The sequence below is a fragment of the Phacochoerus africanus genome, chromosome 11, assembly GCF_016906955.1.
Source record: "Phacochoerus africanus isolate WHEZ1 chromosome 11, ROS_Pafr_v1, whole genome shotgun sequence".
NCBI classification, from domain to species: domain Eukaryota; kingdom Metazoa; phylum Chordata; class Mammalia; order Artiodactyla; family Suidae; genus Phacochoerus; species Phacochoerus africanus.
In genome coordinates this window covers 123098011-123386368 of record NC_062554.1, presented here as the reverse complement: position 1 = coordinate 123386368, position 288358 = coordinate 123098011, and the positions used below count along the sequence as shown (strand labels likewise).

Here is a 288358-nt window from a genome sequence, read left to right as displayed (position 1 = left end):
TAAATACCAGGGGTGGCTTGTAAGGTGCTAATTCACTGATAATGATAAGTAAGCACTGTTAGTCTATGTGTGAGAATGTGGGACAGGCAGGAAGTGAACTTTTGCAGGTGTGAGGTTTGTGACTAGCAGACCCAGTGCAAGGTCATAGATTTTTAAAGAAATATTGACTCTCAAAGTTGGAAGGAACCTTAGGGTCCATCCTTTATCTCATGGTTGAATCCTTGTGAAAACATCCAGTCAGGGCTACGTTACGACTTTCTTGAGTCCCAGGCACATTGACTTTTGTAGGCCTTTTGCTTCATAAAAAATATTTAAAGTTATATTTTATGACTCCATTGGAATGAACCCAACTGAAACCCAGGTTGGATTCATTGTTATATATTTATTATTATATTCACTTTTCTCATGGTTTTGAAAGAAATCAAAATTAAAACATTTTGGGAGCCCCTAAAAGCCTCATGGGCCTTAGGCACTTGCTTCCTGTACTTGAGAGAAGTCAGCCCTGTTTCTAGAGAGGGAACTCATTATATTACAAAGCAGCCTGAAGATTACACTTAAGGATATTTTATTTGATAGCGAGTTCTTTCTTATTTTGAGCTGAAGTTTTCTCTCTCTCTCTCTCTCTCTCTCTCTTTTTTAAAGGCTTTTATTCTAGTTCCTTTCACTAGAAATAGTCTGTTCCTTCTTCCTCTTGTCCCGGGTACAAGAGCCTGTCTATTCCAAGTGTGAGCCATGGACCAGAAGTACTGACATCACCTGGAGGCTGATTGGACGTGCAGGATCTCAGGTCTCACCCTGTATCTACTGAATCAGAATCTGCATTTTAAAAGCTCCTCAGGAGTTCCCTTGTGGCATGGCGGGTTAAGGAAACAGCTCGTTACTTTGGGTCGCTTCTGTGGCATGGGTTCAGTCCCTGGCCCAGGAACTTCCACATGCTGAGCAAAGGGGAAAAAAAATGGTCCTGGAGATTTATATTCACATTAAAGTTGGAGAAGCACTATGCTGGCGAGAATAATAATACCAAATATTTATTGAGTGCTATTCTATGCTGGACACTATTTTAAGTGCTTCGTGTCAATTAATCCTTATTTATTTTTCCCCATTGTACAGATGAGCAAATTGAGGTGCAAGCATGAGTGGCTTGCTCAGGTTTATCCAGTAAGGAAGTGATGTGCAGGAATTCAAAACAAGCTGTGTGACTCCAGGACCTATATGCTTTTCTTTCAAAATAAAAAAAAAATGAAGTCTAGAGGATTTACAGTAATATTATATAAATTATAGGTGTACAGTATAGTGATTCTCAGTTTTTTTTTGTCTTTTTTTTGTTGTTGTTGTTGCTATTTCTTGGGCCGCTCCCGCGGCATATGGAGGTTCCCAGGCCAGGGGTCGAATCGGAGCTGTAGCCACCGGCCTACACCAGAGCCACAGCAACTCGGGATCCGAGCCGCGTCTGCAACCTACACCACAGCTCACAGCAACGCCGGATCGTTAACCCACTGAGCAAGGGCAGGGACCGAACCCGCAACCTCATGGTTCCTAGTCTGATTCGTTAACCACTGCGCCACGACGGGAACTCCGATTCTCAGTTTTTAAAGGTTATACTTAATTTATAGTTATTACAAAATGTTAGCTGCATTCCCTGTGTTGTACGATATATCCTTATAGTGTATTTATTTATTTATTTTTGTTTTTTAAGGCATATGGAAGTCCCCAGGCTAGGGGTTGAACCAAAGCTGCAGCGGCCAGCCTATACCACAGCCACAGCGACACCAGATCTGAGCTGCAGCTGTGACCTACACCACAGCTCATGGCAACACTGGAGCCTTAATTCACTGAGTGAGGCCAGGGATCAAACCTGTATTTTCACGGATCCTAGTTGGGTTTGTAACCCGCTGAGCCACAACGGGAACTCTTTTGTAGCTTATTTTTTTTACCTAATAGTCTATACCTCTTCTATGCCCGTTACCTCCGCGCTATTTTGCCCGGCCTTCTGTGCTTCTTTCAAGAAGAAGTTGCTGCTGCCTTGCTCACAGCCCAGACTGCCAGGGCAGGCGCAGTATTTTTAAAAAATACCACTTAATCCCATGGTCTTGCTATAGCTGATTGGAGGAGAGACAAATCCCTGATTCATGGCCAAGATTAAGACTACAACTTAACACTTGGGGGTCTGATACAAACCAGTCATTGATAAACTGGGCTTTGCTAAAATCAAAAACTTCTGCTCTGTGAAGACAGTGTCACAAGAATGAGAAGACAAGCCACAGACCGCGAGAAAATATTTGCAAAAGACACATCTGGTAAAGGATTATTTTCTAAATTATACAAAGAATTCTAAAACTTAAGGATAAGAAAACAGACAACTCAATTAAAAAATGGGCCATATGGTTGCCAAGGGGGAGGGGCAGGGAGTGGGATAGACTGGGAATTGGGGGTTAGTAGATGTAAACTATTACATTTAGAATGGATGGGCAGTGAGACCTTATTGTCTAGCACAGGGGACCATGTCCAGTCTCTTGGGATAGGAGTCCAAGAAAGGAAATGTATATGTATATATGACTGGGTCACTTTGCTGTACAGCAGAACTTGGCACAACACTGTAAATCAACTACACTTTAACAAAAAAAAAATTCAAAAAAAATGGGCCAAAGACATTAATAGATACCTCACCAAAGATACACAGATGGTAAATAATCCTATGAAAAGATGCTCACATAATATGTCATCAGAGAAATGCAAATTAAATACATTAGATTCACCAAAATCTGGAACGCTGACAACAGTAAATGCTGGTGAGGATGTGGAGCAACAGGGACTCTAATTCATTGTTGGTGGGACTGCCACATGGTCCAGCCACTTCGGGAGACAGCTCGTGGTTGCTTGCAAAACGAAGTATACTCTTCCCATATGATCCAGCAGTCTTGCTCCTTGTGTTTAACCAAAGGGGCTTGAAAACTTATGTCCACACCAAAAACATTCACATGGATGTTTATAGCAGCTTTGTTCATAATTGCCAAAACTTGGAAGTAACCAAGATGTCCTTCCGTAGATGAATGGGTAAATAAGCAGTGGTATATCCAGACAATGGAATATTATTCAACACCAAAAAGAAATGAGCTATCAAGCCATGAGCACATGGAGGAAATTTAAAAGCATGTTATTCAGTAAAAGAAGTCGACTGGAATAGCTACGTACTTGAAATTATGTAGTATGATTCCAATGATATGACGTTCTGGAAAAGCAAAACTATGGAGACCGTAAAAAGACCAGTGGTTGCCAGGGGTTGGAAGTAGGGGAGTCAAGATGAATAGGCAAAGCATAAAGGAATTTTAGAGCGGTGAAAATACTCTGTATGTTACTGTAATGATGGATCCATGTAATTATACGTTTGTCCAAACCCATAGAATGCACAAAACCAAAAGTGAACTCTAAACTGTGGACTTTGGGTGATTATGATGTGTCAGTGTAGGTTCACCAGTTGTAAGAAATGTGCCACTTGGGGTGGTGTCGGGGGGAAAATGTTGATGAGGGAGGCTGTGCACCTGTGTGGAGAGGGGGTATAGTCTCTGTACTTTCCTCTCAGTTTTGCTGTGGCCTAAAATTGCTCTAAAAATGCATACTCTTTAAACATAAGTAAGCCAAGCCACTAGGAGTCTCACTCAATGGTTTTTATTTTTTATTTATTTATTTTTTTGTCTTTTGTCTTTTTGTTGTTGTTGTTGCTATTTCTTGGGCCGCTCCTGCGGCATATGGAGGTTCCCAGGCTAGGGGTTGAATCGGAGCTGTAGCCACCGGCCTACACCAGAGCCACAGCAACGCGGGATCCGAGCCGCGTCTGCAACCTACACCACAGCTCACGGCAACGCCGGATCGTTAACCCACTGAGCAAGGGCAGGGACCGAACCCGCAACCTCATGGTTCCTAGTCGGATTCGTTAACCACTGCGCCACGACGGGAACTCCCACTCAATGGTTTTTAAATGAAACAGCTTGGAAAGAATTTGCTAGTTGTTAGGGGAAGAAGCAGGTGGGGGGCCAGATGAGTCATGTGAAAGGTAATTTTTCTGTAAAAAGACACTTGAGCTTCTGCTCTTATAGTGTCTAGACCACACCTTAAGTTCAGGTCCACTCTCCCATGATTTTTCCAGGAGACCCAAGCCTATGATGGCTCTGTCTCTTGGATTTTCCAAAGCGTCTCCTTGGAAGCTCTGTGATAATCCTGTTTTAGCTGAGCCAGCTTGAATGAGTTTCTATTGTTTATTATCATTAGAAACCGAACTACAGTGACACCCATTCGCAGATTTGGGAACACTTATGTATCTCCTTGAGAGATCCTGTCTCTAAGCCAAATACCCTCAATTCAGTCTGTTGATATTCGTGCCTGTGTCCCTCCGCTCCCTTTCTTGGTCCTTCCTCTCTGGACGATACAGTTGAGGCCTTCAAAAATGGACTAATAGCAAGGCTGGAATTGGACACTGCTTTTATGGTGCAATTCAAAGGGAAAAGAGTAGGTCTGCCAGCCTCGAAATTTCTTGCTTAGCCCCTGACAAGACTCTTCCCCAGAGCCTTAAAATTGGTTCTGTTTACAAAAGAGCCTTTAAAGGGGCTACACTGTAACTTGCTGAGAATGAGGCCCTGTACCAATGAGGAGGTCCTTTGAAGAAAAGCAGGGAAAATCAAAGGTGGAGAGATGGGTCAGAGAGAAGTTTTCCCCAGTTTGCTCTGGCTTGAAGGTATTTAAAGGGGAAACCCTGGTGGAAGCAGTGTCCCCAAACTCTGGGGAAGGAACAGGTGTGCAGACTGGCAGGTGACTAGTTTGCAGCAGTAGAGAGAAACTGTGGTCTCCTCCCCCTGTGGTTGTCGTGTTAGGTCAGTACTAACTTTAGCCGTGCACTCCTCAAATGGGGACAGTCCACTAGTGGATTAAATCCTCCTTAAGTGACTGAGAGGCTTTTAGCCAGAGATCAGAAGAAAGGAAAGGAAAGTATTTCATCTCTTCTCTGCCTGGTACATGATGACTTCCGGACCAGGAGCCCTTCTCCAGTGTTTTGCATTATAATAAAACTTCCTATTCCTGCAGCGTTGATCTCCCAGGAGCTTGAAGTCCTCCATAAGTATTTTATCAGCTACTCTCACCTGGAGGGTGTGGGAAGGGGGAGGAAGCTAGGTCAGCGTCTGGCTTGTTTTCTCCCTGGAGGTCACTCTTGGCTGAAACCTCAGGTCCTCTGAAGGAGAGGGTTGAGGAAGCAGACCCGAGAACTTTCTCCTTGTAGAATAGGCTCCTTTCAATGTGGGGTAAACATCCTCTTTCCTTTTTGGGGTCTCTAAGGCACAGAAAAGCAAGCCATGCAGTATGACTGAGTTCTCTGTTAGGTCACTGGCAAGTCTAGAGCAAGTGTTATCAAGTGTTCAGCTACTGACCTGTCTCTCTCTCCAACGTCTTCCTTTCTGCAGTGAACAAGGGACTGTTCCAGAGCTGAGGTGGGCTGATTTATCCTGAAACAAGCCTGAGGAGAGAAGGCAAGTAACTCGAGCTGGAAGGCATGACCCCAAGGTGGTAGGCTGACCTTCAGACACGCTCTCCTCAGACCCACATCCAGCGCAGCTCTCTTCAGATCAAGCTGCCTCTCTGGGGCTCGAACATTTTAAAAAAGATCTGAAGGTGTTTCAAATGGTGCTGGGACATAAATAGCTCTTGCAGAAGAGTGTTGCCTCAGGGATATGATGACTGAATCGGCACCGCGTTGAATTAGCAGTGATCTGGTCTTCAGGGTAGAGTGATGGTAAATGAATGTTATTACATTTTTACTCTGTGAATGAGCCCTTAGGAAAGAGACAAACAGCTTCCAGGTGTCTTGCCACAAGATTTAAACAACTGAGTCACTCGAACTTGATGGAGGAACAAGAGGCAGCCTAGAATCTCCTCATGATTCAGGCGGCCGCCAACTTGGATTGTCCCCAGTTCCAACTTTAGCATCTTTCTTTAGTCACTCTGCCACACAGTCAGTTCCCCTTCTGTAGATGCACAATAGGAGGAAATTCTAATGAAGGAGACAAAGCTGCCACTGTCCTGTCTGACCAGATATCCCCGGAGACAACAGGCTCCCCATGCCAGGAAAGGCAGTTCCTGAGAGGAACCACCTGTAGGTGTTCCCTGTCTGAGCCTTGAACCCTTGGCCATCCCCCCAGCAGGGCTGATTGATGTGCTGACCCTCTGGTCGTCAAGGAAGCAAGGTCCTCTGAAGGAGAGGACCTCAAGAACGTCTGATTAGGTGGCTCCGCTCAGACTCTCAAGAACGTCTGATTAGGTGGCTCCGCTCAGACTAACTGTGCTGTTAGGCAGGAGGTGGGAGGGAGTGTTGTCTTAGAAGTCCTGTCTCTCTATTAGCTGGACATTAGTCTGACATCTGACATTAGGTGGGTTGGAACTCTCTGGGTCTTAGTTTTCTCATCTGTAGGGTTAATGACCTAGAACGACTGAGCAAGAATTAGAGTCGATAAACGCTAACTTAAAAGCATGGAATGTATTGCCTCTTTCATAAGCATAAAAGCATCCAATGCATTTGTGTGGGTTGAGAATCCATTTTTATTTACTGATGGTGGATTTTCGGGGGGGGGGTTATTAGTCCATTGAGGAATCTCCAAGCAAAGGAGTTTGGTGAAAAAACAGGACATTCCAGGGAAAAATGTCCCCTCTTGTGACTGAGTTAAAAAAAATTCATCTAGAAAACCTTCAGAAGCAATGTAGTCTAATGTACAAAGCATGGTTTGCCAGTGGGCTTAAGTATCTTCCTATTGATTATGAAGAAAGAAAAATCCTCTGTAAAGTCAGGGGTCTGAAACTGTTGATGATGTCAGGAGGGTAGTGTTACCATGACAAATGCCAGAGAAGGGTGTGGGGCTGCCCAGAACTTGAAAATAGAACATATGGGAAGTGTCACTATGACTTCATCGTTGTCCAGGAAAGAGAGCAAGCCATTCCAGCTGACTGGTTCCAGTTCTTTAGACAGGGTGGAAAGGAGGAAACTCCTTGCAGTCTTATAGCCCAAGCAAAAGAGCTCTTAAGCATATTCCACACTCTCTGTTGTCATTCTGCTTTCACCGAACAAATTTCTGACCTATAATTTATTAGTCACTATTAACGAGCACCTACTCTGTGCCTTCCCCTGTCTACTACCTACATTTCATATGCATTATCATACATGGCTCCTCACAGCAGCCATCTGAGGCAAGGATCAAGAATCCCATTTTTAATTTATTTTTATTTATTTACTTTAAAATCGGGAGTGCTCCGTGAGTGTGTGTGTCATCCTTGTGTAGGGGCCATGGCCGTCTTCTCTGTATTGTTCCACTTTTAGTATATGTGCTGCTGCAGAGCGAGCACAAGAACCCCATTTTTAGATGAAGAAACAGACTCAGGGTGGTTAAGCAATTTTCTCATAGTTACTCATCAGAAATAGTAGCGCTGTGATTTAATACTGCTTAGACTAACGTTCAATGCCTTCTTTCTTTCCTGCATGCTGCTGCCTCCTGGAAGGGAACTGCTTGATGCTTCTGGTTGGTTGCACCAGAGTTGTCTCCCTGGCTGGAGATGAAGGAGTGGCCACGGTTAGTGAGGCTCAAGCCCCCTAAACTGCTTATTTTTGGGCAAACTTGTTATTGTGTTAGGATAGGATAGAAAAAGATTAGACCTTGAACTGCAATATTCTCATTAAGACAGTGTCTCTGTGGCCCTGACAAAAATAGGCTGTCAGTTCTTCCCCTTGTATTTTGGCACCGATTAACCTCTGGAAGGATGTGTGAAGACATAAAACATTCTCTGTGTGGCATCTTTAAATGGGAAGCACACCAGAATTTACTTTCTCTCCTCAGGAAACCTCCAAATTAAATGAATACAAGGAGCTTGGTATTAACTGCTTTTGTTTTCACAGCGGCTGAAATAACTCTGCCTTCCCTGGTTTGATTCATGACCACTTTGGTTGAAATTACATGTGGCTAAAGATAGGACATGCAGGTCAGAACTTCTGAATGGATACTGTCCTTTGTTTTAATGGGATCTGCTCATTTTAGCTCAAAGCAGCCCTTGACCCACAAATGAATGTGAAAAGCCCGTAGAAATCCCTCAATATGGACGATTTCATCTAGGTAGTCTCAGCAATTCATATGGATCGTGTTTGCATTTAAGAGGCTATCTAACAATTAGCATGAGGCCTGTGTGACCCCCTTTTCATTGGAAAGGTTCGCATTTAAGTGCCCATCATGCAGATTTGTACTGAGGAACACCAATGAATTGCTTCAATGGTGGATGATCTGAAAGGTGGTGGTGGAGGAAGATGGCAGCAGAGAGGGGTCTGAAAACCAAGTTATAAGATGACCTGGGGTGTTTTTAGCTCAGGGAAGAATTCTGAAGGAGGCAAGCTGTCTTCAGACGTTTGGGGGACTCATTCGCTCTTCGCAGGAAGAAGTAGGCTTCCCCTCTGTTACCTTAGGGGGCTGAACTTGGACTAAAACAAGGTAGATGCAGAGAGACTCATGTGGGGCAAATCTTTAAATTAGGATGTTTAAAGAACAGTGCCTGGTCGTTAAAGTTGTTTTGAAGGATGGAATGGGGAGCTACCTCAAGTCTTGCTGTGCTCCCCATCAGTGGAACGCATTTAAGCCAGGGAAGCCGTGGCATGGATTCCAGCATTGAGTGAGAGGCTGTCCCCAGTGACCTTAGGTACCATTCCAATTCTAGTTCATGGTTTGATTTAGATATCGATGTCAGTTACTCTGACATACATCAAAAATGAGGACTCATTTAACAGTGTAGATTGGAGAAGAGCCTATTTATGCACTAAAACCTCACTAATTTAAAATAACTGAAGGGGAAAACCAGTTGGGTCGGTGAAGTTGATTATGAAATGCTTATAAATAATAAAAGGCCATTTTATGACTTTCAAGTCCATGGATGTGTGGAATTATGTCTACCAAAATTGCCTGATCAAGGTCCTGCTTTAATGAATAGAGAATGATTTGTAATCAACATATCAGAGCACCAGGCTTGCTGGCCTCTGCTTAGATTAGAATTAAATCACTTGTAATTCAGAGTGTTTGAAAACAGTTGGTCTCTTAAGTAAATAATCAGACCCCTTGGTCTTTGGTTTCAAGTATTCATTTGCTGTCAGCCGTTCCTTTTTTTTCTGTTAATTGTGCAAATGGGAAGCCTCTGTTCAATGTCAATCAAAATGTCACAGTTAAAAATTAAACAAACAAATGTGCGCTAGGAATAAATGAGATTTTTTTTTTTTTTGCTGTATTTTTGCCAGGTGAATTCTCTGTTTCTTAGGTGGGGGTAATAGGTGGCTCAAAACTCATAGAAGGAAACTTTCTGAGGAGCTACTAATATCCAGAGGGTGTGGCAACAATTGGATTTAATATTTTTTTCATTCATTCATCAAACTTTAATGTTCAAAAGACCACATATTATGTTATTTTGTTTATATGAAATATCCAGAATAGGCAAATACATAGAAACAAAACATAGATTAGTAGGGCTTGGGTGGGGGGCGGGTAAAGGACTTCTGAGGAGAACAGAGAGTGACTGATCACAGGTATGGGGTTTCTTTTTGAGGGAATGAAAACATTCTAAAATCATTTGTGGTGATGGTCACGCAACCCCGTGACTATACTAAAAACTGTTAAATTACATACTTCGCATAGGTGGATTGGAAGGTATGCGAACTATATCTCGGTAATTGTGGAGCTGTGGTGTGAGTCCGAAACTGTTCTGGGCACTAGAAATAGAAGGTTCCCAAGACTAAATCCTTGCCCTCTGAGAGCTTGCATTCCAGTGGGAAAGCCAGATAATGAATGTGTGAGCCAACAAGTCAAAGCATAACTTTAGGAGATAGTACGCTGAAGGAAAACGAAGCAAGATAAGGAAATAGAGAGTGATGTGTGTGCCTGCACACGTGTGTATGTGTGTTTGTGTGTGTGTATAGCATATCTGTGTTTGTGTGTAGTGTGTGCCTATGTGTGTGTGTGTGTGCACACCTTTTCTATTTTAGATAGCGTGAATAGGGCAGGATCTTTCTGGGCTTTTGAGCAGAGATCTCAATGAAATGAAAGAATGAGCCATCCTGATAACTGGGCAGGAATATTTTTGGCTTGTGCAACGAAGAGAGACAGGGCGCTGGTGGGAAATAAAGTTGGAGAAGTTGGCAGGAGTCAGGTTATGCAGGGTCATAACCATGGTAATAATATCTGTGAATTCTTTTAAGAGCTCAGTCTTAGCAGGGAGAATCACCCCTAACTTTGCCTGACTTTCTTGCAGTCCATAAGTCCTTTTTACAACTGTTATCTGAGCTCACAACAATAGAAGTTGCAATTAGTCATCTCAGTCTAGAGATAAGGAAAATGTGGGAAATTGTCCACAGTTCTCCCTGCTCTGCTAGACCATGACCCTACTTCAAAACATGACCCCTGTCTGGGAATTCCTATTTCCTCAGTCCCTACGTCAGCACTTGGTGCAAGACATCGGCCCAGTCAATGTTTACGAAATTGACATCTGTGACGTCACAAAAAAAGTGGACAACCAAGCCAGGACTAAAGTTCTGGTCATCTCATTCCACACTGCCTTCTGTTTATGCTGACTCACATGGCCGTGTTGCTCTTCCCATGGAATCACAGGATGCTGCGGATGACAGAGTCTTCAGGGGTCACCTTCCCCGTAGGTTGACGTTTATGTGCTTCAAAGCCTGGGCGAGTTTACATAGTTTCACAGGACTCTGCTGACAAAGGGCTTGACCGGCCACTCTTATAATTACACATCCCACTTTAACTGGGGAGTAAGTTTTGATGAGCATATTCCATTAGGTGACTTCAGAATTATTAATTTTTATCCACTGACTCTTACAGTTTGGTAATTTTCTTTCTTTCTTTCTTTCTTTTTTTGGCCTTTTTTAGGGCTGCACCTGGGCACACGGAGGTTCCCGGGCTAGGGGTCGATTCGGAGCTGTAGCTGCCAGCTTACACCACAGTGCCAGATCTGAGCCGCATCTGCGACCTGCACCACAGTTCATGGCAACACCAGATCCTTAACCCACTGAGCAAGGCCAGGGATCGAACCTACATCCTCACAGATGTAGTCAGATTCGTTAACCACTGAGCCATGACGGGAATGCCACAGTTTGGTGATTTTCATCTCTGCCTTACCATCCAGCCAGGCTCCCTCTTAGCACATCTTAGCATCACTCACCTTTTATCTACACAATGAGGTAATTAAGGCCATGAGTTCAAACCCTGAAGTGAGTTCAGATCCTGACCCTGCTCTTAATAGATGTATGACGTTTGACAGTTAGTCATTCTGAGCTAGTTTTTTTTCCCATCTGTAAAATGGAGATAATGATATTATTGATCTCATAGGACAGCTTTGAAAGTTAAAGGTACTCAGAGCTGCATCTCAAACAGAGTAAGCATTCAGTGATGTCAGCTCTTGGTAGCTAGTAAGCTTGTCCACCCCGCCCCCAACCCCAGTACCACTCACCGTGGAGTTGTGAGTAAGGAGGCAAGAAGTGCGACAATTGCTTGTCAGTGCCTCTCAGTACACAGAGTTTAGGAAGCTATTATGGAAGGGTAATTAGGTGGTCAAAATACGTTCTTAGGTTGGAACACAACATGTGCACAGATGGAAACTAGGTTGATTAACTCCTGAGCATTCTACGCTGGGATTAAGGGAGGGAGTGATTACTGAGTCTACCTAAGTGCATGATTCCATATGAATCTCTGTGGCTGTTACTAAACTCTCCAATTGGAGGCTATTTTTACCAGATGATGGTAGAAATTGGAGGTTTGGGGATTCAGCAGAACAGCATAGGCGGGGATAAAAATCCATTGATAAAAAGAGACGTTTGCCGCCCTTCTCTTTCCCTCCTTTAGATTCTGGAAGAAGCTGCTCTTTCTGGCGTCCGCTGCTGTTTTGTCTCCTGTTCGCAGATTGTCACTGTTGCCAGGTAACTGCTGGTTTCTGAAAAGGCTTCTGGGGGAGCAGCCTGTGACAGGCTGCCCGCTGGCTGGGTGACTGGGAGGGAGGTGCAAGGAGCCAGAGGTCAAGGCTGACAGGAGAGGAAACATCAGCGCCTGTACACGTAAACCAGGGCTGCTGAGACTGCCTCTAGGCTGACAGTAGAAAGGGAGGCCTGAAAACATGGAGATAACAAAGCACTCCTCAGCATCTCCTTTTCCCATGCTAATAATCTCTGGCATAAATTAAAAAAACCCACACAATTAGTAAATATAAAATACTTTGAAAAAGAAATAAGCAATTTGACTCATTTTCTTTCTCCTTTAAAAGGAAAAAAAGTCCCCCCAAATTCCAGAAAACCTGTGTGTGTTGATGTGACTGATGGTGCATTAATATCCCCACCCAAAACACATCAGGTCCTCTATCTCCGTACTCAAGGTCAAGGGCCCCAGTGAATCCTACTGTCAGTTAAGGGAAGATAAATTGTCTTTCTAGGTTGTTCAGAGCCCCTTGGAGAGCCATCTCGTGGGTTCTTTTTCTCTCATGTATTAAGCGCTGAATCTCTTCCTAAATGAGGAATAACTTACTGACACTAGAGAAAGAGCAGAAAGCGAAGCAGAATAGCAGCTGACTGTCCCCAGAGTGTTGCACTGTTCATCGGTAAGCTGAGCATATGTGTGAGGGAATAATCTATTTTCACATGGGCAGTGGCCGTGAATGTCAGCTAGAAGGGACCCGGGAGATCATCCAGATGATTCCTTATTTCAGAGATGAGAAGAGAGCAGAGGAAATGTGCTTATCAAGTCCAAGGATGAGACTCTGGATCAAACCTTCCACGAAAGAGAGAGGGTGTCCCCTGAAGTGTCTAGCTTCCACATCTTTCAATGTCCATTATCATTAACCTTCAGCCTCTTGTCCCACAAAATGCTTCTGAAACCACCCCTCCAGTCCCCCGAGGGATGTTACAGCCTCTTCCTTCTGCCCCAGCCACCTAAATGGCCCCACCATCCATCTCTGAACAGTTTCCCAGACTCACCCTCTGTTTCAAGGTCCCTTATTAGTTTCCTCTGGGTAAGTGATTGCATCATCTCTCTCTGTCAAGAAACGTTTCACTGACTCCAGCTAAAACAATTTGGTCTTGATTTCTTTATTCTTTCATTTCCTGATTCCATATTTTATATTAAGTATTTTTAATGTTTCAAACAGGAGAGTAGAGAACCCATCATAGGAGATGTTGGATTTTTCAAAAGTAATACCAGTTAATTGATCTTGGAGAAATGATAATTTTATTTAAAAAAATCTGAGATAATAGGTCTAAAAAAATATTTAATTCTATTTTGTGTTCAAATATATGTATTTTCTGAGGGGATATAAAAATAGCATAGCCTCTGCCAGATCCTGAAGTAGATGCTTTACGCAGGTCATGAAATATTTTCAACAACGCTAAGAAACTGTCATTAACTCCATCTAACACAAGTGGAAACAAAATCTCAGAGCCCTTGCTTGAGGTCGTGCAGAAAGTGGGTTTTTTCTAACTCTGTAGTTTACGGTCTTAAGTTACTTCTGTTAATAAAAATGTTGATTAAATTGTCATCTTAGATGTAAATACAGTGTAATGAATTGGCATCTTACAAGCCTTGAGCAAAGCAACTGTTATCTTTTGTTGTGTAACAATATCCCCACACTTGTTGGTTACAAAGGCTTTTGTTATCTCACAGTTTCCTGAGTCAGGAATCTGGGCACAGTTTAGCAGGGTTCTCTGGCCCAGGGTCTCCACAGGTTGCACTCAGGTCTTCATCTGGGCTACAGTTAACTCGAGGCTCAGGTTCGACTGGGGAAGGAGCATCTTCTGAGCTCACTCATGTGGTCGTCAGCAAGACTGAGTTCCTCCCTGACTGTTGACCTGACCTCGGTTCTTCTCTAGTTGTTGCCTAGGAACCACTTGTAGTGGGTGGAATGGTGGCCCCCAAAGATATCAGATCCTAATTTCTGGAATATATGAATGTTACCTTAAAATTAAAAAAATTAATTGTGATAAATTACATGACATAAAATTTACCATATGGTGAAGTTTTTATGGATGTGATTGAGACTCTGGAGATGAGATTTTCCTGGATTATCTGGGTGGGGACCTAAATGCCATCAGAAGCATTGTTATAAGAGATGACAGAGGGAGATTAGAGCAGGAAAGGAAGGGGCAGTGGGACCACAGAGGCAGACAGGAGTGATGTAACCACAAGTCAAGGGATGCTGGCAGCCACAAGAAGCTGAAAGAACCAAGGGATATATTCTTCACTAGAGCCTCTCGAGGAAGCACAGCTATGCCAACACCTCTCCATGGCCCTGTGATGCTGATTCCAGTCTTCTGGCTTCCAGAATGGGGATAATACACTTCTGTTGTTTTAATCCACCATGTCTGCAGTAGTTTGCTGCAGCAGCCACAGAAACGGATATAAACTCTGCAGTCTTGTAGACCTCTCTGTAGGGCATCTCACGACTTGGCAGTTTGTTTCATCAGACTGAAACAGTTTGTTTCATCAGTAGCATTCCATTGTGTATATATACCACATCTTCCTAAGCCAATCATCTGTCAAGCAGGAAGCTCCAGAGAGAGAGGGCGAGCAAGACAAAGTCACATCTGTACAAACTTAATCTCAGATGTACATTGTATTGCTTTTGCTATATTCTATTTTTTAATTTTATGATTTTTATTTTTTCCATTATAGCTGGTTTATAGCGTTCTGTCAATTTTCTACTGTACAGCAAGGTGACCCAGTCACACATACATGTATACATTATTTTTTCTCACATTATCATGCTCCATCATAAGTGACTAAATATAGTTCCCAGTGCTGTACAGCAGGATCGCATTACTTACCCATTCCAAAGGCACTAGTTCGTATCTATTAGCCCCACATTCCCAATCCATCCCACTCCCTCCCCCTCCCCTTTGGCAACCACAAGTCTGTTCTCCATGTCCATGATTTTCTTTTTGTGGAAACGTTCATTTGTGTTGTATATTAGATTCCGGATATAAGTGATATCATATGGTATTTGTCTTTCTCTTCTGACTTACTTCACCCAGTATGAGAGTCTCTAGTTCCATCCATGTTGCTGCAAATGGCATTATTTTGTTCTTTTTTTATGGCTGAGTAGCATTCCATTGTGTATATATACCACATCTTCCTAAGCCAATCATCTGTCATGGACATTTGGGTTGTTTCCACGTCTTGGCTGTTGTGAATAGTGCTGCAATGAACATGCAAGTGAATGTGTCTTTTTCAAGGAAAGTTTTGTCCAGGTATATGCCCAAGAGTGGGATTGCTGGGTCATATGGTAGTTCCATATATAGCTTTCTAAGGTACCTCCATACTGTTTTCCATAGTGGTTGTACCAATTTACCTTCTCACCAACAGTGCAGGAGGGTTCCCTTTTCTCCATACCCTCTCCAGCATTTGTTATTTGTGGACTTACTCATGATGGCCATTCTGACTGGTTTAAGGTGGTACCTCAGAGTAGTTTTGATTTGCATTTCTCTCATAATCGGTGATGTTGAGCATTTTTTCATGTGCTTGTTGGCCATCTGTATATCTTTTTTGGAGAAATGTCTATTCAGGTCTTTTGCCCGTTTTTCAGTTGGGTTGTTGGCTTTTCTTTTGCTATATTCTATACGTTAGAAGCAATTCACTAGGTTTAGATCACCCTGCAGGGGAGGGGATGACATGAGGGCATGAAAACCAGGAGACAGGCATCACTGGGCCCCATCTTGTAAGCTTCCGACACAGCAACCTACAATACCTGGTATGAGGTAAGGGGAAACCAGAAAGTATCTCAAATTGCAGACAGTCCCCTGCTAAGCTTTTTCTGCCTCTGATTTGGTTCATTTGCCAAGGCAGCATTTACCTGGAGGGCTTTTGTTGGCAATGTCTTTATATCCTATAGGATGCACTCTGATTCATTCCAGTTTGCCGGAAAAGTGCATTCACATACTATTTCTCCTTTTTACACCAACCTTAAATCTCACATCTTTCACATAGACTATCATGATGAAGTGGAAGTTTGATATTGATTCCCAACACTCTAAGCCTAATAAACACATGACCTTTATTTTCTCTGAAAAGAGGAAAAACACAAGATACAGAGCGATTCCATCTAGGGCTGATATATATACTTTATTTATAATTATCAAGGTGATTTTTTTTTTTTTTGCTGGGTTTGTACTGAAGTGAATAGGTTGTTGCATTAGGCTCTGGTCATCTGGAAAGGGACCTTCCCCCAAACAGTGGCACTGATGGAGCTCATCTTCAGATCCCTCCCCTCTCCCCATGCATCTGCTCTGTGTTGGAGTCCCGCTGCTCTGTGTTGGCGTCTCTTACTGGGTAGTGCTGCATCCCAGGATTTCTTAGGTGCTTTGCGGACCAACTAATTCCTGACCAACTGAAACGTCTGATAAAAATGAGTATATCCATAGTTCCCTTGTGGTGCAGTGGATTAAGGATCTGATGTTGTCACTGCCCACTCCCCCCCAGGGTCTCTGCTCTGGTATGGGTTCAAGCCCTGGCTGGGGACCTTTCATGTGCTGTGAGAGCAACAACAACAACAAAAAAAGCATATATCCACACCCAACCAAATTCTACTAAATCTACAAAATCTGATGTGGGACCCAGAAACCTATATATATATTTTTTCTTTTTTTAGGGCTGCACCTGCGGTATATGGGAGTTCCCAGGCTAGGGGCTGAATTGGAGCTGTAGCTGCTGGCCTACACCAGATCCATCTGCATCTGTGACCTACACCGAAGCTTGCAACAATACCAGATCCTTAACCAACTGAGCGAGGGCAGGGATCAAACTTGCATCCTCATGGATACAAGTTGGGTTTTAACCCACTGCGCCACAGCGGGAACTCCCCAGAAACCAATATTTTAAATAAGCTTCCCAGGTGATTCTTAGTCACAGTAAAGATGAGGATAAACCAGATCCCCTGCTCAAACAGTTTTCATAGCTAACTATTTATGAATGCCACATCTGCTCTGTGATATTCACGTTTTTGCGGTCACCTTTTTAAGCATTTGGAAATACTTAACCCAGTATTTCCTAGCAAGTAGTAATTTTACCACTGGTGGTGGGCATGATGATTTGAGGTGTTACGTATGTGACCATTTAAAGTGTAACAGTGGTGTTTGCTATCTTTAGAGTATTCGTGGCAAATTTTATAGGTTTTACTTTTTCGTAGTGATAGAGAGTTCCTTTCCTTCAAAAGTTTATTTCTGTGAAAAAAGAGTGGGTTTAAAGAAAATATATTAAATAGGTGAAAAAACAGAAGGTACAGATCTGGCAGAAAAAATGGTCAGCATAATCAAATGGTTGAAATTTGGGGAACACTCTCCTTACTCAAAGGAAGGCTCTCTGGGGACTCCCGTTGTGGCTTAGTGGAAACGAATCTGACTAGGATCCATGAGGATGCAGGTTCAATCCCTGGCCTTGCTCAGTGGGTGAAGGATCTGGCGTTGCCGTGAGCTGTGGTGTAGGTCGCAGACACGGCTTGGATCCCGAGTTGTGGCTGTGGTATAGGTGGCTACAGCTTGAATTCGATCCCTAACCTGGGAACCTCCGTATGCCGCGAGTGTGGCCCTAAAAAGACCAAGAAAAGGAAAAAATAAAGGCTCTCTGTAGATTTCAGGCATCATAGTGGGAAGTGGAAGAGGCATTTGAGGGCAGAAAGGGCCTTTATAGGTCACTGCCCATACTTTCTTTCTTTTTTTTTTTTTTTTTTTAAAGGGTCACATCCATGGCATATGGAAGTTCCTGTGCCAGGAATTGAATCCCAGCCACAGCTGTGAACTATGCCAAAACTGTGGCAACTCCAGTTCCCTTAACCCATTGTGCTGGGCTGGGGATCAAACTCATGTCTCCACAGAGACCGAAGCTGCTGCATTCAGACTCTTAACCCATGGTGGGAACTCCAACCGCCCATACTTCGGTGTGGGGTGGGCCATGGTGATCTGTATCCATGATGAGGCTGGTTGGACTGAGCCATGCCTTCAGATGTGTCTCTTGTGATTAAAGAGAGCCAGAGCAATAAATAATTGCAAACTGGTGCAATAAAGCTGTGTAGAGCCATACACTTCTGTGCCAGCACGGGTTCTTGGCAAAGTGTGATGGAAATGAAGCCCCTCCCCAAACCAGATCCTCTTGTCATTGTCATAGTGTTCACTGCTCCCTCCTTCCTTCCCTTTTCCCCTTCCTTCTCTCCCGCCCTGTTCCCTTCTAATTTGGCTCTCAGGGTTTTCTTTTTTTTCAGAATTCTAAATGACCCACATAATATTCCAAGGCATGGGTCTTCATAACTTGTTGGATTGAGGTATTCTACCATAAAAATTAACTAATGGATCCTTTTTTTCTTAATTTGGAAACAATAAAAAACCCTTTCATTTTATTTTTTTAGCAATTACTTAAAGATAATTATAATACTCTATAAATAATATATATTAGAACAATTGATGGTATGAAATTTTTGATTTATCACACAGTATATTCAATAATTGCTTTTTCTGTTTGAATGTCACTACGCATTTGAGATCTTGAGACTGTGTTGCCCATATGGTAGCCACTAGCCACATTAGGGGTATTGAACCCTTGACTTGGGGCTAGACTGAATCGAGACGTGTTAGTGTAAAAAATACACTGAATTTCAACAGCTTGGTATGACAAAAGAAAATGTAAAATATTACTACTAATGATTTTTAAATATTGAGTATATGTTGAAATGATAATATTTTAGCTCTTTTGTGTTAAAATATACCATACAAATTAATTTCATCTCTCTTTTTTACCTGTTTTAGTACAGCTACTAGAAAATTTAAAATTACATCTGTGGCTCATATTATCATATTAATGGTTCATGTACTTCTAAGGACAGCATAGCCTTAGAAAAGACTAGTTTCAAGTTGCAATAATTGCCCACCTTTTATTGTCCTGACAGTGATCAAAGGCCCTAAACCTCTCAACATTCTCTGAGTGCTGACAATACAAAGTTATAATTCTTTGTTTTTTAACTTGGGTATTTAGGTCAATTCCCTTACCTCCTTAGTTAATATTAGTAGATTCTATTACAGAAAGATCATCCTGGTCAAGCCTAATTCTTATAAAATCATATCTTATAATGAGACAACATTAAAATGCATGAAAATTATTTGGAACAACTACAAAGTCAAAGAAGGATGTAGGAGTAGCAGGTTATTGAAAATGTGTCTGTAACAAGTCCAGGATTCCTTCAATTATTTTTCCTGTGGCTTATTCATGAGAATCTTCCAATCTTTTAAACGAGCATGTATCACCCTCTCCTTAGGTGCGATGTTTGGACTTCATTAAAGCTCTTTCTGTTGCAGATATCATCAGCCAGGCAGTAAAAATCATAACCATCAGAGTTCCCACCGTGGCTCAGCTGTAACAAACCCGACCAGTACCCATGAGGATGCAGGTTCAATCTGTGGCTTTGCTCAGTGGGTTGAGGATCTACCATGAGCTGTGGTATAGATTGCAGATGCTGCTTGGATCCTGTGTTGCTGTGGCTGTGGTGTAGGCTGGCAGCTACAGCTCTGATTCGACCCCTAGGCTGGGAACTCCCATATGCCGCTGGTGTGGCCCTAAAACGCAATATATATATATTGCATTTTATACACACACACACACACGTAAATATATATATATATATCCATCATTATGATTGAGTTCTTTAGCTTGCGGTCAAATCAATACTTATCTATGAATGTAGCAAATCAGATTCTATTGTGACTGACCTGCTTTTTATTTATTCCAGTCTGAAGCCAAAATAAATAATCTGGAAGGCAGGCTGTGTCTTTTGTTTTGGCCACGCATGCCATGAAACAGAATACTGTTGGCTTCATGGGTCTCTGTTTGACTGTTAATGTTGTGACTGCTTGTACACAACACAATTCTAATTTTATTTTTGTAGGTACTGGAGGCAGATCTGCCCGAGTCTCCCTTCATAACTTTTCTACTTACCTTGAGCCCTGGCTGATTCTTGACACCATCCTTAGCAATATCTGCTTTGCTTCCTTAACCTTCAAGCTGTCTCCAGCTTCTTGGTGCTACAATGTGGCCTCAGATTAGAGAAATGGCTAAGAGTCACTCCAGCGCATTGTCCCCGTCCTGTCCTGGCCCAGGCTTGCACCTAGCTTAGCTCCTCCCTGCTGGTTGTATGTGTCCTATCCTGCCAGAATTCCTTACATGTTTGATACCTGATGCCTTGCATCAGTGAACATGAAAATAGAGCAAAAGGATATTAAAATGCAGCATCATAATTCTGCAGTCTTTCATGAATTCCCCCAGGTAGTTTGTTTCCCGGAATATTGAGCATGGCATATCATTTCTTACCCAACACACTTGGGACTATATGAAACACAGGGCAAATAATCTTGCTACAAAATTGTGTTGAGATTTGATTAAGCAAAAACACTGTATAACACATGTATCAGACCCTATGAGGAATTACCGCCTATAACTATAGCGTTTGGATAACTGATCATCCTGTTGTTAAATCCATTCCCCCATTCACCCCCTTTGACATTTAAGTCCTTTTTCAGAGCAGACTGTGGGAGTCAGGAGATGTCCTCCCTTCTGACTTCAGGTCTCTATATCCCATATATTGGATATTTTAAGTTCCCAGAGTGACCTTCCAACCTGATTATATTAAGCTTTGATGGCTTCACTCTATGATTTCTGGGAAGCCACGTAATACCTGGTGGTCTAGCCAGGACTCTACCTGAGGCATGCACCACGAGAAATTATCTTTGGAGCCGCTGGGGTGAGGAACACTTGATTCTTTCCCCTGTGGCTGCCATATTGCTTTTGTCATCAAAGCCTCCTCCAGGGACTTCTACTCAGTCATCCTGTCTTTGTTCAATTATAGCACCCCCATGTTTGTCAATCTTACCAACATACAATGTTCAGTTTCTAATGATGAAACTGTTTCTAGGCCTGGTGCTTCACAGCAAATATTATCACATGCACGTTCTCTGCCATCTTGGTAAGTTTGAGAATGCGTTTGCTGAAGCCATTATTTTCTCCCCAGAGGTGTTGGCCAAAGGATTTAAATTCTTTTGTTGAAAATTTAATATTAGCTGTCTGAAGGAAAAATCTGAGCGAGTGGTGTGGTCCTTCCCAGACTCTTAAAATCTCATCATCTAGTTGTTTCCTTAATTGCTCATTTATTAATTCAAGGAAGAGTTATTTAGTGCTTGCTACTGGTAAGGTTCTGATTGCGATACTGGGAATGTAGCATCCTAGAAAACTCATAACATCAGGAACAGGCTAAGTACTGCTGTAGTATTGAGAGAGAGAGTGTGTGTGTGAAAGAGAGAGAGCGAACTATAAGACTTCCACTTTTAATTTCATCGGATTAGTAGTTGTAGAGCCAGCAAATAATATTCTGAAAAATATTTATCAGGATTTCTTTGCTTACCTTATAGCAACATTTCCCAAATTTCTTCTAAGTTGGAATCACGGTTTTCACAAAACACCAGCTAACATCCTGGGAGTAGAGTTGGGACAGCACCCTGGTCAGTCACAGATGCTGGTTCTTTCTAAGTTAGTCTTTGGAGCTATCGCTTTTCATTCCCACTGCCAGCAACCTAGTCCCATCCCTTATCTGCTCATAACTGAGCCATTGCAATAACTTCCCAACTGGTCTTCCAGACTTCAGTGTCTCCCTATGCAACACTGTCCTCCGTACTACACTAATATTGGCACCTTTTATGGAGCAGTCTACCTTCGTTGGAAGCAAGACCCAGGGGGATAAGGTACCACAAACAAGGTCACAGAGGCAACAAGTGGCAGAGATAGAAATTCTTTCCATTATGCCGATGTTTTTCACACTGTGATCTGTAGAACCCTGAAGGTCCACAGATATTCGCAAGTACTTTTGCAAGATTGATAACTTTTGTGTTTTCATTTAAATCATAATCTGTTAACCATGAGCATTTGCTAAACCACCCGAGGGACCATCTCATGGCTGAGGACTGCAACACAGCTTCAGGGCCTGTGTTTGTGCTCATTGTGACACTGAGAACAAGTAGTGCTACTTCAACTGGGATGGATTTGGGGGGAAAAGCAGATTGAGGATTTTTTTTCAGCAGTAATTTCAAGAATCTTGAGCTGTAATAAGACTCTTCTATCTTTTCTAGCTCTAAGGTAAAGGTTTAGCTGTGATTTATGGGTTAACCCTCTTTCCTTGGTGTAGGATGGGCACAGAGGCTTGGGGCATAAGCAAAAGGGAATTATTTTATAGTATTAGGTAAACAAGAAATAGGATGGCATCCAACTGCCAGTCAGTCAACCAACAAGCAGCAAATTGGAAAATTAAAAAATACTAGCATGGAGCCAAGTCTCTTAGATGAAGGATTATTGGTCTAGCTGCTATCTAGATCCCCAGAGGCTACAGATGCCTCACTATGTAGGAAGGAGCTGCCAGGTTGCGAGAGGACTCGTGTCTGTGCTTAGGAATGAAAGGACAATTAAAAATCCTTGAGAGTTTTTAGAAACAAGTCATGAGTGAGGACAAGAATACAGAATGCAGGACAGAGAAATACTTCAGAAAACCTACCCTGGTGGATTTTCCTGTAGCAGAGAGCAGTGAAGGTTTTCTCTAGCCCTTTGCGTTTTAGTGCAGTGCAGTGATTTTCAAATGTGGGTCAGGGGATGTGTTACATCAGATTTGCTTATAATGCTGGTTAAAAAATATAGCTCTCTGGGGCTGAATCAGAGTCTCAGAATTTCAGGGGATGGGAACTGGTCGTTTGGGGCATTCCAGAAAGCTTTTTTTTAAAATGATTTTTATTTTTTCTGTTATAGTTGGTTTATAGCATTCTGTCAATGTCTATTGTACAGCTAAGTGACCCAGTCATACAAATATATATATTCTTTTTCTCCCATTATCCTCCATCATGTTCCATCACAAGTGACTAGTATAGTTGCCTGTGCTCTAGAGGAGGATCTCATTGCTCATCCACTCCAAAGCAATAGTTTGCATCTACTAACCCCAGACAAAGTATGAGAACTGCTGCCCTCAGAACCTTTCTCTGCAAGGTAGGGGGCAAGTTGCTGGAAGGACTATAAAGTCTTCTTTTTTAAACCTTGCCATACTCTTTGCAAGTAAGGGTGATTCCCCATGGATGGGATAGAGTATAAACGTTTTAAACTTTACTGCGGCATTGGATGGGCTTTTTAAAATGTAAACCCCACCTAAGAGGGATAATCCATTAAGTCTCTACACCCTGGTGTGACTGTTTCTTAGGGACAGCAAGAGACCCAAGCTCTGTCATGAGTCACAGGTGAAGATACTGGGGCACAGCTGACGTTGAGAAAATGATAGTAAAAGCTCATTGTATCTTATCATAAATAACATATTTTTGTGAATAGTAACTATTCTTTCAAACTTAAAACAAAGCATGGTTTTGTACGTTTGTAAATCTCTTTAATGTCTGGCTTAATAGAAGACAAATGACTCTCCCATCCGCTTCTGCATTGAATCTGTTTTGATCCGTTCTTTGGTTGATGCATATGACCAAAATCTGTCCTCACATGGACAGTTAGCTGGAAAAGAAAGGAATTTTTTGTTTTTTTTTTTTGTCTTTTTGCTATTTCTTTGGGCCGCTCCCGCGGCATGTGGAGGTTCCCAGGCTAGGGGTCGAATAGAACCTGCAGCCACTGGCCTACGTCAGAGCCACAGCAACGCGGGATCCGAGCCGCGTCTGCAACCTACACCACAGCTCACGGCAACGCCGGATCGTTAACCCACTGAGCAAGGGCAGGGACCGAACCCGCAACCTCATGGTTCCTAGTCGGATTCGTTAACCACTGCGCCACGACGGGAACTCCGAGAGGAATATGTTAATAGCTTTTTCTGATAATTGTGGATCTTCTCTGATGCTATACCCAAACTTGACAAATGGAGTTTATTGCAACCTGGAAGCCGAATCCTTCATATTAGTGACTTTTTCTGTTGAAGTCCATTGGTCGGTCTATCTTACAAAAACAAAAACAAAAAAAACAAAAAAAAGAAAAAGAAAAAGATATTAAAAGAGTGGAGAAATAAAATTTGAATTTCTTGGGCTTGCCCAGCTTTTCCTACTTTGAAGGCCTTTGCTTTTTATCCTCACCATCTTTTCCAAAGCTGAAGCTTATGTGCTGTGGCATTTGCTTTCAAACTAGGGAAACTTTTTTCCCTTCATCAGCTCTTTTTGGATGTGTTTGGAATTTTGCCTAAACAAGGTCTGCCAAACCTGTTCCTAGGTTATTTTTAGTGTCTCTTTTGCATACGTGCCCCGAGGAAGTGAGATCCTCCTAGCATTCTTTATTCTGATGAATACTTGATTGGCAACCTGAAAATTTTTCTTTGTGTTTAAATTATAAACTCACTGCAGGCACAAGGCACCTTTCACTAGTCTTTTAAACTCCATGTCAATATGTGTTCTTGTAGAGCTATAATTACCTATTATTTCATAGCTTTCTGAATTAAATATTCATTAAACAAAGCCTGAAAGTAGTGTTAAATCTATATAAAATTTTTGATGTGCAAAAATTCCCAATCACTATGTTAATGTGGTTTTATCTGGGTTTGACTTCTGTGGCAAAAGGAAGGTCATCATATTTTTTTAAGAATGCTTTGCTTTTTGATTCCATTCACACTTACAGACTAATGCACATTTTCATAGAATAATGAATTATTCTGTGACTGAGGGAGTTACGACATGTAAATGAGAAACAATTTCGATGTACTGTCTTTGGAGACAGGATGTGATTTTTAAATAAAAATGGAAGTTTCCCACTTTTGCCCATAACAGAGTTAACATAACTAGTAAAAGGGAGCAGACTGGATGGATGTGGCACCAGTGCTTCTTTCTGATATGGAAGAAATCTTGGGACCTCACTAACCCAGACCACGTTCGTTCATCTCAAGATTGGGTGAAGAGAGATGAAGGTACAACATGCCAACATCTTTATTATCTGTGCAGACGTAAAGAAAGTCTTTAATACAATTAGTCATTTCATATAAAATTTTTTATCCAGGTACTACCTGAACCTTGAATTTAAAACCGTCCTGCAGAAAGTCTTATAAAAGAAACCACAGTGCCTTGCCTCATCCCATTCCCATTTACCAGAGGCAGCCATTTTTAAGTGATTCTGTTTTTAGTGTTTTTGATGGTCATCTTTCTATTTTTTTTTTTTTTGTCTTTTTGCTATTTCTTTGGGCCGCTTCCGTGGCATATGGAGGTTCCCAGGCTAGGGGTCTAATCGGAGCTGTAGCCACCGGCCTACGCCAGAGCCACAGCAACGCAGGATTCGAGCCGCGTCTGCAACCTACACCACAGCTCATGGCAACGCCGGATCGTTAACCCCCTGAGCAAGGGCAGGGACCGAACCCGCAACCTCATGGTTCCTAGTCAGATTCGTTAACCACTGCGCCACAACGGGAACTCCTCATCTTTCTATTTCTAAGTGATACACTCGTCTAATTTTTGATTGGTTATTTCAGGATATATCTATTAAGTATCCCCTATTAAAAAGGAATATTGCACTATTCTCTTCCTCTTCTGGTTTTTAATGCAATCATTGTTAGTTGTGTGGGTTTCCTTTGTTGAATCTTTTCTGGTTTGCTCAACTTTAGACATTATCTTTTGATACCCCGCCGGGTTAGATGAAGATTTTAGCACACTTTTCTATTTTTCCTTCCTCTTTTTTAGCTTCATTAAGTGTCAGCTCTTGGATTTCATTGGTCCTCTTTGTATTGCTCAATTTTTTAAAAATGATTTTTATTTTTTCCACTATAGTTGGTTTACAGTGTTCTGTCAATTTTCTACTGTACAGCAAAGGGACCCAGTCACACATACATATATGCATTCTTTTTCTCACATTATCCTCCATCTTATATGCATTCTTTTTCTCACATTATCCTCCATCAGGCTTCATCGGAAGTGACTAGATATAGTTCCCAGTGCTGTACAGCAGGATCTCATTGCTTATCCATCCAAAGGCAATAGTTTGCATCTATTAACCCCAGATTCCCAGTCCACCCCGCTCCCTCCCCTCCCCCTTGGCAACCTCAAGTCTGTTCTCCAAGTCCATGAGTTTCTTTTCTGTGGAAAGATTCATTTATGTTGTATATTAGATTCCAGATATAAGTGATATCATATGGTATTTGTCTTTCTCTTTCTGACTTACTTCATGTAGTATGAGAGTCTCTAGTTCATCTGTGTTGCTGTGTTGCTCAGCGTTTACCCTTACAGCAAACTCCTTTTACCCAGGCTTGCTAGGATGAATCGCCGTTCTTCAGGATCTAAAGAGTTCAAATGGAAATGATTTGGATCATATTATTTATGTAATTAAATATCCTATTTTCTTATATACTCTGATGCTATCATGAGCATTTCCCCATTTCTGCATGTTTTAAACTATTATCCTTCATGACTGAAGACTGTACTAATATATTAATTAGACACTCACCAAAGCCTTGACTTTAGTATTTAGCTAAACATTCTATTCAGCTTTGGTTCGGGTTTAGTCTCTGAAGCCCTGATAGATGACCATCTAGTCTACTTCAGTGAAAGTCTGTGTTCATTTTTGACATCTCTGAACTTGAGTTTGAGCAGTGATTGTGTAATCACGTATTTGCATGATAATATCTATAAAATGAACACATCGTATTATTTGGATTTCTTTTTAATATTGGTGTATCGGGATATTGGAACATTCAAATATAGGTAAGTTTTATTCTAGATGTAACTTAGATAAAAAAAATCTCTTTATGCACTTTATTCATTTAAATCTTTCAGTCAATTGAAGTATAAACATATGTTTATTTTTGCAAGGGTAAAATTCTGAAATAATACGACTATGAGAACTATAATTGTACATACAAAATAACTACTAAGAAATTTCAGATAGAGAAAGAATATCAATTAATATGTATAATAAGGGGATATATTAGCTAGGTTACTTTAGAGAAAACATTTGCTTTTTGAACCTATAAATATTTATAACATTAAATAAATTATAACACCAGGTAGGGAAATATAGAGCAGATGATATTAGAATTGCAATTTTTGTAGAATTATTTGGTATTCTAAAATTTGTGACATTAAACAAAATAGGCTATAAGAACTATATTTAGGTTTTAGTTATTTAATTCCATTTAGGTCATGAGTCTCTCAAGGAAAGGTTCTATTTGAAAATTGTTCACATTTTATGAGAATGAATAAAAAGCTGAATGTCAATTTTATTCCCTTGAAATGTCATGTAGAGAAAAACTCCAAATCATAAAAAACAAAATTCATCATCAGTCGCTTTCAATCAGACATATCTTTAACAGAAGTATTGTTGATTTATAATGTTGTGTTAATTTCTGCTGTACAGCAAAGTGATTCAGTTATAAATATATATACTTTCTTTTTTATATCTCTTCCATTATGGTTCATCATAGGATATTAAATATAGTTCCCTGTGCTGCACTGTAGGACTTTGTTGTTTGTCTATACCTGTATAGTAGTTTGCACCTGCTAACCCCAAACTCCCCCTCCATCCGTCCTCCATCCTCACTCACCCTTGGCAACCACAAATCTGTTCTCTACTGACATATTATTAATCTAATACTTAAAGTGCACTGTTCTACATCCTCTCTCTATATTAACTCATTTAATTCTCTCAATAGTCTCATGAAGTATAGGTATTATTAGCCCATTAGATGAAGACGCTAAGGCCCCAAGAGTTTAATTTATCCAAGGTCACACAACTAGGATGCAGGACTCTTAACTCAGGCAGTTTGACTTGAATTCATGCTCTTAACCAAGGAGTTGTTTCTTTTTTGTTTTTTGTTTTTTTTTCTTTTGTCTTTTTAGGGCTACCCCCGCAGCATATGGAGATTCCCAGGCCAGGGGTCTAATTGGAGCTGTAGTTGTCGGCCTATGCCACAGCCACAGCAATGCCAGATCCGAGACATGTCTTCGACCTACACTATAGCTCATGGTGACGCCGGATCCTTAACCCACTGATCGAGGCCAGGGATCGAACCTGCAACCTCATGATTCCTAGTCAGATTCGTTTCTGCTGAACCACGACGGGAACACCTAAGGTGTCATTTCTTAAATGAAACGTACCTGAAAAATGCTTAGATGGGGTTCCTGGCATGCAGTAAACATCCAAGAAAAGTTAGCCATTATCTTCATTTGCTGGGGTGGGGTGAAGAATGGTGGGATGAGAGGGAGGGAGGGACCGATGGATTATTCACCTTTGACTGTCCAGCCTCTAGGGGAAGGTGCAAGGTCCCAGGGAGCCAAGAAGCCAGCTTCAGCCAGGTGGGTCCAGGATAACAACAGTTCCTGTCAGAAGCCTCATGCTTGGAGGCCAAGGACCTGCTGCAACGTACAGGGTGCTGTGGCTAGTTTCCATCACCAGTTTCCTTCTCATTTTGAGGAGGGACTATGAAAATGGCTACAACATTATAGTTTCTTTAACATTGCGGGCATTACTTTCTGGCTTTGCTGGGGAGGATTGTGGTGGAATGGAAATTTCACTGGAATGGCATGCTCAGTGGAATGGCATTAGCCTTGGGGGCTTCATAGACTTAGCTCTACCGCTAGATGAAAAGGGGTTGCTTAGGGTGGATACTTGTAAGCATTCTGCAGAGAAAGCTTAGTAAAACCCTAAGCCATTTTCTTTAAAACAAAGATTTAGAAACCCAAGGATGTTTCTGGGATTGGCATTGCATAGGCACAAATGAAATTCTTTATTAAGGGCATTCAGTGCTACCTACTGCAATTAGCAAAGAACTGCAAACTGCAAGCTACTGGGAAGTCCCTGAGTAGGAATATTGGGCCCAGATGTTAATGATCCAGAGGAAATTCAAGCAGTGCTAATAGCAGTTGTGGAAGCTGAGACAGCTGTTTTTCTTGTGCCTAAGTGTTGATAATTTATTAACTACCTTCTTTGTCGTGCAACAGTTAAAATGTGTATAAATGTTAGTTACTCGTGAATTCTTAACATTAATGTTCTTTTACTTTAACAGGGTTGTATTTTATTTTTAAAGCTCAATTAATGTGTCTTTCTTTTGCCTGTAACTGGGGAAGCCTGGCTAATTGAGTCACATGATCTTAACCTCAGGCACCACTGTGAGGCTGAGCCCATCAGAAGTCTAGACATAGAATCTAGTTGAAAACACACTACCTCTTGAATACCAAGAATACTAGCCATGCAAACTCAACCCTACAAAATGATGCCATATATTGCTGTTTCATTTTTATGTCCTTCTCCCCACTCCTGGGGTTCAGGGGTTCCCACAGCTACCCTAGCACCTCTTACTATTTCTCCTTGTATGCGGGGCTCCTGGATCCAAGACCTGTCACTCACCCAAATTCCTATCGTCATGTACCCCTCTGATGTTTTCTTCCTCAGGGCTCTGCTAGGTGACTAACTGGTTTTGCTAGTTTTGAAGCTGTGGAAAGGTTCAGATGTTCTTCTAGGGCTAAGAAGTGTATGAAGAAGTTTTAAGACACATCCTGTCTGGGTCCATAGAAGTTAGCAGCAGCCCTGCAGGGGTTATATTTGGGGGTCAGTTTTACTAATGAACTTCATGACACACTTCTATAAAACTTTTACATTTAGACTCCTCAATAATTCTAAATAAGGTGCAAAATTAATTTGAAATGAAGGCAGACAAAGGAATAATTTACATCCATTTGAAAGCTGCTGTAATGATATATTGGGTTGTGTTACTGTTGTGTTACTGTGGTTGGCAGCCTTTAAGAGGGCTCCAAGGACCCTGCCTCCTGGTTTTTACCCCCTCATGTGGTCTCCTTCCACTTTGTGCCATAAGTGGGCGGTGGGACCAGCGGCTTCCAGCACAAGTAGTGGTGTGTCGCTTTTGACATTGGGTTATAAAAGTCTGCAGTTTCTCTCTTGAGTGCTTCTCTTACTCCCTTGCTCCTGTTCTCTGTCTCTGTCTCCCTCTCAATCTCTCTCGAATCACTACTTTGAGGGAAGCCAGTTTCCTGGACACAGAGAAACTCAGACAGTCTATGGAACCAAGCCCATGTGGCCAACAGCCCTGAGGCCTGACGGCCGGGCATCAGTTTTGTAAGAACCTGAGCCAGAACCATCCAGATAAACCACTCCTGGATTCCTGATCCTCATGCAACCATGATGTGAAATCATGCCTGTTAGTTGTTTTAAGATGCTATGTTTGTGGGCATATAATTGGTTGGATGGTGTTTCTCCCAAATCATGTCCACCCAGAACCTCAGAATGTGACCTTATTCAGAAATAGAATCTTTTCAAATGTAATTAGTTAAGATGAGGTTATACCAAGGTAGGACGAGTCCTTGATCCAGTGATCAGTGTCCCTATAAGTAGAGGAGAGGGGAGTTCCCCTTGTGGCTCAGTGATAACTAACCTAATATCTGTGAGGACACGGGTTCCATCCCTGGTCCCACTCAGTGGGTTGAGGATCTGGTGTTGCCTTGAGCTGTGTGTAGGTCGCAGACATGGCTTGGATCCAGCATTGCTGTGGCTGTGGTGTAGGCTGGCACCTGTAGCTTCGATTCAACCCCTAGCTTGGGAACTTCCATACGCCGCAAGTATGGCCCTAAAAAGGAGGAGAGGACACACAGAGAGGCAACTAAGAAGGCCATGTGACAATGGAGGGATGCAGCTGTGAGCCAAGGGACACTGTGGATGGTTGGAATCCACCAGCGTTTAGGAGGAGGTAAGAAGAGATTCTCTAGGGCCTTTAGGGGGGTATGGCCCTGCTGACACCTTGATTTTGGACTTCTTTTTTCAAAAAAATTCATTTATTTCTTTATTTTTACATTTTATTGAAGTGTAGTTAATTTACAAGGCTGGGATAATTTCTGCTGTATAACAAAGTATGACTGAGTCACTTTGTTGATTTTGCGCTTCAAACCTCCAGGACTGTGAAGAGAATACGTTTCTGTTGTTCTGACCCACCTGGTTTGTCGTCATTTGTTTTGGCAGCCCTAGGACACTAAGACGGGTTAAATTGTGAGGCAGTAATGGATAACAGATACAACTGTATAACCACATTTCACGTACTATTTTGCTTAACTCTTCAATGAATAAGAATGTGAAAAAATACTTGTTAATTTGAGTCATTCTTTCTGTGGTTTTGGTCATTTGGCAACATTTTATCTGGAACTACCTTATTTTTAATTGAATTGCAGTTGATTTACAATGTTGTGTTAATTTCTGGTGTGCAGCAAAGTGATTCCCTTCGCCACCCCCTTTCCCCTTTAGTGACCATATGTTTCTATTTTATGTCTGTGAGTCTGTTTCTGTTTTGTGAATAAGTTCATTTGTTTCATATTTTAGATTCTACATATGTGATGTCGTATGGTATTTGTCTTTCTTCTTCTGACTTGCTTTACTTAGTATGACAATTTATAGGTCCATCCATGTTGCTGCAGATGGCATTGTTTCATTCTTTTTTATGGCTGAGTAATATTCCACTGTATATATGCAACACATCTTCTTTAGCCAATCCTCTGTTGTTAGACAATTAGATTGTTTCCATGCCTTGGCTGTTGCAGATAGTGCTGCAGTGAACGTTGGGGTGTATGTATCTTTTTGAATTGTGGTTTTCTTCAGAAAAATGCCTAGGAATGGGATTGCTGGATCATACGGTAGTTCTATATTTAGTTTTTTAAAGGAATCTCCACACTGTTCTGCATAGTGGTTGTACCAGCTTGCATTCCCACCAACAGTGTAGGAGGGTAGAACTATCTTCTTGATAAGAAGAGGGATCAGATTTGCTATGTTGTGATACCTTGGGATGCATAATGCATGCAACTACATTCACAGAACTTATGGTGCCCTGCAACGTAGCAATTCTGATATATTTGATTTTGCCTATTTCCAACAAGGAGAGGGAAGGGAAAATATGTTTTATCATTATATGTGCTGTGTTAGGGAACAAACATTTTGACATTAAGGGAAGGAAATTCTCTACTTAGACTTTCACACGTATTTGAGTGGAAGAGTTCTCCATAGACCAGCTTCTGACTCTGCAAGCTTTAAACCTCGCTCCTTGCCAACTACCTCCACACTCCCAGCGTTGTTCACTCTTGTGTCATGATCTGAACTCTGGCTCTGCATATTTGTATCGTGTGTAAAGCGGCACGAGTCAGCCCAGTGAGGGAGAGGGGTACACCTGGGGGTCGTTCCTCCCCAGGACGTCTAGAAGTGACTTAGTGCATGTGGAAGTAACCGAGGGGCACATAGGGAGGCTCAAACTAAATGTTCTCCTGGCTCAACTTCCCCTTAGCAGATCCATAAAATGCCCTTTCCTTGGGTGAGAAGGACTCCATTTTCTTCGGCATTATCGCCTCCAGGGTGATGCAGTCATGGTGCTGCCAGTAGCTGGTATGGTATGCGGTCTCTGTGAAGAAATCCTGCCAGAGAATGAAGCATACCCAAGAAGAGCAAAGCTAAGCTAAGTGTGTTGGGGGTTGGGGAGGGAGGGAGCGAGAAGGAGGAAGAGGAGAGAGAGAGAGACTCATTTTTGATAAACCAAATTTAATTTTTCAGCTCCACGAGCCAAGACATTCTCCCTCCCCTGTTTTTGCTTAACTGAGCTTGAATTGTCTTGTCTGTTTCCGCCTTTTCCGCAGCTGCATCCTCAACTCCTAGGCATAAGCACATGATAGGCACTAAATTAGTATTTGTTGAACGAATGAATAAATGGGGTTTCTGTCACATTAGGCCAAAGAGGACCTTACTAAATCTGGAAGATTTAAAAACTTCATCATGACCATGGTAGAACTGAAGTGCTACCGACCCAATGCTAGAAGTAACTATTGATAAGTATAAACGGTTAAATAGAGAGGGAAGGCACTCTGGGTTCCTTGTAAACAAAGACCTAGAGGAAGGAATGCACTGGGCATACTCAGAACACGTGAGCACAGTCATCCTGTTGGATATTGAGCTTCTCAGGGTGAGGAGGGGAGATGATGCTGAGAAAGCAGGGTCAGCCCATCTCTGAGAGCTTTGAATGACCAGTTGAAGAACTTGGTAGCTGGTGAGGAATCAATGGGTGATTTCTGAGCAGAGAAATGAGATATTATCCCTTGCATGGATAGTTTCATTTTAAGAGAAAAATCCAATGCTTAAAAAGGATATACTCTTATATAATAGGAATTTAAGGTCATAGAGCAGGTTAGTGAAGATATTTGTGAAAGAGCTTTCAATAGTCTCAAATTACACCATGTAGGCCCACTGCTATCTTATGACTAGTCATTTTCCTGTGATAATCTGAGGTTAAATTCAGTCATTTCTCAAAAACCTATTTGCATCTTTTGGTATTCTGAAATAGAAATTGTGAAGGCCTGATGGATTTAAAAGAAAGAAAAACAAGAAAAATGAGGAAAGGCTTTTTTCTCCTCAGGTCTCTTTTATCCTCTGGAAGAATTTTAAATGATGAATAAAATATTTAAGTTTTCAGCAATGATAAAACTATCAGATGATTTAAAAGAGAAACATCTGAAGAAGCAGAAATTGCACAAATAGCTCAGAAAATAAGACCAATTATGCATGCCCTGACTGAAGCCTGGGGTGAGTAAAATAAATTAGACTGGAAGAAATAGGGTGTGGTCAAATTAGACAGAGAGCTTAGAGAAAAAAGATAATTTTGTGAAAAATCCAATTAGAGTATGTAACACATTTTATACCCCTTGCTAAGAAAAGTGACTGTAGTTTGTAGAATCATATTGCATTTATTTTGAATTCTCTACAGCATGTTTTTTCCTCTTTTCCCAGTAAATAAATGGAAAACAGCTTTTTCCTTTGGATTTTGAAAATTTCCAGAAACTTTATATTTCTGGTCTCAAGGTCTCTTGTGGTTTCTCCTGCGTCTACATCAGTTTTCTTCTTTTTGTGATATCTCTTGTAAAAACGCATTTCCTTTTTATTAGTGAGTCATTAGAATCTAATTTTTTATTCTCTTCTCAGAGAAAATTGTTTTCTCTGGTTTTTGCTTTCCTTATTAGAGGAAAAATGACCCTAAGTGTTAATACTCTCTTCCCAGGAGGAAAGCTGCTTGGTGCTACTCAGCTCCTGGCCTTTGTGGTGGTAAGGTCCGTAAAGGATGGAGACAGAGAGAACAGAGGGCTGGGTATAATAATGAGACTCCTGGGACAGATGGGAAACAAGAAAGAGCTGTTGGGAAGAGAGAGAACCTGGGTTGGTGTGTGTGGGGAGGGGACACACAATATTTCAGTCACTACCAGAGTAAGTTGGAATGGAGAAGAGTGATTTTTAAAAACAATTTGATGGAAGTTTTGATTTGGACTAAAAGATGTCACGTCCACCTCTGAAACCCTTACCCTTTCCATAAAAACATCTTATTTCCATTTGATGCTCTTACAGTCAGATTTGTGAATGTGCATGTGCTTTTCTAATTTGTCAGTATGTTGAGATTGGATTCAAGGTGAGAGGAGAGTTCCTTAGGATGGTCCAGTTTTATCTGGGTCACTTTATTTTTATAAGTACACAATACTATGGCGATTAAAACTATAGAAAGAAGACTTTCTGTAAAAGAGGGTCATGACAACAGCTATAGAAGAGTGCTTTTATTTTTTAGTCCCTCTCCTTTTGTTCTGCAGCTCTGGATTCTGTGCTGCTTCACATGTACCCATGAACTGGTCCTCTCAGCTGTCTTGTGGGGTCCACTGACTTTCTCCTTTCTAGTCAGTTTTGGTGATATTCCTGGCCACTGGGATCCCACAGCCGCCATCATATCAAGGGTGTCTCCTCAAGGCTCCATTGCTGATATCCACCAAGGTGTAGCTGATTTGGAAAAATACTGCTAAAGTCAAGTGAAGGCTTTGCCCCTACCACCCTATGAAGATGTCTTTAACGTCTCTGAAGGGACCACGGTGCTGCCAACATCATCTCCTACATTTCCTATTGCTGACGCAGCTGCTGGTTTTCATGGCACCAACTGTTGAATCCCTTCTGGCTTTTATCTTAATCCCCACTCCCTGGGACTCAGATATAAAACCATGGTTGTAGGACACCCGGGAAGCAGAACCTAGCTAGCCTCAGAAATACTTCTTCAACACTGCTTTGTCCTGGGATCAACTCTCCCTTATTGTAGGACATGTTCTGTCCCCAAAGATGCTTTGGCCCCTCATGTGAGGCTTGTCACATGTCATGGTGCTTAGACTTGTCTAAATCTCAGCATGGAGTTTAGGCCCTCATCCCAGCTACGTGGATAACAATTTTCCAAGTCTTTTCATTTGTATTATCTATTTTGATGAAAAATTAATGAGTATACCATTAGGATAATCAGTTTCTGTTTTGTATCTGGTAAAATTTCCAGTTTTGAAAGAGAGATGAGCTTGTCTCTGTTATTTAAATACCCTTTTATGTATTTATTTTTTCATTCATCACATATTTAATGAGTAATTACTATACATCAGAGACTATTCTAGGGATGGATGACCTACCAAGGATCAAGACAGACAAAATTCTCCCCATCTTGGAGCTTTCCTTCTCACGAGGGAGGCAGACAGTAAACACATCAGCCATCATTGTAATTTCAGAAAGGGGCAAGTTCTCTGAGGAAAATACAACAGGAAAGGAATCAAAAGTAATAGCAAGTGTGGGGTGGGAAGCACTCTCTGAGATCAGATTTTCCCTTGGGGAAGGTCTCTCTCTCTCTCAGAGTCTGAAACACCCCAGACTTTTAGTCCTTTCAGTGGCCGCTAACTCCCATCCAGGGTGTTGTCAATGAAATGAGCTGGAAAGCCTTTTCCATCTGTGTGCTGAGCTCAGGGTATCATTTTATTTCAACAGTTTCAGTTTAGAGTCTTGGGCATGGAAAGGGAAGGAGACACTCTTGGTTTCAGGAAGAAAGATGGGCCTGACTCTTTTCTGTAGAGAAGTTATTTATGTGTCCAGTAGCCTCTTCTGAATCCACCCATCTTCCCCCAGCCCCAGCTTTCGCTTTCGCCTTCAGTTGAGGTTGAATTTGAGCACGATTTTTGTTTTCTTTTTTTTTTGTCTTTTTTTTAGGGCTACACTGGCGCCATATGGGAAGTTCCCAGGCTAGGGGTCTAATTGGAGCTGTTGCCGCCGGCCTGTACCGCAGTGCAGCAGTGCACACCAATGCCAGATCCGAGTTGAGTCTGCGACCTATACCACAGTGCACACCAACGCCGGATCCTTAACCCACTGAGTAAAGCCAGGGATCGAACCTGCATTCTCATGGTTCCTAGTCAGATTCATTTCCACAATGCCACAATGGGAACTTCAATTTTTGTTTTCTTCTAACAGGACACAGTGTGGCCCTCACTGAGCTATATATACAACTGTAGTGCAACGGGTTATTTAAATAAAGAAATTCACTGGGCATTTTCTCAGAGGTTGTATAGTCTGCCTAATTCCGTACAAATGAGTGTCCTAGGTACAGAGCTAGTAATAGTAATGAGAGCTACTCAGAGTGACTGCAAACAGTGTGCCAGGGACACATAAAATATTTACCACATATTCACTGCAATCTTCCCGAGGGGCAAGCATTATATACTCGACGTACATTGGAGGAAGCTGGGTTTGGAGAGATTGAAAGACTTAGCCAAGTAACACAAATGCGAAGCAGAATTTTCTGCCTGACCCCAAAGCTATGATCATTCCTAAGATGAAAGCAGGTAGTAGCATTGGTATTGGACCCTGGAACCTCTATGTGCACAATTTCGGGTCTCAGATCTATTGAAGCATGGAAGAACAGCAGGGCCAGAATTCAAACTCGGGTCCCCAAATGGCATTGCATCTAAGCGCATGGGCTGTGGGTGTCACACAGGTCTAGCTTTATACCCAGGCTGCAGAACTTACTAGCAGTATGACTATGGGAAGTTTACATAGCCTTTCTAATTCTCGATGTCCTGCTCTATAAGTGGACATAATAAATACCTACCTCAAAGGATTATTTGAGAGATTCAATATATATTCCAGGTTTAGAGCAATTTTTGGTGCATCTGAGTACATTCCAGGTATCATTATTCTCTTTCACTGGGTCAGACACTAGAAGTGTCAGCTTATAGCTGCTCCCCTCTCCCTTGCAGAGAAAGCCATGAGTCTGTATAGCTCTCAGGCAGCCAAGGCACCTGGCAGGTTTGTCCCCCTCCCCATCCCTGGCAGGTAGTTCGTGACTGTTCTCAGCCAGGGGTTTTCAGATGTGATCCCAGGATGAGCAGCATCAGCATCACCTGGGAACTTGTTACCCCATGTGCACAATTTCGGGTCTCAGATCTATTGAATCAGAAGCTCAGAGTAGAGCCCAACAGTCTATTTTAACAAACTCTCTGGATGACTCCAATATGGGCTGAAGCTTGAAAACAACTGATCTAAAGCAATTATACTAATCTTATATCCCTTCCAGTAACTGGGTTAAGCATGGACATTTGACTCCATCTTGATCTGTAGGCCTAGAGAAATGAGAAGCAGGGGGGAAGGGTCTGAAGTTTTCTTTGCCAGTTTAAAGAGGTGCACGGGAGTAAGTGCCTCCTTTGAGGATGCTGTTAGTTGTGTGTGTGACACCAGGACCTGTTCCTGCCGCTTTGAAATGATGAGGAAGATGTTTTCTAAGAAAGGCAGAGAAGAAAGGTAGAAAGTATCAGGAGAGTTCCCATCATGGTGCAGCGGAAAGGAATCTGACTAGGAATCATGAGGTTTCGGGTTCGATCCCTGGCCTTGCTCAGTGGGTTAAGGATCCAGCATTGCCGTGAGCTGTGGTGTAGGTCCCAGACATGGCTCGGATCTGGTGTTGCTGTGGCTGTGGTGTAGGCCGGCAGCTGTAGCTCCAATTAGACCCCTAGCCTGGAAACCTCCATATGTCGTGGGTGTGGACCTAAAAAGACAAAAAGACACACACACACACACACACACACACAAAAAAAAGAATCAGGTTTTTTGTTTGTGCCACTGAACTGCTGCCTTAGCCAACCCCTGAACGCTTCTTTTTTTTTTTGTCTCTTTGCTATTTCTTTGGGCCGCTCCCGAGGCATATGGAGGTTCCCAGGCTAGGGGTCCAATCGGAGCTGTAGCCACCGGCCTACGTCAGAGCCACAGCAACGCAGGATCCGAGCCTCGTCTGCAGCCTACACCACAGCTCATGGCAACGCCGGATCGTTAACCCACTGAGCAAGGGCAGGGACCGAACCCGCAACCTCATGGTTCCTAGTCGGATTCGTTAACCACTGCGCCACGACGGGAACTCCCCCTGAACGCTTCTTATTGCTGTACTGAAATTATTGATATTTAAGTCATTTTCAGTTGGATTTTCTCATTTGCAGCTGAAAGCAAGCTCGCTGATATTCCCACACAGCAGTTGCCTCTTATGTAAACCAGCGTTCTTTGGAGTGTGGAAGAGTTATGTGCACTGAAAATGTGGGCTTTAATCCTAGTAATTAATTTATTTTATTTATTTATTTATTTATTTATTTTGTCTTTTTGCCTTTTCGAGGGCCGCTTCCCATGGCACATGGAGGTTCCCAGGCTAGGGGTCGGATCGGAGCCGTAGTCACTGGCCTACGCCAGAGCCACAGCAACGCGGGATCCAAGCCGCATCTGCAACCTGCGCCACAGCTCACGGCAATGCTGGATCCTTAACCCACTGAGCAAGGCCAGGGATCGAACCCGCAACCTCATGGTTCCTAGTCGGATTCGTTAACCACTGCGCCACGACGGGAACTCCAAGTAATTATTTTTTTTTTAGTCTTCTTTAAAACTATATTTATTTAGTTTTATTAGTGGTGGAGGGGCAAGGCATCCATTTCTTTTTTCCTTTAGACTCTAAACGAGCCAAGAAGATGCCAAACATTTTGAAAAGACACTGCATTTCTCAAAATGTGTACAACAATCTGGATGTTTGGCTTCCGAAAATGAAACATCTGGAGTATGAAGCAGTTTTCACTTTTCCACAATATTTTGGTATTGTGTGGAAACTGTTATTAAGTAAAACCAGGAATAAAGTATTTGCCTAAGAATAAAGGATTTCTTCTGTAAATCCTTTATAAGGGTGTCACTGGCAAACTGTCTTGCCCATAGAGCAATTCCTTCATTCATTTTTTGAATTGATTGAAAGAATCAAATATATCATAGGCAGGACACTGTGTTAAAGGGATGTCATTATGGCTTCATATGTAAAACTGAAGTCGTAAAGCCAGTCTTTGCCTTCTAGGAGCATACAGTTAAGTGGTGGAAGTTCCCACCCTGGCTCAGGGAAAACGAATCTGCCTCCTGTATCCATGAGGACGCAGGTTCAATCCCTGGCCTCGCTCAGTGGGTTAGGAATCCGGCATTGCCATGAACTGTGGTGTAGGTCTCAGGTGCGGCTCGGAACCCATATTGCTGTGGCTGTGGTGTAGGCTGGCAGCTACAGCTCAGATTCAACCCTTAGCCTGGGAACTTCCATGTGCTGTGGGTGTGGCCCTAAGAACAGACCAAAAAAAGTGGTGAGCACCTGGTATAGTAAAATATGTAAGTGACACGGTAGAGATAGGTAAGGTGTTAGTGGGGGTATGAAGAAGGGAGCTGCCGTCCGGTTCAGTTATTAAATACATGTTCATTGTGTGTTTGATGACACCAGATGCTGTTGCAGGCTTTGGGGTGTGGTGATAAGCGTGACCAGCTATGGTCCCTACTTTCCTGGAGTTAGCAATCACATGGGAAAGATATGAGTATGAACACACAAATAAATGCACCACTGTAATTCAGATAACGTGCCATCAGAGAGAGTAAGTGGGGTGATAGAATTTACTTTGGGGGGGTCAGGAAAGGACTGTCTGAGAATGTGACATTTAAACTGAGACCTGAAGGGTGAGTGGGAGAGAGGATGATTCAGTTTGGGAGGATGAGGGGGAGAAAAGGTTAGAAAAATCATCTCACAGGAAGTGGCACTAGAGTTGAGTCTCAGAATCCAAATTGGTCTGGTAGAAAATGTCTGGCTCTGTCCATGTAAAGAATTTATAAGGAATATACCGAAATGCTAAAGGACGTTATCTCTGGGTAATGGGGTTATATATACTTTTAGTTTGCATGTTTCTGTTTTTCTGTATTTACCATATTTTCTGTGTACTTTTTTGGTAATAAAAAAAGTAAGGAAGGAGAGATAATTGGTTGTTTTCAAATAGGCAATGGTGAGTTGAGGTTGGGGTGTATGTGTGTGGCTAGGAGAGATGGTATGGCCAGGTGACAGCCTGGAATATATATTTTTTCTTTTGACTGCTGCTCCTGTGGCATATGGAAGTTCCTAGGCTAGGGGTCCAATTGGAGCTGGAGCTGCTGGCCTATGCCACAGCCATGGCAACACCAGATCCAAGCCTTATCTGTGACCTAGGCCAAAGTTTGTGGCAATCTTTAACCCACTGAGGGAAGCCAGGGATCAAATCCACATCCTCAAAGAGACCAGTCAAATCCTTAACCCACTGAGACACAACAGGAATGCCAGCCTGGGATATTTAAATACCTGCTAGTCACCAATAGCTTCTTACAACTACAGCCTGGCCTTGGAGGTGGGGAGTGAGAGATGGGGCAGGAAATAGGCAAGAGGTCAGATCAGGAAGGATCTTGTGTCATCAGGAAGAGTTTCAAGTCCATCCCAGAGCCACTGGGAGTCAGATGACCAGATATGTATTAGAGACAACCTCTGGTACAGTGGGCAGAGGTCTAGGACCCTGCAGCCATCACGGTGAACAGCAGCCAGCGGGGCAGGGAAATGTTTTGTTAAAGTGGCACATTCCAAGGAGTGACCTGAGATTTATTCTTAGCTCTTCTCCATGGCTTGTTGGTAAACTTGGCCATTCTTGTCTGTACAGATCAATGTGGCTGAGTTGACTGATTAAAACATTAATGTCAGGCAACTCGTTTGACCCGTCCGATGCCAGTAACTGGTCAGGTGCAGTTATTTGTTTCAGCTGCTTTTTTCCGTGAGGGTCTTGAGAGGCCGGGAGTACCTGTCCCTTTCCTCCCTCGGCGAGTGGTCAGAATGAAGTGATGTCTGTAGAATAACTGATTTCCTCAGATGCAAAACCACTGAAATATCAACTGTCACTCTTACTTGCTCCGACACCAACTTTGTGGTGCAGGTTTTAATTTTATCTGTTCATTTCAACCAAATTTGAAGTCTCCATGACTACAATAGAAGAACAGAAGGAAAAGTATTCTTCTGTGTTGGATATCCTAAGCGGTATTGTTTATTGTGAAATGTGGGTATTTTTAAAGGATGCCCACATTGTCAAAAGGTGTAAATGCGGTTCACATGGTGTTCCAAGCCAGGGACATTTTTATGTTCTAGCCGTGGGAGCTGTGCAAACACGCCGAAGAGATGTATCAATAGGGACTCTAGAGACAGACTGAAAAGATAGCAGGATTTCCTGGTAGGATTCAGACACAACAAGGTACATTTATTTAGTTAGTGTCTGGGGCAGGGTCTGGCTCTCTGAGACCTGAGTAATAAAATCAGCTGTGGCCATGCACTGACATCCAAGTAGTTTACATTCTAAACGCCTGAGTTAAAATTTCGGGAAATGCTTCTCATGTTTTCCTGGGTCCTTCACGGGTGTACAGTTAGCCTTCCCAGCATGATTAGCATGTGAGAGTAATTCAGCACCCCTTTCAAGAGGCAACGGGTGTGTCTGAGGCTTTTCAGTTAGCTTTCAGGCCCAGCTCCACCACTGACTCATCCGTGCCACCTTGGGCAAGTCCTTTAAGACCCCAGACTCACCTGTTTACTGGGAAGCTCGGAGCCCAACTTGCATGGTCTTTGCAGGGGAATAAAGAAGATAATATTTATCAAATGCCTAGTGTTTCATAAGGTCTTTAATTGTTGCCTTTACTGCTGTTGTTCTGTGCACTTTGAAACAGCAGAGAGCTGTTCTTGCAGCTACTTAAGAATTTTGATTTCTAAACATAACACAAATGAGAATTGTTAGGGTTACTGAAAGCAAAGGAGGAAAATAGGGATTGGCATGGTGGAAAGCCCAAGTTAGGAACTTCCTGGTGCTTAGGGAGCCGAGATCCTGTGCAGCATCTGAGGGTTTTTGGAATTTGGCCACCATCTGGGGCCGGCACATCCCTGGTTATTGATACAGATGCCAAGGGCTTGGCATACAGAAGTTATGGTGAAGCCAGGCTAAGGCTGTCACTTAGCTGGATGGTCCCACAGCTCAAGGTGGGGCCAAGGCTGGCTGACCCTGGTCCACTGAGTAGCTGTCTTGATATTTGTCACTGGTGTGTGTCCCCAGCCACTGCTCAGTCCTCCTTTCCTCCCTCCTGGGTCTTGTCCTAGTCAGGTGTTCTGCTTCCAGTCAGGTACCCAGCCTCTGTCCTATTTCGGTTCTTAGCTTAAGGAGAGCAAACCTCTGCAAACGTGAAGTATTTACTAGAAAGGTGGGACCTGTGTTATCTTGAAAAGGACTCTAGGAAACTGGAAGAGTGACATTTAGGTGGCAGAATGATAGGCAAAAGTTGATGTTTGGGGTCAGGGGCTGCATCATCATGCTGCAGCCATGCATTCTGCTCAGGGGGCCAAGTCTTGCCAGAAAGAGTGTTTTTATATAGAGTTCCTTTTGCCTGAATGAGGTAAACAATCAGGGGAGTGGCTCTCCTGTGCAGGGGGCTCCTAGCTCATCACCTGCTTGCTTCTAGCCAGATGCATGCTGGGCTGACCGTGACCTGACCTGCAGAGCAACGTTCTTATGTGATGCACAGCTAATGCCTCATCCGAGTACTCAGCCGAGGGATCCCACATAGGGGGTGTGTGCCAGTGTCTTTCACTGCCTGCCTGGGGACCCACACCTGTCCCAAGGTTGCCTTCACGATGCTTTTGGCTTTTTGATGCCTATTGCCCTGTACTGCCATGAAGTGCTGGGAACAGGGCTGGAGAAGGGGGCAGAGAATTCTCCATTAACAGTGTGGGATTTCTTTTCAAAGACTCTGTCAAGTTCATTGACAATGTGGAAATAATATTATGATTACCTACATTTGAGGGATCACTTCCTGGTGTTCAGGCCCGGTGTTAAGCACTCTTCATTTTATTTTGGGCACCTACTGTTTTTGCTGGACCTGCCTTCCTCCTTGTCGCTTTTAACGGCACTTGATCTTCCTTTCCCATCCTCTGGAACGTGTATTCTTAGGGGTCTGTTTCATTGACCTCCTCTTCACTCCACTGAGGAGGGAGGGATTCCCTCTGTAGGATTAGGGGGGTGACTGGACACTGGTCTCTGACACTGGACAGATGAGGTGGACAGCAGTTTATCAGTCCCATGTGCACACAGCCTGGAGGAGGCAATACCAGAGTCGTACAGGGTCACACAGGGACTGCCCTGGGGAAGCGAGTGAGCAAGTAAGGGGCTGTGGGGGACAAACATTGTAGTATCAAGAGGGCAGGGTACCCCCTGGTTCCCACGTGAGGATGTGATTGGGTTGTTTCAATAACTCCATGAGCTGGCGGGGACAGGAAACCAGCTATTCAGGGTTAGGCAGGACTTGCACGTGGTCCGACTGATGAGGAGGGTCATTGGCGAAGGGGCCCTGTTTACAGGAGCATTGAGGGGGAGAATGTGTGGGTAGGCTGTTCGAGCCCTTCCAGTTTTCCCCAGATGTCAAGGCACACATGATACTGGATCCTCATTTTAGGCTTTCTCTCTACCATACCTGGAAATCCACATTCTGTGGATGGGTGTCTGACCTGTGCTAGACCGATCAGAAAATCTCTCAGAAATAGGATCCTTAGGTTGAAGGAAACAAGGTGGGAGCAATGTGAATCCAGCAGGGCTGCCCTGAGGAAATCATTCATTTCTGTTACCTGAAATCTTGGTGTTTCTCTGCCTTTCCTGGGACCTGAGCATTCGTGGGATTTTTTTGTTTTTTGTTTTTTCCTTTTTCTTCTCTTGAGCCTGGAACTCTCTTGTTGGTTAAGCTATCCAGAGTTGGATTCTCTTGCTGTAGGTGTTTCATCTTGATTTGATACAATGACCCTAAGAGAGCCCTGATTTTTGTTATCTTTATTTTAAAGATGAGGAAACTGAGGCAAAAGGATGTGGATGTTGCCTGAGCTCACAGAGCAAGTAAGGGTCAGTGGTGAGATTAAAAAATAAGAATTAACTTGACAATAGTTTGCAATGCAGCATCTTTTTCTTAAAGACAGGGAATAGGTAGCTTGTCAGAACTTTAAATCCCAGGCAGGCAGGGGAATGCCCGTGAGATAGGGTTTTCCAGGGCCAGTGCCCGGTCATCCCATGTTATGTCATCCTGTCCCTGGCCCTAGGGAGTAATTTATAGCTCACCAAGTGCTAAGGAAATGCGGTCCCTGGGTTCTAAACGTAGTTAGGTGTGAGGAGCTACATTGATGTGGAGACCAGAGTTAGAGATGGAAAGGTCATTGCCTTCAGCTGGCTCACACGCATGAGTATATACTTCATACCTCAGAGTCTTTTCTCTCACTTATGCCTGGCCTTTGGTGAGCAAAGAGAGAAGAGCTGAGAAGAGCAAAACTGGTTTGAATGGAAATGATGAGATCCTAGGTTTTCCCACCGAAATATAAGACCCATAAAATTAGGGAAGTGAGAGAAAAGTGGACAATACCCTATAAAGGATAAAAAAAAAAAAAACAACCTCTACACATATGTAAAAGCCCATCTGCATAAATAGGAGGAAATTCAGGAAAAGAAGAGCCACTAAAATCCCAGAAAGAAAGGAGGAGAAGAAGGAGTATGATGAGGTCACTCTTTCTTTCTAGGTCAAAGGATGCTGGCCGTCCCAGCATCCCGCACAGGGGAGCCTTCCCTCCCCCGTGCTCAGCCTGCGTAGTGCCGCTTAGGGGAGCCGCGCACCAGCGAGCAGATTCTGGGAGCAGCAGTGTCTCCTTGGATCTTCAGAGGTCATCACTTTAGGCCTGTGGCCAGAGAGGAAGTGGGTTACTGCTGACCCACAGTCTGGGGCGTGGGGCGGGAACCGCTGGTAGCCCTGAGCCCTGTTCCCCACTGGGGCCCCAACTACTCCCCAGAGCTTGCGATCTGCGGTTTCTAGCAGGGTCTGGGGTCTTGGCGCAGAAGGACACAATGGACCTCTGTCGGGAGCCAGTCTGGTGGCAGGAGAGCCAGAGCCGTGCTAAGACACGCAGAGCTAAAATTACCCTGCCCTTATTTCTGCTGCTGAAAGACACATACTGTGAAAGTCATGGGTATTATGCTGTCGGTCCATGGATGGCTTCAAACCCGATGTCTGAGTCTTCATCTCAGGGATGGGGGAGCCCAGGTATGCCTCCGTGGAGATGGCTGCTTTTCAGCACAGGGCTGACAGCGGCTGGGAGCCAGGTCTGAATCTCCTTCACACATCTCCTTGAAGGACACCTTGGGGCCCAGGCCAGGGTTTCCTTTCTGGAAACTGCCTGAGAGGTAGTGTGGGCAAAAGTGCTTTTTGCAGGGATGAGGCCAGAGTGGAAGACGGACAGAGTCCCAAGCTCCTGTGATTGATCACTCCAAAGTCGCCCTTCTTCCTGAGGGTTGCTGATGCTGGAGTTAGACTTGCCTGTGTTAAATTCTGGCTGCATTACTTACAAGCCATGTGATCTTGGCTGAACCTCTCTAAGGCTTAGCTTTAGCATTGTACAACGAGAAACTTTACTTTATAGGTGGTTGTGATGATGAAAAGAAATAATCCACATAAAAAGCCTAGCACCGTGTTACTCATTGATGATGATGATGCCCGGATAGTTGTCTTAGGTGCTTCTGCCCTTGGACTCTTCCCAGCCACAGCGTGAGATCATCTGGTCCTAAGGGACAGGGTTATTGGAATAATTATCCTGGTGGTGATGGAGGGAAAGGGGGAGGACAGGAAAGGGAATAAGGAGGGCTGAAAATATTAAAGTCAAATTCTTGATGCTTCTGGGCACACACCCTGCCTGGCTTTGTTCTTAACCTGTTCAAAGCCAAGCTTGAATGGCCAATGTTCCTAGAAAGCTGGCTGAAGCCGCAGTGGCTGCATTGTTTTTGGTGGGCAGGAGGCCATGTGCCTTGCTGGGCCAGCTCCGAGCAGAGCAGGCCCAGCCTCCTTCCTTGGGACACCTTTATGACAGCAGTATCTTCCAAGCCATGTGGGCTTGTCATGAGCTTTTCTTCTTATCAATACCTGGTTTTAGAAGAGGATCTGAAACAAATTCACACAGAGATGTATATGACGGACAGTCTCAAGTATTACCTTTTCAGGGGATTTTTCTTTTTCTTTTCTTTTTATGGCTGCATTTGCAGCATATGGAAGTTCCCAGGCTAGGGGTCAAATTGGAGCTGCAGCTGAGACTTATGCCACAGGCATGGCAATGCCAGATCTGAGCTGCATCTGCAACTTATGCCCCATCTTTCGGCAACACCGGATCCTTAACCCACTGAGTGAGGCCAGGGATTGAACCCACATCCTCAAAGGCTGTGTATCAGGTTCTTAACCTCTGATGAGCCACAATGGGAACTCCAGGGGAATTTGGTTTTTGATATAGAATAATAAACCGCTGCATTCATTTTAAGAGTGGGGAAAGCACTCTGGGGTACAGGTCTTCCTACTTGGGTGGTTAATTACCTGCTCAGTCTTGATGTTCAAGTCTCCATCTGCTCACTTTAGCCGGTAGCATGGTTGGTACCAGTGGTACAGGGGAGTCAGAGTATTTACAAGGCATACTTTGAACAGTTCCTTGAGGACACTGGGGCTCTCTCCCCAACTTGATCCTAAAACTCTTCAGTTATAGGAGAAGCTATACAAGTAGATGGCTGCTTTTCCCTTGCTGAGTGATGCTTACAAGAGGCATTTCTGGGAACTTGAAACCCATGGCGAGAATTGAAAGGTCCCTCGGCTCCCCCTACTTAGACCTGTTTTTTTGTTTTGTTTTGTTTGAAGCGAGGGATTAGCTGTATTTATTTAGTGATTTTTATTGAAGTATAGTTGATTTACAGTGTTGTGCCAATTTCTGCTGTACAGCAAAGTGACCCACTCATCACACACACACGTGCGCGTGCACATTTGCTCTCTTATATTATCTTCCATTATGGTCTATCCAGGAGACTGGATATAGGTCCCTGTTACACAATCTTGTTTTAAAAGGAAATTTACCCTCGACATCCTTTGTCCTTTTGTTTATGTGGTCACTTGCTTGTTCATGATGCAAATATTTACTCTTACCTTAGCATTGATTCAGGGAACATTGAGGGGTCATTTCTGAGGCTTTTGCTTCATGCCCATCTATAGCAATGTTGAGTATCCCAAATAGAAGGTTCTTTTTTTTGGGGAAAAAAAAAACTGATACAGAGTAAGAAAACACATAATGTATGCATCATTTCACATAATAATACTTATTTTACTACTATGTTGTTTGACCTCTGGAAGGAGCTTATTGATTTCCTAGGTCCCCTGCAGTGAGGAGGCACCTGCCTTGCCTGCGTGCGAGGAGCCTGTGTAGTCAGCACCTTTGAGATGGTGCCGATAATGACCAGGTCAGCCCTTGGACAGCCCAGCTGGAGGTGCCTTCTGAGGCTGCCTCACTCACCCCCAGCATGAGGCCACCCTCTCTCCCACAACATACCAAGGACAGCGTGGGGCCCAGTCGCTCTCCCAGGAGTGCAGGCAGTAAGGCTGGGACTGGGATTCACACCCAGCAGCAGCACAGACATAATCCACCTACCAATTCCTCTTGCGTGGTGTAAACAGCAGCGAGGGAGCAGAAAGGGACCCGTTTTAGTAGGAGACTCTGGGGGAAGGGTTAGTGTTATGGAGCTACCCCTCTGTCCCACTTCAGTAGGGGTCCAACGTGGCTCTTGCCCCATCACCTGCTTCTTCCAGGTTGGCACACTTCTCTTCCAGGGATGACTGAACTGGGAAAGGCTCCTGCCCTCTGAGGGACAGTGTCACAGATTCCAGACATAGCGATGTAAACCCAGAGGCAGACTGTGACGGACTTGCCTGGAAATGGTTGAACTGAGGACACGTGAGACATTGGAGTATTTGCTTCCTCAGTGATTAACTCATCAGTGAATTCAGACATGCCGTCTCGGGGGAAACCTCTCCAACCCATTAGCATGAAGGCGCGCGTACCCTGGGAAGTGATGCCTCTGCTATTTTCTGCAAGCTGAGAAACGTGCGTTTTTTACAAGCAGAGAAACACAGACAAATGGTGACTGGAGAAATCCCTTTTTATCTGAGTCCCATCAGAGCTAAAGCCATATACACACAGCTTATAAAATTGATGATAAACGAGAACCTACTCAATAGTTTGTAATACCCTACATGGGAAAAAAGAATGGCTAGTTTGTATGTATGACTGAGTCACTTCGCTGTACACCTGAAACAAAGACAACATTGTAAGTCAATTATATGCCAATGAAATTAAATTTTTAAAAAAGGAATTAACTTCATCCTAAAACGAAACACAAAGCCACGTTACATTCTGCTGGTATTTGGGTTAAAAACAATGCATTTTAGGCTCATATTTAAATCCGTAGTGAAATCTTCATTGTATGAACACCAAGTGTGGAGATACACTTACTCAGAAGGTGGCAAACTTCAAGGCAAACCTTGTATCTCATTCCTACTTTCCACCTCCCACAAAGCCAAGTGCCGTGCTGCACCATTTGTTGCTGTTCAATAAACATTTCTCAAATGAATGATGCAATTGGTAGCTTAACTCCTACAACTTTTAATCTCAAATCAGCTTTTTTTCCAACACTCAGCCCACTCCATGCACCCCTCCCTGCCTTCCCAGTCAATGTGTGGTGAGGAAATGCAAACAAAACATAATTAGGAAGGTAAATCGACTTCAGAATGCACACATCCAAACAAATGTAGGCCAAAGGCAAATTTAAATGGTTTTTCAGAATTGTCCGCAGTTATTATCCCCGACCCTGTACTGGCCCAATTTTTACAGATAATCAGGTTAGGGCTGATATTGGTTATGCATTTCCACTTTAGAACCAAAGGAAAGGATGCGAGGATATAGCGAGCATGCATCAGGAGAAAATAAAGTTAGAAAACCCCTGGAGTTGTGGTGAGTTGAAGACACAAAACCAAAAGGGATAGTATTTTTCTTAGCTGAAGCCTGTGCCAATTTAGGCCACCCCTCCACTAGCTCTAATTCTATTTGCTGTCCGCTCAGGGATGGGGCAGGGGAGTGGGTGGCAGGTGGGCTTTGTGAGTCCAGAGCAATTTGTTATTCAGATTAGTGTCCGCCTCCTCTGGGGAGGATAGAATTTTCCCAGCCCCCAGGGGCAGTGTTGGCTTATCGCTTTTGCTACCGAACAGGCATCTCTCCCAGAAACCTGGGTTGCGGGAGAAAGTGCTCCTTCCCCTTCAGAGGGTAGTTGGTAGAGATTGAAGCCTGGAGGGCAAGGGAATCTTGGCAAAATTTAGGTCAGGGCTCTGCCTTGGAATTGTATACTCAGCCTGGACCATTCGGAACCCCGCTCTCTTGTCCTGCGTTGCAGAGGGCGTGGCACAGCAGCTGCTCAGAGTGAATGAGTGAATGTGCATGAATGAACTTGCTGGAAACAATAGCTCCTGCCCTTCTGTCATTGGCCGGCACATTCTGGGGACCAACCTGGTGCACTCCATATACAGAGGGGACTCATACTTGAAATTAGTGGACCGTGATGTGTCTTAGGAGGGGGACCTATTTGGTATAAATCAAAAGACAAAATTTTCTAATCTCCCTCAAAACATTAGGTCATCTCCTGGTATTCCAGTCCTTTGACATGGACTGAAATTCCTATCTTTATTATCACTTAGGGGTTATGTTAACAAAGTTGAAGAATTGAATTTCTTTCGGGAGTCACTGGACAAATCTAACATTTAGGAAGTCACAGATAATGTTTTAATTTTATTTAGGATTTTACTTAAATTTGGACTTTTAACCGTTCCCTGGGTTAGCTGATTGATCCCTTTGTTAACAAGTATATGCAATATAAGGTATGAGCTTTAAAAGCAGAGAAGCCAGTAGGGATGCGGAAAGATTTAAGAGTTGATGACAGCTTCAGCTCAAAGGTTGACAGGATTCCGAACTTTGCCTCTTTATTTATTAACTTATTTATTTATTTTTGATTGTGCCTGTAGCATGTGGAAGTTCCCGGGCCAGGGATCAAACCTGAGCCACAGCCGTGACAATACCCGATCCTTAACCTACTGAGCCATGAGGGAACTTCCTGCCTCTGCCTCTTTATTTCATTTTATTTAATTTTTTGTATTTTTAGGGATGCACCCATGGCATATGGAAGTTCCCAGGCTAGGGGTTGAATCAGGGCCTCAGCTGCTGGCCTGAGCCATAGCCACAGCAATGTCAGATCTGAGCGGCATCTGTGACCTACACCACAGCTCACAGCAATGCCGGATCCTTAACCCACTGAGTGAGGTCAGGGATCGAACCTGCATCCTCATGGATACTAGTTGGGTTTCTTTCTGCTGTGCCACAACGGGAACTCCCTTCCTCTGCCTCTTTAGATAGAGGGTCCTGCTTCCTGATTTTATCTAGATTTTGCCCTATCCCCAGCTGGAAGTCAAGATCCTTTGTAAGTACCATTCGATTTTCCAGGTTGTGGAATATGAAAGATGCATCTAAAAAATCATCTTGAGGTCAGTCCTGTAGTCTTAGTTCCTCCCAGCAGCAGCCACCACCTCCAATGTCAGCATTGCAGGAACCTCCTGTATGGTGTGCTGGGAGGGACAAAAAGTTGCATTTGTCCCAAGGGACGATTAGAATATAGCCCAAGTGAAGTGATAGCTTGGCTCTGCCTTTTCTTCTGAGTCTGACATCTTGCCGCTGGATGAAGTTTCCTAAAATGCAGCTGTTAGCATGTCATAACTCTGCTCAAAGACATGCAATGGTTGCTTTTTGTCCATCACCTCAAAACTTCCACTATTCTACTCCATGTCTCCAATTTCACAGGTTTACCTTATTTGGGACAGAGAAACAGGTCAGGGAAGAAGAGGCCTGAGTGTCATGTTGGACATACTTAACAGGTTTTCAGGAAAACGTGACCGGGATTGGGGAGGGAGTGGGAAGGACTCAGAGTTTGGGGTTGGTAGATGCAAACTATTAGATTTAGAATGGAGAAGCAATGAGGTCTGACTGTATAGTGCAGGGAACTCTATCCAATCTACTGGGATAGAACATGATGGAAGATAGCATGAGAAAAAGAACATGTATAAATATGTATGACCAGGTCACTATGCTGTACAGCAGAAATGGGCACAACACTGTAAATCAACTATAATTTTAAAAAATCTCATTTAAAAAAAAGAGAAAATGACAAATATATTGAGTACATTTATATGACAAATTATTTTTTTGTCTTTTTTTGTTGTTGTCTTTTGTCCTTTTAGGGCTGCACCCTCGGCATATGGAGGTTCCCAGGCTAGGGGTCCAATTGGAGCTGTTGCCCCAGCCTATGCCAGAGCCACAGCAATGCCAGATCCGAGCCGCGTCTGTGACCTACACCACAGCTCATGGCAACGCCGGATTTTTAACCCATTCAGCGAGGCCAGGGATCGAACCCATAACCTCATGGTTCCTAGTTGGATTCGTTTCCGCTGCGCCATGACAGGAACTCCTATATGACTCCTATATATGTATATATATATATATATATACCTCCTATATATATTTCTGATAATAATTCACAATATGTGTAATTTCTTTATTAGAATTGGGAAACTTGGAAAGAATATTTGACTGGGATTGGGAAAACTTGAACATGAATCCCAGCTCTGCTAAATCATTCACAATAAATCCTAGATAGTTTAGTTTTCTTCTGGTGTCTCAATATCCTCAAGGTTCAGCCCACTAGATTGTTTTGGCGATCAAAGCAGATGACTGCAGAAGAGTACTTTCAAATGCTAAATATTAAATTCTACATACTTGCAAACACAGATTTCATCAGTTTGCAAAAATTAGAGATTTCATTAATTTTTAAGTAACGTGCTCTTTCAGTTTTTGTACTTAATAAAATGAGATCTAGTAAAGAGTATTCAGTCTTTCTGAGATCCAGGAACTTTGCTATTTCAGGAAGCCTATGGAAATTAGCGGGTGTGAGGTACATCCTGCATCTTCTGCAGGCAGAGTCAGCCTGAGGAGGAACCTGGGGTCTCGGCTAGAGTACCTCCTTGGACTGGCACTTCTTTCTCTCAAAAGGGAAGCCAAGAAGAATGATGCCCTCGGTTAGGTTTTGGGGCAGAAATGCTAAGGGGTCAGATTGGTGTGCTCATTAAAATACACAGGCAACAAAGTAACCTGGTGATTTGTGGAGTGTATGTGGGGGCTTGTTTGGGGGGTCAGGTTGGGGTGAGTGGTTACACCTGCTTCCTTCCATTTTCCAGGGCAAATGGCTTCATCTGCTGCCCAGCAACAGCCTGTTCATCAAAGCCTTTGAGAACAGCTTTGAAATGTGTCAGCCAATAGCCGGACTGGACCGGCCTGGCAGCTGAGGGACCCCCTTGCTGGAGCAGAGATGGGAAGGAGCAGATGGAGGCCTTTCTCCCCTTGGCTGGCTCTCGGGGCTTGTACACACTCAGGACTCAGATGCTCAGACCAGGGCAGACTCTTAACGTGTTTTTACCCTTGGCCCAAAGCTCCGGAAGGAGTCTTAGAAGCCCCTCTGCAGTCTCCTTTGTAGGCTGTGAGGTGCCGGATCTTATCCAGGGCATGTACCCTGTAAAGGTTTTCTCTCCCATTAAATTTGCCTGGAGTCTTCTCATGTATCATTAATCAAGCAGCTGAATTGAGCCGGCACTACTGGAGCACAGCATTCATTATAATCCTCAAGGGACCCCTTTCTCTAGATTCCAGACCTTTTGGCTCCTGGAATAGATATATCCGTCCTGCCAGGAAGGCCCCAAGACTGCAGCATGATGCAGGCCACTCCAGGGACTTTCCCCACATCCCCGTTGCAGTCCCCAGGGTCCTGTGAATACTCTCGGAGTCCCAAGGTCCCTGCAGCAACGAAGCCAACTTAGGGAAGGCGCAGCACAGGGAGAGGACCCCCCGGCAGGGGTCTACGTGGGAGTTTCTGAGGACGTGGCCATATGGTGTGTGTCTAGCCTGTTTCATAAAATATTTTCCACTTTCCCTGTGGCAAGTGCTGGGGTGACTCTGCCCTTTTCGTCTTCAGGACTGGTGCAGTTTTGAACACTGGAAGAGGAATTTGCTAGTTAGCAAGTTCATCCTCACCTAAATAACATTGCTGACTTTTTGCCACCTACAAAAAGAAATCTTGGGGAAAAGTACATGTGGCTTTAATCCTAGGGGAAAAATTATTTTGTATCAAGGAGGGACTTAGGTTTATTCCAGGATTTTAGGGAATTATCCTTTTTGCTTTGTAGAGAGAAAGGATCATTTTTTTCCTTCAAGTAAATTTCAAGTAGAGTGTAATAATAATAATAATTAATAAATAACTTTATTGAGTATTTCTGTGTGGCAGACTTTACTGTAAGTGTACAGGTATCAACTCATTTATTTCCCCTGTTTTATGGATTTAAAAACTGAGGTCCAGCAGGGTTAAGTCACTTCCCTAAAGTCACACAGCTTTTACGTAATGGAGTTGGGATTCAAACCAAGGTAGTCTGGCTTCAGAGCTGCCCTCTTAACTCCTATAATGAACACACACACACACACACACAAAAAAAAAAACACGAAGAAACAAACCATGCAATAACCAGATGATGCCAGCTTCTTATTCAGTGGCTATCGGCTCGATTGCAGATTTTCATGGCTTTGGCATCTTCTCCCTGATTTTATATTTTTCTCTATTCTGTTGTCCTGCAGCTCCTGTACCAAAGGGTAGCAGGGGAAGGCAGACAAAGGGACTTCACGTCTATCACTTGCAATGATCATCAGCCATTCTAGTAAATATCAAGTGAGGAAAACAATTGGTTCTTGGTGACATCCTTTCCAGTATTACCTCTAATTCCCTGAATTAGAGGCGTGAACATGTTGAGGATTTTGGAAACCCTACAAGTTCTCAGGCCTTACTTTTCTCTGACTTTATTTAGATCAGTTTAATAAGCAGTGAAGGGTGGTGACCCATGATAGCGTTTTCTCAGTTGTAAGATTCCATCAATTGAAAGAGGAATTACGTTTTTAGTACAGCTTTGTATTTTGAGGGACATTGATGGGGGTCAGAGGGGGTTACCAGTCTTACCACATTATAGGTACTGGCTGATTGTAAGACATCTTGGCTACAGAGATGTTAAGCTATGAGGGGAAAAAGTGTGTTTTAGAGTTGAGAAAGAGTATTTCATTTCTATCATTCAACAAGGAATAAAGCCTTGTTAAGGTAGCATTTTGTAAGGGTTCTTCTTATGTGGTCTGCCCTCTCTGGATATCAGAATTTTGATTACAGTTGTCAGCTGGAGTTCAGCCTGGTTCAGGTAACTATTTTTAGCAATAGCTGAAGGGTTTTTTTTTTTTTTTCTTTCATGACAAGAGGAGGATTACTTAAGAATAAGAACTGACTCATGGAAGGAGTCTGAGTTTCTTTCTTGTTAGGAAGGGGCTGGCTTCAGAGGTTGCCCCTTAATGGGCTAGAAATTGAGTGGAAATTCTTATCTGAGGCAGAAGAATTGGAAAAGTCGGAAAAGTGAGCTGGGTTTGAGATCAGGGAGAAGAGAGAGATTCAAACTCCACAAATTAAAGGTCCAAGATTGTGGTAGATTTATCATGAAAATCGTCCCAGTCCTCTACCTATTCCTATATTCATGCCTTTATAATGTGACTTTGCATCTCTTCTCATCAAGTGTGGAATCTATTTATCCAGCTCTTGAATCTCTGCTGGCCATATGACTTGGTTTGACCAGTAAAGTATGTCAGAGTAAGTTTGTGCCAGTGCTAAGGCTGGGCTTCAAGAAGTCTTTGCATTTCTGGTCTTTTTCTTAGGACCTTACCTCTGCCATAACAGCTCAGCTAGGGCTAGATGGATGATGAGGAACATGTGCCCTGTCACCCTAACCAACAGACATTCAAGTACCAGGCATGCTGGTTAGATCATCCTTGACCAGCCACGTTCTGCTGACCCAGCCGTTGACTTTGGATTCATGAGCCAGCCCAGTCAAGATCAGCCAAGCTTGGCCCAGATCAGCAGAATCAGCCAGATGACTCACAGGTACATAATCAATGAAAAATGGTGATTGTTTTAAGTCCCTAGGATATTGTGTGGCTTGTTACACAGCAATAACTAACTGATACAAAGACCAAATATAGGATTGAAATTGGGGCATCAGATCCGAGGGTTTAGAATAAGACAGAGACTAGGTTTGGAGAAATAGCAGTTCAAAAAGAAAAGAAGAGCGTAGAGCGTCATTGTTGAGAATGGCCTTGGGATGTCTGTGACTTACCTTCAAGAGTTCCTGGTTGTTTATTAAGTTAGGTGGGTTTTGACACAGGGACAGAGGCAGCGTAGGAAGAATGAAAACTAGAGCAGTAACCAATACTTTTTTTTTTTTAATTTGGTCACCCCTAAGGCATGTGGAAGTTCCCTGAAGGGATTGAACCTATGCCACAGCAGTGATCCAAGCTGCTGTAATGACAATGCCAGATCCTTAACCCGTTGTGCCACAAGAGAACTCTCCAATTGTCTTGTTTATAGAAGTATCCCTAGCATGGGTATCCTTAGCACACTCTCTGGCCCTGGAAGGTGTGAAATAAACATAAATTGATTAAATTAATAAGTAAATCCCCTCTCTAGTAGACATTTCATTTGTTCATTCATCATCCTTTCAACAAGTTTTATGTTAAGCACTACATATGGGTGTTGATGCTCATAAGTGAGCAGACATATGGGCACGATTCTGCACAAGTTTTGAAATTCAACATCTACCAGACACAGAATGTATATAAACCATTTACTAAACATTCATCTAAAGCATGTGATATTTATCTCCAAACCTCTCATATCTAAGGGCTAGGTGTGTATGAGGAAATGTCTCCTCTGTTCAGGTGAGGACTCTCTTCCAACTCTTTAGGAGTGATTGCTGATAGTGATGAAGTTGCTCAAAATTCAGATGGCCTGTAGACTTCCTGACTGAGATTTCTGAGCTCCAAGAACTGCACCCTTCTGAGTGTGCTGAAAGGTAGGAAGGTTGGTTTGCATTCAAAGTGCTCTGTAAAATGTGAGTGTGGCTAGTTATCACATGTCCGTTTCTGTGGAGCTGCAAATGTATCTCCCTTGGATGTCCCCCAGGGCATGTTTCCAGGGTCAGTAGGAAAAAGGACTAATCCCTTTAGCAGAGGTTGTGAGTGCTGAGATATCCCTTACGTGCTCTTATCAAACACCTTCTCTGATTATGGTCTTTTATGATTCTACCTAGTTTTGTTTCATGTACGCAATGATGTAAGCCGGGAGTTCCCCCGTCCAGTCCATCTATAGCTTCCAGTCAAAGATAAAGTTATCACTAACCACAAAAAAATGAGAGAAAAAACTATCATGATCCAGTATTTGTAGGCATGCATGCCTACCTGTGCATATGCATGTGCATATCAATTTCTGTGTGCCTAAATGTGGATGCAAGGGGTCCCCAGCTTTCATGGGAAGAATTAGCTTTCATTCTCAGATTATGTCCTTCATACCTTTTTGGCATTAAGATTATTTTATAAACTAATGGCAATCATAGATACCCACTTTTAATGTTCTTATTTGGAAAAGTAAAGATTGATGACCCCGTGACTGTTGCCTGGGAATTTTATAAATTTACTGGGGCAGTGATGTACTGGTCTGTAAATCACTGAAAGGCTACACTGGCACTGTGCTCTCTAAGATTAAGCAATTCTGGTGGGACAGTTAGACATGTGGGCAAAATAGCTGGCACAAAATTAACTTCCAAAGCTGTGTTCAGTAAATAGACTGTGTCGTGATAGGTAAGTAAATTAACATACCTATTATATTCAAGTAAAAATGTAACCCATCTGAGGCAAAGAAGGGTTGACCAAAGTTTCAGAAGAAACAAACACAAATCACCTTTCTCAAAAAGCCTGGATTTCATTAGTTGGCAATGTCAGTTTTACTCATTAATATGGGAAATGAAGTTGGGGTGGTTGATATGTTAAAAATGGCTGGCGAGCAAGGAAAAGAGCACTCAGAAGGGGTTTGGAACCTAGGCTTTTCATTGGTGAGCTTTTGCTGTGTAACAAAACATCTTAAAACTGTAATGGCTTAAAATGACAACCATGTATTAGTTCAGAATCATGTGGGTCAGTTGGACAATCCTTCTGGTTTATGCTGGTTTAGCTAACCTTGGTTGGGCTTGCTCATGTGTCAACAGTCAGCTGTTGGGTTTGCTCCTGGCTGAATTATCTACTATGACCTAACTCACATGTCTGGCAGTTGATTGGCTCTCGGCTGGTACAATAGTGGTGACTGGATCACGTTTTTATTCATAGAGTAAGCTAGCAGAGGCTTCTTCACGTGGAGTCTGCAGGATTCCAAGAGCAGCAAGAGAGAGCAAGCCCCAACATACAAGTACTTTCTAAGCCTCTACTTGCATCCTCTTTGTTACTGTATCTCCACATTGTTCCATTCCTCTAAGCCAAAGCTTCCCAACTTGTTTGCCTGGTGTATACTGCCAAGTGCTCAGATATTCCTTCCTTCAGCATCTGGGCAGAATGGCAGGGCCAAGGACCCCCTGTACTCCAGTGTTCCATAAAAAGAAAAGCTTTATTTTTAAAAATAAAAATAAGTATATGATTTATTTCACATAACCTAGGGAAATTTATCAGTGTAACATAATCAAACAAGAGTCTCTTGCAGGTGGAAGGTAGTGAAACTTTTCAGAAAGGACACTTGAGAGAAAAGTTACATTTTTGAATGCAAAATGTGATTCATTGTTGTCATAAATTGCTACCCATTCATGCAAAATCTGGCATTCAGAAGGAAAAAAGTCTTGAGAAGGTTATGAACTCTTTCATTAATCCTTTTGTTAAATAGATCCATCTTTTAAAAAAATTTATTGCAATGTAACTGACATGTAACATTAGTTTTGGGTGTACAATGTAGTGATTCAATATTTCTATGTCTTATTAAATGGTCACAATAAATCTAACACCACACAGTTATAAATTTTTTTCTTAGGAAATTTTAAGATTTACTCTCTTAGCAATTTTAAAATAAACAATACAATATTATTAACTCTAGTCACCATGCTCTACATTACATCCCATGGCTTGTTTAGCAGTTTGTACCTTCACTCATTTTACTCAACCACTAACACCCACCTCTAGCAACCACCAATCTGTTCTCTGTATCTGTGAGTTTGCTTTTTTGTTTTTTGAGGGGTCCATTTGTAAGGAAGATCATATGGTATTTATCTTTCTCTGTCTGACTTATTTCATTTGGTATGATGCCCTTAAGATCCTTCCATGTTGTTGCAAATGGCAAGTTTCCATTCTTTTTCACAGCTGAATAATATTCAGCTATATATGTATATATCACACTTTCTTTATCTATTCATCCCATGATGAACACTTAAGTTGTTTCCACATCTTGGCTATTGCAAACAATGCTGCAGTGAACATGGAGGTGCAGATACCTTTTCAAGTTCATCTTTTATTTCCTTCGGATAAATACCCAGAAGTGGAATTGCTGGATTTTATGGTTGTTCTATTTTGAATTTTGGGAGGAACCTCCATAATGTTTTCTATAGCAGCTGTGCCAATTAATATCCCCACTAACAGTGCACGGGTGTTTCCTTTTCTTCACAGCCTGCTGTCTTTTTGATAATAGCCATTCTAACAGGCATGAGATGATAGCTCACTGTGGTTTTGACTTGCATTTTCCTGATGATTAGTGAAAACCAATTAGTGATATTGAGCATCTTTTCATGTACTTGTTGGGCATCTGTATATCTTCTTTGAAAAAAAAGTCTGTTCAGATGCTCTGCCCGTCTTCAAGCTGGACTGTTTTTTACTGCTGAGGTATATGGATTCTTTGTATATTTTGGATATTAACCCCTGATATGATTTGCAACTGTTTTCTCCCATTCAGTAGCTTGCCTTTGCATTCTGTTGATGGTTTCCTTTGCTGTCAAAAACTGTTTTCTGTGTGTGGGCAGCAGTACTCTAAGTCAGTAGTTGTCAAGCGTGGTCCTAGACATGCAACATCAGCATTAACGGGAACTTGTTAGACATGCAAATTCTCAGGCCCACCCTAGACCTACTGAATCGGAAACTCTGGGGCTGGGGCGGGAGTTTCAGCAAACCCTCCAGAGGATTCTCATGCGCCCCAACCTTTGAGACTCGGTGCTCTAAGTCATGTTCTCCATGGCTGCCAACTCAGCCTGAGATTCGGTCTGCCATCTTCATCTCAGTGTTCACCCACGTGGACTTCTCTGTGGTATTTGAGCCTTCCTTCTCAAAAGCTCATCTTTCCTGGCTTCATGACATTTCATTCGTCTGGTTTTTCTACTCTCTCACTCTGCTGATCTCTGGTTGGCTCCTCTTTCTCTACTCCTCTTTTATTTATTTTTATTTTTTATTTTTTTGCTATTTCTTTGGGCCGCTTCCTGCGGCATATGGAGGTTCCCAGGCTAGGGATTGAATCGGAGCTGTAGCTCCCAGCCTACGCCAGAGCCACAGCAACGCAGGATCCGAGCCTCGTCTGCAACCTACACCACAGCTCATGGCAACGCCAGATCCTTAACCCACTGAGCAAGGGCAGGGACCGAACCCGCAACCTCATGGTTCCTAGTCGGATTCGTTAACCACTGCGCCACGGCAGGAACTCCTCTACTCCTCTTTTAAATATCATCGTTTCTCGAGTTCTGTCCTCAGCCCCTCTCTTAAGTGATCTCATTTACTCCCATCAGCGCTTATCTTCAAGAGGGAGAGCTCCCAGCTTTCCACCTTTCTGCTGAGATCCAGCTCTGTGTCCATCTCCTCTTCATCTTCTTCCCTGGGTTATCAGCAGAACTCAATCAATCCCAAACCAAACCCATTATAGTTTTCCTTCTACCAGGAAACTAGACCACAACTGCTTTTTCTCCTGGATGCTCTGGCTTTCAAAGCCAATTCTCAAATGTGAGATTATAGAGCCATTCCCATCCTTTGTCTTTCTGAGCTCCCCGCATCCCTCACTTTAAATCAAGTCCTGCTGACTTGGCCTTCACCGACCTCTATGCTTTGTTCATCCTCTGTCACCTAGGGATTGACAGTCACCCTAACTGGCTTCATTTTCTTCCAGTTCCTCTCAGCAACTCCTCAGAACATGGATCTGGTAATAAAATATTTAGAGCTTTCCTTTTTTTTTTTTCCCATTATCTGGTGACAATGTACCCATTAATTTCCATCCTCCGCCATGGACTCCCATCACACTTTACTTTCTGCTCCAGCCTCCTGGGAAGAGCATTCTCTGTTCCCCAGACACACTGGGCACCTCTGGACTTGGTGCCTTTGCTCAGGCTGTCCTTCAGCCTTGAATTCTCCTCTCACGCTGATCAAAATCCATGGTAACCTTCACCATGCGCGTCAGACCAGGTCTCCTCTGAGAGGATGGCTCTGATTTCTCGGGTGGACCCAGTCTCTCCTTCCCCAACATTTCCGTGTCACTCTTTTTTTATTTTTATCTTTTTTTTGTCTTTTTAGATACAGCCATCACATCTCATATCACAGAGCCATTAGAGAGGAAAGGAGAGGTTCTATCCATATCCATCCTTTTTTTATTTTTATGTTTTTGCTTTTTAGGGCTGTACCCATTGCATAGGGAGGTTCCCAGGCTAGGGGTCTAATCGGTGCTCTAGCTGCTGGCCTATACTAGAGCCACAGCAACACAGAATTCAACTGCGTCTGCGACCTACACCACAGCTCACAGCAATGCTGGATCCTTAACCCACTGAGCGAGGCCAGGGATCGAACCTGCAACCTCATGGTTCCTAGTTGGATTCGTTTCCGCTGCACCACAATGGGAACTCTGCTTTTTCCTCCTTGAGCCCTTGGCTCTCTTATCTCTGCATTAGCATCACCTATTTAAATCTCTCTGTCCTCTGGCTTCCCCGTGGCAGGACAAGGATGTCTTAGTCATCTTTGCAACCCCCACAGCACACAGTAGGCTCCAATAATTTTGAGCTGAATTGACCTGATTTTGTTGAATGGGGGCTACGTTCATTAGATGCAGCAGTGAAATGGTGAATGTGATGGTTCACAGAGGCAGTGCCCTAAAGCGAGGGGAGGCAGCCACCCCCTGAGGGTCCTTGGGGCAGCACTTGTCAGGGCGTCTGGGGGCGGCCTGAAGGAAAAGAACTAGCCCGAAGCCAGGAGGACGATTCCTTGGAAGTCTGTGGGGGTTCTTGGCCCCGTCCCATCCCCTGTTCCTCCCTCTGGAGAAGGCCCTCACTCGGGAGCTCTTTCCTTTCCTTGCTGTCCTTGTTGAGTCTCCCTGCTGCACTTCCTTTGGTCTTTTCTGGCTTCGCTCTTTGTTTGTTTCCCTGTCAGCCTCTTTCTCTGGCTGTGGTTGTAAATAGAGCCTGTGACTGTCAGCTCCAGGGCCTGTGTGGGCGGCAGGTCAGGGGGACATCTAGAATCCGAGGTGAAGGGTTCTCCCCGACGCTCAGCACCTGCTCTAGGCACTGGCTCACGCCGTTGGAGAGGTTTTGCTCCTGACCATCCAAAGGGAACTTTGCAAACAGAAGCGTCGCATGACACGCTCTCTCCATCCCCCAACCCTCCCTCTTGCTCCCCTTCCTGCCATCACATCCTCCCCAGCACAGATCACAGGTCGGGCAGTCAGCAGAGGGGACACTTAGGCTTGCCTTTGGCATTCAGTGACAAACCCCACGAAACATTTCATGCGTCATATACTCTTCCAGGTCTGACTTTTGTCTCCTCGTTGAGAAAGTTGGAGCTGTGCTGGGTCGTTCCTAAGCCAGAGGGGCCTCGCTTGTTGGCTGTGGCAGGAGAGGGACCAGCTCGAAGCCAGACCAGGAGCAGGGCCTTTGTCTTTCAAGTTCAGCCTGGTCTGTTTTTGAGCCAAAGGGGGTTTTCCTCTCCTTCCCTGATGCCAGTTATCCTGCTCCACCTCCTCCCCCCCGCCCTGGGACTGTGCAACCCAGGGGACCCCCTCCCTCCCCCTCCTCCAACCTCAGACCCCTCTGGGCTCCGTCTCTCCAGGGTGATGGCCCCTCGGAGGCAGCTGCCTGTGAGCGAGCTGTCGGGGGAGAGCCACCCAGGCAGTGCCATACTGCTCGAGTCTGTGGTCCTCCCCCGACTCTGCGTGGCAGTGCGCATCATCTGTCAGAGTGCCCCCTCCCCTCCCTCCGCTTCCCCACCCCCTCCCCCGGGCGCTCGCTGCTTTCCCCGTTCGGGAGATGCACAGCCGGGCGAGGAGCCGAGCCTGCGGGAGCCGCGCATTGCAGCCCCTCTGCTGGGGGCCGAGGTGAGGTGAGCCGCCCCCTCGGCCACCCTCTTCCATGTGCCAGGAGGTGGCTGACTCTGTCACTTAGGGCCTCCCTGAGCCATGCCCGGCTGGGGCCCGCGCCAGCCACACCTTCCCAGCTGCACTGCCCACCGCCAGACAGGTAAGAGAGAGCTGCTCTTCCAGCAGGGCCAAGTGGGTCCCTGAACTGGCCATCCTGAGCCTCGAGTCTTGCTGGGAAGTGTGGGACACCTCGGGGCGGAAGAAGCACTGCCCTGATATGACAATCCTCTTTCATTCTCTAACAGAGCTCCTCTGAGTGGGTTAAGCCTGTCATCCTTGCCAGGAGCACGGGTGCAGGAATATGCCCATTCTTCCCCGTGAGTGGGTGCTAAGCTTCAAAGGTCCTTTGTTTTTGTTCTCCCTCCTCCTGGATCCCAACTCCCCAGGTCCCCTGAAACCTGCTTTCTGGTCCAAAGGGATGCAGTTTCTTCTCTCAGATCCCTGTGGGGGCTCTGAGAATATGGTAGGTTGATATCAGGACCATGGCACCATCTCTGTTAGTTTCATTCATGTCTTTTGCTGCTGTTGTTTTAAGTGGGTCGCCTGCCCAGCAGTCTGGCTGCCCACAGCATCTGTTTGGTTTCCAGACAACGTGCTGGTCTCCCGTATTGCTGGTGACTAACACGGGTGACACATTCCGATGCAGGAGGGCTCACAATCACAAGGAGTTTGAGGGAGATCAAAATACACTGGAGGTCATTAATTTCTTTTTTTTTTTCCTATCGAAATGCAATGACAAATAAAATTGTAATATGTTTGTAGGGCACAATGGCATGATTTGATACATCTTTACACTATGAAAAGATTCCCATGCTGGGGTGAATTAACATATCCCCTGGCAGATTACCAATTTCTAGTTTACAAATATTTTTCCACCTTTTTACTCTTACCTATCATGCTGAAATAACATCACCGCTACAATATTGCTCACGCGCCAGATCGGTTTTCTTAGAGCTATGCTTAAAATGACACTTGCCGGGATGCGGTGTTTTTAAAAAATCGATAGAATTGACATATAACATTATTTTGGCTTCAGATGTACCACATAATGATTTGGTTTATGTATATATTGTGAAAAGATCACCACAGTAAGTCTAGTTAAACCTCCGTCACCACACAGAGCTGCAGTTTTTTTCTTTTGGCAGTCTACCAATTTCTAAGCAGTGAGTTGAGGACACGATCGCACCTACCGGAGGTGACGAATCCCTGCTCATCAGCTGGGTCCTTCTCAGAGCTGTCTAGGCAGTGATGGGGGTGGGGTGGGGGGAGATGGAAGTGGAGGGGCACTTTTCTCTGTGCTCGTCACTCAATATCAGTTCAGTGTTTGACTCCATGCTCAAAACCTGGCTTTCAAGTCCTCGTAGGTCTTTGTCTTGGGATGCTTTCAATCAGGTGACGTAGGAAGGAAAGCCTACCCATCCTGTAACTTGGGTTATTTCGGGATCATTGGTTCCTGTAGTTTTGGAAAACGCCAGGGTTTTCTTGGAAGCTGCAGGAGGTGCTGGAAAATAGGAGAGTGGGATAACTGTCCTCATGAGACCATCTAAGTGCTTGTGGAAAGTTCAAGGCTCTAAACACGAAACGTGGTATTATGCTGATGATGGCAATTATTTTTAGTTTGGGGATGACAGCCCTGTGAGCGCTCAGTCAATCTGGCAAACTCGTTTTTATTAACCCTTTGCTCTCCGCTCAGTCCTTCGAGTAGGTGTCCTAGGAGAAGGTTAATGGGAGTGGGGTGAGCGGAGATGAGAGTGTGTTGTGTGGCCCCGAGTTCACCATAGCCAGGCAAAGGTAAGCTGTTCCTGGGGACCAGGTCCTTTTGGCATTTTTTAAAAAAGTTTTCACACAGTGCCTTACACACAAAGGAATCTGAAGACTCTCTCTTATTCTTTGTCAAGTTGAATTAGACCTGCTAATGATGCCCAGGTCTTTCTCCTATGGGTCAGTGAGCTCTGGCCTGAAGAACACGGTTCTTTAGGCACAAGAACCATTTCGCATAGGCCAGGGACTCCCAGGGGACTGAGGAAGTGTGGATGGATGGCTGCACAAAATCCATCATACTTCCATTTCAAAAACCCTCCAAATGTGGACCTCGGGGATGGTCAGTCAGAGCAGCACTGAATATGATGCGTTGTCGTATAGAGCGGAAAAGCCCTAGTGGTCCTGGGTCCCAGACTCCCTAGGGTCATTAATTGAATTACCCTGTGTCCTTCACTCAGGGGTCCTGAACAGTTTTGGTTTTATAATCTGTAAAATGGGCGCAACAAAAAGTGTCCAGTTGGAGTTCCCGTTGTGGCACAGCGGAAACAAATCCGACTAGGAACCATGAGATTTTGGATTCGATCCCTGACCTCGCTCAGTGGGTTAAGGATCCGGCGTTGCTGTGAACTGTGGCATAGGCTGGCAGCTACAGCTCCGATTAGACCCCTAGCCTAGGAACCTCCATGTGCCACTGGTGTGGCCCTAAAAAGACAAAAGACAAAAAAAAAGTGCCCAATTGACCTCCAAAGGCTTTTGTGAGGATCAACTGGAAGGAATAATGAGGGAGTTCCCTTCGTGGCCCAGCGGTTAATGAGCCTGACTAGGATCCATGAGGACTCGGGTTCGATCCTTGGCCTCTCTCAGTGGGTTAAAGATCTGGTGTTGCCTTGAGCTGCGGTGTAGATCGCACACACGGCTCGGATCCCGAGTTGCTGTGGCTGTGGTGTAGGCTGGCAGCTGTAGCTTCGATTTGACCCCTAGCCTGGGAACTTCCATATGCTTCAGATGCGGCCATAAAAAGCAAAAAACAATCTGAAAGGAATAATGGTAGCTCCCAGCTATCAGTATATGTGGGACAACATTGTTTAGGTACTTTCTCTACATGATGCTTATTTACTCCTCTCAACTTTCCAGAACAAACTGAGTCTCAAGAAGGTTAAGAAACTTGATTACCTAAAGCAGTGAAAGCAGTTTGTAGGTTGTGAAGGTGCCACACAAATCTAAGTTTTGTTGTGTGTTTAAAATATTTGTCCTATTGATCCTATCCCTGGCTCTCTGTTTCGTGCTTTCTCATTTTCTCTTTGTCCAAATACCTATAGCTCCAGAGCCACTAGAAATGGTCCCTGCTTCCCATCTGTGCCTTGGGGACCAGAATATGCTTCACCATCCAAAAAGCATCGGCATTCTCATCAGGGCCTTTATCAAGGTTCTCTGTATGGAGTTGTCTACAAGCTTTTGAATCCTTCAGTAAAAGCGCCCCGAAAGAAGAGGGTCTCAGAAAAGCTGAACGGCTTAAGGTGGATTCCTACCAGGGCCTTGTCTCTCAAAGAAAAGTGTCAGCATTTGCTCAGCATCTTTGTGCATCTGAGCGCACCTACACAGCCCTGGTCCCTCCTCCCGCCCCCAGTGCAGACATTAACCTGCCCCCGGAGCAGGCAAGGCATCTCACTTCCCAGAGGGCTCTGCCCTGTTATTGGGTCTGATGGCTGTGGAGCTTCCTTTCTGCATGATTCTAGGGGGCTGGCTAGAATGGAGCTGGGAGAGAGGACATAAAAGCCATTGGCTGAAGTCATTAAAAATGGAGGATTAGAAAGAGCTTATTTTACATTCAGAGGAGGGGGAGCCTGCTGAAGCTGCTTTCTGCCCACAGCTGTAGACCCTGATGGCAAATGGTAAAGCTTTTGTTACTGCCTACGGAGGGGAAGAGCTTGATAACCAGTGCCCTGGCACTGAGAGATAGGAAGAGAGCCACGTTGCAATTGTGGCAGTGTCTCGTGCTTATATCCCAGCCCCAGGGCTTTGAAAACTAGGTCCCGCTGCTTCTCCATCTCTGGCCAAGCTGCCCATTCCTCTGCAGCCTCCTTTCCACTCCTATTTGGTGCTGGGCCTCTCTGTCTTCATGACTCTGATGCTTTCAATGTGACTTCATGTTTTCATAAGGCTGAAGAATTTACCATCCATGTTTGCTTATTTATCTCTTGAATTCCTACAGTAACGCAGGACGTTGACATGCTCTTAGTATTCTGATTTCAGAAATGAGAAATCAAGGTCGAAAGCCAAGGGGACCTAGCCATGAAGGGGCAGAGCTGGACTTCGAACCCTTGTCACCTGACCTGGGATCCAGAGCCATTTTTGTGACTCCACGCCATCTCTTTTGGCCAGCCTCATAGTGTCACTCATCCACTGATGGCTGCTGGTTCAGTTAAATCCAACATATATTTACTGAGCACCTTACTGGTCCTGGGCTAGGTGTCCGCGATATAGAGATGAAAAATACATCTTTTACCTGTGTAGCGTACCTAGGTCAATAATGCTGCTTGGCACATACGAGGTATCTAAATGTTAGTTGAACAATGAATAAAAGAATGAATGCATGCACTTTCCTGTCCTTGGTGAACTTAAGAGAGTCTGGTTAGGAGAAGAGAGTTGCAGGCACCCAGTGGTGCCAAGGGCTGAGGTGGAGCATGGAGTAGGTGTTTGTGGAACCTGGCTGTGCAGGGGAGGCTGCTTGGAGGAGGTGATCCTGAAGTGGAGCTTGAAAGGTGGGTGAGCAGAGCACATGGCAGAAATGAGGCCTAGGTGCTTGGAGTGACGCATCTTCCACATGGTGAGCAGTGTGGCAGCACGGGGGCATGAAGCACAAACAGGGGAGTGATTCTCCAGGCAGGCAGGACCTGGCCCTTGGGGAGTTTATGTGTCAGAATCTCTCTCTTTCTTGTCCTTTGAGGGCCACACTCACAGCATATGGAGGTTCCCAGCCTAGAGATCAAATCGGAGCCACAGCTGCAGGCATACAGCTCATGGCAACGCTGGATCCTTAACCCACTGAGCGAGGCCAGGGATCAAACCCGCATCTTCATGGATACTGATTGGGTTCATTACCACTGAGCCACGGTGGGAGGTCCATATGTATCGGGATCTTTACTAAGGCTCCAACTTTATCCCCGGGCTGGTGGGGCTCACAGGTTGTGAGGCGAAGGGAACAGGGTCACATGTGTTTTTTAAGCAGGTGATTATGGCTGCAGAACGGAGTTGAATTTAAGGAGGTAGGCTGGATCCCAGAGACCAGGAGGACAAGAACCAGTGACCCGTGAGCCAGGACATGAACCAGAGCAGTAGCAAAGCTGGAGAGAAGGCAGGTCTAGAAACTATGAAGTCAGGATGATTTGATAACGGGTTGACTCTAGGAGATGAGAGAAAAGGAGTCATTTCTAATTACTTCCCTAATTAAGGTTTAAGTTACTCAGTGGATGGTGGTGCCAGAAACAGAAACAAGGGATTCCAGAGGAAGCTAAGATTTGTATGTACATGTGGGGTGGGGGATGAAATGGGTCCGGAAAAGAAGGGGATTTGCTGTGCTCAATTTTGAGATATATTTCCTTTTGTTGTGCCCGGGGAATATCTGTGGGGTATGTTCAGCAACCCATGAACTCTAAGAATTTGTACAGCTGGGAGAGGGGCCAGAATTAGAGGACGCTTTTAGAAACAGTCAGTATAGCCAGTGTAGTTAGGACTGTGGACAAGGATGCTGTTGCCCACGTTTCATTTAAGGAGAGAAGAGCAGGAAGCCAAGGGTAGAGGGCAGGAGAATATCACCATGTGGGGGTGGGACGAGGAGGAGGAGCCAGCAAGGGGAAGGACAGGGAGGAGGAGGCGAGGTCAAGGAGGCTAAGGGAGTAGAGGTGCTGGAAGTGAAGGGTCACCTTGGTGAAGCAGGGAAGCGGTCCTTAAGGACAAGGGTCCTTGGTCCTCCTGGCATGGGGGTCGCTGTGTCCGGGGAGTGGTAGGTTGGAAGCCACTTGTGAAGGGTGGAGGAAGGGACAGGAAGTGGGGAGACAGAAACCCCGCTGACCACGGGAGGATGCCCAAGGGAGAATTTTTTAAAATGAAAGAGTACTGTTTATTTGTAAGCGTGATGGGAGAGAGAGAATTAAAAAAAGAGAGAGTTAATAAAGCAGAATAAGAGCAGAAGGAAGGGCTGGAGGCCAAGGAGGAAGGATGCGCCCCGAGTAGACTCACCTGAGAGGGGAGGATGCATGTGACCTTGGATGGACTTGTAGGGGAGGAAACGGGAACGAGGCTGAGGTATGTCGGACCTGAGGCCTCTCCCTCTGTGGTCAGGCTGTGGGCAGGTAGGATTGTGTGTGTTAACACAAGCCCTCTCCTTCTTACACTCTGGCTTCCCGACCTTCAGCTGCCTTCGCAGAAGCCAGCGGGCCACTGGGAGGGTAATTTGTAAAAATTCTTGCCCCGAATTCTGGATGTGTCGATGGGCAGCTTAGCAGTGAGAAGAAAGGATGGAGCTGGATTCCACACCAGCAGCTCTGGGCTTGCGTCCTGGCTCTAAGAAATGTGACTGTGGGCAAAGTCTTTAAGGGTCAGTGTCTGTAAGTAATATCCAAGAGTCATGCTCTAAACCTCTGTGAATTTTAGCACAGCGCCCTAGAAGTCAAATAACAGGTTTTCGTGTTCTGTTTCTTTTCTTTTTTTTTTTTTGAAGATGGAACTATTCGTGGGGAAGAAAGTTTACAATGGAAAATAGAGAGGAAATCAAGATCCATGCAAATTGCATCTTTCTTCCCTATTTCAATTTCCTTGCACTAATCATTTACACATTGTATGCTCATTTTATTTATTAAAGCACCTATGGTCACTGGTCACACTATTTTAAAAAATGTTTATGCGTAATATCAAATGTTTACAAATCAAGAAAATAGGACACCGAGCCCCTAGGTGCCCACCACTCAGCTTCGACCCCCTGCTCTTCCCACCCTAGATGATTTTGAAGCAGTTCCCAGATAGCATATCATTTCAGTGCTAAATATTTCAGAGTGCATTTCTAAAGAATAGCGTTGCTTAAGAAGGAAAATAACCTCGGTATTGATACCACACTAATAACAGTGTCTCATCAGCAGTCATGTCTCCAGTTGCCTCATTTTGGAGCACGGGGCCACACCCACGGTATGTAGAAGTTCCCAGGCCAGGGATCGAACCCAGCCACCGCAGTGACCTGAGCCACTGCAGTGATAATGCCAAATTCTTAACCTGCTGAACCACCAGGGAACTCCCAATAATATTTTTTATGGTTTTAAATTTGAATCAGGATCCAAATTAAATTTCGTATACTGCATGTGGTTGCTGTGTTTCTTAATTTTTTATGGCACTGGGACTCTCCTCTGAGAGACAGCCCTGTTTTCCTACTTTTCCTGATTTCATGTCATTTCTCCCAGCGTAGGTCTACCATTTAATTTTAGGAGATCTAAGGGCCGATTGCAGTTGAGACACCAAAGCCTCCAAAGTTTAACTTTAAAATTCGTTCTAGACACACTTAAAAGGAAAAGTATAAAAATAATGAATAAGGAAAAGAGGATAGAAAGAAGAAGAGGCTGCAGGGAGAAGTAAAGAGACTCATCAAGCCTCAAGAGGAACAAAAGAGAAGGAAAAGGTGACAGAGAGACTTATGTAACCCCAATGCACCAAGAGGCTTGAAAATCCTTTCGGATGTGTTTCAGCCATTTTTTTTTTCTGCCCCTCAGTGAGCAGGTGGCAAACATGAATCTTCAAATAATAGCATTCTATTTACTTAGTACGTTTTCCCAAACAGCTTATCAAATAGCTGAGTAGGTATCCTCTATGTAAAATAAGGAAGCCGTAGGAATCCTAATTCCCATTTTACAGGTAATGAAACAGTTGATACAGCTAATAAGAGTGACTCACACTAAACAGTCATTTGTCATTTGTCAAACATTGTGCTAAACTCGATGACATTATCTAATTTAATCCTTATAACAAACCGATGACATTGTGGTAAGGATTGTTATAATTCTTATAACAAGCCAATGACATGATGAAAATAACCCCAGGAGAGGGAGAGTTCCTTGCTTACGGTTACAGATCTGGAACATCCTGGAGCGGGGATGGAAACTCAGGGCTGTCAAACCCATTGCTTTTTTTTTTTTTTTTCCCCTTCAGGTCAGTCTACTCTCTACCAAGTCATCAATCTTGTTCTGCATATGCTTGCTCACTGGCAAAATTCCATTTAAAGAGAAACTCAGAGCATCGCCAAATGACAGGGTACAGTGTGCTGGAATTTGCAAAGCATTTTCCTTCCCACAGACGGTCTCATTTCTTTCTTAGAACTACCTTGAAAATTAGACAGGGCAGGTGTGTTAATCTGTGTTTTACAAATGAGAGCTCTGAAATTCACGTCTTTTGGTTATGCTAGTTCGTAATCATGCAGCTAGTAAGGGCAGTTAGCGTCACAGAGCTAGTTAACGGCAGTTAAGAGCAGAGGCCCTTTCTTCTCATTCCAGATCCCGTGCTTTTTGGCTCCTCTTTGCAAATCTCGTGGGCCCACACCTTTGGCTGCTGACTTTTTTCCATGTCCCCTCTGATGTTCCTTGTGAGATTACAAATTAAATATCTGGATGCTTGAACTGATGAACAGGAAATGAGGCTGCTAATGCTCAGAGGAATGGAATCGAGATGCCTTTTTTTTTTCTTTTTCTTTTTTTTTTTTCCAGCAGAATTTTGGGCCAAGTGGCCTCCTTCTGTCCTTCCCTTCCCTGTGTCCTTCCAGTCTCCATGGAAACCCCAAATCAATGTGGCATATGTTGATTCATGTTTCTCCTGTTACTAGGAAGCTACAAACTGGAAATTGCTTTTAAAAGATTTGTGGAAGAGCTTTCGCATGCTGACCAGAATTCAAATCTAATATCCAAATGAGTGTTTTATTAAAAGCTTTTAATGTGGTCCTATCCTAGGTGGTATGTTGATTAAATAAGCAGGCAGGGGGCATTTGGCAATGAGTCTCCTCCTCCACTATCGTGGCTTTTAAAAATATTATACTGCGGACTTTAATTCCCTTTATCTTCAATGTAATTACATTTCTGTGGTCTGTGTGACAATGCCAGGTGTCCTTTCGCTCTTGATTAATTCCACTCTGCCCTGCCCAGGTTGCTGGGGACAGTAGTTTGCAGATGCCCCAGGTACCTGGGCTGCCACCCCTGGGTGTCACTAGCGTTGGGCTGACTTCCCTCTTGACCTGGAGACTGCAGGGGATCTGGTGTGTTTCTGCATAAGGAAGCCTCAGTGATGTTTCACATTTTCTCAGGAACTCAGAATCAAATTCAGCTGACATTTATTCAACCCCTGCTCCATACGAGGCAATGAGAATTGATAGCAAGGGGAGTACGTCAGAAAGTCTGACTTTATGGAGCACGTAGTCTTTTGGGAGGAGAAAACATAAATCACAAGGATGAGCTACCGGCTGGGATGCGGGCTGTCAGAAGGTCACACGGCAAAGTGGTGGTGTCGGGATGGAGGGATTCCTCCTGGTTGAGGGGGTTCTGGAAAAGCTTTGGAAAGGAGAGATTTTAGCTTGGAGGTATTGGATTTTGAGAAGGAGCTGGGAGTGGAGAGGCAGACCCAAGGTGGGGCCAGTCGGGGCAGAGAGAGCTGCAGAGGAATCAGATGTGTGCTGTGTGCGTGTATGTATGTGTGTATTTGTGTGTGCGTGGGCACACGTGTACAATGGGCCATGAGACTGGATAGGTAAATGGGACCAAATTATTGAAATGTCAGGCAGGACTGTGGGCTACAATGGAACCCATCAAAGATCATTGGATGGATGATCTGCTTTATGGTATCTATTTTAACGGTAACTCTCATGGGATGGAATGTGCCAGAAGGTTTATAGGGGATGGGGGTGATGAAATGGGGGCAGGAAGATTGGTTATTAAGAGGGGGTGGAAGGGCATGCGTCGTGCTGATAACCTCTGACATGGCAGTGTCAATGGCTGGGAGGGAATGAAATTGAGAAATACATCAGAAATCAATGACAAGGTTTAAAAACCGGTTCAGCAATGGGAATGGAGGAAAAGAAACTCCAAATACCTGTACCTATCACCCTGAGGGGCTAGAACCCACACGGAAACCCAGCAGGAATGGAGTGATACTGGAGGGGAAAGTGGTGGTTTTGGAGACTCAAGTCTGCAGGGTCTGAGAGGGGTGGAGCTGTCTAGAAGACTTCTGGAAAGGCAGGGTGGAGCTCAGGAGAGGCAGGACCAAAGCCCTGATTCTGGAGAGAAGCCATGGCCGATGCTTGGGAGGACTGGGTTTCCCCGGAGGAGCACGAGCATGGTGGGACCAGCAGGGCTGACCGAGAAGCCAGAGCAGGGCTTGTAATGACTCTCTTCCTGGGGAAAACCACGTGTCTGGCCTAGGGGCCCCATCCTGTGCCCAGTCTTCAGCTAGCAACTCAGGAACAGTAATCCGAATAGAACGTAGAGCTCTGCGTCCCTGGCCCAGGGCTGTAAGCCCGGAGGATGCAGAGGGCAAGCAGCGAGTGCCTTTCTCACCAGCCCTCCAACCGGCTTGTCTTGGCCTGTCTCTCTCCTCTAGGAAAAAGACCAGGCTTGGATGCTCACCCCCTTGGTTCAGCCTAATTCTGCACGTCTGCTCTCCCCTGCCTTATGCACCTGACTCTATAGGAAGAAAGATTAAGTTAGAGTCCTCCCTTGAGAGGGCACTGCCCTAGGTCTGTGCTTCGCAAACTAGGGTGCAGTGTGCTTACTCCTTGGTGTTTAGGAGTGTCTTGGTAAGAAAGTTGGCACTAGTTTTAAGTTTCTCTTTTTACTCAAGTGAGAGGCCTATCGCTCTGCTCTTGACATTCCTGTGCTTTCTCTTAAAGCTTTATTAATTACAATGTCTTTCCTTAGACAGTTGGGTTGGCTTCTTGACTTCCTATGACTGTATGTTGAAAGGCTAATTGAGGATTCGGATGCCTGGTTAATATTGGTCAGCTTCCACTTGAGGCCCCGGGCCGTCTGTAGCCCTGCCCTCTCTCCCCAGGGCCTTTCAATCCTGGATGCTGGGCTGGGCAGCATGAACCTTGGAGGGAGCCTTCATCCCACCATTCTAGCGCCCATGGAGGAATTCCATGATGATGCCACCTTTGTGTTAAGGCAAGAGGCAGAGCAGAGGCTGGAGGCACAAAGTTGGTATCGGATACCAGCTCTGCCACTTAGAAAACTTGTCTCTGTTTTCGCATCTGTAAAAGAGGGATAAAGATGTTGGCCTTGTAAGTCTGTTGTGAGAGTTAAAGAAGAAAACAAAATGCAGTGTTTAGCGCAGTGTCTGGCATGTACTGAAGTGCTCATTAAACATTAGCCCTGGGCAGGGAGCCCAGGGTGGGTCCACGTGGATTAGGGAAATGCTTATCCATAGGCTTTTGTTCCCCAGCGTACCTGTGTACTTCTTTCTTATGGTACAGTATGCCAGGAAAATGCCCAGAAGTGAAGGATTCCCTTCATGCTCTAATTCTAAACCCCAGATCGCCTCAGGGTTCGAGACAGGAATTCAGAGGAATGGAAAATGTTTCTTTTGCCTCTCCTTTTATAACACCAAGTTCCCTTTACCTGTGGATGTTTTCGGAGAGAGACAGTGAGTCACTGTGGAGGCAGCATCAGAATTTTCATTTTATCCTATCGTCAGGCAGCATGTGGTTGCGGCAGAGTCGTCGCACTGTGAGAGTATCGGTGATGCGCCAATAGATCTGCCAGAAGGACAGGGGCCCCCGTGTGACGTAGTAGAAAGATCTCGGCTCCAAAAGTCATAAGAAAGCAATTTCTGGACCTTGAGCTGCCTCTGACGTGTTGGGTCATTCTGCAAAAGGCAGGTCACGTCTTCTACCCTCTGTTGTCTGATCTGTGACACGGGGATAATAATACTCTCTCAGACTCCCGCATGGGGTTGCTGAGTGACAATATATAGCAATGCTTTCTACATTCTAAAAGGTTCAACAAAGAGCATCTAATATCTTTAATTTGATAAAAGCATCACTTTCCATAGAGATGTCTGCCGCCTCTAGCAAGTGCCGCCCTCTGGGTTTCAGAAATGATGTGTAGCAAAGTCTGGGTGCATTTGGAGCTAGTCCCTGGGTGGGAGTGGGAGACTCGGCCTTAGGAACCTAGAGAGGGGGATGAGGAGAAGATAAGGAAGCTTTATTGCAGGGCAGGGCTTCGTAAACTTAAGCAGGCATGGGAATCACCTGGAAGGGCGGCCCCATCCCCAGAGTTTCGATTCTGTAGGTCTGGGGGTGGGGCCTGTGACTTCCCATTTCTAACACATTGCCAGGTGATGCTGATGCTGCTGGTCCAGGCACCGCGCTCAGAGAACTCCTGTACTAGGACAAGCGGGAAGAGCGAGTCCTCCTTCTGGAACTGAACCAGGCAGTGTGAAGATCCATGTGGGTAAGGCGATTGGGAAGAAAACATGTAGAAGGCGGAAAAATGGAGATAATGTGCAGATTGGGCAGAACAAAGGGAGAAGTCTCACTCTGTAACAAATGCAAATAGGGGGAAGTTGCTAGGTGATGGATAAGGGAGAGAGGTGAATTTCCACTGTAGGAAAACCCAGGTGAAGGCAGGAGGACCACGTTGGAAATAGACGTGTTTGGGGCGGTGGAGGTTTCTCATTAGGAAGTGAGGAGTGGTATGCTTGGTGCTGGGGAGTGGGAGTGGAGACAGGCTTGGGTCCAACGCCTCTGAGGAGGAAGAGGGACAGCTGAGATGTGGCAGAGGGGGCTCATTCCAGGGCTGTGTGGTTGGGCTTGGTAGTGCAGCACAATAGAAATTGGGAGAAAGGGGGTGGAATTTAGATGTGTGACCTGCCCCGAAGCTTTCTCGCTCTCTGCATTTATCACATCACATCACACCCAGCAAGACAGCCCCCCTCCTCCTGGTTCATTAGGAGATTTGATTCGGCTTGGCTCCTGCTGTCAGCAGCTGTCTGGGGCAAGATCTTTATGCTCCCTGCTCCCTAAGCAGCAACCAGCCTTCAGCCAGCAGCAGCGCTCATTAGAAGAGACCCCCCCGACACTTGATTTTCAGCTCACTGGTGGCCTGAAAGAGTTAATGCCTCCGGCTTCACTGCCCCCCTGGGCAGCCTCTGGGTGCCGAGGGAGGCCACTTTGGGCTGTGGGGACGTCTTTCTGAGCTTCGGCCAAAGGAGCAGGGAAGCAGGTTAGTGAGGCTGAAGACGGAGGTGCGGGAGGAGGGCCAGGCGAGCTCTGCTCAGGGGCACCTCCTGCATCCTGCCAATGAGGATGGGCGTGCAGACTGTGCCCGGGAGCTGAGCCGCCGCCCGCTGGGTGTAGGCTGCTTCAGTATTTACTGGATGTGACAAGCTGAGAGGAGAAGAGCTTTCAGCGGGGCCGGGGCCGCTTGCTGCCTGGTTCAAGGGGTGGGAGGTGTGTTGTGCATGCATGCATGCATGCGGATGTGGATGGTGTGAGTGCATGCATAAGTGTGCCTGTGTGTTCTTGCACACATGCCCTTCACCCGCCAAGGAACTGACTGCTAAAGAAAGATCTACTCTTTCCCCAGAGCTCCTTACCCGCAGCCTCTCTGACCCTCCCGCTGGCAAAGACCCACAGGCCATGAGGACTGGTCAAAGACAGTGAGTATGGCTTTGGCTTCTCCCTTTCCTCTCCGGGGTGCCCGTGTGGGCTGATTGCATTATCCATATTTAATTAACCTGCCTCTCCATGCATATTGATTGCTTTCTTCCCGCTGAGGCTCTTAGTTTCTCTTCTCTTCTCTATAAATCTTTGCTCTTTGCTTTTAACCTTTTTTTCACCCAGCATATCCTTGCTTTCCACTCTGTCCCATCCTGTCTGCCCCAGAGTCCCCTGTAACTTGATGCCCACTTATTAGGGCACATATACCATGGTGCCATCATACCCCTGGCCTTCCTGGGCGCTGGGTAACCCCAACCTCTGTTCCCTAGAAGTCGAAGGGATAGGTGCTGGGATGAATGAGAAAGGTGAGGGTCAGAGCATTCTGCAGATTCCTATTTAATTGATTCCAAGAGTGAGCTAATCGAAGGGGTGATGGAGGGGCTGAGGGGCAAGGGGGGCCAGTGCCGGATTCAGAAGAGAGGGAGGCCGACATTGCAGCAGTTCCAGGGAGCCAGTGTGGACTAGCCGTGGGGTGGGAAGAGCCACAAGGCAGTGACTGGAGGCCAGGTGACAACTGCCCAGACGACCTTGCCTGCTGTGAATGGGGGTGGTGGTCCCTGGTTCTGCTCGGCCCCAAGTTCACAAAGGCCCTTGGCCTGGGCTTCCCCCTCCTCTGGGGATTCATCCCACAACTGAGAGACAAGGAGGCTCGGGTACTCCAAAGAGGGATTTCTAGAGACCCTTAGAGCCGTCAAGGACTTCGATTTCCCCACTTCTGGGCAAGCAGGTGTAGGCACGGTTGGGACAAAGATTAGGGAAATGTCCTTGCTGTCGGGGGACACAGCCCTAGCTCAGTCTCCCGGAGATGAGGTTTTACACCAAGTCTAACTAATTTTTCCCCCCAGTTTTAACAAAGCAATCTTATAATTGGATTAATTACAGTGATATTGGAGAAGGTATTTTTTTCCCAAAGCCTTTGTGAAATGTTCGAGGTAATATCAAAATAATTTAACCTGCATAGATGGTGTTGGAGCCTTCTCTGTCTAAATGAGGCTTCTTTGAAAATGGATTCTCTGCTTGGTGGCAGAGGTCCCCAGGGGAACCCTGCATGGATAGGTTGTTCTCTCCACGTGTTTCTTCCCATCAGTTTCGTCCATAGGAACAAAGGGTTTGAAGCACTGAGCAAGGGACCCTCAGGAGAGAGATGACGGGTCAAGCGCCCTCCCCCTCCAGAACCCTTCCCCCCACCCCCGCTACCCTTCCCGCTTCCCATCAGAAACAGGCAGTAGGCTGTGGAAGGTCAGGCAGCCTCCAGATGGGCAGGGCAGAGTGACTTGCTTATTCATTTCTTCACCCCATGCCTGCAATCCCCGCAAAGGAGCAAACCTGAGCAGTGACAGGGCCTGACAAGCCTCCCTTGGAGTTCTCTTAACCTTCCGCCCGCTCACGCCCTCCCAGCTTCACTTGGAGGGAGCTGAGAAGCAGAAGAGCAGCCAATCAAATGATGCTGGACTGAGTGCTGACCCATCCACCCCCACCCGGGGCCGGCTGGTCACTTGGGCCCCACTTGAGTAAGACACAGAGGACAGTAATTTTCAGCTTGCCCCCCCCCCCGGCTTTCTTCCCCTGGGGGCCTGCGTCCCATGTCACCCTTGCTGATCCATGGTTGGGGAAGCAGGAACTCCTGACCAACAGGCTGCAAGGTGAAGCCCCCCAACAGCTGGTCCTCATCCACCCTGGGTTGGTCCCTTGCTCAGGATGAGCAGACAGTTGTGGGGAACAGGGGGTCGTGTGTGGGGAGGTGTTCTGTTGGCAGGAAATTGTCTACAAGGACTCGTAGTGCAGTCAGATAAGAGAGGGCGGCCCCCTCTTACAGCAGATTCTTTGATTTTAGGTGAGAGGACGTGAAAGGGTAAATCCCGCGCCCCGCAGGCTAATCTCCCGCCCTGACGTCCCTGCACGCCAGCCAGAGGGTCACCCGTGAGCCGGTGCCTGTATGGCCGCTTTACTGATGCCACGCAGGTAACTGATGCTAACCTGTCTTCTTACCTCTGCCCCTTTCTTCTTCCCACTGCCTTCCTGCTGCCCCTGCTGCCCCTGCTACCCCCGCCGCCAGCTGGAGCCTGCCTGAAGCCTTCCAACCCTGCGGTGGACCGCCACTGGCATCCATCCCCCAGGCCGCCTTTGTGGACTGCGCTGTCCTTCCCTGGGGGCTTCTTGCAAAGTTGGGGCCTTGACAGCAGAGCTGGCCTCAGCACCAAGCCCTCCCCCACACTGGCAGGATTTATGGGGTGGGCCCCTGCATGAGCTTGTATTGAACCCTGTAGGGGTCTCTATGAGGTACGGGGACAGAGAAGAAAGATGAGGACAAGCCCAGTTTTTTCTTTTTTAAAGTCAATTTAACCTTTGACTCTGGCTTCTGCTCCGGTTCTTTCAGACCTCACTAAAAGGTTAAGTCTCAGCTAGACGAGATGGAAAATCAGAACTCTTTTGCCCCAAAGAATATCTTGTGGAAGGTTTTGCAAACTATTTGGGAGACTCACCGTTGTCTTGGTAACAAGGAGCACCCTTTACACCGGCCCCTGCTAAACCTTATTAGATAGTTGGTGTGGATTTGCCATTGTTTGGAAATCCTCTTAATTGCTCTTAGGGGCATCGACCTGATTGTTCAGTGACTGATGTTTCTGAGGCACCGAGGAATGAACTGACTCATTCTAAGTTGGGGTTCTGAGCAGGACCTGCACTTGCATTCATGGAAGGTGATGACTCAAGGGCCCTGAATCGTGGCTTGCATGGCCTGGCACTGGGGTGCCCTCTGACTTGTAAGAGTGAGTTGGACGTAAGGTGGACATCAGAGAACAGCTGTAGCCAGTGTTTTGAAAAGCCAGAAAATCGATGGCTTCACAGTGCGTCTGGCTGAGATGAGAGGTGGGAGCACAGGACGGGCAGGCGAGGAGGTATTTCTGAGAACTTGGATGTTCTGGCCTTAAAAGGCTCCTCGGAGATGGACTGTGGAATACACGTGTTGTCCATCCCCGCCAAACGTGATACCATCCCCAGGCACTGCTGGATAAGATTTCTGTGAACGATGACCAGGATCAGGGATGAAAACCCATTTGAAATAAAAGGAAAAGTTTGCCTTGCATGACCGCTCACATCTCTGCTCACACCCAGGATTTGTGAAAATGAGGAAGGGAAAGCCAGGCTGGAAAAACGTCCTTTCCACCAGGAGAATGACATCTTCTGGGACTAGTTCCATGGCAAATTGTGACCAGCGGGCATGCGGAAGTCCCCTCTCCTAAGTCACTCTCAAGTCCTGATTATCCCCAAACCACCCCCCTTACCTTCTCCTTCCAGCTGAGGAATTGCCATGGTTAAAGGTCAAGGGTCAGTAAAGGGATTCCGCCAAGAGCCAGAGAGTAAATAGTTTCGACTTCATGGGCCATAGGGTCTGTGTTGCAACCACCCAACTCTGCCCTCGTGCTCGAAAGCAGCTTTAGACCACGTGTAAACAAACGAGGTGTTGTGTTCCAATAAAAATTTATTTACACAGACATCTTGTGGGGCTGTAGTTTGCCAATCTCGGTTAAAGGTAAAAGGGGGCTATTCGTGAGAGCCCGAAAGAGACGTTAGCATAATGTCTCATTGGGTCTGTAGTGTCTGGTCTTTAGGAAAATTAGAAAACATATGAGAAATTTAAGCATGCATGTTAAAATTTTAGATATGTTAATATACTAAAACATAAATAGATGTATGAGAGCTTAGTTCAGTGAAAGAGCTGACCAAGGGCATGCCTGGTTCTTAATTGCTGATTGGACCCACTGTTCTCCTTCCCACCTGCAGGCATCAGTCTTCACTGGTCTGTAGCCGTTCATGTGTATCCCCAGGTTCGTGGGCTGGGTAGGAAGAACCTGAGGTGGAATTGACCTGCTCTGAAGCCCTGGACTTTATCTGTGCTCTGAGATTCTATGACAGGCACCTCTGTATCACGCAAGCATCCCTCCACTACCCGTGTGGGTACCACGGGGGTTCTGCAATCGGGAGTTACTGCTGTTGCCGCGGCTGCTGCTTTGCCCTCCTAGTGGGAAAGCAAAATGTGGCTGGTTATTTTGTCATCTCTGTATTTCCTTTCCCCACAGAGAATCCTAATTTAGAAATACTTCCAAGCTAACGACCTTCATTGACTTACCATCAACTTGCATGTCAGCTTTAAAAAGCATTAAGCCTCTAGGGGTAGGGGACCTATTACTATTCCAGTAGTCAAGACAGGGAGTGAGTATCGCCCTTGAGCCTCTAGGTGTTTCTCCTTTTGCTCAGGAAATCTGCAGGGGCCACCTGGGGAAGGATGGGAGCCGGCAGGGCTGGCTCCTGCCACAGCAGCTCCAGGGGCCCTTTATGGGGCTGACAGCTATTATTTTGACAGTTCCACATCCTTCTGCCCCTGTGCTTATTGCAGGAACAAAGGTATGAGGACTCGACTGGGATGCCTGTCTCACAAGTCCGACTCCTGTAGTGATTTCACCGCTATTCTTCCCGACAAACCCAACCGTGCTCTAAAGTGAGTAATATGGCCACGCAGCATTCCCAGGGTGCCAGCTGTGGGGTGGATGCCCACCGTGGGGCTATGTAACCTCGTCTTCTCTGGTAGATAGTTGAAGAGATGAGCTGTGTGACAAATTCCCCCCTCTTGGCAGCTTCTTTGGTATCTGTGAACATGAATGAAAGAATGTTATTTTCCTCTTCAAAGTGAATGACATACCAATCTCAGAATAGAGACCCTCCTTTTTATCCTGCGAAAACCACATCACGCACCACTCTTATAAAGCTGCCGTGAAGGATGCTTCTTGGCTCTACTTAGCTGTCAATTTGAGCTTCTCAGATGGGAAACACTCAAATCTACTCAAACATCTGCTTAGGTTCAGATAATATGGATTCAGAGCCTATACTGTGCAGGTCCTGTGTTCAGTGATGTCATAGATGGTATTTGTGTAACCCACACGAGTTCTGTCTTTATCCCCGTTACAGAGATGAGGAAAATAAGGTAAAGGGATGGAGTCGGGAGCTCAGCCTCACTTGTCGAACTTCAAGTCCAGTCAGTGTCTTTCCACTGTTACTGGGACACTTGAATTAATTAGCTAAACAGAAGCAGAGTTGGTTTACAGTGACATCTTTTTTTTTTTTCCGTCTTTTTGTCCTTTTTAGGGCTGCACCCGCGGCATATGGAGGTTCCCAAGCTAGGGGTCTAATCAGAGCTGTAGCTGCCGGCCTACACCACAGCCACAGCAACGCCAGATCTGAGCCACATCTGCAACCTACATACACCACAGCTCATGGCAACGCCAGATCCTTAACCCACTGAGCGAGGCCAGGGATCGAACCCACAACCTCATGGTTCCTAGTCGGATTCGTTTCCGCTGTGCCACAACGGGAACTCCCACAGTGACATCTTTAAATGATGCACTTTCTTAGTTTTGCTTTTTAGACTGAAAGCCAACATACAAAATTTACAGAATTCCAATCCTGAGATTTTTTTTTCCATCAGTTACTTAAATGGTAGGCTCTGCAGTTCGTGACAGAACTGCAGAGATCTGGGTATGGCCTTCATTTGCTGTCTATTGTCTTGTTCTTCTGAGCAAACCACAGAGGTAGCTGAAGGAGAGGAGGTCGTTTCAGAAATATTCAAGACAGATGTTTCTTTTTTCCTAGGAGACTATCCACAGAAGAAGCTACGAGGTGGGCAGATTCCTTTGATGTGCTTCTCTCCCATAAGTGTAAGTAGAATTCAGGTTTCATCATGTCTCAGCAAATCATCCATTTTGTAAAAGATGCACCAAAATCCAGGTACTGTACCTGGCATCCCAGAAAACCCCAGTCTCCGCCCTCTAGGGAGTTCCTGTCTAGGGGGCAGAGATAAGAAAACATAATTTAAATGCAGTGGGGAGATGGGTTTTATTTTCCGTTTTCTGAGCTATGGTCCCAAGACGCCTCTGTGTACTCAGCAACTTTAGCAAGAAAGAACTTGGCGTAGGGAGTTGGAGCCATGAGCTCAATAGAAATGAACGTCCAGATTCCATCCAGTTCTTGTTTTATAAAATTAAATGACCTCCCTTGGAGACCCTGGAGAGCCTCGGGTTACTCATCAACCAAGTGAATATTCTGTGCATTTGGGTACTGACTCGAATGGGCAGACTTTTGAGCTTTCTTGTCCCTCTTTATTTGGGGGGCTTTGTACCCTGGTTGTATTACACCTCTCAATGTCTGATCGACTGCAAGTTTTATGAGAATACACCTCTGCTAGCCTTCCTCTTCCGCTTTCCCCATCCTCATCTCGTTCGCCTTCTGTTTCCGTAAAAGTAGAAATGGTTGTGCATTTTGCAGTGTGGGAAGGGCGTTTTGATGGCAGCCAAAATTTTCGGCTCTTGTGGTTTTTTGCACCATAAGCAAGTCTGAGTTCACTGGGCTTTGAAATCCTAAGTGTGTGAAATACTTGGGAGCGGGAGAGGAGTGTGAGGAAGGGAGAAGGGTCTTTTGAAGAGAAAAGGTTTTACGCAGTCAGTGCTCCTCGTAAATTCATATTAGAAGTAAGTCCTGATGGATCTGGGAGCAGAAGGGCTGCGGGGGTAAGTTTAGAATATCTTTCCCACTTAATTGGGGGACATGATTTTGCATAACAAAGTGAAGGTCACTGACTAGTACTTAGCCTTGTGTTCTTGATTTTGACCCAGCTCAGCTCCCAGGTGGGGGATGGCCTTACTGGAGTCCCTAGGTCTTCAGGTGATGTCTTTAGAAGTGATTTTTACTTTCATCTGGCTGAGCGGTTTCCTCTAACTAGGCCCCTTGATCCTAATGCTAAATAACGTACGCTTTGGAATAGATTTTTAAATGCAATGCAAAATTTAAGAATAAGCACATATTGTAGCACGTAATTTTGTGAGACAAATAGTCATTTTAGCGTTCTATGGATTTCACTTAGGAAAGAGAATAAAGCAGATGAGCTCGAGCACATATAACATATGGCTATACCCCCGAACAGCAAACTTCTGTGGGGAATTTGCCAAGGTAGTGGCATATGTACCACAATACTTAGGATTTGACAGTCATGCTTTTTTTTTTTTTTATGAGCTGATTCTGACTTATTTTCTAGAGTCACATTAAGCTGAACAAGCGTCACAATCAGTTTACACCTTCTTTTCTGGCTGGATTTGATTCAAGGTCATTCTGAAGTTTGGTTTCTATTTCAGCCTCTTGACGGACTCCGTTTAAGTCCCTGAGGCTGTTTCCTCATTTCGGAATGGGGATGGAAATACCTGAGTGCTACCTGTCACCTGGCTAGGAGAATCTTCATGAGAGGATACTTATCAATGATTTGGGGTTCTCCAGGCAAATGTGTTCTGTAAGAATATCGCGGAATTTTTTAAATGATTGCTTTTGTGTCTCAAGTGAAAAATAAATATGCCTTGAGGATAAGCTTGCAAATTTTGCTGCCAATGATTAATGTGAAGCTTGTACAGACCCAGTGTATGGTGGTAAAATTAGTGGATGGAAGCTTAGGGTATATTTGGATTGCTGCAGTGGTAAGACCTAGAGGGTAAGAGGTTGAATTGCAATGATCTGATTCAATGACTTTTAGCACTCAAGACACTTGGTTCTGATTCTTTCAGGGATGCTCTGGATTCCCAGGAGTGCAGGGACAATGTTCTGAGATGGGAATTTCACTAAGGGGTTACAAGCCGACACCAGATTGCTTCTTTGTGAAAAAACAAAAACAAAAACAAAAACCCACTACGGAAACAGGCTTTTTGAACTCTGAAGTTCTGTGATCCTTCTTGGAGTCTGATGTTCTGTTTTTATTTCTGTTTAGTACAGAATGAAAAGCCAATGGCGTGAATGTCTTTGAGAAGCAAGGGGCTTTTATGCAGGAGCCTCTGGCAGAATTTCAAGGTTTTAAAACTTGAACACTTTCTCCCTGCGAAGCTATGGAGGGGTCAGGGCCCAGCTTACTTCAGCGAGTGTTGACAACTTTCTAAAAGTCTAATTAATCGGGGTTAGTGTTGTGCCTCAATTAGAACTGATTAAGCTTTTCCAAAGGGATTACGTGTATGCTGGTCCCTTAGGAGGGACAGGAGTGGATCGGAGGGGTGCAGGTCTTTCCATTAAATCAACAAAATGTCCTAAAAAATTGAAGCAAAGAGAAGGACTGAATGGCTGAGCTCCAGGAAAACTTGACGTCTAATTTTCCACACCTAGGCAGCTGTCTTGCCTGAGTTTTCTCTTTCAGAAAATTCAGGTAATTGTTTTTGTTCCCATTCTCGACCTAGAGAGCATCTCTGCCATCCTGCTCTGCTGCCTGGATGTTTAGGGCACTTTATTTACTCTAAAAAGAAGGTGTTCTGAGTCTTCATTATGTACAAAATCTATGCCAAGCAGCTGATGGAAGAGGGACAGAAGAATGAACGGGACAGTCCTTCCCTGGTAGAGAATGCAGCCTTCTGAGAAAATCGACATGCATACACATAACACAAGAAATCCTGCTCAGGCTAGGGGGCCTCAAGATTTCAAATAGAATCCTGACCTTCAGTGTTCCTCTTAAATTCCACCTTTTAGTGCCAGGAGGACTCATCGATCTGAGCTGACAGGCAGCTTTTGGTGCAGAGCATTATTCTGTTAAATCAGGAAACATGCTTTTGCACAATGGAGAACACGGATGGTAGGGAGCCACACCTCTCGGTTTTGACCCAGCTCCTCGGGGGTAATGCTTGAGATAGAGAAAAATAGCTGAGTGGCCTTGATGGACTCCTTCAGGCTCTTGGAAAATCTGTTTCCTCGTCTCTTCAGTGAAGGATGTGGATCCAAGGGGGTGGATCCAGTTCGGTCCCATTGTGCTAGGAGGCTGTCTGAAGCAGCCACCGAGGAGGCAAGAGCTAGTCACCTACGGCAGGTGATTTGAGTCAGCGCTGCCTGCAGGGTTACGTAAAACTGCTTTGGAGCTGAAATGGCTTGAGCACCCAGATGAGGGGCTGAGACGCCTGCGCTGTGGAGCCTTCTCCTCTCTTTGGCAGGATCCCCTGGGTGGGGATGCAGCGCAAGGGTTCAACTCCAGGATAAAAAAAGCAACTTTGCTATTGTTTAAACAGTAGAATAAAAAAAAAAGTCTGGAACACAAATATTTGGAGCACTTTTATTTTCAATTACATTGGCTTAAAGTGTGGTTTGGAACCAAAGCCTCGCCCGTGGAGGTTTAGGGGATAACCACTTGCTAAGTGCTCTTTTTTTTTTTTTTAAACTAACAAATGAAAAATGAAATTGAAATTGCTGATGGCTTCATTAGATAGGGGAGGATAATGTGTGTTAATTTGGCATCTTCTTCCCATTCATCCAGGGACAGAGAGACGTGGTGTCTGAGTGTGCATGTAGCCTGCCCCCAAGGGTGCGTGCATGCGTGTGTGTGTGTGTGTGTGTGTGTGTGTGTGTGTGTTTGCGTCCCTCTGCAGTTCAGACCTGCCAAAATGAAGGCTCCCAGCTCATGGGAAATCTTTTCTGACAGGTTGCTGGAGAGCACAGAATTGCGTGTGTTCTGCTTTTATTCCCTGTGAGGTTCAGGCATATGCTTGTTATTTGTCCAGCTTTTAGTAGGACATTCAGTCCTTTACTTGAATCAATTCTCTCTCCTTCTCTCTGTCCCTCCCTCCTTTTTTTTTTTGTCTTTTTGTCTTTTTAGGGCCACACCCACGACATATGGAAGTTCCCAGGCTAGGTGTCTAATCAGAGCTGTAGAGGCCGGCGTACACCAGAGCCACAGCAATGCGGGATCCTTAACCCATGGAGCGAGGCCAGGGATCGAACCCTCAACCTCAAGGTTCCTAGTTGGATTTGTTTCTGCTGAGCCACGATGGGAACTCCCATTTTTTTCCTTTTTAAACAGAAAAGTTATTGCAGGAGTTCCCATCGTGGCCCAGTGGTAACGAACCCAACTAGTATCCATGAGGACTCAAGTTTGATCCCTGGCCTCACTCAATGGGTTAAGGATCCATCTTTGCCGTGAGCTGTGGCTCAGGTCACTGACGCGGCTTGGATTCGAGTTGCTGTGGCTGTGGTGTAGGCCAGCAGCTATAGCACTGATTCAACCCCTAGCTTTGGAACTTCCACGTGCCTGGGAGCTTCCATAAAGCCCTGGGTGCGGCCCTAAAAAGTAAAAAAAAAAAAAAGTTGTTGCATTCCTTCCAGTTTAAGGTGAAGGTTCCTTCCCCCTTCCTCTCACTTCTTTCAGCTAGATCCCACACCTGTTTGACAGAGCACCTTGCCCTGGGCCTCCGTTTGGTCCTTGACTTTCATTATTTGCAGAGCATGGAGGGTCCAGGCTGACCTGTCTCCGCCAGGCCCAGGGAAGGCTGGCTTCATGGAATAGTAGAATTGAAAGCTTTTACATCTGCAGAGGTAGTGTTCATCTCTGAGCAAAGGAGACCCGTAAAGAAGCTTTATGTTTTTAAAAATGAGCCCCTTTGGAATAATAATTGAGATATAGAAAAATAGAATGACATGACCTGGTTACACAGCAACCAGGCAGAACACTACAAACAAACAGACACAAAAATTATCAGCTCATGAAATGCCTTGCTTGTTCATCCAAATGGTCTTTAGCTCTAGAATGTACATTTTAATAACCAAATTTCCATGTGTCATTCAGCCCTCCCACATCCCTCCCCAAGCCCAAAGGTTCTGGAACAGTGTTACTCAAAGTGGGATCCCAGGAAGACAACACCAGCAACTGATGGGAGCTTGTGTGAAATGAAACTTTGGGGTCCTGTCTTCTACCCACTGAATCAGAATCTCTGGGGGGCGGGGGCAAGCAGTCAGTTTTTCTTGATCCCCTCAATAATGTTAATGCCCCCTGAAGCTTGAGAAACTCTAAAAGCAGCTCTAAAAGCAGAAGTAGGAGTTCTCATTGTGGTGCAGTAGAAATGAATCCGACTAGTAACTGTGAGGTTTGCAGGTTCGATCCCTGGCTTCTCTCTGTGGGTTAAGGATCTGGCATTGCTGTGAGCTGTGCTGTAGCTCACAGACGCGGCTCGGATTCCATGCTGCTGTGGCCATGGCGTGGGCTGGTGACTACAGCTGCGATTCAACCCCTAGCCTTGGAACCTCCATATGCCATGGGTGTGACCCTAAAAAGCAAAAAAAAAAAAAAAAAAAAAAAAGCAGAAGTAAGGGAAACCATGAACCTGGAGCAATGCATCCCTTTAGTGGGACATTGTCCGCGCGTATCACTGAATCCACTTATGCAGCAGCCATGGCGGAGGGTGTTCGCCATAAATAAGCAAATATGGCACGTGTGCTTTCTGGATAAAGTGAGGCTGAGGGTTAGAAAGAGATATTCCAGCTAGAGATGGATGAAGAAGAAACATCTCTTCCTTCTTGCCATCCTCTGTAGATGGCTGAAATTTTCACTTGCACCCAGGAATGTGGGAGCACTTAGCCTTATATAAGGCGTGCCTGGAATATAGAAGACAGCTATTAAAAGGTTTGAATGAAAGCAACTGGACACCCATTCTGTTGCTTACCACCTATGATCTTTGGTTAATCGTGTTACCTCTATAAACCCCATCTTCCTCATCTGTAGACATGCCTTGTAAAGCTGTTGTGAGAATTTAATGTGATTATGGTTGTGAAATGCTAAGCATGGTGACTTGTACATGGGGGGGAGGGAACTCCATAAAGGATGACATTCTTATTATTTTCGTTATAACCCAACATTACATTCATTGAGAAGACATGTGTTTCATGACTGCGATGTGACAGGGATGGTGTCAGCTCCTTGCTCCCATAGGCAGCTTGAGGCTGAACCCTGGGGGTAGGGTAGACATCATGTTAGCATCACCAGCTTAACATCTCACCCTCTTGGCCGAATGAGGTTTTGGCATCCCTTCCTCATCTGTCCCAATGTCCCCCCGATGCTTGTGAGAGAATCTGCTGGGGATGTATTTTTAGAAGCCCAGTAGGGGAATCTGGTATGTTCCTTCTTTGAAAGTCCCTGCAGTATTGTCATATCACACTGACTAGACACACATTCCTAAACACTTAATTTTTGAAATTATGGCTGTGGACTGGTGTCTAGGGGATTTTTGTTTTCTTTTTTGGCTGCATCTGTGGCATATGGAAGTTCCTGAGCCAGGGATCAAATCCAAGCTGCAGCTTTGACCTACACCACAGCCGTAACTCGGGATCCTTAACGCACTACTCTACAGTGGGCACTCCACATGGGATCTTATAATACTTCTCTGGTTTTAAAGGAGTCATTTGTGGATGGTCACCTTTCGCCCTATTTGTGGCACATGTCTTTTGTTACCCCTTTAATAAAGAAGCCCTTGCCAATTTCCTATAATGGTTGCAGATACAAGCTCTACCATATTTTTTCATATTGTTTCTGGTATTTGACTCCGTTTCTGCTTGGAAAAATAAGAGGGAATATGGGAAGTTTTAGGCTCTTCCTCGTCCTCTGGGACTGTGTTCTAGGAATAAGAACCCATGCAACCTCAGGGTCTCAGCATTTCGTATATCCAGTGTAGGGCTTGATCATAGGCTTGCCCGTATCCTTTCTGACGCAAACACTAACAACCAAGTCTTAACTACAATCATAATCTATCATCTTGCTATGTAGACACTCACAAAGTGGAGATCATTGAAGAAAATTACATTAATCACAAGAATGAAGTACAATTAGCATACTAATTACTTGCCAATAAATGTCAGTAACCGGAAATAGTTTGTTCTCTAAATAATCTTCCTACCTAAATCTTTTTATCCCCAGTTATTTGCTTAAAAACCTTCATTTTGTAGATAACATACCAGAAAGGCTTTGATCCTGGTGCTGTTCTCATCAGATTTCAAATTAGTGAACTTGGTGCTGAATCAAAGAGGTTTCGACTTTGCCAATAGTGTATGTATCCTGGATTTTCTAAATGTATTTTGCTCTCCTCTTTTCTGTCTGACCTTGGACCCCTTCACCAGCTTTTTTTTTTTTTTTTTTCCAATTGATCAGGAATGCAAGAGGACTCTGGTCTTTGGGACTACACTTTAGCAAACAGAAAACTCAAAAAAAAAAATCGTTCTTGTGATGTTGTATTTTTCCAAGCCTGGGAACTGAGCTGGGCTCAAGCCCACCCGCAATGCCAGCTAAATCAGGCTTCTGGACCTTGAACTGTTACCTAAGCCACCCTCCCTGCTGCACCAGCTGCACTGCTCATTCATAGTGACCCAGTTTCTTTTCTTATGTAAGCACCCTGCATCAAAGAACTAGAGGGAGGATGCCGGCAGCCGGCAGGCAGCGTGTGCGGCCACAGGCATGTTCTTGGAGATGCCGTGCTTGCTCGGGAGGACGCCAGCATTCCGCCCAGTGTTCCAGGAATCTTGGACACAAGCCTTTCCTTTCCTGTGACTCGATAGACACTAATCTCAAACATGTCTCATGTTCTTAGAGCCTTGACTTCTTAGAGGGTCTACAGTGAAATGAAAATAAAATGGGGAAAAAAAAAGGCATAGAGTTCCCTGGTGGTCTATTGGTTAAGGATCTGGCATTGTCACTGCTGTGGCTCCGGGTCGCTGCTGTAGTGAGGATTTGATCCCTGGTCTGGGAACTTCTGCATGCTGTGGCAAGAAAAAAAGAAAAAAGAAGGCACATCCTCCTATTTCTCTGTAATTTTCCTGAACTGTTTCTCATCCATCATCTTTAAGTTATTAGGGTCATTTTTGATATTAGGCATGTTATGTTCTGATTCCTTAAGGCAGCAAAGTACAGAATAATGGTCACAAACAGCTGTGGAGCAACCGCTGTCTTGGTGTCAGGCTCTGCATGCTCTTTACATGTACTGACTCACCTCAGAGGCATCCCATGCGCAGGTGCTATTAGCATCTGCATTTCACATAGGAACAAATTGAGGCACAGAGAGGTTAAGCATCTTACTCAGGGTCGCACAGAGCCAGGACACAATCCCTGGCAGAATAATTTCAGGGGTCAGAGAGAAGTCTGACCAGTTCCAGGCAACTCTTTCCAATCGCCTGGAATGTACAGGAATGGTGGCGAGGGGACTCTGGTTTCTTGGGGTGTCGAGGAGGAACAAGGTCTGGGATGCATGGGTGGGGGAGGGGTGAGGAGGAGTGGGTGGTGTGCAGGGGCCCAGGCAGCGGAAGCACAGCTAACAAAGCAGGTCCCTCTGAGAAATGCCAGGAGATGCTAATGAGCCTTTCAGAGATGAAGCACATCCCGCATTTTGACCAACAGCAGTTTCATGGACAAGCCAAAGAGAAGGAGAGGGTCCTGGTGGAGAGGAGGAGAAGGATGGAAGGGGGAGCGAAAAGGGACAGAGGACGGAAGAAAAGGGAGAAAGACAGAGATGCTGGGGAGTCAGGGAGAGGACTGGACAAAAGGCTTGCTGGGAGGAGGGGGGAGATGATGTAAGGGGGAGGAAAGGAGGCAGACGGGGGCGGTGGGGGGGAGGCGGGGAAGAAATCCCGGAGTTCCCATTGTGGCGCAGCGGAAATGAATCTGACTAGGAGCCATGAGGTTGCGGGTTCCATCCCTGGCCTCAATCAGTGGGTTAAGGATCCGGCATTGCCGTGGCTGTGGCCGCACTTGCGGCCCAAAGATGACAAAAAAGAAAAGAAAAGAAAAGAAAAGAAAAGAAAAGAAATCCCGCTGGCTCTAGTCCCATATAGTTCCTTTGCTAGGTCACATGAGCAGGAATGGTGGGCCAGGTAGGGGACAAGCAGTCTGTCCACAGAAGCCCCCTTTGGCCATCTGCTCTGAAGATGGGGAGGGGCTTCTGCAGCCATGGGCCAGGGGAGGGAGCTTCCCTCCATTTAACTTGCATTGTTTCAGGGTCCAGTTTCTCTTTGCACGGTGACCCCCTCACCCTGCGTTGCTCAGAGCTGGCCCTGGGAATATGAAAGGATGGGGAGAGGCTGGGACAGGGAGGGGAGGGCACGCAGAACCGGAGGGCTGTGGTCCCCACGGTGTGTGCAGGGCTCTGTGAGCTCTGCGGGGCATCTTTGCCACAATGCTGCTGCTCAGGTGCAGACCCTCCCAAGCCTTTCTCCCCTCCTTCCCCATCTCTCCTCAAGCTCTTCCCTCCAAATCCCAGCACATTTCAGGTGCCATATTTTGCTGTGGTTCCCTCCCACTCCCTCTGGAGCCTGTCCTGGAAATGTGGGCAAACACATTTGGGGGCGTGGCTGCCTGAAAGAGGATGCACCTTGCAAGGGCATTCAGCCTCGCTTTTTGACAGTGTCCCGAGGCCAGGGAGGGGGCGTGTCCCTGCGAGGCGCCCCTGCATCTCAGGAGGGTCACTTAGGGTGGGTGTCAGCGATGCGGGAAAGAAGAGAGTTTAGACATAGTCCAGGTTATGGGCGGTCGGTACCTAGTGGCCTCCGCTGTCACCACAGAGGAGGTGATGGCAGGTGTCGTCCTGTCGGAGAAGCTATAGTTAGTCCTGTGAGCCAAACAGTGCATTTGCCCAGCTGTAGCGTCCTTCCAGCACACTGTCTAACTTGGGGTTATTGTCCATCCCTCCTTTGGAAGAAGTGGTAATGCGGGGCCTGCCAGTGGTCGCCAGAGGAGAGACAGGCAGAGCGGGCTCTGAAGTTGCGTAGATGTGTGTAGAAATCCATCTTCCACCCCTTACTGGCCCAGTGATCACAGGCATTTCACCTCAACTCTCCAAGATGAGAAGACTGGGGTTTTGAGATGTTAAGGCATATTGGGGGGCGGTCACACAGGATGCAAACCCAGGCTGACTGACTCCAGATCCTCTGCCTGGATTAGGATTGGAGGACAATCCTAATCCAGCATAGAGTTCGGCCTGGAATAAGTCCTCGCTGTGTGACGGTAGTGATTACAAGGAAGATGGAAAACCATCGGCTGAGAGCTGTGTGTGAGGCGGGCCAGTGGAAGTTGTGTCGGGGGCACAGAGCAGAGTGCTGACCCCACCTGGGAGAGTTCATCAAGTCCACCACCCTCCCTTTACAGATGAGGATGCTGTGGCTCCATGAGGCTGAATGTGCTCATTGTGGACCTGCCTCTGATCAGAACAGGTGCTCCAGGCTGAGACGGTGATGTCCCCACCCCAGGTGGTGTCGGCTGCCTCCACGGCATCTGAATATGCGCTCGCCCCCCATTTCCCTCCAGAGCCTCATCCCCACCGAGTCACTCTGGGGTGCTTTCAGTTGGAGTCTGCTGCCCAAGCCCACTCTCATCCCTATGTCCTACTCCTGGATGCTCCCCTGCCTCCCTCGGTGACTTCATTGTCTCCCCACCCTCACCCGCTGTCATCACTCCTGGAAACATCGTCACCTCCGTGGTGCTGCCCGAGGCCCCCCTCTCTCATGCTGCACTGAAACTCCCTCCCCAGCAGTTCATCCCTCTTGGGCACAGCCACCCCTTGGGCTCCACCATCGAGACTGGACCACAGTCTCACAGAAGAAAGCTGGCTCCGCAGTTTGGCATCCTTGCCCCTTGCTAACTGTATGACCTTCGGCAAGTTATTTAACTTAAGCTTCATCTTCCTCTACTGTGAAATAGTGAAACTGTCAGGACCCATGTCGTAGATTTGCTGTGAGGAGACATGCCAGGAGATTTACGAAGCATTTGATGCTGTGCGTGCCCCCGAGTGAGTACATATCTGTAGTGGTTATTTTTAAAATTCGTTCTCTGGAGTTCCTGTCGGGGTTCAGTGGTTAATGAACCTGACTAGCATCCACGAGGACGCAGGTTCCATCCCTGGCCTCGCTCAGGGGGTTAAGGACCTGACGTTGCCGTGAGCTGTGGTATAAGTTGAAGATGCGGCTCAAATCTGGCATCGCTGTGGCATAGGTTGGCAGCTACAGCTCCAATTTGAGCCCTAGCCTGGGAACCTCCATATGCCGTGGGTACGGCCCTAAAAAAAAAAATTCTTTCTCTAACTTAAACTTTTATTTTAATCTTCTGTTTAGCCTCTTCTCTTTTTTTTTTTTTTTTTTTTTTTTAATGTCCCAACTGTTGGTTCCTTCCTGTTCTCCAGGTTCCATTCTCCAGCCTGGCGCTAGGGTTCCTGTCTGAGTGATGGGCACATCCTAAAACTCAATGCTTTGCCTGTTTCCTACCAGTTTCCTAACGCAGCTCCCAAAGGAGCTGTTCCAAACTCTTTCCATTCTCTTAGGTGTCCCCACCGCAGCACCCACTGCATTTGTAATGATTCAATGAATAATTTTAAATGACCGCTTCGTGTCTGTTACACTAGGCTAGCTTGCGAGTTCTGCGAGCGGGTGACGTTACCTGATTTGTTTCTACTGTATTTCCCAAATCTAGCACGTGGAGGAAGACCACCTGCAGGACGGTCACCCCAAATTAATGAAGAAGTTCAAGGCTGTTGAACTTGGTGCATCTCCAGTATGTCCCTTCCCTGCCCATTGCTCTCCGTCTCCATCCATCTCCATCTCTTTCTCTACTTTTGACTATAAGTAGGTCAGATTCTTCTACTTCCTTTCTTTTTTTTTTTCCTTTTTGTGGCTGAACCCCAGGCACATGGAAGTTCCCAGGCTAGAGGTCAAATTGGAGCCGCAGCTGCCAGCCTATGCCATAGCCACAGCCACGCGGGATCTGAGCTGCGCCTATGACCCACACCACAGCTCAGGGCAACACCGGATCCTTAACCCACTGAGCGAGGCCAGGGATCAAACCCACATCCTCTTGGATACCAGTCAGGTTTGTTACAGCTGAGCCAACGGGAACTCCTCTTCCACTTCTTGATCTCTCTCCTCTAGGATTTGCCTTTACCAGGTACTGTTCTTTGGCCACTTTCATTGCTCTCTTCTCTTGCCCTTTTCCCTTCTGCCTGCAAACACATCTGGAAAGATCTTGCGTCGGAGTCACACAGCTGGTAGGGAAACTGGGCTCTTCTTGCCAGCTGTGTGACTGGAAAATTCATCTCACGTCCGTAAGTTTCTGTTTCTTCCTGTGGAAAATGAGAGTGGATCACTTGTGCAATCTATGGATCAGCACTGCTGTGAAAATACATTGAGCTGGTGTTGGCAAAATCTCCAGCAAAAAGCATGGCAGATAGTAAATAAATAAAACTCTCTGCCCCAAATCCTAAAGAAATACATAAAAACAAAACTCTCTCGTGTCTAGTTCCCACCGCTTTCTCCAGGTAGTATTAGATTTCTGGCGCCTGAACTGGAACCTTCCCTGCATCCACAAGCAGCCTTTTCCTCTTTCTCTCCATCAGAGCGCTGTTCTCAGGCTTAGTTCTTCTCCCGGCCTGAACAACTTCTCTTGTTCATCAAGTCTTTTCTGGCCAGATCAACGTTTAAGCATAGCTGAGGGCATCTTATAAAATCCCCTTCACACCCATCCACACACCCACACATACCCCTTTCCTGACTCTGTTTCCCTCCAGCTTTGCTCTCTAATCTCCCTCCTCCCCTTCTTGCAAGAGACACCTGAATGGACTGTTTCCTGCCCTCTCAGTCACCTCTGGGACTTCCCACACTATGGCCAAATCTCTCATCACACCACGAAGACCGTTCCTGCCCGTGGTTGCTGGATCTGGCCGCTGAGTCTAATGATCACTGCTTCTCAGACCCTATCCAGCTTGACCTCAGGGTAGCACTGGACGCAGTGACCGCTTCTTCCCTGAAATGTCCGCTTCCCTGGCCTTTTGGCGTGCTATGTCATCCTTCTCTCTCTGCCTCTTTCACTGGCCTCTTGGTATACATCTATCTTATAAGCAGGCTCAGTAATTTTAGCATTATTGTTCTTCTTATTAAACACGAGTCTTACTAAATGACTTCTGGTTGCTCAAATAACCTTTCTTAATGGTGGGCCTCCGCCGCTGGGCTTCTGCCTTCCTACAGGGCTCTTCTCCTTCTGCCCCTTCCTTCTTCCACTTAGCTTCTTTCTCCTCAGCATCACATCTCTGCCTAGAGGCTTCTTCTTCCTGCAAGACTTCCCTCACCGCCTCAGGTCCAACTTAGGTGCCCCTCCTGGATGCTTTCACAGCCACCCATGCGTTCCTATCATATCCCTTATCATCTACACCATAATTCTCATAATTCCGTTATCTTGGCTCACATTGCTCTTTTACTATAAGTTCTGCAAGAACTTGTATCTGTGTTTTGTGCCCAGGAACCCAGCAGAATGCCTGGATCACACAATGGGCAAAAGAGTGAATGATGGATAAACAACCAGGCCCGATGTGTAGCCCTGGGAGCTAGATCCGATCTCCTGGGCTAGACCATGATGGTAAAGAATATATAAAAGCATGCATATATGTGTATAACTGAGTCACTCTGCTGGACAGCAGAAATTGGCACAACATTGTAAACCAACTATACTTTACTTGGAAAGAAAGTGTGGATGAATGAGTGGAGATGGCATTATTGTGGTGTAGGACTGGTAGGTAGCCTATCTTATATTTTTTTAATGCTGCTTATTATCATTTGTGTGAGTTCAGTCAAGCCACTTCTCTAAGCATCCGTTTCTTCATCTATAAAATGGGAGGAAGTGGCGTTTCTGCTCTTATGCAAGGGGATCAGTGGCATCTCTGGAGCACTGGGTTGCAGGGTCAGTCCCCAGCCTGGCACAGTGGATTTAAGATCTGGCATTGCCACAGATGCAGTGTAGGTTGCAACTGTGGCTCCGATCTGATCCCTGGCCCAGGAATGCCACATGCCATGAGGCAGCCAAAAATGAAAAAAAAAAAGGGGGGGGGATGAATAAAACAACATTCCCGAGAACACTTTGCAAATGTCATCTCCTTTAAGTCACACAAAGACCCAGCAAAGCTGAGATTTGATGCAAGGAGATAATGTCTGTACCTTGGGTAGTGCCAGGCCAGACAGTTTCCTTGGCAGGGCGAGCCTCACCAATACCGTCGAGGAAAACAAAGAGATACTTTCCTTGATCTATAATTAGATTCAGCTTGCTCCCAAGCTCCCCCCCCTTTTTTTTTAAACTTTGCCTTTTTAGGGCTGCACCCACAGCATATTGAATTTCCCAGGCTAGGGGTCGAATCAGAGTGACAGCTGCGGGCCTACACCACACCACACCACAGCAACTCAGGATCCGAGCCACATCTGTGACCTACACCACAGCTCATGGCAACACCAGATCCTTAACCCACTGAGTGAGGCCAGGAATCGAACCCACATCCTCATGGACAGTAGTTGCCAAGCCCCCCTTTTTGCTTGCTGAAAAGCAAAGCAAAATCTAACACCAACAACCAACTTAAACTTTCCAAGGCAGGGAATTTAGTCTCTTCTGGTTTAAAATCAATGGCCTCTTCCAAGTCACTTCACATTTGCTCCCTTAGATAAATGCACAGTGTTTTAGCCCCCCCACCCCCGACCTTTTCCTGCTCATACTGCAGTGGAAAAGCAGCAGGGGAGGGCCTCTGGCCCGTGTCCTCCCTGTGTCTACTGACAGTGTCCCTGGCTCTTGTCACGTGAGGACTGGGCACGCTCCGAGGCCATTTTGCTGAAGCAGCCCCGGGTCTTACACTCTGGCTCCCCCGGGCCCTGAGTGTCCTCAGACGCTTCCACGGCTTCAGAGGGTTTTTCGCTCCACCTCCACCCGGAGCCTCTGCCACAGTGGTCAACCCCTGGCAGGCCTGCTAGCTCTCCAATCCCCATGCTTTTGGAGCTTGGGGAAACTTCTGGGCCTCCTTTGTGAGAGCTTAGAGGAGACAAGATGTGGCAGAAAGAGGGGCATCCACGGGGGATTTACAGATAGGGATTTTGTGATTTCTTCTCTGATGTACCCCAAGACTTTGAACAGTGCTTTGTACGTGAGTAGTTTTTAAAAAATTATTGAATCGAATGAGCCATTCTCAGACCATCTCTCTGCCTAATCATGGCCATGCCACTGTTTCACACTCACTTTGATTCTCAATTTATCTTCAATTTCCATTCCCTCCTGTTAAGGTTTTGAACACCATGCAGAACTGAGGGTGAGTAGGGCCCTGAGCAGACCTTTTATTAATCTAACTATGTCCCTCTTTTTCCATCCTGCCTGATGGGAATCAGCCTTATCTCATATTCTGCTCTCTCCTGACCACTCTTAGTTTTGTGAAGTACTTTAAGCTCAGGCCTCCAAACTTAGATTTCTTTGTGATTTGGGAGTTGTGTGTGTGTGGTTTTTTTTTTTTTGGTCTTTTTAGCATATAGAAATTCTCAGCCTAGGGGTTGAATCAGATCTGTAGTCCCCAGCCTACACTACAGCCACAGCAACACGGGATCCAAGCCGTGTCTGCTACCTACACCACAGCTCACAGCAATGCCGGGTGCCTAACCCACTGAGTGAGGCCAGGGATTGAACCTGCATCCTTACAGATGCTAGTCAGATTCGTTACAGCTGAGGCATGACAGGAACTCCAACGATGCCAGAATCTTAACCTGCTGAGCCACCAGAAAACTCTGGGAGTTTCATCAACACCCTTTTCTCTCAAGTTCCTGGCTCTTACAATTAAGTCTTAGCTTTTAGGACAATGGTTCCAGTGTAGGCATTAGAAGGTCTATTCTAACGACGATGACTTTTTAATTAAGAAATAAAAATGTTTCAGAAAAGTAAAGGCAAATTTTTAAATACGTCAACCACATGGCGCCACTAATCCATGAAATGCTGCTGAGTGGCGCACCGTCCTGACACATGTGGATGCTCAAGGGATCCCGTCACCCAGAATCACGAACTGTTAACAAGTTGTCCTTCTAGTAAATTTCCAAAAAGAAGTAAAACATTCTAGCCAGAGTCATTTTTAACCAAGGCAATTATTCCTTTATTTTAGGCTGTACCTGCCCTTCCTCTGAGGACAGTGGGTAGAAAGCTATAGCTCTCATTTGAATCGGGGAGCGTGCCTGAAGGGTTGAGAATAATTAAAAAGAAATATTTTAAAATAAAAACATCAGCTGAATGTGGAGGCTATCAGTGAATGTTGCTTCCCTTTTCTAAATCTGTGGCTAACCCCGCTCATCTTACTCTGATTGGAAGTTCTGTTTGGCAACATGCACGACCTTGATTAAGAAAAATGAAAGGCTATGTTAATTGTTCAATCATATGGTAGAAAGATTGTAATTAATCTTAATTAAAGTGTATAATTTGATCTTTTTGATCAAAGGCAAGGTCTTTTCGAATAAAGGATCCATGGCATAAGTTATTAAAATACAGGGCCTCAAAAGTTTTTTCAAAGAGACTGGGAGCCCCTTCCATGTAACAGGATGGCTTTACTGACTGCATTTCAGTGGAGTGTTTACTTTCAGACATTTTTTTGCTGATGGTGAAGGATTTTCCCTGAGGCATTCACATATTACCCCTGCCCCCCACCCGTTGTCTTGTGACAGATTGTTTTTCCAGGTTGGGTGGCTTGGATTGGGGCAGGGAATGGATTACATGTATTACTTTGGCCTAATTAGAAACACAGAGTCACCATGGATCCAGGGGACAGCCAACTCTTCCTTAGGGGACAGGTAGTGACCACTGAGGGCTGATCAGAAGGGACCAGGCCCTCTCATAGTCATTGATACAATGGCTTCCTGAACATTTCTTCCTGGGTGGATGGGGAGCTTGGGGTTCATAGATGCAAACTCTTGCCTTTGGAATGGATTAGCAGTGAGATCCTGCTGTGTGGCACTGGGAACTAGGTCTAGTCGCTTATGATGGAGCCTGATAATGGGAGAAAATAGAATGTATACATGTATGTGTGACTGGGTCACCATGCTGTACAGTAGGAAAAAGAATTGTACTGGGGAAATAACAATTTAAAAAATAAAATAAAATAAAAGTTCTAATTAAAAACAAAACATTTCTTCCTGATATCAGTGTCATTCTTGAAGGAAAAGCATGGCTTGCTTCTGTGGGTACCTGTGTGTTTCAAAGAATAGAGTCTTTAAGAGAAGGTGGAGGAAGAGCAGTCGGGGCTGGACGGTCAGGGCCACTCTCCCAGTATGACTGCCTTTCTTTCTTTCTTCTGCAATTCTTGATCTTAAGCCTCTTCCGGTTTCTCTTCCTTTCCCCTTCCCTCCATATCCACAGATGGGGTGGCTGCCTTCCGCGCCTTCTTGAAGACGGAGTTCAGCGAGGAGAACCTGGAGTTCTGGCTGGCCTGTGAGGAGTTCAAGAAGACCAGATCAACTGCAAAGCTGGTCTCCAAGGCCCATAGGATCTTTGAGGAGTTTGTGGATGTGCAGGCTCCGAGGGAGGTGTGTTGGTGGGGCTGTCTGGTCAGACCTCTGTCCTTGGCTCCCGCTCCTTGGGGGTTAGAGCCAGGTTTGATGGGGACTTTCTTCTGAACGGCACCTCACTGCTCTGATGGCTCCTGATGAAAGAGGGATCACTTTTAAGGTGCAGAGCCCAGGGATTGTGTAAAAAGGGGCTCTATCAGGAGTATCTTAGCTGTCTGTCTGTTAAACATATACCAGCAGGAACTGTGTTTCTATAGGGATTCTGCAAGATAGATGCTGCTGCATCCATGTTGGTTTTCCTGGTAGAAGGTAGCACAGCTTGATGGAATGAGCATGTACTTTGGAATCTTATTCCACTGTCATTTTTACCACTTGCTTGCTGTGTGACCTTTGTCAAGTTACCTAGTCTCTCTGAGTCACATTTACCCTGATGTAAAAGAGTACAATATTACCTACCTTTTAAGACTAGTCTGAGTATTAGGGATCAAACACCTATTCAATATTGGTCGTGTTTATTAAGGAGTCATTACAGTTATTTGTATTATTTTGTGGTAATTTATTATAACCACTTATATAATAATATGACTTTCTAGGTACTGCTATTCTGAGTTATAAAACAGAGTTTTACCCAGGAAGGTTTTTTTTTTTGTCTTTTTTTGCCTTTTCTAGGGCTGCTCCCGCTGCACATGGAGGTTCCCAGGCCAAGGGTTGAATTGGAGCTGTAGCCACCGGCCTACGCCACAGCAACACGGGATCCAAGCCACATCTGCGACCTACACCACAGCTCATGGCAACGCCAGATCCTTAACCCCCTGAGCAAGGCCAGGGATCGAACCCGCAACCTCATGGTTCCTAGTCGGATTCGTTAACCACTGCACCACGACAGGAACTTCCCGGGAAGGTTTTATAGAAGAAAAATATCTGCTGTCTATGCGTTGCGGTGCATTACATAGCTAGACCTCTTCGATTCTGCTTTGACTTGGGATAGAGGAGGGCTTTGGCCAGTGGCCAGAATGCTCTGGGCTCCTGTTAATGCGGGCTGGACAGAGATGCACATTCTAAACATCATCTTTCTCCTTGGGGCATGTTTCCTTAGTGACTGAGGAAGAAGGAAAGGTCAAACTTGCCTTAGGGACCCCGCATTAATGCTTGTCTCCAGATTAACTCTTTACCTGACAGTGGTGAAGACCTCTGGATTAGGAGTTGAGGACTTTGGGATTTTGCCCTATGTATTTCCCATGGTGTCTTAGACCAGCTTTTCATATCTCTGTCTTCAGTATCCTTACTTTTAAATTCGGCAAAGAGTATCTGGTCTTCAAACCTCACGAGGCTCCTCCTGGGATCAAACGGGATGGATGACCTTCAAGAAAGCGGTTTGAAAAGCCTGAATAACCCTGCGTATTTAAGATGCTATCATTAATAATTATGCTGTAGGACCAGCTGCCAGATGGCTTGGCCCTCGAGGGCCTGTGACTATGCTGTCTGTTTGTGTCTCCAGGTAAACATAGACTTCCAGACCCGAGAAGCCACAAGGAAGAACATGCAAGAGCCGTCCCTGACGTGCTTTGACCAAGCCCAGGGAAAAGTACACAGTCTCATGGAGAAAGACTCTTACCCCCGGTTCCTGAGGTCTAAAATGTACTTAGATTTGCTGTCCCAGAGCCAGAGGAGGCTGAGTTAGACCTCAGATGGGGACTCTTGGAGATTCACCGGCTTTCCCCTCCCCTTGCTGCCAAGACCATATTCTAATGTGAAATGTCATAGGTATTCAAAAGCAGTGGCATTGCGGTTGGGAGGCTGGGAGTGAGGAAGGGATGAAGGGCCATTCCAGAGTATGATTCAGCCACCAGAGCTCGGACTCTATTCCATTTACCCACGTTTGTGTCTTGGTTAGTGGTAGCACCTTGTCACCGTCACCCTTCTCTGGGTCGGCAGCTTGCCCTCCATCCCGCCTTGGGTCACTGCCCCTGAGAAGGCACATTTGCTCTGCTGGGCTACTCTGTAAATAATGCAAATGCAGTTTCCACCACGTCCACACCCTCCTCAGTTAGGATTCCCGACTCTCTAACGTGTCCGGTCGCCCTGTGAGAAAGAGCTAGAAGACGCCGGCCCCCTCTTGTGATTTGCTGTCACAGTGGAACGGCCCGTCCTGGGTGCTGGGCCTCACAGTTTAGGAGAGAGGTCTCGGTGGAATCCAGGTTGTTAGCATTGTTGCTGACAGGTGGCCTCTGAGAGAAGGGGCACGCTCCATGGAGTTGGCTGTTTCTTCCATTTCCGTAGGACGAGTGTGTAAAGCTGGGCTCCCTGCCCGTCTCAGCCTAGGAAATTCACAAGACTCCCATCCTCTTGCATCTCCAGAAAGCATCTTGCGAGACATCCCTCAGTGACTTCTGATGTGGAGCTGCTGTTAAGAAAGATTCAGCTTGCAAATCTTCCTCCGTTCTACCAAGAAGTTTTCAAGAAGTTGAATGAGCCGGGGATGTAGCCCCAGTGGACTTTTGTGCAGTGGGGCACCGTGTAACCTCTCTCTTGCTTAATGCCCTCACCCCCCTGTGGCATCATGCTTCACTGATCTCTTAGACTAATGGACAGCTTGGTAACGGCAGGTGAATTCCCGCAGCACGGACAGCTCTCACGGTGCCTAGTACTTTCCCTGTCTCTCCCTCTTCCCCCTTCCATGCAGGTCATGTAATTATGATGGGGGAGAATGGGGACTTAGGCCGTACCTCTCTTTCCTGCTTGCTTCCTGGGAGCATGCTTTCTAGGAAAGGTCCCTCGCTCGAGGGCCGTCTTGGCCAATCAGCAGCTTCCGTCTTGATCGCTGACTCTGGGGAACTGAACTTGGAACAGGAGGTGAGGCTAAGAAGATCACTGTGAACCTCTGGGTGTGGAGAACCTTCCTAAAATGGCTTCATGGTGCCCTGGTGCCGCTCTTAGAAATACGCCGGGAAAATCTCCTTTGGAGGATGAGCGAGATGCAGGAAACCTATTGCAGCTGCCCAGGCAAAAGCTCGCTTTGGCCCAAGACTGCAGTGCTGAGAAGATGAAACCTCAGCAGAGGGGCCAGAAAGCAGAAGAGGAGGCTGGACTCCAGGTGGACTGAATCACGGAGAACGTGCTGGAGGTACTATTGGCGTGATTCACAGCCGCTGGATTTGGATTCACGGCAGAGCTCGCAAACCTTCAGCTTGACTAAAGGAATGAGCACCAGCTGAGGCATCCGTGCTGGAGGGCAGGGAACTGAGACCTGGCCTGAATCCTTTCCTTCTGTTGAGTGGGGGTTGGGGCCCTTTTCGATATACCAGAGTTCCAGTGTGTGCATCCTGATCCAGTAACTTCCTGAATCTCTTCCTTCCTTGGCCACCGCTAGACAAGGCCAAGAAGGCTCTTGAGTCCCACTGGCTGTTAGGGTCCCCCGCCCTGCCGTATATCTGTGAGTATCTGCGAGCGAGGGTTGGTGGGTCTGCACGAACCATCGAGAAGTGAGAACACAGGCCTCCTGAAGGGACCTGTGGAACGCCACATTCGAGAGCTCCGCAGCCTCATTCGGGTGTTCCTGGTTAGATCAGGTAGGAGTCCCCTGTCCCCACGGGTGAAAATCCATCCTTAGCTTAAGCTGCCAGAATTAATTTAATGATCAGAGTCTCAAACAGGGTATTTTAAACGTTGTTTACACACGAAACGTGCATCTGCTGCCAACTCTGCTGTCGAACACGAGGTGCATATCCATTGGAACAGTCCAGAGTTAGGGAAACACGAAACATTCTAAGAGCAGCCTTGTCGCCCCTGCCACTGCCCCAGGAGAAGAGTCTGAACAGGAGCGTTGGGTGGTGGCCTCATTTGAGGCCCGAGTTCTTGCCAACTGCAGTGGCTCGAAGGCTGCAGAGGGCGGTGTCACGGCGCCTGGTAACTCCCTCCCTCGGTGGGGGCACATGAAGGACCAGGCTTGGGAGCCCGAAATTTGCCGCTAAGTGATGGTAAGTGGGGGGAACGTAACGTGTGTAGAAGAACCCGAAAGCTATGTTTGTGGTACTTGTATGTGTGTGTGTCTGTGTGTGTGTGTGTGTGTGACAATTACGAGCACTAGACTGGTGTGATCTTCCCATGGGTGGAGCTTTCCTCACACCCTTTATGTCCTGCTTCCCACAAAAGGCACAGAGCTCTCCACTCTGATGCTCCTTTAGGCACTTTGGTCATATGCCAGCCCCAATTTTGGTCTGTGATGAAACAAGGAGAAATGTTTACAACATCTAGAGCAATAGCCACGCATACCTCATCCCTGACCTCCGCCTCTCCCAGGCCTGCCCTCTCCCCCGCCCCCTCTCCGCAATTCCTGCTCTGCCGCGTTAGGGGGGCACCCCCAGGGGCTGCTTCTCCCCGTTGGCGTCTTCCTTGGCTCCTCACCCCGGGCTCGTGCTGTGCACTGCCTTCTGGGCTGGAGGCTTGCCTTGAGCCTGGGCCTTTGAAGGCCCACAGCAAGTCTGGGCCCTCGGCCGGGCAGAGCTGTGACTTTTAGGACTGCTCTCCATCCCAGAGTGGCCGTTGGGGCCCGTGGGAATGTTAACCCGTGTGGGGCTGGTGTGGGTTTTCTGTTGCTCTCGGCGAACCAACTAGAACACAGCGACGACCCTTCACAGCCATGGCACCTCTGGGGTGAGGAAGGGTCCCTGAGCAGCGTATGTTATTCAACTCGATTCACTGGGTTCACCCAGAAAGCCTGTTACAAGTGCTAATTCCCAGAGATGCTGATCCAGTAGATCTGGGGTGTGACCCAGATGTCTGCATTTTCAGATGCGTTCCCAGGTGCCTAGTGGCCTGTGGACCATCCTTTGAATAAAAGATGGTTGAAGACAGTGCTCCGAGATGGAGGCTCTCACCCTCGGCTGTTCATTGGAATAACCTGGGGAGTTTAAAAACCCCAAATGCCCAGGTCCCACCACAGAACAGCTTGGGATTGGAGTGCAAGGCACGTTGGGGTGATTCTAATGTGCAGGTGAGGTTGGGAAGCCCGAGGAGTGAGGAGGAACCCAGCCGAGGGTGAACAGAGCGGTGCGGGCCAAGAGGGCTGGAACACTCCCAGACAGCAGCATGCATAATAACCCAGAATCCACCAGCCCAGAATTGGACCCTTGGGTGGCTGCCTCTGGGGCCTCTCTGATGGGCTCCTTGGAGAGAAACTGTTTCTGCCCCAGCTCCAGGCATGGTCAGGCAGCAGCTATGCCAATGGTGAGAACTGAAGGGGTACTTGGGGTTTTCTGTTCCTCCCAAGTCTTGCTCACAGCGCCTCCTCCAAGCTGGCCTCCTGGGCTGCACCTGTTTGTTTGTTTTTATGCGCTCTTGTGTTTGGTCATTTCTGCTCAGGCTGGGCCTCTGGACCCAAGGCCCCATGATACGGTGATTAGAGTCAGGTAGTGAGTAAAGAGTGTGTGGCCGTAATAACTTCCAAATGAGTATTGTAATTGGTATCACCCTTGGAATATCAAGCTCTTTGAGGCTTTCTTTTCCGAGGCCGCCATAGGGTTTTGGTTTCTGCTCTAAGCCCTCACCATTCCCTCTTTGGTCTCGGGCCGGACAGGCATCTGGAAAGTTCCTGGCTGGTTTTTCTCTCTGGTGCTCTCCCCAGAACGTGCCGCGCTGGATTAACCAAAGCTGTGAGACGGCTCTCTGCCCAGGCTGCGGGGCCCGGCCTCTGGGTGCAGGCCTCGGGTGCCTGTCCTCGGCAGGGCCGGGCAACTGGACACCCCAGGTCCTGGACTGTGAGGGAAAGGCAAGAACTCATTGTGCTAAGAGCCGGGGGAGGCTGGGAATGGGGAAGACTGAAGAGGAAGAATTGGGGTGGGGGGTGAAGACACGCAGCTCCTGTGGCATCTCCATAACCCCGGGGGAGAGGGGATGAGCGGCACAGTCAGAGGCAGGATGCTCTCCCATCCCAAAGGGCACCCAGCACTCTCCTGACCCTGTCTGTGCCCACCTCCAAACAAGGCTGAGGAATTTAGGACTTTCCATCCGAGGCTGTCCTTCCATCTGCCAAGTATCAGCCCTCTTTAAATCTGCAGCCTCCGTTTTAGAAGCAAGAGAGGTGGCCAAGTCCCCCCTGGCAGTGAAGAGCCTGGGCCACTTGGCATGGGATCACGAAGGAGGAAGCCAAGACCAGCGATGTCTTCCTGTCCCTGTGACCTCTTGGGATTCACGAGAGGCTGGGGCCAAGCGGAGAGACGGGGGATGGGGCCACTGGCCTTCGCAGGTGTGCGGTCCAGGTCCTCTCCATAACCCACACCCTTTGTGAGTCTTACTCCTTTCTGCCCCTCTGCTCCTCGCCCTCTGCCAGGTCCTGCAAAGGTGGCCAGGCTGGTATGTGCTCCAGCCTTAGCTGAGTCGCGCCGCACACACGACAGTTTTGTAGCAGCTCATCTGCCACAGAAACGGCTTGGCTGATGGAGCCTCACTGAGTTGTTTCATTACCGTGCAAAGTGGAATAATGCCACTCACCCCTACTATAAACAAGGCTGTGGAGAGCATAATAAACAGAGCCTGAACACGCTGCCCTTTGCTCTCTGCCCACATTTCTGGCCGGCTGACTCCTTCTGAGGCAACGCTCCCCGTAACACATGGGCTCCCGGGTGGGGGCAGGGGGTGGGGTGAGCACGCGGCCTCTCCCTGACGGAGGCTGGCATGGGGCTGGCCATCCGGAAAAGCAGCAGCGTGGGTGGAAACGGGATGGGAATGGCTTGGGGGTGAGTGTGAAAACATGGGGAGAGAAGAGGCTGAGGGTGGGTTTATAGCGCTGTTCAGCTGGAGCGATCTGAAAACGGAGGCAGCTGATCTTGCTTGTGCGTGTGTTTCACTGTATGCAGTCGGTGTGCCCCTGCAAGGCCTGCCTGAGTCAACCAGGCCTCCACAGCCTCTGCTGATGGGTCCTGTGGAAGGGACTGCAGGGGAACGAGCCGGAGCACCTTTACAAGCATGGTGATGGGACAGAGATACCCAAAATATTAACAACCCCAAATAACTAAAAGGCACCAGAGAAGTTCTTGTTTTTAAAGGAAAGCTGATGTTTCTTCAAAGGCGAATGCTTTGGGTTAAATGAAGAAGCCTTGGGGTTCCCATCATGGCTCAGTGGTTAATGAACCCAGCTAGCATCTATGAGGATTTGGGTTCGATCCCTGGCCTTGCTCAGTGGATTAAGGGTCTGATGTTGCCGTGAGCTGTGGTGTAGGTCGCAAGTGCGGCTCAGATCTGGCGTTGCTGTGGCTGTGGTGTAGGCCGGCAGCGTAGCCCTGATTTGACTCCTCGCCTGGGAACCTCCATATGCCGCGGGCGTGGCCCTAAAAAGACCAAAAAAAAAAAAAGAAGAAGGCTTTTCCCATGCAAATGATACCCCTGCCCCATCCCAGGCTTTGCTGGCTGCCATCCCCAGGAGGCGGCTGGTCCTGGGGAGGGGAGGGGTTGGCTCCCCTCTTTGACTCTGATGAGTCCTTCCTGGGCTTGTGGGAGACTCTGTCCCTTGGGGAGTCCTTCCTTTGGCCAGCTCTGCCCAGTAGGCCTTCTCCTCCGGCCGGTGGCTTGCTCTTTCCTGGGAGGTGCCCCACCTCTTGTGGCTGCAGTCGGTTTTGCCCTCCAGGATGCCCTCTAGGACAGCTCCTCGGATGACCCCGTGCCAGTCTCTTTCTCTCTGAGACCTGCAGCTGGCTCGTTGGTAGCACTGGGGCCTTCACTTGGCCCTAGAATTACAGCAGCAACTGCTCTGCCTTCGATCTGCAGCCAGAACCTCCATCCAGCCCACTGCTCTCCTTTTCAGTTTTCCAGGCTGGTGTCAGGTCTCCAGGCATCAGGGGGCACATGTCAGGCTCTCCCAGGGACCCACCATGGGAGGGAGAGATGAGAGATGGGCACTCGGCCCCATGTGCGTGGGGTGGGACTCACAGCTCCCTCCAAAACCCTTCCCTGATTCTCTCCAGCCTTGACCCTTTTCTCTCTGAGACAGGCTTTGAGTCCCCCTCCCTGGTTCTCCCCCGGCTCCCGGTTTGTTTGCTTGGTCTGGAACCCTTTGGATCTAAAATCGATTTCCCAGGCCTTGACTGAAGCCTCTTAGGAATGAAAAACCCTTAACGGTATGCAGGCATCTCATTAACATACAGTAAATGTGGGAAAATGTGGAAAAACACAAAGTCCCTTCTGGTCCTGTTGTCTTTATCAACAACGTGAGAGCCAGAGGGAGATAAAGGGAAGTCACTAGATTACTCCCTCCTCTGGACACATTTCTTTGTTGGGGTCTGTCCTGGTCCCCTCCCCAGGAGGTGTGGGACGAAGTCTTCCTAAAGACAGGAAGGAGAATGTGGGGCTCCATCAGAGGGGTGCTGCCCCCGCCCCCTGTCCTCGCCTCATTCTACAACATAGAGGAGAGCCCGGGCCCACCGCCCCTGACACCTGGGCTGCAGGCCCAGCCACGGCGGCAAAGTCACAAACCTGGGAGAACTGTCTTTGACTAGGGTTCCATCCCACATGTCCCTCATAATCCGGGCTGAGAGGCAGATGTCTGAGGGTGAACCCCAGCTTTAGCTGTGTGACCCTAGGAAAGTTATTTCTCTGTGCTTCACTTGTCTCATCTGTAAATCTAAAATTTTCACAGGGCCAACCACTTGGGGCCGTTGGGAACATTATGTAAATTGACATGGAAGGCTGTTTATGATGCTGCCCAGCACATAGTAGGCACACCGTGTGTGTGTGAACTGGCATCTTCTTTCACACGGGGATCACCAGGGCTCAAGCCAGCAGCCCCATTCAGAACTCACTTGCTTCTTGATTGACAAAGGAAACCACTCAAAGCCAAGGATATTGCAAGTTCAATGTCATTTCCTTCCCTGCTAAACCATAAACTCCCTGAGGGCAGAGACCATGTCTGCCTGAGTCCCTGCTCTAATTCTTAAATATCTGTTGAAAGAACATTCTACTTATAAAGGTTTTTTGAGCACCTCTTAGAGATTAGGCACTGGGGTTGATTGGAGGGGGAGGCAAGAAATTACAATCTGGGCCCTCCAAGAACTTACGTGACTCTTAAAGGAACTTAACCCTTCACAACCCTTGTTAAGGCTTCAGAGACAGATCTCAGTGAGCCAAAGACTTAACCAAAGGAGTAGTAAAGGAAGTGGCTGCATAGCAACAAGCGGCAATACTAACAAAAACCACCCAGGAGCCAGGAACTTTGCAGAGCAATGTAGATGCTACATCTAGTGGAATCCCTCCAACAACCCTACAAAATAGTGTGTGTATTTGCTGGGGCTGCCGTGATAAAATACCTCAGGCAGCGTGGCTTATAATAGCAGAAATTTATTTCTCCTGGTTCTGGAGGCTGAAAGTCCAGGATCAAGGTGTAGTCTTCCAAGGGTTAATGTCCTCCAAGGTCTCTCTTCTTGGCGCCTGTGGCCACCTTCCCACAGCATCCGCACACGGCCGTTCCTCTGTGCCTGTGCCCCTTAATAAAAATGCCAGTTATGCTGGATTAGGGCCACCCTCAAGCCTCATTCTAACTTAATCTCCATCCCTCTAACCACCTCTTTCAAAACACAGTCACATTCCAAAGTACAGGGGTAGGAATTTTGGGGGCGGGGGATGTAATCCATCCCATAACAGGTAGATCTACATGCTCTTCTCTGTTATCACCCCCACCGACAGATAAGGAAACTGAAGCACAGAGCGCTTAAGTAATATACCCAAGGGCACACAACCTGCAGGTGGCAAAATGGGGATTTAGAGCCCTGTAAATCCAGAACCGGTGCTCTGGCCCCCTGCTATGCCAGTGGCCCAGAAGGGGGTGTGGGGTGGGATGGGGAAGCGAGGAGGTGCGGGGGAGGGGAGGGAGGGCTGGAGCTAAATGCTCCCCGAGGAGAAGGATGCATCTGTGTATCCGTGCAGGTGAGGCAGGGCTGGGGGTGGGAATCCAGGCACCTGAAGACGCTGGAGGCCCAGCTGGTAGAAAATGATGGTGGCTGAGCAACACAATGTAAAGCCACTGGCAATTGGGTTACCAATTCGCTGAGCGCTTCCCTGGCCGTGAGTTCAGGCACAGGTGTGTGGATCTGTTTGGTTGCCGCCTGCCCTTTGTGCTCTCTGTCCTTTGTGCGGGAAGTCCACTGCTGTCTGACAGCACAGCTCAGCTCTCACCCTGGAACCCACTTCTCCACCACTTCTCTGGGGAGCCTGAGTCATGCCCCTCCCCACAGCCCACCGACATGCTGTGTGGCTCCTTAGCCTGCATCTGCCATGAGGCGAGCACATCTGGGCAGTGCAGCCTCCAGGCGTGCCCTTCCCAAGGAGGGAGAAAAAGCCCCTTCTTCTCAGGCACTGAGACCAGCCTTGGAGGCACCAGATGGGGCGGGGGGCTCTCCTCCCAGCCACTGGGTGGAAAGAATAAGGGATTTGGATGCTCTGGCCTGAGACTGAATCCCGACACTGTTGCATATTCTGTGTCTGTGAGTCTGGGGAAGGAACGTAGCATCTCCTAGCCTCTATTTTCCTATGAGCAAAAAGGAGATAAGAATACCTACATTTCCAGACAAGGTGGCTGCGAGGATTAGAGCTGATATGTGCAAATCACCTGGGGCAGGAGCTGATATGTGTTGGTGCTCAAAATGTGGCAGCTGTGGAGTTCCCGTTGTGGCTCAGTGATTAACAAACCCTACTAGCATCCATGAAGAAGCAGGTTCAATCCCTGGCCTTAGGTTAAGGATCCGGCATTGCCGTGAGCTGTGGTGTAGGTCACAGACATGGCTTGGATCTGGCATTGCTGTGGCTGCAGTGTAGGCCAGCAGCTACAGCTCCTGTTCAACCTTTAGCCTGGGAAACTCCATGTGCCATAGGTGTGGCCCTAAAAACCAAAAAAAAAAAAAAAAAAAAGTGGCAGCTGTAAGTCCTGGAGATCCAGGCCTGGGTTGCAGACATCCCAGTGCTAGGCTTCTAGCCTTTTCTGGGGCTCAGAATCTGCCATGGAGCTATTGGCAGTAGAGTCTGTCAGGGTAGGTTGAATGTCAGCTGTGCTTGCGGGGAGACAGGACCTCTGTCAGTTAGAAACAAAACTAGTGCCTTTCATTCAGGAGGGCCCGCTGCCCTGGCCAGAGTATTAGGGCCCTGTAACAGGGATCGCTCACTTGTCACAGGGGCTTGTCAAAGGGCCCTCAAGAGGCAACAAATTAACTGGACTTTGAATTGGTAGGGTTAGGAAAAAAATCCCTGTGTCTTTTAAAACCAATCCACGGATCAGGCATCTCCAGCCCGTCCTTTTCCAGTTTCTCCCAGGACCAGAATTATACTTTTGACGTGTAGCCTTTGCAGAAACACAGGAAACGTGAGGGATGTGGATATTCTTATTCAGGGTGCAGACTATGTACGTGGCTCTGGAGTAGATGAAATTGGAGCCTGCTTCGACTACAGAATAGCTGTGCAGAGGTTTGCTGGGATGGTAAGGGCGATAATTTCAATCATGTGTTTTCAAGATGGAATTGTCAGGGTTTTCCAGTAAGTGTTTTATTGGGTCAGTTGTAACCCCTGGCAAGGGCGATATAAACCTACAACTCCTGGACTGGCAGCTTCTCTCAGGAAATGGCAAGGAGCGGGGTGAGGAGCTGGGAAGAGGCTCTAGGACCTCAGGCATCAAAATCACATTCAAATTCCAGAAGCCCTGGGACCATAGCACGTAGCACGCTGGGTCAGAGCCAGCCTCCTCCTCTCCCAGTATCACAGGGAGAAGGGAGTTGACTCCTTGGGAGATGACGATGGGGAAATTACCCTGTGGCTGGCCTTGGAGAGGGGAGACCCAGTGTAGACTGCACCCGGGCCAGAGGGCAAACAGGTTTCTCTCCTGACTCAGGCGTGGCAGTTGCTAAGATACAGCACCATGCAGAAGAGAGGAGCTAGTGCTTGTGGGCAGCCAGGGGAGATCTGGCACCCTGGCCCCTGCCCCTGGCAAATAAGCCTCTGCAGGCAGCTCTCCAGAGGACTTGTCTCAGCCAGGAGGAGACATTCTCACGCAGAGGGGTGGCATCTGGGTCTGATCTGCAGCCGCAGAGACGATCTTGCTCTGTCGAGGGAGCAGCTGTCGACCACCTGCTCGCCAGCCTGGGTTAAGCCTTCTTTTGAGCAGGAGCAAAGGAGGCCGGCCTCTAGAATAAAGGGTGCGTTCTGTGCCGCCTGCCTGGGCCATTAGCATCAGGAGGTGAGCTGGGAGCCGGGGGCGGTGGGCCAGATGCTTGTCACGTGCCCACTCGGCCCCACCTAAGGTCCCACACATAGGCCCCCTCTGCATGATGGCAGCTGTCCTGTCTGCCGGGCCTTTTTGTCTCAGTATCACCTGCCCCCTGATCCCCCATCCCTGTCCCAGAGCCAGACAGGCTGTCAGCTGGCTGGGCAGAGATTCTACCAGAACACATACAGGGCCCAGAGCAGAGCCACCCAACCACCTTTGGGGTGTCTGTGCTGAGGCATGGAGGAGGTTTGGTGGGAGAAGAAGGGCAGGGATGGACTTCCTAGAGTTGGGGAAGAACAGGCCCTGTGTGCATATTCCTCACCCGATGAGAAAGAGGAAAGAGGGAGTTCCCGTGTGGCTCAGTGGGTTACGAACCTGACTAGTATCCATGAGGACGCGGGTTCAATCCCTAGCCTCGCTCAGTGGGTTAAGGATCCGGCGTGGCCATGACCTGTGATGTAGATCACAGATGCAGCTCAGAATCTCAAGTGGCCTTGGCTGTGGCATAGGCTGGCAGCTGCAGTTCTGTTTGGACCCCCTAGCCTGGGAACCTCCATATGCCGCAGGTACATTCCTCAAAAGCAAAAAAAAAAAAAAAAAGGGAGAGAGAGAAAGAACAGACTAGAGGTGTGGAAGTAACACACCCTGTCGTCACTGGGTTTCAGCAGAGATCTTGATGGGACCTCAGTTCTTGATGTAGGAATCACTGCTATTCACGGAGCCTTACCATCTCTGTTCATTCCTCCCGTCCTCTGACCTCCCTTCTGCTAAAACAGGAAGCAGGCGGCGTCATCCTGTGTTCTGGAGAGGGGATGGGGCTCTGAAGGGTCTGGCGGCGGGATGGGACTGCAGGCTCTGGCCCCGTGCACTTAGCCCTGGCCTTTCACCGCCTTTCACCGCCTCCTAGGTCTGCGCTCTGCCTTCCCAAAGCCAAAATCCTCTCCAGATACCTCTCCTAGGAGAGAGCTAAGCCAGCTATTTCACTTTTCATCTGTTGTTCATTTTCTCTTTTTATCCAGAACAGAAGCTTTCCAAGGGCAAGGCCATGCCTGATCCTTGTTGGCAGGCAGCTCCTGCTGCCCGGGCACTTTGAACACTGGGTGCTCTCTGCTGATCCAAGGTCACACTGAGCTGTCCTCGCATGAGATGACATTCCTGGCTGGCTGTCTCTGGGGCTGTGGAGTTCGTTTTTCCAGTTGTGGACCCACAGTCTTTCCCCGATCGCCTTCAGCAAATTCCTTTAGAAGGCGAGGGGCTGAGGGGGCAGGTCTGTGGCCTGGGGAAAGAGTGAGGCCTCGGTTGGTCCAGAGGAGCAGGATCTGCGCCTGGGGTTTTATGGGCCCTGCCATTACTTAAATATACACCAATCTGTGAATCCTGTAATCCTGGAGCCAGCGAACAGCTGGTCTGCCAAGGGCATATTTGCCTGGTCATTCTAATTTTTATTTGAGTGCCCATCTGCCCATCACTGACATCACGGCGCAGCTGCAGGTCTGGTTTTCCCTTCCTGTTGCCCACGCCTGCAGTGTGGCCTTGCTCTGGGGGTGATTAAATGGCTCTGTGGGTGGCCTGACCATATAGTGGGGATGCATGGGGTGGGGGTGGGGGGCCAGTAGCATGAGTGTGTGTGGGGGGTGTTATGATGGGCAGCACTGAGCAGGAAGTACTGGGGAGGCTCTAGCATCATATGCACAGTGGGTGGGGGAAGGGGCACAGGGCAGGGGCAGAGTCTGGGAGCACCTCGCCACCAGGAGGCAGGGGGGTATCCTGGAAACAGCTGTTCCTGATGTCCAGAGAGGTTTGCCACATCCGTGACAAAACCATCAGCCCTGGGGATTAAAGCACCTAGTGATTGTTCATCCAGAACCAGGGCCAGAGTCCTCCCCACCCCCCCTCCAGAGCTTCCCAAGCCCAGCAGAGGTCAGGGCCTCTGAAGACAGGCATATAAAGTGCTCAGCACATTCAAGTACATAGAAGCTCTCATCTCGAGATGAAATTGTGAAATATGGGAGTTCCTGTGGTGGCGCAGCGGAAACGAATCCTACTAGGAACCATGAGGTTGTGGGTTCGATCCTTGGCCTCGCTCAGTGGGTTAAGGATCTGGCTTTGCCATGAGCTGTGGTGTAGGTCGAAGACACGGGTCGCATCCGACGTTGCTGTGGCTGTGGGGTGGGCTGGCAGCTGTAGCTCAGATTTGACCCCTAGCCTGGGAACCTCTGTATGCCTTTAGTGTGGCCCTAAATAGCAAAGGAAAAGAAAAATTGTCAACTACGAAGCTTCATTTCTTTGAATACTCCTCATTCCCTTCTCCCCCACTTTCCCCTCGCCTTCTGCTTGTCATAACAGTCCTGAATTCAAATCCCGGATCTGACTGTTTACTAATTTTGTGACCTTGAAGAGTTTTCTTAACCTCTCCAAACCTCAGTTTCTTTGTCTGTAAGGTGGGCCCAGCATTTCTACCCCTCGAGATCTAGAAATCTCAGGAAGTCTTTTTTTTTTTTTTTTTTTTTAATTTGGCCATGCCTAGGGCATGTGGAACTTCCTGGGCCAGGGATCCAACCCACACCACACAACAACCTGAGCTGCTGCAGTGACAGCGCTAGGTGCTTAACCCACTGGGCCACAAGGGAACTCCCCTCAGAAACAGTCATTAGCAGATACACACCCAGAGTGTTCTTAGCAGCACTGTTTGCAATGCCAAAGGCTGGACACCACACACAGGGCCTTCGCAAGCCTCATCCAAACAGTGACATGATCGCGCAAGCTAGATAGTGCAACACCATCTAGCTGTGAACATGAATGGATGGCGGTGAAACTGTACTAACTAGCTGGGTGAGTCTTAGCAAAGCCATGCTGAGCTGAAAAAGCAAGTCCTTCTATTTAAATATGACCAAAATAAACAAGATATGCTGAGAGGCTCATATACATGCAAGAAAACTAAAGAAAAGAGCCAGGGAATGACAGGAGAGGGGTTGGCTTGGGTAAGGAGAAGTGGGGAGGATAGGGAAGGCACCTCAAGTCAGCATCAGTGTCCTAAGTCTTGGGTTGGAAGTGGGTTCAAAGGCGAACCATATCATATCACTAAAATAAGTGATCGAAAGAAATAGCAAATAAATAAGTAGGACACAAGCATGGACCAAGAAGGATAGTATGAAATGCATCCAAGGACTCTAAAGATTAATTCGATTTTGCACACTGAGGTCCATTAAAAATATGATTGCAGGATTTCATTAAATGAGATAATTTTCATAAGAACCTACCAATGTCCTATCTGGCAACCAGGAGGTATTCAAGAAATTAAGTGAATCTCTATTCTCCGAGGCAACCGGGGTCTCATCTTGCTCCCCTCCCCAGATCTGGGAATTCCCTGGTGGCCTGGTGGGTAAGGAACTGGCATCGTGACTCCTATGGCCTGGGTTCCAACCCTGGCCTGGGACCTTCTGCATGTCGTAGGTGCAGCCATGACATGGACACATGGCCGTGCAGTTGGTGTTCAGGGAGGAGGAGACTGATGTGATAATGTTCCAGGAGGGTGCTGTGTAATATTCCAGGAGGATGTTGGAGGTGGACTTGCTTCCCTCATCTGTACAGTGCAAGCTGAATATAAATTACACACACACACACAGAATTAATACAATGTTTGCCTGACATATTCAAAAACTGCCTGCTCAATCTGAACCCCATATCTGCTCCAGAGCCCAGTTTCCCTGCTGGGGGACTAGGAATACTAATTCTAGCTAGTGTGAAAATGACTTAATCCAGAATTGACAAAAAAGCATCATTTTGATTTTCAGCACTGATAAATTGGTGGGGTAGATGAGTGATATTTGTCATGGGGTTGGAAGCAGTTCCTTGACTCCCATCCTTGCTCCCTGAGCCCCATCCATGGGTGCAGGATGCCTGGAGAGATACAGTCACATGTGCGGGTGGCTATTTGCTCAACTTTTGCATCAGATGGAACCAAGGGAAGGAGACAACCAGAGCAGTTCTGGGAGGGAAAATAGGTCACTGAAAGCGATTCTGGAGAATTCTAAGGGATGGATGTCAGGAGGAAAGCTTGAGGGTTTTGGTAATTTTACAACCCCTAGGCCTTTAAATAATCATTAGGGTTGGGAGTTCCCATTGTGGCTCAGGGGAAAGAATCTGACTAGCATCCATGAGGATGCAAGTTCGATCCCTGTCCTCGCTCAGTGGGTTAAGGATCTGGTATTCCCATGAACCGTGGTGTAGGTCGCAGATGAGGCTCAGATCCTGCATTGCTGTGGCTTTAGTGTAGGCCAGCAGCTACAGCTCCGGTTTGACCCTTAGCCTGGGAACCTCCATATGCTGCAGGAGCAGCCCTAAAAAGACAAAAAAAAAAAAAAGTTACAGTTGGCTTGAGAAAATTACCTCCTTTTTCCTCAAAAAAGTGACTTAGCCCAGCCCATGATTAGTTCTAGGTCTGTGAAACAGACCGGAAACTGGGGGTGAACTCTGAAACTTCCTTTCCAAACAGAGATATATCAAACTCCCATTATGCGCTAGCACCGTGCAAAGATTTTTATAAACTTAAAAAACTTTTTTTTACAGTAGCTAACCAATATGTCTCCAAATTTTCATTCTTTGGACTTGGGACAGCTTCTTAGATTGGACGGGGCTATCCAGAGATAAAGAGTGAAAATGTGGGGGCAGAAACCAGGCGTCCGGGTAGAGGTGGTAGCCACAGACAGGAAACGGGAGCATCCTGTATCTTAGGTCACACCTGCCTGTCTACCCCCGAGGCGGGGGTGGTGTCTGCGGATTCTGACCCTGGGGGCCCCTCGCTTCCCAGGTGGAAATATCTCCTGGCGACACTGACCTTTCCCCACAGCCCACCCTGCCACACCACGTGGACAGCCGAGGTGACAACCTTCGGTCCATCCTCCCAGCAGACTCTGCATTTAAGTGGGATAAAAGCTTTAGCTTGAAAGGATAGGGCTTGGTGAGCTTCTGAGCATCAGTAGGAATTTGAGGGAGAGAGGGTTTTAAAAGGACCTCCTTGGGTGCCCTTGTCTTCACGCCCAGGGGCGGAATTTTGTCCTATTTGGAAATAGGCCGGTCTCCTCACATTCTCCACCCTCTCTTAGGTTTGCATTTCTGGGGGTTTGGCTTGTCTTTGTGAGTAGGGACAAGGCTTTTTACATTTAGGAGCTCTTTTTTTTTTTTTTTTTTTCAGAGATAAGGTATATGAAAGTGTTTTATAAATAGTAAAAGGTTACATAAGTGTAAGGAGATGCTTTTCTTACTGCTTCCTATGGAGCCTGCTGTAAGCAGAGGCCTCTGATCTCACTCCTCTCTGAGCCTTTTTCCCTTCCTAGGAGCCTGACCCAGATTTGAAGTCCAGGAATACATCTTATGTAAGCTTTAAGCTAAAGTGCATAGAGCCCCTCTTCCCAGTTCAAATTTGTTTAGATTTGTTTCAGTTCTGCTTTATTAGGTGTTTCCATCGTGCCCAGGCACGATGCATAGCTGAGACTATAAAGAGGAACATACGCATGGTTCCTGCATTCAAAGAACTCAGAGTTCAGGAGAAGAAGGGGGAAGTCTTTGGGTTTCACGAAATTTGACGTTTAAAACCTCAATACATAAAATGAAGAGGGGCTGGGCTGGTTTTTTTTTTTTTTTTTTTTGGTCTTTTGTCTAATTAGGGCCACACCTGCAGCCTATGGGAGTTCCCAAGCTGGGGGTTGAATAGGAGTGGTAGCCTCCGGCCTACACCACAGCCACAGCAATGTGGGTTCTGAGCTGCGTCTGCCACCTACACCACAGCTCACGGCCACGCTGGATCCTTAACCCACTGTGCGAGGCCAGGGATCGAACCCACATCCTGGTCGGGTTTGTTAATCACTGAGTCACAATGGGAACTCCTGGCTGGGCTGCTTGGATTGAGGTGGAGCGAGAGGAAGGAAGGAGTGAAGGAGGTAGAAAGGTCAGAGGTCACGTTGGCTGGACCTCTCCACGTCCCCTCGAGGCTCTTCTAGTGTTTCTCAGAGGTCAGTTCAAAAGGCAATAATTTCCATGAGGCTTCTAGAAGAAAACCAGAGAACACTTTCATGGCTTGGAGATAGGCAAAGATTTCCCAGGACACAAAAAACCCTAGGTGTAAAGGCCGGGGGAAAGATAAATTAGACTATGTCAAAATTTGAAACTTCTGCTCATAAAATGACATTGTTAAAATAAACAGGGAAACCAGAGTGGGAGACCATATTTGTAATACAGAGGTCTGACAGTACATTTGTACCCAGAATAAGTGAAGAACTCCTACAACTCAATAGAAAGCAAACAAAAAACTATGTAAAAAAACTGGTCAAGAGTTCCCGTTGTGGCTCAGTGTGTTAAGAACCTGACCTAGAGTCCGTGAGGATGTGGCCTTGATCAGGGGTTAAGGATCTGGCATGACAAGCTGCAGGGTAGGCAGCAGGTGCGGCTTGGATCTGAGGTTGCTGTGGCTGTGGTGTAGGCCGGCATCTGCAGCTCCCATTTGACCCCTAGCCTGGGAACTTCCGTATGCCACAGGTGCAGCCCTAAAAAGACGAAAAAATAATTTGGTCAAAAGACTTACACAGTCACTTCGCAAATGAAGGTACACTGATGGCCAATAAACCAAATTAAAAACTGGTCCATACCATCAATCATTAGAGGAGTATAAATCGAATAGTTTGCCAATAGTTTCTTTTAAATAGTGGTGCCACCATTTGACATGGCTTGGTGTCTTAAAAGCTCCATTGACTCTCAAGTGCTTTTTCTTATTTTAGCTATAAAACTTTTTCCCATATCCCTTCTCTGCCTCCAAATTATTTTTATCCACAGCACTAAAGACGTGAAGATACAGCCCGATTTTCCCAAGATGTCAGTGGTTTTGTAATCCTTCATTAATGGCCTCCGAGGCCTCTTACCTAAGTTCAAAAATAACATTAATACTTCTGTTTGGCAGGGAACAATCTCCCAGCGGACAGCTGTTACCATCCTCTGTAAATGTGCAAACCCACGTGACTACTAGTTTGGCACCATGATGGTTTTCTCTTTATCCATAAACAGCTACACTCATGAAGGACAAATGACAACCAAAAATAGTGCTAAGAGGAGTTCCCCAGTGACCTAGTGGTTAAAGGGTCTGGCGTCGTCACTGCTGTGGTGAAGTTCCTGCTGCACCCAGGAACTTCCACATGGTGTGGGCGTAGGGGGGGCCTCCCCCCCCCAAAAAAAAAAAACCTCCCACGACAACAACAACAACAACAGAAAACCCCAAAAGAGTGTTAAGATATTTCTGCTCAGAGTTCTAAGAGACTCTTCAGAGATAACAGAACGCTTGGGAAAATTATGGACTCTCAATCACCCTTCCATTTTTGAGCCCCAGAAGTAACCCAAGGCATCTCACTACAAGCAGGCTTACTATTGCTAACATGACAAAAATTAGCTCCAGTATCAGTACTATGCCAGATCTCACAATCAATTAATCCTAATCTAATACTAACCATGGCCATGCGATCAATCTTAATTAAAAATCCACAGTGAGGTTCCACTAGACACCCACCACACATGTAACATGAAACTCCTGATCACAGGGGATTGGCAAGGATGTGGAATAAGTGGAATTCTTTTTTATTTTATTTTATTTTATTTTAATTACTCAATTACATTTATAGTTGTGCAGTGATCAACACAACCAAATTCTATAGCATTTCCATCCCCAACCCCCAGCGCATCCCCCCACCCCATGGAATAAGTGGAATTCTTAAACAGTGCTGGTGTGAATGCAAAATGGTACAAAGCGCTTTAGTGGGTAGGTTGATGGTGTCTTGGGACGCTAAATACATCTCTACCCTATGGCCCAGCTGCTCTGCTCATGGCATTTTCATATCTGATGTCCACTAAAAGACAGGCACACAAATGTTCATGACAGCTGTATTCACATAGGTAAATGCTCAAAGCAGCCCAAGTAAGCCGGACACCGGGTAAGCAAATCACGGTGTAGTCATACCATGGAAAATATTATTCAGTGGTTAAAGCACTGCTGAGAAATGTCACAACACGGATGAATCTCAAAGACATGCTGGGCTCAAGAAGGCAAACACGCAACACTATATTCTGTGTGGTTCTACTTCTCTGAAATTCTGCAACAGGCAGACTAATCTGTGAATGAAAAACAAAGAGCTCAGTTGGGGATGGAGTGGGATGGTAGCAGGTACCTGGGGAAGCCCAGGAGGGAACCATCTGGGGCCATGGAAACGTTCTAGATTTCATAGCGATGTGAGTTACAGGGGTGAGTGAATTTGTTAATATTCCTTGAACTGAAACAGCTATGATCTGTGTAGTTTGCTGTATATAAATTATAGCTCCATGAAAAATGTGAGGCAGAGAAATCCCTAGTTTCCAATTTCAATAAGGCCGCATACAGCCCTTTTCGTACCCCTCTTCTCTCAAAAACAACTCACAAGAGGAGACCAGCCAATAGCAAAATAAATTGTTGCTCAGTGAAATCAGGCAACATCTGTAACCCAAGGAATACATGGAGACAGAAGCAGAGGGAGGAATGACAAGTGATTTAGCAGAGAGGATAGAAGCCAGGTCAGCCCAGAGGGGTAGGGATGACGGGCGGAGTGTTGGTTGACTGACAAGGGACAAGGTCATTTGCTGTTGTGGGGGGAGAGGAGCAGGGGAAGGCCAGCAGAAGGCCTGTTTGGGAGCCTGGTGAGAAGTCCTTGCCACGCCCTCCCCACCACGGTCCTAAGCCACCATCCCTATGAACTCACAAACTCCTCCTTTTATTCTTCTGTGATCCTGAACCCTTCTCAAGGTTTAGGGTCTGGGAGATTCAAAGCCAGGAAGATCTGCATCTACTTCTGTTTTCCTGCTCTGTGCAACACTTCCCGGACAAAAGAAGGTACGATTACTTGCTTGAAGAGAGGAAGCCATCGAAAGAGGAAATTTTAGGTAGGAGGGAAAAAAAGCCCAGACTAATATTGCTAAATATCATTTAGCTACTCACACGTGTACGGGCGCTGTGTTTTCTAGTAGTATACCTTCTGCCGTATTTCCTCTATAGATGAATCTGTAAGCTAGGGGGGACACTACTATGTCCCATCTAACTGATAAGAGAGACCGAGGCACAGGTTGCATGACTAGTCCAAGGTCACATGACGTTACCGTCGACTCAGCACGAGAGCCCTGGTCCTTGGGCTTCAAGATAAGTATATTTCTCTGCTCAAGGACTGTGTACTGCTCTTCAAAGATATGGACAGACAGGCAAAAAAAAAAAAAAGAGAGAGAGAGAATATACTGCGACTCCCTTTATGTACAATTCTAGAAAATGTAAACTAATCCATAGAGACAGCAGATCTGTGGTTGCCTGGGGATGGGAGGGCAGAGCAGGGTGGGAAGCAGAGATGACACAGAGGTGTGAGTGACTCGGGGGGGGGAAGGGATGTGCTGTTTTGATTGTGATGATTTCACTGTGTTCGCCTCTGTCAAAACATCAGAGTTGACACTTTAAATATGTACCCTTGATTGTGTATTGATTACCCCTTAATAAAGCTGTTGGAAGATATATGGCAGAAATGAATCAGTTGCTGGGAGGCCAGCCAATGATCATTTCCACTTTTCATTTATTTGAAAAAATGTCTTAATTTTTAAAAAATCTTTTTCTGGTTATTTATGTCCTTATCTTTTGGGGGCTGCTCCCACTGCATGTGGAAGTTCCTGGGCCAGGGATGGAATCTGTGCCATAGCAACCTGAGCATAGCAGGGATGGCACTGGGTCTTTAGCCTGCCGAGCCACAGAGGGACCCCGAGATTTTTTAAAATTTATATTTATTTATTTTCATATTTGGCCGCCCCATGGCAAATGGAGTTCCTGGGCCAGGGATCAGATCTGAGCCACAGTTGTAATCTATGCTGCAGCTACGGCAACGCCAGATCCTTTAACCCGCTGTGCCAGGCGGGGATTGAACCTGTGTCCCGGTGCTACAGAGATGCCACTGATCCTGCTGCGCCACAGCAGGAACGTCCACTTCTTAAACCTCCATGAAACATCCACAAAGATGCTAAACGTATGGAATATAGACCCTGCCTTCACGGGGATAAGCTTAAAGAAGAGCACTTCAGAAAAGGAGGTAACGAGAACAAACATTTTCTGACTCTCTGCATGCTCCGGTCTCCCCCAAAGTCCAGGGCTGAACCTCTCATCCCTAAGGGGGTGATACGAGGAGGTGAGGCCTCGGGGGTGATTAGGTAAAGATGAGGTCAGGAGGGTAGTGTCCCCATGACAAGATTAGTTTTCTTAGGAGACGAAAAAGAGGCTAGAGAGGCTCACTCTCTGGGCCGTGTGGGGACACAGCGAGAAGGCTGCTGTCTGTAAGCCAGGAAGCCGGCCCTTCCACATACTGGCTCTGCCCCGACCTGCACTTCGCAGCCCCCAGAGCTGTGAGAAAGGACACTCTTGTTGTTTAAGCCAGATACACTATTTTTGTTAAAGCAGCCCAAACTAAGACAATATCTAACGTATTATCTTTCAAAATGTTCACTAAAGCTGGTGTGATGGCTGTTACCATCATAGCCATCTTCCTGGTAGGAAGTGCTCAAGGCCATAAGGGCTGTGGTCTGGGGGAGCCGATAACACCTGGTTTCCCCACTAACTTCCCGAGTTCTGAACCCTTTGTCTGGCTCAGGAGTCAGACACAGGATGACAGCTTCACAACAGATGGAGGCTGGGTTGGAAGGCTTGGCTGAGAGGTGCTGCCACACGGTTCTGCTGAGAGGTTCTTCCGAACTGCACCCTCCAATTTCCGGCTTTCACTCAGGCCCAAATCCCACTCAGCAAAGAATAGGGATTTGGGGCTTCCTAGGGAGCAGCCAGTTTGGAAGTTGCTACTTCCATAGGTAAGACGGAGTTAGGTAGGGAGAGAGTTGGGGAGAGAGGCTGTAAGTACAACTCCAGGGGAGGCCCTCCGCGTGAAAACACAAGGAATCAGAAATGAGTATGTCCCCCGAGAGTCGAGTGGGATTCAGACCCAGGTCCCCATGTCAAAGCATTTACAGCATCAATGGGATTCATTCTAAAACTTGTGGGCAAAAAATCATTTAAGGGCACTGAGTCCTACCTTAAATGGACAAAAGGGATTTTGATTTAAAGAAACCCAGTGGTAAACCTGTTGTTAATGGCATAGCTTTCAATAGCCTTTCATTCATTTAAAATGCTCTCTGTGTACTTGCTCTGCAGGGCTTTGAACCCCTGACTAGCCAGGCTGTGATAAAGGTTGTGGTGCCTGTCCTCAGGGAGCTCAAAGACCGATCAGCCCCTCCTAAGTTATAGCTCTGGCCTCAGCTTTCCTTTTTAGTATAACTTCTGTTGATGGCTGTTTTGTGCCTCCTGTTAAAAACGAATAGGATTACTCCTTGGGGCTCCTATACATGGACCCCATCCCTTGCCTTTATTTATGCTATTCCTTTTGCCTGGAAGCCAATTTGATCAGGCAAAACATTTTGAGCATCTTCTGTGTTAGGACTGTGGCAGCTGGAGCTACAAAGAGGAATAATATCTGGTGACTGGATACTATAAAGCTTGGCCTTTCAATGTCAGGTCCTAACCATCCTTTAAGGGCCGCTCCTCTGGGAAGCCTTCCCAGGTTTCCTGAGCAGCCATGCTCTCTGATCGTTGTCTCCTTGGAGTATTTGAATTGTAGCTTTGACTAGTGTGTTTAGCTGATGGCTGGTGATTCTTCATCACACCTTCTTCAGGGAGCACAGTAGGAACACCTCATAAACCATGACTTATCTCCACAGTAGGGTTTCCAAAAAGTTGGGATTTCATTCTCTCATCCCCCAGTTTTGTTGCCAAACATACACCAGGCAGGAAAGGACAGAGTCAATGGCTGGCAAAGGCTACTACTAATTGGCCAGCCCTTGCATCTCGTGTGGCCACCTCCTCCTCCAGCTCACCTTGGCCTTGTGGCTCCCACCCATCCCTCACCTGGCTGTGGCCACAGCAATAGGGTCTCCCCGCCTTCCTCTCACACCCTCCCATAGCAGTGTCCACCCTTCAGGCATGAGTGATCCTAAACACAGATGCCCTTGCCTTTCCCCAGAGCCCAGGGCCTCTGCCTCCCCTCCCATCCCACAGTCCAAGTCCTTCCCAGGAAGCCAGCGCTGCTCTGTCCTGGGCCCAGAGCCAGCTGACATCTCAACACAACCCTAGGGACTCCTTTGGGTTTTTCCAGGTTTGGACTTACCCAGCGCCTCACCAGGCCAGGAAATATGGTCAGATCTTTCTTTTTTTTCCTGCTGCTTATACAGGAGGTCACAGGGGGAGAGGTCCCCTCTTTTACTAAGGAAATTTTGTTTTGCAATATATATTGAACTCAAAGCAGTGGGACTATAAAGGGGGGGTTGGCCAAAGTATGGAGCATCCCATGGAATCTGGACAGGGCTGCTTCCCAGCTGGGATCAGAATCAATGAGCAGAGCTCTAAGGAGCCCAGAATCCCTGTCTCTTTCCCTCTCTTTCTCTTTTTTAGGATGTGCACCTGCCGCGTCCTTTTCTCTTCTTGCGGATTGTTTTTCTCTGTTTCCCAGGTGGCAGAAAATAGCTAGTCACGCCCAAGTTTACACATCGGTCCTAACATAAAGACATGGAGGGGGACCATTCTGTCTTTCAGTCTTGGGTCAAAAAGTCCCAGACTTGACTGGCCCGACTTGATGCGGATGTGCTCCCTCTGGTCAAGCAGGCACGATCGATTTTTAAGAATGCAGCAGCTTCTGCTGCGACTGTGTGGAGATAGGAGGGGAAGGGGAAATTCCTGGAGAAGGGGATACTGGACACACAGTCCAAAAGGCGTCCCCCCCCGCCCCGACCCTCCCATGGACACATATTAACAGACTCTCCCTCTAGGAAATTAATCCCTCCCAGTTCCCCGTCCAACCACCTGGACCCTGGTGCTGCAATATGCTTATTCGTGGGCACCTCTGCTGCCCTACTCCTTACTTACCTGCTTCTGGAAGCCCCTGGAGGGCAGGGCCAGGCTGCGAGTTCTTTGTAACCCCCTTGCTTTTCCAGCAGATTCGCCTGGTAGCTACAGAGAGGATATTATACTTACCAGGACCAAGAACTGTTCTGAGCCCTTTCCGCATTAACTCATTTAATCCTTGAAATAACCCTATGGGGTAGGAACATTTGAGGAGATCGAGGGATCAGCTGCATGTCCAAGACGCCACAGTTAAAGGGTGGGAGGGCCAGGACTCCAGCCCAGGCAGAGGGATGCTCAGCTTTGGGATTCTAACTGGCAGGGCCTACCAACGTCTCCGGGAGTGTGTGGCGAGTTTCTGCCTTGCTTCTCGGGCTCGTGGGAAGTAAGCCACATCTGCATGCACACATGGGCAGCTGTGACCCTGGGTAAGAGGAAGGGCAGACGTCAGGAATGTTCTTGGTCCTCCTTTCATAGGTAGAATTGGCCGCACTCCCTCTCTTATGCCCATGCCTTACCTGTGCACAGGTAGCACCTATAACTCTCTACTGTACTGATCTGTTTATGTGTCTGTTTCACCTATATGACCAGCGGGGCCCATTCTTAATGGTCACTTAATATGCTTTTATTTTAAATAAAAGCCTTGCTGGGAAACGGGCTGTAAATTACACATGTGGAAAAAAAACATGATAAAAACGGGCTGTCTCATAGTCCCCTCCCCTCTGCCCCAGTTCCCTTTCCACACAGAAAACCACCGTCAACTCAACGTTAAGTTATTTATCTGGTGATTTCCCTTCTACTTCTAACTCACAGAGGGTGCTGCTCACTCTTGATTCATCCATTTTAGACCCGGGTTCTCGACTTCCCATTGTGGTCACGCAGATTCTAAACTCGTGTACTTTCCCCGTTTCTCTCCCAGCTTCTGGTTAACACTGCTTTTATCAGGATTGTATAAATGTTGTTTACTGCTGGAGTTCCCGCTGTGGCTCAGGGGTTAATGAATCCGACTAGGAACGATGAGGTTGCGGGTTCGATCCCTGGCCTCGCTCAGTGGGTTAAGGATCTGGCGTTGCCGAGAGCTGTGGTGCGGGTCACAGACGCGGCTTGGATCTGGTGTTGCTGTGGCTCTGGCGTAGGCCGGCGGCTACAGCTCCAATTAGACCCCTAGCCTGTTTATATATATATATATATATATAAACAATGTATATATAGTTTCCTGTTAAGCCAGTCGAATTACATAGCCCTTCTTGAGTACGATGCCTGCCCCGCCACCCTGGCATTAACAATTGCCTCTAACTTTCGTCTTTAGTTTTCTGTCAACACCCAAGTCTTCCCACGCGCTTCCAGAGCTGTAAAACCCCGTCCAGGAACACATCCACACTGTCAAGCCTGTCCGATAACAGCACACTCTGCTCCACCACCCCAGATGCCTCTCTTGGGGGTCCTCTGACCCCCTTATTAGAGATGGGTGGCTTTTCCAGTCTGCCCTTTAGATGCCAAAGCCCTGTCCTTTGACAAATTCCTGACAATCCCTTTCACCGCCCTCTCATCTCCTAGGTCCTCTCTCCCACCCCATCCTATTCTTGTTCTTATTTTCTTGTTTTTATTTCAACAGAGAGTCCTTTGCAGGAGTAGCTTTCTACAAAAGGGTACATGGGAGATAATTTTGCAGAAACTTTGTTTTTTCTTTTTACAGCCTCACCTGCAGCACCTGGAAGTTCTTGGGCAAGGGGTCGAATTGGAGCTGCAGCTGTGGGCCTGCAGCCACGCCACATCTGAGCTGCATCTGCCTCCTAGGCTGCAGCTGGAGGCAACGCTGGATAGTTAACCCACCGAGCGAGGCCAGGGATCAAACCCATGTCCTCATGGAGACCATGTCGGGTTCTTAAACCTGCCGAGCCACAATGGGAACTCCTTGGAAACTTTGGTGACTAGAAATCTCATCTCTGCTCACTCTTGGTTTGAGTGGGTGGAAGTCCAGGTTGAAAGGAGTGTTCACTTAGGACTCCGGAGAAGATGCTGTCCTGTTTCCGTGTTGTTGTATTACTTTGATGCCTGTTTATCACTTGTGGTCAGTTCCTCCTTCCCTTGTCACCCTGGCTTCTCATCGTTTAGGACGTTTTTCCCAGGGTTCGGAATTTACAATGAGGTGGGGCTCGATGGGGGAGCTTTTTCTGTTCAAACTGCCTCGCCAATTTGGAGAAGGCTCTGGTTTCCCTGTGGGGATGGTTTGCTTGTCTCTTTTTTGATAATTCCCCCCCCCCCCCCCGAGTGTTTCGTTTGTTTATATTTTTTCTGGCACTCCTATTAGTTAGAAATGAGACTCCTTGGCTTTATGCTCTTATTCATTTTATCTGATTGTCCTTTTCTTTATCCTTTTTTCTACTTTGTGGCAGATTTCCTGAACATTGTCTTTGGATGCTTCTGCTGGTCGTTTTTTGTTTGGTTTGCGAAAGCATTTTTAATTGCCAAGGCCTTGTATTTTTTTTTCTGATTAGTCCTTAGAAAGCAAAATCCTGTTCTTATTTCATGATGCAATATTCCCTCCTGCTTCTCGGAGGGTATTCACGATGGGTTTTACCTTCTCTCCTTTTCTCTGCATTGTTTCTGTTTCTCCAACCTTCTACGTTATTATTTGTTTTAGTCTCTTTCTTTCATGTTTGAGACCTTGCTCAAAGGCCTGGTGATCCTCGATTCTTTTTTTTTTTTTTTTCGATTCTTTGCTCATACTTAAGAGCGAAGCACTGAGAATGGGACTGGGAGCTCTTGTGTGTGCGAGGGGGGCTTTTTCAGAGCAGCACCCCAAATGTCTGCTCTTCTCTGGAGCAGTCTGACCTCCCCATTGCAAAGAGATTCTTCTGGGGCTGGGCTGGAAAAGAAACAGCTGCTGGGTCATCCAAGCAGAAGAAGCTTGGGCCCTCTTTTCCAGGGGTGTCCCCAGGGAGGCAGCAAGACCCTGAGAGCCATGGCCAGGAGGGCAAGGGGCCCACGGACAGTACTTCAAAACGTTGCTGTGCAGCAAGAGAAGCTAGGAAGCGACAGCTGCTACTGGAGCCCGACTGTGGATGGGGACACTGGCTGTCTGCACCAAAACCTGAGCAGAAAAAGGACCAAGGACCAGAGGGCCACTCACTCCCACCACCTGATGCCTCGGTGTGGTATAAAGCCTCATCACCCTGGTACCATTTCATGGAGAGGTATCTAGGGTAGGTCTGATTTCCTGTTTCGTTTTTGCCTCTCTGACAGTCTGCAGAATGGGTGCTCAGATGGAGAAATTAGGTTAACTATAGGAAATAAAGACAAGAGTAGTTTGTGGACTGGGATTCATAGCTGGTATGTGTACATTTGCATATAAACCAATGCCAATGTACTGCATACTAGTGACATAAAATAAATTCCTAGGCCCCAAACGCAGGAGTTCTGGAGGGGTTTTTTCAGCTCTCTGGCTTCCCTCAGCCTCTTTATGGGGAAGTCTAGCCTGAGGCCATCTTGGGAGGAGGCTGCACAATGATTCTACCTTGTACCATCCCACTCATATGCCATCAGGGGATCACCAACCCTCCCGTGGGAGAGTCAAACCAATGCAGCTGAAACTACTGACATCCTTGGAGAGAATTTCAGTCCCTCAGCTTAGAAATCACACACGTATGTGCACACTTGCCCACACGCATGCACAGATGGACAGGGGTCCTAACTCAAGGAATCAGGGGAGAGATGGGGGAGAATAATCAGGAATCCAGCCTGATTCCTGCCCAGAGCTCTCAAGGCAGCGCCCCCGTGCCTCTGGAGATGTAACCACAGTCCCAAACAGATGTCAGGGGCAGCTGTGGGACTGGCCTGGCTTCTTAGAGTAAGGCAGTTCCAGAAAGGCAGGGTGGAGAAGAGATACGGTGGCTGGGAATGGAGGCACCCAAGAGGATGGGGACGGGACTGGACTCCTTCCTGAGCACTGGTGAGAAACAGCCCTCCCACCATCCCCGCTTCGTCTCCCCAAGAGTCCTGGTGCTGAGGCAACGCATCACCATATTTTCAGTAATTTTGCTAAGTTGTGTCTTGGGGAAGTGAAAGACAAATCTCCAGAGGTTTGTGTGTTTGATTCATACCTAACACAGCAGCTGTCTGCTGCCAGGGAAAACACTGCTGTGCAGATTTCCAGCAGCAGCCGGAGACTGAGTTTTCAATTTTATAGCCATTTTTTGTTGTTGTTGTTTTGTCATTTGGGCTTTGGGGAAGAGTGTCCAGGATGCAATGCCAGCCCTCCTTGCTGGGGATGACTCAGGTGCTAGCACTTTGGGAAAAGAGAAACCTGGCCCAGGGGAGAGCACTTAGCAAGACGTGACAGCAACCTCGTCATCATACCCGGAGGTGAGATGCTTTTCTCTTAATAGATGCATGTGCTTGCATTCTAATAATACTTTGTGCTCATCTCAAAAGGCCTTAACCAGAGAGCCTCATTCGAATCTCATGAGAGCTTCATGAAATAGACAAAAGACTTTATTCTCTGAATTTCTTTTCTTTTCTTTTCTTTTTTTTTTGAATTTCAAAAAGAGAAACTGAGTCCTGCCTGGCCAGCTGGGTGGCCCACAATTAACCAGTAACAAAAGGGCCAGAAATTCATTTCCCTCTCATTGCCGTTCTTTTTCTCTCTCTATTCTTTTTAAACCAAATCACCCATTTTAAAGTACTTCTTTATTATGAGACTCCCAAGTATATACACACTCTCTGAGGAATAAAAACCGAGAAGAGAAATCCAGTTCACAAGACAAGTGTCTTCAGGGATGATCTTTCTTATCAAGGAGCAATTTTTTCTTCACTTCACAAGGCGATTTTGCTTGAAGTCCATTAATGGTGAGCTTCCCTGATACATTTAACTATTGACCTATGGATCTTTGGTTGTCAAGAAAAGTATGAAGGGAGCGGGCCATGAAACTTGAAGCTGAAATACCCAGTTATCAACGTGTGCTGAAGAGCAGTTGGAGACTAACAGTTTCTGAAATGATAGAAGGTGTAGAATCGAGTCACAAAAGTGCAATTCACATGCAGCTTTGGGGTCCACGTGTGTTTTGGGTAAGTGAGCCCTGCCTGTAGCAGTGTAAACCCAGAGGTGTAGAACCCCAGAGAAGCTTTACAAAGCCCTAGCGGGCTACGGCTCAGTGGGTGGAGAGGTCTGCCTTGAGAAAGAAGACACCAGAGATTCCTATCAAATGCCTTACAGAGCTTGGCTACCTGGGAGGCTAGGACAGATGCAGTCCTGGGGTAGCAACAGGAGATGTAGGTGATTGGCAGGTAAAGGGCTGGGGAGACTCTGGTCTCGATGCCAGATGGAGTTTACCGTCCCCGCCCCCATCCATGGATCATGGCTGGGTTTTGGCAGCAGAGATCTCTTCTGTGCCAAAAAATTGCTTACATTTCAACTCCTTTGGGAGACAGTGGGAGCACCCGAGAGCATCACAGATCTGAGCTCAGATTTGGGCTCAGCCACATCCCAGACAAAATTCTAAACCTCTCTAAGCCTTAGAGTCTGCCCCCCAAATTGGAGAGAGTAAGTAGCCACCTTGCAAAGAGGCAGTAAACCTGAGACATGATGTCTGTAAAGGATTTGCATGTAACAGGCACTCAAAACTAGTAGTTATTATTGATGTTGAAAGAGGCTGAAATCCCACCAAGGAGGAAGAGAAAGGCTGCCATCCGTTTCTGGTTTCAGTGAAGAGTAGATGGGCAGTCAGCCCCAAGCGCAGGTCTCACAGCAACTGGCCTGGGGCCAGAGGCTGCGGTGTCTGCCTAGCATAGCTTGGCACTTTGCATCAGAAGTAGCAGGGCTACTCATTAGTAGCAGGGACTTTGCGTCAGGAGCTGGTGATGCAAAGAAACGGGGTGGTGGAGAATCCACTTTGGGGTTCGTGGTGGCGGCAGCATCCGGTTTCCAGGGGCAGCACAGCCAGCAGGGGCGTTTGGGGAGTTCCAGCGTTAGCTGTGCAGCAGGCTGAGACGTCTAGCCTTCAGCCGTGGCACCTGTTGGGTCCTCATCACAGTGGTTTTGTGGAGGGATTTTTGGCTGCTGAGCCTCCCTTTGTTCTTATCTGTGTTCTGAGACTTCCTGAAAATTCTGTGGGCTGCCCCAAGCTCCCTTCTATAAATGTTTTTTCTCTTCAAGTCAGAGCAACAGAAATTTGACCCACACATCTTTTTCTGACCATTTTACTTAAAGCAGTTCCCCCTCTGCTATTTCCTTTACTGCATTCATCATTCTTGGTTGTTAGTTTACCAATTTGATGCTTGTTCATTATCTCTCTTCCCTCCCTGGAGATAAGCTGCCTAGGGCTTCATCTGCCATCCTCTGGGACCCATCCACTGCCAGGCTCCTAGAAGCTGCTTAGTGTAGCGTCCTGACTCCCCCAACAGACGCCAGGGCCAGATGGCCGCCTGGGTGTGAACCTCGGCACTGCCACTGGGAGATCTCCGTGTGTCTCGGCTTCCGCAGCCGTAAAGCAGGGATAGTGACAGTGCCTGTGTACGTGTTGCTAAATGAGCACACCTATGAGATGAGGACGCAGCACAATGTTTATGGATGAACTTAGGAGAAATCCAAATAAGAATACAGCTGCTCTTCAGGATGTGATGATCTTTGTTCCATCACTTTAACCTCCACTTCCAGGGGAGGTCCCTTGCCCTAGGGTTAGACTGAAAGATCGAAACTTGGGGTCTGCCCAATCGTCCGCGTGCTCTCTTCACCTGAGTATTTCATGCTGCCAGTGTTTGGTTACATAAGCATCCCCAAGCTGGGTGCTGCTCTGGACCTAGGAAGCCAAGCTTCTCTGAGACCACTGAGTCATGGACCCCTACTTTCTTCCTCAGAGGCCTCTCGCTGTCTTCCTGCTGGGGCCAGAGGAACAGCCTCTGCTTCCAGGAAGAGCCGCTCCTCTTGGGAGCCCCAGGCCTTGGGCGATACAGAAATTCAGGGGCAGAGCACTGCACCGGGACAGGCTGGAGCAGGGCAGCCAATCAAAACAGCGCATTCCTGGATGACTGCTTTCCTCCAGAACCGGCGTGTTACTTTTTCCATGGCCTCGGCTCTTCCGCAGAGGGCCAGGTACCATGTGAGCCATCTGTTTCTCTGTGTCTGCTGCCAAAGGCCAGTGATGGTGCAACCGAGCCAGGGGCTATGAGCCCAGATGTTTGCTGCTCTATTTTAAGATTCCTGGTTCTGTTTCCCAGAAGTCGATTGGTCAGAGGAAAGGGAAAGCGGGGGTGGGAGAAAATGAGGCCCAAGCCACAGGCGCTCACTCCTTCCAGCCAGGGTGGAAATTCCCATCCTTCAAGGAAGCGAAGCACCGCCCCCAGCCCCCAACAGCGTGACTCAGAATTCTTCACAGGTCCTGGTAGGGACAGAGTCTTGCTCATTTTAATAACAAACACGAGGAGAGCTTCTTATTACTTGTGTAAATCTCAGACCACAGTCGCACACATTCCTCCCATTCACTAGGTAGGACAGACTTTGTAACTCCCTGTTTACAAGTGAGGAAACGGAGGCACAGAGAGGTTGGCGAATGCCCAAGGTCACACAGTTGGTTAGCCACAGAACTAGTCAGAGAGGCTAGGACTCCTAGTTTTAAACCATGTTCTGTCATTCAGTAAACAGGCATTTATTATCTTTTTCCCCATACCATGGTGCCTTTCCTGTGCCATGAAAATCCAGGTGATGGAGAACAGAGCCCGGGGGGCTGGGCTTCGCTAATTCCTGTTCCTACGGCTATTGCTTCTCCACCTCAGCCTCCTAGGAGAGGACATTCATTCATGCAAATGGACAGCTATTGAGTGTCTGCTGGCTGCAGGTGCTGTGCTTTTGCAGGTTTACAATTTATGGAAGAGAAAGTTGCTATATGCAAAGTAACAAGAAATGTAGTAAAATGCTGTGGTGTTGGCAGGTATGGGAGTTAGGGGAAAGCAATCAGAAGGGTCATTCCCTTTGCTGGGGGCGATGAGGAAAACTCGCAGATGAAATGATTCCCCCAGCCCTGGCCCAACTTTTAATTGTAAACTTTTTCAAGCATATAGAGGCAATGAAAGATGAGTATAACCACCACCTACATTCAGCCATTGCTAGCATTTGCCATATTATCTTTCTTTCTCTTGATATATACACAGGTGGATATAGCAGGTAGATATATACCCATGGTTGGAGGCACATGGCTGAATCATTTCAAAGTCAGTGAGGGCTGTCATGACATTCAGTCCTAAACATTTTATGACACTCAAAGAGGTGAATTTTGAGTTGGGTCAGAAGAATAGAAGTTTATCAGACAAACGCAGAAGGTCCTTCCGGGTAATGGCAAAGCCAAGGCACATGCAAGCAAATGGGTGAACTTTGTGGAGTGTTCAGGGGAACAGCTTATGGAGTGTGAGCAGAGCCGAAGTGGTTGGGGAGCTGGTCGGAAGGGAGCTGGAACAACCGATTGGAAGCAGACTGTGGAGGAATGAATGTCCTGCCGAGGGGTCTCGGTGTGGCTCTGGTGGAGCTGGGAGATACTAGAGGCTCTAAGTGGGCAAGGACACATTCCCATTCATCTTTATCTGGCACCAGAGTGGGCAGGAGAGGTAGGATGGGAGAAGATGGTTTAGAGAAGGTGGACGGTGGTTGTGAGGATGGAGGGGGAGAGTCCAGAGAGGGTATTCACGTAGACAGGACTTGGAGGCTGACCGGAAACAGGAGGGAGGGAAGTGAGGGATTGTTGACCGTAAGATTTTTTTCGAGAGCAAATGGATGCTTTAGTGCCATGCTTCGGTCCCATTCATCGAGTCACGTGTGATGGTGAATAGGCGAATGAGGTTTGGATAAGTATGAAGACACCTAAAATGCAGGTGGAAATATGGGTCCCGAACACCAGCAGGGGACAGAGATGGGGGTGGGCAGCAGCATATAGACAGTGGTTGAAGCAAAAACAACTTAGTCTGGTGGTGGGGGCTGAGGCAAAAGAGAGCGGCTGGCCCGCTTGGGCGACACCTATATGGGAAGGGACAAAGATGAGAGCAGCCACCGAGGTGGGAGACTAGGTGGGGAGGCAGGGTGCCCACCTGGCCCCGCCCACATGGCAGGTTCCCATGAAATGAGCTCATTTGTGAGAGACTCCAAACTGCAGGCTAGGGCTGGATAATTGCTAGGTAAGTGAAAGTACCGTTCTTAAAATAGAGGGACATTTTAGGCGACCTGCTTGTTTCCAGAGTCAAAAGCTGCCGGCATTGGCAGGGCTGGCCCTTCATACACTGTGCCTTGGAAGCTGAAAGGTCCTTTCCTGTTCCCAAGAAAGGAAGACCAGATTGAGCTAAAAGAGAAGAAAGGTTAAACTATCTCTCAAATGTTCTGGGAGTTGAGGCTGAGTGTGTTTTGGAACCCAGGGCAGGAAAGAGCTTTCTGGACCTCTGGAGGGGGTTAGGGACGATATACGGAGGGGCTCACTGCAGAGACGCTGGAGTCAGATGACCAGATATCAAATCATGGCTCCACCTTTTTGTCACTTCCTCCAGGAGCGGCTCTACGTGTCAGTTTCCCCATCTGTAAAACAGCAACAGGGAGTGTACCTCGTGCAGAAGTGAGCGTGAGGATGAGCTGAGATGAGAAAGCCCATAAACGTAGAGCAGAGGGAACGCTGGCTTCATGGGAGCCACTGTCATCGCTATTACTACAGCCGGGGGGGTTCGGGAAGCCTCGGGATCCGGATCCAGCAGCTTCTCCTGCGGCCAGAGTGGAGCAGTGCAGCCAGATGGCAGGTGGAGAGGGAGCGGCTGGCCGGGGCTCAGTCACACAGCCCAGCGCGTGTCTCCTCCGCTCCGAGGTGTGGGGCCCATTAGGCAGAGCGCGTTTCTTTCTCTCCAAACATCACGCAGCCCCCCCGCTGCGCGCTTGCCTCTGTCCACCTGGGCCTGTTTCTAGGACATCTGCTATGTCAGGGGCTGATGGCCCGGGGAGCTTGTGAAAGGCCCACCTGTTCCCGAGGCTCCCCCTGCCCCCTCCTCTCCCACCACCCCCAACTCTGCCCGGCCTGCCTCCAGCGGCTCACACAGCCAGCCACGTTCCTCCCTCCGCTCAGGGGCCACCGGCACATGATGAGAGGCACGTGTCCTCACAACTTATTCCGTGCTAACAGCCAGCCTGGATGCTTTGTCAAGCCTCCTGCTTTCTTACAAAATGGCTTTCCTTCTGTGCCCCTGACTTGGCCTCGGCCCTCCCCCCCCCCATTGAGATGGGGGTTCAAGGAGGATGACTTCAAGGAAGGGGAGAGGGCATAGAGGGTCCCTAACACCCAGGAGGTGGCCAACCCTCCCTGGAGGTGGGCCCTGACATCTCTGCACATGTGTGAGATATTCAAAGGCTGGGCTTTCCAGTTGGAACAGGCCCCGTGGACCAGCTGCAGCCTGTGTGAGCACCGAGAGGGCCCTGACTAGGGCCGCAGGGAGAGGTGGCCTGAAGCAGCCCCAGAGCCCAGAAGCAAGAGGACAGGGCAGGCGCAGCCTTGCGTTTGGATCAACAGAGCTGGGTTCTAATCCTGGCACCTCTGTTTACTGCCCACCTCACTGTCGGTAGATTACTTCCCCGCGGCTGTCACATGCCCCATCTGGAAGGCACTGAACTCAGTGCTGGTTCATGGCAGGCCCTGCCAATGGCATATCCCTTCCTCCAAGACAAGAGAGATCAGAGATGGATAGTACAGCTAGCAGAGTGAGCTGCCCCTGGTGCCCTAAAGGATAATCAGGGGAAAACACTCGTTTCCTGCACCCAGACTGAACTGTGTCAACTTCACGGGCCCAGGAAGGAAGGGTGTCCATAGTTCTTGTCCTGAGCCAGCAAGGAACTGGCCCCCAGAGACTGTCAATTTCATATCTGAGGGTGGTGACCTCCCCCTGCAGCCAGTGGCCACCGAGGATACATGCTGCCCCTGCTGTTTTTGTGCTTCTAAAACCTAAAAGGGTGTGCTCTGCGAGCTCAGCAGCCTCTGCCTGTGTGTAAGGAATTCCTAAATCTTTGTGCACTTTTGCTGTACCCTAAAACTACAGCAAGCTCTTCCTAGCTGTCTGTCCCCCTTGAAGAATGCTTCCTTCTGCAGGCCGACCTTCTTCCACAGGGCTCAAACCCTCTCACTTCTTTTTTCTTTTCTTTTTTTATGTGTGAGGTTTTATTTTATTTTATTTTGCTTTTTAGGGCTGCACCCACTGCATATGGAAGTTCCCAGGCTAGAGGTCAAATTAGAGCTACAGCTGCCAGCCTACACCACAGCCACAGCAATGTCGGATCCAAGCTGCATCTGCGACCTACACCACAGCTCATGGCAACGCCACACCCTTAACCCACAGAGCGAGGCCAGGGATCGAACCCGCATCCTCATGGATACCAGTTGGATTCATTTCTGCTGCGCCACAGTGGGAACTCCTCTTTTTTAAAACAAACAAACAAATAAAACACTGCTGACCCTCTCCAGTCTCTCTCTTTCCTGGACACTTGTTGTAACACCAGGCGATAATCTCCTGTCATCTCCCCACCCATACCTGTGACCCCATGGTAGTTGTTTCCTCAGCAAGGAGGAAACAGAAGGTCATTAAAGTCAGGAAAGAGCCTTAGACGCTGTTGTTGCCCCATGTTCTTGGGGACATAGTCAATTATTATTATTATTATTATTATTATTTTGTCTTTTTAAGCCTACACCACAGCCACAGCCACGCTGGATCTGAGCCACATCAGCCACCTACACCACAGCTCACCAGCAACGCCGGATCCTTAACCCACTGAGCGAGGCCAGGGATCAAACCTGCATCCTCATGGATGCTAGTCAGATTCGTTACTACTGAGCCACGAGGGAAACTCCCATAGTACATTCTTAACAGATATTTATTAGCAGATTGAGTAGATTAGTAGATTTTGGAAGGTCCAGACCACGGTGGGGACGAGCGTACCAAATCAGAAGTCAAGAAAGTGTTTTCATTGCCTCTAACCGTTTTCAGCAAAGGTCCCATCTAGACCTCAGCCTCTGCGGAAAAAGTGAGGCTGTGGGGGAAGGTCAGAGGGACCAAAGGCCGTGGAGGGTAGTGGGGCGGTGACAATGTGGGAGGTTTAATCCTGGCACCAGATGACCCAGGCTGCAGAGCTATGTCCCCATACTCGCCCTTAAAGAGGGGGCAGCTGCGCTGGGAGCGCTGGGCCAAAACGAGGTCAGGTCCGTCAAAGCCTGTGTGATTCACAGGCGAGCGCAGCTGGATGGACAGCAACTGTTGAGTCATGACAAACTGCAGACACAACCAACCTACCTGCTGGGAAGAGAATTTGGGATAAACGAGAACTTCAAAAAAGTTTCTGCCTGGAAACCGAAGAGGTAACCATGGCAACTGGGAGGCAGGCTGAGCGGAGAGAGGGCTCTTCTTCATCTTGAGCAGGGAGCTTTGCGCTCTCGGATCTGTGCGCTGTGCATCCCTTTGTCTCCTTCGCTTTCTTTGTCAAACGAAAAAGTCCTTGCTCAGGAATCTGGAGATTGGGCCCAGGGTTCAGCTGTTTTCAGCTCCAGTGCACTTAACTAAGGGCGCCTTAGGCTCTGCTGTTTTGTTGTCTGCAGAATGGAAATGTAAAAGCCGATTCACAGAAAGGACAGGAAGGTTTGAGAAGGTTGTCTGCCTAATCACCATTATTGTTGCCAGGGGGCCAGGTCCAACCTGGTGCCACTGAGGGTAAGACCCGAGGTTCAGTCCAGCCACAAACTCGCTTTTCTCACTAGAAGAAAAGCTGTCCCCAGCACTACCCACGGCCCCACTTGGCAGCTTCGTAATGAAAGTGTGCGCTGGGGCATGAGCAGCATCAGGTGAAAAAACATCCCTCAGCTCAGCTGACAAACTCCTCCGGGTGGAACGTCCTGCTGATGGGGCGGCCAGGTGGGGGCGAGGGACTGTGCTGGAAGCCAACGTTCAAAAGGCATCCTTCCGCTGCTCCCCTCCCAACCCTGGTCCATCTCCCTGCCCCATACTGGTCCAGCCCTGGACTTGTGAGAAAAGCAGCACAAGAGCCAAGGTGGGCGAGATGGGATGAAGGTTGGATGCTGGCGTTGGAAAGGGTGCTGGCTGCCAACATGTGCGCTGCTGCTGCACCTGCCCCTGTGCTCCGCTAACCAACGCATCGACCTTCCAGGAGGCTGGGGAGGCTTCAACTCTGGCTGCTCAGAGCGCATTTGGTTTGGATTAACTGGTTCCTCTTCTGCCCGCCCTGGCTTAACAAGGGGGCCTGCTTTGGCAGAACATGCTGCACGCTGTTGCCATGGGGGCTTCTTTGGCTCCAGCAGAGCCTCAATGATGGTCCCACAGACCTTCCTCCCCTCTTCCCCCTCCAGGTGCTTCCCCTCCCCTTCCCTGACCAGCTTTTCTGGGCCTCCGCCCTGGGCCCTCTCACTCGGTGGAACCTCTTCTCCGCTGTTTCCACTCTTTTCTGACTTGTTTCCAGGCCTCGCTGAGGAGTAGCAACTCTGAAATGCCCCTTGTGAAAAACACTTCGACTCCAAGAGTCACAAAAACACGCTCCCTTTCCTTATTGTCTAGCAGGCCCAGTATCCCTATTACGTAAACCTGAGAGCTGAGGTACACTGAGTGCCGACTACGAGCCAAGCACTGTGCCAAGCACCATACAGGTGTGGTGGCAGGGGCCGGGGTGCGTTTTCCAGATCCGTTTGGGATCAGGCCCTTGTTCCCCAGGGTGCTGTCTGCTATAGGCTCCCAGCAGTCTCTCTCCAGGAGCTGCTCTTGGCAGAGGGAACGGCCTTGTTTAAGATTACGCCAGCCTGGAGTTCCCATCGTGACGCAGCGGAAACTAATCTGACCAGGAGCCATGAGGTTGCGGGCTTGATCCCTAGCCTTGCTCAGTGGGTTAAGGGTCTGGCGTTGCTGTGAGCTGTGGTGTAGGTCGCAGATGCGGCTCAGATCCAGCATGGCTGTGGCTGTGGTGTAGGCCGGCAGCTGTAGCTCCGATTGGACCCCTAGCCTGGGAACCTCCATATGCCACGGGTGCAGCCCTAAAAAAAAAAATTAGGCTGTCCAGTGAATAGCTGATGTGGGACGCAAGGCCGCCCCTTGCTTCACTGCAGCGACTGCTCTGAAGGGCCATCCCACTCCAGAGCATCCCTTGGGACCAGCTTCAGCATCCGTTCCCCCCTCTGCCCAACCCTGCTTCCCTCACACCCTCTTAGTTCCGAGAACTCTCCCCAGCCAGCCTCTGCCTCAGAGGAACTATGTTCCTTGTTTCCCGGGGAACTCCAAGTACAACTTAAATTTATCTAGTTCTCACAACTTTATGAAATAAATGCATCACGTTTTCATCTTAGAGGCGAGGAAATGGAGACATGAAAAGGTTGAGAAGCTTGTCCCGGGTCTCCCACCAGTAAACAGCAGAGCCCAGATTTGAAAGTGAGAAATCCATCTCCAGATCACACACTCTTAACCTCACCTGCAGCCTCTTAATTGCAATCCCAAAGGGATGTGAGGAGCCTTGGGGAGGCTGTGATGCCGGTATGAGAACGTGAGGAGAGAAGCAGGGCATCCATTACCTTTATCTCAGAGATGAGGGCGCTGAACTAACTAGCAACTACTTAAAAGTTGCATTCATCAGTTACGAAGGTGTTGGGATTCTCAGCTGGGGAAGAGCAGTGGAGAAAGTGTGGTAAATTCATATTTGAATTCTGGCAAAACCTTGTGTGACTTTCAGCAAAGGGTTTAACTCAAGTCTTAGTAAAAGGGATTGGGACTTAGCAGTTGCTTAATAAAGCCGCCTTCCGCCCCCCGGCCCACGGGGGGGAGTTGTCTATTTCTAACTCTGATCTTGGGCACGTCTTTTTAACTTTCTGACTCGGTTTCTTCATTTCTAAAATGGCGGTGATGATGTAAAGAGCTTCCTGAGCTGACCCGTGGCCATCTGGGTAGAAGCACAAGAAATGTAAGGCACCAGCATAATATGCTGTCTTGCACCCTGTGCTCTGCTCCGTGGAGCCCTAACAAGCTGAGGCTCAGGCTGTGACCCACACTTCGCTTACCTCCCCAACCCGCCACCCCCACGCAAATCCTCCTGGCACCGCTGAGTTGGTTTCCTGCCTTTACTAACGGCCGACAGGGTTTTTTCCTACCTAACTGGGTGCGAGCGCGTCTAGGCAACGTGCGACTTCTCTGCCGCGCCTCCCTCCCCACGCCGCCGTCCGTCCGGAGGAGGGGGCAGCCCCGTGAGCACCCCTGCGGTGCGAGGGTTGCACGAGGGTAGAGGCGCATCCTGGGCTCCGCGCCCCGCCCCTTCGAGCCCCCGGCCCCGCCTCCGTCTTCGCCCGCGCTCAGGACGGCTCTCCGATTGGTCGGCGGCTCTCAGCCCCGCTCCGCCCCCTCCAAGGGAATAAAAGCCGCTGGCTCAGCGAGGTGCCCCTTGATAAACGCAGTCTGCATAGAGGCGCTAGCTGCTGCCGCTGTTCTGCCTCCCTGGGTTCTGCGGTGTCCCCAGGAGCCCGCCGCCATCCTCTCCACGACGTGCTGCCCTGCATCAGCAGCCATGTGCCGGACCCTGGCTGCCTTCCCCACCACCTGCCTGGAGAGGTAAGGGGAGCTTGTCCAGCTGCCTGGAGAAAGAAGTTCAAGTCCCATCAACCTTAGGAAGCGGAGCGGCAGCCTTGGGGACCTGGGTGGACAGGAGCATGGGACGCTAGTAACTTGAAAGGCGGAGGTCAACTTGGTTCCGCGTTCACAGATGCCTCCCTTAGAGTCTTAGTGGAGGGTGGACCACCAGAAGGGAGAAGGCGAATTAAAGGGAAGCAGAGGGTCCGCTGCTTATTGGCATTCCCCATCCTCTGATACAAGTTGCAGTTCTACCTGGCTGACCTGCTGAAGTCTCGGCTGCAGGAAGACCTGGTGTTGGCATCACCAGGCAGAACTGTCTTCCCTGGTTTCTTAAGCACTTGGTTTTCGTTTTAAAGCCCAGAGCTAGGGCCCTGGCCTCCTCAGGTGCTGGGAAGCCAGGGAAGTGTTTTTCAGCGTCCCCCCCTTCCCCCCACCTGGTGAGAGATGTGCCCACTTCCCAGGGGGCTTCTCAGCCTCACCAATCTTTGCTGAAGCTGGTGACTGGGAAAGAAAAAGTAAAGATGAAGGTAGAAATCAACTTCCACACAGTTCTAGAAATATTTGTGACAAGCCCAGAGTGTGCTGAACTGCCTTCTGCTCATCAGCTGGCACAAAGATAGATTGGTGTGACTTAATGCCAAAAAGCCCATGAATACAGCTGTATTGTAGACCCAGAAAGTATAAGACCTATGGAGGCACAGCTCAAAGACTGCTTTCATTGTTTCTGGGTTCATGATACTGATGAGAGAAGCAACGTTTATGCCCTGGGAATAGCCAAGTGTCCCAGGAAGCTTTGGGGCTGGAATTTGGGGGGGCGCCAGCGTGAGCTCTTCTGGGACCCCCTCAATCTCTCTGCCCTGGCCAAGCAACTGGAGATTCCTCACATGCTCATGTGTTGTCTTCCAGAGCCAAAGAGTTCAAGACCCGGCTGGGGATCTTTCTTCACAAGTCAGAGCTGGGCTCCGATCCCGCAAGTGTTGGCAAATTTGAGTGGGGCAGTAAACACAGCAAAGACGGGTGAGTCCTGCCGGCCGGCCTGGGGCCCCTGGAGAAGGAAATACAAGGAGAAATTAGGACATGTCAGGGTGGACTGTGATGACCCCTGTAACGATTGCTGGTCTGCGGTGGCTCCCTGGCTCATGGGTGACTGGGTGGGTGGCTCAAGGCTTTGAAGTCCACCAACAGACAAATCTACCCAGGGCTAGCATGTCTAGTTACTGGACTCTCCCACCTGGAGATGTTATTGAACATGCAGCCACGGCTGGGGCGGGGGCAGGACCACCGGAGGGCTTTTCATCAATGGCTCTACTTCTGGTAGCATGCACTTTGCCTGGAAGCCCTTGTATATTGACCAGCAACTGTGCCAGGCCCTGGGTTTATGGGTAGACGTTGTCTCTATTCATGAGGCCCTATGGCCTTGAGGAAGTGGTCAAAACAAGCTCAGAGAGTCAGGCGAATAGAAAAACTTTTGGACAGTGAAGACCCGGTCTCAGATATTTACTGAGGCCCCAGAGGTCCCTGCTTTGGCTTCTGGTTACTGAACTGTCCTCTAGAAAACACAACTGTTTGTCTTAACCCCAACCAAGCATTTGAGGAGTCAGCTCCACTAATCACCACACCAGCATCCGTGGGAATTAGACAGCTTCCATCACAGTTCTGGCTAGGATTTGTGCTATGCATTAGTTTGTTGATTTTTTGAAAAGTAAAATCTTGCCTTTTTTTTTTTTTTTTTAAGCCGAAACTTCTCAGAAGACGTGCTGGGATGGAGAGAGTCATTTGACTTGTTGCTGAGCAGTAAAAGTGAGTGGGACCCTGTTGTGTTGTATCTGTCTGTGGAGGGCACATGTGTGCCCATGTGCGGTGGAGTCGGCCTGCAGGATGCTGAAGGCGTGGGCACAATAATAGTAGTAGTAGCAATAATAACAATCCCCTAGTGTGCCAGCCTCTACGCAGAATACAAAGGCAGGTCCTTGTTCGAGAAAATTACATCCTAAAAATAGAGCCATTAACTACAATTGCTGTCTTTTCTTCTGTGGTTCCCTGCTGGCTGTCCCCTCTGTCTGACCTGTCTCTTCCTCTCTTCCTGCAAACCCAGATGGAGTGGCTGCCTTCCACGCTTTCTTGAAGACGGAGTTCAGCGAAGAGAACCTGGAGTTCTGGTTGGCCTGTGAGGAGTTCAAGAAGCTCCGGTCAGCCACCAAGCTGGCATCCCGGGCACACAGGATCTTTGAGGAATTCATTCGCAGTGAAGCCCCTAAAGAGGTCAGAGGCGTGACATACTCCAGGGATCCTCTAGACCCTGGCTGCTCCTTCCCCACTGAGAATTGGGGATGGTGGGAAGCCAGCAGGCGAAGGGCTGCGTTTAGAAGTAGCATGGCCTCATCTGGCACAGGAGGCTGGAGACTGAAAAAGCCAGGCTCTGGGCCATCCCTGGGTGCTCTTACCCTAGATGCACCAATGGGGCTGGAGGGGGTGGCAGGGCTTTTGGCTTCTGTCCATGCCCACTGTTGTAAACTAAGGCCTTTTTAGAGGCTTAAAAGACTTAAGCGGCTGGGGGGTGGGGAATAAGTCATCATAGGATAACCTGGCTCAGTTCCCTGGCAGACCTGCCTTAGGACTTTGGTCCTTGAGAACGTTTCCACCGTCCCTCAGCCGCCGCTGTTTGAGAAAGAATATGGCGCCACCTTGTGGAGAGAGAGTAGTAATGCCTTGCTTTTATATCTTTGTATTTTATTTTGAGCACTTTCATTCCATAAAGATTTGTTGAGCACCAGTTAGATGCAAGGTACTGTTATAGTCATTGGGAATATGGCCGGGAACAAGAAATGTCTCCTCCAGTGGGAGAAGATGACAGTAACCAATTACATAAATATTGCCAGGGAATGATGTGTGCTCTGATAAAAACACAGCAGGATATCAGAGGGCGCAGCAGAGTCCGGGGTGGGAGGAGGTGAGGTCTTTCCCTTTTATAAGGGGAAGGGAGGGGCGGGCTGTCGGATAAGGTGACATGTGAACAGAGACATGAAAGAGTGCCTGTTGTGGTCACCAGTCAGCGGGTGGGCCCGTGGGGAGTGGCGAAGCGGAGGGAGAGAGGGGGGAGATGGTGTCACCTGGTGGCAGATGGCCAGGCGCAGGCCCAGGGAGCCGTGCCGGCTCAGTGCGCACTTTGGTTTTTCCTCTGAGTGACAGGAAACAGCAGAGGTGCTCGCAAACTGACTTGGTTTTAAAAGGCTCCCTCCGCTGCTGGGTGGAGAAGAGATCGGGGAGGAAGGGAGAAGAGAGAGCAGTAGGCAGGCGCTGGCGCTAATCTAGCGGAGGGGTGATGAGGATGTGAACTCAGGTTGTTGCAGAGGAACAGGTGCAAAGAGGTTGGATTTCTATCCAGTCTTAACACGTCCTGGGTCATTCGGAGAGACTGTGGGTCAGACCCTGGATCAGAGGTGGGGGAAGGCCCAGAGCTGAAAAGCCCGTTGATGGTCAGCTTGGGAGATCCTGGGTTCCTGGCTCAGAACCCGGTACTCCTTCCACCGCCCCACCTCCCAGTGCCCCCGGGCCTGCTGGCCCCCTCACCTTGCCACCCACCGCCTGCTCACCCATGGGCTTGCTCTCCCTCCCACAGGTAAACCTAGACCATGAGACCAGAGAGCTGACCAGGACGAACCTGCAGGCCGCCACGGCCACGTGCTTCGACGTGGCTCAAGGGAAGACACGCACCCTGATGGAAAAGGACTCGTACCCCCGCTTCCTGAAGTCCCCTGCTTACCGGGACCTGGCTGCCCAAGCTGCCTCCGCCTCCCCGTCCAGCGGCAGCCCAGCCGAGCCCTCCCATACCTGAGCCTCAGGGCCGGAGGAGGGGAAGCCAGCCGGGCAGAGAGAGGCTGAGTCACCCATCCCCGAGGCGCCGCCCCGTGCGGGTGCGGGAGGCAGGTTCTGCAGAGCAAGGACAGTGAAGGGAAACGCCCGATGGGTGACGTCCTCTCCTCCAGATACTGCGGGACTGAATTCTGTGCATGAGAGTGTCCCCCTGCTTCTAGGGCCTGTGGACGAGGGCTGAAGATGACAGCTGTGCAGGGCTCTCGGGGCTGTGAGGGGAGAACGGTGCTGTGAGAGTCCTCGTTGGCTCTGGCTGATCTCATCAGGGCCAGGGATCAGCCAGGGTGCTTCGGGAAATGTCTGGGTCAAGGGAAACTTGAAAACGAGTGAGGGAAGGCCAGCCAGGTCAGCCGTTTGACCTGCTGACCCGTCAGTCCCCTCTGATCGCATCCCATTTTCCTAGTTCCCCGACTGTCCTGGGCACGAGGGGAGCCGTGCATGGGGAGCCCTGCCATCCAGTCCTCTCACCTGCCACTGGCCGCCCCTGGGGTCCCCTGGCTTGCACTCCTCAACACTCCTGTGTGCAGCCGTGCAGCCTTGTCAAGGCCAGAGAGCCCGTGTGCCGCTTGTCCCCAGTGAGATCTTTATCTTAGAAACTGGTCTTCGAGTCTCTTTCCAAATCAACAGGGAGCCCTGAAGAGAGGCCATCTTGCTCATGGGAAATGAACCTCGGTGCTTTTGGTGACCTCTCGCTGGTGGCCCCCGACCCCGCGTGTGTGGCAGGGTCCACCTGTGAGCAGGGCCAGCTGAGGGCCTCTGGCTGGGACATGCCCCCTCTAAGCCTTGGGCTGCCCTTACCTGTGCGTGGGGCCTCGTGGTGAGCGGCTCTTCCAGCTCCTTGTGCCAGCAGGTGGAACGAAGAAGAAAGGCATCTTAAGAAACACATCTCTTGGTAGTTCCACAAAGTCCTGTTCAAATCAAGGCAATATTTATATATATATTTTAAGCCAATCTCTCTTTTTTATTTTGCGGTTATGAAAATAGGGACAAAGGGATTCCCCAGGATGGAAGGGGAACCTAGTGTTTCTTTTTTTGTGGCTGTGAGGTGCACTCAGTGGGGCTTCAGGAGAAAGGAGGCAGGTACCTCGATGACCCTTGGACAGACTGTAGAAGCTGGGCAGAGAAGCTGCTGGGAGGAGCAGGATGGGGTGGGAATCAGAACCTGCTTGTCACCTCAGGGCCTCACCTGACATGTGCTCCATGGTGGGACTTCTCCACGGGCCCAGGCTGGTGGGGGAGGTGAATTAACCAGGCAGCGCCCCTTTGCCCCTGGAAAATCCACACTGTTCTCTCTGCACTATGAACTCCTCCAGGAGAAAATTATTTAAGTCTAACATATTGTTGGTTTTGTGACAATGGTCATTGCACATTATTTTTGTTGCTGTCGTTGGGTTGTTGCTATTGTTATTTATTGCCGTTGGAGTTGGCCTCTGCTGGAGTCTCCACGGGAGCTGGCAGCCTGACTGGCTCCCTCTCCACTGGACTCTTCCTCCAGAAGTGCTGGCCACCTCGCAGGGGCTGTCAGGAACTCCTCGCTGTTTAAATATTTATTTATTGTTGACACAGGAGCTGGTTTCCTAGATACGAATGGTGTACTCAACCCTCCTTTTCCTGTTTTAGCATGTGATTTTATTGTGAAATAAAAATAAAACCCAAATGTGAGATCCTGTCTGCAGGGGCTGTGGGGTCCGGGGAAGAGGGAAAGGGAAATTCCCTGGGGGCTGGGAGGTTGGGGGGGGGGAGGTGGTGGCCTGGGAGAGAGGGCCTCTGGAAATGCCACAGGACAGACACAGACAGGGGGGCTTTTAGGTTAAGAGCAGAGGCACAAGGCGAAGACCCACCTTTGCCTGCTGACTGGTTCTCATGGTGGCCACCATTATGGGTGACTTCCTTCAGCTGGTGACAATGCAACAGCCAAGCTGTTATGTCGCGTGGATTGGACCAGCTCAGCTGTCACTTCAGAGCCCATCTCCTCTGTCAACTGGACCCAGCCCGAGCCGTTCCAAGTTCTTCCTGGAACAGAGCAAGGGGTGGTTCTCCTTTGTCAATGAACCATGCATTATCCACTGGGGTGCGGGGGGGTGGGTTGGGGGGTCTACTTCTGTGCCACTGTGATGTCATATAAACTAAAAACAATTAGTATTCTTTGTAATTTCATCATGTCTCTGAGATGAGACATGACCTTTCTTCAATGTTCTACACCCATAGAACGTGCTAGCATATACATGTTTAGCAAATGTCTCTTAAGTTAATGATTCTTTTTAAATCCAGCAAGAGATGACCAGTTAGATGACCATTTCCAGCTTCCTATAGACTCCTCTCCCCGGACGTCCCACAGGCTCTTCATATGGAGCACAGTCAAAGCCAAGGTCGTTATGTGCCCCTCTGATGTCTACTGCCTTCTGTCTCCCTAACGCTAATACAGAGACGCTGCTTCTCCCAGTTCACCTAGATTTCTTAGAGGCAAATTTCATCCTCTTTAATCTGGGCTCCAAAAACAGCTTCTCACCTGGTCTCCCTCCCCAGTCCTCTCCCCCTCCAGCTCATCTTCCAGGCTGGGTCCATCTTTACTCATAAAACACAGACCTGAGCACACTGTGACTGCATCAAAGCCCTTTGACAGCTTCCCTTTGACTATAAGGGCACATTCATCTCTTAGATGACATGTGAGGCTCTGATCCCACCTAAGTCCCTCTTCTGACTTATCTCCTGCCCAGACGGCCCTTAGACACAAGCTGTCCTCTCTGCTTTGAATGGCTTCTTCTTTTTTTTTTTTTTTTTTTCAATTGGGGGTTGGGGGCTGAGAAGGAACATACCCTCCTCAAAAGAACTCCTGAAAATCCAGCAAACCCTCACTTCCTCAAGTGAAGCCTTCCCAGACGTCCACCACAGGGAATTAATCTCTGCCACTTCCGTGATTCTGGGACACCATTCTTACCTTGATTGCCTCACGTGCGAACTGGAAGCACTACTTCTCTCTTCACAGCGCTTTTTCTTTCCCTAAACCGCTCTCTTTCAAGATCAGGAGCCGTATTATTTGATAAGATGGGACAGAACAGACCACAGTAAAGCGATTCAGAGCAGGAGCTGTGGAGCAGGAATATTGGGGTTGGACTCCTGGCTCACTCGCTGTATGGCCTTGGGAAGTTAATAAGCCTCTCCAAGGCTTGGGTCCCTCATCTGTAAATGAGGACAATAAGAATGTACCCTGCCTAGGGAACGGGGGATGAAATAAAAGTGTTTGGCACCACACTAACGTCCCATGAATATTATCTGTTCTTATGATCTGATTCCAGATACTTAGCACAGGGCCTTGGACTCAGGAGGCATCAGTCGATAACTATTTGACTTTTTGAAAACAATGGAAGAGTCGTGATTCAAAGCCAGGATTCCAGGTCTACTTTTTCAGATATAGTACAGATGTTTCCATGCTGTATTTCATCTGATGTAAGATGCACTCCAGAATTCCAGATAAGAAAGCAGAGGGTCAAGCCATTAATTCAGGACAGCTGGTGCTATTTCTGAATCAGTGCTGTTGCTTCCTTGTGGCGCTGAAAGGCTCTGGCCCATCCTCACCCTCTGCTGCCCCCTTGTGGCTACATCAGGTCAGGCTCCCAAATCCTTTAAACTCGCCTGGTTATTCAAATTGCTTTATGAGGAAAAGAGAGGTTTAAAACGTAAATAATTGAGGAAGGAGCCAAAGGGTGAGAGATGTAAGGTAGTCAGGTGCTAGACAGTGGAGTTTGAATCTTCATTATTTTTTTTTTGTCTTTTGTTGTTGTTGTTGTTGTTGTTGTTGCTATTTCTTTGGCCGCTCCCGCGGCATATGGAGGTTCCCAGGCTAGGGGTCGAATCGGAGCTGTAGCCACCGGCCTACGCCAGAGCCACAGCAACGCGGGATCCGAGCCATGTCTGCAACCTACACCACAGCTCACGGCAACGCCGGATCGTCAACCCACTGAGCAAGGGCAGGGACCGAACCCGCAACCTCATGGTTCCTAGTCGGATTCGTTAACCACTGCGCCACGACGGGAACTCCTGAATCTTCATTATTTATAAAATAGTTCCCTTCACTGCAAATCCTCATCCTGGTATTTCCAACCCTCCTTATTAATTACTACTAATTATTCTCTGTAGCATTTTCACCACAAAGCATATTATATATACTTATGTTGTCTGGCTTCTCCAATAAGAATGAGGGTGGGCATTTTCCTCTATGCTGTCCAGTGATGCAGCCCGAATCTCTAGAACAAGGGAAGTTAATCATTTCGTGCCTCAGTTTCCTCATCTGTACAATGGGGTCAAAAATAGTAGCTACCTCATAAGGATTAGATTTTGTGATTTAATATATATAAAGGGCTCAGAACAGTTGCTTGAGCACACGCAAGAGCTATGTAAATGTCTGCTACCATCACCATCATCGTCATCGTTCTTCTTTTCCGGTAGCAGGTACTATTCACTCCTTCAAAAAGACAGGGATTTGGGAAAACATGGTTGGGATGGAGCTGGATGCTGGGACTTGAAAGGCTCAAGGCTGAGCAGCAGGATCCTGGACATCAAGTCAGCGCCCAGCTGCCAGGGAAGAACCATCCCTTTCCTCTAGGGGGTTTAAAGGTGCCACCACCTCTGCCTGGGTGTGGGCATGTGCAGTGTGCCCTCCCTCCTCCTTCCACATTTTTTGGCCCCGCCCACTGGCTCAGGGACTTCCTCAGGAGGCGCTGTTTGCCCGCTGGCAAGAGGATTTGACGACGGAGTGCTGCCAGAGGGAGGAGGCGGCTGCATTTAAAAGGTAAGGTGGGCAGAAGGAAGAGAGCTGGAAAAGCCTGAGAAGGTGTTTTCTTTGAACGATTCCCGAGGCTTCAGGGACTAGAGGGTGGGCTGGGCGGAAGGAAGGACGCACAGCTCCGGAGGGCCTGCACCCCCGGGAGCATTCCAGGGTTTCTGCCACTATCCACACAGTCTTCTTTCAAGTGGGCTTGGTTTGTCGGGCATCTCTGGTCTCTTGGAGAAAATGAAAGTGAAAGCGAGACTCTCCCCTTGCAGCCCTTTCGCTGAGTTGTTTCTGTTCTCTGCTCTCGCTTTCTTTGAGTTTCTTCCTCCTCTGCTCCTTTACTTACTCCAGCCCACCTCAACACCCATCCTCACCAGAACTGTCTACACAAGCAGAGGTGTCATTGCCGGGTATTTGTGCTTACGCTGCCCATCCGATCGATCGGCTCTCCCAGGTGGGAGTTTTGAGACTGTCAGAGGGGTGAGATGGCTGAAAAGTGGTGGCCTTGTGAATTTTGTAGCCGATGCAGTTCTCTAAATATGTAAGTAACAGTTTGCTGCTGTCTGATGTTTGAACTGGTTCTAAATTGCTCTGATGTGACTGAGGGCAGCTGGACTAAAAACAAACACCCCAGATTCCTATTTGTGTAGCAGGTATATGCACATGGGTGGGGAAGGTGGATTTATTAACCTTTTTATAAGGGGACATCATTAGCTCTACCATTTATCGGATGCCTAATATTTCCCCCTCCCTACTTTAATACACTTTCTAGGGGGGACTTTATTTATCGTTGCCCCCATTTGAGGAAACAGAAAATTGAGACTCAATAATCTAAGGTTATACAATTAGGAAGTAAGAGTCTAGTAGTCAGACAACCAGGGGCTCAAATGTAGATCTTGTTGAGGTCAGAGCCTAGCTCTTTCCCCTACCCTGCATGACTTAATTTTTTTCAGCCACACCTGCAGCTGTGCAAGTTCCCAGGCCAGGGACTGAACCTGCACCACAGCAGTAACAACACCGAATCCTTAACTGCCGGGCCACTAGGGAACTCCTATCTTATACTACCTTAAAATAGGAAAGCACATCCGCAGAGAGTCAGAGACACACCGAGCAATCGCAACCAGAAATGCAAATTGACAGAAGACACATTTTGTCTCATTAAATGAGGGTTCTGGTTTTTTCAAGAGGCCATCTATTTCTGATAAGAGTATGTTTATATGGCATTGGAAAAAAAATCAGTAATACAGGCTGAGAATCCTAAAAACAATCACAGCCTTTGACCATTCAGTTCTTTGAAATCTATCACAAGAAATCTCTTACAAGCTCTGTCATAAGAAAGCAAACTAAAATAAGCTGCTTGCTGCCACATTATTTAGAATTGTGAAGATGTTCTCATTTTAAAACTCTTGTCTAAAAGTTACTTGAAAAATCTGCTCGGTAATAGGGAACTGCAACAACTCTCTGATGGCATATTGCACAGCCATGAAATGTTTTAAAACACTTTGTAATAACATAGGTCATTTATAGTGAAGCATTAAGGGAAGAGGATGCAAAGTTATTTACCTAGCATGAGCCCAACTATTTTTAAAAAATCTATGGAACTATACTAAAATATTAACAATGCCTGTTTCTGGGCAGCGGTACCATAGAATAATAATATTCTTATTTATAATTTGTATATATTTATGATATCCTGTAATCAAAGTTTCTATAATAACTGAGTAGATATATTTTGAAAAGGTTGCTAATAAAATTAATTTTTCTGAGAATTTCCTTGGTGGCACAGCAGGTTAAGGATCCTGCATTGTCAGTGGCTCAGATTGCTGCTGTGGCATAGGTCTGACCCCTGGCCTAGGAACTTCTGTATGCCTTGAGCACAGTGAAGAAAAAAATTAATTTCTCTGATACAAATGTTTTCTCACTATTATAACATTATAAAATACCTCTCTCATCTCTAGGTGGAAAGTCAGAAGACTCCACGAGCACTGTGCTGCCTCATAGCGAGGGTCTATGGCCAGATAATTCCCATTTCCCCTGACAGGAGTTTCTAAGAGTTCCATGTCCCTTTGGTCAAATTCCAAGGAGATACATTTTCATTTTCTCAAAGAAAAGGCAAAAAGAGTTGCAGCCAGTGGTATTTACTGTCATGGAGACCAAGCGCCATAACAACCCTCAGGAAACACCCACACCCTCTAGTGATGGGGGGGCTTCCTTGGAAGAAATGTTGACTCAAGCTGTTCAAGAAGCAGACATGGAGCAGGTCCGGCAATTGCTAGAAAGAGGGGCTGATGCCAATTTCCAGGAAGAGGAATGGGGCTGGTCACCTTTGCATAGTGCAGTGCAAATGGACAGTGAGGACCTTGTGGCTCTTCTGCTGAAGCATGGCGCCGACCCTTGTCTGCGGAAGAGGAATGGGGCCACTGCCTTCATCATCGCTGGCATCACCGGAAACGTGAGGCTGCTCCAGCTCTTACTTCCTAAAGTGGAAGATGTGAACGAGTGCGATGTTAATGGCTTCACAGCTTTCATGGAAGCCGCCGTGTACGGTAAAGTCGAAGCCTTACGCTTCCTGCGTGACAATGGAGCAGACGTGAACATGCATCGAAAGACAAAGCAGGATCAAGAGAGGATTCGGAAAGGAGGGGCCACCGCCCTCATGGATGCTGCTGAAAAGGGGCATGTGGATGTCGTGAAGATCCTCCTCCATGAGATGAGGGCAGAGGTCAATGCCCGTGACAACATGGGCAGAAATGCTTTGGTCTACGCTCTTCTCAACCCCGACGATGGGAAGGCGAAGGCCATTACTCGCCTCCTGCTGGACCAGGGGGCCGAGGTCAATGTGAGCGGGGAAGGAAGTAAGACGCCCCTGATCCTGGCAGTGGAGAGGAAGAATCTGGATTTGGTGCAGATGCTTCTGGAACAAGAACAGATAGAAGTGAATGACACAGACAGAGAGGGCAAGACGGCCCTGCTGCTTGCTGTCGAACTCAGACTAGAGGAAATCGCCAAGCTGCTGTGCCACAGAGGGGCCAGCACAAATTGCGGGGACCTTGTGGCAATAGCGAGACGCAATTACGACAGTGACCTTGTGAAGTTTCTTCGCCTTCATAAAGCCGGAGAAGATTTTCGCCCTCCTGCTAAAGACTGGAAGCCTCAGAGCTCACGCTGGGGGGAGGCCCTGAAACATCTGCACAGGATATGGCGCCCCATGATCGGCAAACTCAAGATCTTCATTGACGAAGAGTATAAAATTGCGGACACTGCTGAAGGGGGCATCTACCTGGGGCTCTATGAAGACCAAGAGGTGGCTGTGAAGCGGTTCAGTGAAGGCAGCACACGGGGACAAAAGGAAGTCTCTTGCCTGCAGAGCAGCCGAGCCAACGATAACGTGGTGACGTTCTATGGCAGTGAGAGCGACGGGGACTGTCTGCATGTGTGCCTCGCGCTGTGTGAGTACACACTGCAGGAGCACTTGGCCAACCACCGAGGGGACGCTGTGCCAAACGAGGAGGATGAGTCTGCCCGCAACATCCTCTCGTCTCTGTTTAAAGCTATTGGAGAACTCCATCGGTCTGGATACTCTCACCAGGATCTGCAGCCACAAAACATCTTAATAGGTGAGTCCCTAGCCTTCTCTTAAAAGTCGTAGGGTTTTTCTTTACTTTTTCTTTTTATGGCTGCACCCACGGCACATGGAAGTTCCCAGGCTAGGGGTTGAATCAGAGCTGCAAGTGCTGGCCTGCACCACAGCCACAGCAGCACTAGATCCGAGCTGCATCTGTGACCTACATTGCAACCTGCAGTGATGCCAGGTCCTTAACCCACGGAATGAAGCCAGGGATCGAACCTGCATCCTCACGGATACTATGTTGGATTCTTAACCCACAGAGCCATGGTAGGAACTCTGGGTTTTTATTTACAAAAGGAAAGGGTTTTCATGGCAGAAGAGGAAAGAACTAGGGTCGGTGTGGATTATTCAGTTTGAGGATTAAGGCAACAAATCCATAGTTACAGTGCAGTCTTTCCTGCTAACAGGTGGTCACCCTTATTCCAAGTGGACGTCGAGGATGTCAACAGAATACCAGGCTCACCTTATCTTTCCCTTGGCAAATAAAAGTATGAAAGTAGGTCTGAGATGGAGCCAGTTCCAAAAAGTTTGAATTTTTAGAGTGGTCTGCAAGCCAGGGAATCTAGAAAATGTGTTCTTTCAGACAAGGTGACAGTTACAAGGTGGTGAAACCAAATGGCAAGACCGAGGTCAAAATTGGGATCCAGGACAAGATGTGACTCAGTGAAACAGACTGAAAACAGGCCGAACAAGCCAGGGTCCACTGTGGGTTTGGTGTGAGCCAAACCCCCAATAAACTAAAACAACATTCAAGGAAACAAGCAGAGCTGAGGGTAAAGTCCTGGGGAAATGTGTTGCGGTAGAAAGAACCTTGGCCTTAGCCATGTTTAGGGAGCGTTGTAACTTCAAGCAAATGGCTTAATTCTGTGAGCATTAGTTTCCTCCTTTGAGACTGGTTATACCTCCTTCGTAAGATTGTCATGAGGTCTAAGTGCCGTGTGGCACCTGTACATTGTAATGTTATTTTTTCCACACACCAATGGATCATTGCACGTCGGTTACCTGTACACTGTAGGTACCCAACAACTTGTCTAGAGGGCAAGCAGAAGCAGATCCTTAACCGAGAGTTATTCACTGAGATTTAAGCTTGGCATAAAGGACCAGGATGAAAGAGGATATCGACAGGCAGAGAATGGTGTTTAAGGTCATGGAAGAGAAAAATCGGTATATGTAGGACTACATCCGAGATCTGGCTTTTAGTTTGAGGGCAGGAGCTCCTGCAGTCTTTCCTGGTTTCAAGCGACTTTGCTGCGGAAATGACAGAAACATGCGCAGCTCCGCCACGTGAGAAAGAATCTTCAGGTTTCGGCCTTGGGCGAGGGCCTTCCTGATTCTACCTGCCGATCTTTATGCAAAAGTCCCATATCACATTCCAAAGAAAAACAACTTGCGACTACCTGTTCTTTGACATTTCTAGCCCCACTGCTTCTGTTCTTAAGCTTGAACAATAAAGAACTGATGATGGGGTTCCTGTTGCGGCGCAGTGGGAACGAATCCGACTAGGAACCATGAAGTTGCGGGTTCAATCCCTGACCTCGCTCAGGGGGTTAAGGATCTGGTGTTGCTGTGAGCCGTGGTGTAGGTCACAGGTGTGGCTTGGATCCCGCATTGCTGTGGCGGTGGTGTAGGCCAGCAGCTGTAGCTCCGATTCGACCCCTAGCCTGGGAACCGCCATATGCCACAAGTGCAGCCCTAAAAAACAAACAAAAAAAAGAATTGATGATATTTCTACCTTGAGGTGACAATGTAGCCCATACTGCAGACTCTTCCTTGTATTAAATCTCTCAAATGAGGAGAGAGGGTTTTTTAAAATGAATTCCTCGCTGAGATCAACATAAAAAAAGAATTCTGTAGGACAAAATTCTTGAAGAATCATGGAGAGATAGGATGGGACTGAAGAATAACACAGGAGCCCAGGGCAAATGCAAAAAAGCTATAGGGAAGCATTACTCTTGAAAGTGGGAACAGCAGAAATGGAAGGTGCCACTCAAAAGTGATAGAAAGGTGCCACTCAAAAGTGATAGAAGCCAGAGGACCAAGGACCAGCCAGCAGGCAGATTGCTGCATCAGTAGAAATTAGAAAGATCAAATCCTGGGCTTCCCCTCCCTCTTCCCCAGGGACCAAGCATCTATGACAGGCCTGTCTGTCTGCAGACAGGGGTACTACTTGAGACACTGGGTCACTGGTGATCTCAAGAGAGCCAGAGAGCAGTTAAACGCACAAGGTTTCTGCCAAAGCAACTACTAAGTGGTGTGTCCTGCTCACCCCAGAGTTTAAATCAGAAGCTCTGACAATTGCCTCCGCCCCTCCCCCACGCTGGGTGACGTTAACAGGAGCAATTCACAGGACACGGGGCGTCTCAACTGCAAAGGAGAGCCTGTAGTCAAGAATCACTTCAATTGTTTAAGCGGTGCCCATACAATGAAAGAGAGGCATGAAGAACAAGACTGTACGCCCAAAGAGACAGAGCTCGCCAAGTGCGTGAGCATCCCGTGGCTGTTGGAACTGTCACACTCTTGGTGGCTTAAAACAACAGACAGGAGTTCCTGTTGTGGCTCAGTGGTTAAGGAATCCGACTAGGAACCATGAGGTTTCGGGTTCGATCCCTGGCCTTGCTCAGTGGGTTAAGGATCCGGTGTTGCCATGGTTGCAGGTGCAGCTTGGATCCCGAGTTGCTGTGGCTCTGGTGTAGGCCAGTGGCTATAACTCTGATTCGACCCCTAGCCTGGGGACCTCCATGTGCCGCGGGAGTGGCCCAAGAAATGGCAAAAAGACAAAAACAAACAAAAAACCACACACACACACAAAAACAATAGCAGACATTTAACCTCCCATAGTTTCAGAGGCCAGCAGCATGAAACCAGTTCCACTGGCACCAGATCATTTGTCAGCAGGGCCGCCATCCCTCTGGAGAGTGTAGTACAGAAACTGGATGCAAGCATTAAAAAATGTTACAGCACTTTAACGAGGTCTGTTGAATCTAAAAATGAAAAATTGGGGCCTGTGGGAAAAAAAATCAAGTGTTTCAAGAGATGTGAAGTGTTCTGTTAGGCACTTTCAAGTTGAAGGAGCAGAAAACTCAACTCAAAGGGGCTTAAATAAGTGAAGAGAACTTATCATTCAAATAATTGAAAACAACCTGTGGTTTAAGGTCTGCCTCTCATTGCAGGCCACTTTCTCTGTTCCTCGTCCCCAGGCACTTGGGCCTTCCGTCAGAGCGGAATTCTCCAGAATTCTCTCTTCCCCATTCCACGCACCTTCCCAAATCTTACCCATCTTTCGCATCTAGATGTCTCTTCCTTAGGGAAGACTTCTCTCCGCCGCCCGATGCAGCCCTGTAGAGCATGTCATGTTATGCTTTCAGGGCATCCTGCATTTTTGGCTCGCATTTTCAAACTTGCAACAAATTTAATGTTTACTTGTGTAATTATTCCTTTAATATCAGTCTCCTCATCCAGAGACCCTAAACTCCACAGGGCCAGGATACTTCCTTCCTCAGCACCATTTTTTTCTTCACTAAACACTTGCTGAATTACTTGATGGGTGCGTTTTTGTTAGGCTCTGGGTTCCCACACAACGTTGATGTCTAAGTTCAAAGAAAGGTGTTTGAGAATCACACAGCTATACTGGCTGTCGTCCTATCTGGGGTCACCCAGTCTTCTTCCTCAGACTACTTCGAGACACCTTCTTGAGGACTGATCACGGATTCATCCCCATTTCATTTTGTTCCTCACCTCTCTCATCCATGCCTTCCTCCTTCTGAGGTCTCAGTGACTTCCTTTAAGGGAGAAAGGTTCTGGGGGTGGGTCGAGGAGGTGGAGACTCATTACAAGCACGTGGTGGATCCGTGGCAACTGATGACGACATTAGAGTGGGCAGTAGCCAGCGGGGTCGATCTTGTGGATTGCTATGCTTAAGTGATCTTGGATTTGGATCCTTGGTGTTTAGGCATTCTTTGGCTATAGGATATAACCTTAACTCTTGCCACCAGCTTCTTTAAAATCTGGGCTCTTTAACCCAAGGAACTGCATGAATGGGGCGCTGGTTAAGCTTGTTTTCATGCTTCTCTAAGTCCTGCTCTTGGCAGGTACCTAACAGCTCAAAATACTCAGTACACATGACAGTGTTTTGGGAAGCAAACAACAAGGCAGATATGAGCTTGTTATTGTCTTCCTCAACGATGATGGATTGTACATTGTGTTACATGTTTGTTTAAATCAATTACAACATGGAGAATGAGGATTTTCAATGCATTTCTACAAACTATCCCTTAGATTCCAAGAATGGTACTTTCCTGGCAGATTTTGATAAAAGCATCAAATGGGCTGAAGATCCACAGAAAATCAAAAGAGATCTAGAGGTAATTTCTATAAATGGTTCACCTTTCCATCTTTCTACTTCCTTATTCACCTTACTTCCTGTGGCCAATTAGAGGACATCCCTACTTTAACTAGAAAGGAAAGAAATTTCAAGGCATTTTCCCAGTACTCATTGACTGCCCTCCCCCCCCCCCACACACAGATAATAGCATTTCCCTTGATTGGTGTGGAGCTGGCTGTCTCTGTGGCCCCTTTCTGCATCTCTTTGGATCTCTCTCTACCCCACAGGCTAATCAGTAAATACATTGAGCATGCCACATTTCTTCTAGAATTATCTCCAGGAGATAGCTCCAAAATCACTCCGCAATTCCTATAGGAGGTATTTTCTGCCTAAAGACAAAGTAAATGAGATTTCTTTTCCCACTCCATTGAAACCCATGTGCTAGCTCCTAGGAGGGCCAGACACTAAGGGCCTCTGAAGCACGTAGGAGGGATGGGATGGATCCCTGGCTCAAGAGACACTAAACTTGTCCCCGGAGGTTAACATCCTGAAATAACTGTTTCTCCAGAGAAGAGGCAGAGCATAGCCTCTGCAGATCATGGCTCCCAGATAGACTCTGACCTGACCAGGGTAGCGCTCTCCTGGAGATCTCCTGGTGCTGACCTTCCAACCCAGTGGGCACCTGGAGATCTCCTGGTGCTGACCTTCCAACCCAGTGGGCACGAGCTCTCCATCCATGCCTGGCCTCTCTGGTTCAGTGGCGCTGGATCTGAGCTCCTTCCCTGACTGGGGTCTTGGCCAGGGTGGAAGTTCCTATGCTGGCATCCTTCCTGGCCTCTCCTCCCCACTGTGTCCTGATGCCTGGGGCCTTCCCTGTATCCTGCTTGACTTGGTCTGGCTCCTTTATCTGTGGCCTGATATAGCCCCAACCCAAAGGCCCAGGTCCTAGCCAGATTCCGAGCATCCCCCTTATTGGAAACCTTCTCCCTTTCCCGTGTTCATCTAAATTCTATCCGTACTTTGAGGTCTAGCTCAAATTCCTTTTCCTCCAAGCAGTCGGTCCTGAGACTCTACCCTGAGATTATCCTTTGCTCCTTATAAACCTCAGCTGTGGGGTCCATATACCACCTTGCAGACTTCTCTGTGCATAAGCCTGTGCCTTCTCTCCCTGACCAGCCTGTGGACTCCCCGAGATTTCCCCCGTTTTCCATTTGTTCATAGCCTGCACCACACCCTGCAAAGTTCCCCAAAAATGGGTGATACCTCATAAGCGCCTTTGGCTTGATTTGTGACTTTTGTGCAGGCCCTAGGATTGCTGGTCCTCTATGTGGTAAAAAAGGGAGACATTTCTTTTGAGACATTGAAGAATCAAAGTTTTGAAGAGGTGATTCAAGGCTCTCCAGATGAGGAGACTCGGGACCTCATTCATCACCTGTTCCACCCGGGGGACAATGTGGAGGACCGTCTGAGCAGCCTGCTGGCTCATCCCTTCTTTTGGAGCTGGGAGAGGCAAGGAAAGCTGAGTGTCTGATACAGGCTTCCAAGATGGTGACAATGCGGGTGTTAATCAGGGAGATATACATATACATATAAAATAAGGAGGTGCCTCATGCAGTGTTGGGGCAGAGAAGATCCACTATCTGCCATCTTCAAGCTGGAGACCCAGGAAAGCCAGTGGTGTGACTGAGTCTGAAACCAAAGACCTGGGAACCAGGGGAGCTGAAGATGTAGACTTCAGTAAGGGTCTGAAGGCCTGAGATCTAGGAGAGCCAAAGTCGATGCCCCGCTGCTGAAGCAATCAGGCAGGGAGGGGTGAATTTCCCCTTCATTCAGCAGCCCCCCTCCCCAAGCTTAGATGATGTCCATTCACACTGGGGAGGGCCAGTGCTTTACTGAGTCTGCTGGTTCAAATGCTAATCTCTGGAAACATCCGCACAGACACACTCAGAATACTATTTAATCTGGGCCCCACGTGGTCAGTGAAATTAACCTTCCTGGTGAGATGCTGGAGGCAGGAGTCAGGCTGGGAATCAGATGGCCCAGACTTTTCTCTCAGCCTGGCATTTCCTGGTTGAGTGTCATTGGAGCAGTGGCTTAACCTCTCTGGACTCTGGTTTTCTTCAGCAAAGAATAGAAGAAGGATGGGTGGAAGGAGAGAGAGAGGGAGAGAGGGATGGGGGGGAGAGGCATGTCTCCTATTAGGCAGAATTTTTAGATACATGCTTTTACTACTTCTCTCAGAAACCGCCATTTAGGAGTTCCCGTTGTGGCGCAGCGGAAACGAATCCAACTAGGAACCATGAGGTTGCAGGTTCGATCCCTGGCCTCTTTCAGTGGGTTAAGGATCCCGCATTGCTGCGGCTGTGGTATAGGCCGGCAGCTGTAGCTCCAATGAGACCGCTAGCCTGGGAACTTCCATATGCTGTGGGTGCAACCCAGAAAGCAAAAAAAAAAAAAAAAAAAAAAAAAAAAAAGCCAACGTTTAATAGTTTTCTCTTTCTGGAAAGAGTGAAAAAGGATGTACTGATCATGATAACTCTGTCATTCTAGCCGTTATAGGACCCTTAGGGATGTGGGAAATGAATCTGACATCAAAACGCGAAATCAAAACAGCAAAATCCTCCAGCTACTGCAACCTGGAACATCTGAACTTTCTACTAGTTTTGCCCAGTGGACAACTAAGGTATGAATTCCTATGGTCTGGGAGTTATTTCAGGGATAAGACTCTGTGTCATGTGTTATGTTAGTTTCCCTACTTTTTTCTAACTCCTGGGTGAGGGAGGAGACGTTCCTTTCCCTCCTCTCAGCCCAGTTCCCCTCCGCCCTTTCGGGTCTTTCTCCAGGCCAGGCCTCCCGATAGGCCTGTCTAGGCTCCTCTCTGCAACGGCCTTGTCCTAGCGCACAGATCTTTCCCTTTTCTGTGACTCTTTCTCTCAAGCCTTGTTTTCTGAGTGAGATATGACTAGTAATTCTATTGCCAGAGTGATGAGAGCAGCTGATTACATAGAGTTCAGCCCAAAGGAGGTACACCCCCATGGGGTGTTTCCCTGTGGGGCTGGCTGCCTCTGCTCTCTGTAAACAGCCCAGCTCTGAGCATACACACGAACCAAATTTCTGCGTGAGAAAACAGACGACGATGAGAAAAAAGACAATCTTTCAAATTCCAGCTCTTCCAGAGAAGGTCTACCTAACTTGAGCTAAATATAGTGAAACATGAAAATTAATCACTATCTCAGTCTAGTCAGTACTCTGATAACCTTCGTTATTATTAATTAGCAGACATCTATTAAGTACCAGAATGCGTTGGGCCATGCAACATCAGGAATATACAGAATACAGCGTCCATGTGGGGCTGAAAGACCCACAGAAATGATGGCTGTGGGACACATGCTGGGTACCCTAGAGACACGTGCAAAGTATCACGGGAAAATCCATAATTCTCAGGTTTTTAAGTGAGATCCCTATCTTAGGCTCGATCTAGGACTCTGCTTCTCCCATACCTCTGTTTCTGGGTCTCATTTTGCTTTCCTTCCCTTGTTTGCCTCTGGACTGCACATCACACAAGTAATTGTTGGCTTAACATCTGTCTCTCTTGCTACCGTAAGTTCCATGAGGGCAGAAACTGTCCCTTGTCTTGTCTGTTACTGTACTCCTGGCATGGTGTGGGTATGCCATGGCTCTTGGCTAAATGACTGTCTATAAAACTTTAGCTAATAGTTAAACACAGAAATAAAGACATCTGAAACCAGAGCTGATGATAGTAGTGGCTAATGATTATGTGGCGCTGACTCTGTGGTAGCCATGGTTCTCAGGACTTTACACGAGTCACCACAGTTAATCTTTACAACGACCTCTAAGGCAATTATCTCCATCTTGCAGGTGGGCAAACTGAGGCACGGACAGTAAGGCAAAGAGTGAGTAAGGGCGCAACAGGGGGCAGTCTGGCTTAAAGGCTATGTATTAAAACCACTCACTGCACAAACTTAGGATGCCATCAAGTCCATCAACTCATTTAATTGCTGAAGAAATTGAGGCTCAGAAGTGGAACCCTGAGTTCCCGTGGTGCTCAGTGGATTAAGAACCCTACTTGTATCCATGAGAATGGGGGTTCAATCCCTGGCCTTGCCCAGTGGATTAAGGATCCCGTGCTGCCACAGGCCTCGGCATAGGTCAAAGACCCAGCTTGGATCTGGCATTGCTGTGGCTGTGGTGTAGGCCAGCAGCTGCAGCTCCAATTGGACCCCTGGACTAGGAACTTCCATGTGCCGCAGGTGCAGCACTGCCCTCCCTCCCACCGAAAGAAGTGGAACCCAAATTCCCTAGACTGGAAAGTCAGAGGTTTGCAGAACTGGGAAGAGAATTCTGTTCTTTTGCCTTCCAGTTCATTGGGGTTCTTTTCCCTTAAACTTCAGTGACATATTGAATTTTGATTGATTTCAAGTCTTTTAATTTCCAACTTAGGCTTTGTTTGCCTGTTCATTTTAGTGACTCTCCCATTTTCATGGTCGTGCAGTTTTTTTTCCAGTGTGGACTGCCGCCTTCTTCGCACAGCTGCCCCTCCTACCACACACACATGCTCAGCATTTCTCACACGTGCTCCACACATATTACCCCAGGCAGCCTTCTGGTCAGCAGTTACTCTTCCTCAGGGACCCTTGGGCTTCATGGTTGTTGCATTTAATTCTCTTGCTCCCAAATCTTTCTAAATATCAGAGCCGTCTATAAGAGCGCAAGCACAAAGAAAGAAGACATTTTTATTATCATTGTTGTTGTTTTATAGGGTCACAACCAGAGCATATGGAGGTTCCCAGGCCAGGGGTAGGATTGGAGCTGCAGCTGCCAGCCTACACCACAGCCACAGCAATGCCAGATCTGAGCCACATTTGGGACCTATACCACAGCTCATGGCAACACCGGGGCCTTAACCCACTGATCAGGCCAGGGATCAAACTGCATCCTCATGGATCCTAATCGGGTTTGTAACCCATTGTTCCCACAACGGGAGCTCTAGGAAGCCATTATTATTATGAGAGCAGTTGCCCTGGGACAACTAAGTCAAGGTGAAACCCATAGCCATTGGCAACATAATTAAAAACAAAGCAAAACAAAACAAAAAACAACCACACTCTCTATGGCACACGGCTACCAGCCCTGGTTTTAGTCAGGACAACCCTTCAAAAGGAAAAATAGGAGTTCCCATTGTGGCGCAGCAGAAACGAATCCTTAGTATCCATGAGGATGGGGGTTTGATCCCCGGCCTCGCTCAGGAGGTTAAGGATCTGGTGTGGCCGTGAGCTGTGGGGTAAGTTGCAGATGCAGCTCGGATCCCTCGTTGCTGTGGCTGTGGCACAGGCTGGCAGCTGCAGCTCCAATTCCACCCCTAGTCTGGGAACTTCCGTATGTCTTGGGGGCAGGTCCTAAAAAGCGAAGCCAAAAAAAAAAAAAATAAAAAAGGAAAGATAACCAAGTCCAAATTTGGAAGGGTGGCCACAAGGGTAACATACTGTATAGTATAGTGAGCAGATTTCCTCATTTAATAGGCAGTAATTTCCTAAACCATGTTTTAAATGCAGTTAATTTCTATGAAAACCATTCACTTGGAAAACAGATACATGAATTTATAATTCCACATCCAGACACAACTGCGGTTAGCACTGTGGTGCACAGTGTTTACTTCCATTCTTTTCTATTAATTTGCTTTATTAACGAGTGGTAATTTTGGCATATATTCTAATTTGTATCCTGCCTTTTCGTATTAAAAGTCTATCAGGATTTATTTCATGTTGCTACCACGTTTTGGTGTCTCTCTTTTTTTTTTTAGATTGACAGCTTTGTTATGGAAGAGATGAATGCATATTATAAAAAAATAAGCAAAAAAAAGAAAGCAAAACATACAAATGAAAGCAATCTCTATCAGGATACTCTGGGTGATTTGCTGAAATTCATCCGGAACTTGGGAGAACACATCAATGAACAAAAGAATAAAAAGTAAGAATTTTTTTTCACTCTCATAAGCCATGTATGAGATGAAAATAATCTTAAAATTTCAGGTCTAAATTTGTATACGCTATTTGATGGAAACAAGAAAAGTTATTTTGGTGAAAAGAAAGTAATTTCTCCCTTCTGTTTGGAAAAGGACCATCTCACAATCAGCGATGCCCAGCAGAATCTCATCTTCTTATCAGCTTTTGCTGAGCCTCCTTGAACAGAAGGCCAGTGACTCCCGGGTGAAAAAACACAGGGGGCTGGGTACAGTGTATGTAGCTTTATTAAAAGTGGCCCCGTGCTACTTAAATTAGCTTTAGCTACCAAAAATCTTAGCTGCAAACTCACACAAAACCTGCAGTTTTCAGGGCTTTTTTGGATTTCAGCAGTGTAGATGAGGGGTTGTGGAATTGTATTTTCTCTGTTTTATGGATCCTAAAATTGAGGTTCATGAAAATTAAGTTGCCAATGTTCACTCAATTAGTTGAAGAGTCAGGAGATAAATCTTGTTCTGTCAAATTCCAAAGTCCTTATTTATTCTGCTATAGGAACCAGGGGACCAAAAGGACCTCCAGGGCCCTATGCTGTAAAGGTGGGGAAGGGTGCGGAGTTTGGGACAAGCATGTCAAGATATTTCTGCCTCATTTCAGGATGAAGTCGAGAATTGGAGAACCTTCTCAGTATTTTCAGGAGAAATTTCCCGATCTGGTCATGTATGTCTACACGAAACTACAGAACACAGAATATACGAAGTATTTTCCCAAAACTCACAATCCAAACAAGCTGAGGTGTGATGGAGGTGGTGATGGCCAGACCTAGTGCCTTCTGAATTCAGGGACGTGCTTATTGGCTGTGTGATCCTGGGCAAGTCACAACTCTCTGGGCCTCTTAACTAACCGGATGGCTTGTGGGCAATGAGTTGGATAGCTGATGTGTCAGTTCCTGGCACCGTGCTCAGCATTCCCCACATGTTTACAACAAAAAAAGTATATGCTCAAACTATTCTAGTCCTTTTATAGGAAAACTTAGGAGTTCATCCTAAGATTCCTCTTGTCAATTGCACCAAAGGAGTAAGTTCTTAGACCTCTAATGCTGTGTGCTTTACATCAGTTATCTCATGTAATTCTCCCAACAACCTTGCAAGATAGGGTTCATACCCCCATTCAGGAACTGAAGTGCCTGAGAGACTCAGAGAGTTAAAACTACTTTCCCCAGATGGTATAACTTGCACAAAGCACAAATGGATGTGGTGTTATTGTTACCTCTCCCTCAGGCACCTTAGAACTTAATTACTAGCTCAGAGCCCTTCTGGATGAGACCCAAAAGGAATACATCAAAGGAGATCTGGGTGACTCATTCATCCCTTCAATATTTGTTGAACACTAACTAGTATAAGTCTAAGTAATTACTGTATGAGTTCCATTCCTTCTAGAATTACCTGTGTTAGTCTTCTATGACCTTAAGTCAGTATTTCTCAACTGCGGGCAGTCTTGCCCATCGGGGACCATTGGGCATTATCTTTGACTTTTGGCTGTTAAAGCTTGGAGTAGGCAGTGTTACTGGCATCTGATAGACAGAGGCCAGAGATGCTGCTGAACGTTCTAGGATGTGCACAGGACAGCACCTCTGCAACACAGAGTTACAGCCTAAAATATCCGTGGCACTGAGGTTGAGGAACTGCCTTCAGAGGCTAGGACACAATTGAACTGGTGGGGAGCCCATGTCTGTGGAGTGTGTGGTCCACCTTGTAGAGGAGTGACTCAAATTTGATGTCTTGCTTTTGGATCTGTAGTGAGACAATTCCAGGGTCACCTCCTCAGGAAGCCCTCTGAACGCCTTCACTTTCCATACCTGAGTCTGAGCATCTTTTCTGACTCCCTAGCACCCAGAGCCACATCAGAACGTGCTTCTTCCCCCTGGAACCTAAGCTCCCTAAGGCCAATTATATATAAATTGTAGTAAAATGTCTGCTACATGGTAATGATTAATAAATATTCGTTGAAAATGAATGACCCATCCTCATACATGAATAATAATGCTAGCTTACATTTTGATGGTGCTTTATAATTTTTAAATTCCATCTGCATATTTTTATTTCTTTTAGTTTTCAAAATAATCCTGTAAAGCAAGTGTTGTGATCCTCATTTTGCAGATGAGGAAACTAAAGCTCAGGACAAGTTGATTTACTCTAATGCAGAGCAAGGAAGTGTCACTATCTTGATTTGAAAAGATTTTCTGGCTTGAAGTCTGATGTTCTTTCCATTTATCCTCACTGTCGTGTGGTGGGGAAAATGAAGTTTTGTAATGAGAGGAGTTGGGAAGAAAAGCCAGCGTCTTAGGTTCTTTCTGAAAAGGAGGCAGTTTAAAATGGATGTCACTGAATGAAATTAAGTGCTGGAAGAAACAAACTTAAGGCGTTTCTTTAAGGTTTTAGGAGTAGCAAGATTGCTTTAAGTTTTATTATTGATTGATTGATTGATTTTTTTTAGGGCCACACCTGTGGCATATGGACGTTCCCAGGCTAGGGGATGAATTGGAGCTACAGCTGCCGGCCTTTGCCTCAGCCACAGCAACGCGGAATCCGAGCCAGGTCTGTGACCTACACCACAGCTCACGGCAATGCTAGATCCTTAACCCACTGAGCAAGGCCAGGGATCGAACTCACATCCTCATGGATACTAGTCAGGTTTGTTAACCACTGAGCAATGACGGGAGTTCCCAAGTTATCAAATTAAAATTTGTTTTTTCTGATTTGTAGTGAGTACCTGGATATGACAATCAAATACCCCTTTGTAAAGCATATTCAATAAAACTTGGAATTATCTGACTGTCTGATTTTCTCTGAATGACATTTCCACTTTAGAGAGTAGTGATATGTACAATAGAAATGCCCAATGATTAATTCCAGGGTAAGTTTTAAGAAAGGGCATCATGCTCTTAATGGAAAAAGGAGCCTATTTTCAGCCCTCTGGTAATTTGGGAACAATGCGTACTCTGGGTGTCCTTGTAGAAAAAGAAGGAACTGGTTTTTTTTGCTCTTTGAGTTAATCCTCCAAGGATTTCTGTGGACACTCTACAAATATCACATTCAGTTTCCATTACACAAACATTTAATTGAGCTTGCAGTTCATGTTAGGTATGGTGTCAGTTGAGGTGATTCTGTATAGGGGCTTGTCAATCAGAGCTGCCAGTTAAACAGAGACGAGGGGAGCTTGCCCACCTGGAATGTACTGAACAAGCAACACAGGAGAGAAAATTATGATGAACAGTTACCATTTCTTGAACACCTACTGTTTTCCAGAGCCTATTGTGTTTACATATGACATTCAGCAACACACATGACAGTTATTCCCATTTTACAGAAGATGCAACTCATGCTCAGAAAGGAATGGTAAGTTGCCCAAGTTCATATGGGTAGGAAGCGGAAGAGCCAGGATGCAAACTCAGATCTGCAAGTTTTTCTGAAAAGCCAAAAATAGGGAGTTCAGACCCGTCATTGTGAGGACGGGTCTTGAGGCTTTCGTTCATTCCTTCCCACTGACGCCTAGGAGGTCCAGTTTTCCCATGACCTTCAAAGCAACCAAATATAATGGTCCTTCTCTGTCTTCATCGACCTCACAACACAGTCGATTCAGCTGACTTCCTGCTCTTGCACCTGTCTTCCTCAGCATCCTCTGCACCACATTCACCTGCTTTTCCTCCCCATTGGTTGCTCCTCCACACCATCTTTTGCCAACTCCTTTTCTGCTCAATCTCTAAACATCGAGTGCCCCCGAATTAATCCTCAAGCAATCCACACCCCCCCTTACTCTGTAGATGATCATTTTCCAAATGCCATGACTAGTATCAACACAAATACGCAGATACCATGACCAACGTCATCACAGGCAGATGATATCCGTGTTCTGAAGTCTAGCTTCCCTGATAGACGTTACCATCATCCACCTAATTGCGTGCACATGGCGGGTCTTCGTTTCTTTTTTCTCACACACACCTGGAAATCCAGTCTATTATTAGCAAGTCTGGTGGATTCTCCCACCAAATCAATCCCAAACCTGTTCACAACCCTTTGTGTCTGCTGCCTGGCTGGAACCACCATCATTTCTCATTTGGACTGAGCATTGGCCTTGTAATTAACTACTGTGCTTTCATACCTGTGCCGCAACAATCCCTTCTCCACCAAGTGATTTTGAGAAAATGTCAATCAGATTGGGGCACTTCCCTGACGAAAATCCTTCGATGACTTGCCATAGCAGTTAGGATAAAAGCTAACAGTTCTCCCCACATTCAGGGCCTTATGTGAGCTGGCAGTGTCCACCACTGTGCTCATTGCTCTCGTATCTTTCAGGCCCAATTCCTCCCACACTGGCCTTATTTATGTTTCTCAAGAATGCTGAGACCACCGCCTCCTTAGGGCTGTGGCTCTTATGCTCCCCTCTGCCTGGAGCATCATCCTGCCAGTCTTTGTGTGGTATTACTTGTCATCCCCTAGGCCTCAGTTACAACGTCTCTGCTTTGATGGACCACCCTCATCCAGAGCTGTTCACCACTATCATTATTTCTGATGACATCCTAGCACCATCTGAACATCATCTGAAATTATCAAACTTGTTCACACTAAAAAAATCTTTCTGAACCTATCTACAGAACATAAACAGACTCACAGCCATGGAGAATAGATTTCTGCTTGCCAAGAGGGAGGGGGAGGGAGTCAGATGGACTGGGAGTTTGGAGTGAGTAGATGCAAATGATTACATTAGAATGAATAAGCAATAAGGTCCTATCATACAGCAGAGGGAACTATATCCAATCTCTTATGATAGAACATGATAGAAGATAATACGAGAAAAAGAATGTATGTATGTGTGTGACTGGGTCACTTGGCTGTACAGCACAAATTGACAGAACATTGTAAATCAACTATACTTTAATAAAAACAATTTAAAAAAAGAAAAATATTTCTTCTTTATGGTGATAACATAAGCTCCATGATAGCAGTGATGTTGTCTATTTATCATTATATTCTATCTCTGATACCTAGCACAGTGCTTGGAACAAAGCAAATTTCAATACATTTTTGTTGAATGAGAAAGTAAATGCATCTATGAGTGTAATATTTCCCTAAGCTATAATTATCTCATTATAAGGCTTTCTTTATTAGCATCTAGAAGGCCAGGATTTTTTGCTTGTTCAGTGTGCTTGGTGTTGAATGCATGCATGCCTTGATAAAATCTGTTGTGTTTGGCTGATCCTCCTAGGGGGCTCTTTCGTATTAATATGGGCCACTCAGTGAATGAGGGGCTTTAGGGACCTAATAAAATACTCTTGAAAGGTGTGACTGCAGGTGTCATGGCAGGAGGTAGGACATTGGGATGCTTTCTGGTATATCTCAAATTATTTCAAGGCATTTGCCTATAAGAGAAGCAGCTCTTAGGTCCCTAACTCCCCTTGGCCTGTGGAACATCAAGGTCATACAGCCAGGCTTGTAGAGTCTGTGGTTTCTCCCACCAGCCCAGCTCCCTCTGAAGTTTGTTTCTAGATGAAACTTTCTTTGGTGTCAGCTTGCTTGCACTAAAGGTAATAGCTCTACTTCATATTCAGCAGTGGGCAGCATTTTTGCCTGTATCCCAGGAGCTTGGTACAGTGCCTGGCATGTTATAGGTGCACAGGAGATACTTCTTAAATTCACTGGAATTGAGTAGAACTTTCCAAAATGGATTTTTGGAGGGCATCCTGCTGGAAGTGCAGCCTGGGAGAGAGGTAGGTCTTGGAGCTGACCTGAAGGGCAGCCTCTTCCCATTCCCTGCTCACCTCCACTTTAGGGGATAATGGGTTTCAAGATGCTTTGGCTAAAGTGAAGCAGAACCTCCTTCCGGAGGAGACCTTGGGAAATCCAACTTTCCCTTTTCCTTTCTCTCAGACTCTCAGCATTGCCACCAGGCCAGCCCAGTGCCTGGCAAATAGTAGGTGCTTAATATCGGCTGTTGCTATTATTAATCACCCAGCTCACAGGCTTGCAGCAAATGTTTTATCCTCTCCTCTATTCTCCTGTTACAGGAAACAGAAATATCAAGGAAAAAAGGAATGGTACAAAGTCTCATTTCCTCCACGGTGTTTTTCACTGAGTCATCCTTTAATTGTTTTATGACTGTTTGCTTAGCTCAAGAGCAAGAGAGGGTAATAACAAACAGAGAGAAGTGGGTAGAAAAAAACAGGGATTGGATTTTCTGAGGTCCCAGAGAACCATCAAAAGGATTAGATGTTCCTACTATTTATTTTTATTGTTTTTGAAGGTTAGTATGTGCCCATCACTGTGTTTATCCCTTTTATCCCTGTGAAAATCTAACACGAGAATCCTGAAATGACTTCATGTCTCCCAAAGAGATGAGCCCAAGCCGTGAGAGCTATCAAAAAGACTATCATTCTTTTTTTTTTTCCTCCTGAAACTTCTCTCTCCTGGAATATTAAGCAGGATCTTGCTTTTGTGATTTTTGTAACCTTGAGATAATCAAGTCGGGTTTTACTTAGTAGCTCTTTCAATAAAGACCAAATGAAAGTGACTTAGCAAGAAAGGTTTGCATTTCTTTCATGGTAAAGCCTCAGTGGCCAGGAGTCCAGGAAGTAGGCAGTTATGCCCCATGAGTCATGTAGAGAACAGTGTTTGCTCTTTGGTGCTTAAAGCATTGGAAATACTACAGTGAACAGACCAGACCAAGATCTCTGTCCTCATGGGGGATTAGAGACGTGGGAGATGGAAATAAGCACCCATGAAGCTATAGCGCACTAAAAGGGGATAATGACCAGGGAGCAAAGTAAGGCAGAGTCAGATGGTTCGAAGTTAGGGAGGGTAGGTGAAATTTAAATAGGGTGATCACGTGGCCCTCATCAAGAGGGGAATAATTAAGCAAAGACTAGAAGGAAATAAGAGAGTAAACTTTGGAGTATCTGAGGGAGAGAAGAGGGAAAGCTGGTTCAAAGTCCCTGGGGCAGGATCATGCCAGTGGCCTTGAAAGCAGCTCCCTTCCCCACCCCTAGAGTCACAGACCAGGCCTCCTTGACTGAGCTGCATTTCTCTGGTGGATTTAGAGCCATGCGGAAGACTGGTGAGTGGGAAAACACGAAGATTTCCTCCCTCAAGACATTGGTGTGTCTCTTATGCCCGCGTACATGGTAGCGAAGGGCCCCCAGAGGGCAGTTTATTTGTCACTGTCCTTGAACTGTGTCCTCAGTTTGCTTCTCTACCCTGGTGAGGAGCTAAACTGCGGTTTCTCACAGTGATGTTCTGCTGTCCTCAGGATGAGAATAGCATCTATCCTCCCCCTTCCCCCAGGTTAGGTGTTATAATGCCCATTCAACAGATGTAGCTCTGATTCAGACATGTTCAATGACTGGCCCCGTGTCACACAGCCAGGGACAGGGCAGGGCGAGGCCAAGGTCTTCCCACACTTCAGCTTAGATTCTTATATATTCTTGGTTGGAAAGTGAACCCAAAACAAAATAATACTTGCAGGGTGTTAGGATTTGCTTTTTGTTTTGTTTTTTACGTAAATGAGGTGGATCAAAAATAACCAGAATCAGGGCCTAGTGGTTAAGGATCCTGCATTGTCACAGCTGTGGCTTGGGTTTGATCCCTGGCCTGGGAACTTACACATGCCACAGGCATGGCCAAAATCCGTCCCCATCGCCAACAATGACAAACAACAACAAAAACAAACCAAACCCTCAGAATCAAAATAAACTTGAATTTTAAGACCTAAACCAGTTTTTAAATAAGAGTAATCACATTTGTCATAAGATTAATAGTAGTATCTTGTGAGAAATCTAATTTGTATTATAATTGGTATTATTGAATAAATAATACCATGAGAGTATCAGAAATAACAAACACCTACACTCCCATTACAATTACAAACTATTTTAATTTTCCATGTTTCATCTCAGACTTTGTTTCCATGCATAGGAGAGTCTTGCATAATTGACACGCCATTGCTTTTCCATTCTGATGCTGGTTTTTTACTTAGTATATTGTATCATATTGATTTATAGTAATTATTTAAAATAACTGCATAATACTCTATCAAGTTAAGGTATCAAAGATTGTTTAAATCTTTAGGTTTATTTTAGGTTTATTTTATTTTGCTGCCTCTTACTATGAACAACATTCCTAAAAGTGACCTTAAGCATATAACTTCATACTTTAAAAAATAAAAAAAATATAGTTGTTATTTTGAAAACCATAAAATGTGTGTATATATGTGTATGTTTGATTTAGATTCATTACAGGTAGGCTAATTCTAGAGAAGAAAAAAGAAGAAAATAAATACCACCTTGTAATCCTCACATTTAGAATAATTGCTGTAAAAACACTTCTAGTATTTTAAAGATATTCATTTAAATATCTTTTTAAATATTTAAATATATTCATTACATAATTATCTTAATAATAATTGGGAATCTATTTGGTATATTATTAATAATAGTCTGGGTCATAGCATAATTCTGCTTCACACACACTTCCATTCATGAATATTTTCTCACGTCATTAAATCTTTGTAACATGGACTATGATTTATTTAATTGCATCCTTCTTGTTGGACATTTAGTGTTTTTTACTAAGTCAGTTTGAAATCAATCATTGTACATACCTGTGTCTTGTTTTTAGAATTAAATTTCTAGAACTGACGTAACATTTTTTAAGGGCTATCATATTTTTAAGAGTTTGATATATATTGCCATATTGCTTTCTAGAAGGACTGTGACTTAAAATTCTCCTTTCTCTATAGGAAACTATCTTCCCTCACACTTGACAGGGGTCAGCCTCTTTATTTTATTTTTTTACCTATTTTTTTTTGCCATTTCTTGGGCCGCTCCCGCGGCATATGGAGGTTCCCAGGCTAGGGGTCGAATAGGAGCTGTAGCTGCCGGCGTATGCCAGAGCCACAGCAAAGCCAGATCCAAGCTGCATATGTAACCCACATCACCGCTTACGGCAAGGCTGGATCCTTAACCCACTGATTGAGGCCGGGGATTGAACCTGCAACCTCATGGTTCCTAGTCGGATTCGTTTCTGCTGCACCATGACAGGAACTCCAGCCTCTTTATTTAAAAACAACAACAGCAACATCTTCTCAAATCCACCTCTTAGAGTAATGACAATAAAAACAAAAATAAACAAATGGGACTTAACTATACCTAAAAGTTTCTGCACAACAAAGAAAATCCTAAACAAAACGAAAAGACAACCCACAGAATGGGAGAAAACATTTGCAAATGAAGCGACCGACAAGGGATTAATCTCCAAAATTTATAAACACCTTCTGCAGCTCAATACTGAAAAAAACAAACAACTCCATCCAAAAATGGGCAGAAGATCTACACAGACACTTCTCCAAAGAAGACATACAGGTGGCCACAAAACACATGAAAAGATGTTCAACATCACTCATTATTAGAGAAATACAAAGCAAAACCATTATGAGTTACCACTTTACACCGGCTACAATGGCCATCATCAAAAAGTCTACAACAATAAGTGCTGGAGAGGGTGTGGAGAAAAAAGGGGCCCTATTACACTGTTGGTGGGAATGTAAATTGGTGCAGCCACTGTGAAAAACAGTATGGAGATGCCTCAGAAAACTAAACATAGAATTACCATTTGATCCAGCAATTCCACTCCTGGGCACCTATCCAGAGACTACCATGACTTGAAAAGACACATGCACTCCAACGTTCATTGCAGCACTCTATAACAGCCAAGACATGGGAACAACCTAAATGTCCATTGACAGAGGGGTGGATAAAGAAGAAGTGTTATATATACATAATGGAATATTACTCAGCCATTAAAAGGAATGAAATAACGGCATTTGCAGCAACATGATGGATCTAGAACTTATCATGCTGAGTGAAGTCAGTCAGACAATGAGATACCAGCATCAAATGCTATCATTTACATGTGAAATCTAAAAAAAGGACACAATGAACTTCTTTGCAGAATAGATACTGATTCACAGACTTGAAAAACTTATGGTTTCCAAATTACACAGGTTGCGGGGTAGGGGGATGCACCGAGGGCTTGGGATGGAAATGCTATATAATTTGGTTGTGATGATTGTTGTACAACTATAAATGTAAAATTCACTGAGTAATAAAAAAATAAAAAAGGGTCAAAAAATAAAAATAAAAACAACTAAAAAAAGCTCTATCAGTTTGATAGGTAAAATATTTACTATTCTAATTTTTAACTGATTTTTATTTTTGCCATTATAGTTGATTTGCAGTGTTCTGTCAATTTCTACTGTACAGCAAAGCGACCCAGTTATAAAAGAATATACATATATATTATGTATATTCAATATATATATGTATATTCTTTTTCTCACATTATACCATCGTAATATATAGACATAGTTCCCAGTGCTACACAGCAGGATCTTATTGATTATCCACTCCAAAGGCAATAGTTTGCATCTATCACCCCAATCTCCCAGTGCATCCCAGTTTCTGCCCCTCCTACTTGGCAACCACAAGTCTGTTCTCTATGTCCATGATTTTCTATTCTGTGGAAAGGTTCATTTGTACTACATATTAGATCCCAGATATAAGTGGTATCATATGGTATTTGTATTTCTCTTTCTGACTTACTTCACTTAGTATGAGAGTCTCTAGTTCCATCCATGTTGCTGCAAATGGCATTATTTTGTTCTTTTTATGCCTGAATAGTATTCCATTGTGCATATATACCACATCTGCTTAATCCATTCATCTGTCAATGGACATTTAGGTTGTTTCCATGTCTGGGTTATTGTGAATAGTGCTGCAATGAACGTAGGGGTGCATGTATCTTTTTATGACTACTTCTGAAGCCAAATATTTACTACATATATTTTGGCTGCACCTACAGCATGTGGAAGTTCCCAGGACAGGGATCAAACCTGCACCACAGCAGCAACCTGAGCTGCTGCAATGACAACATGGGATTCTTAACCCACTGTACTACAAGGGAATTCCCCTGAAGCCAAATATTTATATCCTCTATTGATGAATAGCATTTTTGTATGAATGGTCATGTACCTTCACCACTTAAAAAAAATTGAGGTGTTCATTTTTTGTTATTTTAAAGAGCTCTTTTTAGACTAGCGGTAGTAATGCTTTATCAAATATGGTCCATGTATGCCTCCATTTTAAATTCTACTTTTAATTTTGTTTATGAAAAAGTTTGACAAATAGAAATTTCAGATCTTTAGATATTACAATATATCAATATTTTTCTTTCAGTTTGTCTGCCTTGGTATTATGCTTGAAAAGTCTTTTCCCTTTCGAAGACTACATGCCTTCACTTTATCTTTATTCTTTTTTTGAAAAACATTTATCTCCTTAATTTAATAGAAATAATTTTGGTATGCTTTGCTTCATGGCTTTGCTCCATTTTTAATCTTACGTGTGGGTTGATGGCTTCCCAAAGCAGAGAGACAGAGAGGTGAATACAGAGAATGGCAACTTTTGGAGCAGAAACCCACCTTGATGAGAACCAGTAACAGGGGAGGAAAATCTAAACTAACAAATTGCTAGAGGCTCAGTGTGGGCAAGTCTGAGAGATAACAACTCCAGGGAGACTCGGCTGTTACAAGGGGTGGGGATGGCTCACACTTCTGAGTTTTACCTCCAGGAGGTCTACCAGGTTCTTACAGTAAAGGTCAGAGAAAAATCTCTTTGGGCTTCCAACAGGAGGATGGGGAAAGTAGCCACTTTGACATACACCAGAGCAGTCTGAATAAGGAACTATTTTAACAGAACTAACATAGTGGGGTTCTATCAGTCTAACTAATGTGGGGGAAGGGAAGTGGCCAACTTCAGCCTCCCTAGTTTTCCATGTGGGGGAAGGAAAATACAACTGTGGTCCCCTCTAGCCTTCTACACAGAAGAAGGCGAAGAATACCCAACTGCAGGTCCCTCTGGTCATCTTGAACCATGTAAAGGAGTGAAGGAAAGGAAAAACCAAGAATTGTGAAGTTAACAGCTCAGCAGCATAGGCTTACTAAAAGCCTAGGACCTAACCTAAGACTATAGGAAACTCCTCCCTCCTTTTGCACCTCACCACTACATTACAAAAGACCTATTTAACACATTCCTTTTACCGAGTACAATATAGCTTTAAATAAAAAGTTACATGGCCCACTAAAAGGTAAAAAACACAATTTAAAGAAACAGAGTAAGCATCACATTCAGACCCAGATGTGGCAGGGATGCTGGAATTATCAGACCGTGACTCTAAAACCACTATGATTAATATACTAAGGGCTATAATGGAAGAAGTAGCCAACATGCAAGACCAGATGGGGAATGTAAGCAGAGAGATGGAAATTCTAAGAAAGGATCAGAGAGAAACGCTAGGGTAAAGAAGACTAAAAGATGAAAAATGCCTTTGATGGACTTACTGTAGACTGGACATGGCTGAGGAAAGAATCCCTGAGCTTGAGGATTTGTCCACAGAAACTTCCAAACCTGAAAGGCAAAGAGAATATAGACTGGGAAAAAAAAAAAAAAAAAAGGAATGGAATATCCCAAAATTGTGAGAGAATTACAATGGACATACATGTAATGGGAAGCCCAGAAAGATAAAAAAACCAAAAGAAATATTTGAAGAATTAACATCTGAGAATTTCCCCAAACTAATGCTAGACACCAAAACAAGAGGAAACTTAGAGAACATCAAGAATATCTACCAAAAGACCACGCTTAAGCCATATGATATTCAAACTGCAGAATATAAAAAATAAAGATCTTAAAAGAAGCCAGAGGAATAAAACACTTTACCTACAGAGGGCAAAGATACGATTTATATCTGCGTTCTCCTGAGAAATCATGAGAGCAAGAAGCTAGAAGAAACCTGGCCTCTCTATATCTTCATTACCTCGCCTGTTTTAAGTCTTACAATTCCTAACCCAGCTGTTACAAAGTAAGTGCTCAATAAAGTTTCAAGGATATTTTGAAATATCAGCTAGTGGCTCCGGGTGTGACTGTAGAGGGCACAGGAGGAAATCTTTTTAGCTTCAATTAATGGTAAATATATAACATACTGAAATCCTCCAAAGGACTACATATACATTAGGAATTAACTGGAACTTTGGATTCCTGGCCACACAACCCACCATGGACCGTGTATCCTGTTGGACGAAGTGCGTTCAGAATTTTTCTCAAGATTTAGCACTTTATTTATACCACGCTTGGCCAACCACTTCCATCATGTTCTGAGAAATTAGGGGAAAGGCACAAGAGGGGCAGCAATGAATATCCCTAGCCCTACCTCTGTGCCTGGCACTGCGTTGTTCGCTTGGCCTGCAAGAGCTCAAGTAAGTCTCCAAACAACTCTGTGAGGTAGACATCATCACCGCCGTTTCACACCCAAGGGTGTCGGCACTCAGTGAGGCTGGGTGATGTGCTGGTGATACTGACGTCCCTAGGCAGTGGAGAGGGGACTGAGAACCAGCCTGCCTCATGGAGAAACTGGAGCTCTGAAGGAAGGGCAGCAGGGCCTCCTGGCCTGGACTCGGTCGGTCAGGGATGCGGCTATGGGCCAGAGCCTCTGGATGAGACTGGCTGGCCTGTGGTCTCTATCCAGGATGGGAAGTAGTATTTCCACTAATCTCTTGAATTGGAAGTGCCTTGAGAATCCCTCTTGGGAGCAATATACTGATTCCCTGTGTCCTTTAATGTGAGTGTGGGAGGCCCAGGGAGGGTCACTGTGGACGTCCTTTATTCTGGCTAACGATCTGCAGTGCTGGTTGGGGTGTAAGGGTCAGGGTCAGGGCTGGCCCCCAGGGGTGCTGCACTCAGGAGCGGCCCCCTCCTCTGCAGTGATGCCCAGATCAGTAGGAGGCACTGCAAATGAGGACAGATGTCTTCTCATACTGCTATAGAAAACAGGGGCCGTTTACGCCACTCCTGGGCACACAGAACTGAGAAGGCTCCTGAAGGTGGAGGGGAGATCGCTCAGGCTCTCTTGCTCTGTTTTCCTTTGCCTCTTTGTGTCATCCTTTGTCTGAATGGGTTGTGTGAGCTTCCTTAAAACATATAAAGTTCTGAAAGCATCAAGAATTACTGCACATAAAAAAGTTTCATTAGAGAAGTCTGGTATATTTTCTTTATTGTGCTGGTCACACTTGTATTGCTTACTGATTTAATTTCCTGGTAAATAGCACCGTCTATTCTAATGGACTGTGAGGTTGGTATAATTGGCTGTCAGGTTAGTGTAGGCATGAATTGCATGTTCTGTTTTTTCCACTCCATTCCCAGCACCTGGCACGGTTCATTTGCTCATGCATTCAATGCATATTTATGAGGCATCTATTACCTGCATGTCACTGAGCTCTGTGCTGGAGGTATGAAGAAAAATAGGTTATGGCCTCTGTCCTACAAAAGTATATAGTCTAACAAATGAACTTATTTCCAAAACAGAAAGAGACCCATAGACACAGAAAACAAATTTATGCTTACCCAAGGGGAAGCGGGGGAGGGATAAATGACGAGGCTGGAAATAACGAATACACACTATTATGTATAAAATAGATAACAAACAAGGACTTACTGTATAACACAGGAAACTATACTCAATATTGTATAATAACCTATAAGGGAAAAGAACCTGAAAAATTTGTATATATATGTGTGTGTGTGTGTACATATATGAGTGTACATAACTGAATTACTATGCTATACACCTGAAATTTATATGCTACTATAAATCAACTGTACTTCAATAAAAAATTCAAGTATATAGTCTAGTGGGTGAGGCTCATCATAGACTCTACTGCTCCCGATTATCCCTCAGGCATTATTTTACTATTTATATTACCTTAGATCTCCAAAATGGGGGGAAAAACGTGTTGCAGAAACAGGGAAGGGCGAGGAGAGAGAGGAGACAACAGAAGGCATCACCGTGTGATGTCTCTAATCACCCAGTGAGGAAGAAAGGGCAGGGCGGTTTAGACAAGTGTGTAGCTGGAGGATGGAGTCCACGCGGGGGAGAGGCAAGAGATGAATGTGGAAACCTAGCCTGCAGTTGAGTTGTCAATGGCCTTGTGTCTGCCACTAAGGAATGGAGGCTTTTCTAATCAGGCAAAGAAAGGCTGACAGCCAGCAAGGAAACAAAACCTTAGTTTCCAACCATAGGGTCTAGATTCTCCCAACAACCTGCGCAAGCAAGGAAACGGATCCACCCCTAGAGCTTCCAGCCAGGAGCAGTCCGCAGTACCCCACATGAGCCTCATGCATCCCAGGTCAGACTTCTGACCCACAGAACTGAAAGACAGTGATTTCAGGTTGTTTTAAGCCTCTAAATTTCTGGTCATTTGTTATGGTGGCAACAGAAAACTAGAGGAGAGCAGCTTCCTTACCTGGCTCTTCTTCTGCCCTTTCCTTGGGGGTTTGCGGCTCCTATGGGTCTATTGTCCTGATTTCTCCTCTTCTTTCATTCCACCTAAGTTGACCCAGGACCCAAACATAATTTTACAGGGAAAGAAGAAGCTTAAAGCAATGTGTTGGGCTGCGGGCCAGGCTCACCCACAGCCAAGTTTTGTTTGACCTGCGTTTGTTAGAACAATTCCAAATGTTTTGTTCGTTTTCCTTTTTCTTTTTTCTCTTTTTCCTCCTTCCTTCTTTTCCTCCTCCCTTCCTTCCTTTTCTTTCTTTCATTTTTCCCCCCCACATAAGCAGCTCTGGCAGCACTGGGTTGGCTGGCTAGAGCTGACGGTTGAGGTCCCCTCTGAGTTGTATTCTGCAGCTCATCACAGCCTCTACTGCTCCTGGCATTACTTTACTCATTTATATTACCTTCCTGCATTCTATAGGTGAATGACTTTGGGACACTTACCTAATTCTGATGTTAGAACATGCTAGCTCTGGGAGCTCTGAGATAAGAAACTGTGGAAAGAAATCAACAAGACTAGATAAAAGAGCAGAATTTTTTTTTCTACTTAGAGTTGTCCTTGTTAAGTGTCATGAGGCCTTTTAAATAACATGTTTGCATGTGCCTGTATACCGCTACATGAATATACCTATGGGAGAGTGCACAGCAAGAGAGAGAATTAAGAAACGGACAAAGATCAGAGTTTCAAATGAATCCACCACAGTTTCAAATGAGTCCACTAAACGATCTTTCTTTTCTTCAGTGGGCCTAGTCAGTCTGAAAACAATGACAATAGGAGTTCCCTTTGTGGCTCAGCAATAATGAACCCAACTAGTATCTGGCGTTGCCAGAGCTGTGGTGTAGGTCGCAGATGCAGCTCAGATCCCAAGTTGCTGTGGCTGTGGCCTAGGTTGGCAGCTGCAGCTCTGATTGACTCTTATCTTGGGAACTTCCATGTGCAGCACATGCAGCCCTAAAAAGACAAAAAACAAACAAACAACAACAACAACAAAACCCCACAAAAAAACCCAAACCAAACCAAACCAAACAAAAAAAGAATTCTTCATTCAACAGAAAAACAAAACAAAACAAAACAAAACAAAAAACAATGATGACAATATTTTAGGCTTTTAGGTCAAAATTTTTCTCAAGAGTCTCTTTTTCTATTAGTTAGCAAATGGACAGAATTCTAGGGAAGAACAATTTCTTTTGGGTGAGAAGTTGTGTAGATGGTGACCATTCAATGAGAACTGACTCAAGATTCAGATGTGGTGTGTTCTAGTCCAAATTCGGCCATTTACTACCTGGTGATATTGGCAAAATCATTTACCTTCTGTGTGTGTGTGTGTGTGTGTGTGTGTGTGTGTGTGTGTGTGTGTGGCAGTTCTCCATTTGTGGTTGTCAAGGGGGAGGGGGAGGGAGTGGGAGGGATTGGGAATTGGGGGTTAATAGATTGAAACTATTGCCTTTGGAATGGATAAGCAATGTGACCCTGCTGTATACACTGGGAACTATATCTAGTCACTTATGATGGAGCAGGATAATGTGAGAAAAAAGGATGCGTACATGTATGTGTGACGGAGTCACCTTGCTGCACAGTAGAAAATGGACAGAACACTGTAAACCAGTTAAATGGAAAAAAATAAAAATCATTATAAAGTAAAAATAAATAAATGTTGTAATCCATAAAAGAAAAAATAAAATAAAAATAAATGATTTTAGACATGGTTACTCACACTGAGACAATGAGTGTGAGTCCATTGGAAGACCCTGGCAATAAAAGATCCCATCTGATAAAAACAGCACCTGTTTCCTAGAATGTTTAATGCCATCTGCATACAGTTGTCTTGGGATTCTTCAATAGCCTTGAGTCAAGGATTTGCTAAAAGTCATAACAGCTGCAGAGTGAGACTGGAACCCAGGGCCCCTGACCTCAAGGGTAGTTGTTATGTTACACACCCACTGTGGAAAGACCAACTCTGACAGGACCTCCAGGGTCAGGGAGGGCACAGGTGCTTCTGCTCATGCTCTCCGCCTGCATCTTACCCACTGCAGTCCGGTCCTGCCATGTCTAGGCTGCTGCCCCACTGATCTTCCCAAGGCAGATGGCATGAGGGCATTTCATTTCCGACCAGAAAGGGTTCTGTCAGTGGGAGGAGGCTTCTAAGAGATCATGTGCCTCTGGTGGGGGCCTGACTCGATTACTTCTTCTCCTTCTTGGTGCCAGGTAACTTGGGTCTAAAGGAAGAGAGAAGAATGGCCAGTCACCACGATGGCAATGAGGTAACTGACACTGTACCCTCTGTGGGTTGGTTGCTGCCATTTCCTTTAAGTATGGCAATGGCCAAAACCAAAACTCTTTGCCTTTAGTACAGGGCCCCTCGTGTTCTTCCTCCCCAAGAATGCGTAACCTCTGAAGCAACACATTGCATTTCTGCGTAAAGAGCTCCCAAGTCTCCAGCTTGCTTTCCAGGGACTAGCACTAGCAAATGATTCCTGGGAAGCACCAAGCCCCTGTTGGACTTGCAGCAAGTCTGAGAAGGTGGGATGGTTGGTGAGAAACCAGGCCTGCCATTGGCAGAGCCTGCTGTCTATAACCTGGACCTTTAAGAAGCTCTTTGGTACGGTTTCCATGGTCCCCTGGATATACTCCTACAGCTGTAACTCAGCCCCAGTCCCACTCTGGTGCTTGTACAGAAGTCAGAATAGAAAAAAGAAGGCAATTAGGCTACATCAGGTTTTGACAGTCTCAAAACTGTTCCATTCCTATTGCCAGTATCCTGCCAAGCAGAACAGCTCTTCTTTCCCATTTTATGCAGCTTACCCTGAAGGACTGGAGAATTAGGGAAGCCAGAAATAAAAGACCATCTGGGACCCTTCCCCTGACAATAGCATTCTACTAGAAGTTGGGTCGTGGACTCCCATTTCCTAAAAGTGCTTGTCTTGGGTGGAGGTGCACGACCACCCACAGAGAAACCCTTCCCTCACTACCCTGACTATAAGCCTCTAGGGAAACAGCAAGCTCAACTTCTTGGTTCTGCAGGCCAAGGAGGGTCACGATGTAGAGCCAGGTCTCTGGGAGGTTTCTCCCCCAACTCCCTTCGTACACTTGGACAGAGCAGCTCTGAACTGAAGAACAGAACTTCCGGCCCGTGCCTACCCTGGGACAGGATACAGCTGCATGGTGGAGACTGCATGTCTGGAGTGGGTGAGGATGCTAGATGAAGCTAAAGACAAACATAAAGAGAAATGCGTCAGAACTCATGGCACAGTCACTCACTGGAGGGCCATTCCAGGACCGTTTCCAGGGAGCGCCTCTAGAGAAGAAGGTGGGAAGGACAGGGGAAGCTCCAGGGACATCCAGGAGACCTGGTTTGTATGCTGCAATATTTTTAGTCCTGGGAGACAGTTCATCTGGATGGACAGGTCATGAGGCCAACCCCAAAGACCCAAGGAAGTGAAATAAAGAGACTCATTGCTAGATGAACACTAGAATCACAGGACTTTGGGGGCTGTTCAGATCCTATAGATCATGGGCAATGTTCCATAGTGGCCTCCTCCATTAATCACAGAAGGGACATACATGAATGAGCAAGCAGGGCAAGCTGGCATCACAGGCCTTCGAGAAGCAGAGGAGCAGTATCCTCTGACCTGGAAATAAACATTGACAACTGGGCTTGCTGGGAGAGACCATGCTGATAAAGAGATAGGTTTGGTGCCTGAGAGTGGGACTGACTCCTTGAGGCTGAAGGCAGGGAAGGAAACGGATGTAACAGGGGTCCCAATATGAGAAGCTAGGGCCAGAGTGTTATTACAGGGATAAGAGTAGGGACCTCTGAAAGTAGGAGGTGGAGGACGGAGGTCCTGTTCCAACCAGCAGGTGCTCTCAGTGGGAGGAAAAAGTAACCACTGGGATGTTACAGTTGTCTCTCTTTTTTTTTTTTTCTTTTTAGGGCCACACCCATTGCATAAGGAAGTTTCCAAGCTAGGGGATGAATTGGAGCTGCAGCTGCTGGCCTACGCCAAGGCACAGCAATGAAGAATCGGAACCATGTCTGCAACCTACATCACAGGTCATGACAACACCAGATCCTTAACCCACTGAGTGAGGCCAGGAATTGAACCCGCATCCTCATGGATACTAGTTGGGTTTGTTACCTTTGAGCCACAACTGGAACTCCACAATTGTCTCTTAATAAAGATCACCTACCAGTTGGGGGCTGGAGGGATGCACTGAGGGTTTGGGATGGAAATGCAATAAAATTTGGTTGTGATGATGGTTGTACACCTATAAATGTAATAAAATTCATTGAGTAATAAAAAAAAGAAATAACAATAAAAAATAAGTTAAAAAAAAAATCACCCACCAGGCCTGAAAATGGGCCCAGGAGCCAGGAGGGATACAGAGAAGATTAAGGCATCTGCTTTCAAGAGACCCTGTCATGGGCTATAGTCAGGAAGATACGATTTTTCAAATGAGGGCTGCACACAGAGTCCTGGAAGGATGCTGAGGAGACCCAGTTCTCACTCTACTTCTTGTGAGTGGCAGAGTCACTTGACATTTAGGGGATCTTGGTCTCCTCATGGTTGGTACTGAGATTGGCTGAACTGGCCTTCCAGTTACCCTCTAATTGAGTGGTAGACTTTTGATACCAATGGGGTTCCAACTCCAACTCACAGTATTGGATCGGACTTCCCCCTGCTTCCCGCTGTTGAGGCCGCAACCACTCAATACCCCTGAGCAAAGTGAATCTTAAGACAGTGTGGTCTCCTGGGGAAGAAAGAAGGTGGCGTATTAAAAACCCTTATAGCAACACCCCATGACATAAATCTTTGTAAGGCAGCAAGAAAGCTCGTTTCATATTCTTTGGATTACAGGATGTTAGTAATAGAACATGATCTAAACCCAAGCCTCTGTATCTGACCTCAGGGGTGTGAGGCTGAGAGAGGGGAAGCAAGGTGGCCCAGGCCCCTTGGTCCCACACCATGATTCTCCAGGCTTAGAGCTTGAGGGGCCTGAACCCTTAGCTCAGGGCATCTTGCTGCCCTCTTCCAACTTCAGACATCAGAAAAGATTTGAGGATTTGCTTCCCTGAAGCTCAGCAGTAGGAAATGAGCCAAAGGAGTTCCCGTTGAGGTGCAGAGGAAATGAATCTGACCATTATCCGTGAGGACTCGGGTTCCATCCCTGGCCTCACTCAGTGAGTCAGGGATCTGGCGTTGCCGTGTAGGTTACAGATGTGGCTTGGATCCCACGTTGCTGGGGCTGTGGCGTAGGCCGGCAGCTGTGGCTCTGATTCGACCCCTAGCCTGGGAACTTCCATATGCCACTAGTGTGTAGTGTGGCCCTAAAAAGCAAAAAGGAAAAAAAAAAAAAGGGAAATGAGCCAAAGGCTGGGAGCTCTGGGGCTACCACTAAGGAACATTTTCTGGCTTCTCCGAGTATCATTTGCCTGTCCTGCCTGTCTACCTCCCTCATCTTTTCCTCTAACTACTCCCCTCTCTTCCCCTACCCCCACCCATACCCTAAATAAGCCCTTACATCCCCAGCAGTGTTCTACCCCACACACTGAAAAGATTGCTGATTTCTGCCTGCTCCTGTGACCTTTCACAAGGTCAAGACAAGGATAACGAGCAATGTTCACTGACCCTCGGGGTGGCTGCAGCCAGAAAGGTAGGCGGTTGCTTCAAATTAAAGTGAGGACCTTCTCAAAGGGGCAGATCACTCTACAGCCAGAGTTGCTTTCCTGGCCAGGCAGGCTGGCCAGAGATGGGTTTAGGTCTCAAGGGCCCTCATTTACAGTCCGAGGAGGAGGTGGGGTGCTTGTCTGTAAGGGCTGGAGTGAGGGCAGGGGTGAGCCTCTGGGGAAACGGACACGGGAATGGAGCAGGTTTGAACTGAAACGATGGAATGCTCAGCTCCATCAGGGGACAATCAGCTGCTGTCCTATCTTGTCCTATCACCAGACTTTGTCCCGATGCTGGTACGATTAGGTTCACAGACCTGTTGTCTTTGGTTCCCCGAAATTTTCACTGCAGAGACATTCAGCCTTGCCCTCGTCAGGCACTGCCCTGTGCCCCCTCCTCCTCCCTCTCTTTAAATTTCCCTGTTGCTCAAGTACAGATCGTGGCACAGGTTTCAGGAAAGGGGATGAGTTTAACTGCTCTGTGTTAAGAAAACACACATATATGTATATATTTATTGACTTATAAATGTATTACATATTATGTTAATATTATCTATTCACATAATCTCATAATTCATAAGCTCACAATCACATGACTCAGAGATAATTCCATTAATAATTCATTTCTAAGTTCTTTCCCATGTTTCATAAAAATTGCACATATACATAAAGATTATATATGTTTATCACATCAAAATCATACTCTACATCCACTTTTTTTTTTCCTTTTTAGGGCCACACCCACGACATATGGAGGTTCTCAGGCTAGGTGTGGAATCGGAGCTACAGCTGCCAGCCTACACCGCAGCCACAGCAACACCAGATCCTTAACCCACTGAGTGAGGCCAGGGATCGAACCCACATCCTCATGGATCCTAGTCGGGTTCATAACCCACTGAACCATGAAGGGAACTGTTGGGAATCTGTGAGGGGATCCTGGCCTTCAGTTAAGGGACAAGACGGAAACTAAGGATCAGAGCTGAGAGGTCTACCTACATCCACTTTTTTAACTCCCTCACTTAACGCTATAAAATACACGAAGGGCTGAATGGAGACAGTGGGAGCAGGGGCTTCACCAGCAGCAGTAAAGCGCTGGTCACCTCCAATTCCCCACCACATGGTCCGTGACCTGCATGCCCAGAGGCGTCCCGGTAAGGCCTGCTGGGGAGCAGTGCATGCGTGGGGCGCCCTTTTGCTAACGCTGATAGCCACAGAGAAAATATACTTTACTGCTTCTCTGAGGACCAAGTTAATGAGATACCCCCAGCCCCCACCCACCCAGCAAAGGCCTTCTGGGAGGGCTTACAGCTGGTCCCTCCAGCCCTCGCTCTCCCTTCATGAGTCTCGCCTTCTAGAGAACGGGGCTGTGGGTCAGGGTGGAGCTTACCTCCGCTCCAAGGAGGGTGCTTGTACACAGACTTTGGAGAAAGTTTTTGGTCCTTGAACTTCTTCCCCTTGTACAGGAAGTAAGAGCGAATAGCCTTCCAGGAACAAAACCTGTGAGAAAAATGGCTCTGGTCACAGGGAGAAAACTCCCAGGTGAAAGGGCTGGATCGTGGAGCACAGGGGCACTGGGTCAGAACCAGGGCTCACAGAGAGGGCGCGTGCAACAGAGACGAGTAGAGCCCTTGGCCTCACGGTGCCGCGTGTCAGAGGCCCTTCCTCTGAGGCCTCCTCTTTGCCTGAGGTGGGGACTTGCTTCTGGAACCCCCAGTGGGTATAAAGGCTCTGTAGCGCTCAGGCCTGGGAGGGGCTCACTGCGGGGTGCTCGCCTCAGCGTTAGACTAGGAGATCGCTCCCCCCACCTGGTAGAGCCAGAGTGTCTGACTGGCCTCCTCTCGGGTCTGATCCTTGGTTTCCATCTGGTCCATTAACTGAGGGCCAGGATCCCCTCACTCATTCCCAACAGCCCTGGCCCTGGAGTTGACCCTGGCCCAAGCACAGCAGGAAATAAGTAGATGGGAGAACTTGGGCTAGTCTCCTGGTCCAAACCACGGGGGACCAGCGAGCCACAGGTTGGATATATTGCGTAGATACTTTGTTTTATTTATTTATTATTTTTGGCTGCACCCATGGCATGCAGAAGTTACCAGGCTAGGGATCGAACCTGCACCACAATAGTGACCCAAACCACAGCAGTGACAGTGCCAGATCCTTAACTCACTAGGCCACCAGAGAACTCCTTTTGTGTTAGTTTTGTGTTTTGGCCTTCATAGCTTCCTCATCATATTTTCATATTGAGTTAGTTGTCACGCTTGCCACTTTAATCTTGGGAGATCTGGAATAAAAACTTGAATGTCTAGTTCCTTTCGAAAAGGGAACTATCTAGCAACTGGGCCCTAGGGGTACTTATGGGATTGGAACTTAACAGAACAAAGCTTTTCTGGTTTACAGTCTCCATGAGGCCCCTTAAATACAATCACAACGGTGTGAGTCTTGACAGAATTTCTCCCTAAGTAGCTATGGTGCACCCTCATTCTTAGATGAGGAACCTACATCTAAGAAAACCCAACACCTATTCCAAGCAAGTCCAGGGGAGAAGTGGCAGCCAGGCATTCTGATCCGCTGTCTTCCTTGGCCTTCCACCCTCTGATTCAGGGTTCATTGAGAGAGTGCAAAGGGCAGAGAGAGTGAGTAGGATAGGAATACATCATCTTAGTTCCTGTGAAACTGAAACAGAGGGCTAGAGGAAGACAGCAACGTCTCCAGAAAATCAAATGTCTTTTCCTGACCTCATGGTCCTCAGGTGACGGGAGACAGTTACCTTTTCCAGAAGTACATAATGACAGGGAAGAGAGCCATGATAGCCCCGTGGAAAATGCTCCGATCTAGGTGGCCCTCTGTAATGGCAGCAAAGATGGCATCCTTCTGGGATTCAGAGATGTTCACCTACCCACAGAGTGGAAGCCCGTCACTGGCAGATGCTCCAGGGGAGGCAGGAAATCTCTTTTGGCCCTGGGACTTTCAAGACTCCCCACCCCCACCCCAGAAGGCAGAAGCTTTTCATGGGGCTGCTAGGTAAAGGACATCTGGTCAACCCAGACTTAGGCAGTGCTTTGCAATCAGCTTTGGGGGGTTTTGTGGGGGAAATGCTTCTTGGCAAAAGGCCAGAGAGAAGTGGGAGTCCCTCTTACCCTCAGCCTAGGAGGGACCTCCGAATGCAGGTAGAGCTTTAGGATAATGCTAATTTTGGACCTCATTAGCATCACGTCATTCTCGTTGTATGCCCGGTTGACTTGCAGCACATGAGCTGAACTCACCAAATCATTAAATCTAAAAAGAGGAGTAAGGAAGAAATCAGCAAGGAGAAAATGAAGACTAAATCGTGCAGCTGGTCTAGCCCTAGTTCTGGCCTTAAAAAAGGGCCAGTCCTAAGTCAGTTGTGACTTCATTCATTCAATCATAATTCATCCATTGGCAAAAACTGAGCACCTACCATATATCGGATGATATACGATGCTTGTTAAAGAGTATTTCTTCACCACAAATACCCTTATTCATCCCATTCTCCCTTCTTTACTTCCCCGACCCCTTCATCAGTTTTGCCTCTGAGTACTTCAAGGCTGAGGGCTACCTTGCTCTTTCTTTCCTCTCTTGAGCTGACCCTCTCATAATTACCACCACTGCCTGAGCAACATATGCCTTTTCTTCAAACATTTTTACTCTAATAAAATACGTATAACATAAAATTTACTGGTTTCATCATTTTTCAGTGTAGAGGTCAGTGGCATTAAGTACAGCCACATAAACTGCATCATCATCACCATCATTCAGCTCCAGGACTTTTCCTACCTTCCCCAAAAAACCACATATGCTTTAAATTAACTCCCATTCCTCCCTTCCCCAAGGCCCTGGCAACCACCATTCTGCTTTCTGTCTCCTGGCAACATACTCTTTTCCTAACCAAAATGTGACAGGTATACCTTACCTTAAATACACCGTTTCCTCCCTTAGACCATTCTAATCTTAATCATTTTAAATCTTTCTCAGAGGAGAATACCAAGGGCTTTCCGTTAGAAGCCTGTTTTGCATGTCCATTCATACAATCAACCAGCGGACATTTGTTAAGGGTTTACTCTGCAGGCGCAATTCCAGGAGCTGGGGTTCAGCAGTGAACACAGTAAACAAAGTACTGCTTTCCAGGAGTTTATAACCAATGAGAGGAAGAAGGCATCTGAGAAAATATATGAATAATTCACTATGCCGTAGAGTGCTATGAAGATGACAAAAGGGGATGATGGGATTGGGAAGGGGGTGGCCACTGAGACTTGAACAATGAGAAAGAAAAAAAACAGTCAGCTGATGACCTGGGGGGCAGAGGTTTCTTCCCCAAGAGTGGGCAGCGAATGCAAAGGCTCTGAAGCAGGCACCAGCTCAGGGGGTGTGAGTGGACAGAGCAGAGAACCTCATGGCTGGAGCGTGGGGCAGGAGGTGAGTAGCATGAGGTGAGCTCCAAGATGCAGGCAGGCCCTGCTCACCTGGAGCCCTTTAGGCAGTGAAAGGAGGTTTGGACTTTATCCCAGTGGTACTGGGAAGCCGCTGGAACATTTCAGGCAGGAGAGTGATATAGTGTGGTTTACACTGGGAAAAGGCTGCTCTGGCTGCTACGCAGAGAGTAGTTTATAGAGGGCTAATGAGAAGGCAGAGATGACAGTGATGGGAAATGGAGCAGCAGCAGGGAAGGCTGTTCAGTCTGGTACTTTTTCCTGCTCCTCACTTGCCTCCCTCTTGAACACTTAAAAAAAAAAAAAATTCTCACTAACCCCCACTCTTCCTTCAAAGTTCAGCTTAGGTGACCTGTCTCCCAAGAAACCATACTTAAGGACTCAGTGGTCCAGATGCACTTCCTGGACCTGACTTGAACCTATCATCCTCCTTCCTAACCCTCATTTGTGTGTTTTGTCTGCCAGTCCCACTAGTCTATGGGATCTTGGCCAAGAGAGAACGTCTTAGCTGTCTTTTTTTTTTTTTTTTGCATTTCCAATGCCAAATCCAGAGGCTAAGAAATAATAAACAAGCAACAGGCATTGCTGGAGCTGAGCCAAATCCCTCATTGTGGTGCCATGGAATACCTCTCAACCAAACACCCCTAACTGGTGTGCTCAGATACCAGGTGCCTATGCATCTGAGGAACACACTGCCTGATACCAATGGCATGCCCACCATATTCACTGGTGAAAAATTTTCCTGGACTTAAGTTTCTCTAAAGAATTGAGGTGAATATTTACTGAGAGTTATTCGTATCTCTTCTCAAATATTTTTGCCTGTTGTTATTGTAATTTGCTATTTATGAAAACTGACAAACTGGAGTTCTCTCTGTGGTGCAGTGGCTTAAGAATCCAATTGCAGAGGCTTGGGTCTCTGCAGAGGTGTGGGTTCTATCCCTGGCCCAGAGCAGTGGGTTAAAGGATCCGGCATTGCCACAGCTGCTCTGTAGGTCACAGATTCACGGATTCAGTCCCTGGCCTGGGAAATTTCATATGCCGTGGGTATGGCCATAAAATTAAAAAACAAAACAAAACAAAATAAAAACCATGACAAACTACGAATGCAAAAAGAAAAGAAATTTGTTGTTTCTGTGAAAACAAATTTGAATGCTTTGGGGCATTCCAATAAAGACGAGTTGCTTTTTAAAAAAGTACTGTTGAGTTAAGTGTGGGCAAGGCAATTTAAAACATTGCAAAAACAAATATACAAATCCGGAAGGATTAAATTGCTTTGTAGCAACTCTAGTTTCTAATTTCTAACAATTAGAAAGAGTAGATAGCATTTTGGGTACAGTTTATATAATAAAATCGTGTCGACCTTCAATTAGTGGAATGGTTTTGGCTTTACTTCAAGTTTGACAGATGAGCGAGTGTATATTAACAACCTTTTAATGTTATGCATACACGCAATTTTTATTATTATAACTCCTTGCTTTAAGTAAAGAACTTTGGCCCTGTAGAGCTAGATAAGAGGACTTCTCTCATGTTAATAAATCACAGAAAAAAAAGTTCTCCACTTCCTAGGTATAAATAAGTACTTTTCAATATTGGGAACTGCAGACTACTGGGGAGCTTTCAGGACCCAAAGGAAGGGATGGTGGACATGGATACAGCAGCATCTTTTAGTGAGATTTTCAGAGGGCGACTCCTACCTAGCGGAGCTGCCGTTTTGTCGGGAGGAACAAATTATGGGAAGCCATGAGGAGAAGGAGAGATGGAAAACTTACTTCTCCATTTCAGAAAAGAAATACAAATCATTGATTGCAAAGTTGACAGTAATAATCCTGTGGCCAAATAGCCGGCGCTTCATGAGGGTTCCGTCTCCATTCTCGTGATCTGCGCTCCGGCTCCCGGTGGGATTTGAGAATGGGCGTCCTGATATGTTTGGTGATGTGGCAAAATCTGAGAGACAAAGAGAAAGGAATTAGCATTTAATGTGACGACATCATTCTTAAGCCCGAAGTCTTCAACCTGAGACTGATCAAAACGACCAAAAGAAACTGTGGGCTCACCTTTAGCCCTTTTGAAATAGGGGGTCCCACCTCTGGGCTCAACCTTTTATTTAGATTTCAAAGGCTGCTAACAAGCCTTCTGTCAGACTAGTATGACAACATACTTACCAAAAGCAAAGCAACAAAACAAAACAACTGATTACTGAACGATGTTTTCCTGGTGCTTGACTAATATTAGAAATACAATCAACACAGAAGTTAGGCTAATCCCCAACATTTCTGCAGAAACTGCCTAAGTGACTTTCAAAATGGAGTGTGTGGTTCCGATAATGCTTATTCAAGGTTTATCAGGGAAATCATTTAGAAGTACACTGGGAAAACAACACAAAATAAAAGGTAAACATGAAGAGCAAAAGAAGAAGTTTATTAGAAACTGAGTGGGAAAGAGACAGAAATGCGTAAAGAAAAGCACTGAAGCTTCTAGAAGGTTTAGATTGTGACTCAGAAAAGTAAGACACTTAGAAAATTTCTAAATTTTGACTAAGATATAGCCAAAGAAATCCTTTCACAGGGATTTGGGGCTGAGAACTCTTTGGAGCTAGACTGACAAGGAGACCTTGGTTAACTGCCTGGTTTAGGAAAATTGTCTAATTCAGCTCCAGAAGGTACTATCCCTTTATTAAGCCCTTTATTCTGAATATCTGTTCAGGAATAACTGATGTGAGATTGGCGCTCCCTGTGGCCTAAGTAGGATTCCTTTTGGCTCAATGTTACATATAGGATGGAAGTATAACTACAACGTTCAAGAGACACCCACCACGTGTTATGTCCCATTGTGCAAGGTCCTAGGAGTACGTCACTGAAAAGACACAAGGTCCCTCTCTACTGCCCTACAATCTATCTTTATCTCTTAGACTTGAGCCTGAAGGGAAAAAAGTCTGGATAACAGAGAATGTTGATATGATGGTTGGGTATTTTAGGAAAAGAGGTGCTAAATCAATCCCTAAAAAAAACCAGAATCAGTGGTATACCTGTAAAGCAGCTCTTGCAGTGGAGGGAAAACCCAATTTGGATTATTTGTTAATTTCTGTAGTAAATACTCCCACTGTGGTTGATATCAAGCTGTCACTTGTTTATCAACTGGCTCACAACATTCTTGAATATTTAACAATTGTCTCTCAACTGAGCTAAGGTTGTCAGGTTGGATTTTTTTAAGCAAGACCCAACTCTATGCTGGCTACAAGAAAAGCACTGTAAATGTAAGGCATAAATAGATTATAAATAAAGAAATGAAATTAGGTCTTTATGCTAACACTAATAAAAAGAGAGCTGGAATGATTATGTTCATTATCAAAGTACATTTCAGATAAATGAATATTACCCACAGAGTTCCCATTGCGGCTCAGCGGAAATGAATCCAGCTAGTATCCATGAGGATTTGGGTTGGATTCCTGGCCTCGCTCAGTGGGTTGGGGACCCAGCATTGCCGTGGGCTGTGGTGTAGGTTGCAGACATGGCTTGGATCCCGAGTTGCTGTGGCTATGGCGTAGGTGGGCAGCTGTGGCTCCGATTAGACCCCCTACCTAGCCTGGGAACTTTCATATGCCACAGATGTGGCCCTAAAAAGACAAAAAGTAAAAGAAAGAAAGCAAGCAAGAAAGAAAGGGAAAAAAAAAAAACATTACTCACAGATAAAAAGTCCTCTCATAATGATAAATGGGTCCGTTAATTGAAGGATATGACAATATTGGAAGAGGCTAAACTACAGTAATAGCAGATCAAGCAGCTCTCCCACTGAAGTGCTAAAGTGCCTTCGTCATTGGCTGTCATACAATACTGGGACGTGGGGAGTTGAAGAAGGGTAAAATTGGACTTCCTACCATTCTACGGCGTTAAGGTTTGAGCTGATTTTTATTTAAAAGAAGAAACGAAAGAGTAGTCTTAAATCCTAAATATTTGGTTGCTAAGCAATTATAAAACAAAAAGTTTTATTTGTTAAAGTGAGAGTTGTAACAACTTAAAAGTCATCAAGAGAGAAGAGACTTGTCACTGTTAATTCCCCCATTTTTATCTCAGGTACTTTTCTCCATTTTCTTAACTTCTAGTCCAACTTCCCTGATTGCAGTTCCTAAACTGCATCATCCTTTTTCTTATTTTAAGATTCTATGCAGACCTAGAAGTTGCTCTTGTCCTATTTTGCCCACCTAACTTGCTAATTCCTGAAAACTCAACTTTATGTTATCTTCTGGGAGAAATCTTCCCTGAGCCTCTTCCTTGACTAGTTAGGGTTTCTCTGCAATTATCATCGGGATCACTCATCACAATTATATAAAAATAGCAAGAATACTGGCTAGCTCTTTTTTAAAAAAAATTTATTCGAGTATAATTGACTCACAATATTGTGTCAGTTTCAGGAGTACAGCAAAGTGAATCACCCATATATATCGATTCTTTTTCAGATTCTTTTACCATACAGTGGCTAACCTTTTTATAGCACTTACTATTGCCATGAATAGTTTTAAGATGCTTTACATGTATTAATTACATGGAATTATTTCGGCGCCTTCCCAGGAACAGACACCCCCTCACCCCTACCCCACATCCCCTGCCTCCTTTAGCCTCTTAGGCTTTCCCAGAATTCCAAAGAGCAACTTTAATCAGAAAAGTGAGAAAATTCAGAAACCAAGGTAAACGGCCAAGCAAGACAAAATAATAATAGTTTAGCCATAAAACAATGTCAAGGACCTTTAGTTCCTCCTCGAGGGCTGTAGATAATATTCTAAGCCATATCTTTAAGTTGTTTTACAGATACTAGAACCCCTACCAGGTGAAAGAAGTTAACTACATGCTGACCAACAGCAGGTAGACTCCAGACCAGTTGGAACAAGAAGGCTGATGATGCTGACTCCTAATTACCTCACCACCAATCAGAAGAATGCCCGTGAGCTGATCAGGTACTCTGTGATCCTCTCCGTCACCTTGCCTTTAAGAACCCTTCTCTAAAAGCCACTGGGGGTTTCAGGTTGGTTTGTGTGTTTTCTGTTTTTTGTTTTTTTGTCTTTGTCTTTTTAGCGCTGAACCTGTGGTATGGAGGTTCCCAGTCTACGGATCAAATCAGAGCTGTAGCTGCCAGCCTACACCACAGCCACAGCAACGCCACATCTGAGTCGAGTCTGTGACCTCACAGCAACGCCGGGTCCTTAACCTACTGAGCAAGGCCAAGGATCAAACCTGCATCTGCATGGATACTAGTTGGGTTCATTACCGCTGAGCCATGACGGGAACTCTGAGTTCAGGGTTTTGAGCATGAGCTGCCCATGCTCTTTGCTTGGCTCTATGCTGGATGCCTTGCAATAAACACTGTACTTTGCTTCACCACGACCCAGGGTCAACAGACTGGCTGTACTGCAGGCAGGTTAGCAGACCCAGGTTTGGTTCTGTAACAGCACGACACAAAGCAGCAAGCTCTGCAGCTTCTTACCTGCGCTAACCCTTGTAGCTAAAAATATCAATAGAGAAGGGGAGTAAATAGAGAAGTGACTTACTTTCCTTGGTGTTGTGCATTTCCAGGCGAAGATAGTCTTCAAATTCCTGGCGCTTATGGGGATTAGACATAAACCTGCGGTACCTACAGAAGCTCTTGATGAAACTGATCATCTTCAGACAGCCTCTCTTCTGTGCAAAGAGAAAGGAGTATGGCAAGTCCCTACATTAACATAGCTTGCTGTGTGAGAGTCTACTACGAGTCAGAAACTTGACGTTCATTACATTTAATCCTCAAAACATCTCCTTTAAAAGGAATAATTTTTAGCTCCAGTTTAAAGGTGAGGAAACTCAGGTCAGAGAACTTGTATAATCCTCCCCAGAACAAGGGGCTGCCAAATGGATGATTGTGGCTTCACCCAGGCATGACTGGGGCCATTGGCAATGCTCCTTCTACCATAGTCTTTCTACAGTGAAGATCTGAAATGCCATGATTGGGAGAGGGAGTGTGAGCTAAAAACAGGAAGAAACAGAGGACACACATAAGTGTGACTCACAAGAAGGGAATAATGGCTCAGGCAGATTTTGAAATGTTGAAATTAGGAAGTGAGTAAACCATTTCTAAGCATTACGAAAAGAGAAATATAACAACATGCACATAGTCATACAACCCCCCCACACACACACATGAACACACACAAATGCATATTATGTTTCTTCATCCATTTCTTGATGTCCAGTGGCCATTCTCTGGTTTATTTATCCCTTGATAAAGTGATATTTAGAGCCAGAAGGAATCTAGTTGATCAACTAGTTCAGCTGACTCATTCTATAGAGATCCGTCAATGTAAGCATGGCTTTATTTTTTTTTTTAAATCTTTTTTTTTAAGTTAAAAAGTAAAAGAAAATTTATTCATTTTTAAATGATTTTTATTTTTTCCATTATAACTGGTTTAATTTCTAATCTTTTTTTTTTAAACCCTGGATTATTTATTTTTAATTGTTCCTTTAGCAGGTGTTGAAATAACACAGGGTACAGTGTAAACAACTCCTTTTATTTTTTTGGCAGTGCACATGGCATTCGGAATTTCCCAGGCCAGGGATTGAACTAAAGCCACAGCAGTGACATAGCTGAACCCTTAACTACTAGGCCACCAGAGAATTCCTATCTTCAAAAAGCTTTTTATTTTTTATTTACAAAATTGTTATTATAGTTGATTTACAATGTTTTGTCAATTTTTGCTGTACAGCAAAGTGACCCAGTTATACATATATATATACATTCTTTTTTTCTCCTATTCTATCCTGTTCTATCACAAGTGATTGGATAGAGTTCCCTGTGCTATACACAGGACCTCACTGCTTATCTGTCCTAAATGTAATAGTTTGCATCTACTAACCCCAAACTCCCAATCCATCTCACTCCCTTCCCCTCCCCCTTGGCAATCACAAGTCCATTCTCTATGTCCATGAATTTGTTTCTGTCTGTAGATATGTTAATTTGTGCTATATTTTCGATTCCCCACATAGGTGATATCATATGGTATGTTTTTCTCTTTCTGACTTATTTCACTTAGAATGAGAATCTCTACATCCATCCATGTTGCTGCAAGTGACATTTTGTTCTTTTCTATGGCTGAGTAGTATTCCATTCTGTATATGCACCATATCTTCTTAATTCATTCATCTGTCAATGGACATTTAGGTTGTTTCCATGTCTTGGCTATTATGCATAGTGCTGCAATGAAAATGGAGGTGCATGTATCTTTTTTTTTTTTTTTCTGCCTTGCTGCATATGGAGCTCTGGGGCAAGGGATCAGATCTTAGCCACAGCTGCAAACTAAGCTGCAGCTGCGGCAATGCCAGATTCCTAACCCATTGTGCCCAGCTGGGGATCAAACATGCATCCCAGCACTCCCAAGATGCTGCTTATTCTGTTGTGCCACACCAGGAGCTTCTGCATGTACCTTTTTGAATGAAAGTTTTGTCTGGATATATGCCCAGGAGTGGGGTTGCTGGATCATATGGTAGTTTGATATTTAGTTTTCTGAGGTACCGCCATATTGTTTTCCTTAGTGGTTGTACCAATTTACATTCCCAACAACAGTGCAGGAGGGTTCCCTTTTCTATACACCCTCTCCAGCATTTGCTGTTTGTAGACTTATTAATTATAGCTAGTGTGAAGAGGTACCTCATTGCAGTATTAATTTGCATTTCTCGAATAATTGGTGATGTTGAACATTTTTTTCATGCGCCTGCTGGCCATCCATATGTATTCTTTGAATAAATGTCTATTTAGGTCCTCTGCCCATTTTTCAATGGGTTTTTTTGTGTTTGTTTTTTTTTTTGCTGTTGAGTTGTATGGGTTGTTTGTTTGGAGATTAAGCCCTTGTCAGTTGCATCATTTGCAACTATTTTTTTCCATTCTGTAGGTTGTCTTTTTTTTTTTGTCTTTTTGCTATTTTCTTTGGGCTGCTCCCTCGGCATATGGAGGTTCACAGGCTAGGGGTCAAATTGGAACTGTAGCCTCCGGTCTATGCCAGAGCCACAGCAATGCAGGATCCAAGCCATGTCTGCAACCTACACCACAGCTCACGGCAACGCCGGATCCTTAACCCACTGAGCAAGGGCAGGGACCGAACCCATAACCTCATGGTTCCTAGTCGGATTTGTTAACCACTGCGCCACGACGGGAACTCCTGTAGGTTGTCTTTTTGATTTTTTTTTTTTAATGGTTTCCAAGCTTGTCAGTTTGATTAGGACTCATTGGTTTATTTTTGTCTTTATTTCTATTGCCTTGGGAAACTGACCTAAGAGAACATTTGTATGGCTGATTTTAGAGAATAGTTTGCCTATGATCTCTTCTAGAAATTTTATGGTGTCTCGTCTTACATTTAAGTCTTTAAGCTATTCTGAGTTTATTTTTGTGCATGGTGTGAGGGTGTGTTCTAGTTTCATTGATTTACATGCAGCTGTCCAGTTTTCCCAGCACCACTTGTTGAAGAGACTGTCTTTTCCCCATTTTATATTCTTGCCTGCTTTGTCAAAGATTAATTGACCATAGGTGTCTGGGTTTATTTCTGGGCTCTCTATTCTGTTACATTGGTCTCTATGTCCCTTTTTGTATCAGAACCACACTGTCTTGATTACTGTAGCTTGGTAATACTGTCTGAAATCTGGGAGAGTTATGCCTCTTGCTGTTTTTTTTCCCCTCAGGATTGCTTTGGTAATTCTAGGTCTTTTATGGTTCCATATACATTTTTGGATTGTTTGTTCTAGTTCTGTGAAAAACATCATGGATAATTTGATAGGGATTGCATTAAATCTGTAGATTGCTTTGGGTAGTATGGCCATTTTAATGATATTAATACTTCTAGTCCAGGAGCCTGGAATATCCTTCAATTTCTTTGAATCTTCCTTAATTTCATTAACATTTTATAGTTCTCAGCATATGTCTTTAACCTCCTTGATGAGGTTTATTCCTAGGTATTTCATTTTTAAGGGTGTAATTTGAAAAGGTATTGTACTTTTATATTCCTTTTCTAATATTTCATTGTTAGTATACAGAAATGCAATCAATTTCTGAATGTTAATCTTGTATCCTGCTACTTTGCTGAATTCATTGATCAGTTGTAGTAGTTTTTGTGTGGAGTCCTTAGGGTTTTCTGTATATGGTATCATGTCATCTGCACAGAGAGAGTGACAATTTAATGTCTTCTTTTCCAATTTGGATATCCTTTATTTCTTTTGTTTGTTGGATTGCTGTGGCTAGGACTTCCAATACTATGTTGAATAAAAGTGGTGAGAGTGGGCATTCTTGTTCCAGATTTTAGTGGGAAGGCTTTCATCTTTTCTCCTTGAGAATTTTATTGACCATGGGTTTGTTTTAAATGGATTTTATTATGTTAAGATAAAGTCCCTCTGTATCCACTTTAGTTCTAGCTATTTGCCCCTGCCACCTATAATCTGTGCAGGAGGTGCTCCACCACCCAAGAGCCCCAGTGTGTGCAAAGGAAGATATTCCTATGGCAATTCTTCCTCTTCTCTTGCCCTCTCCAACAATGGTGCCTTCCTTCTCCTGTGGACCCAGGCCTCTTCTCACGCTCCCTCTGCTGTGGAGCTCCACTCCCCAGTCTGGGTGTACCACTCCCTAGCCCTCCAGGCTGTCTCCAAGAAGCCCACCCTATTCCTCTCCCAAGCACTGACCTCTGAAGACAGATTTAGCACCCAGCCCACACCCTAGTGTCTCAGGCTATGGTGTCTGGGGGTGGTGTTACCGATGGTCCATGTGGCTCTTCCTGCTTTGCCCTCCTCAGTCTAGCTGCTGTACTTTTCTCCAAGATTCTGAGGTTCCTTCTTTGTCTTGGCTGATCTCCCCATCAGTTAGTTGGCCTCCCAGGGTGCAGATTCCTTTCCTCCTTCACAGCTCCTTCTCAGAGTTCTGGTCCTATCCTGATTCCTTTTTTTTTCTTGCCTCTCTCCTTTTTTTTGTTTTGTTTTGTTTTGTTTTGTTTTGTCTACCCAGTTATGTGGAGGGTTTCTTGCCCTTTTCGGAAATTTAAGGTTTTCTGCCAGTGTCCAGTAGATGTTCTCTGAGAATTGTTGTTCTACATGTAGGTGATTTTTTTTTTTTTATGTGTTTGTGGGAGAAGGTGGGTGCCCATCTTACTCCTCTGCCATCTTGATCCTCTCCTGCAAGCTTGGCCTTAGAAAGCCAGTGGTAAAACACAAAACTCATTGGACTTAGTATCAGAAGTTTTCAGCCTGGAGCCTAGTTTTACGTTAATTGGGTAATTTGGATCAACTTCCTTAACCTATGTCTCAATGTCTCCACATGTAAGACAGAAACAATAGCTTTCAGGGTTGTGGTGATGGTTAGTGATAACATACGTAAATCACCATGTGCAGTGCTTGGCACAAAGTAAGCACCAAGTACATGTTAGATCCTTTTTATACTTTCTTAACTAAGAGCAACTGAAAGACGTGAAATTAAAACAAAGCATCCTTGTGCTGGGTGCAGTATTCTTTTTAATATCTCACATGATCATTCATGGTACCCTGACATAAGGCATGGAAGGAATAAAGAAGAGGAAGGAGAGAGCAGAACGTTTTCATATCTGGGGTACTGCATCGGTGGGCATAGGCATTATTTTTTTTCACTCTTATAACATAGTTGCTTTTACTTCTCCCAGTGTGTATACAATTTTACATAGTTGCGATTATAATATGTATACAATTTAGGGATCTGCTGGGTTTTAAAATTTTTTTCCTCATCTTTTTTTTAATTAAATGAAAGATTCTTTAAACTCTATAGCGCTTTACTATTTTCAAGAGTTTCACATGCATGATTTCCTATAATCCCATAGTAATCCCTTTTCCCCCAACCCCTCTATTTCCACTCCCTCTTCCCTCCCCTCACCGATAACCACTGGTTTGTTCTCTATGTCTGTGAGTGGCATAGACATTATTTTCAGAAATACTTTCACATATCTTTAGAGTCAGATGGAACTTTCTGATCACCAATTCTATAACACATTGAGCAAGTGATTCTTTAAGAGGAGCATGTATTTTCATTTCTCAAACCACAAGAAGGGACTTTCCTGAATAACATTCATGTCTCCCCTTTCCTTTTTCTTTTCTCCCATGGGAGAAAGAATGAGTTAGATAATTGATGGGTTTGGAAGAAGGAAATGGGCACTTCCTGCTCTTTAGCCTTCTGTAACTCTCTGGGAGCTACCGATCTGCAGACACCTGTGTTCAGACCTGCCCTTTGTCGTATAGTAAGGAGCTCACCCAGGTAAATGGAGGCCTAGTTGTTTCTTTATGCCAGTAACTGGACATGTAAGTAAGTAAGTAATTAAGTAAGGGTGCAGAGAGGATTATCAAACCCACTTGGCTTCAGAGCCAATCCATGTCCTCCAAACTAGCTGTCAGCAGTGAAAACACTGACATTTTGATCACCCCCTGTCCCCATCACTCAATTGGTTCAAATCACAGAGAGGGAACAGGGATTTCCTTAAATTTTCACTGTAACAATTTCTCTGGGCCTTAGATTCCTCCTTTGTAAATGAAGATTTGAAAGCCTATCGCAAGAGTATGTCTTGGTGAATAAATATGCTAATGGTGAAACTTCCAGATGGTGGACAATGCCAAGGCAGTGGTCTCCTTGACCCCAGTGTCTCGCCTTCACTCTCTCCCTCACTGACCTGGGATTCTTGCCGGTAAGTTGTTACCATCTTTGAAGGCTTCCCTGGTGAGGTCAGTGGTATTTCAGTTTCTGTCTCCGGAGGACGAGGTGGAAACAGGTCTTGGTAATCTTTAAACCTGCCATAAGGAGACCAAGAGTATCAGTAAAGGCAAACACCTAGCATGTAAAAGGTAGGCCAAGGCAAACCTATCACAGCAGCTTTTGGAGGAAGGGGGAATTGGGGAATGGTGAGATGCTCAAAAATACTCTTCTTGGAATTCCCATTGTGGCTTAGTGGAAACAAATCTGACTAGTGTCCACGAGGATGTGGGTTCGATCCCTGGCCTCGCTCAGGGGGTCAGGGACCCGGCATTGCCATGAGCTGTGGTGTAGGTCACAGACTCAGCTCAGATCCCAAGTTGCTGTGGCTGTTGGGTAGGCAGGCAGCTGTAGCTCCAATTCGACCCCTAGCCTGGGAACTTCCACATGCCATGGGTGTGGCCCTAAAAAGCAAAAACAAACTAGACCTCCCCCAAACCCCTCTTCTTATCATTTCAATCCTTTGCTCATGTCAGCCTGTTCTTCCTGATCAATATTGTAGTGTTCCTTGTTCAGGCAGGTGAACAGAAATGTGTGTGAGTGAGTGTGTGTATGTGTGTGTGTGTGTGTGTGTGTGTGTGTGTGTGTGTAAGCAGGTAAGTAAGAAGGTTTGAGATAAGTTTGGCTTCTTTTTATAGGGAGGCTCTGGCAATGAACTATGAGAGTGGCTTATGAGACTAAAACGGCTTTCAGAACCCAGCGAGCAGCTTCAGAGTATCACTGCCTTCACCCAGGACACTCACCACTTCTCTTCCAGAGATTTCATGACATAGGTCTGGAGCATTAACAGTGTTGTTGTGCTGATATGATGCATGTTAGAGACTTCTTTGATAATAGGGGCATCACACTGCAGCATTTCCTCTAAAAATGCAAGAGAGAGAAGAAAAGCCATCATTTTCTTGTCTACCCTCTCTGAGGTTAATTGGAGTTTTTTTTCATCTCAGAGCCCTATGGTTCCTTATTCTGAATCTGGTTAGACTTAGCTCTCCACAATTTTTGTGAAGATCTCAAAAGCACATCTGGAATGTTATGTGTAAGCGCATCTGTAGAACAAATACTCTCCTGGTTTAGTTCCATTCAAATTTCCAAGATAAATGCTAAATAGGAAAGAAATGTTTAAGGGACTCCTTTCTGCAGCTAGTTTGAAGTTTCCAGTTTAGGAAGAGAGCAGAAGAATAAAGGATTAAAGTTAAGTGGCTGAGGCAGATGGGAAATCCAAGATTATTAACAAGTTTTCTAAGGGAAATATGATTCTTCAGGTGTTCAAAGACTACTGTGTTCATTATAAGACTTAAAACTTAAAATTAAGGACAGGATCTGCATACTCTTCTTTCTCTTTGAACTCATTCAAAATGATGCACAGAACTTGATATCCTGAGACTCAACAAATAAATATTATTTACAAGTAAAGACTTGCCATTTTACCTCTTTTCCTACTTCCACAGAATTTATAACCTATCTTGGTTTGCCACCAGCAACCCCCACATCTCTTCGACTGTGCCAAAACAGGAGGCTTTCCCTCCATCGCTTTGCTATAAGATTTGTTTACCTCCAGGGTGGGATCATGCTTACTCCCTTTGTCTTCCTCTAGAATTACAGGTCAATAATTTACTTGCCACTTCTGCTTCTGGACAAGATGAGTTTGCATGAGTCAGATTTACCCTACTGACTTAGGCAAGGAAATAAGACAAAATTTATGAAACATATTTTCAGGGAGATAGTTCTCCTTTTCACTGCCTCACAGCAGTCTTTACAACACATGGATGTTGGACACTCCAACTTTGCATGCTGCTAACTCTTGCTCTTGTATTAACTCCAGTCTACTTAATTTCAAATGACTTGGGTTTGAATTTGAGTTCTACCAAGTGGACAAAATAGCTAACTTCTCTGTGTTTTACCATCTTCATTATAAAGTAGAGATATTTATCCCTACCTTATAAGGATTAAATAAACTCCTATTTTCAGGGTTGAATGAAGTTAAATGAGAGGATATATTTCAAAACACATAAGTGCAAGTGTTTTAAGCTTGGGTTCTTTTACTAGTACTACCGTATTTTTGATTTATTATTGTATTATTATTTTTTAGTTTTTCTACAATTTTCTTATTTATTATAAAAAACTAAATACTAACACACATTGAGAACTTAAATAAAACTCCTGTTTCAGGAATTATTAGCACATTAGCACATTTTGACTTTAACCAACCATCCATTCTGTCTTTTCAACATCATACTTTAGAATTGGTTACATATAAAAGAACAACAATGCACACAGTTTTCTTGGCTTATGCTTCTTTCTTTCAGTTCTCCTTTTTTCTTTAAGAAAAAGAATGATAATTTGATTTTTCTTTTTTGAAATACTATAAAGTGTCATCACTTACATGTGGAATCTAAAAAATAAACCAAATGATTGAATGGAACAAAACAGAAACAGACTTACTGGTGGAGAGAACAAACCAGTGGTTATCAGAGGCGAAAGGGAAGGGAGGTGGAGCAAAATAGGAGTGGGGGATGAAGAGATATGAGCTACTATGTATAAAATAGATAAGATACAAGGATATATTGTACAGCACAGGGAATATAGCCAATATTTTATAATAACTTTAAATGGATTACAATCTATAAAAATATAGAGTCACTATTTCTACATCTGAAACCAATATAATATTGTCAGTCAAATATACTTCAATGAAAAAAATAGATTTATTATTGTTTTCTGCTTTCACTGTCCCTCTTAATCTTTGTCTCCACACTGCCCTGTGTGGCTGCTGCTAGTTCTGCTAGCTCAGGGAGCTATCTTAAGACAGGCTCTTTCCCAAACACTTCTCCTAAGATTCTAAAGATTGAAGGAAACATTGTCAGGAGAGGAGGATGCATACCAGGAGAGGTTTTGCCGTGGAAGAAAGTCTTGATTATGTTTTCAAAGAGAGACCTGTAAGTCTTTTCATTTGTCTCAGTACTGATCTTCTGTATGGCCACCAGGAATTGCAATGGGCTTTCAGCCTTCCGTTCTCTGAGGAACTCCCTAAAGAACTCCAAGTGCTGTGCATTTAGGAGGACTTCTGTCAAGTTGCTGGAAAACAAGCAAGCATCATTGGTGGAGAGAAAGGGACGGTGACATTGGTTTCTGCTCCAGTTAGGGAATGAGGAAGGGCATCTCCCAGGCTGTGGGGCCTTTAACTGTGACTGAAGAGCAGGGTATATGAATTGGTTACTCTGCCTATTTCCTTGGAGATAAATTTTATGTACCCATTCTAATCTTAGTCCAATCATTTGACAAACCCAAGGGAAGAGGAAGAGTAGTATTTTAAAAGTGATTTTTTTTTCAAGGAAACCTTTTTGTATATGGATTTATTGGCAGTCATCTCAGTAAGACAGAACATGAGTAATCAGCACATATGGATCAATATCTCTAAATTCGGAGTTTCCATCCTGGCTCAGTGGTTAACAAATCCGACTAGGAACCATGAGGTTGTGGGTTCGATCCCTGGCCTCTCTCAGTGGGTTAAGGATCTGGTTTGCCAGCTGTGGTGTAGGTCACAGACATGGCTCGGATCTGGCATTGCTGTAGCTCTGGCATAGGCCAGCAGCTACAGCTCTGATTAGACCCTAGCCTGGGAACCTCCATATGCCACGAATGCAGCCCTAAAAAGACAAAAACAAACAAACAAACAAAAAACAAAAACAACAAAAAACCCAACCTCTCTAAATCCCCATTGCTGATTTTTTCTTTCACAGTTCCTTACATACAGGTGCTCCTAATGTTTCAATTCAATCTTCTTATGATTTCCCCCCCTGGGTCTCTGTGGTTTCAATTTTCATTGATGTGGTGAAACTATATATCTAGTTTCTGGGAGTTCCATTTCAAAATTTCAGTTGCCTATTGAAGCTCATCTTTATGTCTGTTATTATTTAAACCTCTTCATACAAATCTACAAGTTGTCTAACTTGTTCTTCTTCCATTATATACCTATCTCATTAAGAATGATGTTGGCTATAGATTTTTCATTGATGTGATTTAAAAAAAAATCTTTTTAGGGCCATACTGCAGCATATGTAACTTCCCAGGCTAGGGGCTGAATAGGAGCTGCAGCTGCCAGCTTACGCCACAGCCACAGAAACTCAGGATCCAAACCACGTCTGCGACCTATACCACAGCTCACAGAAAAGCTGGATCCTTAACCCACTGAGCGAGGCCAGGGATCGAACCTGCATCCTCATGGATAACAGTTGGATTTGTTACCACTAATCACATGGGAACTCCTAGATGTGCTCTTTAAGGATAAGATGTTTTCCTTCTAAATTTATTGAGAGTTTTTATCCTAAATCTGCTAGATTTTGAAACATGCTTTTAATGCATCAAGATAACCATGTGATATTTTCCCCTTATTTCTATTAATACGACATTTTAAAATTTATTTTCAGATGTTAAATCAACCTTGCATTCCTAGAATAAATCCTACTTGCTCATGCTGTAATCCTTTTCTATGTGGTTGAATTTGGTTTGCTAACATTTTGTTAAGGTTTTTATATGTAGGTTTGAGAGGGATATTTGTCTGTAGTTTTCTTATGCTAAGTTTGGTCTGGGATTAGGGTAATACTTACTGGCCTTATAGAACAAGTTAACAGTATCTTTTTTCCCTCTATTTCCTCAAAAAGTTCATAGACTATTGGTATTATTTATTTTTGAAATATTTAGTAGGCTTCTCCAGTGAAATCATCTGTGTCCAGACTTTTCTCTGTGAGATGTGAAATTATTAATTCAATTTCTTCTCATTGATTTACTCACATTTCATCTTGAGTCAGTTTCAGAAAGTTGGGTGTTTCTAGAAATGTATCTATTTTATCTAAGTTGTCTAATTTAATCCTTGTACTTTTTTACAATCTTCTTAATTTTTGTAGGGTCAGTGGTTATGCCCTCCCTTTTGATGCAGATTTTAATGATCTGTGTCATCTCACTTTTTCCTCTTTCTCAGTATAGCTAACAGTTTATCAGTTTTATTGATCTTTATAAAAAACCTATTTGCACCTGGATTCTCTATATTTTCTCTTTATTTTACTGATTTTCACTCTAATATTTATTATTTACTTCCTTTTACTTCCCTTGAGTTTAGTTTGACTAGATTGTCCTATCACCTTTAGTCTCCACTGTTTTTTTTTTTCTATTTTATTGAGGTATAGTTGATTTTCAATATTACATTAGTTTCAGGTGTATGACATATTATTACAAAATAATGACTATATTTACCTGTGTTGTTCAATATATCCTTGTTACTTGTTTATTTTATACATAGTAGCTTACATCTCTTAATTCCCTACCCCTATCATGTCCCTCCTCCATCCCCTCTCCGCACAGGTAACCAGTTTGTTCTCTATATCTATTAGTCTGTTTCTGTATTGTTATATTCATTCATTTGCTTTATTTTGTTATATTCATTCATTTGTTTTTTTTTTTTAGATTCCACATGTAAGTGATAGTATAGAGTATTTGTCTTTGTCTGACTTATTTCACAAAGCATAATATCCTCTAGGTCCACCCACATTGTTGCAAATGGCAGAAGTTCATTTTTTTTTAAAATCTCTTTAGGGCTGCACCTGTGGCATATGGAGGTTCCCAGGCTAGGGGTCCAACGAGAGCTGTAGCCACCAGCCTATACCAGAGCCACAGCAATGTGGGATCCAAGCCACATCTTCAGCCTATACTACAGCTCAGGGCAACGCCAGATCCTTAACCCATTGAGTGAGGCCACGGATCAAACCTGCATCCTCATAGATTCTAGTCGGGTTCATTAACCGGGGAGCCACAAAGGGAACTCCTTCATTATTTTTCAAGGCTGAGTAATAGTCTATTGTGTATTTATTCATCTGTTAAAGACACTTAAAAATGCTTGATAGGAGTTCCCATTGAGGCTCAGTGGGTTACAAACCTGACTACTATCCATGAGGATGTGGGTTTGATCCCTGGCCTTTCTCAGTGGGCTAAGGATCCAGCATTGCTGTGAGCTGTGGCATAGGTCACAGATGCAGCTCAGATCCCATATTGCTGTGGCTGTAGCACAGGCAGACAGCTGCAGCTCTGATTGGACCCCTAGCCTGGGAGCTTCCATATGTTGCAGGTGAAGCCCAAAAAAGAAAAAAAAAAAGCTTGATATAATTTCTAGCCTCTTTAATTTGTTGAGACTTGTTTTGTGGCCTAGCATGTGATCTATCCTGGAGAACATTACAGGTGCACTTGAAAAGAATGTGTATTGCTTTTTTTTAATAATGATTTTTATTTTTTCCATTATAGCTCACTTACAGTGTTCTGTCAATTTTCTGCTGCACAGCAAGGTGATCCAGTCACACATACATGTGTACATTCTTTTTTCTCACATCATGCTCCATCATAAATGACCAGACATAGTTCCCAGTGCTACACAGAAGGATCCCATTGCTTGTCCATTCCAAAGGCAATAGTCTGCATCTATTAACTCCAAGAACCCCATCCATCCCACTCCCTCCCCCTTGGCAACCACAAGTCTGTTCCCCAAGTCCATGATTTTCTTTTCTGTGGAAAGGTTCACTTGTGTCGTATATTAGATTCCAGATATAAGTGATATCATATGGCATTTATCTTTCTCTTTCTGACTTACTGATGTTTTGGGAGACTGACCTGAGAAAACATTTGCAAGGTTGATATCAGAGAATGTTTTGCCTATATTCTCTTCTAGGAGTTTGATGGTATCTTGTCTTAGGTTTAAATCTTTAAGCCATTCTGAATTTATTTTTGTGCATGGTGTGAGGGTGTGTTCCATTTCATTGATTTACATATGGCTGTCCAGTTTTCCCAGCACTATTTGCTGAAAAGACTGTCTTTTTCCCATTTTATATTCTTGGCTCCTTTGTCAAAGATTAATTGACCATAGGTGTCTGGGTTTATTTCTGGGCTCTCTATTCTGTTCCATTGGTCTCTATGTCTGTTTTGGTACCAGTACCATGCTATCTTGATTACTGTGGCTCTGTACTATTGCCTGAAGTCTGGGAGAGTTATGCCTCCTGCTTGATTTTTGTTCCTCAGGATTGCTTTGGCAATTCTGGGTCTTTTGTGGTTCCATATAAATTTTCAGACTGTTTGTTCTAGTTCTGTGAAAAATGTCATGGGTAATTTGATAGGAATGGCATTGAATCTGTAGATTTCTTTGGGTAGTATGGCCATTTTTACAGTATTATTTGTTTCCAACCCAGGAGCATGGAATATCTTTCTATTTCTTTACATATTCTTTGATTTCCTTGATTAATGTTTTATAGTTCTCAGCATATAAATCTTTCACCTCCTTGATCAGGTTTATTCCCAGGTATTTGATTTTTTGGGGGTGCAATTTTAAAAGGTACTGCATTTTTATATTCCTTTTCTAACATTTCATTGTTAGTAATGCGACTGATTTCTGAATGTTAATCTTATATCCTGCTACTTTGCTGAATTTGTTGACCAGTTCAAGTAGTTTTTGGGTTGAATCCTTAGGATTTTCTATATATGGTATCATGTCATCTGCATACAGTGACAGTTTTATCTCTTCTCTTCCTATTTGGATGCCTTTTATTTATTTTTGTCTAATTGCTGTGGCTAGGACTTCCAATAATATGTTGAATAACAGTGGTGAGAGTAGGCATCCTTGTTTTGTTCCAGATTTTAGTGGGAAGGCTTCCACTTTTTCCATTATATTTGCTGTGGGTTTGTTGTAAATGGCTTTTATTATGTTAAGGTATGTTCCCTCTATACCCACCTTGGTAAGAATTTTTACATGAATGGATATTAGACTTTGTCAAGTGCTTTTTCTCCATGTATTGAGATGATCATGTGGTTTTCTACTTTTCTTTTGTTACTGTGGTGTGTGATGGTGATTAATTTGCATATGTTGAATCATCCTTGTGAACCTGGGATGAATCCCACTTGGTCATGGTGTATGATCTTTTTCATACGTTGTTGGATTCAGTTGGCTAGAATTTTGTTGAGAATTTTTGCGTTTATATTCATCAGAGATATTGGCCTACAGTTTTCTTTTTTCATGGTATCTTTGGTTTTGGTATGAGGGTGATAGTGGCATCATAGAATGTCTTTGGGGGTGTTCCTTCTTCAACTTTTTGGAAAAGTTTAAGGAGGATGGATATAAGTTCCTCTTTGTATGTTTGGTAGAATTCACCTGTGAAGCATCTGGTCCTGGAGTTTTATTTCTAGGGAGAGTTTTTATGACATATTCAATTTCATTTCTAGCAACTGGTCTGTTCAGTTGCTCTATTTCTTCTTGATTCAGTTTTGGCAGGTTGTAAGTTTCTAGAAAGTGGTCCATTTCTTCTAGGTTGTCAAATTTGTTGGCATACAATTGTTCATAATATTCTCGTATTTTATTTATTTATTTATTTATTTTTGTATTTCTGAAGTATCCATTGTGATTTCTCCTTTTTCATTTCTTATTTTGTTTATTTGGGTTTTTTCACTTCTCCTCTTAGTGAGCCTGGCCAGAGGTTTGTCAATTTTGTTTACCTTTTCAAAGAACCAGCTCTTGGTTTTATTAATTTTGTCTATTGTTTTTTGAATCTCTATTTTGATTTCCTCTCTGATCTTTATGATTTCCTTCTTTCTGCTGACTTTAGGTTTCATTTGTTCTTCTTTTTCGAATTCATTTAGGTGATGGGTTAAGTTGTCAATTTGAGATTTTTCTTCCTTTTTGAGGAAGGCCTGTATTGTTATGAATTTCCCTCTGAGCACTGCTTTTGTGGCATCCCATAGATTTTGAGTGGTTTTATCTTCATTATCATTTGTCTCAAGGCATTTTTTAATTTCCTTCTTGATTTCCTCATTGACCCATTGGTTTGTTAGTAGCATGTTGTTTGGTCTCCAGGTAGTTAGTTTTTTCTCATTTCTTTTCCTGTGGTTGATTTCTAGTTTCACGCCATTGTGGTCAGAGAAGATACTTGAAATAATTTTTATACTATTAAATTTGTTAAGGTTAGATTTGTGCCCAGTATGTGATCAATCCTTGAGAATATTCCAGGTGCACCTGAGAAGAATGTATATTTTGATTTTTTTGGATGTAATGTCCTGAAAATGTCTATTAAATCTAATTTTTCTATTGTGTCATTTAGGATCTCTGTTGCCTTATTGATTTTCTGTCTAGAGGATCTGTCCATTGATGTGAGTGGGGTGTTAAAGTCTCCTACTATTATTGTGTTCCCATCAATTTCTATTTTTATGTCTATTAATATTCGTTGTAGGTATCTGGATGCTTCTATATTTGGGGCATATATATTGATGATTGTAATACCCTCTTTTTGAATGCACTCTTTAACCATAGTGTCCTTCTTTGTCTTTCTTTACGGCCTTCACTTTAAGTCTATTTTGTCTGATATGAGGACTGCAACTCCTGCTTTCCTGTCTTGTCCATTGCCATGAAATATCTTTCCCATCCCCTCACTTTCTATCTATATGTGTCCTTTGCCCTAAGGTGAGTCTCTTGTAGACAGCATATTGTAGGCTTTTGCTTTTTTTATCCAATCTGCCACTCTGTGTCTTTTGATTGGAGCATTCAATCCATTGACATTTAAGGTAATTATTGATAGATATGTATTTACTGCCATTTTAAACCTTGTTTTCCAGTTGATTCTATGTTTTTCCTTTCTTCCTTTCTTTTTTTGGTTGGATGATTTCCATTTATTTTATGCTTGGGCACTTTTCTTTTTAGTTTGTATTGCTTTGTTTTGGATGGAATGCCCTGTAGATATTTATTAAGTCTGATAGTCTAATGTGTCATTTAAGACCACTGTTTCCTTACTGATTTTCTGTCAGATGATCTGTCCATTGATATAGGTAGGGTGTTAAAGTTCCCTATGATTATTGTAATAATGCCAATCTCTCCCTCTTGTGTCTGTTAATATTTGCTTTATATATCTAGCAACTCCTATATTAGGTGTGTATATGTTAATGAATGTTATATTCGCTTATTGTGTTAATTCTTCTATCATTACATAATACTCTTCTTTGTCTTTTTTTTTTTTTTTTTTTGTCTCTTGTCTTTTTAGGGCCACACTTGTGGCATATGGAGGTTCCCAGGCTAGGGGTCTAATTGGAGCTGTAGCCACCAGCCTAGGCCAGAGCCACAGCAATGCCAGATCTGAGCTGCAAGCCATGTCTGCAGCCTACACCACAGCTCACAGCAACACCGGATCCTTAACCCACTGAGAAAGGCCAGGGATCGAACCCGCGACCTCATGGTTCCTAGTCAGATTCGTTTCCGCTGTGCCACAACAGGAACTCCCTCTTCTTTGTCTTTTTTATAGACTTTGTTTTAAAGTATATTTTGTCTGATATGAATATTGCTACCTTCTTTCCATTATTTACTCTCAATCTATCTTTGTAATCTTACTTTTTATGTCCCTTCACCCCATATATTCTGTGCTTTAACACCACTAGTATTTTCAAGTCTTTGAATACTATTTTCATATTTATGGGTTTATATCTTTCTGTGATTTCTTCAGCTTAAAAATACCCACAAAATACTCCCATTTCTTTGCAATTGAATTTCTATATGCAGTTCAGGGCCTCTTCTGGTACTCTAACTTTCCCTAATCCATATTTAAAATTTCCTGGAGTTCCCATCATGGCTCAGTGGAAGCAAGTCTGACTAGTATCCATGAGGATGCAGGTTCAAACCCTCACCTCACTCAGTGGGTTAAAGATACAGCATTGCTGTGAGCTGTGGCATAGGCCAGTGGCTACAGCTCCAATTCAACCCCTAGCCTGGGAACCTCCATATGCTGTGGGTGCAGCCCTAAAAAAAAAAAAAAGAAAAATTTCCTTCTCCTTTCACTACTCTCATAGCAATTTTCAATATTTTACTATGACATTTTAAGGCCAGTATTTTACTTAGTTATGTATTAGATTATGGGCAAGATTATGTCTTATTTTTTGTGTCATTAGTAGCCACAGAGTGTCTGGGACATAGTACATGAGTCAGTAACAGTATATTATATTAAATGAACACCAGGAGAACTAGGAGAGTTGCAACTGTGGTATCCCTGAGCCATTCCATTGTGGTCTTAACTGAAGACATGAAACTGGACTGCATATTCCCTCTAGAATATAATGATCTTATAGAATATATGATTTAGAAAAGACTTCTGTGATACTCATACTCAAGTAAATTGGAAAGTAGGTATTTCCATAGATATAGTGGGAGAGTAGTGCATAGTAAAAATTGGAACAACAAAAGGAATAATGACTGAAATTCAGGGGATAATTTTTGTTCCTTGAAGGGGAGGAAAACTCCATCTAGAGTATTTAGAAGAGACAGAAGATTTATAACTCTCAATGGATGTTATCAGTGACAGAAAATATACTTTTAGAAGCTTTCTCTATGCAAAATATTCTACCAGTGACAATGACTACCAAATTTGTATGTGCTAATATATCTCTATCATCTATAAGAGGATTTCATATACCCCATCATTAATAGATAAGACTGCATTAAAAATAAATGACTGAATGAATGGCATGATTACAAGAAAATTATAATCGAGTCAAGAAGATAAGAAACATTCCTAAAAAGTAAAGAGCAGTAAAACAAAAACAGTACATGGTAGATTCTTAGCATTGTATTTTAGGGATTTAATATTTCAGAGGATATGGAAGTCACAGCAGACATACAATTGGAGAACTTTTTAATGTAGAGATGGGACTGGTACTAAGATAAGTGGAAAGAAAGGTGAGTGGGCACTCCTGAAAGAAAGGGCCAGAGAGGCTTTGCCGAGCAGTGGGACCTAACCAGAGGCTAACTTTAAGATTAATTACAGGGGGAGAGACAAGGAGTAAAGAGCCACTTAGGAGGCTACTATGACAGTATGCAAACCAGAAAAATACAAATTGGCAAAGACACATGTACAAAGATGTTTATTGGGGTACTAGTCATAGCAAAGAAAAATGAGAAGTAATATAAATGTCCATTAAAATTATAGTCGAATAAATCATGCTACATCCATGCTATGGGAGGAGATAGACTTATTCATACTGACATGAAAGGATAACTATGTTAAGTGTTAAGTTATTGTATAATATATGTTTCATAGTGCCAACTTTAGAAAATAAATAATGACTTAAAATTCAAAGTGTGCCTGTGCACATATGTATGGTTAAAGAGAGCTTGTGCCTGGATGTGTTGCTGTGGCCAGGTCCTATGTCTTACCGGGGTCTTAGTGAAGGCTTCCTTACATTAGGCCTTTTAAAGGATGACATTCTCCTACGTGAGGGTGAAATCATCTTTGGTTCTCTGACAATTTTCACTGTAAAATCTAGTAAAAAAAAAAAATCACAAAATTGGGGAACACCATTTATAAAGAACATTGCAGACATTAAGAAGGAGAAAAGCAGTAAGGATATTTATCATATATTAAGTGAATCTTAAAAAACCACAGACCCCACAACTGCTGCCATCTCAGGCCATGAGTGCTAAAAAAAAATACTCAGGACTGATTTCTATCTCTCATACTACCACCGGTCCAGGCTGTGTTATCGAAGTCTGCTGCCGTAGACATAGAGCCCACCTTCCTCGGAAGATTGTTGGTACCAAGTCCACGTCCCTTCCTCAAGCAGCTGTTTTTCTAGACTGCACTCTGTACGACATTGTCTTCCTGGACACCTCTGCTACTGCATCCTAAACCCTTCCACATGCGCTATGGAACTCCTACTTTGTAATCAGCAGACACTTACAGATTCTTGACCTCTTTGTTAAGAGTTCCCTCCACCTTCTTGCCTTAACTGAAAAATTCTCTTATTTAAAGACACTGCTTCCACTGAAAGCTTCCCAAGTATTCTGTCATACCATACACACTTCAGAATGGGTGTATAGCTCCTTACTGCCACTTAGAAACCATTATTTTGGAAATCTCTGGTGACTCAGCAGGTTAAAGATCCGGTGGTGCTGCAGCTCAGGTTACTGCTGTGGTGGGAGTTTGATACCTGGCCCAGGAACTTCTGCATTCCATGGACATAGCTAAAATAAGCAAAACAAAAACAAAAACAAAAAACAAAAACAAAAAAAAAACCCCAAAAACAACCCCCCCACACTAAAAACCATTATTTCAAAAAACATACTATTGAAGAATAGTATATTCCAAGGATCTCAGTATTAGAAAAGTTCTTTGAGGTTAATACTATAGAAGAAAATATATACTATTAATTCATTATGGGCAGGGATGGTCTATTACTCATCTTACTCCCAAAATTAGAACATGGCTCAGATCTCACATTGCTGTGGCTGTGGTGTAGGTCAGCGGCTGTAGCTCCAATTCAACCTCTAGCCTGGGAACTTCCATATGCTGCAGGTACAGCCCTAGAAAGCAAAAATAAATACATAAATAAATAAATAAAATATCCACTGAAATGTATATAGAGAAATATGAAAAATACAAAAAAGAACTTAAGACAAAAGGCTAAAATGTCAAAAATTTATGTAGTAAGATTACCAGAAGAAGGGAAGAGACCAAATGGGGCAGGACAAATAATCTGAAGAAGAATGACTGAAATTCCCCTAAATCTGACAGAAGACAAGTTAGAAATGCAAGAAGTCCTAAAATCACAAGCAGCAAAAAATACTTAGGCACATCATAGTAAAAATGCATAAAAGCAAAGCAAAGAAAAACACGCAGGTGAACAGAGAAGAAAAAGGAATACTTCCTTCTACTCAGCAAGTCAGTGAAGACGCCTCAAAATGGACTAAGGAAGACAAGAGGTAATGGAAAAATGTCTTCAAAGTGGTGGAAGAAAATAACTTGAACAACAATTTTATGTTCAGGGACCACATTCTTAAAAAAAAAAAAAGACATTTTTTATTCACACTCAAAGAAATAACAAATGGTGTTCATTAGACAGTTAGAAAATAAAATAATCCTATATGGTAGCTTGGAGGAGGAGAAAACAATGAAAAAAATAGTAAATACGTGAGTAAGCATAAATTAATAGTGACTTAAAATAATACATATGCAGAAAAAGTACTGATTTACACTAAGCTTTAATATGTTAAGGATGCATGTTGAAATCTATAGAGTAACCACTAGAAGAAGAAAACATGTAGGTAACATGCTAACAGAAAGAACATATAGATTTATTAGCCAAACAACCCTCAAACCAAAAAACTCAGAATCTGAAAGAAAGCCAAAAGGAGAGAGAAAAGAAAATAGAGCAGAAGAGACAAACAGGAAATAGTAACGCAGAGTTCCCTGGTGGCCTAGTGGTTAAAGACTTGGCATTGTCACTGCTGTGGCTTGGGTTTGGGTTCAGTCCCTGGCCCGGGAACTTTTGCATGCCATGAGTGTGGCAAAAAACCAAATTAAGAAAGAAAGAAAGGGAAAGAAAGAGAGGAAGGAAGGCAGGCAGGAAGGAAGAAAGAAGACAGCATCTAAAACTTAATACATGAGAAGTTACAGTAAGTATAATTGGAACGAATACTCTAACTAAAATGCAACTGTCAAACTGAATTTAACAAAAAACAAAGAAAAATACAAAAACAAGATTCTGTTAAAAAGAGGCTCACCTTGAATATAAAACAAGAGGGTATTTAAGAGTAGAAGGATGGGAAGGGATATAACAAGCAAACACTTGCCACAGGGTGGTGACTGATAAAATCAAAGCAGACCATAAAGCAAGGAGCATTACTAGAGATAAAGAATTACTCTACCGGGAAGGTACAACAATTCCATAATTTGCTTGCATCAAGTGTTGTAGCCTCAAATAATATAAAGGAAAAATTAAGTCTTTCTCCACATTCTTACCAACATTTGTTATTTCTTCTAAGCTTCTGCACAGAAAAGGAAACCATCAACAAAATGAAAATGGGAGAAAATATTTTCAAATCATATATCTGATAACGTGCTGATATCCAAAATATATAAAGAACTCATGCAACTCAATAGCAAAAGAACAATCTGATTAAAGAATGGGCAAAAGATCTGAGTATAAATTTTTCCAAAAAAAAGACATACACATGGAGTTCCCATCATCGCTCAGCAGAAACAAGTCTGACTAGTATCCACGAGGATGCTAGTTCGATCCCTGGCCTCACTCATTGGGTTAAGGATCCGGCATTGCCGTAAGCTGTGGTGTAGGTCACAGGTGCAGCTAAGACTGGCGTTGCTGTGGCATAGGCCAGCGGCTACAGCTCCGATTCGACCCCTAGCCTGGGAATCTTCACATGCCATGAGTGCAGCCCTAAAAAAGACAAACAAACAAGCAAAAATAAACATATGGCCCACAGGTACATGAGAAGATGCTCAACATCATTAATCCTCAGGGAAATGTGAATCAAAATGACAAAATGACATCATCTCACACCTGTTAGAATGGCTTTATAAAAAAGACAAAAATAGTAAATGTTGGTGAGGATGTGGAGAACAGGAAACCTTTGTGCCCTGTTGCTAGGAATATAAGTTGCTGCAGCCAATATAGAAAACAGTATGCAGGTATCTCAAAAAATTAAGAATAGGGAGTTCCCATCGTGGCGCAGTGGTTAACGAATCCGACTAGGAACCATGAGGTTGAGGGTTCGGTCCCTGCCCTTGCTCAGTGGGTTAACGATCCGGCGTTGCCGTGAGCTGTGGTGTAGGTTGCAGACGTGGCTCGGATCCTGCGTTGCTGTGGCTCTGGCGTAGGCCGGTGGCTACAGCTCCGATTCAACCCCTAGCCTGGGAACGGCCCAAGAAATAGCAGCAACAACAACAACAACAACAACAACAAAAAAAAAATTAAAAAGAGAACTATCATATGATCCAGCAGTTCCATTCCTGATATTTACCTGAAGAAAATGAAAACCCAACTCAAAGAGGTATATGCATTCCTGTGTTCATTGCAGCATTATTTATAATATTCAAGAAATGGAAACAACCTAAGTGTCCATTGATGAATGAATGGATAAAGATGTGGAATATTATTTAGCTATAAAAATAATCAAATCTTATGATTTGTAACAACATGGAGGGAGCTTGAGGACATTATGCTAAAATAAGTCAGACAGAGAAAGACAATACTGTATAATTTCTCTTATATATGGAATCTAAACAACAACAACAAAAAACCCACCCAAAACAAAGATGAAGCTCATAGATACAGAGAACTGATTTGTGGTTGATAGAGACAGGAGGTGGGGGAAGGGAGAAAAAAGGGTGAACTGCGCTTTTTAGTAGTTTTTTTTGTTTAAATAAATTTAACAAAAAAATGGACACTACTGAGAGAGAGAATATGACTTTTTAACACATGTGACTGATTGGTGGCTTGTACAGAATATATAAAGAACTCATAAGTCAGTAAAAAAGACAGAAAATCAAACAGAAAAAGGGGCAAAAAGCTTGAATAGGAATGTCTCACACACACACATTCAATATATCCAGTTGACTCTTAAATGAAAAGGCATTCAAAATAGTAATTATGGAAAACATATTAAAACAACAAATGAGACATTACTACACACTCACAAGAATAGCTACAAATAAAAACCTGGCACAAATATCAAATACTGGGGTTGTGGAGCAACTGCAAGCCTCAGATCTTGATGGGAGCACACATTTGTACAAACACCTTGAAAAAGTATTGAGAATTGTTTATCAAAATTGAATATGTGCATATCCCATGACCCAGAAATTCTAGTTATATATTCAATAAAACTGTGTTCATATGTGCATCAAATAACATGTACAAAGGTGTTCATAGGATCATTATGTAGAATCAGTTAAAACTGAAAACAACTCAAATATCCATTGGCTTTGAATGAACGAAACAAATGGTATATTCATATATTGGAATACTCGACAGCATGCATTCTTAACGAGGATGATATTGTCCCCAGTGGGGTAAAAATTGGTTATTGAGGGTTAGAAAAACTTACTCTTTCATATGTCGCAGATGTACAACATATCTGTGGTATAAAAATTTCATGTCTAAAGAAGTTCTTTAGAGGAGGCAATAATGAAAAAGTCAGGGCAATGGCTGCTTAACTGCTCTATGTTACAAAATAAGCCAAAAACATAGCATAACTCATAAACATAATGCAGTGCTAAAGCAGCCAGATACCAGAGTAAACACTGTTACGATTACATTTATATAAATTTCAAAATTTTGCGTAAATCCAAAAAACAGATAAAATTAAATTACTAGGACCTTTGGGAAAGAGGAAAGGATTAAAAATTGAGAGGTAACATAAAGGTGACCTTTGTTCAAAAGAGTGGTTGATTGTCAAACACATTCTTCCTTTTTCTGCTTTTCACAATCATTAGTAATTATTAGAAAAGGAGGCAAGTAGGGGCTAAAAAGAGAGAAAGGAGCTGAGTCTGACTGATAGGAGGCAGAATCATTTTAATACCGTATTAGGAAAAACTAAAAATCATGAGGCCTTGTCTCTTCATTTCCTCTGTCAGGGAGAAGGGAGCTGAGATACCAGGGTGGAAGGTGCTAATTAAATCAGGTTAGCAGGTTGTGCTAAAGGAATATTAAGCTATGCACAGAACTAAAATTACATAAACTATGAACCTAGGAGTGCAGTCTGGAGAAACACACTCAAGGTCGACAAAGAGGCTTCCCCTGTTGCTATACTGAGTTAACCATGCTAAAAAATAAACCCCAGATTTCTTCTGTATCAAGAATACTGCAGTAGATGCTGTTGTGTGCAGCTCAGATTCCTCCCTCTCCCCCATCTGAGTTGAAGCACTCATTCTCCTAATTGGCTGTGCATTTTGCCTGCTGACGGTGCACAACTGAGGCTCTCTTGGATCTGCCCTCAGCTGAAAGAGAAGCTGCTTCACTCAGGGAAATGTTCCTTCTGCAGGAAGCAGTGGGACCTGGCCCCATAAGCTTGGTATAAGCTGGGAGAAGATGTATGAGATTGATGCTGAGGGTGCTCAAAGGGGGTAAACTATATAGTCGGTTAAGGGAGAGTTAATCTATATAGGAGCGTTCTCCCAGGATATAGGATTTAAGAGCCTGGCAAGGATCCTGCAAGCTAGTGCAATGCTGCCAGGCCAAAAGGATTTCAAAAGGCTCATAGAACTGAACATGCTACGGAGGATAAATTACTTAAGGCCCCCAAATTCACCAGCCAACAATGTTCCACAGAGGTCCCAGAGAGAAATCCTTTGTCTAAAGAAAAGAAAAAAGCATTGGTAGGGAACACACTAGTATCATCAAGGGGCTTAGCGGTCACTTTCTGTGATGTTCAAATAGCCATTCTGAGTTGCTGCCTAGGCATTTTGCAGTATGACACCCAGAGTTTAGACTTTGCAATAAAGACTTGAGCTTAGGTTTCTTGCCCTGAATGCCCATCTGCTTTTAAAATGACCACTTGGATTTGAGCCCATGAAGAATTGGCGATCGCTATGCCAACCTCCTTAGCCTGCTTGCTCTCTTTCTCCCACTCGCTTGGGCTGGAAGACGGCCCTTTCCTTGGCTCCCTGTGGCCCTGTTTTGGGACTTGTAAGTAATAAACCTGTAAGTAACAGATATTACTTCCTTTGTGTGAGTGTGTTGAACCTACATCTTCAATCAAAACAGCTCTGGGGTTTTCACTTCCCCAAGGTGGGGGCTTGGATGTTTTGGGAGCTGCCTGCAGGTCCCGTGTGGGTGGCCTGTGCCTTCTCATTCAGCAGGTTGTGATGTACATATTCTTAATACACTAGCTCTGGGTTTTCCAGCACAATCGGCCATGGGGATGGGATGGTGGATACAGTTTGTACCCTCTTACAACGCCTTTTAGCTGTAATTATCTTGAATCTAGCTAATATGTCCTAGTCAGTATTGACTGCCCTGGAGTCCCAGCTGCAGTTTGCATTCACATTTTTTTTTGTCTTTTTGTCTTTTTAGGGCCACACCCACAGCATATGGAGGTTCCCAGGTTAAGGGTCCAATCAGAGCTATAGCCGCCGGCCTATGCGAGAGCCACAGCAACTCGGGATCTAAGCCGTGTCTGCAACCTACACCACAGCTCAGGGCAATGCTGGATCCTTAACCCACTGAGCAAGGCCAGGGATTGAACCCCTATCCACATGGATGCTAGTTGAGTTTATTAACTGCTGAGCCACGACGGGAACTCCCTTTTTTTACTTTTGACTACTTTTTGTAGTCCTGCTGCCTACGGGCTATTGCCCACAATCTGCCAGCAAGACTTGGACACACATACAGTATCTTCTTTATCACCTGGCACTATGTTGATGACATCCTGATCTGGGATCTCTTGGAGGATGTGGTGCATGAGACTGTAACATGGCTGGTGACTCACCTACAATGTAGAGGTGGGGTGATTGCCCCACACAAAGTTCAAGGGCAAGACACGAACGTGAAATTTCTGGGCATTAATTGGTCCTCTGAAGGATGGGACATTCTGTTAGTGGTTAAACATCAGCTCACACAACATGTCTTAAGCCTCTTCATTTGGGCCAGTCATCTTAGTGACAACACATAATACATTGTCCATCATTCTTAGGCTCATCTATGCAGTCATGGGCAAATCCACATTTCTTTGGAGACAAGCTTAACAACAAGCTTTATGTGTGGCACAAAGGTCAATTCATCAAGCCTTCCCCCTGATTCCCCTAGCTCTTTCTTTCGGGTTAAGGCACTGGCTACCATGGACTATGCATCCTGGAGCCTGTGAACTGAACACAGCTCCTCCCAGTTGCCTAAGGGCTTCTGCCAAATGACTGCTCTCCACAGCTGCCCCTTATACTCCTTTAGGGCATCAAATTCTCTTTTAACATTTTAATGTAATGAGCAGACACCAGACCTCATTTTGGGGACCATTGTAGTTGCTGGGCATGTTAGCAGGCTCAACAGAGGCTGTTGCCCAAGTTAGGGGTCTACCTGCTGATTGATCCTGCCCCCATGCGCCCAGTAGAAGGAACCCCATGCATCCCTGCATGTTTCCCAGCTGATTTCTGTGGTGCTCAGTTGCTCTCATGCAGGACACCTTGCAATACAACATGTGGCACCTGGCAGGAGCCCCTCGTGGCCATTATAATCCTCCACATCTGCCCAGACACCAATGCCACATGGATGAATATGACCTATACCTCCTCCCAAGGAGCAGGAGTCCCATGGTCCTGGGCCTCAAGGCCCAGATGCCTGGGAGAATCCCAACTTTGCCTTCCCTGATCAAACAGTTGGTGTTCACCCTGCATTTCACCCGGGGCCATCACATACCTGGCTCTCCACATGTGCATTTCTTCCTCCTTCAACTTCCAAATGTATGTGCCACCTTGCTGGCCTCCAGGAGTTCCCTCTGTTCATACAGATGTAGTTTGGTTTCCCAGGAACCTACCCTCACACGTCACCGAACAGGATCCCTCACATCAAAAGCATGCAGTATTCATCCTCAGTAAGTAGGGAGGAGGTCTGCTACTATCCCTTGAGAGAACTGGGTTAGGCAACGCCACAATAGAAATGGAACAACAAATCACTAAAACACCAATCTGTCAGCCACTCTGGCTGAGCACAATGGGCTGCTACGTCAAAGCCCAACCTTAATGCAACAACAACATGATTCTTTAGTGCAGATGGTTTTGGATAAGCCTTTAGCTTTAGATTACTTCACTGGCTAAGGAAGGAGGTATAGTGCTGTAAAGAGTACCTGTTGTATTTAAGTCAATAATTCTGCACAAATGTAGGAGTTACCATCATGGCTCAGTGAGTCAAAAACCCAACTAGTATCCTTGAGAAAGAGGGTTCGATCCTTGGCCTTGCTCAGCGGATTAAGGATCAGGCGTTGCTGCGAGCTGAGGCATAGGTCACAGATGTGGCTCAGATATGGCATTGCTATGGCTATGGTGTAAGGCCAGTAGCTGTAGCTGTGATTTGACCCCTAGCCTGGGAATTTCCATATGCCTCAGGTGCAACCCTGAAAAGCTAAAACAAACAAACAAACAAACCAAAAAACCCACACACATGCAAGCTTACAAAAAATAACCCAATAAGTACAAATATTCCATAATCCCATCCAAGTTCTTAATCAAATACCTACCTTAGTCTTATCCAGTGGTTTTGATTTAGTTTCTTGAATGGACCCTGAACAAATGGGGGAAATGGTTATGGACAGGATTTCAAATGATCACTCGTCTTGATTGTCTATTGATGTTGTGGATTGGCAGTTCTGTTTTGCTCAAATGTTTCATGTGCTGGGTGACCAAAACCATGCCAGTGGCTTTTAATATCTCCATCATTCAAACAGTGCCCATAATTTTCCCTAAAGACTAATGCCTAGGCATCACAGGGTCAATTGTGATGAGAAAACAGTCATTTTTAGTTACAGCCTCGGCACCACTGTACAGGGAAACAACCCTGCTCATACCCAGAGCCTGGACATTTCAATAAAGACCTGAGAGTAGGTTTCCTGTCCCGAGTTCTGCCTTGCTTTTCTCAGGGAAACTTTTAAAATGACCAGTTAGAGTTGAGCCCATGAAAAATGAGTGACTGCCACCCCAACTTCCTTACCCTGCTTGCTCCTTCTCTCTCTCCTGCTCTCTTGTGACTTGGGATAGAGGACTGCTCTTCCCCTCACTCACTGTGTACTCCTTCGGGGACTTGTAAGTAATAAGCCTGCTAAGTAACATACTTTACTTTCTTTATGTGAGTATATTGCAACTGCGCCTTCAATCAAAATGGCTCTGGGGAGTTCCCGTCGTGGCGCAGTGGTTAACGAATCCGACTAGGAACCATGAGGTTGCGGGTTCGGTCCCTGCCCTTGCTCAGTGGGTTAACGATCCGGCGTTGCCGTGAGCTGTGGTGTAGGTCGCAGACGCGGCTCGGATCCTGCGTTGCTGTGGCTCTGGCGTAGGCCGGTGGCTACAGCTCCGATTCAACCCCTAGCCTGGGAACCTCCATATGCCGTGGGAGCGGCCCAAGAAATAGCAACAACAACAACAACAAAAAGACAAAAAGACAAAAAAAAATGGCTCTGGGGTTCTGACTTCCGCAAAGTGGGAACTTGGAAGTCTAGGGAGCTGCCTGCCAACCCCATGTATGAAATAATGCCATTTGCAGCAACACGGATGGACCTAGAGATTATCATACTGAGTGAAGTAAGTCAGATAAAGACAAATATATAATATCGCTTATATGTGGAATCTTAAAAAGATACAAATGAACTTATTTACAAAATAGAAATAGACCCACAGACATAGAAAACAAACTTATAGTTACCAATGGGGATAGTGGCAAGGAGGAGAGATATGTTTAGGCATTTGGGATTAATGTATACACACTATTATATATAAAATAGGTAAGCAAAAAGAACGTACTGTATAGCACAGAGAACTATACTCAATATCTTGTAATTACTTATAATGCAAAAAAATCTGAAAAACAATATAGATGAATCACTTTTCTGTGCACTTGAAACTAACCCAACATTGTAAATCAACTCTACTTCAGAAAAGAAAAATTAACAAATGTGCATTGAAAGCCAAAAACAAAAAAACAAGAAAAAACCCAAACCCATGATTTGACTATGTATTATCCAGAAGGTATTAATTTTTCCTATAAAAACACATATAGGTTGGAATTCCCTTGTGGTGCAGAAGGTTAAGGATGTGATGTCACTGCAGTGGCTGGGTTGCTGCTGTAGTGTGAGTTTAATCCTTGGCCCAGAAATTCCACATGCCATGGTCATGGCTGAAAAAACAACCCCCCCCCCAAAATAACTACACATAAAGATTATAAGTAAATGGATGGAGAAAAATATACAATGCTAACACTTATGAAAAAAAGCAAGAGTATTAATTTTATACAGAACAGCCTTCAGTGAAAGAAATGCTATCGGGGATAAAGATGAACATTACATAATGAAAAAGGAGTCAATTCTCTAAGAATGTATTATAATCTTTAATGTGTATGAACCTAACAACACAGTGTCAAACTACGTGAACAAAACAAGAGTTCTGGGTGTGATAGAACTGCAAAAGAAATATGAAAATACAGTGTCATAGTTGGGGACTTCAACCCCCTCTACCACAAATCGACAGATCCAGCAGGCAGAGTATCAATAATGATCTAGGTGAACTGAACAATACCATTTACCAACTAGAGCAACCAACTAGGAGTCAATAAACCACTTTATCAGACAGCAGCAAAATACGGATTCTGCTCAAGTTCACATGAAACATTCATCAATACAAATCACGTTCGGAGCCATAAATACACTTTAATTTTTTTTAAATAATAGAAATTATACATCTGCTGTCAGACCACAATGCAATTAAATTAGAAATCAACAATAGAAAGATAGCTGGAAAATCTCAAAACACATGGAGATTTATCAACATACTTTTAATAACCCATGGGTCAAAGAAGAAATCTTGAACAAATTTTGTAAAGAAATAAAAACACAACTTATCAAAATTTGGGGGATGTAGTAAAAGCAGTGCTTGGTGGGAGTTTATAGCATTGAATGCATATATTAGAAAAGGAGAAAAATAAATCTAAATCAACCATTTACGTTTCTACCTTAGGAAACTAACAAAAGAAGAGCAAATAAAATCCAAAGTAAGCAGAAGAAAAGAAAATAGAACTTAGAGCAAAAATCAATGAAATTATAATCAGGAAATCAATAGAGAAAAATCAATGAAACACAAACCTGGCTCTTTGAAAGGATCAATAATATCAATGTCTCTAGTGAGGCTAACTAAGAAAAACAGAGAGAAGACAAAGATACTAGTATCGGAAATGAAAGCAAGAATATCATTGCAGATTCCATGGATATTAAAAGGGTCATAAAAGAATTCTAAGAACAACTGTATGTCACAACTTTGAATACATAGATGAAATGGACCGATTCCTTGAAAGACACAATTTTCCAAAAATCACCCAAGAAGAAACAGACAATCCAATGTACATGTATGTGTAGTATGAAGATCTTTGTATTACATCTAAAGCCCACCAATAAACCACTACTATTAAAGAGGTGCTAACTAGCCAAGAAGACAGAGTGACTTAGCCAGTGATGTAGATCAGCAAGTCTCTGTCATAATCCACCCTAGCACTGGCACAATGAACTCATGAACAGAGTAGGTAGTTGGCAGGGATGGAGGCTGTGCATGGACCCAACAGCATGGGTCCCATACTTACCTAGGCTGATTTAGCTGCAAATGCGGCCAAATGTTCAACTTGCCAGCAAAAGAGATAAATGCTGTATTCACATATTCTAGCATGCCTTGCAGGAAACCAACTATTCACTTGATGGCAAATTGATGACATTGGACCTCTTTACTATGGAAAGGGCAGCCATTCACCTGGACTGGAACTGCCATGTATTCCAAACTGCAAGGCTTCAGTCAGCATTGCTATTTGGGGGCTTACCAGTGTTTGATCCCCTGAACAGGATCCCACATAACATTGCCTCTGATCAAGGGATATACTTAACAGTAAAGGAGGTTGGCAATGGGCATAGAGTGATGGGCTCCACTAGTTCTGTCACCTCTGAGAGCTGCTGGTCTGGTAGAGTAACTAGACTTCTTCTTCTTCTTCTTCTTTTTTTTTTTTTTTTGTCTTTTTAGGACCACACTTGCAACATATGGAGGTTCCCAGGCTAGGGGTCAAATCAGAGCTGTAGTTACTGGCCTACACCTCAGCCATAGCAACGCCAGATTCTTAACCCACTGAGCAAGGCCAGGGATCGAACCCACATCCTCATGGATACTAGTTGGGTTCATTAACTGCTGAGCCACGACAGGAACTCCTAACTAGACATTTTTGAAGGTCTAGCTGTGAAACCATCTTGGTGCCTTGGGAAAATGGGGCATCATTCTCCAGGATAAACTGAAGACCATTCTATGGTGTTGTGGCCCCAGCAAATCAACGACTGGATATGACAATCAAGGGATAAAAGTAGAAGTGATCCATTTACCATCAGTATTAGTGACTTATTTAGGGAAATGTTTGATCCTTACAACTTTAGGTTCTCTGGGTTGAGACTAGCACTGTCCAATAGAAATATAATGTGAACCATGTATACCATTTAAAACTTTCTTATAGTTAAATTAAAATTTTTCTTATAGTTAAATTTAAAAAAGCTAAAATTTAAAAGTTCTCCCATGGCAGCTCAGGTTGCTGCTGTGGCACAGGTTCGATCCCTGGCCTGGGGACTTCCACATGCTGTAGGCATGGCCAGAAAAAAAAAAAAAACTAAAAGGAAAAGAGTGAAGTTAATTTTAGTAATATATTTTATTTAACCTATTTGTACCGCTATATTTCAAGTGCTCAATGGCCACATGGGGCTAGTGCCTCCCATATTGGAGAGTAATAGTCTAGATATCCTAGTTCCCAGAGGGAATGCTTCTCCTAGGGACACAGTAGGAGCTCATACACTTCAAGTTCCTTATGCCACGAGGCTAGCAGGCAAGTAAGGAGTCACTGCACTGGCAGGGCAATTGACTATAATTATCAGAGCAGGGGCAGCAGTGAATTCATTTGACACTCTTGGAATTCCCTTGTCCAATTTTGATGATAAATTAACAAATGAGCAGCCACAGCCTGAAGTCATGATAACGAGGGGTTTATGTCCCTCATGGATGAAAGTCTAGGTTATCTTGCTGAGGTAAGCCCCCCAAGACAAGCTGAGCCACAGGTGAGCATAAAAGGACTCTGTGGTGGGTAGCAAAGAAGGGAGAAGAGGAGTATTTGTTGTGATTTCCAGACAAGCTGTAGTAGTATGTGTCAGCCCTTTTTGATAAGTTCCCTAGGCAAAGAAACCAATCAGAGTCCTGCAAAACCACTCCACGATGCTGCAAAATTTCCTTACAAAGCAAGAGGACAGGACTGAGTGTGGTGGTTCATGGCTTAGCTTCTTTCTTCAGAAGCAAAGCATTCATTCTCCCAGCTGCCTGGAGTGTTGGCTGCTGATACTCTTCAGTTGAGGCCTTCTTTGGAAGTGGCCTTGGCCAAAAGGCACTGTCCAACCCAAGGTTATATCCTCCTAAAGGGAGCCACATCCCATATGAGTCAATGCGGAGGTACAGAAGTTTCTTGCCTCAATGAGGAAAAACTCTGAAGGGCCATCCTGGCTTTAGAGCCTCCCATAGCTGCTGCTGATGTCTGTGTTAACTGTCCCCCAGTTAAGCATCTACCTCTGCCCAATCTTGCTTTCCTCACTCCCTTATGAATGTTATTCCTAAGAACATGCTCCCACCAAGCTTCTTCCACAAACCTCTGACTCCAGGAACCCCGTCAGAAGACAAATCTGCATTATTTAAAACCCCAGAGTGACAGCTAGGTAAGAAAGTAGGAATTAATGATTTCACCATCATCCTCATTCATTTATCGCTGCATCCGACTTTTATGATACCCCTCTATGGCTTTGTAGGAGAAGATAAAGACGTGGTCATTCTCTGTGGACCATCCCTCTTTTGGCTTATGTCTTGAGTTTGGAGACTCTCTCTTACCTTGTTGTCTCAAATCCATCCTTGGGTTTAAACACTTACCTATTTGAGGCGATTTTTCACAATATATTTTGTAGTCATCACTGATCTTCTCTATGGCCACCTTTGGATACTTAGAGCAGAGTTCCTCGAAGGACATTTTCTCCATATCTGTCAAGCAGGGAAAAATAAGGATAGAGTCTAGTTGCCGACTTGGATTTCAAAGATGCATACACTTTTTGGGAAGGCATTGCCTTAAAAATGTTATTTAAGTAGGATAATAGTGTTGACACAGATGATCTTGGGTCATCTTCGCAACACGCCTATCGTTCCCATTTTACCGATGAGAAAACTGGGGCTTAAAGAGAGGTTAAATACATGGCTGAGGGTCACACAGTCCCTGGCAGAGCTAAACCCCAGATCTCTGGGGCAGCAGAGCCTGGTGCTCCTAACACTGCTCTCCATTGCTGGGGCGGCTGGTATGTCATGTTGTGGGAGGAAGGTGGCTGTTAAAAATATTCACAGAAATGCTTTGGACATAATTCTGGGGCAGGTGTGAAGTGGAACATGCTTTTCAGGTGCATGAAATGATGCAGTCAGTATAACTGTGGTGATGCCTGGGTGGGTCTGAGTGAATCTGACCAAATTTGAGAGCTCTGGCTCCCTTCAGAGTCAGTGGGGGCCTCTGCGGTCAGTCAGCCTGGACTCAAATCCTGGATCTTCCACCTACTGTATGATCTTGGGAATGTAACATCCTTTTGGTGCCTCCGTTACTCTTTACTTAGTTCCTATTTTTTTTCTTTGCCTTTTTAGGGCTGCACCCACGGCATTTGGAAAGTCCCAGGATAGGGGTCCAATCAGAGCTGTAGTTGCCAGCCTATGCCACAGCCACAGCAACACAGGATCCAAGCTGCGTCTGTGACCTACACCTCAGCTCATGGCAATGCTGGATCCTCGACCCACTGAGTGAGGCTGGGATCAAACCCACGCCTTCCTGGATACTAGTCGGATTCATTACCACTGAGCCACGATGGGAACTCCACCTCCTGTGTTATTTTGAAGATCAACTGAGGTCATCTTTGTATTATACAGTGCTGACACATAGCAAATACTCAGTAAATGCTAAATACTAATATCTCCCAGTTGCCTATATGTAAGGATAAAAAAAAAAAAATTATGGTGACTGACCTTACCTGCCAGAAACACCGGAGACTTCCTTTCTATCCTGAGAGACCCGCCTTGCTTCAGGTCCTCAGTAGCTATCTTTTGCCACTGCATAGATTCCATTTCTTCCATGTTAGCCAAACCCTGGCTTAGCTGCAGGGATTCCTCAAATCTCTTATAGAGGAGAATGTTCTCTTCTCTGCTTGTAGGTTCTCTTTTAGGCCACCTGGTGCTAATGAGCCTGGACTGAGTCTAAGAGAAGGGGATGGGGCAGACAGCTTTTGCGACAGGACTAGAAGCAATATCTTTACAGCCCACTTCTACAGAGAAGGCCTCCCTGTCATGTGGACTTTCTGATTGTTTTCAATTTGTTGAGAACTATTGCTCTTAAACACCAGCCACCCCACCCCCCATCCCTCTTCAAATCAAACTTATTTTCCATAAGGGAGAAATTCTATATGCATGTGACTTCCTCAAAGTCAGCTTATGCACTTGGAACTTTTTGAGAGGTTTCTCTTTAGAACATAAGGGACCATGTCATTCCCCCAGCTGTCACTAGGAAAAAAAATCAAAATTTCATTTACTTTAACAAATAGGATTTCTATTTCAAAAGAGCAGTTACTCTCTTTTAGTCCCTCAATGTTAAGATTCCTCCCCAACTCAATCTCCACCTACTGTGAAAATTAGAAACCAGTAGTCCTCTTCATCCAGGAAGTCAGCATACCAGGGGCTAAGCATCTGAAATCCAAACACAACGTAAGTGCTATGAGGAGATGCTTGCCGTATCTCTCCTGCTAGTATTCATGTGGGAGAAGTGTAGGTTGCAGATTCTGGATTCTCTCTTTGGAGATACAATGAAACAGCGAGCATTAGCCATGACCAACCAGGAGGTATTCCTTTGCTTCTCTGAATATGGCAGTTCATGTAGCCTCCCTCTGAATCTCAGAGAATAGTCATTGATATTTACGTAAGAAGAACTATAACAACAACAACAAAAATATATAACAAGTAATTTACTGGAAGACAGTCTTGACATCTACATACTTCTTTGTTCCTTTGCAAAGTACTATCTCATTGGATTCTTAAAAATGGTCCCGGAAACCAAGCATCTCCTTTTGATATGCCTACCCTTAATATCTCCCATTTGAAGACCTTATCCACCTGTGAAGAATATTTCATTAGATTTTTAAAAAACACAGCAACAACTAAAAAATCCCCTACAAATCAATGCTTAGCTACATTTATTATCTGTACTCTTTTATTCATTTATTTAACAAATCTTTTCTCTTTTTTTAAGCTTTTTCTTTTGTTCATTTTGAAGTTTTACTGAAGTACAGTTGATCTACAGTGTCGTGATAATTTCTGCAGTAGATAAATACTTTCTGAGTGCCTCTCACGTGTCAGGCACAATGCACATGGCTGAAAATATACAGATCAATGTGCTACAAGCCTGGTTCTCGAGGAACTCACCATCTATGATGATGAACAGTAGTATGACATGCTTGGACAGAGGTGAGAACAAAGTTTGCTGGGAGCAGAGAGGAAGAAACAATTATTTACTCAGGAAATAAGTTTTGAATTAATTCCACTGAATTGTACACTGAAAAATGGTTAAGGAGTTCCTGTGTTGGTTCAGTGGGTTAAAGACCCGATGTTGTCTCTCTGAGGAGTGTGTCCAGTCCCTGGCCTTGCTCAGTGAATTACCTCTAGTTATTTTTGCTGCTTTTTTCACTTTGACCTTTATGCTGTAATTGTTTAACAACCTATTCTGATATGAAGTTGCAATTTTCTGATTCTGTCTATTTATCACCTTACTCAAGGCTCTTTGTACTTTTACCTTTTCATTTCAGGTAGAAGAGCTCCTTTCAACATTTCTTGTAAGGCAGTTCTAGTGGTGGTAAACATTCAGATTTTGTCTGTCTGGGACATCTCTTGTTTTTACTTCATATCTGAAGACTAACTCTATTGGATAGAGTATTTGAAGCTAGCAATTTTTATCCTTCAATATCTTGAATGTGTCATATCACTTTCTCCTGGCCTGGGGTGTTTCTGCTGAGAAATCTGCTGGTCACCTACTGGAGGTTCCTCTGTAGGTTATCATCCTCTACTGACAATTACAGCTCCTGCCAAGTCCTCCACACCATGCAGCTCTTTGTCTGCTCATTCTGGTAACTGCCCCCTCTCTTCAACTCTTCAGGCTTGAGGGTGATGAAGGTGACCCGTGCTCACTGGCCCTATCCCCAGTGCGTTCCCTACCTTCATGCCCATTCCTTTGTAAGCAGACTTTTTATGGAGCTCTCCTCTGTCACCCCACTTGGCTCTGACATTGGTGTTCTGTCATTTTAAAAATACAATGGTCAAACTATTACTGCCTGTGCGTCTCCAGGATAGTCCCATGTTTTTTCCCATGTTTTAGAATAAGAATAACCCGAATAATGACTCTTTCCAACTGGCCATTTCCTTGATGGCTAGTCTAGGAAAGGAAGACCTTGTATTCAATATATGATGCTTAGAATAGAGTTCTTAAAACTTCCCTCAATAGAACAGTGTGAAGGTCACAGGAGACACCATATAAGGGGGAATGGAAGAAGGAATGAAAGGTGGATAGTGGGCACTCCTCCACCCCCTTCCTACTTTGAAGTTTTGATGGCTTCTTGGGAATTCATTTAACTTGCTCCGAAGAGATCAATATGTAAAGAGCTGTGTGGGTAGTTACATCACTGTTAGCCAGTAGAGAGGACCAGAGAGATTTTTGGTCAGTCTTGACCTAATCTTCAAGACACCAACCCATTTCTGTGAGGCATGTCCTACCTTGCAGATCTCCTTCTGGGCTCTGGGAATCCAGGGGTTCATCTCCCCAGAAGGCAGCAGCTCCTTTAAGCCTTCAATCGTCTGGGCTTTTAGTGGTAGCCGTACACCAAGCTGCTCATTCAGGTAGAGCTCACAGATCCGGTTGCCCAGCATGTGCCGAAAGATGGCTTTCCCCGTTTTCCTGTTACTCATTAGGACACTGAGGAAATGGTGCAGGTCCTGCCAGAGGTCCAGGAGGCGGATCTCCACTTTCAAATTTAGCTTCTTGAGGTGGTCTCGGAAGGGACTCCCTGCACAGGCATCCGCACACAAGGCCCAGTGGGTGTACCCCAGGGAGAGGTTTTGCTTCCTGGCCTTCTTGACCGTCATGTGGGAAGAGTGATTGATGATGGGGGTGAGAGTCCTCAGGTGGGTAGAGAATGCTGTCTCAAAGAGGCCCTCCATGCGGAGGTGGCTCCTGGCTTTCTTCCTCACGTTGGACTTCCTGGCACAGAGAGTATCTTTTTCCAGAGAATGGATCGTCCTCTCCCTTGAAGAGGCCTCTTTCCGGGAAGGCATTTGCACAACCACCTTCTCCTGAGGACACAGCTCCTGGGGGAGCAAAGTGTTGGTATCTGACTTGGTATCCATTTCCAGAGACCAAGAGCCATGGTCTATCAACTGCCACATCTTCCTCTTGGTCTTCCTACTTGAGTATCGCTTCTGGGGGTGGTTGCTCTTCTTAATGCTCATATTCAGAGGGAGCCCTCCCGCGTGAGTATAGCAAATGCTGTACAGGCGAGTCTCATATTCTTGCATCAGAAGCTGGCACGATTCCTCCTTGGCCATGACTGTCTTGGCGTGGGTGTAAAAGTTGGGGAGCCAATAGCTCTGGAGTTTGAACAGAGCCACTTTTTGCATGTGGCTCAAGATCTCCCTCCTGGTGGTTGACTGGTTGGGATGCCAGATGGAAAGGTTCAGGAGGGGCTCTGGAAAGAATAAAGAGATAAAGGATGAAAATGATGATGTGGTGGTGGTGCAGGTTTTGAATTTTTCCAGATGTGTTTCTGGATAGCATTTCATTCATCCCTCAGGCAGTCCTGGGGTATAGACAGGCTAAATGTAGAGTGGATATGCTTTTAGGATTTGTTCAGTGCACAGTGACTCGTTACTATGATTATCTTCCTTCTTTACCATAGAAATAAGCCATTTTATGGGATGCCTCAAATAATTTTTTAGACTACTGAATGTTATTATAAAGAAAAGCAAAAGGTACAAGAAAAAGATATTTAAGAACGAGAAACTTATGCCTCCGAATGCAGTTTCTCAAAGTTAGAGCTGAGTGAAGGAAGGATTTTGGACTGGATGATTTCAATTTTCAATTATCTATATGAAGAGAGGAGTGTGACTAATCCCAAACAGCAAATCTTCTGGAATATATTTGTATTTGAGTTGGGAAGGCCTCCTTACTGAATACGTAAATTTGGATGAATCCAATGTTCTAGAGAAGGGAATGGCAAACCGTTTTTTTATGTATAGAATCAGATATTAAATATTTTAGGCTTTGTGAGCCAAATACAGTCTCCATTGCATAGTGTTCTTCTTTAAGCCTTTAAAAATGTAAAGCCACTCTTAGCTCACAGGCCACATGCACTGGCCTTTGGGCTGTAGTTTGTTCTAGGGAACCCCAATTGAAAAAAAACAAAACAAAACAAACCATGCAGTCTTAGAAAGTGCAAGAGCTGTTCAATTACCCTGTCCCATTTCCTCTTCACTCTTTCCAGCCAAACTTCACCCACAAATAATATCTCAGGAAGAGGCATAGACCAGCTTAAACACAACTGGTCTCTCTCAACCCTTCCCTGTTAAGGGTTGAGGTTCCCACTGGCATCCTTGATACGCAGAAGATGGAGAGCGTAGCAGTATGCAAGGCAAGAGACTGAGGACTATCAGACACTGGATTGATTTTTTTTTTCTTACACCTCCCAGGGATTTCACTCCAGAGAGGCTTTATAATTCTTACTGATGTTCATGTTGCAGAGAGTTACCACCCTTGAGCTTTCCTGCAGGTGGGTGGCCTTCAGCACGAAGAGGAGGGACAGGTAGTAGTCTCTCCCTTCCATGTTCATCTCATCTATGCTCAGGATCTTCTCAACAAGAATCCAGAAATCCACCAGCTCTTCACCTAGACAGCAGACAGGAGAGACACTGAGCTGCACCCCAATCTTGCCCCTTCAGTGGCTGCATCTGAGTGTAGAAGCTTGATTCCCCCCTGCCCTCCACCCACCAGCCTGTGCTACTGCCTCCAACACCACTTTTAGTCACTCCTTTGGCTTAAGACGCTATATCCAGGTATGTCCTAATGCAGGAGCCGATGGGAGGTATGACAAAAAAAGGGACTTAATGTACAGGAATCCTTCATGATTTTGTTTTCTTTTGCTTGTTAGAAAAACTCACTTTAGGGAAGCCCCGAAAGATTCTGAGAATGGACCGTGAGACATTCAAGTTTTATCCCAAAAATAAAGATCCAGGAAAGAGAACATTCCCTAGATCACGGACCCACAGTGGCCTGCAGATTTGCCAGGGCAGCAGTCTGAGGGACAAACTGTGACATTGTCTAGTTCTCCATCTGATCCCTGGAGATGCAGGATGTTATCCTTAAACTAGAGATTGTTCCTACATGAAAAGTCATGATGCTGAACTGGAATGCCAGCCAGTGCTCACTGCCAGCCTCCTAGGCTCACCAACTACGGGACCCGGTAGAACAGAAAGCAGGATATCCCAACACTTTTGCTGCAGGGATTTATTTGTTTACTTGTTCCACTGTCATGGCAGCTTGGGGAAGCAGGGACTTATGGCTCCTGTTCACCTTTGTATCCCTACCTACAACAGTGGCTGCCATACAGTGGTATTCGATAAACATTGTTAAATGAATGAATGAATGAATGAATGAAAGGGACTTGATTGTTTCTGCCCTAACCCACATGATGGACCCCCCCTTTTCAAAGACTTTTACCCAAACTGCATTATAAAACATTGTTTTACATTCACCATAGACATGCAGAACTGTCAATTGTGCTCTGGGGTATCCTGAAAGCTGTTAAGAACTGTCAGAGGCCGCAGGAACAACTTCAAGAACCCACCTGCACTGCCCTTCAGGTAGGTACAGAAGCGCCACATCCCTCTGACCCCGCCAACGCATCTCTGGAGCAGCCACTGGTCTGCCTTTTTCCAGCTCAGCATCTTGGCTGCCAGGAAAAGTCCACAGTAAGAGATTGAGAACGAGCTCTTCCCCCGGCCCCTCTCAGGCTTGCACGTGGCCGGATCCCCAGCTGCTCAGTGTGAGTGAGGAAAAATGGTGGCCAGTTAGATGAGTTGAGCCCTGACGATGTGGTGCTTTTGAAGCAGGCACCAGACCCTCTGGTGACACACATCAAGTGACACCGGAGGGACCTATAAGCATTCGTACAATCCACAGATCGAAATCACCCTCTGACGAAGGCCCTGTGCCTTCTGTGGTCCCCACCTGACAGCGATTTTCCTGATGCATATATTGAAGGAGGGAAGTGAGTGAAATGGGCGATTTGTTACAATATTTTCCTCTTTGGGATCTCCTGGATCTCAACTTTCCCTGCTTTCCGTTGGCTAGTTGAGCCAAGAATCATGTTACCAATTCAACCTAGATAGGAATTTTATTCATTCATTCTTTCAACAAATATTTATTATATGTCAACGAGGTGCTGAGTACCGTTCTAGCTAGGTGTTTGGGATATACCTGCAAACAGAACAAAAATCCCTGCCCGTGAGGAGCTTAGATTCTGGCAAAGGAGGCAAACAACAAACAATAAGCATAATAAATACTTGTTTAAGGAGGTCGAGAGTTTTAAGCACTGCACGAAAAAAATGCAAAAGTAAAGGAGGGTATAGGGAGCACCAAGGCAGGGGCTGGTGAGTGGGCAGGGTAGCCTTCACTGAGGAGGTGAGAACTGCACAGAGATCTGAGGTGAGTGGAGGCCCATGTGAATATATGGAGGAAGAACATTCCAGGCAGAGTGAACAGCCAGTACAAAGCCTTGAAATGTTTGAAGGACTGCAGGGAGGCCAGCATGGCAAGGGAGAGGTAAGAGGAGATGAGGCCAGAAAGGAAAGGGAGCCCGGTCTCTACAGGCATTTTAGAGGTCCTAGATTTCACACTGCGAGGGGCCGTTGCTGGCTGTGCTAGGGAGGGACAGCAACCAGAGGAGAGCCCTGATCTAAAGAAGAGAGCAAGAGCAGGAGTGAGGAGACTGATTCAGAGAGGATTTCGGAGTTCCTGTTGAGGCGCAGTGGAAACGAATCCGACTAGGAACCAAGAGGTGGGGGGTTTCATCCCTGGCCTCGCTCCGTGCTAAGGATCCAACGTTGGCAAGAGCTGTGGTGTAGACCTCAGAGGCAGCTCAGATCCTGTGTTGCTGTGGCTGTGGTGTAGGCCAGCAGCTATAGTTCTGATTTGACCCCTAGCCTGAGAACCTCCATATACCATGAGTGCAGCCCTAAAAAAAAAAAAAAAAAAAGATAGAGAGAGAGAGAGAGACAGAGAGAGATTTCAATGCCAGGTAAGAAATGCTGGTGGCTTAGGCCAGGCAGTAGCAGTGAAGGTGGTGAGCTATGTTTGATTCTGAACATAGTTTAGGTGATTTGGCCATCATGAATTCTTTCACTTCTGGCTGCAGCGAGACACATAGTCCAGCCCATCTGTCTCCTGCCTGTTGCCCTAGGTACCAATTTTTCAGCCACAATACAGGTTGAGCCAGCTGCACACTTAAGGCTACAAAGGTAGCCCATATTTGTACTTTACTGTAAGGCTGACAGGCACAGGATAGTTCATGCACCTGGCTTCCCATGTTTCTCCACGCACGTACCCACATGCTTACCTCCTTCCGGGGAATTAATGAAACTGATGAACTCCTGACAGAGAATGTAATGGAAACATAGGTTGGTTTTACAGAAGAAAGGTAACCGGTATTTTTCCAACCAGGTCAATAATCCTTTGTACTTTGCAATCTAGAGTCCAATAAAATAGGAACAGAGAAGGAGAAATGGAATTGACTTGTTAAGAAATGCAGCTTAGCCGGGGGTGGGGGGCAGCAATAAATAACTTCCATAACTTCATGCTTGTAATATTTGGCCTAGAGGAGAGATGTGTTGATTAAAAATAGTACTTAAGGAACGTGTGGACTGGGGTTGAGGTTCTCAAAGGGGTGAATGGATTGGTAGGAAAGAAAAGGCTTGTTTTTTCTCATTCAAAAATCTTTCTTATTCTGAATGAAGTTGTTTAAGAAGATATCTAGGTAAAAAAAAAACAAAAACCTGGAGTTCTGTTGTGGCTCAGCAGAAACGAATCTGACTAGTATCCATGGGGACATAGGTTCGATCCCTAGCTTCACTCAGTGGGTTAAGGATTCTGCATTGCTATGTCTGTGGTGTAGGCTGAAGGCTAGAGCTCTGTTTCAACCCCTAGCCTGGGAACCTCCATAAGCCGTGGGTGTATAGCCCTAAAAAGAACATCCCCCCCCCAAAAAAATCTAAGGTTAGCTTGATAGAAGAGAAGCAGAAGAGATTCAGTCTGTGGTATCACCATCATCAACTCTACTCATCTTTCTTCTTTGTAAGCACACTTAAAATTTCTCACAAGCTCCCAACCCATCCCGATTGCCACAACATGTACAAAAACACACAAAGACTCACACAAAACATCATTTGGTGAATAGGACAGGATCCCTGAAGGATCAAACTACCAGAGAAGGGAGAAGAAAATAAAAGTTTTAAGGGTTAGGGTTCTTTCTCCTAGGGAAACCAAATCTAAGAATCAGAGGGGAGAGACTTTCTCAGCTCTCCAGGTCCCGGAGAAAAACAACACCTTGCTGTGAGCACAGCTAAGAGGGATCTTTCCGATCCCACCAGTAGGGCCTGAGGAAGCCGGTGGTAAGTCTAAGAGTGGAAACGGAGAACAGGAAGGGGGAAAGAGAGAAGGGAAAGACAATGGACAAGGACAAAGGCAAAAGATAAAGAGAAAAAATTGGGAGAAAGACATGCCTTATGGCCAAGTGGTCATTAGGGACTGCCGAGTGGTGTCTTAATTTGAGCTACACCTTAAAATGCAAATAACCGCTATGTGGCCATGGGCTGCGCTTCCTACTTCTCACTGATGGGAAGCACTGCCAATCATTTCCCAGACTCTTTCTGGCTTAGGTGTGGCCTCACAGTTCTCAACACAGTGCACCAAGCATCTACTACCCAGTCATGACAGTGGACATGTGAGATAAATCCCTTCTGCTAACCATGAACAAGAGATAGAGGAAAGAACTCACCAGCAATTGCCTAGCCAGGTAGTAAAAATGCATGACGGAGAAATGACTACCTGGCTTGATGCTGTTTGTTCTACTCACTTGCTTTATAGTTTCTTCCAAAGTCACCCTGGGGACCTCCTTGCCCTCTTCCTTTCTCAATCCACACTTCAAATTCAGGTCCCTCTTCCCCCATCCCAAGTCATCCATCATTCAAGAATCATACTCACCAGGTCATGGGGTAGTTCTGGCCACAAGCTCCACTGTGAATTTTCAACAGTGTAAAATGGTGTCTGACCAAAGACCTGCAAAAGAAAGCTAAGAAACAGCCAAAGGAGTCTAGCACTTCTCTTCATGAATATGTCACGGTCCATCTGCAGCCACGGGGGGAGAGTGATTCCATCACTTTCCTATTTCAAGGGACATTAATTCTTAAATTTATTCCACTGAATCAACTTGGTTTGCACAAAACAACCAAGACCAAATTGCAAGCTTTGTTTATCTTTTAGCTCCATCCTGCTCCAACCTGAGAGTTATCTTGCCTGTGTGCAAAGACCAAAGCTCATGACATGAAGAGGTATTTACTTTGTTTATTGCATTATTTATTTCTCCAGGACTTCGAGAGTTAGAACAAAGGCGTAAAGCCTTTTCATAAAAAGAAATATCTTTGGATTTGCCTAAATTCTTGAGCTAGAGAAAGTGGAGAGGACTGAAGATGTGAAGAATAAGGGTACAAATTACCTGGGGGGGGGGGGGCAGGCATTAAGAGTATCCAAAATGGAAGAGACTTGTGGCTGCCTGATGGGAGGGGGAGGGAGTGGGAGGGATCGGGAGCTTGGGCTTATCAGACACAACTTAGAATAGATTTACAAGGAGATCCTGCTGAATAGCATTGAGAACTTTGTCTAGATACTCATGTTGCAACAGAAGAAAGGGTGGGGGAAAAAATGTAATTGTAATGTATACATGTAAGGATAACCTGACCCCCTTGCTGTACAGTGGGAAAAAAAAAAAAATTATTAAAAAAAAAAAAGAAAGCTGGGAGAGAGAGCACAAATGAGTTACGAAGAAAAGCAAAAGCGAAATAAGGCAGAAAGTGAAGCAAAAAAAAAAAAAAAGAGTATCCAAAATGGATAGATAATTCTAGGCCACTGTCCTCTTTTTTCATGGAGAAGGAACTGTGACCTAGGCAACCAGCTTTGAGACTAATGGAAAAGGGCGTCTATGTTTTTAGGTATCTAAGCTTAGCAGTTTCACCATAGGTATTAAAATGTCACAAAGTGCCCCCAAAGTATTAGTGATAAACCAGAGGGGCTAAAGCCCCAACTCCTGGCTGAATGCTTAGCACATCTTGTTGGTCTGACCATCGCCCCAAGACTAGCAGCCTCCAAATTTGTCAGTCTGTGGCCGCCTCCCTCTCTTCCCTTTGTCCTTGGCTGTATGGAGGGAAGGCTCTGGAGCTGCCTGCACTTTACAAATATCAGTCTATTAAGGAGACTCGGTCCTTAGTGACTCCTCCCTGATCTGCACTCAGTGTTGGGCATGACATGCCCTACCTGGCATGTGAAGCTACCTTTATGGGATAAGATCATACGGGAGTAGTGCGTGGAAGCAGTTTCACCACGTGACATTTGTACCAGAGGGAGCACGAGGCTGATGTGGAAAACATGCCAGGCCTGGAGCTGCAGGACCTGGTCAGGTCCAGAACTGCCCCCAGGTGCACTTCGGGTTCTTAGACAAGTCACTTAACTTCTGAGTTCTATCTGTAAGAAGGGAATGGCATTGACCTCACAGGCTGATTATGGAAGTGAAATGGTAGGAATCTGTAAATTGACAGCAGCATTCAACATGAAATACCACTGTCCTCCGAAATAGACCAAAGCTGTCTAAATGGCCAGGACTTTCTGACGTTCTTGGGATTCTACTACCCACATCACATTCTCCATCTCTGTGACTTTGCTGTGGGCTACACAATTAAGCTGACAAACTGATTTGCTGACATGCCTTGAAGTTACTTCAGAAATCTTTTATTAAGACAGTGGCAGATGCAATGCATGAGTGAGGATCACCCCCAAACACCTGCTTTTAGAGGCCTCCTCCTTCTTCCCTTTTTCACCATGTCGCTGGCACCACCATCCACCCAGGCACCCAAGGCTGCTACACCGATTGCTCGTACCATCTCTGCCCAATATTCAAAGGGACAAGGTCCTACATTTTGCTTTGTAAAAAGTCTCTCTTAATTGTCCCATCCTCTGCATAATCTGCCTTTAGGTTCTCATCACCTCCTACCTAGACTGTTGAAACCATCTCCTGATGGGTTTCCCCTGCCTCCACTGTGGTCCCCTGACAGCCCAACCCAGAGCCAGGCTTCTGCAGAAACAATTTCCTTAAATGAAAGTCTAATCATGTCATTCCTTTATGTAATAGCTTTCTAATGCCCTCAGAATGATGTTCTAACTCCTAGCACAGCCTACCTGCTATCAGAGGCCTGGCTGTGCAATCTCATCTCTTGCTATGTCTGCCTCTCAGAACTTTTTCTTCAGCCTTACAGAGTTACATAGAGTTTTCCCCCAAGTGCCATAGGATTGTATTCCTTGGTGCCTTGACTTATTCTGGTCGGCCTCTAAGGCTTCTGCTTCTCTTGATATTCAACACCCCTAGTCTTTTCCTCTTGCTTCTTCATCCAACTCTTCCCTCCTCATCTTTGTCCCCAACCAATTGTCAAATACCTAGTCTTCTTTCAAGACTTGGTTTGTGTCACCTCTTCACTGAATCCTTTTGGGCTCTTTCAGGTTGGAGTGGCCTCTCCCTACAATAGACTCCACTATCTCCTAGAGACATCAGTCAAGTCACCCACAACCCTTTTTTTCAATCACCTTAAACACTGGTCTCTCACCTTAGCCTGGGAATTCCTTAAGGACACAGATGGTATCATTAATATCTATGTCCCCAGTACTAAGCCCATTGACTGGCACAAAACGACCACCTAAAAGGTATTTGTGGGATAATATAGAGCATTTTTCCTAGTTGTATGAAATTTCACCTTAAAATAGGTGGCATTCCATGGAAAACGGCACACTGAGATGAGCAACTGCTTTTAAGGCACCACCCTTCAGATGGTGCCAAAGATTTAAGCCAAAAAGGATGCAGGATTAGTGTAGGTTTGGGTTTGGAAATATTTTGATGTTTGGGGTTTGTTTTAATTGCATAGATTAAGAAAATATATAGATTTGGATTCAGCTAACGACATGGCAATTGCTATGTGACAAACACCTGGTGAGGGAGGTCAGGCAGAAGGGACAATCCATGGTCCTCGTCCTGGAGGAATTCACAATTTTACAGTCCAGTGGAGGAGCTACACAATATAACCCGGGAGAGTTGCCAAGCGGTAAGCGGCAGAGAGGCAGGGAGAAATAAGAGCTGGTCGGGAGGATCTAGGATTCCTTAAAGAGAGTAGGATGTAAACAGAGATCTGAATAATGGTTAAGAGCTTGGTAGGTGAAACTATGGAAACTAAGATCACAGCCAAGGAGAAGTGTAGAGGTGGAAAAGGCCAAGTGTACTCTGCGGGGAGAGAGCTGCCATCACGTGGGGCACTGGGTACCAGCAAAGCCTGTGATGGGAGTAATTGCCAACAGGCAAAGGTGATTAAGGAAGCTGGGGATTTGGGATTTGATTATATGAATAATGGGAACATCTGAAGATTTTAGAGGATTTTCTGATTCATATTTATTTACTCAAATTGAAATAGTTTTGATTTGGTAAGTTTACTTATAGTTTTTTGTTTTTGTTTTTGTTTTTGTTTTTAAAGAGGCACACTATTCAGTTGTTGATGAAACATTTGGACTGAAGTCTGAGAATGCTTACCGGGAGAGAGAGAAATGTGTTGAAAAAATCGGCAAAGATTTCATCCTCTAGCAGAATTATGAGATTTGTAGAACCAATTATCTCTATATGGGAAGGAAAAAAAAAAAAAAGAAAAAACCTCTCATGAAGCAGGATTGCATTTAGGATGAGAAAATGAAGCAACCAAATGTGTCATTTCATACGATAGTCTCAGCATGATGATGGCCTAAAGGGCCATCTAACTCAATCTCTCCCCGTCTTCACGACCTTTCTCTGCAACATCACTCTGCTCAAGCACTCCTAGCTATGGGGAGCGCACTGTCTTGCAGGGTTGCTCATTGCATTCATGAAAAGATAAAATAGTAAGATCTTTCCTATTGTCAACTACCTTCCTTTATCTTCATTCCATTTGTTGAAATTCTGCCTTCTGAAGCTTGACAGAATTTATCTAAACTCTCTTTTAATGGGCAATGCTCCCACATTTATAAAGATATCACAAGCTTCTGGTTACTTCCACCCCCTCTGGCTAGTCACTAAGCAATCCCTCAACAATGCCTCACGAGGCCTCCTTTCTGTCTGGTCCCAATCTGGTGGGGTGGAGTGGCACCCACAACACAAGCATTCCACATGCTCCCCAATGAAGAGCATAAGGCAACCATTGTCATATCCTATGTCCTATTAACATGGCCGGAAATGGGGTTAGTTAGCTTTGGGCACACACACGGACGCTATGAACTCCACCACCTTTTCTCTATGCAGTCACCTTTTAGAAACCAAGTCCAATTTCAATTTTTTGGTTTGGGCCCAATATTAAAGCCCTGGAGAGCTTTTTTGAGTATGTTGATAATGTAACATATTTATTATTTCTTTCAAGCTTGATCACTGTGCTGCTCTAGTTAATCCAAGGAGATAAATGTTGACTATCTCAAAGCCAAGCACACAGACCACGGGTGGACTAGGTGACCTACGTTTCCTGTAACTCACTGTCTGCTTTTTAGTGGACAATGTTCAACTAGTGAATAGTAAGTGAATTGTTCTAATAATGGCCCAGCGTTTTCCCATGGTGCCTAACGTTTATAATGAAAGGCTTATAAAATGAGAAACCTAAATACTATACACACACTAGTCATCTGGACATCTGGGGAGAATGGTAAGGGACCCTTCACCAGAGGGAGGTTATAATAGCACCAGAAAACCAAACCATCCCCTCTCTCACTTTTCCTAATGACGCTTTAGTGGTTATTGTCTTCTTATAAGAGAAACAGAAACCTAGACAATCAAACACTGTTATAACAGAGCTGATGCCAGCTCTTGCCCTCTGGTACACGGATGTCTTTTACTTGCTCTCTAGTGCTGTAAAATTCTGTGTGTTTTTTCTGTCCCCCTTCTCAGCCTTCTGCTCATCTTTTTAGGAGAATTCCCTGATTTATTTCATCTATTCCACATGGATACTTTCAAAATCTATGTTTTCAATCCAGACTTCTTTCTTTGGCTCTGGTTTCAAACATCCAATGAGCTACGGAACACCTCTACATGGATACCTACCAAGCACCTATCAAGCACTTTTATTGCAATGTTTTTGAAGCTGATCTGATCATTTTTCTTCCCAGCCTGCTCCTTTTCCTGCATTCCCAGTCTCAGTTACTGGAGCCACCATCCAATGGTCTAAACCAGAAACCTGAAAACCATCTTTGATTCCTCTCGCTCTCTGTTGCTCTCCCTCTCTCTCAATTATTCCCATATGCAATGGAAGGACAGGTGGTTTCGCCTTTTACACGTCTGTGGAACTTATCTTTGCCTCTCCATTCATAAAGTCACTCTCTTATTTCAGGCCCCTGTCATCTCTCATCTAGACTACTGCATCAGTTTCTCCAAATGTTCTCCCTGGCTCTAGTCACTGCCACCACATTATTGTTAATATCCTTCAGACTCTTCAGCGTCCCTCAAGGAAAAGTCTAAAGTCTTCAGTACAGTATCTGAGGCTTCACCCACACTGGCTTTTGGGTTCCTTCCCAGCCTCACCTGCCACCACTCCTCACCATGCCACCTCCTGTTGACCAGCCAAGAGATTGTTCTTTCCTGAAGGGCTGTGCAGTCCCATATCCAACTTCCGCACCTTTGTTCCACCATTCCTATCACCTGAGATGACCTCTCAACCTCAGTCTGCTTTGCAAATTATTAGTTATCTATCAAGAACTGGTTACATATAACCTTCTTGGTGAGCCAAGAATGGTAGAATTGACCACAACAGTCATGGTCATGTACCCCGTGTCATCATGTACAACTTTCCATCATGACAATGAACAAATCCTTGTTTTCACTCATCCATGCCTCTGCCTTCCTCACCAGACTGAGCTCCGTGAGAGGAGGGACTTTTGTCTTTTCATCTTCCTTCCTCTACACACTGAGATTGTTTGCACAATGTCTAAGTTCTGTAAATGTGGAATGAATTGTTCCTTCAAGAGAAGATCTGTAGTCTCTGGGGCTTTTGTTCATTTGTATGTCATTCACAAAGCCTGGCCTGGATCTGTTGAATAAGATTATTGAAATGATCTGAGTGCAGAAAAGCAACGTTTGGAAGAAATTTCTCAAGTGATGGTTTTCTATAGCCACACACTCTGTTGGTGACAAGGGGTTTGACTGGACAGTGCTTGGCATCAACAATCCAGTCTTCATGAAGTATAGGAACAAGCTCTCCACACCCTCCCTTTTCTCATCCTACTATTTCTTCATTCCTGTTTTTCCATTCTCACCTCTTCTGCATTCAAACTTCATAAAAATCTGAGAAGGTGCTTAGCATTCATTCCACACAACAGTAATACTGATTTGATAACAAAGAAATGGGCAGATAACCCCAAACCTCATGCTAGCCTTCTCCTTGGAGGAAGGCTGGCACATTATGGCCCCATATGCATTTTAATTCTTCCCTTTTAGTTATCCCTCCTAGTTGCCTTAGTTTTCTCATGATCGGGACCTTCTCAGATCCTCAAAGACCTGGTGGCATAAAGTGGGTGATGGCGAGAAGAGAAAGGAAAAAAAAGTCTGTGAACAATGTAAAATCTACATGTCCTGTCCCCAAATGACTCCCTCTTGCTCACTACTGGGAAAGAGGGCAATTTGTCTTATTTCACAGGCTCAAAGCCTCTCTCTCGGAGACTCACCAGCATTGCTCATGTTGCCATGCTCTTCCTTCCACTGTGATTGATTAAGAGCAGAATTAGCCCCCAGTCAACAGAACCCCGCCCCTTGTGAATGCACAATGGCCCAGCCTGGAAGGGGTTCCAGATTCTATCAGGAGATGGTCTGTTTGCCTCTGGTACAGGACTCGGTCTATTGCCTGATTTCCTGGAGTCCCTTGAACACACCAGACTCTTTGTCTACTTATTTTGTGTGCGTTGACAGTTTCTTCATCATTTTTTGTTTAATTATAAATGTTAAGTTCAAGTTCTCTTTAACTTTTTTTATGCTTTGAGGGAGTAGGCATCTGTTCATTTATTTCTGATATGCCCTTTCGATCTACTATCCTGGAAATGTAGCATGTATTTGACAAATGTTTAGTGGTTTGACTTGTCTCTCAGATAAGCTGGAAAAATCCTACCTAATATCCACACTTGATTTTCTAGCCCCTCTCTTCCTTCCCAGATAATTTCCTCTGGTTGGTTGTGGGTTACTATCCATCAGCTTTGAAAAAAGATTGAATATTAATTAATTAAATGTGTACAATACTTATTGGATAGTGATTACAATACAAGCAATTGCAAACATTTTGTTGTTGTTGGCACCATGCTACATTGTAAGAGCTCATGAATAATCTGCCTTTAACTTGAAAAGCAAATTATTAAGCTTTCCATAAAACAATTTGTATGGCTCTTCCTTAGCCATCGTTCCTTGAGAGTAGGACCTCAATAGTTTTCTTTGGTACCATAAGGCCATGAAATCCTATAGGTGGAACTGCACCGCTGGGAGTATGAATTCAGGAATGTAGGAGACCTCAGAATTCCTGCCCTGAACTCCCCTAACAAACTCCTGCTTATCCCTCAAATCTCAGATAGAATGAAACTGATACTTCATCCATGTTACACCTATACTAGGTGCTTTGTTTACTCATTCACCAATATCTATTGTATGCCTATTATGTGATCAGCTAAATAAGCACTTTTATGATTTTTATAGTTGCTAAAAACAACACTTTTAGCTTAAGCATTTTGACCCTACTGTATTTTTGAGACACACACACACATGTGTATGTATGTATATCTACCTTCATCTATATATCTATATATATTTATTTATACACCTATATATATCTATACTTCTGTATATCTGTACATCCATATATCTATGCATCCTATAACTATCACTTGAATTCCATATTTATTCATGTCCACACATCTAAGTTTAACAGGAAACAGACTTTCATTATGTTTACTAGATGCTTATGTATTTTTCTACCCTCTTCTTCATCCTTCTTTTCTTTAAAATTGATACCTCAGTATAAATGGAGAGCCAGTGCCCCTTTCCCAGCCTATGGAAAGATAGTGCCCTCTGGTGGATTGTGGTAAAGATTACACCTTTCACTCCAAAATTCAACTTGTTTTTTTATTTTTGTTTTTTCCCAGATTTATTTTCAACTGATTTCACATTCCAATGTGATTAGGGTTATTGTCAGAGTGCTCATACCTACTGGGATATGAAGAATACAGAAAGTTCTTTATCACCTAAATGGCAGGCCTGTCTAGTCCACTATTGTTATCTAGCCTCAGTATTAATCCTTTGTGGCTTTGAAGGTGCCTGCTACTGTTTATTATTTTACCTCAAAGATACGTCTTGTGATGAAGTTCCCTAGTGACCTAATGGGTTAAGGATCCAGCCTTTTCACCACTGTGGCTGGAGTCACTGAGGGGGCACAGGTTTGATCCCTGGACTGGGAACTTCCGCACACCATGGGCATGGCCAAAAAAAAAAAAAAAAAGGGTACATGTTGTAAGACATAATATTTGGAGGCATTCATTTACTACAAGAGATGAGCTCATCAGTATCTCACGGGACCTCACAGGTACTCAGAAATGAGACATCTATCAAAAATTGTCTTTGGTATCTCTTCAACTTTTACCTTCCTAGAGAGATAATACCTTGAAACAGTAATATTTGGGGTTTGCTTTTCTGCCCTTGTATGTAACTTTTTTTCCTAATTAGTAAAAGATACTGCTTCAGTGGGAGTTCCTGTTGTGGTGAAGTAGAAACAAATCAAACTAGTGTCCATGAGAATGCAGGTTTGATCCCTGGCCTAGCTCAGTGGGTTGGGGATCCGGCGTTGCCCTGAGCTGTGGTGTAGGTCACAGACATGGCTCAGATCCCGAGTTGCAGTGGCTGTGGTGTGGGCTGGCAGCTGTAGCTCCGATTCGACCCCTAGCCTGGGAACTTCCATATGCCATGGGTGTGGTTCTAAAAAGCAAAAAAAAAAAAAAAAATATATATATATATATATATAGATAGATAGATAGATAGATAGATAGATACACATTGCCTCAGAATGAGGTCAGATTGTGCTAGCAAAGAAAAATCAATTATTAGATTAAAAAATTCAAAATATGCTTTTAATATGAAAAAGAGGAGGCCTGAGTAAAGTAGAAAACAGTTTTGCTGAATCACTAGAACAGACTGAAGAGGAAAAACAGATTCCCTATCACCCCCACCTCAGGGCACCAGAGGAGTTTCAACTAGGCCACAGGAAGGAAGAGCTGCAAGGCTGGGCATGGCCTGCAAAGACACACAAGGTTCCGGGCAAGAAACAACATGATGGGACCCAGAGGTGACAACCAGGAACAGGGCAGAACCTCCAGGGGAAACATGGACCTCCACGGTCACTGGGAGCAAGGAGAAGCCCTGACGCTGAACAAATGCCAGAGGAGGACTGTGTTTCCATGCTGGGGACCACAGCTCATCTCCTGTAGAGAGCAACATCGCTACTTAACCGTCTCACTAGTGCAAGGTGCAGGGCTCCTGTGGAGAGCTGCCACCTCGTCACACACTGGACGTCCCACACGTGCATTCCATCCCAAATTCTGAGACACTGCTGGCTCCCTGTAAATAACACTGGGAAGCACCTCCTTCCTTTATGATACTCAGAATGCTCACAAGCCCCCAAAGCCAGAGAGTAGAGGCCCTTAATCGCCAGAAAACAATTTACCCTGGCTACACCTTAACTTTGGAACAAGAAAATTAACAAGGAAGAATAGGGCCATAACCAAAGGAAAAGGGCAAAAGGGGAAACTGGAAGGATATTCTCTAGAATCCCTGCCTCACCCTTACTCCATCCTAAACATAGATAGATATTTTAGCCATGTCCAGAAGTGAGGAAAGCTTGCCAGCTTCTCCATACTCTGGGATGACAGGGAGAAAAGCAGAAGGAGTGGCATAAACACATTCTTTTGTAGGTCCCCAATAATACCCCCAAGAATTTCACTGCCCTTGACACCCAGCTACAGCATTATGTGACAGGACTAAATGTCTGGCTACCTGAAGCCAGTTTCTTAAGAGTTTTGAGTTTTAGGTCACCATTCAGAACCTACTTCATAGAATAGTTGTGGGATCAGAAAGAAAAGTGTGCAGAATAAACAAGCCACTGGGTTTTATTTTGTATGAGAACCAGAAAGCCGTGGGTCCAGGTGGGTCTTACTTGGACATTGGTTGAAGTGTGTACAGAGCAAGGGGTTGATCTGTCCAGGTAGAAGAAACTGACAGACTCTACACTTGGGGAGACAGGGATAGAGAAGTTCTGGAAGCAGAGGAATACTTTTGAGACCTCACTCTGTGCAGAGTGCTGCTCTGTTCTACTAGACCCTGCAGAGGAAATGGCCTTTGAGGATGGTGGTGATGGTTTCACCACGTATTTATGCCACACTCATCACAATGTATACATTAAATACTTCCAGGTTTTTTTTTTGTCTTTTTTTGCCATTTCTTGGGCCCCTCCTGCGGCATATGGAGGTTCCCAGGCTAGGGGTCCAATCGGAGCTATAGACACTGGCCTACGCCAGAGCCACAGCAACACGGGATCCGAGCCACGTCTGCGACCTACACCACAGCTCACGGCGACGCCGGATCCTCAACCCACTGAGCAAGGCCAGGGATCGAACCCGCAACCTCATGGTTCCTAGTTGGATTCGTTAACCACTGAGCCACGACAGGAACTCCCCAGGTTTTTTTTTTAATATTAAGTATACCTCAACAAAGCTTAAAAACCTACCCACCTTTCTGTTTGATAAACCATAAGGTAATCAAAAGAAGGACCTCAACAACAGTTCTAGGAGTGCTAGATGGTCAAAATAACAGTTAAGACTTAGTATGAGTATGGACGTGATTCAGAAAGAGAAAGGATGAGGAGGTGGTTATCACGATGGGTAAATCACTATGCTATACCAAAGACTGTAAATCACTACGATGGACTAAACATCAGCGACTAGTGGTAGGTATTCTATATGGTGGGCGAGGGATATTTATAAAGATCCAGAGGCAGGATATAGTACGTTTATTTTCACATTCTACAGGGTAGGGGGTGGGGCATGAGGTGTGCAGAGAAGCAGCGAGGCAGTGAGAACAGATCTGAAGAGAGGTGGTGCTAGGGAGAATCCTTGGGGAGCTGAAAGTGAAGGTCACAGTCACACGCCTCCTGTATTTCATTTGCCTTTTCCCTGCACACTGCCCAGCAAATGGGACTAAAGAAAGCCGAAAGGGGAGAGAGAGGCATGCTGGTCCCAGTGGAGTCTGCTGTCTCAGGTGGCACCTCTGGAGGAAGGACACCTGGTCTTCCTCTCTGATGGCTTTTCTTTCCCCAACTTCTCTTCCAGGTGTTCCAGAAGGCACAGGTGATAGGAACCATCCTGGGCTCACCTGGCTCAGGCATCAACGAATGTAGCAATACCACAGAAAGGAGAAGCCATAGATCCAGATCATCACAATGACGAGGGAAGCCACGTGCCAGCAGAAGAAGGTGGTGACAAATATCATATCGTTTTTGTCATCATCCATCCATTTATGGCCGGAGATTGGTCTGAATAGCATAAAGCCGATCTGAATCAGCCAAGAGCCTGTAATCATATACAAAAAGGCCTTCAGTACCCAGAGCTGCAGCGTGTTGGGAGCCCACAGCTCTGCAATCACCACCAGCAGCAGCAGGAACAAGGCCTGGATGAGCAGGATGTGACACAGCAGCTCCACGCCTTCTGAGTCCTGCAAGTGAGACACCATCAGGGGCAGAATCAGAAACATGCCCAGAGCTTGGGCGCCTTGCTCCAGAGCAGCCGACCTCTGGGGCAGCAGGTTCTGGCTCACCACATCTACACACCCACTCAGGAAGAAGGTCATGTAGAAAGTGAGATGCTGCCACTGTTTGTGGTACAAAAAGTTCCTCTGATGATACATCTTGGTGATAAGTACAAATGGCCCACGAATGTTATGCAGTTCTTGGGCCACTAAAATGAAGGTGCTCAGTATCTTCACCAGCCCCACATAGTGTATTTGCTGCAGCCTCGCCCATCTTCCTTTGCTCCAGGGATGGCGTGGCAGATACTGGACGTGGTAGTTGCATATCAAGGCCCTGGAGATGAGTCGTGTGTGATAAAGTCCATAGAAGAAGAGAGAGAGTCCTGGGTACAGATGCCCCTCAAAGCCTCCCATGGAACTGAAGATAGGTCTGACCACAGGCAGAGGCAAGAGGCTCAGGAGTGGCCAGGTCAGGCTCTAGAGTGTGGAGGGGGCTTCTTGAAGTTGACTTATATTCTCTATTCAGCTCACTGCATCCACATACAGGAGGGAAATGGTTTTGGAGAAAACCCAGATTTATGGTGGGGTGGGTGTCATGGGTTCCGTTCTGGTCTTCCGCTCTGGTTCATGGATAGCTAACCAACCATTGCCAAATGATGAAATAAGTATATTCTCCAGCCCGATGCCTGGCCATCAGCCCTTCTTGGAGGCTGTGCTCTAGCCCCCTCATTGCCTCTCTTCCCACTCATCTTTGATGTCATTTATACCTTCCTTCCTTTGCTCCCAAATTCACAGAATGTAAGGAAGAACTTAGAGAAAGTGGGGAGAACATACAATGGAGGATGAACCCCTTATGATTCTTCACATATAACTTCATCCAAATACTAGGCCCAAGTGTGTTCTTCTGGGTATAAACAGTCTAAGAGCCAAAAGTGAACACATACACCCAGTGATGCTGATGTTATTTGAGGAAGGCCAGAAAAATGTTCACTCTTCTGCTCATCTCCAGACAGAACTGAGGTGTCATCATTTGAGATTCCTTCCTTTGAGTTCCAGTGTTTTTCCAAGCTGTGCAGGCAAATAGGTTCTACTCAGAGGTACTCATGTGAAATCTCTTGGGGGTGGTGCCTTGCAATAATCATATCAGTAAACATTCCCAGGTAATTCTTATGCACATTAAATTTTGAGAATCAATGAGTGATATGTAGTACTGATTGGAAAGAAGGTCCTATTAAGCTAGTAATCTTCATGTGAATGAACAGTGAAATAATTTCTTACATGAAATAAGTCTTTATTTAGAGTGTAATCGTCATATAATCCTTCGTGACAGTCAGTCAAGTGCAGGGAATATTTCAAGTTAATTATGTTTTATATTGATCCTATAGATTTCCATTTTGGTTTATTTGTTTTTCGTTGCTATGATGAATAGACCTTCTCTTTTATTTGATTATTTTTACTGATATAAGAAACTACAATTTTATGCTGATCTTTATATTGATCATCTCATCACATTTACATACTGTTCTTACTAATTTTCAAATGATTTTATGTAATTATATTATCTGTAAGTAATGAAAAAATGTCTTTTTAGATATTTTTTGTCTTTTCTTTTTTCCTTTTTTTTTTGTCTTTTGTCTTTTTAGGGCTGTACCCATGGCATATAGAGGTTCCCAGGCTAGGGGTCTAATTGGAGCTACAGCTGCTGGCCTACGCCACAGCCACAGCAATGCCAGATCCAAGCTGCACCTGTGAGCTACACTACAGCTCACGGCAATGCCGGATCCTCAATCCACTGAGTGAGGCCAGGGATCGAACCTGCAACCTCATGGCTCCTAGTCAGATTCGCTTCCACTGCACCATGACAGGGACTCCAATTTTCTGTCTTTCCTAATTGCCTTTTCTAATTGAATTGGCATGGTAGAAATCTACTGTTGTTTTGATTATGAAAGCGTCCCTCTTCTGGGAAGTGTCCTCTCAGACCATCTGGGTTAAGTGGGAGCTGTTGTCTTTTAATAAATTCTGCTTTCCTAGTCACAGATCAGCTAAGGGATGGGCACCTGACCCAGCTAGACAATCTAAGCCCTTCACCAGATGAGCCCTCTTTTCCCAGACTGGCTGTGAGACCCAAGCTCCAAGCCCTGCCCCAGCTTCCTTCCACCATCTCAGCTACAACAAAACTCTAATATGCCCAGATCATAGATTTACATTTAAAGGAACCACCCCAGAAACAGCAGTGCCTGAATCTATTTCACTTCAATTCAACAAAGCTGTATTAACCAGCCATAATTAGCCAGACACTATACTAAAAGCTGGTATTACAATGATAAATAAGACATGGCACCTGCCTTCAAGGAACTCCGAGATAGTACACTGCCACTCCAAGTGTGGTCCATAGGCTACCAGTGTCAGCATCACCACAGAGCCAGTTACAAACGTAGACTCCCAGGCCCTATGTCAGACCTGCTAAATCTGAAGCTGTGTTTTGTCAAGATTTCCAGGTGATTTGTATGCATATAAAGTTTGAGAAGCCCTGATCTAGCAGAAAGGACCCAGCTAAAGCCATTGTGAAGTAAATTTTATGATGCTGGAATAAACCAAGTGTGGTGGGAACATCCAGGAGGATATGGTTCATTCTGAGGGAGGAGTAGCCATTTGCACCAAAGTTGAACTGGCCAACAATTTGGGGATGAGGAGAAATGAGAGTAGGCAAGAGCATTCATTTGCGGGAAAGGGTGTGAATAAAGCTGTGAATGTGCATGGTGTGTGGGGGTGAGGGTAGGCCATGCGCAGACTGGACAGACTGGAACAAAGCCCTGTGAAGAGCTCCTAATTCTCACCCTACTGGAGATGGCGCTGTCCAGCCTATAGGTGCTGGGTTCTCCTTTGCATGCCCTTGTTGTTAGCGCTCGGTACTGGGAGCCAATCAGTGTGTGGACAAGGACCTGGCCTTCAGTGACCCCTTGGGGATGAGGGGCTGATGTTTGCAGACAGCAAAGGATGCCGAGTCTCAGATCTCATGCCAGGCCACCTGGTCCCTGGCAACAACTCTGTAGAACGACCTTGGTAAAAAGTAGAGGCACAGATTCCCACGGATTCTCACAAGCTCCTGAGCCCAAACAACCTCTGGGGAGAGAGCTTCTCCCTTATGCAGCTTATAAGAGAAGCTGACTCTGGAGAAAGTTGAGAATGTAATGACACATAATGGAAAGAGACTGAGGCAGAGTCTGTAGGCTGGGTCCATCCCCAGCCGGGCCCCTAGCTGTGTGACTATAAGGAGGTCTCCGAGCCTCAGCTGTAAAATAAAGAAGATGGATCAAATGACTTTCAGGGCCTTTCCAACCCTGATAGCCTGTGATTTTTGCATCTTCCAGTTTTAGCAATGTCTGCCATTCTCACCTTTTTCAAACTACTTAGGTTCTTTTGGAATTCACTGTCCAGTGGCAAAATATATCATTCTTCCTAGGGACTGGATCTCTACACAACTACCAAGGGCATCTGGATTATATTTTCCATCAGGGTTATATTTAGAGGAAAAAATACAGATAGACAGATTAGTTATGAAACATATTAAGTATCTACTATGTGCTTTGTTTGGCAATGGAGTTGTAGAATGCTCAGTTCTGGTCAAAAACGTTGTCGTATATATTTGGATAAATATGACACATGTTAGTAAAGAAGAAAGCAATATATAATTCCAAAATAGAAGTATTCTATTAATGATTATTGTTAATATTTCACAGTGCTAAACATTTTATGGGAATTAGCTTGTTTATTCCAGTGAAATCTATGAGGTAGTAAGTCACTGAGTATGTCTTTGCCTTTAAAGACAAATAACAGAGAATTCTGATACTGCTAGCTTAAGCTTTAAGAAATTTATGCTCTCACCTAACAAGAACTCCAGAGGAAGTATAGCTCCAGAGCTCATTAATACAGTGGCTGAATGAAATCACCAAGGGTCTAGTTTTTCTCTCTGCCATTCTCAATGGCCTTATCCTCAGATTAGCAACTGTCATGGTTTTAAGATGCTGCCACACTTCCAGGTACCATATCCTCATAGAATGTCCAGAAGCAGAAAAGACAGCTCGGTTTTATATATGTATACATAAAATACTTGTTTATAATGGGGAAGGACCTTACCAGGAGAACTAGAGCAGGCTTCCCCTGACACCTTGCCTGGGTCTGGATTTCATGCCCACACCTACACCCACCACCAGCAATTTACTTTATTCCTCCCTTCACTAGTGGCTGACACTCAGGCTCACCTCCTCTGATACACAGGAGAGGGAAGAGGGTAGTGAGTGAAAGAGAAGGGGATTATTCTATAGGAAGAAAGAAGAGGCAAGTGACTGTTGAGGCAAAAAGAAAAATCCATTTTACATTTTAAGAAATGGAAAATTTGAGAATTAAGAATGACTTGTTCAAGGTCAGACAATTTGTAAGAAGCAAAACTAGGATCCAAAACAGGGCCCATACCCTGACACATTCCAAGTCAGGTCAATGTCACCTGCCTCCTGTAGAGCACCTGGCTTTCTGACCTCAGCCTTCAGCCAGGTACTTGCTCTGGGATCAGAGGCTTCTTGCCCCCTCAAGTTGAGGCTGTGATACAGGTGTTATTTGCTCTCCTGGGCTCCTCCAGGTCAGGGACTCATTTATCTTTTTTATTTCTCTTCTTTCTCCACCCTCTAACATCATGCTTACGTGCTTTTAGAATAAACCTCCATCTACTCTCCACAGGAGACTGAATTTTCCTCCTCAGTATAAGACACGTCTCTTTTCTTTCACGTCTTCCTCAGCCTCACCGCTGCCTAGAAATCAGCCCTAAAACCAGGAAATATTCAGAATAAGTAAAGGCTCAGACTTTGGACTCTGACAAGCTCAAGTTTCAGTTCTAGCCCTGCCACTTACTAGCCATGTGACTTCAGACAAATGACTGAACCTCTCAAAGCCTCAGACTCTATAAAATAAGGATGTTTACTACATGGGGTTATGGTAAGAAGTGAATGAGAGCTCAGCGCAGCCCTCAGTAAATGGGAGTTATTGTTCTTAATTAATATAATAAAAATGAAAACTCATGTTATCACAGTTTATGGAGTTTTCTCCACAGTATCTGATTTGACCCTCCTAACAGCTGGGTTAGGGGAGGGATGTTGAGGTGATGTGGAGGAGATGGAGTCTCAGAGATTGACAGCCCTGTCGCGTTCAAATTCTTCGATTACATTCTATGGTAATTCTTGGGGTGCTACTCCCCCACTATGTGTGTCAGCTCTCCCTCCTTGTTGCAGAGTATCTGCTTTGGGTTGGATGGTGCCTGCCTCCTACCATCAAAGTCATATGTTGAAGGCCTAACCTCCAGTACCTCAGAATGTAACCTTATTTTCAAACAGGAGTATTGTAGATGAAATTGTATAAGTGAACACAAGATCATATTGAAACAAGGTGGGCCCTTAATCCACTGTGACTGCTGCCCTTATAAAAAAGAAATTTAAACCCAAACACACACTTAAGGAGAACACCATGTGAAGTGAAGGCAGAGACAAGGGTGATACTTCTACAAAGCAAGGGACAACAAAAATGGTCAGTAAAACACCAGAAGCTAGGGGAGAGGCATGGACCAGACTCCCCCTCACAGCTTTAGCAGGATCCAATCCTACTGACACCTTATCTTGGACTCCTCACCTCCAGAACTGGAAGACCATGCATTTCTGTTGTTTAGGACACTTCATTTGTGGTACTTTGTTACAGCAGCTCTAGCAAACTGATACAGTTGCCTTGGGTGGGTGGCTACCCCATTTCCCTGGGGTTCCTTTTCCTTTGGAAGTTTCATTTGCTTCTCTGGTTACTCTGCAAGTTTCACTAGTCCAGCGCTAACTACATTTTTTTTTTTTTGGTCTTTTTAGGGCTAACTACATTTTATGTTAATTCCATGGCTCAAGATTCTTGCACCCCCTAAACTTGAGTAGTATGAATTCAGTCTTCTGCGTCTCAGTTTTGCCTTGTTTTATTTTCCATCTGAGCTCTTAGAACAGCTTCCTTTCTCTTTTCTGAGCCGTTGGGAAGAGTTTGTTTATCTCCCTTACACCAAAAGGCCACATGTCCAAACCTAGCCTTTATGTAGACATCTGTGTTTTAGTTCCCCCAATGACTGAGCCCAAGTCCATTCTGCTGGCATGACAACTACAGCTGGTAGGGCTTTTATCTGGTCCAGCCCCCCTGCCTGCCTCTGGATCAACTCATTAGCCTGGCATTTATCTCTTACAGTTTACATTTTATCACCTGGGGATTTGGGATTTCTTCTTTAGATCTTGGATACAAATTATTCATCTTGTTCTGCTACTTCTTATTTTATCCAGCATGTCTTTTCCTATGGACGTGGGATGGGGATTAAATCAGTCTGCTATGCTGCAGAAAATGGAGTAGTTATTAAAGGGAAGCCTGTTTTCTAAAGGGAGTAGGGGTGTTTGAGCTGGGGCAGTTCTCATGGGGGCGGGCACTTTGCTTTCTTCTCAGGGCATGGGGGCTCTGATCCAGTCAGGTTGCTGTGTGCATGTGGGTGGGAGGGGGGAGGTTCCACAATCTGGAAGGAGCCTCCTCTAGGGGCTGAGGTTGTTCCCACAGGAGGTGGAACCCTCCTCCCCGGCGAGTTCATTCCTGTCGGGAGCCTTCAATACTCATGAGAAACTGGAGAACATTGCTGGACTGCACCTGAATCCCAACCCACCTGAAAAGGATTTTGCTTTCTCTTCTCCTTGGGAGGATAGACATAAGGGACCCACAGACAGAAAATCCTAACTACTTAAGTAAGGGTTAGACCATTAGAAATATCGCATTAACCCCCTAGCCTGTGTTAATGATTGTAATTAACTCTCATTAGAATTATCTCTATCATTAGCAATATTTCCACCATGAACTAAAGATCTTCAAGCTGATGAGGTGAGGGAAGCAGCAGAGGGTCTGTTACTTTTCAGGCTTTCTGAGAACCTGAAGTTCCCCTCTGGGGTTTGATTCAGCAATCCATCTGCTTCTAAGAGATTCAGCACCATGATGCTTCAGCCAGCTAGTGAGTCAGCCTAAGGTGGACCACAACAGCCTCGTGTCATATCATGCTGAAAATCAGACAGGCCTGAATGCACCTCTGAGAGAGGAAAGTTACTCGAATTCTCCATCAAGAGAAATGAGAGCTTTGACACTGGTCAGAAAAATTGTAGTTATTAGGGTCATTCTAATAACCCGGGGGCATCAAAATAACTCATCTTCTTTGAAAAGATATAAGAATGCATGTTTGGTTATTTGAACAACAGACAAGACAGGACAGAGCCCTTTTGCCTGGCTTACTGCAGATGTAAAAAAGTACACAGAAATGGTCTCCCACTTTCTGACAGGAGCCACGTCACTCCCTTCTGAAATGAAAACAGAACTGGCTCCAGCCGCAGTGAACCAGATTGTGCTCATCATCCACCAGGACCATCTCTCTTCTCCAAGATCCCCTTGGCTAGGGCAGTCCCAGAGACCTGTTAAACAGAATTTCTCCAAAAGGGGAGAGACATGGAAAGGGATCTTCTGCTGATCCAGCAATGATGTCCCCGCCCCTTCAGCTTCTAAGGGGAACAGCCTCTGGTGCTGCAGCCCAGTCAAGTAAAGAGACTACCACGGCCTCGTCCCTGCTCCCACCTGCAGGGGCTTTGGAAGGAGGCCCATTCTGAGCTGCCAGGAACTGTGTGTGACCTCAGACACCAGTCGTCTACACATGAGCCCAAGACCATTCAATCCTATCCTCCTGTCTGTTCTTTCTGAGGTCTTGCTCAGAAGGAGAGGTTGTATCCACTCCCAGCCAAACCCCAAGTCTCAGGCTCTTCCCAATTCCTGGGATCGCCCTCAAGCCTGGGCTGCTGCCAACTTCTTCACTTTCTAAAGCTCAAAGGGTCTATCCTGACCCCTTCCACTTCCATTGTTTAAGCGTCATCAGGAGGAGTCTGCACTTTCAGGACAAAAAGAGAGCCCGCCACCCTCCAGAGAGGCAAGGGGGAACCAAACTTCAGGAACCCGGATGCCTATTTGCCGCCCTGGCAGTGCAGTCAGGAAGATACCTTTCACTCCTCTTGATGAGTTTCCATCTCTTGTCCCAGCAGAGAAAAGGGGACTTTTACCGCAGCAGAGACACATACATACAGCCAAGTTAAAAGTCCCACAGGGTCTTCCTGATACACAGAAACACAAACTTCAAGTTCAGTTTTGGTGGTTCACTCTATTGTACTAGGAAGTGACCATGACCTTGAGATCTGGCCTTTCTGCTAGCTCTCTGCACTTAACGATGTTTATACAAATAAATTACTTTTTAGTGAGAATAAAACTTAAGTTTATTTTCCATCAAAGTGCCCAGGAAATGGGAATTAAAGCAAGATTTTCCCCCCAGTTTAAAAAATAATTTTAGACAAAAATATTGCAAAAATATATTGAAATACCTCTGCTACTTTTAATAAGGTATGGTGAATACAATTTTGTATTTTTATGGCTCAGTTATTTACCTTGTTGTGCCATCATATAGGAAGGAACACCATGAGGCAGGAGGTGAGACACAGAGGGGGCACCGTGATTACACTTGACCCCAAATCTTTAAAATCATTTAAGTTTTGTTTTGCTGGTCGGCTTTTTTTCTCTCAGGCGACCGGCTAGTTCTCATCTGTTGTCAATATGTCAATTTTTCTTCAATTAATATGCTGTTTCTAAACTGTGACCTCGCAAATGAATCAGGAAGATAAACTTATTCATACTGCTTATAAAAGGAGAGCAAACTGGCATCGAATGAAGTTTCTAGGTACAAGTCGGTATGATTGCCACTTGCTTGAACTTTCGAATGTTGATTTGAGCTAAAGTGTTTTTTTGTTTTTTCAAGGTAAAGTTTTTAAGGGTGTGTGTTTCTCTTGGATCTTCTCTATATTCTGGATACTTGAGCTTTCCTATTTATAATGTTCCAAAAGTGAGTGAGGTATAACTACAGATATTATTCTCAGAGATTCCACTCTAACTCCATGCATAAAAATATGGACTTGAGCACTTTTTCATTTTTTTTCCCTTTCTGGGTGCCCTCCCTCTCTTGGCTGATAGTGCCCTGTCCCCTTCTCTTTAAGCATTCATGCCAGCAGCATACTGTAATGAAATAAAATTGGCTTTTGAAGTTGGACCAGCCAGCTGAATTTCTAATTTTTCTTACAACATAAACTTGGAAAGTTACAGAGCTGCTCCGAACTTCAACCACCTAATTTAAGAGTGATAATTCTTTGTAGCTGTGAAAACTGAAAGTGGTAATGCCTGTGAAAGTATTTTCTAAAAATGTTGTCATTATCCACTGTAATCTTCTCACATGTCCTTGCTGCTAAGGATTATTCAGAATTATTCTGCAACCAACACTGGTAGGCTCTATAGTTGTTTTTTTTTCTTTTTCTCATTTAATCTCCACCAACCCCCCCTAATTTATGTTAAGAATAATGCTAATTTTACCCCCATTTTGAGAATGGGGAAACTGATGCTTAGAAAGTCTAATTATCTCAAGTTCATGCAGTTAATAAGTGCTAAGAGTTATGGTTTAAGCTCAGGCAAGAGGATTCCAGAACCCAGCTATGAGTCTCCATACAATGGAGCAGAATTCAGATATTTTGGCTAGTGGGGGTCAGGGAAAGAGGAGTGGTAAATCAGGGGAGCAGATTAGCAAAGGCCCCTCAGATCACACCCCAGTAAGTGGCTGTCTCTCCATTATTCTCTATTCAGGCCCAGAGGCAGCCCTGGCTCTGCATTCCCAGGGTCAGCTTTCAAAGTCCCACTTCAAGAATAATTGCAACTCCAGGACTTCCTATCATGGCTCAGTGGTAATGAACCTGACTAGTATCCATGAGGATGCGGGTCTGATCCCTAGCACTGCTCAGTGGGTCAAGGACCGGGCACTGCCGTGAGCTATGGTGTAGGTCGCAGATGCAGCTCAGATCCCGTGTTGCTGTGGCTGGGATGTAGGCTGGCAGCCGTAGCTGTGATTCAATCCCTAGCCTGGGAACTTCCATATGCCATGGGTGTGGCCTTAAAAAGGCACAAAAATAAAAAATAAAAATAAAAAAAAGAATAATTCAAACTTCCTTCCAGGTAGACAGGTCAGACAGCCTCCCTCAGGGGTCATGTTGGATTGCTTGGCTGGCCTATGCAGCTGGCACCACAGCTTTTCTGTACTGGAGTGTGGCAAACAAGGCTAGTTCACACGGAAACACATGTGGTGTCTCCATCATCCCAGCCAGTTGCTGACGATCTAATAAAAAGCTATGGTTCTACAGAGTTTTTACAGCTCTGAGCTTCTGAGAGAGCCCAAAGTCACTACTTTACAAACACTTTCTTTGCCTGCTCCTTCCTTCTAGCGATGCACCTGCCCAATCTCTCTATGCAAAAAGCCCCAGGATCAGAAAGGATATCGAGTCATAACCTAATAAACAAATAGTCTAAAGAATTCCAAAATGACTGAAGTCTCCTGTGAGAGCTTTCCTTATAACTTGGACCATGTGAACAAAAGAGGATTGCTAAAGAGGGCAATCTGGGGCTAAGTGCGGTTTAACGAGGTGGAGCTGTCACATTTGGGGCAAAAAGTATTGCTCTTTCTCTCTCATGGTTCTCCATTTACTCCATCATTTATTGAAGATGGGGGTTCAGACCCAGGTTCAGCTGGGACCAAAGGCTGGTGCAGGCCCCTGGGCCACACTGCCTCTTGGACTCACCCTCATCACTCATTACCTGGATAACCAGACTGTGCCAACCATACCTGGTCAGAATCTCAATGTAATATGTGAAAGATAAAAAATCCTACCTGGAGTTCCCTTTGCGGCTCAGCGGGTTATGAACCCAACCTAGTGTCTGTGAGGATGGGGGTTCAATCCCTGCCCTCGCTCAGTGGGTTAAGGATCTGGCATTGCCACAAGCTGTGGCATAGGTCTCCGATGTGGCTCTGATTGGGTGTTGCTGTGGCTGGGGTGTAGGCTGTCAGCTGCAGCTCTGATTCGACTCCTGGCTTGGGAACTTTCATATGGCAAGTGCAGCCATAAAAAGGAAAAAGAAAAAGAAAAATCCTACCTCTAAAATACCCAGCTGGGTCACTGTTTTCTCACCCTGATTCATGAAAGGAAGAAGCATTGTTAAGGCATGTTGGCCCCTGCCTGAGAAACCAGAGCCTGCTGATATCAGTGCCAGGCTTTCTGTAGAAACAGCAAGCTGATACCAGTGCCAGGCTTTCTGTAGAAACAGTCTATTTTAAAATTAGCATCAAAATGCACTCACTCAGGACCTCTTCTCCCGCCCCTCCTTAAATCCCCAGTGAGTTTCTATTTCCCATTAATCTTTATCCCCAGAATTTTATTCCCAGGATGGTCCTAACTCAGGAAGAAACTGAAGGTTGGATGAGCATAAAGATACGTGCTTCTCCTTAGGTTGTCTGCAGCAGAGTTGCAACCTGCCCAACTTCAACACTTGGAATAGAAGCATAGCACATAGTCTGAGAAATACAATTAATGCTATATTGCCGCTATGTCCCTGACTGCTCAAGATCTCTGGCTTCATATAGATTCATCAGACTCAAAATAAATGCTACAGTCTGGCATTCAAGGGCTTCTGTTAGCGGTGTCTCCAGGTGACCCTAGTCAAGCCTGGCTGTTCCCCCCAAAGTCCTCGGTGTGGCAGGCAGCAACCCCCACCCCAAATGTTCTCCATTTTGGTGCCTTGGCTCATATTTGAAACACCCTCTCACTTCCATCTTCTGCCTCTATCTCCATTTCTTTTAAGACTCACTAGACTCTAAGAAGCCCTTTCAGACCAGACCAGCCCCTATGTCTACAGTTCTTTCTTTCTTTTTCTTTTTCTTTTTCTTTTTTGCCACATCCACAGAATGTGGAAGTTCCTGGGCCACAGTAGCAATCAGAGCCGCAGGAGTAACAATGCTGGCTCCTTAATCCGCTGAGCCCCCAGGGAATGCCTACATTTCTTTTTATTAGTGTATTTTCAGTAGCCCAACATTTACTGAGCATCTCGTGTGGGTCATCAAGCCCTTCTCTGGCCAACCTTTTTTCAGAGCCCTTTCTGTGCTAGGCGCTGGGATAATTGCTTTGCATATCACCCTCCTGCTCTGCTCCTATTTACAGGAGGTTTCCTCAAAGAGGTTGTTTATACTCATGTCTCAATGCCTGTCCTCTCATGTTCTTTTGAACCAACTTCAAACAGACTCTTTGCCACACTTCTCCACTGAAATTGTTCTTTTCAAGGCCACTAATGATTCCCATGCTGCTAAAGCCAATGATCACTGTTCAATCCTCTTCTTCATTGACCTTTCAACAGGATTTGACATAAACAACTGACTCTATCATATCCTCTTGCAATGAGTAAGTTTTATTTGAGAAGTTAGATAATATTCCAAAAAATTATCTATTTTTTCCTATTTTACCTTATGAAATGAAGGCTGAATACACACACACACACACACACATTGCTAAAATTACAAAACTTGTGTCACTTGCAATTGTAATCTGATATAAGTGTGCCCAATGAAATAAATGGTGCTGCTAGCAAGGTATATTTTCCCCCAAATGGTAACTTTTGATAGAATTATGAACAAAGAAAAAGTGTTCCTCTGATTTAAATGGTTAAATGTTAAGTGTATATTAAGCTGTACTAAGAATGTTTTGTAAAGTGGAAATAGAATCTAGCCTCTAGTGATGTATGTCAATTATTTCTCAATAAAGCTGAAAAAAATTGAAAGTCTAGCCTCAGATAATTCAAATATTTATCTTTTTTTTTTTCACTTACGTGAATGCTTGGCAGGACATTAAAAGTTGTATGGGACATGAGATCATTCTTTTTGTGTGACACTGTCCAATACATTGTAGGATATCAAATCGTCCTGGCTCCTGTCTGCAAAATGTCAGTAGCACATCCAGTGACTGTAAAAAGTGCCCCTTAAGATTTCCACAATGACCCTTCAGGGGACACAATTCTCCATGGTCTCCTGCATATCTCCACAGCTTATGAGCAGAGATGGTGGCTAGCTTTATTCTAGACCCTCTTTTCAAGGATGTCTATGTAGCAGACAGCTTTGGAATATACATATGGTGTCCATCTCAGAGTAAAGGACAGGCACTCTTTTTTCTTTTTTTTTTTTTTTTTTGGTCTTTCTGCCTTTTCTAGGGCCACTCTTGTGGCATACGGAGGTTCCCAGGCTAGGGGTCTAATTGGAGCTGTAGCCACTGGCCTACACCAGAGCCACAGCAATGCAGGATCTGAGCCACATCTGCAACCTACACCACAGCTCATGGCAACGCTGGATCCTTAACCCACTGAGCAAGGCCAGGGATAGAACCTGCAACCTCATGGTTCCTAGTCAGATTTGTTAACCATGGCGTCAGGACAGGAACTCCCAGGACAGCCACTCTTATTGCCCGTTACAAAAGCTTCAGGTTTCCTCAGCTTGGGGTTCCCTTCTTGTCATACAACTCGTGTGTGGGCAGGCATCTCTGGCCCTCTTCACATTGCCTTTGGGAACTGAGACTCAGCACAGAATGGGGCAGGAAAAGGCAGCCATTCTGGCTGCTGCTAATGTTGAGTAGTAGGGTCTTTGGTCTGTGACCCCAGGAACTCATGTCTTCTGCCAGCAATCATGAGGCTGTGAAAGGCTGATCTTACATAGGGTAAAACTCAGATCCTTCACAGTTCCTGAAATCACTCCACTGAAAATCATTAAAACTATATGCAATCGCCCAAACCTATTCAAGTTCTGACCTCTCCCTGTACTCCAAACTTTTACAGCCAATTCCCATCAATACTCAAATGTCCAAGCCACATGTAAAAGAATGAAATTAGAACACCTAACACCATACACAAAAATAAACTCAAAATGGATTAAAGACCTAGATATAAGACCAGACACTATAAAACTCTTAGAGGGAAACATAGGCCAAACACTCTCTGACATAAATGACAGCAACAACATCTCAGATCCACCCCTTAGAGTAATGACAGTAAAAACAAAAATAAACAAATGGGACTTACTTAAACTTCAAAGTTTCTGCACAGCAAAGGAAACCCTAAACAAGATGAAAAGACAACCCATAGAATGGGAGAAAGTATTTTCCAATGAAGCAACTGACAAGGGACTCATCTCCAAAATTTATAAACACCTCCTGCAGCTCAATACCAAAAAAATAAACAACCCCATCAAAAAATGGGCAGAAGATCTACACAGACACTTCTCCAAAGAAGACATACAAATGGCCAAAAAACACATGAAAAGATGTTCAGCATCACTCATCATTAGAGAAATGCAAATCAAAACCACTATGAAGTACCACTTACACCAGCCAGAATGGCCATCATCAAAAAGTCTACAAACAATAAGTGCTGGAGAGGGTGTGGAGAAAAAGGAACCCTAGTACACTGTTGGATTGTAAACTGGTACAACCACTGTGGAAAACAATATGGAGATTCCTCAGAAAACTAAACATAGAACTACCATTTGATCCAGCAATTCCACTCCTGGGCATCTATCCAGAGAAAACCGTGACTCAAAAAGACACATGTACTCCAATGTTCATTGTAGCACTATTTGCAATAGCCAAGATATGGAAACAACCTAAATGTCCATCAACAGGGGAGTGGATAAAGAAGAAGTGGTACATGTACACAATGGAATATTACTCAGCCATTAAAAGGAAAGAAATAACAGCATTTTTGGCAACATGGTTGGACCTAGAAATTATCATGCTAAGTGAAGTCAGTCAGACAATGAGACACCAACATCAGACATCTGCATGAATCACCAGCTCATGTCACTTCTTTCAGATCTCTGGTCAAGTGTCACCATCATCACTTACATGTGGAATCTGAAAAAGGGACACAATGAACTTCTTTGCAGAAAAGATACTGACTCACAGACTTTGAAAAACTTATGGTCTCCAAAGGAGACAGTTTGGGGGGTGGGAGATGCACTGGGGGTATGGGATGGAGATGATATAAAATTGGATTGTGATAATCATTGTACAACAATAAATGTAATAAAGTCATCAAATAATTAAAAACACTATAAATAAATATGGAATCCTAAATAAATAAATAAAATAAAATAAAAAAGAGCTTTAGAAATAATAAATAATAATGAGTAAACAAAAATAAAAAAAACCTCAAATGTTCAATAACTTGAATATCAAGGGAAGTAAAAGCTCTTTGCTTGATGAAAGATAAGAAAGGGAATATATATATATGTATGACTGGGTCACTTTGCTATATAGCAGAAATTGGCACAACATTGTAAATCAACTATATTTTAATTTTAAAAAAAGCTCTTTGCTTAAAAAAAATATACTCAAATGTCCAACAGGCATCTCAAACTTAAAGTGCCCCAAACAAACACCTTATCTTTCCCCAAATCCTTTTCTTCAGGATTCTAGTCATATCAATAAAATGCAAATTCATCTTTTCAGTTCCTCAGGCTAAAAATCTTGGTGTTGGGCTTTGTTTTGTTTTGATCCTTTTTTGTTCTCTTATACCACACGTCTAATCAATTTCTCAATCCTCTCAACAGTACCTCCAAAAGTCATACAAACTCTGACCACTTCTTACCATCTTCACCTCTCTCATCCATCCACACCACGTCAACTCCCATTTGGATAAGTGCCACTGTCTTCACTGGTACCTTCCCCAGATATCTGCATGACTCACTAGCTCATGTCACTTCTTTCAGATCTCTGCTCAGATGTCACCATCATCACACAGATCAATGATGATGCTATTTTAAATAGCAATGCCTTGCAGGCCTGGCAAATCCTATTTCCTCTCTCTGCTTTATTTTTCTCTCTAGACTTTACCAGCATCTAATATACGCATACATCATCTGCTTGCCTTTTATTAGCTATTTCCTCCTGCTAAAATGTAATTATTTGTTGAATGGAGGAATCAATCCATATAATCTTCACAACAGACCCTTTATAATTCCAAAAGTAAAATTTGCAATAGTTGCTAGAAATGAACTGCTCATAACACACATGGAAGGACAAGATTTAATGCCATGAAACCATTAACAAACAAAACCTGAAACCAGGAAGCCTGAGTTCAGATCCTAGTGATGTTGTTGGCCAGCCCTGTACTACTGGGGAAGATCATAACATTTGTTAAACACGTGTTAAGAGTACATGTCCTGCCTGTTCCACGGGTTGCAGTGATTGTCAAAATTAGTAAGATATCCAAGAAAGGTCTGCAAACTGTATCACACTGAGAGAATTTGTTTTGTGTTTTTTTTTTGTTCTTTTTTTTACCTTTAAAACATATCACATTTTTCACTCCCATTGTCATAGTTACAGCCTATATAATCTTTTTTTTTTTCATTTTATTTTTGTTGTTGTTGTTGTTTTTGATTTTGGGGGGCAGTACCCATGGCACATGGACATTCCCAGGCTAGGGGTTGAATGGGAGCTATAGCTGCCAGCCTACACCATAGCCACAGCAACTTCAGATCCAAGCCTCATCTGCAACCTACACCACAGCTCATGGCAACGCCGGACTCTTAACCCACTGAACGAGGCCAGGGATCAAACCCACAACCTCAAGTTTCCTGGTCGGATTCATTTCTGCTGCACCACGACGGGAACTCCACAGCCTATATAATATTGATGGTCAAGCACTCCTGTGCTTTCTTGTATACCTGTCTTGTCTCCGGCAATTCTGTCTGTATTAAATGCCTTTACCCAACACATGCCATTTGCTCTGGCTCAGATCCCCTTCTACAAAGGCTCTAGGTCCTGAGATGCAATTTCTTTCCTGTTTCCCCATATTCCATTGGAATGCTACTGTAGAGCTTTTCAGGGTGTGCCTGTTATTTTTTTTTTTTTCTTTTTGGACCACACTCACTGTATAAGGACATTCTTAGGCTGGGGATCAAATCCAAGCTGCAGCTCTGACCTCTACCACAGCTGCAGCAATGCCAGCTCCTTGACCCACTGCATCAGGCCAGGGATCAAACCTGAACTGCTAAAGTGACAATGCCAGATCTTCCACCTGCTGCACCACAGAAGGAACTCCAGAATGTGTCCATTATTAAAGGTATTGCTCTTCCTTAGCAGCTCCTAGATTGCAGGTACTGGGCCTATTCACCTTTGTGACTCCCACAACTCCTAACACACTCTGGTTATAACACAGACTCTAGTTGTAGAACAAGGTAGACATGGGCAAGCTGGAGGCAATTTATGCTTTCTTATTGACATCCTCTGCAAAAAAACTCATTTTCCAATCTCTTGTCAACCTCAATTTCTTATACGGACTAGAGCTGGGTGATGGGCAAAGGCCAGTGGCACAACTCTAGGCCTTCCCTTTGAAAGTCTTGCATGGAGGCTCCAGTCAACTCCCCTTGGAATAATGGTGAGTTTTCCTATCTACAGTTGTGTTACTGGACTTTGAAGCCTGTATTGAAACTTAGAGACAAAAGAGTGAGTTACAGTTAAGATACTGTTTCAAGCATTTGTTGAATTGAATACCAAAAATGGAAAATGACACAATACAGCTCCACATGAGGTCTATTACTCTTGAGACAAGTCCAGAAGACCAACTCTGCTAGGAACAGAGCAGCTCAGGAATTCTTAAGCTCCTTTCTGGAAAAGGCTTCCAGAAGAAGACTGGGGAAACAATGAAGGTATTGTCTTTGAAATAAGAACTCTTTGGTGATGTGAATGTGACAAGACATTTGGGAAAGATGCCCATGCCATCTTGGAGTTTGTAACAAAGATGGGGACAGTTCTATCTAGGATACTAGGGCCCTTTGATGATAGGAGGGAACTGTCTCTGCTGGGGATGGCCTGTGGCAATCCTACACCTCTACATTTAAACATGGTATTGACCTGCAGATCCCCCCTTTTCGTCCCCAAACTCCATGTCACAGTAGAAATTCTTGGGAATCTACTTCTCACCAGTTTGGGGACTGAAATGAAGGGGAGAAACAGAAAAAGGCATGAGAGACACTAGCTACCATTAGTCAAGCACATACAATAATCTACACACTTGCCTATTACAAGCCATTTGATTTTTACCATTTTTCTGAGGAGTATACAGAATGACCCCATGGGGAATCTGAGGCTCAAATCACTTATTTTCCCAGGAAGACACAGATAGAAGAAACAGAGTAGGTACAACTTGCTATTCCCAGGACATTCCCTGGACTTCCCTGCCAGTGCTTACCCTGTGCTCCCCCAAAAGACCACTGTCCATCTCTACTGGTCCAGATCCCAGTGTTCCTAAAAGGGCACCTCCCATCTAACTACCTGTACACAGCAGTCATGGTTCCCTCCAAGGTGGAAGCAATTGCTTTTTCCTTGATCTGATGGAACTTTGTATCTCTTTTCCTACATGTCTCTGTCCCTCTTCTATTGTGGCCATTTGTATACATCTTATTTCCTCTACTAGAACCAAAAATCCTTACGGGCATTGACAGTGTCTTCTTCATCTTGATATTACCCAATCCATATAATAAAAGCATTAGATAAAGTTTCTTGCTCATCATAGGCATTCCACACATGTTTGCTGAATGAGGAACATAGAGGCATTGCAAAAGGTGAAATCTCAGGTATTTTGGTATCAGAGCCCCTTGCTTTCAGCTAAAATGAACAAGATCTGAGGGTTCGCTGTCATCAAAAGCAAACGCTGGCCCAATTCCAGAGGGCATCTACCCCTTCCTGGCTTCTGCTTCAAAGTTTTCCCTAAGTCCCAGTCGCGGCCCTCTTGATCTTTCCCTGTTTGCTCATTAAAGTTAATTTGGGACATGAAAAGATCCAGGACTGCATATTTCATTCAGGCCAGGTCTTCTTAATTTAGCAACTGCAGACAAAATGTTCAAAGAGGGCAGGGGTTATCAGTACGAGGCCAGTACATGGAGCACTTGTTTGAACCCTGACCCTCTGTTCATGGACGGACATAGTCAGTCAGCTCTGGGATGCTAAGAACATCAGCAGGAGTAGACTACGTCTCTTCGTAGAGCTGTCACGAGTCTTCACAGAGTTCCGCAGCTCTCCTTCTGGAGGCAATTAAGGAAATGCCAATTTGTGTGAAATGGTCTTGTGTTCAGCGTCTTGGGTGTGGGCTAAGATAATTGTTAGCAATATCGGTTATCACTTTCCGAGTTCTCACTGTGTGCCGAGGATTGTGCTGAGTGTTTTCACATGGGTTACCTCTTCTAATCTTCAGTTAATCCTCTGAGGTGGATTTCCCCATATTTCTTAGGAGAAAAGCATGGCCTAGAGAAGTTACGCTACTCGACTGAGACCTGATAGCTACTGGATGACAAAGAAGGTGACAAAGCTGAGATTCCAACCACAGCAGAGTAGCCTTAGGGTCTGGACTACTAACCACCTCATCTTACGAGGCTGTCTCAAAATGTTTCATTAGCAGGCAGAAAAAAGTCCCGACCAATAACTGCTGCCTTAAAGGGTGCTGCTCTGAATGAGGTACCAGTTGGGCAAGGCCTTGGTTTTTTTTTTTTATCAAATTTCCTACATAAAAATTCATTTATATGAGGAATGAAAGAATAGGGGTTGTGGCATAAACAACTGGTACCATGAGAACCAAGGACAATTTTGCCTATGTGGCATGCCTAGGTGGCATATCAAGGTTCCAAGATTTAGCAGGATGATTTGTAAAGTTTTACAAAGCTGGAGATGGAAGGGTGAGGAAAGCTGGAGCACACAGAAGCATGATAAAGTGTTGCCAATCTCAAGTTCCATAACCCTCAAGTCTAACAGACGTGTTCCAGGGGAAATTGTACTTCTAGTAAATGTAAGTTACTCACATGGAAATATTTTAAAGGAGGAACTGGGATCAGGACCAAAAAAGAAAAAAGAAAGAAAAAAGGAAAACGAAAGAAAGAAAAGAAACATGCAAACATAAAATAAAATGCTAAAAATAACTCCAAGTATATCAATGATCATGATAAATTTAAGTACCTCCAATTCCCATGTCAATGTAACAGATTTTTCAAAAGTTAAGATACAAAGGCAAGCTATGTGCCCATTACAAGATATAAGCAACTGAGTACAGAAAAGCTGAAAGGCAGAGCCTTCTCACTTGTCTGCTTGACGATCTCACAAGTGTTCTATCTTAGTAAATCTATTTCTTGCCTATCACTTTGCCTCTTGCTGAATTCCTTCTGCGCTGAGACACAAAGAACCTGAGCCCCAGTAAGTCCAGACACCAGAACCCAAACCCCCAACAAATGGAAGATGCTAACTACTTGATGAAACAGTCTTCATTCCAGAAAGAAGGTCATGGCGTGATAATCTCAAGGACCACCAGAACCAGGCCCAAGGCCACTAATCACCAGCTTTGAAGAAGAATGCAAGCTTGAGTCTACTCTGACCCTTATCTGTGGCCCTATTCTCCACCCCCAAAACTATAAGACCCCCTCCTACTCTCTCCGGAAGGAGGGCACAGCCTTTAGGACATTAGCCTGCTGTGGCCTCCTTTGCCTGGCAAAGCAATAAATGCTCCTCATTTCTACTTGGCCCCCTTCCCAAAATGTTTGAAAACTCAGGTATTAAAGTAGACTAGAAAAATAATGAAAGAAAATAGAAGTTATGATGCTGACATCAGACAAAAGAAAACTAAAGATGAGGAGTTTCCGATGTGGCTCAGCAGAAACGACTCCCACTAGGAACCATGAGGTTGTGGGTTTGATCCCTGGCCTCTCTCAGTGGGTTAAGGATCCAGAGTTGCCATGAGCTATGGTGTAGTTCGCAGATGTGGCTTGGACCTGGCGTGGCTGTGGCTGTGGCTGTGGCTGTGGTGCAGGCTGACAGGTGTAGCTCTAATTAGACTCCTAGCCTGGGAATCTCCATATGCTGTGGGTGTGGACTGAAAAACCAAAAAAAAAAAAAAGAAAGAAAGAAAACTAAAGATGAGAATCACTAACAATTAAAAGGGACAAACATATTTTCTTCTTTCTATTATGTTCAACTCACAAAAGAGATTCAACCACTATCAATTTTAATGCATTAACATTGTAGCATCTATATGCATAAAGTAAAAACTTATAGAAATAAAAGGGAAATGAACAAAGCTGGAGTCATAGTCAAAGTACATAACACACTCATCTCAGAAATCATCACACATATCATATGAAAATTAATAGGAATATATAATATTTGTATACTTCCATTGGAACATTTATGAAGAAAAACAACTTTTTTTTTTGCTTTTTAGGGCCACACCCATGGCATATGGAGGTCCCAGGCTAGGGGTCGAATCAGAGCTGCAGCTGCTAGCCTACGTCACAGCCACAACGATGCAGGAACCAAGCTGCCTCTTTGACCTACGCCACAGCTCACGGCAACACTGTATCCTTAACCCACTGAGTGAGGCCAATGATCCAACCTGCAACGTCATGGTTACTAGTCAGTTTTGTTTTCACTGCACCACAACGGGAACTCCAAAAACAACATATTTTTAAGAAACAGAAATAACATCAAGATAAAAAGGGTAAGAAGAGAAAAAAAGATACAATTTCTTTGGAAATTTAAATATATTATTCTAGATAACTTCTGAGTTAAGGAGAAAATGAAAATAGAAATGGAAAAAGTATTCAAAACTGAATGATAATGAGAGCACTCCATATATCAAAACCTGCAGGATGCAGCCAGAGTGGACTCAGATAAGAAAGGAAGTCTCCTTGCCATTTCCTGAGCCTCCGGCTCTTTGCACTAGAGCTGCACCATTCCAGTCAATGGCCACTATCCACATGTGGCTAAATTGAAATTCATTATAATTAAAAACTCAGTTCCCTAGTTTTCACTGGCTACATTTCAAGTGCTCGGTAGCCACAAGTGGCTAGAAGTTATCATACTGGACGGCATAGATTTTAGACAATTCTCATCTTTGTAGAAAGTTCTATTTGGTAGTGTGCTTCTCTAGAGTTTGCCAGGGAAATTCCAATATGTCAGCTTCGCTGGCTGTAGGCATCTATTGAGTCCAGGTTTCAACTGACCAGCCTAGCTGACTATTCATACCATTCCCAGATGCTCAGGCCATGTGTTAAACCTAGAATCTCAGGGAAGTGAACTCATATTGATAAATGTGGCCAAGTCAACTCTTCAGTTTTGCTTTACATGGTCAAACACCTTTAGAATTCATTCACATCCACGTTCCCCATACTCAGGGCCGACTGGGGAGGTCTTAAAAGCCTTTTGGTGTATTGATTTCTTCTCTCACCTCAGACCAGATCTTGAACCTCCTTGTCTGGGCTGTATTTGGATCTACTCCTGTTATGGACAGGGAGGTAATAAGAGGTGGGAGTAGCCCCTTGTGATGGAACTCTCCCAGGTGCAGTCATTGAAAAGTGTTTATGCAGAAGAATACTTGTTCTTGCAGGTGGGAAGAGGGCTTGCCTCCAACAAAGAGTCCCTATGGAACTGGGGAGTTCAAATTTCTCAGCCTCCCTTGTTTCCCCATCCCAGATCTCAGGGTCTTATTCTGTCCCCCACAGGTGCCCTTGTCGTAGCATTAGAGATTGGTGGAACAAGCATTTACTCGGCCCTGCCACCCTACAACCCATATACTACAGCACTGGGTTCTCAGCTGTATCGTTCCTACATGATAATAGTGAAGGACTGATTTCTTTGAAGTTGGTGTAAGGGTTTTTCAAAAGAGCTTGATACTAAAGTCTTCCCTGAGTTACTGGCAGTTTTCTTTAAAAAATTTTTTTTTAAATTGTTATTTCCCCAATACAATTTTTTTTTCTACTGTACAGCATGGTGACCCAGTCACACATACATGTATACATTCTTTTTTCTCACTTTATCCTGCTCCATCGTAAGTGACTAGACATAGTTCCCAGAGCTACACAGCAGGATCTCATTGCTAATCCAGTCCAAAGGCAATAATCTGCATCTATTAACTGGCAGTTTTCAAAGACTAATCTAGGGATGTTTCTGGCTAAAGCTGAACCTCCCCCAGGAACACCTGCTGTCATTGACATGGTCTAATATGCACTCTATACATCACTCAGTATGACATTCTCTAATTGGAAATAATTCTCTAATTAATGTGTATTTGCATATTCTGTGTATGCGTGTCTGAGTCTACTACACTTGTAACTACATTGTAAGTTTTGTGAGGAGAAGATTCTCATAGCTACAAAATTCCTGAAGCCATTCTGGCTCATTCTGGTATTTCATAACAGACAAGTGGCTGTGGCTGTGCCTGGGGCCCCTGAAGAATGTGGGATGGCGGGGGTGGGGGGGAGTCTGAGGGGAGTCTTTCCACAGAGCAGCCAGGCCATGAAGGGTCTCCACGGGCTCCTGTGGTCAAGCCGAGTTTTCCTCATGAAACTCTTTCCAAGCACTCGGTGTCCACAGACCCTGGAGCTGTCTGCCAGCTCTGCTAATCATTCACTGCTGTTGGCTTCCTTCTTGGCTACTTGTGGGCAGTGTCTGGTTTGGGAGAGGCGATTCCTATCTTCAAAGTCTTGATCAGGATGTTCGTGTTTTAATAACATGCATCCTTGGTGCCTGGCCAAGGCGGGGGCCTGAGCAACCCGGATGGGACCTTAAGTGGGGCTCCTTGTCCTCAGAGGTGCCACTTTCAACCTTGCATTGTTGTTGGGTCAGTGCTGCTGTTCTCTCTCCCCCTCTGACCACTGGCAATCAGCTGCTAGAAATGGCCAAGAGGTGGAAATAAATGTGATAGAAGGGTGATGAGTAATACCTGCTGGTTCCTCAATGCCCATTATGTCCCTTAGACCCATAGTTCTGAGGTGCTGGAGGTATCATTACTGGTGATCTAAAAACAGCCTTTTTTGATCCCTGCTGTCCCATCTAGGTAAAACTGCACTACTCAGAAATGTGCACTGGCTCTTTGCTGTTGGTAAATTCTTAGCAGAGCAATGGCCTTTGCTGCACAGAGGCCACTTCCACTCAGCTCAACAACTCCCCTGAGCAAAGGCAAGAATGAAAGAGTACCAGAGATTTCTCTTCCCTGCTTCACCCCATCACAGGGTCATGTTCAGGGCTTCCCTTTGTATCTCCTTTCCCTGAGCATTTAGCTCTTTGACATTTTCTGGGTGTTTTGACCATACTAGCTAAAAAGGAAAGACTGGGGCAACAAAATTACTCCCTTCAGAGCAACAAACCCATGTTCTCCCCACCCCCACCAAGCTTCTCTTCTCCTCCCTTCCTTTTCCTTCCCTCCCCCACTCCCCTCCTCCTTAGACAACACAGATTCCAAAGCTCTTTCCTTTCCCTAACAGAGAAACCAAAGTTTCATTATTTAGAAGGAAATTTAGGACTGTAATCCTGGTCTCTCTATTTCCAGGCATCTCCCTGCTCCCCTCCATTTCACCACCCTGCCTTCCTAAAGCTAGGATTCTACAGAAAAATATTAACAGCGGTTATCATAAGGTTTGGAATTGCAGGTACTTATTTTTCTTTCTTTTTTTTTTGCCTTTGGATTTTTCTATAAAGGCTAAATATTAGTTTTGTATTAGTTCAGGTGAACTAGATACTACAACAAACAGTGTGGAAAAATTTCCATTGCTTAATCAAAAACGTTTATTTCTTGACCACTTGTAGTCAAAGATAAGTGTTCGTAAACAATGAACAGGCCTCCTAAAAGGAATAACCCCGTAAACCTATTCCTTTCATCTTGGGGCTCCTCCATCCTCAACTCACAGGACTTTCAAGTAAGCTGTGATATTCTGTATAAATCCAGAGAAAAGAAAAATAGCACGGAAGAGTATGTGAGAAAGGATTTTATGGATGTGACTGGAAAGTAATATATATCTCTTCCACTCACACTCCACTGGCTAGAATACAGTTGCAAGGCTGCCTCCACCTGCAAGGCAGGTGGAAAATGTAGTTTAGCAGAATACAAAGGAAGAAAAGGAAACGAATATGGTGAATTGCTATCCAATCTATGCCACACTTGCATAAGAAAAAGAAAAGAAAGTTGAAGCTAAATGGAATACGGAAAGTAAGTCCTTCCGCAAAGCAATCTTTTTTAAAAAATTTTTTTTATTATTATTATTTTTTGTCTTTTGTTGTTGTTGTTGTTGCTATTTCTTGGGCTGCTCCCGTGGCATATGGAGGTTCCCAGGCTAGGGGTCGAATCGGAGCTGTAGCCACCTGCCTACGCCAGAGCCACAGCAACGCGGAATCCGAGCCGCGTCTGCGACCTACACCACATCTCACGGCAACGCCAGATCGTTAACCCACTGAGCAAGGGCAGGGACCGAACCCACAACCTCATGTTTTCTAGTCGGATTCGTTAACCACTGCACCACGACGGGAACTCCCCGTAAAGCAATCTTAAGCTCTCTCCACAGCATTTTCACACTCAAATCCCACCCACTCTCTTACTGGCAAGAAATGACCTTCATCTTCAAAGGTACGCATAGATTGCACTTTCTGATATTAAGTGGGTGTAGGAAAGGGAGAGGCTCAGGGTTGAGATTGAGGGTCCAGACGCAGTGCCATGACCTGGGTGTAAACCCTCCTCCTCTCCATTAGAGGCGCTGTCAGCATGTGAGTGCTACCTCTCTGCTCCACAGCATGGCATATACTGAAAGACAGATGATTATGCAGAAGACTGTGATGTCAGCTGCATTCATGTTGAGTGACGAACTCCCCTCTCAGCACACACGTCAATCCCAGAGAAACTGCTATTCCATGTACCTCTTATAGTAAACCCAGAATCACCTGCATGCCCAGGGCATGCCTCACCTTCACTGAACTTGTACCTTGTTCTTTACCCATCCCCTTTACATGAAGACCCTTGCCTTGAATACAATCCGACAAATGCTGCTGAAAGTCACCTAGTGCTCAGAACTCTTCCTACCTATACGTATTAGACATGTGGCAGATGATAATTAGAGAGAATAAAGCTGACAAACTAATTCATATTAAATAAAAGTAACTCACTGAATCTACTTGCCTCAACATATCTGCATTTTAATAAAAAATGACACACTGACATCCCAAAAATTGATCTCAAGAGCTGGTTTTTCAGGTTCATTTACTGTCCACTGGAGAGAGATTTAGGGGCAGGTGATGAGCTTTCTTGGTGGTCCCCTAAATCTGTTATAGAAAAATGAAGAGGCTGGAGAGATGCTCAGTATGTGAGCATACTCCCAGATACTTATAAACTTTTATGCTTTCAATAGAGGACCAAAATGGGGTTCCCTGGTGGTGTTACTGCTGTGGCTCAGGTTTGATCCCTGGCCTAGGAACTTCCACATGTTGCCAGTGTGATATATAAATATATCACAAAGATATATATATATATATATATATATATAGCAAAGATATGAGTAAGAGATCTTAAACGATGTGCCAATGTTTATGAGTAACTCAGGCCTTTTCTGAAAATCTCTGTGTTCATGCACCTCTCCACTGCTCCTCTAAGTACCAGACAGGTGTAAAAGAAAGCAAATGTTAACCAGAAACATTTCAAAAGCCCAATCAGACCTCATGAGAGCACACATTCTCAAAGGTGAAACAGGGAAATATTTATATTTCTCCTTGGGCAGAAGTCAATTAGTTCCCAATGTACTAGAATGGAATGGAACAAGGAGAACCATCTCACCAAAAGTGTAGGCTCCCATCCAGAACTTTCCATTCTGTCTGGGAGCGGTGGGTAGAGGGAGATGGTAAAGTGGTAGAAGTCAGCTCTGCGTGAGGCCCAACACTTGAGGGGCCTTCAAGGGAAAGGAGGGTGGAGAGGTCCTGAGTTTTGCTCTTTTCTCCTTCATTAGATGGATACATTCTGCTTTTGTCCTGTTTCTTAAACTGTTTCTGGTGGGGCGGGGGGGGGGGGGTGGTGACTCACCAATTAAAAGGTAGGCTCCTAAAGAGCAGAGACTTGGTCATATCCTAGTTAATTACCTAATTTGCTTTACATGTCCTAGAAGAATAAAATGTTGTCCTCTACACAACTGATGTGTGGTAAAGTCTCAGGGCTCCACTGACTTTGCTGCAGAGAAAGTGGTAACTAATCCAGACAATGAAATGGGTAGAGAGTGGGCAGCGAGGAGATCCAGAGCATGAGTAGAATAGTGAAAATATCCTCCTAAACAGTGTGTATTCATCATATCTTCTGTCCCTATTTCAGGTTCCCCAGGGAGTGGAGAGGCTGAAAAGTCTCCACACTCCTGGCTGGGGTCTACATTTCTTAGGTCAGAGTGGCGCCTAGACATGTTTCTTTGACTAAGGTGTTTCTAATCCTTCTGTTTCTCCTGTTACATAGTTGCTGGGCTCTTTCCCACTATTTTACTTCTGGGCTTCCAATTTTTTATTGCTACTTTTTGAATACAGTCATAGTAAGTGATGAAGAAATACAGAAACACGTCCTCATTGCTCTTAGCAAGTCATTTTTGCCCCCCAGTTTTAAATGGCTAAGCAAATCTTGGATAATGAATTTCTCCCAACATAATACCTCACAAAACTTATCCTCTGGATATCATACCTGCACTTATAGACCATATTTAAATCAAAAGCACTTCCAATCACAAAATTCTCAGCATGATTTTAACTCAATTCAACAAACCCATTCTAAAATATATTTGAAAATGAAATTTAGAGAAGAGCCCAGGTCTCCCCCCTTTTTTTTTCCTAGAAGAAAAGATGAAAAGAAATTGCCTTACCAATTTTTATAATACATTACAAATATTCAACAAAACTGTGGTGTAGGAGCAAGCAAGTACCATATGGCCATAAATCAAAATTGTAATGCAATAGAGACTCCAGAAACAGAAACATGAAGCATGAGAATTAAACACAGGTTAAGGATGGGCTTTTCAATTAATGTGAGGAATAACTGGCTCTCTATTTGGAGGCGGGAAAAAAAAACACCCTTAGTTTCTACCTAATGTAACATGCATACAAAAGAATTACAGATGGATTAAAAAGTTAAACATGAGCACTAAGACTAAAAAAGTTTTGAAGGAAATAAAGGAAGATATTTTATAATAAAGAGACATGAAAAACTTTTTTGAGCAAGAAAAAAAGAACTCTGAAAAGATTATCCATTTTACTTCAATTTCCTGTAACCAAAAGACACAAGAAAAAGAGATATAAGAAAAGGAACACTGTGAAGAATATTTTCAATATATGTAACATACACGCAAAATCTATACCCAGACTATAAAGAGATGTTCAAACATTAGCAAAGAAACAAAAAGGCAACCTAATATTAAAAAAATGGTAGAAGATATAAGTAACTATAACTTAGACTTGTTCTTCTAACAAATGGTTAATAAACATAAAAAATATGCTAACATAAACAATTTTGAGACAAAGCAGATTTAAGTTAAGTAGGATCTTTTTTTTTCACCATCTGTGTCAAAAATTGTCATAAGTATTGAAGAAAAGATAATATCCACTGCTAAAGAAGATTAGGAGGAAAGGAATTGTCATACATACACTACGGGTAGAAATATGAATTTCTACATTTTCTTGAAGTCAATTCGGCAGGATGTGCCAAAATTTAAAGTGCATATATCCTTTAAGCAAATAATTCCACTTTCTGCAACCTGTAGTTGACATTTGTCGTATGTACATAAAACATCTTTGAAATAGCCTCCCAACATTTTAATCAGTTTCTATGTTGTCAGGCCTGCCTTCCTGACAGATAGCTGTTTTTAACCCTTGGCTTCCCATGTAACTATAGCTAGAGTACAGGCATGTGACCAGTTAGACACACTCACTTAAGACTTCAACTCAGAAGTGAGCAATATAAGGAAACTGAATCTGCATGGGGTCTCTATTCTATAACCAGGAGAGTGGCAAAGATGGCAACCTCTGTTCATCACCAAGTTGGTTTGCCTTGTACTTTTGAGGTCAGTGAAGTATCACTTCCATGATTAGTTACTAATCAGGTGAGTTATAAATTAGAGAAAAGGAAGATTGTCCTGGATGGGTCTGACCTAATCAGGTAAGGTCTTTAAAAGGCAAACTGTAAAGGAGATACATTCCTGTTGGTTTGAAAGAAAGCAGACAGCCATAATGTTAACTTCCAGGGTCACATGGCAAGGAACCGCAGGCAACTTCTAGTTGCTAACAGCCAGCAAGAAAATTGGAGCTTCAGTCCTAGAACTACAAGGAGCTGAATTTTGCCAACAGCTAGTGAGCTTGCAAGAGGACACTGAGCCTTGGATAAGAATCACAGCCCCAGCCCACACCTTGATTTCAGTTTGGTAAGATTTTGAGCAGAGGACTCATCTAATCCATATTGGATTCCTGACTCATAGAAAGCATGAAATAATAAATTAGTATTGCTTAAGCTCCCAATTTTATGTTAATTTGTTATACAGCAAAAGAAAAACAATTACAAATGGTATTAGTTTGGAGCAAAGGTTTATCCAACACCGGTTAATGAGAAACATTGTATCTCATTAAGATGTGTAGCCCTGTTATTAGAAGATTTATCCAAAATGAAGCAGAGATCCTAATGAGAATGAGAAGCTTCAGAAGCATCAAGTTCTTGTGCTCTGTGTGTAATAACTCCAGCCTTTGGGAATTCACTTTCCTCGGCCCCAGTGGTTAGGACAGGGTGCATGAGAATTCTAGAATTTGGGATACTGACGGCAAAGGAGGGAGCTGGGTGGGAGTAATCAACTTCATACTTTAGTTAGTTTGCACATCAAAGTTAATGGCCAGGAATTGAATGTACATGAGCTTCCAGTATGCCTGTTGGAAGCCTGGTAAACGTGTATTAATTAACTGATTTAAACAGATCAACACTTAAATCTTACTAGCTTAACAATAGAAAGTTATTTCTCCCACACTCATAAAATGAAGTGCCAGTACTTCTAGGTAGTTGGTAGCCTTTCCCCTGTTCTTTCAGAAGCCAGACTCTTCCCATCTTTGTGACTTTGTCCTTCTCTAGTGGCTCACAGTCTTCTGTATTCAGCCAGCAGATATAGAAAAAGAATGTGTGAAGAATAGGAGAGAGGTTTCTACAAGCTACACCTGTACATCACCTTCACATACACCCCAGGGGCCCAGCTGACTCAGTACCGAACAGCCAGGTAACGTGGTTCCTGGTTGGATGTCAAGCTCCTAGCAACACTGTACATTTTGAGAACGGAGCAAGAGTATTCAGTGGTGACATAGAGGTATCTCCCACAGGAATTTTGAGATTTACAATGGGGTTCCCAAATTGCAGAACTAAGAATCCTGCCCAAGAGGGCACAAAAGTTAACTTCTGATCTGGGTATGTATATTCTGGTTCGCAAGAAGAATGATCCATGCAGAAACAGACTTGCTCCTTGAGTTCTGTCCTGAGCCATGGGTGTAAGTTAATACTACAGTCAAAAAGGGAGAAATAGGTACCACAGAGGTGAGGTAAGTACGTATTTCCACTTTGCCAAAAGCTTCCAGAGAAAAAGAAATTTGCAGCTGTTGAAATGCGATATCAAAAGGACAAATCTGTTATACAAACTGAGAAACCTAAGTCATGGTTATGCAATGAGGTATAAAGCTCCCATTATAGGAAATTTCAAAGAGGAAAATTATGAGCTGGTGTGCCAGGAGAAATAAAGCAAATACGTCTTTGCAAACGAAGAAATGAGAATGTTGTTTTCCATCTTTTATGAGCTTTGTTTTGGTAAGTCAGTGACTAACCCCAAGGCTTAGTAACCCTTACTTGAAATGAGAGGAAAGTTTGGCACATAAGCGGATGGGCTCTGGCCTTGTTTTGATTTCCATGGACCCGCTCCTTGTCTGGTTCTGCTCAAGCCCCATCTCTAACATTCTCTTCCTGCGGTATATTTCTTTCTAGCAGCAATAGTGAGTTGTAACCATTTTTTTGATGATGATGGTGACACGCCCCTCCCAAACAGAAAGGAAGTAAATTTTAAAAAGATGCTTTTTGGAAAGCACCCTACTAAAATCCCACAACCATTAAGTTTATAGCCTAGTTGTCTAGATGCCATTTCTGAACTTCTACCTCCACCATGAACTGTTCTCTTTATTAAAACTTTAAAATTCACTCAACATGTCCTTCTAAACTGTTTAAATCTGCATAATCCAACATGGCAGCCACAAATCACATGTAACTATTGAACATGAAGCCTGGACTTGTCTGAAACGAGGTGCACTGTACGTGTAAAACAACACTGCAGTTTGTAGACTTAGTGTGAAGTGCAGAATCTAAAATACTTCATTCATAACTTTTATATTAATCACATGTCAAAATGAAGTGTTGAAAGTATTTTAAAAATTAACTTCATCTTTTTGTGCTTTTAATGTTGCTATTAGAATTTTTGTTTTCACTTTTTAATATTTTTTATTGTAGGATGTTGATTTACAATGCTGTGTTAGTTTCTGGTGTAGAGCAGAGTGATTCAGTTATATATATATATATTCTTTTTCATTATGGTTTATGACAGAATATTGAATATAGTTCCCCATGCTATACAATAGGACCTTGCTGTTTATCTATTTTTTTATACAGTAGTTTGTATCTGCTAATCCCCAAACTCCTAATTTATCCCTCCCACACCTCCTTTCTCCTTTGGTAACTGTAAGTTTGTTTTCTATGTCTGTGAATCTACTTCTGTTTTGTAAATAAGTTCATTCGTATCATCATATTTTAGATTCCATATATGTATATATAATCAAATCACTTTATATGTCAATAAAGACGGTTAAAAATAAGTAATACCATATGGTATTTGTCTTTCTCTTTGTGACTTACTTCACTTGCCATGATAATCTCTAGTTCCATCCGTGTTGCTGCAAATGACATTATTTCATTCTTTTTATGGCTAAATAATATTCCAGTGTGTGTGTGTGTGTGTGTGTGTGTGTGTGTGTGTGTGTGTGTGTGTGTGTGTGTGTTTGCCACATTTTCTATATCCATTCATCTGTCAATGGACATTTAGGTTGTTTCCATGTCTTGGCTATTGTAAATAGCTCTGCTATAAACATTGGAGTGCATTATCTTTTCAAATTAGAGTTTTCTCCAGATATATGCCCAGGAGTGGGATTGCTAGATCACATGGTAACTCTATTTTTAATTTTTTAAGGAATCTCCATACTGCTTTCCACAGAGGCTAAACCAATTTTTGTTCTCACAAACTGTGTGGGAGGGTTCCATTTTCTCCACACCCTCTCCATCATTTATTATTTGTAGACTTTTTAATAATGGGCATTCTGACCAGTGTGAGGTTCGCCATAGTTCTGACTTGCATTTCTCTAATAATTAGTGATGGTGAGCATCTTTTCATGAGCCTATTGGCCACCTGTATGGCTTCTTTGGAGAAATGCCTATTTAGATCTTCTGCCCATTTTTTTTATTGTGTTGTTTGGTTTTTGTTATTGAGTTGTATGAGCTGCTTGCATATTTTTCAAATCCAGCCCTTATCAGTAGTATCATTTGCAAATATATACATATAAAAGCTTTGAAAAAGTTGTCATATCATTTGTTTATGATTTCCTTTGTTGTGCAAAACCTTAAAAGTTTGATTAGGTCCTATTTATTTTTGCTTTTAATCCTATGCCTTGGGAGACTGACCTAAGAAAGCATTGCTATGATGTCAGAGAATGCTTTGCCTATGTTCTCTTCTAGGAGTTTTATGGTGTCATGACTTATGTTTAAGTCTTTAAGCCATTTTGGGTTTATTTCTGTGCATGGTGTGAGAGTGTTCTAACTTTATTGATTTATGAAGCTAACTTCATGCAGCAGCAGTTTTCCCAGCACCACTTACTGAAAAGACTGTCTTTTTCCCATTTTATATTCTTGGCCGCTTTGTTGAAGATTAATTGACTGTAGGTGTGTGGGTTCATCTCTGGAGCTCTATTCTGTTCCACTGATCCATATGTATGTTTTTGTGCCAATACCACACAATCTGGATTACTGTAATTTTGTAGTATTATCTGAAGTCTGGGAGGTTATGCCTCCTGCTTTGTTTTTTTCCTCAGGATTGCTTTGGCAATTATGGGTCTTTTATGGTTCCCTATAAATTTTAGGATTATTTGTTCTAGTTCTGTGAAAAATGTCATGGGTAATTTGGAGTTCCCATCGTGGGTTCAGTAGGTTACAAACCCAACTAGTATCCATGAGGATATGGGTTTGATCTCTGACCTTGCTCAGTGGGTTAAGGATCTGGCATTGCCATGAGCTGTGGTGTAGATCGCAGATGCAGCTCAGATCTGGCATTGCTATGGCTGTGGTATAGGCCATTAGCTATGGCTCCGATTTGACTCCTAGCCTGGGAACCTCCATATGCCACGAGTGTGACAAAAAAGTCATGGGTAATTTGATAGGGATTATATTAAATCTGAAAATTTCTCTGGGTAGTATGGCCATTTTAACAATATTAATTCCTCCAACCCAAGAACATAAGATACCTTTCCATTTCTTTGAATCATCTTCAATTTCCTTCATTAAAGTTTTATAGTTCTCAGCATATAATTCTTTTACCTCCTTGATGAAGTTTATTCTTATTTTTTTAATGTGGTTTTAAAGGGATTGTTTACATTCCCTTTCTGATACTTCATTATAAGTGTAAATAAATGCAACCAATTCCTGTATGTTAATCTTGTATACTGCTACCTTGCTGAAATCATTTATCAGTTTTAGTAGTTTTTGTGTGGAGCCTTTAGCATTTTCTCTATATAGTATCATGTCATCTGGTGTATAATGACAATTTTACCTCTTTCCTACCAATTTGAATACCATTTATTTCGTTTTCTCATCTGATTGCTGTGGCCAGGACTTGCAATATTATATTGAAAAGAACTGGTGAGAGTGGGCATCCTTGTCTTGTTCTAGATTTTAGAGGGAAGGATTTCAGCTTTTCACTGCTGAGTATTATATTGTCTGTGGGTTTCTCATAAATAGCTTTTATTATGTTGAAATATGTTCCTTCTGTACCCACTTTGGTAAGAGTTTTTATCATGAATGGATGTTGAATTTTATCAAATTCTTTAGAAAATTTAAAATTACATATGTGACATTTGATATCTATGGAACAGGTCATCTAAATAGTTGTCTAATTCTGTGTTTGAGGGTGTATGTAGAGACTTATGCCTTCAAATTGGAAGCCCTTTGAGGATAAGAACTAAGCCATAGAGAAGAATCTGAAAAAGACTGAATATATGTATAACAATTACTTTGTTGTACATAAGAAATTATCACAACATTGTAAATCAACTATACTTCAATAAAATTTAAAAATAAAAAAATGGGCATTCCCTTTGTGGCTCAGTGGTTAAAAAACCCAACTAGGATCCATAAGGATGTGGGTTTGATCCCTGGCATCGCTCAGTGGGTTAAGGATCCGGCGTTGCTGTGAGCTGTGGTGTAGGTCACAGATGAGGCTCGGATCCCACGTGGTTGTGGCTATGATTGTGGTGCTGGCCAGTGGTTATAGCTCTGATTTGACCCCCAGCCTGGGAACTTCCATATGCCGTGGGTGCTGCACTAAAATAGCAAAAAAAAAAAAAAAATTGTTAAATAGAAAACTATGCCACGTACTTTGTTGTTGTTGTTGTTTTTCTTTTTAGGGCGGCACCTGTGGCATATGGAGTTTCCCAGGCTAGGAGTCAAATCAGAGCTATAGCTGCCAGCCACAGCCACAGCCAAAGCAATGAGGGATCTGAGCCACATCTTTGACCTACACGACAGCTCATGGCAATGCCAGATACTAACCCACTGAGCGAGGCCAGGGATCAAACCTACATCCTCATGGATACTAGTTGGGTTTGTTAACCACTGAGCCCCAGTGGGAACTCCTATATATATATTTTTTATATGCCTGCTGTACTGGAGAATCCATAGCAGTAAATTCGTATTTTATGAAATTCCTGAAGGCAGTCTGGTTTATTCTGGTATTTCATGCCAGACAAGCCGCAGCAGCTGTGCCTGTGGCCCCTCAAGAATGTGGGGTGGAGAGTTTCCATTGGGGCAGAATGGAAACGAATCCAACTAGGAACCATGAGGTTGCACGTTAAATTCCTGGCCTCATTCAGTGGATTAAGGATCCAGCGTTGCCATGAGCTGTGGTGTAGTTCACAGATGTGGCTTGGATATGGTGTTGCTGTGGCTGTGGTGTAGGCTGGCAGCTGTAGCTCCAGTTGGACCCCTAGCCTCAGAACCTCCATATGCCATGGGTGTGGCCCTAAAAAGCAGAAAAAAAAGAATGTGGGGTGGGGGGGGGGTAGGGGAGGCAGGTCTGAGGGGAGTCTCTCCATGGAGCAGCCAGGACATGAAGGGTCTCCATGGGCTCCTGCGGTCAAGCTGAGTTTACCTCATGAAACTCTTGCCATGTACTTGGTATCCACAGACCTTGGAGCTGTCTGCCAGCTCTGTTAATCATTCACCACTGTTGGCTTCCTTCTTGGCTACTTGTGGGCAGTGTCTGGTTTGGGATGGGTGATTCCTATCTTCAAAGTCTTGATCAGGACATTCATTTTTAATGAACAACATGCAGCCTAAGTGCCTGGCCAAGGTGGGGACCTGAGCAACCTGGATGGGACCTTACGTGGGGCTCCTTGTCCTCACAGGTGCAATTTTCAACCTCACATTGCTACTGGGTCAGTGCTACTGTTCTCTCTCCCCCTCTGACCACTGGCTCATAACTGCCAAGAATAATTGGAGAGAGGAGTGTGGAAGCTAGAGGAAGCTCTGCTGCCCCCACATCACGAAGATCCCAGCCTCAAAGTACTAGAAGCAACATTAAGAGCAACCAAACACGGCATCTCTTGAGACCTGCAGACCACATGCTTCCTGTCCCAGCCCGAAGATACAGAAGGAAGTGATGACCCCTGTACTTCTCAGAGCACATCCAAGAACCCACGAGAATCCCTGGGGTTCTCTCCGCCTGACTTACTTTAGAAGTGTCACTTGGATTTTCCTTTGAATCTCCTTCCTCTGAGCCTTGAGCCCTCCTAGGGTTTTGATAGTTCACCCAAAAGTGAGAAGGAGACAGGAGCTAAACATGTTCCCTTCCATGTAACAATATTCATACACTCTTATTTCCACTTTAGTAGAAAGTTAAGTTGAATACTTAATTTTTTTTTCAGATGAGGAGTATGACATGCAGCAAATCAAGAGCGAACTGTAGTGAGAACCCAGATTTCTGACTTCTAGTGATCATGCTCTTAGAACTGTGCTTCTATACCTCAGGGGTCACCTCCAGATTATGGAACTGCAGATGATTTGTAGTGCTCTTCCTTTTATTTATTTTTTTGTCTTTTGTGTTTTTAGGGCTGCCCCTGTGGCATATGGAGGTTGCCAGGCTAGGGGTCAAATCAGAGCTGTAGCTGCCAGCCTACACCATAGCAATGCCAGATCCGAGCCAAGTCTGTGACCTACACCACAGCTCACGGTAACACCAGATCCTTAACCCACTGAGCGAGGCCAGGGATTGAACCTGCATCCTCATGGATCTTAGTCATGTCCTGAGCCACGACAGGAACGCCTGCTCTTCTTTTTAAATAATGTATTTTACCTGATTTTTCTACAATGATTATACATTAATTGACTAAAAAAAACCCCTGATATTAAAATTTAAAATAAGCAAATTCCCTCAGAAAGATGCATTAAGCTTTTTCTAATTTACCTTCACATTCAAATCCCTAGCCCTACCAGATCTCTCAATAGAAAGAATAAATTTGAATTACTGCCATTCTCAAGGGCAGATAGGGATTTAATTTTCTCTGGAATTAAGTGGACTTGAGAAAGTGTAGGTGTTTGGGTAGATGTGAGGTCTCACAGGCAGTGCTGTGACCTGGGTGTCAGTTATTCTCCTCTCCACTAGGGGCGCTGTCAGCACAGAGGTACTGCCTCCCCGCCCCACAGCACCGCTTGTACCCGAAGGAGGGATGATTGTGCAGAAGACTGTGATGTCAGTACCACTGGTGTTGAGTGGTGAACTTCCTCTCACCTCAGCATTATTATCACCCCCCAGAGAAATGTATTCCATGACCTCCTTCAATAAACTCATAATCATTTGTGGGCTTCACGTTCCCTGTAGTTTGTTCTTCACCATTCTCTCTGCCTTATACTCGGCTGGTTGTTACCCAATACCTAGAACTCTGTCTTCTGAGGTGCATTAGACTCCAGTGGAGTAATAGGTAAAGGAAGCTGATGAGCTAATTCACATTACAATATAAATGGCTGGTGTTCCTTGTGGTGCAGCGCATTAAGTATCTGGCACTGTCACTGCAGTGGCTCAGGTCATCGCTGTGGCGTAGGTTTGATCCCTGATCTGGGAACTTCCACATGCCACAGGTAAGGCCAAAAATAACTTTTTGTTTTTAATGGCCAACACTAGTTTACTGGAGTTACTCCTCTCAATACCACCTGCATTTTAGGGTTTACACCTTAATCCTTTGAATCAGTTAGGGACAGATTATGGGAATATGGATTTCTTATGGATATTAGACCACACACATTTGCAGTGAAGAAGACCATGGAAAGCTGTTGCATCTCTGCGGTGTGGTGGTCTGGAGGTCATTTCAGCGCAGGGTGGCAGCGATCAAGAGGAAGCATCCTACATTAAGTTTGAGAAGAGGAAAGACAAACCAGAACCTATGAAGACAGAATGGAGCCTGTATGTTCCTCTCATCACCTCCTATGTCAGTGGCAGGTGGCCTGCAGAAGAAGCTGGTGCCCTTCACACTAAGAGAAGCTGGGAGAGCTATAGGCCTGGCTGCCCACGCAAAGCTAAGCCAGCAGATCAGTAGCCAAATGCATGAGCTACAGTGGTGCCTGGTACCCTACACCTTCAGAATGTCTTGGATTGCTGCTTCACTTCCACCTTTAGATTCTCATGTAACATTCTCTTGGAGCCAACCCAATCTGGAACCATACAGGGAGGTAATGCCAGGAAACATGGCTCAAGCTTACTCAGGTTGATGTGGTACAAAATGACCAGTTCCTTAATATCAAAAGGTAGCTTTTCAGATCCATTTATTGGCTGGTGGAGATGTTGAAGTGGGGGAATAAAGGCATGAATGTGAAAAGATAAGGGGAGGAGAGGGAGAGAGCTTTCTTGAGGATCCTCAGAATGTGTCTATAAAAGAAGACTAGAAAAGCCAGAGAAGTGTGAAATATGTACTACATGCTCATATATCCAAATGTTTTTAATTATATGTATCCAGAAAGAAAACCTTGAATGGGGCCAAAGTTATGGCTGAGAAGTACTGAAGGACACCCGAGGATGTGTGAGTGCCCAGGCTTCCTCTGGTACCACAGCAAATCCCTAACCCCATCCCATGCTCCTCTCTCCTGAGTGCGGGGCAGTATCAGCAGAAGGGAGCCATGGGAGAGAGAGACAAGTGTGACCAAAAGCACCCCAAGGGCCTGAGAGGGAGCCCCTAAAGGCACATTCATCAGCTTTCTTCTTTGGCAGAAGCCAATGTCCCAGAATGGAACGGAACAATGATGTTTATGCCACCAAAGTCGTAGGCTTGTTTCAAGAAACATTTCCTCTCTGTGGGGGAGCAGTGGGTGGCATGAAATGATAAAAGTTGGTGGAAGGCAATTCTCTTCAAAGTCTAGACCTTGAAGTGGCCCCAGAAAGTACCTGAGTTTTCCTCTTCTCGCCTTCATCAGACAGATTTGTAGGTCAATGGGAACCTTTATCGGTCATGTGTACCCAGGGCTGTTTCTTCTCTCGTATGGTTTGTATCAAGCAGGAGTGGTCTCCAAGGCTGTGATATTCAATGACTCTCTCCTGTATCCTTCATCCCCTCCCAGGAGTAAGGGGAGATGGGCCAGGCTGTGGAAAATATCCTACGGAGGACTGCTGAAGATGCTGGCTGGCTCCCTCCTGATAGCCTATGAGATCAGCTGTGTTAAGGGGGGGCTGATGCTGATGAACAGAGAGCTCCCGCCGCGATTTATGTACGCCAAACAGTGGCAGCACCTCACCATGTTCATCCTCCTCGCCCTCAACGGCTGCGTAGACGGTGTGAGCAAGAACTTCCTGCCTCAGCGCTGCGTGCTCCTAGAAAAAGGGACCCTTGTGCTGACCTTCTACGTGCTCCTGCTGCTGCTGGTGTCACATGTTCAGGACTCGTCGGGGGTGGAGCTGCAGGTTCACGCTCTGCTCATCTTGGTGGTGTTCCTGCTGATGCTGCTGTTCACCATAGAGCTGTGGGCTCCCGACACGTTTCAACTCTTGGTGATCAAGTCCTTTCTGTTTCAGATGATGGGCTCATGGCTGATACAAGCAGGCTTCATTCTCTACAAACCAGTCAGTGGCTACCCATGGCTGGACAATGACATCAGTGACATCATGTTTGTCACCACCTTCTTCTGCTGGCATGTGATGATCAATGCCTTGTGCCTGCTGGGAATCTATGGCATCTCTGCCTTTTGGCATCATTGTTACCGTCCCAGCTGGAAGCTGACGGGGTCCAGGGAAGCTTCATGTTACACGAGCACTGTGGGACCCCTCTACAAATTGCTGCAGGAAGTGGAGCAGTCAGAGAAAGATGACCAGGCTCTTCTCCTTTCAAAGAGCTCACCCTGAGAATGATTCTGGAATGCCTGGTCCACTGTCCACCGCACCTGCCTCCTTGTGGGTTCTCTCAGACATGTGTATTGTACCCTCTTTGGTCCCCAGTGAAAGTCATGGCCATGAAGGAGAGCCACTGATCTCCACCTGCTGGTGCATCTCCTGTCCCTGAACCTCTAATGGCTGAGGAGATGAGG

At 44.9% G+C, this 288358-nt stretch overlaps 6 protein-coding genes, 2 long non-coding RNA genes and 1 other non-coding gene across 12 annotated transcripts; 4 read left to right on the top strand and 5 right to left on the bottom strand.

The window, feature by feature from the left end:
- Window positions 1–7271: 7271 nt before the first annotated feature.
- On the bottom strand, window positions 7272–7380 carry LOC125112224 (U6 spliceosomal RNA). Its single transcript, XR_007131033.1, has one exon. It is a non-coding gene; the product is annotated as a U6 spliceosomal RNA (small nuclear RNA).
- Window positions 7381–74622: 67242 nt separating this feature from the next.
- RGS8 (regulator of G protein signaling 8) lies at window positions 74623–105692 on the top strand. 2 transcript variants are annotated; one of them, XM_047753825.1, is made up of 6 exons: window positions 74623–74739; window positions 75874–75946; window positions 80404–80505; window positions 81654–81718; window positions 99001–99167; window positions 100648–105692. In XM_047753825.1, the coding sequence occupies exons 2-6, from the start codon at window positions 75927–75929 to the stop codon at window positions 100828–100830; spliced, it is 537 nt and encodes a 178-aa protein (XP_047609781.1). In that variant the 5' UTR covers window positions 74623–74739; window positions 75874–75926; the 3' UTR covers window positions 100831–105692. The 2 variants fall into 2 exon arrangements, with proteins under 2 accessions (XP_047609781.1, XP_047609780.1); XM_047753824.1 differs by lacking the exon at window positions 74623–74739 and adding an exon at window positions 77842–77969 and having other exon boundaries at window positions 75891–75946.
- A 32725-nt stretch (window positions 105693–138417) lies between these two features.
- RGS16 (regulator of G protein signaling 16) lies at window positions 138418–145513 on the top strand. The gene is made up of 5 exons (XM_047753469.1): window positions 138418–139957; window positions 140885–140995; window positions 141714–141778; window positions 142074–142240; window positions 143598–145513. The coding sequence occupies exons 1-5, from the start codon at window positions 139914–139916 to the stop codon at window positions 143811–143813; spliced, it is 603 nt and encodes a 200-aa protein (XP_047609425.1). The 5' UTR covers window positions 138418–139913; the 3' UTR covers window positions 143814–145513.
- LOC125111513 (uncharacterized) lies at window positions 139889–147610 on the bottom strand. The gene is made up of 5 exons (XR_007130873.1): window positions 146790–147610; window positions 145693–145864; window positions 144650–144759; window positions 142044–142143; window positions 139889–141023 (listed from the first exon to the last, which is right to left on the bottom strand). It is a non-coding gene; the product is annotated as an uncharacterized LOC125111513 (long non-coding RNA).
- Window positions 147611–148521: 911 nt separating this feature from the next.
- On the top strand, window positions 148522–164565 carry RNASEL (ribonuclease L). Of its 3 annotated transcripts, XM_047752662.1 has the most exons (8): window positions 148522–148640; window positions 148974–149163; window positions 150581–152239; window positions 156526–156611; window positions 157875–158080; window positions 159122–159254; window positions 162393–162559; window positions 163207–164565. In XM_047752662.1, the coding sequence occupies exons 3-8, from the start codon at window positions 150769–150771 to the stop codon at window positions 163373–163375; spliced, it is 2232 nt and encodes a 743-aa protein (XP_047608618.1). In that variant the 5' UTR covers window positions 148522–148640; window positions 148974–149163; window positions 150581–150768; the 3' UTR covers window positions 163376–164565. The 3 variants fall into 3 exon arrangements, with proteins under 3 accessions (XP_047608618.1, XP_047608616.1, XP_047608617.1); XM_047752660.1 differs by lacking the exon at window positions 148974–149163; XM_047752661.1 differs by lacking the exon at window positions 148522–148640 and having other exon boundaries at window positions 148742–149163.
- LOC125110961 (uncharacterized) lies at window positions 151456–178860 on the bottom strand. The gene is made up of 4 exons (XR_007130778.1): window positions 177952–178860; window positions 177053–177086; window positions 174994–175060; window positions 151456–151536 (listed from the first exon to the last, which is right to left on the bottom strand). It is a non-coding gene; the product is annotated as an uncharacterized LOC125110961 (long non-coding RNA).
- Window positions 178861–179654: 794 nt separating this feature from the next.
- RGSL1 (regulator of G protein signaling like 1) lies at window positions 179655–243568 on the bottom strand. The gene is made up of 22 exons (XM_047754409.1): window positions 243556–243568; window positions 240416–240498; window positions 236779–236853; window positions 235136–235265; window positions 233366–233470; window positions 232246–232407; window positions 230244–231211; window positions 228108–228170; window positions 227462–227684; window positions 226332–226439; window positions 212072–212177; window positions 202736–202929; window positions 200601–200718; window positions 199778–199895; window positions 193634–193763; window positions 189864–190038; window positions 186784–186922; window positions 186414–186538; window positions 185037–185146; window positions 182641–182733; window positions 181123–181189; window positions 179655–180200 (listed from the first exon to the last, which is right to left on the bottom strand). The coding sequence occupies exons 1-22, from the start codon at window positions 243566–243568 to the stop codon at window positions 180164–180166; spliced, it is 3342 nt and encodes a 1113-aa protein (XP_047610365.1). The 3' UTR covers window positions 179655–180163.
- A 4496-nt stretch (window positions 243569–248064) lies between these two features.
- LOC125110586 (transmembrane epididymal protein 1-like) lies at window positions 248065–249104 on the bottom strand. The gene has a single exon (XM_047751940.1). The coding sequence runs from the start codon at window positions 249071–249073 to the stop codon at window positions 248300–248302; it is 774 nt and encodes a 257-aa protein (XP_047607896.1). The 5' UTR covers window positions 249074–249104; the 3' UTR covers window positions 248065–248299.
- Window positions 249105–287270: 38166 nt separating this feature from the next.
- On the top strand, window positions 287271–288176 carry TEDDM1 (transmembrane epididymal protein 1). The gene has a single exon (XM_047753197.1). The coding sequence runs from the start codon at window positions 287271–287273 to the stop codon at window positions 288174–288176; it is 906 nt and encodes a 301-aa protein (XP_047609153.1).
- Window positions 288177–288358: the final 182 nt, after the last annotated feature.

Coding starts and splice junctions, on each gene's coding strand:
- RGSL1 (XM_047754409.1), bottom strand. Junction 200,719..202,735: donor CCACGGCAAAACCTCTCCTG/GTATGCATCCTC, acceptor TTGCATTTTTAG/AGGAAATGCTGCAGTGTGAT. Junction 193,764..199,777: donor CTTACCGGCAAGAATCCCAG/GTCAGTGAGGGA, acceptor CTCTTTGCACAG/AAGAGAGGCTGTCTGAAGAT.
- LOC125110586 (XM_047751940.1), bottom strand. CDS start 249,073: ATGGGAGGCTTTGAGGGGCATCTGTACCCAGGACTCTCTCTCTTCTTC.
- RGS8 (XM_047753824.1), top strand. CDS start 77,944: ATGGCCGCTTTACTGATGCCACGCAG. Junction 81,719..99,000: donor TGTGCTTCTCTCCCATAAGT/GTAAGTAGAATT, acceptor CCATATCCACAG/ATGGGGTGGCTGCCTTCCGC. Junction 99,168..100,647: donor ATGTGCAGGCTCCGAGGGAG/GTGTGTTGGTGG, acceptor TTGTGTCTCCAG/GTAAACATAGACTTCCAGAC.
- RNASEL (XM_047752660.1), top strand. CDS start 150,769: ATGGAGACCAAGCGCCATAACAACCCTCAGGAAACACCCACACCCTCT. Junction 156,612..157,874: donor AAATCAAAAGAGATCTAGAG/GTAATTTCTATA, acceptor ACTTTTGTGCAG/GCCCTAGGATTGCTGGTCCT. Junction 158,081..159,121: donor TTCTTTTGGAGCTGGGAGAG/GCAAGGAAAGCT, acceptor CTGTCATTCTAG/CCGTTATAGGACCCTTAGGG.
- RGS16 (XM_047753469.1), top strand. CDS start 139,914: ATGTGCCGGACCCTGGCTGCCTTCCCCACCACCTGCCTGGAGAG. Junction 140,996..141,713: donor AGTAAACACAGCAAAGACGG/GTGAGTCCTGCC, acceptor TTTTTTTTTAAG/CCGAAACTTCTCAGAAGACG. Junction 141,779..142,073: donor CTTGTTGCTGAGCAGTAAAA/GTGAGTGGGACC, acceptor CTGCAAACCCAG/ATGGAGTGGCTGCCTTCCAC.
- TEDDM1 (XM_047753197.1), top strand. CDS start 287,271: ATGGGAACCTTTATCGGTCATGTGTACCCAGGGCTGTTTCTTCTCTCG.